Source organism: Dipodomys merriami, unplaced genomic scaffold, assembly GCF_024711535.1.
Source record: "Dipodomys merriami isolate MVZ:Mamm:240054 unplaced genomic scaffold, mDipMer1.0.p SCAF_27, whole genome shotgun sequence".
NCBI classification, from domain to species: Eukaryota; Metazoa; Chordata; class Mammalia; order Rodentia; family Heteromyidae; genus Dipodomys; species Dipodomys merriami.
Window position 1 is genome coordinate 7,896,276 of NW_027204159.1, and position 288,358 is coordinate 8,184,633.

Consider the following 288,358-nt stretch of genomic DNA (forward strand, 5'->3'; position numbering starts at 1 on the left):
TTTCTAGCCAGGCACCGGTGGCTCATGTCTATAATCTTAGCTACTCATGAGGCTGAGATCTGCGGATCATGATTGAAAGCTAGCCTGGGCAGGAGAGTGTGTGAGACTCTTATCTCCAATTAATCACTCAAAAACTGGAAGTGGTTTTGTGGCTCAAGTGGAAGAGCAATAACCTTGAGCTGAAGCGCTCAGTGACAGCACCCAGGCCCAGAGTTCAAGCCCCATGACTGACAAAAAAATAAAAAAGGAGGGCTGGGAAGGTGGCTCAGTGGTAGAGCGCTTGCCTTGCATGCCTGAGGCCCTGGGTTCGATTCCTCAGCACCATATAAGCAAAAAGAAAAAAAGCTGGAAGTGGCGCTGTGGCTCAAGTGGTAGAGCACTAGCCTTGAGCTGAAGAGCTGAGGGACAGCTCCCAGGCCCAGAGTTCAGGCCCCATGACCGGACCCCCCCCAAAAAAATAAAAATAAAAATAAAAATGGAAAAAAATCTATTTCTGTTGGGGAGCAGTGGTTTAGGGCTTTTAAGTATTATAAGTAAGTTCTTTTTTTCTGAGAAAGTATAGGTTCATATGTAATTATATGTAACAATAACCCTTTCTATTATTCACTCAATTTCTCTCAATGGTAATATCTTGTTAAACTACAATACAGTATCATACTCAATATCACTGACATTGGCACAGTCAAGATACAGAACATTTCCATAATCTAAAGGATACACTTCACATTGCCCCTTTATTTCCCTTCCTGGATAGTCTCTTTCTTAATTCCTTCAACTACTAACCTGTTATCTATTTCTAAAATGTTGGCATTTCACAAATGATATATAAATGGAATCATACAGCATCTGACCTTTTGGGATTGCTTTAAAGAACCCTCACTCAGTATAATCCTTTAAATTCATCTAGATTGTTGGATGGATCAATAGTTCATTCTTATCTACTACTGAGTTTGCATATATTTCTTGCTTCTGAAAATTTTAGGATTTTATGTGCTTTTTAGTTTGGGATTTATTTTGAATTAATTTTAGTGTGATCTGAGGCTTAAGGTGGAGTTTATTTTATTTTCGGTCTATGGATGTCTGATTTCTCTAATACTTTATTTTAAGCTTATCTCTTCTGCAGTTAGTTGGTTTTGCACATTGTTGAAAATTTCAAGTGGGCACATTTCCATGGATTCATTTTTAGATTAATTTATTCCATTGATCTGCATGTCTACATATCTGTTTACCCTATAGTAGCATCTACTAATTCCTCCAGATTTTTGTTTTTCAAAAATAGTTTAGTTATTTTAGTATTTTTTCTATTCTATATAAAGTTTAGAATAATTTCACATCAAGTTATATAATATCTTATTGGTATTTTGTAATTGTTTTATAGCTACCTATCAATTTAGGGAAAACTGACATCTATGCATGAAATGTTGAGTCTTCCAATTAGTTAATGGAGTATTGTTGCTTGGATTTGTTTTGCTCTTTTATTTCTAGGCTCTTGAGTTGGAGGTGGGCTTAGGGCTCAGATAATCAATTTTACACTTCCTCTTTTTCCCAAGTATGTCATTATCACTTGCTATGATGTTAATAACCCCAAAAACAAATGTCTTAGTATAACTACCATTGTGATAGTATAAAGAGGTTCAACTTTTAAAAGGTGGTTAGGTCATGAGAGTTCCAATCTACATGAATGAATTAATGTTATCTTGGAAGTACCTTAGTTACCTTTGAAGCAGGTCCCATTATCTCTCTGACTTATATGCTTATTTTCCTTTTCAACTCCTGCCACAACAAAGTGAAGCACCAGTTGGTGGTAGGATGTGTATATCCTTGAACCAAAAATATTTTATTGTGTATCTATTCCACCGGTTACGATGTTATGTTATAGTAGTGGAAAATTGATTAAGGCAGTGTTATATAATTACCTCTCTGTCCTTCTTTTTACTTTGTCACATTTTTTTCTTTTCACGTATGTCAAAGGAATGAACCAGATGTAGGCAAAGATCAAAAGCCATGCTGGAATAAACATGGGATAGTTTTGTCCCTGGATGATATAAGATGAACACCATGAAGTTGATGTCACTTTGCTCAGAAAAGGAATATCACATAATTTTTAAGTTTTTAATGTTATTATAAAGGTGATGTACAGAGTGGTCACAGCTACATAAGTAAGGTAATGGGTACATTTCTTTTTTTAATTTAATTTTATTGTCAAGGTGATGTACAGAGAGATTACAGTTGCATATGTAAGGTAATGAGTACATTTCTTGTTGAACAGTGTTATCTCCTCCCTTGTTTTTTCCCCACTTTCCATTCCCCCAACTTCACCTCCTCAATGCTACATTTCTTTTTGGACATTTCACCCTTTCTCTCACTTTCTCCTATTTTTTTTCCTCTTGTTCTTACCCAACTTTGTCACATGATTTTTTGTTCGGTCGTGGGGCTTGAACTCTGGGCTTGGGTGCTGTCCCTGCGCTCTTCAGCTCAAGGCAAGCACTCTACCCCTTGAGCCACAGTGCCACTTCTGGTTTTCTAGTGGTTTATTGGAGATAAGAGTCTCATGGATTTTCCTGCCTGGGTTGGCTTTGAACCTTGATCCTCAGATCTCAGCCTCCTGAGTAGCTAGAATTACAGGCGTGAGCCACAAGTACCCGGCACATGATTTTTTTTTTTTTTATATTCAGCTTTAATCCTTTTCCAGTTCTCCATAGGTTATTTAGAGGTGTGTTTTAGCTTTCAAGAAATTTCCAGATTTTTCTTTGTTGATTTATAATTTGACTCCATTTGTAGACAAAACTCATTCTATGCTATTTCATGTCTTTTGGGTTTATTGAGATTTGCTTATATCTTAGAATCCTAGAGTATGATATAGTTTGAAATATGTTCCATGGACACTTGAAAGAATGTGTATTCTGCTTTTTTTGACTGGTCTGTTCCATAAATGGCAACTGGTTAATAAGTGCTTCTGAGTTCCCTCTCCTGCTGATTTTCTCTGCAGTTGTTCAATCAATTTCTGAGGAAGGAATGCTGAGCTCTCCAATTGTAATTGTGGATTTGTCTATATCTCCATTTGTGTTATTGTATTAATTTTTGATTGCATTAATTTTTATCAGATTATACTTGACATTTGCATCTGTCTTGTTGGGTATTTACACTTTTTGAAATAATTATGTCTTGTTGGATTGTCCTCTTATTTATGTTCCTTACTCTAAGCTCTCCCTATATTCTAGCTTTTCTCCAATCAATGGTTGCATTATGTATACTTTTTTCTTTTCAGACAGTCTTTCTATATAGAAAACTCAAAAGAAGAAAATTCAAATTTATTTATCCATATTTATTTCTCTTCCTCCTTCTCTTCTTCCTTTTTTTTTTTTTTTCTGAGCTGGTACCAGAGCTTGAACTCAGGGCTTTGCTTCCACTCATGACTAATGTTCTACCAATTGAGCCAAACTTTCAGTTTTTTTGGTTACTTATAGGTTAAGTCTCTGCCTGGACTGGCAGATCCATAGATCTTAGACTTCTGAGTAGCTAGAATTACAGTCATGAACCACCAGGAGCCTGGCTGTTGCTGCTGCTGATACTGCTCTTTCTTGTCCTCCTGCTCCTCTTTTTCCTCCACCACTTCCTCCTTCTTTAAATTTACAGCACAATTTATTTTTTAAATAAGTTTTTTATTGTGAAAATACTGTACAGAGGGTTTGCAATCACATGCGCAAGGTAATGAGTACATTTCTAATCAACCATTGTTGCTTCCTCCTTTTTTTTTGTTTTCCCCCTCCCATTCCTTCCCTCCTATCTCCACAACTACATTCCATTCCCCTCCCCCACCTAAATTGTAAAGTTCCTTTTTCAACAGAGCGCCTTGTACATCTCATTATTGCAATGGGTCAGTCTGTATCCCTATTTAAACAATTTGTTTTTTTCGCTTCTGCTTCCCAAATTATACCAACATCAAATACAGTGAAAGCAGTGGTTATACCATGGGGGAGGGACATACAAAAAAAACAAAAAATCACGTGGTACCTTATAAATACGTTAGAAACTATAGCAAGCAAGAAAAAAAAATCACTTTTGTCCTTATCTTGGGGTTCATTTCGCTTAACATCTTCTTATCTGACCTTTTCTGCTTGTCTCAGACATATACTAGTTATTGCAAATAAGGGAAACCATAGGACCTATGTTTCTTTGGGCTTGGTTTACTTCACTTAATATAATTTTTTCCAAGTCTTTCCATTTCCTAACAAATGGGGCAATATCATTCTTTCTGATGGAGGCATAGAATTCCATTCTGTATATATACCACATTTTCTTTTCTTTTCTTTTTTTTATTCAGGTAAGGGGTAGGTTTATTCAGTGGACAGGCTGGGACCAGGCCAGGTTGGCCTTAAATGAGGCTGGGAAAGGCCTGGGGAAGAGCTGAGAAGGAAAAAGCTGAGAAAGAGCTGGGAAAAGAAAGAGCTGGGAAAGGGAGGTGGGAAAGAAAGAGAGCTGGGAAAGTACCACATTTTCTTTATCCATTCATCTACTGAGGGGCATCTGGGTTGGTTCCATATTTTAGCTTTGGTAACTAATGTTGCAATAAATATAGTTGTGCTGGTAGCTTTAGTATGGTGTTGTTTGTGATTATTAGGGTAAAATGCCCAAAAGTGGGATTGCTGGGTTATAGGGGAACTCTATATGGAGTCTTTTGAGGAACCTCCATACTCCTTTCCAAAGTGGTTGAACAAGTTTACACTCCCACCAACAATGCAGTAGGGTTCCCTCCAGCATCTGTTGTTATTAGAGTTCTTGATTCTAACTGGGGTGAGGTGGTATTTCAATGTTGTTTTGATTTGCATTTCTTTTATGGCTAGAGAGGTTGAGCATTTATTTCTTCATGTGTCTATTGGCCATTCTTATTCTCATTAAGTCTTTAGCCCACTTATTTATTGGGCAGTTGTTTCTTTGAGGATTTGTTGTTGGGGGATTTAATTTTTTAACTTCCAGGTATATTTTAGATATGACTCTTGTCTGTTGTATGGCTAGTGAAGATCTTCTCCCAATCTGTGGGCTTTCTATTGATCTTGCTAGCTCTGTCCTTGGCCATGCAGAAGCTCTGCAACTTCATGCAATCCCATTTGTCCAACCATTCTTTGATTTGTTGTTACAGCACAATTTCTTTCTTTTTTTGGGTGGGGGGGGGGATCTGGTCGTGGGGCCTGAACTCTGGGCCAGGATGCTGTCCCTCAGCTCTTCAGCCCAAGGCTAGCACTCTACCACTTGAGCCACAACACCACTTCTGGCTTTTTTCTTTTTGCTTATGTGGTGCTGAGGAATCAAACCCAGAGCCTCATGCATACAAGGCAAGCGCTCTACCACTGAGCCACCTTCCCAGCCCCTACAATTTCTTTTTTCTATTTCTAAAATCCATTGATATTCTGAATAAAAGTCTATAAAATTTAACTGACATGTCAGCTTATTAAAGTAGTTGACTTAGGCATCTGCAATGGTGACTTGAACACCCATTCCCACTCAATACTGTGAAAGTAATCTCCTTAACAATCTCAGAAGGACTGTGTAAACCAATGAGCTGCTTGTGGTGTCTCATCTGGACATTTCTCATATCTTAGGAACTTTCTCACAGTATTCAAACTGTGATCCTGATCTCAGCTTCTTGAGTGGCTAGGATTACAGGTGTGAGGTACCAATGCCCAATTGTTTCTTTTCTTTACTTTTTTTCTTTTCTTTTTTATTTTTTTGCTGGTCATAGGGCCTGAACACTGGGCCTGGGCACTGTCCCTCAGTTCTTCAGCTCAAGGCTAGCACTCTACCACTTGAGCCACAGAGCCACTTCCAGCTTTTTCTGCTTATGTGGTGCTGAGGAATCAAACCCAGGGCCCCATGCATGCAAGGCAAGCAGTCTTATCACTGAGCTACCTTCCCAGCCTGTTTCTTTCCTTTTAAGAGAATCTTTAGTAATTTTTTTAGTGTAGATATGCTGACAACAAATGATCTTTTAATTTACATGAAAATTTCTTGATTTTCCTTTCATTTGAAAATAATATTTTGGGGCTGGGAAAGTGACTCAGTGGTAGAGCGCTTGCCTTGCATGCCTGAGGCCCTGGGTTCGATTCCTCAGCACCACATAAGCAAAAAGAAAAAGCTGGAAGTGGCCCTGTGGCTCAAGTGGCAGAGTGCTAGCCTTAAGCTGAAGAGCTGAGGGACAGCGCCCAGGCCCAGAGTTCAGGCCCCATGACCAGACCCACCCCCCAAAAAAGAAAAAAAGAATAGTTTTTGTTGGATTTAGGCTTCTGGTTAGTAGTTTTAATTCAGAATTTAAAAATATTATGATACTTCCTCTGTAAATTCATATTTACTCATGGAAAATTACTGTAATTAGAATAGTTTTCCCCATGTAGAGTAGGTAATGTGTCTTCTATTGTTCTCAAGATTTTTTTTGTCTTTTATTTTCTGAAGCTTAACTATCACATGTCTTAAGGTTTACTTACCTCCTTGTTTTACTATATTTGTGGTGTTTTCATTATTTCTTTGAGTACTTTATCAATCTCCTTTTTCTTCTTTACCTTCAGGACTACAATGATATGAATTATATAGGCTCAAATATCTATGCATTAAAAAAGTTTTCAGTCTATTTTCTTTTTATTGCCCATTAGGTATTTTCTGGTTTTCTATCTTTTTTCCTTTTTTGGTTGGTTGTGGAGCTTGAATTTAGGTCCTGAATACTGTTCCTCAGCTTTTCTGCTCAAGGCTAGTGTGCTACCACTTTGAGCCAACTGTCCCTTTCCGGATTTCTGGTGGTTAGTTGGAGATTAAGAGTCTCAGAGGTTGAATTTCTTGCCTGGGATGGCTTTGACCCTTGTTCCTCAGAAGTCAGCCTTGTGTGTAGCTAGGATTACAGGCATGAGCCACCAGTATCTGGCTTGCTTTTCTTTTAGCTTATTTACTCTTATTTGGCCAGTTTATATTACTGGGGTTTTATTTTAGTTAATATAGTTTTCTATTCTTTCTTTCTTTTTTTTTTTTTTTTTTTTTGGTCAATCCTGGGGCTTGAACTCTGGGACTGGGCACTGTCCCTCAGCTCTTCAGCTCAAGGCTAGCACTCTACCACTTGAGCCACAGTGCCACTTCCAGTTTTCTGGTGGTTTATTGGAGATAAGAGTTGCACACTTTCCCGAGCAGGCTGGCTTTGAACTGTGATCCTCAGATCTCAGCCTCTAGAGTAGCTGGGATTACAGGCATGAGCCACCAGCGCTCAGCTGGGAATATATTTTTCTTACTTGTTTTTAGTCAGTTTGATGTCACTATGGAGTTTTGATTATGAATTGAATTGAAGTTTATTGATAGGCCATTCTCAAATAATTTCTTCTAAGACAGGTAATCTTCATACTGCGATTTTGTTTTTCATCTTGTCGATGGGTTTCTAAGATTTTTGGGTTTTGTTCTGGATAGTGATAAAACTCTAACAATGTTTGGCCTTAATAAGGACAAAGGTATAGTTGAAAATTTTATGTAGCAAAAAAGATCCAGCCAACAATAATTTAATAATGGAATAATGACTTTTGAAAAATAAAGTTATGAGTTCAAAACTTAGGTCATTATGTTACATAGCAAGCAAGAAAGGGAGGTTTCCAAATATCTTTATCTGAACACCTGAAGTAAGAAAATGATGAAGTTGTTTATACAATGAAGACATTTAAAATGTATACCAGACAAGATCCTTAAAATGTCGTATACTTAATACTTAATTTAACTGTCAATACCATATAAAATAGTCACACTGTCTTATATAGGTGAACTTTAGTGGCTAGAGTGGATTATATTAAAACTTACTTATATGAAAGCATACTCTTACAAGTATTTAATAATAAATATGAGTCACTAAATCATTTTAAATATGATACAAATATATCTTAAATTTTATTAAATCCAACTGTAATGTTTGTGGTAATAGCTAAAGAATGGTATAGAGTCACACAAGAGTTGAAATGTCCTATTTTTTTTTTGAGGACATAAACTGAAAATGATTGCGTTGAATGGTCTGAAAATGAATATAGACTATTTTCAAAGACCAATGAATGGCGCTAAAATTCACCTTGACCACATGATGTCGCTGTATACCACAAAGTTCTTTCAATGGGAATGAGGTATCAGACACTATAAATTAAAACAGGAAGCTCCATTTCGTCGCAAGCTGAGAGAAGACAGAAATGGCAAGGAGAAAATGATTGGAAAGGCGGTATTGAAAGTATGATTTTGGAATAAAGCAAGAGAGGTACGAAAGGTACTATTTTGCGATGGTGTTTACCGGGAGTGGAGGCCTGAGAGCCCCGCCCCTGCTGCTCTCGCTTCTGCTCCCCGCAATCTGGGAGACAGGGAGCGGCCAGCTCCACTACTCGGTCCCCGAGGAGGCCAAACACGGCACCTTCGTGGGACGCATCGCGCAGGACCTGGGGCTGGAGCTGACCGAGCTGGTGCCGCGCCTGTTCCGGGTGGCGTCCAAGGACCGCGGGGACCTTCTGGAGGTAAATCTGCAGAATGGCATTTTGTTTGTGAATGGTCGGATCGACCGGGAGGAGCTGTGCGGGCGGAGCGCGGAGTGCAGCCTGCACCTGGAGGTGATCGTGGACAGGCCGCTGCAGGTGTTCCACGTGGAGGTGAAAATTAAAGATATTAATGATAACCCACCGGTCTTCCGGAACAGAGAACAAAGGTTATTTATTTCTGAGAGTAGACAACTCGATTCGCGTTTTCCGATAGAGGGCGCTGTTGACGCAGACATTGGTGCCAACGCTCTTCTCACTTACACTCTGAGTCCCAGTGATTTCTTTTCTTTGGACATAAGAGCAAATGATGAACTGGGTAAATCTCTTTCTCTTGAACTGAAAAAGTCTTTGGATAGAGAAGAAACACCAGAACTTCATTTATTATTGACAGCTACTGACGGGGGTAAACCAGAACTGGAAGGTAGAGTTCAGCTGCTAATCACTGTACTTGACGTGAATGATAATGCCCCCGTATTTGACCAGGACCTGTACAGAGTTCACTTATTAGAGACTATAGCAAATGGAACATTAGTGACCAGGCTAAATGCCTCTGACGCTGACGAAGGTGTTAATGGTGAAGTAATTTTTTCCTTTGGCGGTGGTGCTCCTCCTGACATTCAAGAAAAATTCAAAATTGATTCCACCTCAGGAGAAATTAGAGTAATTGGTAATCTAGATTATGAAGAAAAGAAATCCTATGAAATTCAAGTGAAGGCAGTTGATAAAGGAAGTCCTCCGATGTCAAATCACTGCAAAGTTTTGGTGAAAGTGCTGGATGTAAATGATAATGCGCCAGAACTGGCAATCACTTCACTGTCTTTGCCCATCAGAGAGGATGCTCCACTTGGCACCGTTATCGCCCTCATTATGGTGTCTGACCTCGACTCAGGTGTGAATGGCCAGGTGACCTGCTCTTTGACACCCAATGCACCCTTCAAGCTGGTGTCCACCTTCAAAAACTATTATTCACTGGTACTGGATAGCACTCTGGACCGAGAGACCACCTCTGAGTATAAAGTGGTGGTGACCGCGCGTGACGGGGGCTCGCCTCCGCTGTGGGCCACCGCCAGCGTGTCGGTGGAGGTGGCCGACGTGAACGACAACGCGCCCGTGTTCGCACAGGCCGAGTACACGGTGTTCGTGAAGGAGAACAACGCGCCCGGCTCGCACATCTTCACGGTGTGGGCGCGCGACGCGGACGCGCAGGAGAACGCGCGCGTGTCGTACTCGCTGGTGGAGCGGCGGGTGGGCGAGCGCGCGCTGTCGAGCTACGTGTCGGTGCACGCGGAGAGCGGCAAGGTGTACGCGCTGCAGCCGCTGGACCACGAGGAGCTGGAGCTGCTGCAGTTCCAGGTGAGCGCGCGCGACGCTGGCGTGCCCGCCCTGGGCAGCAACGTGACTCTGCAGGTGTTCGTGCTGGACGAGAACGACAATGCGCCTGCGCTGCTGGGGCCTCCCGGCGGCGGCGGCGGCGGCGCGCGCAGCGAAGTGCTGTCGCGCTCGGTGGGCGCTGGCCACGTGGTGACCAAGGTGCGCGCGGTGGACGCGGACTCTGGCTACAACGCGTGGCTGTCGTACGAGCTGCAGCCGGCGGCGGCCGGTGCGCGCAGCGCGTTCCGCGTGGGGCTGTACACGGGCGAGATCAGCACCACGCGCGCGCTGGACGAGGCGGACGCCGCGAGGCAGCGCCTGTTGGTGCTGGTGAAGGACCATGGCGAGCCGGCGCTGACGGCCACCGCCACGGTGCTGGTGTCTCTGGTGGACAGCGGCCAATCGCCCAAGCTGTCTTTGCGTGCATCGGAGGGCGCCGTGGCTTCGGAGGCGACGCTGGTGGACGTGAACGTGTACCTGATCATCGCCATCTGCGCGGTGTGCAGCCTGCTGGTGCTGACGCTGGTGCTGTACGTGGCGCTGCGGTGCTCTGGGGCGGCTGTGGGGCGGAGCGAGGGCGCGTGCGCGCCTGGGAAGCCTGTGCTGGTGTGCTCCAGCGCGGTGGGGAGCTGGTCCTACTCTCAGCAGAGGCGGCAGAGGGTGTGCTCTGGGGAGGGCCCGCCCAAGACCGACCTCATGGCCTTCAGCCCAGGCCTGCCTCCGAGTGTGAACTTATCAGAAAGAAGTGAACCTCTAGACGTGAACTCCGATCCTTCTGGTAATGTAAGTTTAACTTTTAAGCTCTGGCTTTAAGTTTCTCTTTTAGATTTAACTTATGTAACCTCTCTTAGAAATGGCATCTTAAAGTCTAGCAAACAAAAATAATGTAGAAGGAAATCATTATATCCTTTGATTTACATTATAGGATCCTTTAAGAAATACTTCCATATTATTTAATGTCGATTTTTATTTTTTTGGCACTGTTGGGGATGGACTATATGGTCTCATAATTGCTGGGTAAAGAAAGAGTTGATCATATACAATACAGTGTCACAAGAAAGTGAATTATAATCTTAAGGTTTATTTCTTATCTTAAATTACCCTCCCATGTCAATTCCTGAAGAAATTCCTGGGAGCAAATTTCCACAAATCATTTACCTTCTAAATTTCAAAGTGGGCAGTTATCAATAGGTTTAATCATATGTAGGTTAAAATGTATTTTGCATATCTTAATACCCATGTTAAAATATATAATCACTCACTTGACATTATGAACAAATTTCCAATACTATTCCCAGGGTATAGAATACTTATTATATGACCTCATCATTTAGATCTAGTGAGGAAATACTCATGGAGCACTTCTGATTTACTCCGAGCTGTTCTAATCCACTGAATCCTTCCAATTACTGTGAAGAGAAACTTCACTTTTCTCTCTTGGATAAAGGTGCTGAGACTCAGAAAACAAATGTAATTGCTAGATTTCTTCAAATGTTCAAAACATTGTTTGTTCTATTATAATGCATTGGCTTTTATTAAATATTTAAGGTAATTTACAATAAAGAATATTTAAATTTTTTGTGCCAGTACTGGGACTTGAACTCACTGCCTGGCCACTGTCCCTGTATTTTTTGCTCAAGGATATTGCTCTACCACTTGAACCACTGCCCCACTTCTACCTTTTAATTTTTCTGGTGGAGATGAAAGTCTCAGATACTTTCCTGCTCTGGCTGGCTTTGTACTGTGATCCTCAGATTTCAGCTTCCTGAGTAGCTAGGATTACAGGTATGAACTACTGGCATTTGGCTTAAAAAGAGTATTTTTTTTAAACACTTGGTCCAAAGTCCAAAAGGAAAGAACAAGAGAAGTGCTGCACGTGACTGAAGCCTGTAATCTCAAATGGGAAGATAAAGTAGGAGGATGTGAGATCTAAGGCCAGCCTGGGCTAAACTGGTAGCCCCTTTTCAAAGGAAACCCAAACAAGACCAAAACAAAACAGTACTCAGTGCTTCACTCTTGCTGGGCACCCTATAACTTGATTCATGCTCCAGCTCTTTTGGCTATACTTGTAGTCATGTTTCAGATAAGATCTCACACTTTTTACTGGGGGTCAGGCACAGACTATCCTCATAAGTCATCCTTTTTTCATGTTAGGATCACTGTAATGCCTTAATATACCCTGTACAACAGGACATTCTAAACTATTTAAAATAACAATGCAATTATGAAAGTCTTGAATTTGGCCTGATTTTTTTAATACTTTTTTCAGTTTTCTTTGGGAAACTAAGGTGTCTATAATAGAGGATCTCATTCTATTTGTGACTTTCAAAAAATAGGTAATATAATACTGACTATTATTAGCTAGTCTTTTAGAAACAAAGCAGATTACAAAGCAGGCTATTACCTCTTTTTCTAAATTTATCTGGGATATAATGCCAGATAACTGTCTAATTCTTGGGGGTCCGGTCGTGGGGCCTAAACTTTGGGCCTGGGCGCTGTCCCTCAGCAGTTCAGCTCAAGGCTAGCACTTACCACTTGAGCCACCGCGCCACTTCTAGCTTTTTTTCCTGCTTATGTGGTGCTGAGGAATTGAACCCAGGGCCTCATGCATGCAAGGCAAGCGCTCTACCACTGAGCCACCTTCCCAGCCCATAACTGTCTAATTCTTACTACCTCAACTCAAGAGAAAAACAAAATTAAGTTAGCTGGAAAATGCATTGAAAAGAGCAACTAAAATAAATAACTGCAAGGGATAGAAAGGACTGTATTTTGAGGGCCCCACGACTGGACCCCCCCTCAAAAAAAGAAAGAACTGTATTTTGAGACCAAACTAAAAATGTAAGTGTGTAAAGGATAAATACATACTTCCTTTAATTAAACCTGAAGAGTTTGATTCAGAGTTTGGTGTTTAAAACTACAAATGATTTTAAATTTTACATGTCTATTTATTTGTACAATACATCTTGATCAGTGTCTCCCCTTTACATCTCATTATAAAGATTGAAAAGGAATTATCTTATTATACTTCACTGAGATGAACAGTTCTGTTATTAGTGAAATCCAACATCTTGTTATAATTCCATTGACCTTTAAATCTAGCCTGAGGGAATTTAGGCCTGCCTTCAAGCAACTACATTTGGATTACTACTGGGTTAATATATTATACATCTAAGGATAAAGAAACTATTATTTCTATGTTACAATAATTGTTGTTAGGGTTAGATGTTTTCTGGGTTAGTCAAAAACATTAACTTCTTGATAAATCTTAATCACTGTTAAACCAAAAGACATCAGTTTAGAATTACAACGTTTATTCAGTGTTTTTGTTTATGGAAAGTTATTTTAGAATGTAGGAAAAGATAAATGTGGAGTTACATTTATTACTTATTTATTTTAACATAAACATGAATGGATTTCCTGTGGTTAATGTTTCATTCTCATTTGAACTCTGGGTCTTGTGTGTGCTACACCTCTAACTCTGATAGCTTTGTTTTGAAGACTAGAAATGTAGCTCTATGTTCTGATACGAAGATATGTAATAAGATATGTAAAGTGTTATTAAATTCGCCTTTGAGATTGGTAGCTAAAAATACAAAGAGATGAAAATGTAAAGTAGTTGTTTATTTTGGTAGACACCTTCAGCATTTCTGGCTTCCTCCTCCTGGGAGCACTGGAGTTCACTTCTCTAATGTCTTGAAGAAATACACTTGTGTGATTTTACTTGGCCAGTATGTGTCACTTTGAGGCATAATCATGTAGCAGCCAGTACAAGAGACTCTTCTGTTACCTTCTCCTCTTATTAAGCTAACATGAAAAGAACACATTTTATGAGTAGAATATTGCAAGAGGTGATACAACTGATCAAAAGCATTATTACTGAGCTGGGAAGGTAGCTCAGTGGTAGAACGCTTGCCTTGCATGCATGAGGCCCTGGGTTCGATTCCTCAGCACCACATAAACAAAAAGAAAAAAGCCAGAAGTGGCGCTGTGGCTCCAGTGGTAGAGCGCTAGCCTTGAGCTGAAGAGCTGAGGGACAGCGCCCAGGCCCAGAGTTCAGGCCCCAGGACCGGACCCCCCCTCCCCCCCAAAAAAAGCATTATTACTGACATTTCAATCAATGCAAGTGATTATTAAGCAGATTAGGTAATTTGGAATTCATGGAGAAACCAGTTGTGATTTCTTTTTCTTGTATATAAATGGTGATACAGAATATTGATAAGCTGACCTTTAAAATGTCATTGGTAGCTGGGCACATGTGGCTCATGCCTGTAATCCTAGCTACTCAGGAGGCTGAGATCTGAGGACAGTTCAAAGCCAGCCTGGGCAGGAAAGTGCGGGAGACTCTTATCTCCAATTAACCACCAGAAAACTGGAAGTGGCAAAGTGGCTCAAGTGGTAGAGCTCTAACCTTGAGCTGAAGAGCTGAGGGACAGCATTCAGGCCCAGAGTTCAAGCCCCATGACCGACAAAAAAATGTCATTTGTATCCCTTATTTTTCTTGCTTAGTGAAATCCATTTCCTCTTCTTTTTTTCCTTCTGTGTTTTTGTATTTGTCTGGATAAATATCAGATTGAAGTTTCTCTAAGAATGGATGCTTGGACTTGTAAATGCTGTAGAATTTATAACTTGCTTTAAATAGATACAATGATCCACTTTTAGCAGTGCATCCTGCATTAGTTTAATTTTCATGCTGCAACAAATTTCTACACACTTGATGACTTAAGGAAGCAGAAACATTTGCTTTCATAGTCATAGAGGCTAGAAGTTTAAAATTAAGGGCTGGTGGGACCACATTCTTCCTGCAGACAGAAGGGGAAAATTCTTCCTTGCACCTTCATTTTTTTTGGTAATGCTTGACATTCCTTGACTTGTGACAACATAACTCAGTTTCTTGTGTCTGCAATCACATTTTTTTTTTGTCCAGTCGTGGGTCCTGAACTCTGGGCCTGAGTGCTGTCTCTCAGCTCTTCAGCCCAAGGTTAGCACTCTACCACTTGAGCCACAGTGCCACTTCTGGCTTTTTTCTTTTTGCTTATGTGGTGCTGAGGAATCGAACCCAGGGCCTCAGGCATGCAAGACAATCGCTCTACCACTGAGCCACCTTCCCAGCCCTGCAATCACATTTTTGTGTCACTGTGTACCTTCACTTTTTCTGCTATTTTTAAAATAAAGGTCTATTGCCATTGGATTCATGATGAGCCAAATCTGGGATGATCTCATGCCAATATCTTTGCCTTAATTATCTCCAAAGGCCATTCATATTCTGAGAGGTTCTGTATGCAAATATATTTCAGCAGTACTTTTCAACCTACAGTAGATATCAAGATATTAAGTGAAGTTTGTGTTGTATGTTGAGTGACTTCTCAGTTTCCTTTGTTCACTGGAGGAGTAGTTGGGTATTTAGCAATGGTATCCCTAGCTCTGTGGGTGAGGAAGAGAGATAATATACATCTTAAAAAAAATCTCAATGCGCCAGGTGTTGTGGCTCACGCCTGTAATCCTAGATACTCTGGAGGCTGAGGTCTGAGGATCATGGTTCAAAGCCAGTTGGGGAGGAACATTTGTGAGACTCTTATCTCCAATAAACCACCAGAAAAAATATAAGTGGTGCTGTAGCTCAATTGGTAGAGCACTCACCTTCAGCTGAAGAGCTGAGGGACAGGACCCAGGCCCAGAGTTCAAGCCCCATGACCGACAAAAAAAAAAAAAGCCTCCTTAATGCCATTTTCCAAATCCAACATAATTGTGCCATACATATGCAAAAAATTATCTCAAGCAAGGCATGTTACATGGAGCTAATAGTTGGGATCAGGTACAATATTGTAATGTGTCAAGAGATCAATATGTTGATCACTACTTATGTAAAAATGCTTGATATTGTAAATAAGCAATAGCATTGCAACCATATAATGCTAAAATGGCTAATCTGAAAACATCAGCAGATAATTTAAGCACCAGGAAAGTTTGGGAAATGTCATGGTTTCCACAAGAACTAAACTTTTCAGTCTATATAATTTAGATACGCCTGTTTTTTTTTTTTTTTTTTTATTTCCAGGCTTTAGGAATTAACAAGTGATTCATGTATGAGCAATAGGGGAATCATCACAAGTACTGACTAAAGGAAAGACATACCATTTAAACTGGATCATGGGATTTTTTTTCTTTTAGGAATAGCACATTTTATCTTGACAGTCACTAAACTGAAAAATGCAGCCTAAAAGCTACTTTGACCATTTTACTATTGTATGAGAAAAGTCAATTTGAGACAGTGAATAGAAGGAAAGAAATGATAAAGCTAGAGTTATTTTCCTAATGATATTATAAAGGTGTGTAGACCTATTTTTGTTTAAAACCAGTAAATGATTGCTCATTTCCATGTATAAAGCAAGAAATGATGTTCTGCTTTTTAAAAGTAAGATTACTTTAGATTAGATTCATTGTGGAAGTGACATTAATATAAGTATGTTCTTTCATAGATGGAGTGGATAAGTATTTAAGATATTGGACTCTAGGGAAAAATTATTATTGGGTTCTAGGCCTAGGAAAAGCTAGATTTTCTTTGCTTTTCAGAGTGAAGTCTGTAAAATTTGCAATTTTGTTTTCTTCTTTGCCCTACAAAGCTAAATCCAAAAATTAGCTTCCTAGGATTATACATAGCATAACTGAAAATGACCCATTATTATACATCTTGCTTGCTGAACCATTTATCAATTGGTTTTTACTTTATTCTCATATTAATATTATTTTATTATTCTTCTATTTTCATATTTTACTCAAAGAATCCAGCTAATATAGTTTCAAATAATTAGTATTAAAAAGGAGATCACTTGTATTACTCTTGCATTAAATTCAAATGCAATATAGAGAACATTCCTAAATTGGTAGTATTGTACAAGTAAGAAATTAATACATCACTAATTTCCAAGCATTTGCAAGTAAAACAAAAATCAAAATTAAATCACGAAACAACTGTAACAGATATAAGTAGATATAGTTTCCACAATTTTTTTTTTGGTCCAGTTGTGGGGCTTGTACTCTGGGTGTGGGCGCTGTCCCTCAGCTCTTCAGCTCAAGGCTAGTGCTCTACCACTTGAGCCACTTCCGACTTTTTTCTTTTTGCTTATGCGGTGCTGAGGAATCGAACCCAGGGCCTCAGGCATGCAAGGCAAACGATCTACCACTGAGCCATCTTCCCAGCCCCAGTAGATATATTTTCAATGGACTAAATTATTCTTCTGAGAAACAAGGGACAAAGGCATTCATAATAGTCAATATTACTTTTGTGATAAAAGAAGTGGGAAATATAACATGAAGTTTGGGTGTCATGAACAGAGGGGAGGGAGCAGTATGATGGAAGGGGTGACCTTCAAGAAGCACTGGACACATAAATGGAAATGTTAAATTATAACCCCCTTTACAGCCTTTGAATATTGAAAAATAAATAAAACATGTATTTGCTTTGAAGAAACAGTAAAAAAAAAAAAAAAAAGATAACATAAGCCTGGTGGATCATGTCTGTAATCCTATCTATTCCAGAGCCTGAGATTTGAGGATTGCAGTTAGAAGCCAACCTAAATAGGAAAGTCCATGAAACTCATTCGTAATTAACCACTGAAAGAGCTGGAAGTGGGGTTGTGGATCAACTGGTAGCTAGCTAGCTTTGAGTAAAAAGGTCAGGGGTAGTCCCAAGGCCTTGAGTTCAAGGCCCAGGACTGGCTCACACACAAAAATAACATAATTAAAAGAATTAAAAGGTTTCCAATAGATATTTACATACTATTTACAGTAGTAGTAAAGGGTAGAAGTAGCCCAACTGTTCATGGACCACAAAATGGAGAATGTATGCACAATGAACATTATTCAGCATGGAAAAGGAAAGAAATACTACCACATGTTACAGAATTGTTGAACCTTTGGGGCATTGTGTGAAGTTGGATAAGTCAATCACAAGAAATATGTTATGATTTAACTAATAAGAAATATCGAAGGTAGTGAAATTTACAGAAGCAGAAAGTACAGTGGTGCTTGGTACATACAAGACCCCACTACAAGGGGTTCTGATGTCAAGTGGATATAGAGGTTCAATTTTGCAAGAGAAATTCATAACAACGTGATTATTAAGGCTACTAAACAGTTAAATGTCTAAGCTGGTAATACAAAACTACATCTTAACCACATGATGTCGCTGTCTACCAGAGAGTGTTCTCTAGAAAAAAAAAAAGGAAGTTACCAAGAGCCCCTTTGTTAGTCCAGATAGAGGAACAATAACAGAAGCAGCAGGACTTGAGAAAGGATTGGAATATTTAAATTTTTGCAAATCGAGCTCCTTTAATGTGATCTACTCACTGAGGATTAGTAATGACATCTGTGAGACCCGGCCTACCGGTCAGGGAATGTCTGCTGCTCTCCTTTCTGCTCCTCTGGAAGACAGGGAGCGGCCAGCTCCACTACTCGGTCTCCGAGGAGGCCAAACACGGCACCTTCGTGGGCCGCATCGCGCAGGACCTGGGGCTGGAGCTGACCGAGCTGGTGCCGCGCCTGTTCCGGGTGGCGTCCAAGGGCCGCGGGGACCTTCTGGAGGTAAATCTGCAGAATGGCATTTTGTTTGTGAATGGTCGGATCGACCGGGAGGAGCTGTGCGGGCGCAGCGCGGAGTGCAGCCTGCACCTGGAGGTGATCGTGGACAGGCCGCTGCAGGTGTTCCATGTGGAGGTGGAGGTGAAGGACATTAACGACAACCCGCCGACATTTCCAACGACTGTAAAGACTCTTCGGTTTCCGGAATCAAAGCTGCTTGACTCCAAGTTTCCTTTAGAGGGAGCATCTGATGCAGACATTGGAGTAAACGCTCTTCTTTCCTACAGACTCAGCCCCAGTGAGTTTTTCTTTCTAGATATACAGACTAATGATGAACTAAGCCAATCTTTGTTTCTTGTGCTGGGGAAATCCCTGGACCGAGAGGAAAGTGCTGAGTTTAATTTGTTACTGGTGGCTACCGATGGGGGCAAACCTGAGCTCACGGGCACCGTTCAAATAATTATTAAAGTATTAGATGTGAATGATAACGAGCCTACTTTTTCCCAATCCCTTTACAAAGTACAATTGCTAGAGAACATTGCAAATGGCACCTTAGTAATTAAACTAAATGCTTCTGATGAAGATGAAGGATCAAACAGGGAGGTGGTATATTCATTCAGTAGTGATGTGTCCTCTTCTATACTGACAAAGTTCAAAATAGACCCCACCTCAGGAGAAATCAGAACTAAGGGGAAATTAGATTATGAAGAAACGAAATCCTATGATATTCAAGTTACTGCTTCTGACAAAGGAACTCCGTCAATGTCAGGACACTGTAAAATTTCAGTGAAACTTGTGGATATCAATGATAACACACCAGAAGTCTCAATAACGTCTCTCTCGCTTCCTATCCAAGAAAACGCTCCGCTGGGCACCGTCATCGCGCTCATCACGGTGTCCGACCGCGACTCAGGGACCAATGGGCAGGTGACTTGCATGCTAACGGCACACGTCCCGTTCAGGCTGGTGACTACTTTTAAGAATTATTATTCTTTAGTGCTGGATAGCACTCTGGACCGAGAGACCACCTCTGAGTATAAAGTGGTGGTGACCGCGCGTGACGGGGGCTCGCCTCCGCTGTGGGCCACCGCCAGCGTGTCGGTGGAGGTGGCCGACGTGAACGACAACGCGCCCGTGTTCGCACAGGCCGAGTACACGGTGTTCGTGAAGGAGAACAACGCGCCCGGCTCGCACATCTTCACGGTGTGGGCGCGCGACGCGGACGCGCAGGAGAACGCGCGCGTGTCGTACTCGCTGGTGGAGCGGCGGGTGGGCGAGCGCGCGCTGTCGAGCTACGTGTCGGTGCACGCGGAGAGCGGCAAGGTGTACGCGCTGCAGCCGCTGGACCACGAGGAGCTGGAGCTGCTGCAGTTCCAGGTGAGCGCGCGCGACGCTGGCGTGCCCGCCCTGGGCAGCAACGTGACTCTGCAGGTGTTCGTGCTGGACGAGAACGACAATGCGCCTGCGCTGCTGGGGCCTCCCGGCGGCGGCGGCGGCGGCGCGCGCAGCGAAGTGCTGTCGCGCTCGGTGGGCGCTGGCCACGTGGTGACCAAGGTGCGCGCGGTGGACGCGGACTCTGGCTACAACGCGTGGCTGTCGTACGAGCTGCAGCCGGCGGCGGCCGGTGCGCGCAGCGCGTTCCGCGTGGGGCTGTACACGGGCGAGATCAGCACCACGCGCGCGCTGGACGAGGCGGACGCCGCGAGGCAGCGCCTGTTGGTGCTGGTGAAGGACCATGGCGAGCCGGCGCTGACGGCCACCGCCACGGTGCTGGTGTCTCTGGTGGACAGCGGCCAATCGCCCAAGCTATCTTTGCGTGCATCGGAGGGCGCCGTGGCTTCGGAGGCGACGCTGGTGGACGTGAACGTGTACCTGATCATCGCCATCTGCGCGGTGTGCAGCCTGCTGGTGCTGACGCTGGTGCTGTACGTGGCGCTGCGGTGCTCTGGGGCGGCTGTGGGGCGGAGCGAGGGCGCGTGCGCGCCTGGGAAGCCTGTGCTGGTGTGCTCCAGCGCGGTGGGGAGCTGGTCCTACTCTCAGCAGAGGAGGCAGAGGGTGTGCTCTGGGGAGGGCCCGCCCAAGACCGACCTCATGGCCTTCAGCCCCAGCCTTCCTCAAGGTCCGGACTCCGCAGAAGAAAAACCACAGCCCTCAGACTCAGAATACATAGGAAAGGTAGGTATTTTCATGTTTCTTATCATATCTAGAATTTTTCAATATCTTTGTTCATTATATCTTGTTTAGATTTGAAATTTCGCCTTTTAAATCATTTTGCTGCTATCCAACATTGTGTATGTGTGAATCAGAGATTCACAGATTAACAGATGAGAATCTAATCGATCCATTAGAAGAATTTTCTTACACCATCCTTTATATATATATTCATAATTAAATCCCCATGAGTAATAGGAACTTCAAACACTTAAAATGTATCAATAAGTTTGATATTTTAATATTTGCTTTAAGGTTTTTTTTTCTTTCTTTTTTTGGGGGGGGTCCAGTGGTGGGGCTTGAACTCTGGGCCTGGGCACTGTCCCTCAGCTCTTCAGCTCAAGGCTAGTGCTCTACCACTTGAGCCACAACGCCATTTCTGGCTTTTTTCTTTTTGCTTATGTGGTGCTGAGGAATCGAACCCAGGGCCTCAGGCATGCAAGGCAAGCGCTCTGCCACTGAGCCACCTTCCCAGCCCCAAGGTTTTTTCTTTAAAATTTTTAAAAATTTAAAAAACAGAAATGGGAAAATGAAAATGATTTGGCTATTAAATACAGATTTCCAACTGACACAAATGTGTCATCAGAATTTTATTAGAAATTAAAAATATTCTTATCTTCAGACATTTGCGTCATTGTTCTTTGAATAAAGAATGCATTCATGGCTTGGTACTGGTGGGTCATGCCTATAATTCAAGCCACTCAAGATGCTGAGATATGAGGATGAAGATTTGAAGCCAGCCTGGTTAGTCACATCCTCTAGACTCTTATCTCCAATTTGCCAGCAAGAAACTGGAACTGGAGGCATGTTTCAAGTGATAGCGCACAGCATTGAGTAGGAAAATGTTCATGAGAGTAGTAAACAGGTTTTAGGTCATGCCCCAGCACTATAGCCAGAAAAAGTATTTGTGTTCCTCTGTTTATACAACAGTTAATAAGTTGTTTTTTTCTCCCTTGTATTTGAATATAGCCTTGCTGGAGGCTGGGTCCTCCAAAAGTGTCTGCCATGTTTCATCCAACACATGCCAACACTCAGGAATGTGGGGGATATTAGTTTTGTCTTTTATAATTATACTAGCCTGTTATTTGGGATAAAGATTTCATAATGCAAAATTTCTGAGTAATATAACAAAATGATTCAATCAGAATAGATCCCTTCTTAATTTTGCCGTTTTATAATCATGGTGGACTTGGCCAACCACGGAAGCCTTTTCTTGTTTTATTTTTTCCTTTTGCCAGACCTGGGGCTTGACCTCTGGGCCTGGGTGCTGTCTCTGAGCTTCTGAGAATCTAGTACTCTATCACTGGAGCAACAGATGAACTTCTGGCTTTTTGTGGTTAATTAGAGGTAAGAGTTTTCACAAACTTTTCTTCTTGGGCTAGCTTTGAACCAGGATCATCAGATATCAGCCTCCTGAAGAGCTAGTATTACAGGTGTGAGCCACCACTGCCCAAATTGCCTTTTCTTTTTAAATGAAGAGTGCTCTTTTCTTTGTTGGTCATGGGACTTGAACTCGGCCTGGGCACTGTCTCTCAGCTCTTCAGCTCAAGGTGAGCGCTCTACCACTTGAGCCACTGTGCCACTTCCAATTTCCTGGTGGTTAATTGGAGATAAGAGTCTCACAAACTTTCCTTGCTTGGGCTGGCTTTGAACTGCAATCTTCAGAGCTCAGCCTCCTGAGTAGCTGGATTACAGGCACAATCCACCGAGTGTTTGGTTAGTCATTCTTTCAGTATCGGTATTATCAGTCTAATGCATTTTGTCCTCCTCTGTGTAATGACTCACTACTTTCTCTGGCACCTCACATTATTTCTGGGATTATATTTTCTTCTACTATGAGCTCACTGTTACACCTGGCAACATTCTTATTGTAAGTTAAATTTGTAAAAGGCAAATCCTAGTATTGGATGACTATATTTTCGTTGGAAGCTCTTATATGGGGTAATTAAAATACTGAACTTGACTAGTAAATGTTACGCCTGGAAATGTGTGTGTGTGTGTGTGTTCGTCATGGGGCTTGAACTCTGGGCGTGGGTGCTGTCCCAGAGCTTTGTGTTTGCTCAAGTCTAGTGCTCTACCACTTTGAGCCAAAGCTCCACTTCCAGTTTCCTGGTAGTTAATTGGAGTCTCACAAATTTCCTGCCCTGGCTGGCTTTGAATTGCAATCCTTAGATATCAGCCTCCTGAGTAGCTGGGATTACAGGCGTGAGTACCAGCCTGGAAATGTTCTTTCTTTAGTTTTCAACCACAGGAAGATGAGTTTGGGTGAAATAATCTACCACTTGGATATTAATTATTTTCTGTTTAGTCTCCAGATATGTACATTACAGTCTATATAAATAACTTCCATTGTGCAATTATAGCCTCAGCCATTTCACAATTAGGGCAAACTAACCATTTCCATCTGAGGTCTGCTTTTAAAGGAGTCAGGGAGTCTGGTCAGTAAATCTAAGTCAGTTTAAGGATAGTCTATTTTCTAAAACACAGTTTTATTATTAATTAATGATTTAGAGGCTAGAAATGTCTTTCCTCATTGCTTCCTTCCCTCCCTCCCTCCCTCCCTTCCTTCCTTCCTTTCTATATATAGGCTATTTATACAGGAAACTTATCTTCTCAGAGTTGATGTCTCAAAATGCAGACTATATACACATACGTGTATATGCATATATTTCCTGAGAACTAGAAAAGTTTACCTGAGACTTTACAGAGAAAATAAATGACTGGAATGAGGGAAAGCCTCCCTCCATTTTTTTTGGGGGGGTCCGGTCGTGGGGCCTGAACTCTGGGCCTGGGCACTGTCCCTCAGCTCTTCAGCTCAAGGCTAGTGCTCTACCACTTGAGTCACAGCTCCACTTCTGGCTTTTTTCTTTTTGCTTATGTGGTACTGAGGAATCGAACCCAGGGCCTCAGGCATGCAAGGCAAGTGCTCTACCACTGAGCCACCTTCCCAGCCCATCCCTCCATTTTTTTTAAAAAAGAGAATCATCCTGGAATATCATGGCTATTCACAGCGTTCTTGAGACTGGCTTGCACAATGTATAGTGAGATAAAATCTGTGCTACTGGAAGTCTGTCTTACCACTATATTTCTGCTGTAGATAAATAATAAGTTTTTAAAATCATGATCCATGATTTCCATGAGTAACAACCTGTTGCCCAATAAATTTTTATTGGTTTCTTATTTACATTTTTTCTTGATCACTTTGCTTAAAGAGATGTCTAGGGGATAGAAACTGTTTACTTTGCCTTATATACACATTGGCCTAATCTTCTTTAATACTATAATATTATTTTTTGATACTGGTGTTTGAACTTAGAGTTTGGAGCTTGTCAGGTAGGCATGCCAAACTTGAGCCATGCCACCCGACTCTTTAGTATTCTTTAATTCCTGTTCATCAGTAACAGAGATTATTCTGTTGTAAGTTTCCATATGTCATTCTATTTTGTAATTGGTGTTACAAATATAAAATATGTACAATTACAATAAATTGTCAAAAGAAACTCACAAATATTAAATTCTCTAAAATTTATAATTTGATTCTCACTTTCAAACTAGATTACCTTTCAAGATACATCAAAGTGGGCTGGGAATGTTTACAAATATAAAATATGTACAATTACAATAAATTGTCAAAAGAAACTCACAAATATTAAATTCTCTAAAATTTATAATTTGATTCTCACTTTCAAACTAGATTACCTTTCAAGATACATCAAAGTGGGCTGGGAATGTGGCTTAGTGGTACAATGCTTGCCTAGCATGCATGAAGCCCTGTGTTCAATTGCTCACTACTACATAAACAGAAAAGTCAGAATGGCTCTGTGGCTCAAGTGGTAGAATACTAGCCTTGAGGGAAAGAAGCTCAGGGACAGTGCCCAGGCCCCAAGTTCAAGCCCCAGGACTGGCAAGAAATAAAAGATATATCAAAGTACCAACTGGCACATCTATGTCTGTAATTACTTCAAAGGTCCATAGCTTTCAAAAATAATAAGTAGAATTGGGGCATACAGCTCAGTGGTAGGATACTAGCTCTAGCATGGATGGACAAAAACTTAGGTCCAATCTCCAGTGTATTAAAAACAAAAAACCAAAACCCCCCTCAAAACATGTGTTTGCTTTTTTCATCTTTCTGACTTGGAGCAACTAGAAATTATATAACTGATAAAACATCATTAATGCCGGGCGCTGGTGGCTCACGCCTGTAATCCTAGCTACTCAGGAGGCTGAGATCTGAGGATCGCGGTTCAAAGCCAGCCCAGGCAGGAGAGACCGTGAGACTCCTATCTCCAATAAACCACCAGAAAACCGGAAGTGGCGCTGTAGCTCAAGTGGTAGAGCGCTCGCCTTGAGCTGAAGAGCTGAGGGATAGCGCCCAGGCCCAGAGTTCAAGCCCCACGACCAACAACAACAACAAAAAAAACCATCATTAATGCAACCACTTATTTTATTTGAAAGAGTTAATTTAAGCATTATTCACTGTAACCTTGATAGTTTATTCTATTTTAAATATTGATGATAAAGTATGAGTAAATTGTCACACTGGCTTCCATTTAATGAAATATGAAACACAAAAAGACTTGTATGAAAACACACTAGTTTAATACTATAATCACATGTTGGATTTCACTGAAAGTATTCTAGCATAAAGAAAAACTTTGGAAATCCTATATTTCCCCTGATTCTTTATTTTTCCCTTTCCACATGAATGTTCTTGATCAACTTTCAAATGCTCAGAGGACTCATTCCACTCACTGAATTCAGAGGTCTTTTGAATAAGTCATTACCTAGTCTCATGTAAGTTGTCTAGTGAGTCATATTCAGCAGTTAGTTTTCTTCTTTCCATGGTAGGTTAAATAAATGATTCTTTCAAGGAACACCTTTTCAGAGCACAGATCATAACAAGCAGATTTTACTTTTGGGTGAGCATTTTAGGATACAAAGATAAATTGAAATGCATAAATGATATGGAAATTTTAAACACAAATTTATTTTTACTTGAGGTACTGTAAGTGCAACAAAACTCCAAATACCCTTGTTCTGCAACAGGAACCAAATTTACATAAGAACTTCATTGCCAATGTCGGATCCTGGACTGGGATTTAGTTTAGCAGTAGAGTGATGCCTAGGTGTTTGAAGCCTTGGAACACACAAGCATGAGTTAACATTTATCCTACAAATTAACAAATGTAAGTGAACCTATTTTGTTAGACTCTATTTGTTAGCTATGACAAATGCCATAATAATATAAAAGTAAATATATTTGGGTCTGACACACATATTTTCAAAACACTTCAACATTTAATGCTATGGGGAATATAAAACACAAATCTCTCATTTTTCCATAAAATGTAGTATGGAGGGTCAAATAATTAAAATTGTGTCATCTGAATCAAATGAGATTTTACCAAGCATCACCAGTTAGTCATTTTTAAGTTACATAATCATCATGTACTGTTAGAAAGGAAAGTATATTAATATGTTTCAGAGGTATGATGTAAAAATGTGATAGAATATTTCCATTAAGACATACAAAACAGCAATTTTCCCATAGTAAGCATTTTCAAAAAATTCTCACGGATTAAAAGGAACCAAAATAAATATTTTTCTGCATCTTATGAATTGGAATAGTTTAAATCATGAGCCGGTACACAATGATTGCAGTTTGATAAAATATAAATAATTATTAGAGGAAGGAAATCACAGGTACAAATAAAAATTTGAGGAAAGTTCAGCGTGCACAAAAAAGAAGGTAATACGCTACTTACAAAAAAGAAGATAAATACACTACTTGCAAAAAAGAAGGTAAATACACTACTTGCAAAAAAGAAGGTAAATACGCTACTTACCCATTTAGCCACATGATGTCGCTGTCCACCACAAGTTCTTTCTACACAAAAGAGATGCCAGCTTGACTGCATTGCTTATTCATCTGACGCTTTCTTTTCATCACCTCTGAAATATTGTAAGTGTAAGGAGTTTAAGGAAGGAGTAAGGATCTCTAGTTTCTTAAATTTTCAATCGATGTAAGCGATCAACTATTTGAAGACGCTTGCAATGGTGTTTTACTGGAGAGAAGATCCTGGAGCTCAGCGCCTTCTGTTCTTTCTGCTCCTTGCAATTTGGGAAGCAGGGAGCGGCCAGCTCCACTACTCGGTCTCCGAGGAGGCCAAACACGGCACCTTCGTGGGACGCATCGCGCAGGACCTGGGGCTGGAGCTGACCGAGCTGGTGCCGCGCCTGTTCCGGGTGGCGTCCAAGGGCGGCGGGGACCTTCTGGAGGTAAATCTGCAGAATGGCATTTTGTTTGTGAATGGTCGGATCGACCGGGAGGAGCTGTGCGGGCGGAGCGCGGAGTGCAGCCTGCACCTGGAGGTGATCGTGGACAGGCCGCTGCAGGTGTTCCACGTGGAGGTGGAGGTGAAGGACATTAATGACAATTCACCTGTTTTCCCAATGACAGTAAAGAATCTGTTTATTTATGAATCTCGACAGCTTGGGTCGCGGTTTTCACTAGAGGGCGCATCAGATGCAGATATCGGAACAAATTCATTGTTGACTTATAACCTTGATTCCACTGAGTATTTTACTTTGGACGTTAAAAGAAATAATGAAGACATAAAATCCCTTGGACTCGTGTTGAAAAAACTTTTAAATCGAGAGGATACTCCTGAGCATCAATTACTAATAACAGCAACAGATGGCGGGAAGCCAGAGCTTACCGGCACTACTCAAGTGAAGGTCACAGTCCTAGATGTAAACGACAATGCTCCAGTATTTGAGAGGACGCTCTACAGAGTCAGATTATTTGAAAATGCACCAAATGGTACTCTAGCAGTGACTGTTAACGCCTCTGATTTGGATGAAGGAGTAAATAAGGACATTGTATATTCTTTCCACGCAGACATATCGGCTGAGATTCTGTCGAAATTCCACTTAGATCCTGTCAATGGATGTATCAGAGTAAACGCTAACCTAGATTTTGAGGAAACCAAATTATATGAAATCCAGGTAGAAGCGACAGACAAAGGAAATCCCCCAATGACAGATCATTGCACAGTTCTAGTGGAAATTGTGGACATAAATGATAATGCACCCGAATTAGTAATCAAGTCACTAGCATTACCGGTATTAGAAAATTCTGAAGTTGGTACTACCATTGCCCTGATCAGCGTGTCGGACCGTGATTCAGGTACCAACGGACAGGTGACCTGCTCCCTGACGCCTGACACACCCTTCAAGCTGGTGTCCACCTTCAAAAACTATTATTCACTGGTACTGGATAGCACTCTGGACCGAGAGACCACCTCTGAGTATAAGGTGGTGGTGACCGCGCGTGACGGGGGCTCGCCTCCGCTGTGGGCCACCGCCAGCGTGTCGGTGGAGGTGGCCGACGTGAACGACAACGCGCCCGTGTTCGCACAGGCCGAGTACACGGTGTTCGTGAAGGAGAACAACGCGCCCGGCTCGCACATCTTCACGGTGTGGGCGCGCGACGCGGACGCGCAGGAGAACGCGCGCGTGTCGTACTCGCTGGTGGAGCGGCGGGTGGGCGAGCGCGCGCTGTCGAGCTACGTGTCGGTGCACGCGGAGAGCGGCAAGGTGTACGCGCTGCAGCCGCTGGACCACGAGGAGCTGGAGCTGCTGCAGTTCCAGGTGAGCGCGCGCGACGCTGGCGTGCCCGCCCTGGGCAGCAACGTGACTCTGCAGGTGTTCGTGCTGGACGAGAACGACAATGCGCCTGCACTGCTGGGGCCTCCCGGCGGCGGCGGCGGCGGCGGCGGCGCGCGCAGCGAAGTGCTGTCGCGCTCGGTGGGCGCTGGCCACGTGGTGACCAAGGTGCGCGCGGTGGACGCGGACTCTGGCTACAACGCGTGGCTGTCGTACGAGCTGCAGCCGGCGGCGGCCGGTGCGCGCAGCGCGTTCCGCGTGGGGCTGTACACGGGCGAGATCAGCACCACGCGCGCGCTGGACGAGGCGGACGCCGCGAGGCAGCACCTGTTGGTGCTGGTGAAGGACCATGGCGAGCCGGCGCTGACGGCCACCGCCACGGTGCTGGTGTCTCTGGTGGACAGCGGCCAATCGCCCAAGCTGTCTTTGCGTGCATCGGAGGGCGCCGTGGCTTCGGAGGCGACGCTGGTGGACGTGAACGTGTACCTGATCATCGCCATCTGCGCGGTGTGCAGCCTGCTGGTGCTGACGCTGGTGCTGTACGTGGCGCTGCGGTGCTCTGGGGCGGCTGTGGGGCGGAGCGAGGGCGCGTGCGCGCCTGGGAAGCCTGTGCTGGTGTGCTCCAGTGCGGTGGGGAGTTTGACTTACTCCCAGCAGAGGAGGCAGAGGGTGTGCTCAGCAGTGGTTCCATCCAATACGGATCTCATGGCCTTCAGCCCCAGCCTTCCACCCTGTCCAGTTAACCCTGATAAAGCGGAGCAACTGGCTGGCGAACTAGATTTCTCCGTCAAAGTGAGTCATATATTTTTTTAAAATTCTTGTTTTTATGCTGTGGTGGTTCTGTTCCTTTGGAGATATCTTAAAAGTTAACTTCTCTTTTTTATTTTCTCCATAACTAGCGTTTCTAGGCACTAATTTTTAAGTTAAGATGTCGAGATTTCTTTAATTTTCATGAATGATTCAAGAGAAAGTTCTAAAACGCGCATTTGTAATTTTTGATTTTGTTGATAAGTTGGTTAAGGAATACTTATAGCTACATGGGTATAAATAAAAACATTTTTTGCATGAATTGCATTTAAATTTTTCTTTTGTTATCATAAGTGTAATTTGCAGAGGTGTCACAGTTACACAACTCTGGTAAAGAGTACATTTCTTGCCGGGAATGTGGTCTAGTTGTAGAGTGCTTTCCTAGCGTGCCTTAAGTTCTGGGTTCGATCCCGCAGTACCACATACACAGAAAAAACAGGAAGTGGCGCTGTGGCTCAAGTGGTAGAGTGCTAGCCTTGAGCTGAGAAGCTCAGGGACAATGCACAGTCCCAGAGTTCAAGCCTTATAAATGACAACAACAACAAAAAGAGTACATTTCTTTTTGGGAAAATATCCCCTCTTTCCTCTTTCTCTCCCAGTTTGAATTGCATTTTTAAGAGAATTTTTAAATTTAAATTTAATTTTTATTTTCCCTTTTATTGTTAATATAAAGGTGATGTACAAAGGGGTTACAGTTGTATGAGTCAAGTAAAAAGTACATTTGTTTTTGGACAATATCGCCCTTTCTCTGGCTCTCAGAATTTGGCTGGAACATGTAGTCATCTAATCCCTGGTCAAGGGCTTCAATATTTTTTGCCTCTTTCCATTGGGAAGTCATAGGTCATAGTAGGTGTTAGATTGTTTCTGAGTAAAAATTAAGACTTTTAACTCATTTAAAAAATCATTGTTTTACATCATCAGTTTTAAATATCAGTTTATCTCTCGTCTTTTACAAAGCCTTAGTCTTATTTCTCTTCTATTCAAGCACAATTTTATTAAGACTTCATCTTCAGTCTGATAAAGTGGCTTAGTAATAGAGTGCTTGCCTAGTATGGCTGAAGCCCTGGGTTTTAATTCTTCAGTACCACATAAACATCAAAAACCAGTGGTTCAAGTGGTAGAGTGCTAGCCTTGTGCAAAAAGAAGCTCAGTGACAGTGCCTGGGGTCTGAGTTCAAGTCCCAGGACTGGTAAAAGAAGGAGAGACTTCATTGTCATATTTGGCAAATCATTAGTGTTGCTAGATTTCCCAATTGGGGAAAAACACTTATAGTAAACAGAATAATATTATATTCTGAATTGCATTTCTGTTTTAAATTTTTTTTGTCGGTCGTGAGGCTTAACTCTGGGCCTTGAGCTCTTCAGCTCAAGGCGAGCACTCTACCCCTTGAGCCACAGCGCTACTTCCTGCATTTCTGTTTTACTTCACTTTTGTTTGGTGCTAGTCCTAGAACTTGAACTCAGGACTTGAAAGTTGTTTCTGAGCTTCTTTTTTTTTTTTTTTTGCCGGTCGTGAGGCCTGAACTCCGGGCCTGGGTGCTGTCCCTCAGCTTTCAGCCCAAGGCCAACGCTCTACCACTTGAGCCACAGTGCCACTTCCAGCTTTTTTCTTTATGTGGTGCTGAGGAATCAAACCCAGGGCCTCAGGCATGCAAGGCTAGCACTCAAACACTGAGCCACCTTCCCAGCCCCATTCTGAGCTTCTTTTGCTGAAGGCTAGTGCTCTGCCACTTGAGCCACAGCTCCATTTCCATCTTTTTTTTGCTAGTTTAGTGGAGACAAGAGTCTCACAGACTTTCCTGGCAGATGTGGTTTTGAACCATGATCCTCAGATCTCAGCCTCCTATGTAGCTACTTTACAGGCATGAGCCACCAGCATCCAACACTTTCTTACTATTTTTGCTAGCAATATTTAAATATTAATGTGAAATGCATTTAATACATAATATATTGAATTAGTGTTTTAAAATATCATTTTAAATCTTGCCTTTTGAAGAATTTATAGAAAATAATGCATTGTATGCAACTTAAAACATCCATACTAGTATCATTTCTTTTTTTTTATGGCACTGGTGAAAGCATTTTTTTTTTTTTTGTCATTCACGGGGCTTGAACTCTGGATCTGGACCTACTCTACCACTTGAGCCACAGGGCCACTTACAGCTTTTTCTGTTTATGTGGTGCTGAGGAATTGAACCCAGGGCCTCATGCATGTGAGGCAGGCAATCTTCCTCTAAGCCCCCTTCCCAGCCCTGCTGAAAACTTCTTTTTTTTTTTTTTTTTTTTGTCGGTCGTGGGGCTTGAACTCTGGGCTTGGGTGCTGTCCCTCAGCTCTTCAGCTCAAGGCGAGCCCTCTACCACTTGAGCTACAGCGCCACTTCCGGTTTTCTGGTGGTTTATTGGAGCTAGGAGTCTCACGGTCTCTCCTGCCCGGGCTGGCTTTGAACCGCGATCCTCAGATCTCAGCCTCCTGAGTAGCTAGGATTACAGGTGTGAGCCACCAGCACCTGGCTGCTGAAAACTTCTTATGCATTAACATCTTTTGTATACAATACTGTGGGGCTAATGTCAAGAAATTTTTTAAGTCAATGTCCTTACTAGTACCTTCCTCTGAATACTACCTTAAAACTACTCATGCAATAAGTAGAAACCTTCAGATATGTGTCCCCAATAACATTCAAGTGAGACTACTTTCAAATGATTAGCCCCATGTGTATGTTTATTTCTCTGTTTTTGTAGTTGGACTCCCATCCTATTTCCCTAGAGAATTAGTTGCCAGGTAAAATCTGATGAACACTCAATGATAATGTGGGGAAGCCAACATGTAAAATGGATATTGTCTTCACTTCTCCGTTTTCCTACTTGTATTTCATTTTGATTCTAACCCTATCTGTCCCCTTGTCCATCATGTATTAGCTACATCATGTCCAGACTCTATTCAGTACTTAACTTCCCTAGTCCTGTCACCTTCCTGTTATAAATCATAGGGTCATCCAAAATGCTTGTCTGGGAACCTCAACTTTCAAATCCAGCTCTCCTGAAATTTGTTATTAATAGGTCCCTTGGCAAAGACATTTAGAATGTTCTTAAGTTTTTATTATAGCATTGCTGCTGCACTAAATATTTAATATTTATTTCAAACAAATATCCATTTTATTCTGTTGTGTCCTAAATATATGCAATTAACTATTCTGTAAAATATAGTGAGTGGGAAAGGACCTATTTCTACTCTCTTCCAGGGTCCTCAAAATATGTAGTTATTTTTGTAAAAGGGTTCAGTTTGTGTTCAGTTTGGGCAGTTTGGACACAGTGAAAGTACTTTCTTTTCTTTATCCAGAAATTAAGTCTTCATGTGTGTGTCTCTTTGTGGGGGCGGGGGAGCTTGAAACTATTTTCACAAGATTTTTTTTTTGTGCTAGAGACATAGTGAGGAAAAAAGTAAGGATTTTAGAAGCAAAAGAGTTTGAAAATGGCTTTCACAACTCTTTCCATCCATATTAAGTTTAGTAGGGAATACATATTGTACTGCATTTTTTGCACATCTCCATTCATCATATAGACTCAGAATGATTCAAAGATGTCAAAAATGGGAAGTGGCATTGTAGCTCAAGTGGTAGAGTGCACGCCTTGAGCTTAAGAGCTGAGGGAAAACGCTCAAGCCCAGAGTTCAAGCCCCACTACCAACAACAACAAAAAAACTTCCAAAGATGTCAAAAAGTGTTGTGCAAATTAAGGTAAAGTCTTAAAATTTCTTAAACATGGAAACTGAAATACATTTTAATTAGGGCATTGTCTTTGGAATGTTTTTACATTTCTAGAACAATTATAGAGATGGTAAGGCATATTCTGATTAGCTATATGATCAACTTAATTTAACACAATTTTATGAGGCAAAGAATATCACAGGATAAAAATGTACTAGGTAAGTATTATGAGCTATTTAGCTACTAGAATACAAAATTTTTATTTAAAAATTGTTCTTTCAAAACAGGAATACATATTCAATTATTAGCAGGAGAGAAATTAAAGTAATAAAGGTCACAAGTGACTCAATCTGGTGTTGTGGCATGGGGGAAAGGCCTGTTAAACTCGTTTCTTCATAAAATTCCTCATGGATCAAAGAGCTTTAAAATTGTTATAAACTGGAAGATTTGGTTTGCAAAGAACTCAGTTAATGGGGAAATTTAAATGTTTAGTGAAAAAAATGTGCTTTGAAGTAGGATATTATCCTGTTTTACCAAGATATCTGAGCACAAGAAGAGAAAATAGAAAGCAAGACATCTTAGACATAAGAGAACAGGGTGGAGTTTATAGAGGATGAAAGTAATATATTGGAATACTATGTCTGCTTATGGAATAAAATGATTTGAAACACTTTTCCACATAAGCTGTTTCTTACAAGTTCACATTTCCTTATTAAGCTTCCTTGCACATTCAGCCCTAAGATAATTCAAGAAAGACATGCAATTAAATTAGTATAATGTTCTTAATTTCTTTGAACAACACTTTTCAAGTTTCTATTTCAATAGCATGTTCTTGGAATCAGATGTTTCCTAGGTATTGTTTTTCTTGAGATCCAGAACCAATAATATAATTCCAACGAAGAACAGGATGTAATCATTAATAACCACCCCTAGTATTGTAAGGCGCACACAAAATCAATCATGATTTTCCTAATCAACACTCTGCAATTGCATATTTGTATATTAACCACAAGTGGTTATCTCTACTTAAAAATTGCATGAAAAAGAGGATTTCCAACAGTTGGTGCTTTGTTAAAACTAAGGATCATAATATGCATACGTTTGTGGTAAAAAATATAATATTATTCAGGAAAATATAAAACACATATTGAAGCTGGAAAAACAAGAATTCTAGTAGTGTGTTTGGAAACAAAAATACTTACAGGTTTGAGCCACATGATGTCGCACTTTACCACAAAATAGAACTCAAAGAAGAGAACAGAGAGAGGGAAAAAAAATCTTTCCATTCTTACTGGAAGCTGTATCCTCCATCGGACGACTGAAAAATGAAGGATGTAGTAGCACTGGACTGACTGATCAGAAGATTTCTACTAACTCTGAGACAAGATCCTGAGTTTTAAAAAAAAGGTACAGTGCACTTGAGATGGAATTTTCCTGGGTAAATGGCCAGGAATCCCAGCGCCTGCTCCTCTCGGTTCTCCTTTTTGCATTCTTGGAGGCAGGGAGCGGCCAGCTCCACTACTCGGTCTCCGAGGAGGCCAAACACGGCACCTTCGTGGGCCGCATCGCGCAGGACCTGGGTCTGGAGCTGACAGAGCTGGTGCCGCGCCTGTTCCGGGTGGCGTCCAAGGGCGGCGGGGACCTTCTGGAGGTAAATCTGCAGAATGGCATTTTGTTTGTGAATGGTCGGATCGACCGGGAGGAGCTGTGCGGGCGGAGCGCGGAGTGCAGCCTGCACCTGGAGGTGATCGTGGACAGGCCGCTGCAGGTGTTCCACGTGGAGGTGGAGGTGAAGGACATTAACGACAACGCGCCTGTGTTCCCTGCGACACAAAAGAATCTGTTTATCCCCGAATCCAGGCTGCTTGACTCTCGGCTTCCACTAGAGGGCGCGTCGGATGCAGACATCGGAGCCAATGCTCTGCTGAGTTACAGACTGAGCCCCAATGAATATTTTTCGTTGGAAAAACCATCAAATGATGACCGGGTAAAAGGTCTTGGGCTTGTACTAAGGAAATTTTTAGACCGAGAAGAAACGCCGGAGATTTTTCTAGTGCTCACGGCCACTGATGGAGGCAAACCTGAGCTGACTGGTACCATTCAATTATGCATCACAGTATTGGATGCCAATGACAATGCTCCAGTTTTCGACAGAACGCTGTATACAGTGAAACTGCCAGAAAACGTTCCAAATGGAACATCGGTAATTAAAGTGAATGCTTCTGATTTAGATGAAGGCTTGAATGGAGACATTATTTATTCATTTTCCACTGATGTTTCACCAAATGTGAAAAACAGGTTCTACATAGACCGAATTACAGGACAAATCAGTGTACATGGCTATATTGATTTTGAAGAATGTAAGTCCTATGAAATTCTAGTGGAGGGCACAGACAAGGGACAGCTCCCACTATCTGGCCATTGTAGAGTTATTGTAGAAGTACAGGACATCAATGACAATATCCCGGATTTGGAATTCAAGTCTCTCTCACTTCCGATTAGAGAGAATGCTCCTTTGGGCACTGTCATAGCCCTGATCAGCGTATCAGACCAGGATTCAGGAGCCAATGGGCAGGTGACCTGCTCCCTGATGCCTGACACACCCTTCAAGCTGGTGTCCACCTTCAAAAATTACTATTCATTGGTGCTGGACAGCGCCCTGGACCGAGAGACCACCTCTGAGTATAAGGTGGTGGTGACCGCGCGTGACGGGGGCTCGCCTCCGCTGTGGGCCACCGCCAGCGTGTCGGTGGAGGTGGCCGACGTGAACGACAACGCGCCCGTGTTCGCACAGGCCGAGTACACGGTGTTCGTGAAGGAGAACAACGCGCCCGGCTCGCACATCTTCACGGTGTGGGCGCGCGACGCGGACGCGCAGGAGAACGCGCGCGTGTCGTACTCGCTGGTGGAGCGGCGGGTGGGCGAGCGCGCGCTGTCGAGCTACGTGTCGGTGCACGCGGAGAGCGGCAAGGTGTACGCGCTGCAGCCGCTGGACCACGAGGAGCTGGAGCTGCTGCAGTTCCAGGTGAGCGCGCGCGACGCTGGCGTGCCCGCCCTGGGCAGCAACGTGACTCTGCAAGTGTTCGTGCTGGACGAGAACGACAATGCGCCTGCGCTACTGGGGCCTCCCGGCGGCGGCGGCGGCGGCGGCGGCGGCGGCGGCGCGCGCAGCGAAGTGCTGTCGCGCTCGGTGGGCGCTGGCCACGTGGTGACCAAGGTGCGCGCGGTGGACGCGGACTCTGGCTACAACGCGTGGCTGTCGTATGAGCTGCAGCCGGCGGCGGCCGGTGCGCGCAGCGCGTTCCGCGTGGGGCTGTACACGGGCGAGATCAGCACCACGCGCGCGCTGGACGAGGCGGACGCCGCGAGGCAGCGCCTGTTGGTGCTGGTGAAGGACCATGGCGAGCCGGCGCTGACGGCCACCGCCACGGTGCTGGTGTCTCTGGTGGACAGCGGCCAATCGCCCAAGCTGTCTTTGCGTGCATCGGAGGGCGCCGTGGCTTCGGAGGCGACGCTGGTGGACGTGAACGTGTACCTGATCATCGCCATCTGCGCGGTGTGCAGCCTGCTGGTGCTGACGCTGGTGCTGTACGTGGCGCTGCGGTGCTCTGGGGCGGCTGTGGGGCGGAGCGAGGGCGCGTGCGCGCCTGGGAAGCCTGTGCTGGTGTGCTCCAGCGCGGTGGGGAGTTTGACTTACTCCCAGCAGAGGAGGCAGAGGGTGTGCTCAGCAGTGGTTCCATCCAATACGGATCTCATGGCCTTCAGCCCCAGCCTTCCACCCTGTCCAGTTAACCCTGATAAAGCGGAGCAACTGGCTGGCGAACCAGATTTCTCCGTCAAAGTGAGTAATTTTTCTTTAAACAAAATCCTTGTATTTATGCTTTTGTGGTTCTGTTCCTTTGCAAATATCTTTTCATTTTTTATTTTTTGTTCGTCGTGAGGACTGAAGTCTGGGCCTGGGTGTTGTCCCACTAGCTCAAGACTAGTACTCTACTTCTTGAAGCACAGCCCCACTTCTGGGTTTTACTGCTCATGTGGTGCCAAGGAATCGAACCCAGGGCCTCATGCAGGCAAGGCAAGCACTCTACCACTGAGCCATCTTCCCAGCCCTGGTTTGAGATATATTAAAAGTGAATTTCAGTTTATGATCTCAAGTAGTGTTGCCTGGTCACTGTTAGATTCCTCTTCCTTGGTTTTTTCCCCTTCCATTTATATATTCTTGTTTATTGCTTGTTTGTTGTTGTTGTTGTTGGTCGTGGGCTTGAACTCTGGGCCTGGGTGTTGTGCCTTAGCTCTTCAGCTCAAGTGTAGTGCTCTACCACTTGAGCCACAGCACTATTTAGTTAATGACTTTTGAAGTTGAGGGGTAACAAGGAAACTGAGGTAGGATATTCATTTGAGAGCATTAGGTTGACACTAGACTGGCAACGTAGTGACAGCTGTCTATATTCCTTTGGTATTAGAAGATATCAAAGCAGTGTATATTGCCTTCTTTCCCTTCTTTCATTCTTTGTTATCAACACACATATATTTATAGCTTCTAATATATTTCCTTTTGACTGTCTTTACCATATGACATTCAAAGTTCAGGAAAAAGTTTCACATATATTTACCTAAAAACATACATGAATATGGCAAAAAGTAATACTTTACCATGCCAACTACCCATCTGCATTCCTTATACTCCTCACATGACCCTAAATTATTTTCCCTTATTTTCTTTAATATATAATCTCACACTTGATATTTACAATTAATACATGTTTCCTGAACCCCTACATAAAATTACAGTGTTTATGTCCTTTGCCTTTGTTATTCATCATTACTTTTGAAACCATCCCCCATTTTTACATGTGGTTGTCATTCATTTTGTTTCACATCTAGGGCTATTTCATAAGCATGCTATGATCTAGTACATAGTTGAGGAATTTGTATTGGGTTTTTGAATGTCTATGATGCTGTTTATAAGCATTCTGTACCTTTCTTTGGAGTCATTCATGCATATTTCTTTTCTTTTGTCAGTCGTGGGGCTTGAACTCTGGGCCTGGGGGCTGTCCTGCAACTCTTAAGGTCAAGGAGAGTGCGCTATCACTTGAGCCACAGCGCCACTTCCGGTTTTCTGGGGGTTAATTGGAGATGAGTCTCAAGGACTTGACTGCCTGGGCTGGCTTTGAACTTGAATCCTTAGATCTCAGCCTCCCGAGTAGCTAGGATTCAGGCTTGAGCCACCGGCACTGGGACAAACACACTTCTTCTAAGTATTTTTCTAGTAGTTGGGCTAGTGAATTACAGAATGTGTATTTTTGGCTATGATTTTAGTAGATGATAATGACAAACTATTTTCCATTATGCATATGTTTGTATTTTTTTTTGTCTTTTCTTTTTTGGTACTGGAGATCGAACCCAGGACGTTGCACTTGCTAGGCAAGCGCTTTGCCACTGAGCTACATCCCAGCCCGGTTATGCATATGTTTGTATTATATATATATATATATGAATCCCTGCTGCTTCAGATAATCAATTTTTCAATTATTTTCATTTCAATCATGAAATGGAATGTTTTTTATCTTATTTTAAATTCATATTTTCTCACTTTGATGAGGTTGAATACCTTTCTAGGTGATCGATAGCCTTTGTTTAGAACTTGAACTTAGGGCCTTTGTGCTATCTGAGCTTTTTTGCTCAGGGCTAGTGCTTTACCACTTGAGCCACACCTCCACTTGTGGTTTTTTGGTGGTTAATTGGATATCAAAATATCAGGGATTCTGCTTGGCCTGGCTTAAAACCATGATCCCCTGATGGCAGCTTCCTGAGTAGTTAGGATTACAGGTGAGAGCCACCAGGGCCTAGCCTGCTTAATTGTTTTTAAAACTTTTCCTGTTGTTGAGATTATTTTTTATTCATGCTGTATTTTCATGAGCTCATTTAGCATCTTTATTATGGTTTGTTTGAATACTTTGTCACCTAATTAATATGCTCCATTCCTTTATATTTGACTTCTAGAGATTTCAAAAATTGTTTTGATTGTGCCTGTTCTTTCTCTATCTCTGTCTCTCTGTCTGTCTGTCTCTGTCTCTCTCTCTCTGTCTCTCTGTCTCTCTCTCTGTGCCAGTCTTGGGGCTTGAATTCAGGGCCTGAGCACAGTCTCTGAGCTTTATTTGCTCAGGCTACTGCTCCATTACTTGAGCCACACACAGCTCCACTTCTGGCTTTTTGGTGGTTAATTGAAGATAAGAATCTCACAGTCTTTCTTGCCTTGGCTGGTTTTGAACTGCATTTCTCAGATCTCAACCTTCTGAGTAGCTAGGATTAAAGGGGTAAGTCCCCCTTGATTTCTTATTTTTGTTATTGTAATATTTCTCGGTACTATCTCTTCCAGTCTTCCTGGCTTGGCTTTGTTAGGAAAAGAACTTTCATCAATTAATCTGAGTAGAGATTCTGGGGTCCTTTCAAACCTTCTCTTGGATGATTTGTCTTTGAACTTTTCTATATATTTCTAGGTGGAGGGACTTACTAGTGTTTTCCCCCAGTATCTAGGAATCCCTGATCCCTTTGGAGTCTGTCTACTGTACCATGGATACTCTAGAAAAATAGCATCTGCACAGTCCTTTTGTTCTAAGTGGTCCCTAAGCATCTGGAATTTGCTGGGTCCTCTCCATGTGCTGACTTAGATGATACAGAACAGAGACCTTTACTACACTGAGAATCCACAACATTGGACATCTAATGTTAAGTCTATGTATGTTGACTTTTGTTCATTTGCAGCACTAGCATACCACCTAGACTCTGTGTGTATGTATGCTGCTCTAAGTTGCCTAGAATGTGTTGGGTTTCATTAACATGTTAAAAAGTTACACTGAAACTGGTTCCTTAGGGAGTGGTTCTTATTTTGAAAAGTCAGGATGTGCTCTCTACTTTTCTGGTTCCTGGCCAAGGGAGAAGTTAAAAATTGGCCGTTTAATCTTGATAGAGCACAGGATTGGTAAAAAGACTATGGTAAGAAGGTGCTCTGATGCCGGTGACCTGTCAGAAGTAATTCCTTTGACTTGTTTAAGAAAGCATGGAGGCAAGCAGCTGGGGGTAGGGGGTGGGGCGACCCTGGTGAAGGGGCTGTGGTGGTATGCTGGGGAAAACTGCTGCAGTGGCTGCATTAGCAGCGGGATTGGCAAGAAACTACTAAAGTTCCTGTGGAACCAAAGTAAAATTGTATAAAACCATAATGGATGGAGAAAACCTGTGGTGGCTGTGAAGGCTCTGATGCCTTGTATGTCAAGATAATATCTTCTGATGGTCACAGATTTATTGTAAACAGAGAGCATGCATTAACATCAGAAATAATAAAGGCCATGTTGAGTGGCATGGGTCAGAGTTTACTGAGAATGAAACAAATGAGGTCAATTTTAGAGAGATCCCTTCACATGTACTATCAAAAGTGTGCATGTATTTTACCTACAGGGTTCGCTACACTAACAGCTCCACCGATTTCTGAATTTCCAATTACACCTGAAATTGCACTGGAACTTCTGATGGCTGCAAAACTCCTAGGTTGTTAAAGAAAATACATTATAATAAACTATTAATTTTTTTAGTATTTAATAGCTGTAGCTTTAGGTAACTTTTTCACTTAGCGTTTTGACTGTATGCAATCCAACTGTAAAGTTAATTGTGAAGCAGATTATCTTCTGTTGTTTTGCATACAATCAGAGTTGAAATTTGTTTGCTATATTGACAAGGTAAGGACATTCTCAAAAACTAAGAAATAAATAATGACAATTTAAAAAGACAATTTAAAAGAAGGTGCTCTGAATTTTCTCACCACACTTGATATGGAAAGTTTTTTTTTAAAAACTAATCTGGAGCCTTTTACTTCAGTTCTAGACTTCTCATAATGGAAACTTTTCTGTATATTTTTGTTGATTTGGCATCTTAGAAAAGGATAATCTGATCCTACATGTAACACAATCTTGCTGATGTCACCATCCATGTTTTTTTTTTTTTTTTGTTGTTGTTGTTGTTGGTCCAGTCGTGGGGCCTGAACTCTGGGCCTGGGCGCTGTCCCTCAGCTCTTTGCTCAAGGCTAGCGCTCTACCAGCGCCACTTCCGGCTTTTTTCTTTTTGCTTATGTGGTGCTGAGGAATCAAACCCAGGGCCTCATGCATTCAAGGCAAGCACTCTACCACTGAGTCACCTTCCCAGTTCCCATGTTGTTTTTAAAGTTACATGTTCTTTTACTTACTTTTTTTTTTTGTCAGTCCTGGGGCTTGAACTCTGGGCCTGAGTGCTGTCTCTCAGCTCTTCAGCTCAAGGCTAGTGTTGTACCACTTGAGCCACAGACCCATTTCTGGTTTTCTGAGTGGTTTATTGGAGATAAGAGTTTCACAGACTTTCCTGCCCGGGCTGGCTTTGAACTGTGGTATTCAGATCTCAGCCTCGTAAGTAGTTAGGATTACAGAGGTGAGCCACCAGTGCCCAGCTTTACTTACTTTTTTTTTTTTTTTTTTGGTGCCAGTCCTGGGGCTTGAACTCAGGGCTTGGGCACTATCCCTGAACTGCTTTTGCTTAAAGCTTGTGCTCTATCACTTGAGCCACAGGTGCCACTTCTGGTTTTCTTGTGGATAATTGGAGATAAGAGTCTCACAGACTTGAACTGTGATCCTCACATCTGAGCCCCTTGAGTAGCTAGGATAATGGGCATGAGTCACCGGCTCAACCACAGTCTTGACTTGTTAAAAACCTAATTTAAATCAATAGTTTTACAAGTCAAAACAGTGCTAGGACCTTGAGTAACAACTTCTTTTATGTACCCCTCACTTTCTGTTACTGATATGCTTTAAAAAATTATCTTTAGGGGTTGGGAAGGTGGCTCAGTGGTAGAATGCTTGCCTTACATGCATGAGGTCCTGATTTCCATTCCTCAGCACCATATAAGCAGAAAAAGCCGGAAGTGGGTGCTGTGGCTCAAGTGATAGAGCGCTAGCATTGAGCTGAAGAGCTGAGGGACAGTGCCCAGGCCCAGAGTTCAAGCCCCATGACTGACCTCCCAAAACTACTCAAAAACTACTTATCTTTAAGTAGTTTTTCAAAGGAGATTCAATTCAAGATGCCAGTTTATCAGTACAATGCATCTCAATCAATATCATTCCTTTTTGATAGGCCTTTTGATTATACATATGTTCTAGGTACACAAGCATTATTTATTATTTTGTATAATTCACACCCATAAATGTTGATGTTTCTTTCTGGAATCATTCCTCTTGTGAAAAAGATATTTGGACATGTTTGTATTTCACTATCCTTTTGTGAAATAGTTTGTTGAGGACTGAATTCTATATTAGATGTTATTTTTTTTTTTTTTAGCATATTGAAGATTTCTTTCCATAGCCTTTGAGAAGATGGTTATCAAGTTTATTATTCGGATATTATGTTCTATTTTCCCCATCTACTTTTATACATTTTTGATTTTAGCAGCATTATTACATGACAAATTTTAGTTTATCTTGCTTGCAGTTTTCTTTTCTTCTTCTTCTTTTTTTTTTTTTTTTTACAATTTCCTAAGACAAAATTAGCAGTCTACCTTCAAATATTGCTTCAGTACCATATTTCATCTCTTTCTCTTCTGTTACTCAAAGCACATATTTATTAAGCATTTTCACCATATCATCTATCTTTTCACACAGTATTTCAGCTTTAAAATCAACTTTTCCCTTTGTTGTATGATGCATATGTTTTTCTGCTCCCTGGTTTACTTTATTAATTCTCTCTTCTTAATCAGTCTACTACCCAAGTCATCAACTGAATTCTTAACTGCAATTCTGGCCTTTTCAGTTTTAGAATTTTCTTTTCATTTAAAAATAGGCTATGGATTATGTGTGTGTTTGTGTGTCTATGTATATGAAATTGTTCACTGTGTATGTAGTTCAAAAAATGAATCACAATTATTTGTGATTTGTTTCATCACTTTAAAAACAGAATCATTGGTGTGTATATTGCTCTCTTATTACCATATATGTTATACAGGAAGGAACTTTCACTGTTATATCACCACATGTTTACACTGTATTCTAAGCACTCTTTCTCCCTCTGTCACACTCTCTGCTGTCTCTTGTTTTATGTTTTCTCCATGATCTTTTTTTTGGTTGTTTGATAATTTTGAATTGAATTATGGACATTGTGCATGAAAACCTGTGGTTGATCTGGATGATGTATCTCCTTTCAGAGGAAGAAGAATAAACTTCTAAATGGATTTAGGGAGTTAATTAGAAATCTTGAGTTGAAATAGATACTGTGACTCTCCTTTGTCTTTAAGTACTATGTGTAATTAAAAATCTTCATGATATTTCATTGTTGTTGCTCCTATTCAATACCCTCATTGTGTTTCATAGATAAACTTAAATGAAAATTTGTATTTTATTTTAAAACCTGCTTCTTTCTCTCCTCTACTAAGAACCAACCCATCACAGTGTGTTTGCCCATTAGTTATTTTATCTTTTTAAACCTGGGATACTAACTATGAAAATCCATTCGGGAATCCAAGTGAATGGGTGACATTGTCCAAAAAAAGTTCTCATTACCTGACTTACATAACTGTAACCCCTCCGTACATCACATTTATAATAACAATAAAATTACAATAAAATATTAGAGAAATAAAAAACCCTAAAAAAAGAAAAAAGAGGACCCCCCCAGTTTACCTAGGATTCTAATACTGGACAAAATCTGAAAAATGATCATTTCCATGTGTTTTCTTCTGGAACTGATTAATTAAGCGTAGTCCAGATACATAACAAAACTTGCCCCAGATTACATACTTTATTTTAGTTTCTTGTCCTTTTCCACTAAATAAGCTCATTTGACCCTTACAAAACTAATATACTTCTATGGAAGATTGTTTATTTTTTATTCCTCAGCAGTACGTTAGCATAATCCTCATACCTAAACTGAAATATACTATATTTTATCACAATTCTTCAGTTTTTCTTTCTTTTCTTTTCTTTTTTCTTTTTTTTTGGTCCGGTTGTGGGGCCTGAACTCGGCCTGAGCACTGTCCCTCAGCTCTTCAGCTCAAGGCTAGTGCCCTACCACTTGAGCCACAGCACCACTTCCGGTTTTTTTCTTTTTGCTTATGTGGTGCTGAGGAATCGAACCCAGGGCCTCAGGCATGCAAGGCAAGCGCTCTACCACTGAGCCAACTTCCCAGCCCAGTTTTTCTTTCTTTTCTGAATTATTCTACAAGCAATACTACGATGTATACTATATGCACACAATAGGATAAATTAATTTCCACCTTAGCTTTTGAGAGGTCAGTTGGCATAGCAGCAGAAATTCTTTTTGTGAAGATTTACAAAATTGCTTCAAATTTTCCTTTTATCTCCCTATTCTCTAGTAGATCTGTATGGTTTTCTACAGAGGAGAAATTCAGCTTTCCTACTTGTACTTGATAAAAATGAAGGACACTGATACCCTCATGCAAATTAAATTATACTTGCTTCTGAAATTTTACTGAATTATTTCAGGAACTTAAGTGTCACCTTAAAACATCACATGGTTTCCACAATCTAATTCATTTTCAGACTGCACATGTTGCTTAGTGCTAGACTGTCTATTTAAATGCACGTAACCCTGCATTCAATACCTGGCACTACAAAATAAATCATTCTACTAAAAGAAGTTCTGTTTATACAAGAGTTGTGTTTAAAGATGAATGAGAATTTTTAGAGAAGAGACTAAGGAACTTGATTACTCAAGAAAGTAATCTGTAATATCTGAATTATAGAATGGCATGCAAAAATTCAAGGAAAAATTATTCTTCTTGGGTTTTCAATGAAACTCAGACTTAGAGAACATAGATGCTGATAAAGTATTTTTCAAGTTAAGAGTTAATTTTTGAAAGACAAATATAAGTGATAATTCAAAAAGAAAATACAACTTAACATGTAAATATGAGTCAAATGTCAAGTCTTTTCTCCATACTAGGAAAAGCATATTAACGGACACTATCACCTTTTCTCCATTGAACAGAAATTCACTAAGACTAAGTAGAGAAAAAAAAGCTATAACTAAAAAACTTTTTTTGATCAGATTTGTAAAATCCTCTATAAATAAAACTTTAAAACACAATAAGCACTGGGGTGTTGTAACTGCACATGCATCATTTTGTAATGCTTTAATCTATGTATTCAGCATGATTCACTTTAATTTAAAGATATTTTGACTGGATATTTGAGATGTAACTCACTAATATGAGGTAAATAAAACAAAGAAAAAGAAAAATACTTACGCGTTCATCCACATGATGTCGCTAGACACCGCGCGGTTTTCACTCCCTCCACTATGGGAAAGAGGCAGTGACTACATTGTACTTAGAAAGGGGAAGGATCTTCCATTTTTCTGCTCTGTCACAGAAGCTCCAAAGCAGATATAATTTGGAATTCCGTTTTGTGAGGATATATTGCGTTGATGCAATAGAGATTAGAGAGGGGGAACAAGACTGCGATGCTATATTCCCAGAGAAAAAGTCCGGGATCCCGGTGTCTGCTGCTCTGGCTTCTGCTCCCCGCAATCTGGGAGGCAGGGAGCGGCCAGCTCCACTACTCGGTCCCCGAGGAGGCCAAACACGGCACCTTCGTGGGCCGCATCGCGCAGGACCTGGGGCTGGAGCTGACTGAGCTGGTGCCACGCCTGTTCCGGGTGGCGTCCAAGGGCCGGGGGGACCTTCTGGAGGTAAATCTGCAGAATGGCATTTTGTTTGTGAATGGTCGGATCGACCGGGAGGAGCTGTGCGGGCGCAGCGCGGAGTGCAGCCTGCACCTGGAGGTGATCGTGGACAGGCCGCTGCAGGTGTTCCACGTGGAGGTGGAGGTGAAGGACATTAATGATAACCCTCCTAGATTCTCTCGGCCAGAACAAACGTTATTTATTTTAGAGTCAAGAATGCCAGAATCGCGGTTTCCAGTAGAGGGCGCGTCTGATTTGGATGTGGGAGCAAACGCAGAACTGAGATACAAGGTCAGTCCTAATGAGTATTTTGACTTGGATGTTAAAAGAAACGAAGAAGAAACAAACATTTTAGAGCTAGTTTTGAAGAAATCGTTAGACAGAGAAGAAACTCGAGAGCATCATTTATTACTGGTTGCAATTGATGGAGGAAAACCTGAATTAACAGGTACAGTTCAATTATTGATCAGTGTTTTGGATGCAAATGATAATGCCCCTGTATTTGAGAAGTCCACTTATAACGTCAGATTGTTGGAAAATACACCAAGAGAGACATTAGTAGTTAAAGTGAATGCATCAGATGCAGATGAAGGCATTAATAAAGAAATAGTATATTTCTTCAGTAATCTTGTTCTTGATGATGTAAAATCTAAATTTATAATCAATTCCACCAGTGGTGAAATAAAGGTTAAGGGAGAACTGGATTATGAAGACCGAAAGTTATATGAAATTTACATTGATGCTTTGGATAGAAATCCATTCCCATTAAGTGGTCATTGCAAAGTTACAGTGAAACTTGTGGATGTGAATGATAATGCCCCTGAGATGGCCATAACTTCCCTATTTTTGCCAATCAAAGAAGATGCTCCTCTAGGCACTGTCATTGCTTTGATCAGTGTGTCTGACCGCGACTCAGGTGCTAATGGGCAAGTGATCTGCTCCCTAACACCCCACAACCCTTTCAAGCTGGTGTCTACTTTCAAGAATTACTATTCATTAGTGCTGGACAGCGCCCTGGACCGAGAGACCACCTCTGACTATGAGTTGGTGGTGACCGCGCGTGACGGGGGCTCGCCTCCGCTGTGGGCCACCGCCAGCGTGTCGGTGGAGGTGGCCGACGTGAACGACAACGCGCCCGTGTTCGCACAGGCCGAGTACACAGTGTTCGTGAAGGAGAACAACGCGCCCGGCTCGCACATCTTCACGGTGTGGGCGCGCGACGCGGACGCGCAGGAGAACGCGCGCGTGTCGTACTCACTGGTGGAGCGGCGGGTGGGTGAGCGCGCGCTGTCGAGCTACGTGTCGGTGCACGCGGAGAGCGGCAAGGTGTACGCGCTGCAGCCGCTGGACCACGAGGAGCTGGAGCTGCTGCAGTTCCAGGTGAGCGCGCGCGACGCTGGCGTGCCCGCCCTGGGCAGCAACGTGACTCTGCAGGTGTTCGTGCTGGACGAGAACGACAATGCGCCTGCGCTGCTGGGGCCTCCCGGCCGCGGCGGCGGTGGCGGCGGCGGCGCGCGCAGCGAAGTGCTGTCGCGCTCGGTGGGCGCTGGCCACGTGGTGACCAAGGTGCGCGCGGTGGACGCGGACTCTGGCTACAACGCGTGGCTGTCGTACGAGCTGCAGCCGGCGGCGGCCGGTGCGCGCAGCGCGTTCCGCGTGGGGCTGTACACGGGCGAGATCAGCACCACGCGCGCGCTGGACGAGGCGGACGCCGCGAGGCAGCACCTGTTGGTGCTGGTGAAGGACCATGGCGAGCCGGCGCTGACGGCCACCGCCACGGTGCTGGTGTCTCTGGTGGACAGCGGCCAATCGCCCAAGCTGTCTTTGCGTGCATCGGAGGGCGCCGTGGCTTCGGAGGCGACGCTGGTGGACGTGAACGTGTACCTGATCATCGCCATCTGCGCGGTGTGCAGCCTGCTGGTGCTGACGCTGGTGCTGTACGTGGCGCTGCGGTGCTCTGGGGCGGCTGTGGGGCGGAGCGAGGGCGCGTGCGCGCCTGGGAAGCCTGTGCTGGTGTGCTCCAGCGCGGTGGGGAGCTGGTCCTACTCTCAGCAGAGGAGGCAGAGGGTGTGCTCTGGGGAGGGCCCGCCCAAGACCGACCTCATGGCCTTCAGCCCCAGCCTTCCCCAAGGTCCTACTTCTGCAGACAACGTGAGTCTCTTAAAACTTACCACATTTTTTATAGTAATTCCCTAAATATATTAACTGTATTTAAGAAAGATTATGCCTAGTTTAGCAACTTACTATTACATATTTGTGGTTTAATTTTACTAATACATAATCTGTAATACCTAATACATAGTTCTGAAAAAGCTAGCCTATTGGCCATAGCATATTTGCACAAAATCTTTCAGTCACTATGCTTTCTTTTTCTTTTCCATGTGTGTCATGTCTTACTATGTAGCACCAGGCTGATTTTTCTTTAACTACAGATTTAGTATCTCAACCTACTCAGGAACTGGGATTATAGATGGGCTTTACCACTCCTGGCTGTAGTTCTATTAAGTAACCAGTTAATCTTTTTTGATATAAAATCTTTTGTTGTTGTTGTTGTTGTTCGTTGGGCTTGAACTCTGGGCTTGGGTGTTGTCCCTTCGCTCTTCAGCTCAAGGCTAGCGCTCTACAACTGGAAAACAGCACCACTTCCGGTTTTCTGGTGGTTTATGGATATAAGAGTTTCACGGACTTTCCTGTACCTGCTGGCTTTGAACTGCGATCCTAAGATCTCAGCCTCTCAGTTTAGCTAGGATTACAGGCGTGAGCCACCGGCGCATGGCTGACATAAAATCTTATGTAACAATATCCTAGTTAATCTCTAGAAAACATTATAGGGGAAATTGTGAGACCTAGAGGTTAAAACTTATTAAAATCTCTATGAATGCACTGAATGCTTTACACCAATACATCAATTATGATTTTCCCTTTCTATTCACTTTCAATTATTTATTGACTATAGCAATTTACTTTCTTTTTTACCTTCTCATTTGTGTAGTAATGATTCCTTTCAACTTTGTCTTTGCTTTTGCATACTTATGATACATTTAATAATTTAATTTTAAATGTTCGGGTAGTGGTTTTGTTTATTGAATACCATTTAAAATTCTAGCAGCACAAATAGTACAGTTGAAACTTCTACTCTTTTTTTGCTAGTCCTGGGGCTTGAACTCAGGGCCTGGGCACTCTCTCTGAGCTTCTTTCGCTCAAGGATAACACTCTACCATTTGAGCCACAGCAACACTTCTGGCTTTTTCCGTTTATGTAGTACTGAGGAATCAAACCCAGGGCTTCCTTCATGCATGCTAGGCAAGAACTCTACCACTCAGCTACATTCCCAGCCTTCCATTCCACTTCTACCACAAATCTACTAAATTTTGTTTAGATTACCTCAAGATTTTTATTTCTAAAAATGTTTTCATAGAAATGTTTTACAAATGTTAGTATTGATTAAACTCATTTCCCTCTCTGTCTCCTTTGTCAGTTGTGGGACTTTCAGGGCCTGGGCGCTGTCCCTGAGCTTTTTTTGCTCAAGACTAGTGCTCTACCACTTTGAGCCACAGCTCCACTTAGAGTTTTTGAGTGGTTAATTGAAGATTAGTCTCATGGGAACTTTTTTTTACTGGGCTGGCTTCTGATCATGATTCTCAGATCTCAGCCTTCTGAATAGCTAGGACTATAAGCATGAGCCACCAGCACCTGGCTAACTTTTTTACTTGTACAAGGATATTCTTCATTGTGATGTTGAATTCCTTTTAATTTTTTTTTCATGTAATATTTCTTGGTCTTTATGGATTCTTAGGGAGATTTTCAATCCATTTATCTAGACCTATAGTTTTTCATTGTATGGATATGCAATAATTTATTTTCCCAAAATGTTAGCCCTGAAATTTGGTGAAAGAATCAATTTTCCTGAAATTTTCACATTTTCCTTTATACATTGCTTATATTGATAAGAAAGAATTGTCCAGTCTTTTCATTTAGAAAATCTTACTATATTTGTTTAGAAAATTTTCCTCTTGGTTGGGTATGTGGTGCACAGATGTAAGCACAACACACAGGAGATTTAAGTAGGAGAACAAGGAGCTCCAGACCTGTCTCAACCAAGCTAAATCAGTCCAAAAGAAATACAAGGCAAGCACAAACACTTTCAAAATATAAACTCTCTGGTTTTTCATTTTTTCTTTGGAGGATGAAGAAGTTATTTTATTTATAGAGACAATTTTCCTCCACTTTATATTCCCCTACAACTTGATTGAACTATTTCAATAAATAAAATGGAGAAAAATGTAGGCCATTTGTTTACAAAATAATTATTATTTTCTACCTGAAAAAACCTACAAACCAACTAGATTGCATTATTACGCTTTGGGAACATTTGAAGAACTGCAATGGAAAGAAAATACAGTATTAATTTTTAGTTAATTTTTTGGGGGGGGGTCCGGTCATGGGGCCTAAACTCTGGGCCTGGGTGCTGTCCCTCAGCTCTTCAGCTCAAGGCTATCACTCTACCACTTGAGCCACAGCGCCACTTCCGGCTTTCTTTTCTGCTTATGAGGAATTGAGGTATCGAACCCAGGGCCCCATGCATGCAAGGCAAGCACTCTACCACTGAGCTACCTTCCCAGCCCTAATTTTTTTTTGTCGGTCATGGGGCTTGAACTCTGGGCTTGGGCACTATCCCTCAGCTCGTCAGCTCAAGGAGAGCACTCTACCTCTTGAGCCACAGTGTCACTTCTGGTTTAATAGTGGTTTATTGGAGATAAGAGTCTCATGGACTTTCCTGCCCCAGCTGGCTTTGAGCTGCAATCTTCAGACCTCAGCCTTCTGAATAGCTAGGCTTACAGGAGTGAGGCACTGGTGCCTGGCTAGTTAATTTTTACCAGTAGAAAATTTAGGTAGAAAGTATGCTTTACTAGGAGCTGAGAAGATGGCCTCACATGCATGAGGCCCTGGGTTCGATTCCTCAGTACCACATAAGCAGAGAAGGCCAGAAGTGGCACTGTGGCTCAAGTGGTAGAGCACTATCCTTGAGCTGAAGAGCTGAGGGACAGCACTCAGAGTTCAGGCCCCATTACTGACAAAAAAGAAGGAAGTATGCTTTACTTTAGCCATGCCTATATGACAAGCAGCCACTATAGAAACGCTTCAACCAACACATTCATGGAATCAAGGATTCCATGAATCCTTATATTCTTCTAGGCAAAGGAATTTCTATATTTGGTGGCTGTTAGCAATAAACTTTTTGTTTTCTCACAATAGGAAGTCTGTGAAAGACCTAGAAAATATACTCAAGTTAATTATTTTAACACAGAACTTCTAATAGAAGAAAGGCTTTGTTTTAAAATTTGTGAGCTTTACGTATGTCAGATTAGTGGAAGAAAGTGAATGTAAAATGTTGTGTTTGAAAATTTTTATTGGTAACTTGATTTTCTTTTCCTTAGAGGGATTTTAATCACTCCAAATAATAACATAAAGGATAAACTAATGGTCAAGTTGAAATTAGGGCTTTATGTTAAGATACGATTATCCCACTTTTGCAGATAAAAATAGAAGAATTTAAAAAACTCAGCTTGGGCACATGTCATATTGGAGAAGGGAGAAATACACATTATTGTTTGCAAAATAATTGTGATATTGGAAAAAGTTGAAAATAAATAGTTATGATCTCCTTGTAGGTCACTCAAAGTGATTCTAATATCTTGGCATTTCTATGTTTAGTAAATTTTATTTAAATTGTACTCATAAAGATACATATGTAAAAAGGCAGATTATAGCCCTCCTTAGAATAAGGTCAGCAAGGAGAAAGAGTAATTTAAAAATTCTATTGGTGACATGACAGTGTTTGTGCCATTGAACCAAAATGTGCATTTCAAATGTTTGAATTTAGGGCATTAATTATTAGACATGCTTCTATAGTACTTATGTTTTTATATTCTACGTTTCTATCTAGGAGTCAGAATGTGGGGGTGAAGGTGACAGGAATATAGAACAGTGGGAATGCAGATGTGGGTTGTGAATACATCAGAAAGATTTCATTTGGAACATGGAAGAGGATGAGAACACATAAGGGTAAACCACATAGAAAGGGGGCTGAAGCTCTGAGATCGGGACAAGGTCATTTAAGAACAAGTGAAGAATCCAAAGAAACAAATCACAAATGGGTAAAATTTCCATCAGAAAGTGTTTAGTATATGGGAGGGAAGTAAGTGAAGTGGGAGGACTAATATCAACTATCCAGGAGTTAATAAATTTTGTAGATTCAGGTATGATAGCATAGTTCTGTAATCTCATTACTGGAGAAGCTACAGTAGGAGTATCTGGAGGCTAGCCTGGGCTACATAGTAAAATCTACCTCAAAAACTGTCGTAAATGTGCACTAAAATTACTATCCTATTATTACATAAAAGAGCCTTAAGCATATATGACATTTTACTGAGAAAAGAAACAATGGACGTCAACATCTATAAAGTTGAAATTACTAAGACAAAATTGTTAATCTCAAGTGACATCATTTATCCAAAGCAATTCTGATAAACACAGATAGGCAATTTTCTGCTTTAGCCAAAATTTATAGAATAAGTCACATTTCTAATTTCCAAGACAAGCTTGCATCATATTTGAAATGTCTAAACTTAATACAAAATTTGAAGTATTGGATTGAAAGTTGTTTGCAGTAGATAATTATGGAACTTATTCTCAATTATGAAATGAATTACACATAGTGACACGGATTCTGAAAATCACACACAAAAGGATTTACTCTAAAAGTAAGGTAAAAAAATATTAAAAAATGATGAAAGTACAGTGGTTATATGAATTCAGTACTTACCCTTTGGAGCCGCATGATGTCGCTGTCTTACCACGGATTTACATCTAGCTAGTGTACAAAGCACAAGCTTTTTACTGCATTCTTCCAAGACTGCTGAATGATGGCGGACGCAGAAAGATTGAATTAACAGACGTGGAATCACAGATATTTTCTTCTATATGCCGGAAAAAACTTCTAATGGAAATAGAACAGGAGGTATTTGATATGGATTTGACCACTGAAGGCAGACTGGGAAGGCGATGCTTCTTGCTCTGGTTTCTGTTCCTTGCTGCCTGGGTGGCAGGTAGCGGCCAGCTCCACTACTCCGTCCCCGAGGAGGCCAAACACGGCACCTTCGTGGGACGCATCGCGCAGGACCTGGGGCTGGAGTTGACGGAGCTGGTGCCGCGCCTGTTCCGGGTGGCATCCAAGGGCCGCGGGGACCTTCTGGAGGTAAATCTGCAGAATGGCATTTTGTTTGTGAATGGTCGGATCGACCGGGAGGAGCTGTGCGGGCGCAGCGCGGAGTGCAGCCTGCACCTGGAGGTGATCGTGGACAGGCCGCTGCAGGTGTTCCACGTGGAGGTGGAGGTGAAGGACATTAACGACAACCCGCCTGTGTTTCCAGTGAAGGAGCAAAGATTGCTGATTTATGAATCTAGGCTGCCGGATTCTTTGTTTCCACTAGAGGGCGCAGCAGATGCAGATGTTGGATCAAATTCTGCCTTAACCTATAAACTCAGTTCTAGTGAGTATTTCGCGCTAGATGTGAAAACAAGCAGCGATGGCAACAAACAAATTGGGCTCAGGTTGAAAAAATCTTTGGACAGAGAGGAAGTTCCTGAACACAGCCTACTCCTGATGGCCACCGATGGAGGGAAACCCGAGCTCACGGGCTCTCTCCAACTGCTGGTCACCGTGCTGGACGTGAATGACAATGCTCCCAGTTTTGAACAGTCTGAATACGAGGTGAGAATATTCGAAAACGCAGACAATGGAACAATGGTTATCAGAGTGAATGCTTCTGATCGTGATGAAGGAACCAATGGGGCAATTTCATATTCGTTTAGTAGCCTCCTTTCCCCCATGGTTTTGGACCAGTTTAGCATAGATGGGAAAACAGGAGAAATTGTAATTAAAGGGAATCTGGATTTTGAACAAGAAACCTTATACAAAATCCGAGTTGATGCAACAGACAGAGGACACCCTCCGATGGCAGGACACTGTACGGTTTTAGTGAAAGTATTAGATAAAAATGACAATGCGCCTCAGATTGCATTGACGTCTTTATCCTTGCCTGTTCGAGAGGACGCTCAATTGGGAACCGCCATTGCCCTGATTAGCGTGTCAGATTCTGACTCTGGAGAAAATGGGCAGGTGACCTGTTCCCTGACGCCTGACACACCCTTCAAGCTGGTGTCCACCTTCAAAAATTATTACTCATTAGTGCTGGACAGCGCCCTGGACCGAGAGACCACATCTGACTATGAGTTGGTGGTGACCGCGCGTGACGGGGGCTCGCCTCCACTGTGGGCCACCGCCAGCGTGTCGGTGGAGGTGGCCGACGTGAACGACAACGCGCCCGTGTTCGCACAGGCCGAGTACACGGTGTTCGTGAAGGAGAACAACGCGCCCGGCTCGCACATCTTCACGGTGTGGGCGCGCGACGCGGACGCGCAGGAGAACGCGCGCGTGTCGTACTCGCTGGTGGAGCGGCGGGTGGACGAGCGCGCGCTGTCGAGCTACGTGTCGGTGCACGCGGAGAGCGGCAAGGTGTACGCGCTGCAGCCGCTGGACCACGAGGAGCTGGAGCTGCTGCAGTTCCAGGTGAGCGCGCGCGACGCTGGCGTGCCCGCCCTGGGCAGCAACGTGACTCTGCAGGTGTTCGTGCTGGACGAGAACGACAATGCGCCTGCGCTGCTGGGGCCTCCCGGCCGCGGCGGCGGCGGCGGCGGCGGCGCGCGCAGCGAAGTGCTGTCGCGCTCGGTGGGCGCTGGCCACGTGGTGACCAAGGTGCGCGCGGTGGACGCGGACTCTGGCTACAACGCGTGGCTGTCGTACGAGCTGCAGCCGGCGGCGGCCGGTGCGCGCAGCGCGTTCCGCGTGGGGCTGTACACGGGCGAGATCAGCACCACGCGCGCGCTGGACGAGGCGGACGCCGCGAGGCAGCGCCTGTTGGTGCTGGTGAAGGACCATGGCGAGCCGGCGCTGACGGCCACCGCCACGGTGCTGGTGTCTCTGGTGGACAGCGGCCAATCGCCCAAGCTGTCTTTGCGTGCATCGGAGGGCGCCGTGGCTTCGGAGGCGACGCTGGTGGACGTGAACGTGTACCTGATCATCGCCATCTGCGCGGTGTGCAGCCTGCTGGTGCTGACGCTGGTGCTGTACGTGGCGCTGCGGTGCTCTGGGGCGGCTGTGGGGCGGAGCGAGGGCGCGTGCGCGCCTGGGAAGCCTGTGCTGGTGTGCTCCAGCGCGGTGGGGAGCTGGTCCTACTCTCAGCAGAGGAGGCAGAGGGTGTGCTCTGGGGAGGGCCCGCCCAAGACCGACCTCATGGCCTTCAGCCCCAGCCTACCTCCTCATTCTGCAGGGATGGATGTAGGAGAGCATCAGGAGTTGAAAGATCATTGTGCAATAGTAAGTCTACATATAAGTAATTAATGTTTAATTTTCATTTTAAATTTATTGTGTATATAATTTGTATTATTGTTTTAAAATCAATTGATTTCACTTTAATATCTTTTTTCCCCTAATGTGCTGTTCCTGCAGCTCATCCTAAGGGCTTCTGTCCTAAGCTTTTTTGCTCCAGGCTAGTGCTCTGTCACTTGAACCACAGCGACAGTTCAGCTTTTTGTTGGGTAATTGGAGATACTTTGTTTCCTGGGCTGGCTTCAAGCCAGGCTTCTCAGATCTCGGCTTCCTGAGTAGCTAGGATTACATGTGTTTGCCATTGGTGTCTGTATATGTTTACATCTTTTTATTCTATTTCTTAGTCTTTCATTTCTAAAATTTTTGAAATACAATTAGTAAGCATTATTTAACCCATTCCACACCTCATGTATTTTTATATTGAAAGTGTCACTTTCATTTCACAAGTTCTTTTTCTATTGAGGTTTTCATGTTTCACAGTGATATTTTCATTACCTATATATCAAGTCTGTACATTTTAACTTTAGGAGATAAATATGTATATACATTTTTTTTCATTCTGGTGTCAGTCTTGGGGTTTGAACTTTGGATGCTGTCCCAGGCTTCTTCTTTTTTTTTTTTTTTTTTTGGTCAGTCGTGGGCCTGAACGCTGGGCCTGGGTGCTGTCCCTCAGCTCTTCAGCTCAAGGCTAGTGCTCTACCACTTGAGCCACAGCATTACTCTTGTCTTTTTCTGCTTATGTGGTGCTGAGGAATGGAATGCAGGGCCTCATGCATGCAAGGCAAGAGCTCTCCCACTGAGTCACCTTCCCAGCCCTACCTGAGCTTCTTTACTCAAGACTAGCAGTCTACCACTTGAGATACTGCTCCACTTCTGGCTTTTTGGTGGTTATTTGGAGATGTGTCTCATAGACTTCTCTTCCTGGGCTGTCTTCAAACTGAAACTTCAGATTTCAACCTGGTTGGTAACGAAAAGACATGAGCCACTGACACCAAGCTTAGATTTGTTGTTGTTACCAGCCCTGAAGCTTGAACTCTGGGCTTAGGTGTGTCCCTGAGCCTTTCTGTGCTCAAGGCTAATGTTCTACCACTTAGGCGAAAATGTCACTTCCAGTCTTTTCTGAGTAGTTTATTAAAGATAAGAGTCACAGACTTTATTGCCTGGGCTGGCTTTGAACTGCAATCCTCAGATCTCAGCCTCCTGAATAGTATTACAGGCATGATCTACCAGAGAGTTTGAAATAAAATCATGTGTCATATACTTTTTGCTTCCTAATTCTTTTTCTCAGTGCTGGGAAGAAACTCAATCCCTCTGAAATTGTAGGCAAGGCCTCTACTACTAAGTTATATAACATTTCCAATTTATCCATTTCTATGGAAGTGCTGCCTTTAGTATGTTTTTTGGAAATGCTTTGCTGTTGTGTTTTTATTTCTGTCTCTGTCTGTCTGTCTGTCTGTCTGTCTATCTGTCTGTCTGTCTCTCTTTCTCTCTCTCTCTCTTTCTCTCTCTCTCTCTCCTTCTCTCTCTCTCTGTCTCTCTCTAAGGGACTTGAACTTGAACTTAGGGCCTAGAGCTCTTACTTGGAGGCTCCAGGCTAAATTTCTTCCATTTGAGCCAGGTAGAAAGTCAGCATAGTATGTTATTTTACATATTTCCCAGTGATCATTGTTTTCCATCCGTGTTTAGGTTTCATTTGAAACCATTTAGGAATAAAGATGAACATCTGATGGAGATGAAAGTGTGAATGAGATATTTTCATATGCTTTAACCATGTTTTATGTGTGGGTACTACTCAATTTGTTAGGTATACAAATAATATAGAAATTGTAATTAGAGATAATTTGACCTTTGAAAAAGAACATTTATATGACATATGTGTCCTCTTGCTAGAGAGGTGGCTTAGTGGTATAACTCTTGTCTAACACACACATACTCTAAGATCTATCCACAGTACTGTAGCAAATGAATGAGCAAACAAAACCATTAAAACCCCTGTATTACTATGCCCTTGCAACTCTCCTCTTTTTATTTGTATCTCTGGTGGGTCACTTTTCAATGGAGCCTCAGATACTAATGTGATCCCTATTCTCTGTGTATAGTTAACCTATTATTTCTTTACTTGAAAGACAACCAAAATTAGTGACAAAACATTGGAAGTCTTGATGCTATCCTTCCATGCTGTTTACCCCTTTGAGTTTCATTTTGTGCTGTTTTAGCTAGAGTGTTTATCTTTAAGCTCTCAATTTCCAGCTTATACTATTAATATGATAAACAGTTGTCCTTAATATACAGGGAACTGCTGCAAATATATAGTAATTTTAATGTGGTGTTAGTCTGACAAATATTAATTGGGTAACTAAACTTAGTCTTAATATTTTAAAGGAAGATTAAACCTTTTATGTCAGTTTATATCAGGAAAGTGTCATTATGAATTCCATAAGATTTTAATTTTATGTAAAGGTATTTGCTATTTGTAGGAAGGCCATAATTGCCAAATTATTCTGAGATATTCATAGCATTTTAAAAGCCATGTCTTTTTAAAATAATTTAAGATTAGCTCCCGAAGTTCTGAATTGAATTGACATTCTGGCAGTGGCAGTGGAATAATTATAGGATTCCAAAGGTACAGAAAGTGCTAAGTCCTCAGTGACTTAGTTCTTTGCATAGGACTGAAGTTTAAACTCAGCCCCTCCAGCTCATATTGTGCTCTGCCATTTGAACCATGCCCTCAGTTTTCAAAAAATTAATTTATTTTTTGGCCAGTGTTTCTAGTTTGTTTGTTGACCTTCACTGTGATTCTCCTACCTATGGCCGTCTTCACACAACCATGTCTGGCTTGTTTGTTGAAATTCAGTCTCACCAACTTTTTGGCCAGCTTGGGCTTCCATGATCTCACCAAGGTCTGTCTCCTGGGTAACAGGGATTACAGGCTTGATTTACTGTGCTCTACCACCTCAGTGACTTCCTGAAGATGGTGTTGGTATTTTGTCAATATTTTTTCAGGAAACAGCAGATAACATTAAACTTGGATTGCATATTTTTCCATATTTCAAAATTTCTCAAGGTCTATTAGAGGACTGGGTGGGGGTTTGTTCTCCCTAATGTGTTCAGTTTCAGTTCTGAAAGGTCAGATACCATAATAATATCCTGTTTTTTAAGAGTATATAACTTTATTTTATTATTTTTTTTGGGTCCAGTTGTGGGGCCTGAACTCTGGGCCTGGGCGCTGCCCCTCAGCTCTTCAGCTCAAGGCTAGCGCTCTACCACTTGAGCCATAGCACCACTTCCGGCTTTTTTCTTTTTGCTTATGTGGTGCTGGGGAATTGAACCCAGGGCCTCAGGCATGCAAGGCTTAAGTGCTCTACCACTGAGCCAACTTCCCAGCCCCAAGAGTACATAATTTTAAACCCACATTAGTATTGCAAAAATGGAATAAGAAGAAAACTTCCCCAAGCCTCTGCACATATAAGAATAACAAAATCCCCTATAGATGAAATAATCAATGAAGCATATTATTGTATAGAAAAATGACATTCAGTAATCCCTAAACAGCTTGATTTCTTTGAAGGTAGAGAAAAACCATAGTTATCATGACTGAGTGAACATTTTAAGGTTTTAGGAGAGTTGCTATAAAACTGACTTTCAAAGAAGAGTTGAATCAACTCTTGATGTCTGACTCGAAGAATTTCATGAAAAAATTAAGATGAACCATACATACCATGACCATAATAGAGGCAGACCATTATAAGAAGTTCAAGTAAGTTATATCTTAGTGTGGAAGAAATAGAATAGAATTTTCTCTGTCTAGTTCTCTGAAGGAAAGTTTCAGAGTAATGATAGTTTTGGTGGTTACAAAATGGAGACATTTCCTTGGGGACGTATTGAGAACAATCAATATTCCTGGGAAGAGGAATTTAAGTAAATGAGTGAAAACAAAATTCCAAATATACCTGGAACAACCTACATTGAATAAAGAAATGGTTCTCATATGAATGAGGTAAAGTAAGACAAGTAAAATGAGGAAAATGTGTTGGGACTGTTGAGTACTATACTAGAAATGGACTGTTCTGAAAAGCTACGTGAAAGTATCATATGGTGTGGACGAACACTGAAAAAAGCATTTTGGGAAATAAATGTAAAGATGAAGTGGGAAAAAAAGGTGAAACCACAGGAAACTTTTGCAATAGTCAAGGACAACAAGAGTGCAAACTAATGCAAACAAATAGAAAACTTGAAAAGCATTTGAAACACAAGGAATTATTCTCCTGGAAGTTGGGAACCCTGGGATCCAATGTTTGCATACAAGAAAGGTAACTCTGGTAAGTAGATCCAGAAAGAATAAAGTATCCCAAGACTTGATTAAAGAATTGCTGTAAAAAACATGGATGTCCTCCAAAGTTTAAGTAATAATGAAATTTATAATATGAAAGAAATAAACAATATCATATTAGAGACACAAAAACAGATGTGTACTCAGGAGACAAGATTTAGAAAGGATGGATTAAGTAACTAAATAAGGGTACCACAAATCCCTACAGAAGAATATATAAATTTTGAACAAGACTTTTAGAATACTATTTTTTTATTTTTGTTTGTTACCTTAACAAACAAAATCTTGCCTTCAAAGACTCTCCAAATCCACTAGTACTTCTAATATTAAAAATTATTTGCATAGTTGATCTTTAAAAGAAAAAGAGAGGGATTTTAACCTTTTCTTCCATTGGGAGATTCTTAAGATACTAGATTGATATCAGTATGCTCAGTTTTCTCCACGAGGTGATACTGAAATTAAGAATATGGAATTTTCTGAAACTGAGGAATTTAAACATAGGTTGAGTAATTTTATTGACACTTAGGTTATTATTGTTTTTAAAATTATGGAAAAGTTTTTCTATGAATATAGGACACCGAAATTATATTCACATTACTCAGAAGCAACTAATCACTAAGAACACAAAAAAGGGTGAGAAGTAGTGCTTTATATTTGAACTACAGTGAAGAAAAAACTTCAGCTCGAAACTCCAGAACCTGCAATAAATGTCATCTTATAGAATTAATTTTTAAAATTCTCACTTACTATTTCTGCCACATGATGTCGCTCTTATCCATGAAGTGGTTTCAAATTCACAAACCGAAGTCATTTCCTTTGCAATCGGAGAGACGCCCCACAATCTTAACTCTTCGGATGCTCAGAAATGGACAGAATATCAGGACTGAAACAGGTGGGGTACTTTAAATAACTGAGGAAAGCTTCGCTGATGATTATCAAACGTCACAAATGGAAATGGTGTACGTCAGAGAACACAAACTGGAGAGCAGACAACTCCTGTTTATGTTCATTCTAGCAGCTTGGAGGGCAGGGAGCGGCCAGCTCCACTACTCCGTCCCAGAGGAGGCCAAACACGGCACCTTCGTGGGTCGCATCGCGCAGGACCTGGGGCTGGAGCTGACGGAGCTGGTGCCGCGCCTGTTCCGGGTGGCATCCAAGGGCCGCGGGGACCTTCTGGAGGTAAATCTGCAGAATGGCATTTTGTTTGTGAATGGTCGGATCGACCGGGAGGAGCTGTGCGGGCGCAGCGCGGAGTGCAGCCTGCACCTGGAGGTGATCGTGGACAGGCCGCTGCAGGTGTTCCACGTGGAGGTGGAGGTGAAGGACATTAACGACAATGCGCCTGTGTTTCCCACAACACAAAAGAATCTGTTTATCCCCGAATCCAGGCTGCTTGACTCTCGGCTTCCACTAGAGGGCGCGTCGGATGCAGACATCGGAGCCAATGCTCTGCTGACTTACAGACTGAGCCCCAGTGAATATTTCTCGCTGGACGTTCCACCCAACCACGAGCAGGTAAAACCTCTAGGGCTTGTCCTGCGCAAGCCTTTAGACAGGGAAGAAGCTCCGGAGCTCTACCTATGGCTCACGGCCACGGACGGAGGCAAACCCGAGCTGACTGGCACAGTTCAGTTCCTCATCACAGTACTGGATGCCAATGACAATGCTCCGGTTTTCGACCGGACGCTGTACACAGCGAAGCTGCCAGAAAACGTTCCCATCGGGACCATGGTAACTCACCTGAATGCCTCAGACTTAGACGAAGGTGTGAATGGGGAGATCACATACTCCTTCTCCAGCGATGTTTCTTCAGAGATAAAGTCCAAGTTTCACATCGACTCTGTGAGTGGGGAAATTACAGTGATAGGGCTTATTGATTTTGAGGAAAGGAAAGTGTATAACATCCAAGTAGAGGCATCAGATAGGGGCTTGCCCCCTTTGGCTGGTCACTGTACAGTTCTGGTGCAAGTTGTGGACATTAATGACAACGCTCCACAGTTGACTCTTACTTCCCTGTCTCTCCCTATTTCTGAGGACACGCAGCCTGGCACAGTGGTAACTTTGATTAACGTGTTTGACAGAGATTCTGGCAACAATGGGCAGGTGACCTGCTCCCTGACGCCTGACACACCGTTCACGTTGGTGTCCACCTTCAAAAACTATTATTCTCTGATACTGGAGAGCAGTCTGGACCGGGAAACAGAGTCGACTTATGAGTTGGTGGTGACCGCGCGTGACGGGGGCTCGCCTCCGCTGTGGGCCACCGCCAGCGTGTCGGTGGAGGTGGCCGACGTGAACGACAACGCGCCCGTGTTCGCACAGGACGAGTACACAGTGTTCGTGAAGGAGAACAACGCGCCCGGCTCGCACATCTTCACGGTGTGGGCGCGCGACGCGGACGCGCAGGAGAACGCGCGCGTGTCGTACTCGCTGGTGGAGCGGCGGGTGGGCGAGCGCGCGCTGTCGAGCTACGTGTCGGTGCACGCGGAGAGCGGCAAGGTGTACGCGCTGCAGCCGCTGGACCACGAGGAGCTGGAGCTGCTGCAGTTCCAGGTGAGCGCGCGCGACGCTGGCGTGCCCGCCCTGGGCAGCAACGTGACTCTGCAGGTGTTCGTGCTGGACGAGAACGACAATGCGCCTGCGCTGCTGGGGCCTCCCGGCCGCGGCGGCGGCGGCGGCGGCGGCGCGCGCAGCGAAGTGCTGTCGCGCTCGGTGGGCGCTGGCCACGTGGTGACCAAGGTGCGCGCGGTGGACGCGGACTCTGGCTACAACGCGTGGCTGTCGTACGAGCTGCAGCCGGCGGCGGCCGGTGCGCGCAGCGCGTTCCGCGTGGGGCTGTACACGGGCGAGATCAGCACCACGCGCGCGCTGGACGAGGCGGACGCCGCGAGGCAGCGCCTGTTGGTGCTGGTGAAGGACCATGGCGAGCCGGCGCTGACGGCCACCGCCACGGTGCTGGTGTCTCTGGTGGACAGCGGCCAATCGCCCAAGCTGTCTTTGCGTGCATCGGAGGGCGCCGTGGCTTCGGAGGCGACGCTGGTGGACGTGAACGTGTACCTGATCATCGCCATCTGCGCGGTGTGCAGCCTGCTGGTGCTGACGCTGGTGCTGTACGTGGCGCTGCGGTGCTCTGGGGCGGCTGTGGGGCGGAGCGAGGGCGCGTGCGCGCCTGGGAAGCCTGTGCTGGTGTGCTCCAGCGCGGTGGGGAGCTGGTCCTACTCTCAGCAGAGGAGGCAGAGGGTGTGCTCTGGGGAGGGCCCGCCCAAGACCGACCTCATGGCCTTCAGCCCCAATCTTCCTCATAGTCCCACCTCTGCAGAGAACGTGAGTCGTAAATATTTTTGTTTTGAATACTTTGAAAATGTGAATTTCAATCGGTTTGATTTTTAATGCGCATAATCTTAGGAATACAGCCTGAGTCAGGATCATCATGAATTTGACGCTTGTCTTTGGTGTGTAGACGATTCCAGAATTTTATCGAAACTTAGCCAAACTCCATCTTTTTAAAATAAATTTCTTTGAGATTAAGTGATTACATAAATTTAACAATATTTTAGGATAGTGATACTTAGCTAATGTCACAAACATATTTTAACTTTCACAAAGCGAATTACCAGTATCATGGTCTATAAAGCTTTTGAACTCTTCAAACTTTGACAAGTATTTCAGATTTACAGATTAGGTGATATGTACATTTATTTCCTTTTTTCCTAGTGCATGCTGTTCCCTCATTCTCTCTCATTCCCTCCTATCACTGCCTTTAGGTTGCTTCCTTCGTTCACTTTCATCAATTTCCAGTACACCTGATGGACCCCTCTGCTATATTTTTTCACCCGTTTCTCTCTGATTCTGTGCCCTCCTCCTATATTCCCTCTATGTGCACATGTATATATTATATGTGGGATCAAGAATATAGAGTCATCTAAAAACAATATGACAAGTTAAGAAGACATCCTTTGTTTCTTGTGTCCTGTTTACTTTGTCATATCTTGTTGCATTTTGAATTTAACACCTGTATATCACAGAGACCATTTGCCGTGTTTCTCTCTGTTCTTGGCTTATTTCATTCAATATGATTTGTTCTAGTTCCATCCATTTCCCCGAGAATGCCATTATTTTGTTCTTTCTAATGTCTGCATTATATTCCATTGTATATAGGTAGCACAATTTTGGATTCATTTATCTGTATTGGGGCATCTCGCTTGTTATATCTTGGCTATTGTGATGAGTGCAGCAAGAAACATGGAGGTGCATGTGTCTTTGTATTCTGGTTCCTGTTGCTCAGGGTATATGCCTAGGAGTGGTATGGCTGGGTTGTATGGAAGTCTATGTTTAGTTTTCTGAGGAACCTCCAGACTGCTTTCTAGAGTGGTTGTATTAATTTACATTCTCACGAGCAGTGCAGTAGGGCTCCTCTTTCTCCACATCCCCATCAACATTTGTCTTTGGCTGAATTTAGGATATATGCCATTCTGACTGGGGCAAGGTGGTATCTCAGATTTTTTTATTTGCATTTCCTTTCCAGCCAGGGATGATAAACATTTCCTCATATGTTTCTTTGCCATTTTTATCTCTTCTGAGAAGTCTCATTTTTAGCTCCTTTGTCCATTTGATGATTGATTTGTTAGATTTGTGAGGGTTTAGTTTCTTGAGCTCCCTGTATATAATGGATATTAGGCCTTTGTCTGATATATTGCTGGTAAATACCTTTTCCCAAGTGGTTGGCTGTCTTTCTAGTTTGGTAATTATGTCTTTAGCTGTGCAGAAACTTTATTTTTAAGGTAGTCCCATTTGTTGAGTCTCTCTCCAATTTGTTGTGACCCTGGAACTCTGTTCAAGAAGTTCCTGCTTTTGCCTATAAGTTCTAGTGTCTCTTCTACTCTGTCCTGCAGTAGTTTCAAAGTTTCAGGTTTGATGTTGAGGTCTTTAATCCATTTCGTGTTGATGTTAATGATGATAGGCTGGGATCCTCTTAGTTTTCTGCATGTGGCTGCCCAGTTTTCCCAGCACCAATAGTTGAAGAGGCCATGTTTATTCCACTGTACATCTTTAGTCCTTTGTTGAATATCAGCTGATGGTAAGCATGTGGTATTATTTCTGCATCTTCTAATCTATTCCATTGGCAAGATTCAATTTTTATATAAGAAATGATTATTATTAATATAAATTTTAATGAGTAATACACCATTCAGAAGCATGGATTTCTTTGTTCACATAGTGTATCATTATAATTATCTAGTGTGCTGGTGATTTTTTTTTGGGTGGTGGGTAACCTTGCAATAGATATGAATCTCTCGGATGATAGGCAAGCGTCCTATCAGTGAGCCACATCCTTAGTCATATGCAATCTTCAAAAGTTAGATAGTAAAAAACTTTCAATATTTATTCCGATTTTTTTCATTCCATATATTATCCATATTTCATTTAATCTATGTATTGTAACATCTGTTTAATTTTACTTTTATGTTTAATGTAGCAATTGAATTATTTTAATTTCTTATTGCATCAACTTATCTTTTTTGTCTCCTTGAATTGTATTTATGTATTAGTGACTTCTTATCTTACTTTTTAGAATTGTGCTGGTGATGAATTAATATTTAAAAACACATCTTAGGTGACAGTTCTATAGTATTTTGTTTTGTTCCTTATTTGCAATTCATTTTACCCACCTGAATGCCTGAAACAGACGTTTCTTTTATATATTCCATAATTAAGTACATGTACAATATTCTTTTTTTCTTTTCTTTTTGTCAGTCATGGGGCTTGAATTCTGACCTGGGCTCTGGGCCTGAGCTCTTCAGCTCTAGGCTAGTGCTTTACCACTTGAGTGACAGCACCAGTTCTAGTTTTCTGGTGGTTAATGAAGAGTCTCACAGACTTTCCCTCCTGGGCTGGCTTTGAACCACGATCCTCAGATCTCAGCCTCCTGAGTAACTAAAATTACAGGCATTAGCCATGGGTGCCCAGCTCAATATTCTTTTTTTTGAAAGCATGATTTAACACTTCAAATTTAATCTATATTTTCTCCTTTTTTAACTTTAAGTAGTTATATCATAATTTATTCAGTTTTCTATTATGTGGAACACTTTGGTGGAGAGTACAAATTAATTATCTGGTTGTTTTTAAAAATTTACAAATATTGTTTTAAGCATCCATCAACTTTCATAGTTGGTAAAATTCTACCACCCATTAAGAAGTTAGTGTAGAATGTCCTGTATTTTTTTAATTCAGTATAGAGAAAATTAGAAGTATAAAAAATCCACATATTGTGTCATTTTCAGTAGTTTTGCCAATGAGCAGTAAATTAGCATTTACCAAAAGAAATTTAAATTTGTTCCATTTGAAATGATGCTTACTATATCATATTTGAATTTTTTCTTATTTGCATAGGAACTGTATTCACATTAAAAGTTTCAAGGAATTGGATCTAATATGTAATGAAATTTCTGAGTGCAATTAAAGGAATCTGCTCAAAAGTAATTTTCCTGGTGACTGAAACTTGCTATACGTTGGAGCAAGTTTGTAGAGGAACACATGTTCTCTGAAAAGTCTTCCTTTTTGATAATCACTACTATAGAATTGAAGGTAGACCTTAACCATCTACAATGGAGGCATCTATAATTAATACTTGGAGAATTTCTTTTTTTTGGGGGGGGGTCCGGTTGTGGGTTCTGAACTCTGGGCCTGGGCACTGTCCCTCAGCTCTTCAGCTCAAGGCTAGCGCTCTACCACTTGAGCCATAGTACTACTTCCGGCTTTTTTCTTTTGCTTATGTGGTGCTGAGGAATCGAACCCAGGGCCTCATGCATGCATGGCAAGCACTCTACCACTGAGCCATCTTCCCAGGCCTGAGAATTTTTGTGTATGTGTCAATCCTGGGGTTTGAACTTGGGACCAGGTCCCTTAGCTTTCTTGCTCAAGGCTAGTGCTGAACCACTTTAGTCACAGCTCCACTTCTTGCTTTGGGTGGTTAATTGGAGATAACAGTCTCAGGGATATTCTTGTATGAGCTAGCTTCAAATCATGATCCTCAGATTTCAGCCTCCTGTGTAGCTAAGATATAGGCATGAACCATTGGCAATTGGCTGAAGAATTTACTTTTGGGCTGGACTTTGAAGTATGGATAGAATTTTGATAGATAATAAAAGAAATACCTTGAACAAAGAAGTTATTGAAGTTATATCTTTCTTGAAAATACAATTTATATTGGAAAGTATATAAAGATCACTTTGGGAAGATTGGTTCATAGTCACATATTGCATATCCTAACTTTAGTATTAGGTTTTGATGCTTGTTTCACAGAAAGGCAAATCCATTAGAGGTTTAATCTGATGGAAGCTATGCTCATAATGACAAAATTATGATATGTAAAAATGGAGAGGCTGGCCAGGTGCTGGTGGTTTGCGCCTGTAGTCCTAGCTACTTAGGAGGCTGAGATCCAAAGATCATAGATCAAAGCCCAGGCAGAAAAGTGTGTGACACTCTTATGTCCAATTAACTACTAAAAAGCTGGAAATTGAGCTGTGGTGTAAGTTGTAGAGCCGTAAGTATAAAAAAGCCTAGGAACAGTGCCCATGGCCCAGAATTCAAGCCCCAGGAATGACCAAATAATGGAGAGAATATAGACAAACTTTAAATATTCTATATAAGTGAAATGAATAATAAAATTATTTATACATATGTTTGGGGAGTGATTATGTTCTAGAATTTGTGATCTTCAAATATGTGGATTTGGGAGTACCCATTGATTAGATAACTTTTTGACTTTGGTTAAGGTATAACAAAAATGTTGAGTGGAGAATGAAGGCCCGGGCCTGTTGATATGGATTTAAATATGTTGGAAACGTTGATTAACTTGAAGACAGGGAAGTATATATAAATACCTAAAGGAAAGGAACTTTCCAATTAAAAGGCTAGACTCTTAACTTTGGAAAATATACATACATCTGAACAGCAAAGAGATGGCCAGAAGTGAATGGTAGAAATACTACCAGGGCTAATGTTGGTAGAGAAGTCTGCGAAGGAAAATGTTCTAAGTGAAATTCTTATTTCTAATATCAAACTATTCAGAGATTCAATATCCATAATATCAAACTATTCAGACATTCAATATTCAAAGAACATGCACTTTCATTTTTCCTGCATTAGTAAGTAGAACACAGTAAGAAATCAAACATCTATTGAATAAAGAAAAGCAGAAATGTACAATAATTCATAATATGTAAGATGAAATGAACTCTAGCTTAAGAAAAGTTGGAATTTCATAATTCTCTTGGGAAAAAGATATTCCAATGACCAGATAAATATGACCTTCTGCACAAAAGTACAGAAGAAACATATATTGATATTGTCCATGATGTATATACAAGTCATGTTTTAAACATTCAAAATATTGGGAAGATACTGCTTTAACTATGAAATGAGAGATCACTCTCTGAAACTCAGTTACTTTAAAGAGCCAAAAAGTAAGTATATCTGCAAGTGGTAAAGGTAAGGATCTACTATTAAATTATGAAAAAATAACATTTATTTTATGTAAAACAATTGTTGTGGAGGAAAGTTAAATTGTAATCATTACACATTGGCACCACATGATGTCGCTGTCTGTCAAGTTCTGGCTAAAAGAGAGCCAATGACGTTTCTGCAGCAACGTAAATCTTTTAATTGCTGAGCAGTGTCATGTGAAGCAGAATAGAATTAAAAGATTCGAGACAAAACAATAGTTCATCTACATATCAAGACAAGATTTTCAAAGAAGAACAAAAGGAATACTTGACATGGTGTTTTCCTGGGAAGGAGCTCCGGATCCCCGGTGTCTGCTGCTCTCATTTCTGCTTCTATCATCCTGGGAGGCAGGGAGCGGCCAGCTCCATTACTCGGTCCGAGAGGAAGCCAAGCACGGCACCTTCGTGGGACGCATCGCGCAGGACCTGGGGCTGGAGCTGACAGAGCTGGTGCCGCGCCTGTTCCGGGTGGCGTCCAAGGACCGCGGGGACCTTCTGGAGGTAAATCTGCAGAATGGCATTTTGTTTGTGAATGGTCGGATCGACCGGGAGGAGCTGTGCGGGCGCAGCGCGGAGTGCAGCCTGCACCTGGAGGTGATCGTGGACAGGCCGCTGCAGGTGTTCCACGTGGAGGTGGAGGTGAAGGACATTAACGACAACCCGCCTGTGTTTCCGGTAAAAGAGCAGAAGCTGTTTATTTCAGAATCTAGAACGCTAGACTCTCGATTTTTGCTAGAGGGCGCATCAGATGCAGATTTTGGAGCAAATTCGGTTTTAACCTATGTGCTTGACTCTAATGATTACTTCACGCTAAGTGTGAATTCAAAGAACAAAGAAAATAAACAAGTTGAACTCGTGTTAAGAAAATACTTGGACAGAGAGGAGGTTCCTGAACACAGACTACTCCTGATGGCCACCGATGGAGGGAAACCCGAGCTCACCGGCTCTCTTCAACTGCTGGTCACCGTGCTGGACGTGAATGACAATGCTCCCAGTTTTGAACAGTCGGAATATGAGGTGAGAATATTCGAAAACGCAGACAATGGAACAATGGTTATCAGAGTGAATGCTTCTGATCGCGATGAAGGAACCAATGGGGCAATTTCATATTCGTTTAGTAGTCTCCTTTCCCCCAAGGTTTTGGACCAGTTTAGCATAGATGGGAAAACAGGAGAAATTGTAATTAAAGGGAATCTGGATTTTGAACAAGAAACCTTATACAAAATCCGAGTTGATGCAACAGACAGAGGACACCCTCCGATGGCAGGACACTGTACGGTTTTAGTGAAAGTATTAGATAAAAATGACAATGCGCCTCAGATTGCATTGACGTCTTTATCCTTGCCTGTTCGAGAGGACGCTCAATTGGGAACCGCCATTGCCCTGATTAGCGTGTCAGATTCTGACTCTGGGGACAATGGGCAGGTGACCTGTTCCCTGACGCCTGACACACCGTTCACGTTGGTGTCCACCTTCAAAAACTATTACTCATTAGTGCTGGACAGCGCCCTGGACCGAGAGACCACATCTGAATATGAGTTGGTGGTGACCGCGCGTGACGGGGGCTCGCCTCCGCTGTGGGCCACCGCCAGCGTGTCGGTGGAGGTGGCCGACGTGAACGACAACGCGCCCGTGTTCGCACAGGCCGAGTACACGGTGTTCGTGAAGGAGAACAACGCGCCCGGCTCGCACATCTTCACGGTGTGGGCGCGCGACGCGGACGCGCAGGAGAACGCGCGCGTGTCGTACTCGCTGGTGGAGCGGCGGGTGGGCGAGCGCGCGCTGTCGAGCTACGTGTCGGTGCACGCGGAGAGCGGCAAGGTGTACGCGCTGCAGCCGTTGGACCACGAGGAGCTGGAGCTGCTGCAGTTCCAGGTGAGCGCGCGCGACGCTGGCGTGCCCGCCCTGGGCAGCAACGTGACTCTGCAGGTGTTCGTGCTGGACGAGAACGACAATGCGCCTGCGCTGCTGGGGCCTCCCGGCCGCGGCGGCGGCGGCGGCGGCGGCGGCGCGCGCAGCGAAGTGCTGTCGCGCTCGGTGGGCGCTGGCCACGTGGTGACCAAGGTGCGCGCGGTGGACGCGGACTCTGGCTACAACGCGTGGCTGTCGTACGAGCTGCAGCCGGCGGCGGCCGGTGCGCGCAGCGCGTTCCGCGTGGGGCTGTACACGGGCGAGATCAGCACCACGCGCGCGCTGGACGAGGCGGACGCCGCGAGGCAGCGCCTGTTGGTGCTGGTGAAGGACCATGGCGAGCCGGCGCTGACGGCCACCGCCACGGTGCTGGTGTCTCTGGTGGACAGCGGCCAATCGCCCAAGCTGTCTTTGCGTGCATCGGAGGGCGCCGTGGCTTCGGAGGCGACGCTGGTGGACGTGAACGTGTACCTGATCATCGCCATCTGCGCGGTGTGCAGCCTGCTGGTGCTGACGCTGGTGCTGTACGTGGCGCTGCGGTGCTCTGGGGCGGCTGTGGGGCGGAGCGAGGGCGCGTGCGCGCCTGGGAAGCCTGTGCTGGTGTGCTCCAGCGCGGTGGGGAGCTGGTCCTACTCTCAGCAGAGGAGGCAGAGGGTGTGCTCTGGGGAGGGCCCGCCCAAGACCGACCTCATGGCCTTCAGTCCTAGCCTTCCACCCTGTCCGGGATCAGCAGGTGCAGGAAACAGTCAAGATTTAAATGTTGATCCTTGCCCTCAAGTAAGTCTATTTTTTCAAATCCTAAATTTTTTTTTTTGTGATATTCTTACTGGTTTTAACGTATTCACAATTTGCATGTATTTCCTCCAGTTTAAATTTAAAGTATAATTCATTGCCCTTTTGAAATGTAATCATAGTTTGATAGATGTGTCTTTCTATATTTACTGTGCCCTAAATTCATGGCGTCAGGTGATTTATCAAAAATTAGTACTTTTCATGTCTCATGCTTTCCTTCCTTCAAATTAAGTTTTCACTGGATAATTTCCTCTCATAAAAACATAATTTTCGTGTCTATCTAATGTTAGTCATCCAAACCTTTCAGCCTTGATGGATGTGTGTGTGTGTGCGTGTATGCGTGTGTGTGTGCGTGTGTGTGTGTGTATTCTGGTTTTGAAGGTTGAACTGAGAGCTTGGGTTCTGTTCCTTAGGGTTTTTTTGCTAAAGTCTAGTGCTATACGACTTGAGAAACACTCAGTTTTTTGGTACTTAATTAGATATGAATCTTGGTGTTTGAAGTGTTGCTCGGTTGGTAGAGATCTAGGCAATGAGTAAAAGGGGCAGTACTGATTTTGAGTCTGCGTCTGAGACAAAAAAGAAGGAAAGCAAAGAAAGGAAGGAAGGAAGGAAAGAAAGTGAATCATATGTACTTTCTTCTTTTAATACTAACTTTGAATCATCTCATCCTTGTGATTTGCAAGGATTACAGGCATGAACCACTAAGTCCAGCTTATCTTTCATTGACTCTTTAACCGTAATTCATATAGTTTGCTTGAAATATACACTTGACTATAAAAATATAAAAGTGTTTTATCCTTATACTGAGTGTCATTTTTTATGATTTTAGTTTAGCAAACTTCTTTTTTCTTTTGGTCTTTTTTGTTGTTGTTGTTGTTGGTCTTGAGTCTTGAACTCTGGGCCTGGGTGCTGTCCCTCAGTTCTTCAGATCAAGGCATATTCTCTACCACTTTAGCACTGTGCCACTTCCAGTATTCTAAGTGTTTTATTGGAAATTAAGAGTCTCATGGATTTCCTGCCTGGGCTAGCTTTGAACCATGATCCTCATATCTCAACCTTCTGAATAGCTAAGATTAAATGTGTGAGCCTCCAGCACCCAGATTATTTTATTCTTTTTTGTGCTAAGATTTGCTTGTGTAAGAGGTTCCACTGTAAGAATTCTATTCATACACAAAGTGTAATTTGAATAATTTTTTTAGTCTCTGTAGTATAGTATTTTTCTTGTTTCAAACACTGAGTGACATAGTATAGAACGATTTCACATATTATTATTATTTTTGGGGGGTCTGGTCATGGGCCTGAACTGTGGACCTGGGTGCTGTCCCTCAGCTCTCAGCTCAAGGCTAGGGCTCTACCACTTGAGCCACAGCGCTACTTCCGGCTTTTTTCTTTTTGCTTATGTGGTGCTGAGGAATCAAACCCAGGGCCTCATGCATGCAAGGCAAGCACTCTACCACTGAGCCACTTTCCCAGCCCCTCACGTATTATTTTTCTATTGACTGCAGTGGCTCATTTCTGTAATCATATCTGCAAGGGTGGCAGAGATTGGTATGATGGAGGTTCAAAGCCAACCTAGAGAAACAGTTTCAAGAACCCCATTTCAACTAAGACTTAATATAAGGCTTCTAGTACTCCACATTCTCTCTCTCTTATTTTGGCTGAAATCATTGGCTCATTGGCTTGTGCCCTACCAACCGAGCCCCGCCTCCAACCTCAATTCTTATGTTATTTACATATTTCTTAAAATTTTCTCACCTATAAAACAGTAGTGTAATTGTTTATGATCATATTTCATTTCATTTACCCAAAAGAAAGGAATCCAAAAGCTAAATTATTTTCTGGTTTGATTTTATATTTCTTTCTTTCTTTTTTCTGTTGGTTGTGGGGCTTGAACTCTGTGCCTGGACATTGTCCCTCAGCTCTTCAGCTCAAGGCTGGCACTCAATCACTTGAGCCGCAGCACCACTTCCAGCATTTCCTGTTTATGTGGTGTGGAGGAATTGAACCCAGGGCCTGACTCATGCATGTGAGGCAAGCACTCTATCACTGAGCCACCTTCTCAGCTCCTTGATTTTATATTTCTTTTTTTTTTTTTTTGGGTCCAGTCGTGGGGCCTGAACTCTGGGCCTGGGTGCTGTCCCTCAGCTCTTCAGCTCAAGGCTAGCACTCTACCACTTGAGCCACAGCACCACTTCCGGCTTTTTTCTTTTTGTTTTTTATGTGGTGCTGAGGAATCGAACCCAGGGCCTCAGGCATGCAAGGCAAGCGCTCTACCACTGAGCCATCTTCCCAGCCCCTGATTTTATATTTCTTATATGACCTGTTCATGCTTAGTATTTTAGTTGTCTATTAAAAATCTCAATTTTTAGGGGCTGGGAAGGTGGCTCAGTGGTAGAGTGCTTGCCTTGAGCTGAAGAGCTGAGGGACAGCCCCCAGGCTCAGAGTTCAGGCCCCATGACCGGACCTCCCAAAATAAAAATAAAAATCTCAATTTTAAAATGGTCTTTGTTTTTATATGCTTAACTTAATATTAGGATGGAGTGTTGAGCCTTTTCTTTGTGAAAGCCATTTTACTCTTACACTTCTTATTCTGTCCATATTTATATTGCCTTGAGTAAAACTTTACTGATCACTCCTTTTGAATGTTATTTTTCCAAAACAGTAGATAGAAGCAAAAGTCTCTTCTATTACTGAGAGTTCTTATTAACAAATAATTTCAAAACGGTCCTCTGTCCTCCCAACTCCCTAATTGACATTTGGATATTATCTGGGTATACTCTCCACAGAAATAATATGAAAAGTTTTTGAGTAAAGCAAACACAGTGTTTCATGAGGTTGAAGGGGAAGATAAATTAGGAAATCATGGCAATGGTACAGACAGTAACAATTAACAGTACCTCTTATTGCTATGACTTAGAAAAATGCTATATAGAAATATGAACAATACAATAAAGATTCATGAATTTTGCTTGAAACTCAAGAAGGACTAAAATCTAACTTAAGCAAAGGTCACTTTTGACCTTTGCTTAAGTAGAAAGTAGGCAAAAAAGAAACCCAAACACCACTTAAAAATTAACATTCTGGGGGCTGGGAAGGTGGCTCAGTGGTAGAGTGCTTGCCTTGCATGCCTGAGGCCCTGGGTTCGATTCCTCAGCACCACATAAGCAAAAAAGAAAAAAGCCGGAAGTGGCACTGTGGCTCAAGTGGTAGAGTGCTAGCCTTGAGCTGAAGAGCTGAGGGACAGCGCCCAGGCCCAGAGTTCAGGCCCCACAACTGGACACCCCCCCAAAAAAATTAACATTCTGGTGGGTTAGGGTGTGGTTCAAGTGGAGGGGTGCCTGTTCTGCAAGCTTGAAGTTCTGAGTTCAAATCACAGTACTGCAAAAAAGCATAGATTCCCTACTAAAGAATAGTAATTAAATTAAATGTACTATGAAAAGAAAATACAAACTGTATTGGAAATGGTAAAAGAGTTAATTATTTCCAAATGATAAAGATAAAAAGAATCAAACTGTATGTATAGGAAGGATTCACAACTTGGAACAGATAATATAAATGCTAACAAATCATTTAGTATAAGCTGATAGAATAGATGCATATTTTATTCCCATGCAAGATCTTAACTGCAATTACTTAAGGAAATGATATCAAATAATTGTTTATATTTTCCTGATTCTTTTCACTGGAAAAGAGTGAGCCAGGATCCTGAATGTATAAATATAGAAGTCCTAAATTTCAGAACAAAATAAACAATCATCGTTTGAAAATTTTAATTGGTTAACTGTTCCATTTAAACTTCATTTTGACAATAGGTGAACACTGTAGAAAGTTTACTCAGGGCATGGAAAAATTTACAATTATGGTCAGGCTGTGCATTGAGAGGTCAACCTAATATGCTCACACCATAGAGAAACATCATCTTCTACTTCAATAGTGATTTATAAGAAAAAATTCAGAGGTTGGACTAAAGTTTACAGGTCAATAGTGCAAGGTTCAGTCATACAATCTGTACTTACTCTGTGAGCCACATGATGTCACTCTTGGCCATGGCATTCTCTTTGATTCAAGACGAATCCTTCCCCCTTCCCCTGGGAAACACGCTCAATTCTTTTTCACTCTGTAACGAACAATGGCGGACCTAGGAGAGTGAAGCTGAGACAAGAAGATGATTTCTCCGAGTTTCGAGGTAATATACACCAGTTAAAAAAAGATCTTGCACTTGAAATGGTGTTCTCAGGCGGAACCAACCTAGAGAGCGTGGTGAATCTATTTTCACTTCTGCTCTTCACATTATGGGAAGCCGGGAGCGGCCAGCTCCACTACTCCGTCCCAGAGGAGGCCAAACACGGCACCTTTGTGGGTCGCATCGCGCAGGACTTGGGGCTGGAGCTGACAGAGCTGGTACCGCGCCTGTTCCAGTTAGATACCAAGGGCCGCGGGGACCTTCTGGAGGTAAATCTGCAGAATGGCATTTTGTTTGTGAATGGTCGGATCGACCGGGAGGAGCTGTGCGGGCGCAGCGCGGAGTGCAGCCTGCACCTGGAGGTGATCGTGGACAGGCCGCTGCAGGTGTTCCACGTGGAGGTGGAGGTGAAGGACATTAACGACAATGCGCCTGTGTTTCCCACAACACAAAAGAATCTGTTTATCCCCGAATCCAGGCTGCTTGACTCTCGGCTTCCACTAGAGGGCGCGTCGGATGCAGACATCGGAGCCAATGCTCTGCTGACTTACAGACTGAGCCCCAGTGAATATTTCTCGCTGGACGTTCCACCCAACCACGAGCAGGTAAAACCTCTAGGGCTTGTCCTGCGCAAGCCTTTAGACAGGGAAGAAGCTCCGGAGCTCTACCTATGGCTCACGGCCACGGACGGAGGCAAACCCGAGCTGACTGGCACAGTTCAGTTCCTCATCACAGTACTGGATGCCAATGACAATGCTCCGGTTTTCGACCGGACGCTGTACACAGCGAAGCTGCCAGAAAACGTTCCCATCGGGACCATGGTAACTCACCTGAATGCCTCAGATTTAGACGAAGGTGTGAATGGGGAGATCACATACTCCTTCTCCAGCGATGTTTCTCCAGAGATAAAATCCAAGTTTCACATCGACTCTGTGAGTGGGGAAATTACAGTGATAGGGCTTATTGATTTTGAGGAAAGGAAAGTGTATAACATCCAAGTAGAGGCATCAGATAGGGGCCTGCCCCCTTTGGCTGGTCACTGTACAGTTCTGGTGCAAGTTGTGGACACTAATGACAACGCTCCACAGTTGAAGGTCAGACCACTCCGGCTCCCTATTAAAGAAGACACACAACTGGAAACAGTTATTGCCCTGATAAGTGTGACTGATCTAGATGCAGGTGAAAATGGACAAGTGTCCTGTTCTTTGACGCCTCCTGCCCCCTTCAGGCTGGTGTCCACTTTCAATAATCACTATTCATTAGTCCTGGACAGCGCCCTGGACCGAGAGACCATCTCTGAATATGAGTTGGTGGTGACCGCGCGTGACGGGGGCTCGCCTCCGCTATGGGCCACCGCCAGCGTGACGGTGGAGGTGGCCGATGTGAACGACAACGCGCCCGTGTTCGCACAGGCCGAGTACACGGTGTTCGTGAAGGAGAACAACGCGCCCGGCTCGCACATCTTCACGGTGTGGGCGCGCGACGCGGACGCGCAGGAGAACGCGCGCGTGTCGTACTCGCTGGTGGAGCGGCGGGTGGGCGAGCGCGCGCTGTCGAGCTACGTGTCGGTGCACGCGGAGAGCGGCAAGGTGTACGCGCTGCAGCCGCTGGACCACGAGGAGCTGGAGCTGCTGCAGTTCCAGGTGAGCGCGCGCGACGCTGGCGTGCCCGCCCTGGGCAGCAACGTGACTCTGCAGGTGTTCGTGCTGGACGAGAACGACAATGCGCCTGCGCTGCTGGGGCCTCCCGGCGGCGGCGGCGGCGGCGGCGGCGGCGGCGGCGGCGGCGCGCGCAGCGAAGTGCTGTCGCGCTCGGTGGGCGCTGGCCACGTGGTGACCAAGGTGCGCGCGGTGGACGCGGACTCTGGCTACAACGCGTGGCTGTCGTACGAGCTGCAGCCGGCGGCGGCCGGTGCGCGCAGCGCGTTCCGCGTGGGGCTGTACACGGGCGAGATCAGCACCACGCGCGCGCTGGACGAGGCGGACGCCGCGAGGCAGCGCCTGTTGGTGCTGGTGAAGGACCATGGCGAGCCGGCGCTGACGGCCACCGCCACGGTGCTGGTGTCTCTGGTGGACAGCGGCCAATCGCCCAAGCTGTCTTTGCGTGCATCGGAGGGCGCCGTGGCTTCGGAGGCGACGCTGGTGGACGTGAACGTGTACCTGATCATCGCCATCTGCGCGGTGTGCAGCCTGCTGGTGCTGACGCTGGTGCTGTACGTGGCGCTGCGGTGCTCTGGGGCGGCTGTGGGGCGGAGCGAGGGCGCGTGCGCGCCTGGGAAGCCTGTGCTGGTGTGCTCCAGCGCGGTGGGGAGTTTGACTTACTCCCAGCAGAGGAGGCAGAGGGTGTGCTCAGCAGTGGTTCCATCCAATACGGATCTCATGGCCTTCAGCCCCAGCCTTCCACCCTGTCATGGATCTTCAGATGGGGTGGGAGAGCCATCTACATTTTTGGACTCCTCTGGGAAGGTAGGTGTCTAGTGTCTTGTTTATTTATATCTTTTCTTGTAAAGGTATTTATTATTTCCCATGATATGTTTAGTGTTTTGGTAGAAATTATCAAATAGCAATCAACGTTTCAATTAGCATTGGATTTGAATAATTTATTTGACCTTTCCTACTGTTAATTATGGTAAATTGTTGATCAAGGACAATCCAATTTCGGGTTCAATTAACGTTAGTTAGTACCTTTGACCCGTGGCATTGTGTTGTACAGCTGATCTGCCATAACACTTGAAGATGAGTAGGGTTTTGAAAAATAATGTTGTGTAACTCATTCTGAAAATATCAAAATACCTGTATCACTTATTCCAGAATTTGACAATATTTTTGGGTTGGACCTAGGGCTAGATCTCAGGGCCTGAGCACTGTTCCTGAGCTTCTCCCCCTCCAAATCTAAGTCCTCTACCACCTGAGCCACATGTCTACTTCCGGATTTTTGGTGGTTAATTGGAGATGAGTCTCATGGACTTTACTGCCTAGGCTGGCTTTGATCTGTGAGCCTCAGATCTCAGCCTCCTGAGTAGTTAGTATACAGGGATGAACTGCTGGTGCCTGGCAGTATTCTATTGTTGATTATAACCTCTTCACTTTCTCTATATTTCTTTGGATTGAGATGTTCTTCAAATAAGATTGTTTGGCATCACTTAGTATTTCTTCTGTGATTTCTCGTGAGGCTTAGGAAATAATTTCTCCACATAATTCCCTCGTTTTCTCAAAAAAAGTTATAAATAGATCCCTCAAAACCATATATATATATATATATATATATATTCCTAAGTATTTGACAATATAGTTCATGAGAATGTGTTGACTGACTGTGCTACATTTAGAAAATTATAATACATTTATATTCTGCTATAGAAAACAAATTCCTGATAGGCTTCCTTCATAAAGCAATTTTTTAGATCTTCTCAGTTTGGTGACATAATTCTGGAATATAAAGTTTTTGTCTTTAGATTTATGGTTTTGAACTTAAATTTTCCCCATCTTAGATGAGAACTTACTTTTCCTTTGGTATTCTAGAAGACAAAATTCTTGCGCTTTTTAAGTCAGTTTGTGTTACACTTAATTGTTTTCTTGCTTATAGTCTGTGGCTTTCAAGTTGGTCCTTTGAGCATTGTATATTTAGGTTATACATGCTGTGTTTTTCAATTCTTTTTTCTTTTAGTTTGTGGGTCTTATACTCCGGGCCTAGGTACTGTTTCTGAGCTCTTTTGCTCAAGGCTAGCATCCTAGGACTTTGAACCACTGCTCCACTTGAAGTTTTTGTGTGGTTAACTGGAGATAAGCGTCTCAGCAGGACTTTCTGCCTGGGCTGGCTGTGACCATAATCCTCGGATCTCAGCCTCCTGAATAGCTAGGAGTACAGGCTTGAGCCACTAGTGCTTAACTTCAGTTCATGTTTTGACAGACTTTTATTGTACTTATGTTGAGATTTTAAAGTGATTTATATATCTCTCAGTCCTCTTTTTTATGTCATATTGTATCAGGTATTTTTCCAAGGTATTTTTTAGTTAAAATCACAATGCTTTCTTCACATTCATGAAGCTCTGATTTCATTCCCTACCAGCCAAATGATCTTATTTCAGTGGAGTAAGTGTAACCTTTATATGTATGAATAGTGTCATAGTAATAATGGTGAAAATACAAGTAAATTGTATTTAAGATATATTATTTCAGGGTTTTTTTTCTCTGAAAATAAGTGTTCAAAACTCGAGTAGAGCCTGCTATCCTTTTGTTAAACATACTATCAGCACAACTCACATTACATTCAGACTTATGCTTTGAAATATATCTGGTTTTGCAGCATTTTCTGTTTCATATGTCAATTGAGCTTGCGTTCAGGTATTTGAGTATGTATTATTGAATGAGAGACATTACCAATGTCACTTGGCACAAGACAAATTCTTTTTTTCCCTATCCTGGGGCTTCAATTCAGGGCCTGGTTGTTGTCCCCAAGCTTTGTTTGCTCAAGGCTAGTGTCCACTTGAGATTCAGCTCTACTTCTGGCCCCTTTTTGGTGATTAATTTCTCCCTGGGTTGACTTTGGAACCATGATCCTTGTATCACAGCTACCTTTGTATCTAGGATTACACACCTAAGCCATTAGTGCCCAGCTAAGACAAATCTTTTTTTGTTGCTTAGAGCAATTTTTGGAGCACTCCATATGTCTCCCATAGTGATATTTATTCCTTATGGGTCAGGGTTATTATTGGTAAATTAGTCTTTTACATTAATCTTTAGTGTTTTCCCAGATTATGGGCTGTCATTATATTCCAATTTCAGAGAAACTGTAAATATCTTACTAACACATTTTTAAGGGCATTGTAAAACATGAGCACAACAAGATTCAGGAAGTTGGGACTGAATAAGAGTGAGAAACTCAACATAGTGGTGAAAGCATGGAGCTCACCTTGTATGTTTCTGTAGGTAAAGGGTCCTCAATTCAAGCCAGAAGCAGGAAACTCAGAAGGAAGCTCCTCATATTAGTTTTTTTTTGCCTTCCTGGGGCTTGAACTCAGGGCCTGGGCACTGTTACTCAAGGCTAGCACTCTACTACTTGAGCTACAGCACCACTTCTGTATATGTGGTACCCAGGAATGGAACACAAGGCTTCATGCATGCAAGGCAAGCATTCTACTACAAAGCCACACTCCCAGCCCCCTCATATCAGTTTTGAAGTAATAATCAGTTGATAGGGCAAGCTAGGTTATCACTCAATTCCAGGCACTTTAAGAGTGAAAGGGGAAGTAAAACTAAATATACAAGGCTATAGATATAAACCAAACCTGTCCTAGGCATATTGAGGACCACAGTCAGATTGCCCTTCATCTTACTAATGTTACCTGGGTTAGAAGCAATGAGAGTTTTCATTGAACATTCACATTTAAGGCTTCAAAATTTCCAAAATAAATTATCAAAATATAATTTACAAAAATTTACATTTTGTTGAGCACCAAAGGTGGTTCTTGTTGAACTTATATTTTAGATATATTCTTCTGTTCAATGTTTAACCGAATATTTTCCTATTATTTGAAGAGAAGTGATTTAACTAGCTTACAATTTTCAGTATTAGAGCGCCATATTGAGATATTGATGTTATTAATATCATTTGGTATAAAATGCACATTAGTTGAAATGTAGTTTTATTCATATTAGTTTCTCATGTTCTAATGATTATAAAGTTATTTTTTTATTATAAACTAAAGTATACGCTTGTTTTTTTCAATTCTACAATTGAATTCTAAATTAAATAAATTCTAGAATTCAAATTAAATACCAGTATTGTAGATGGAAAAGCAATTCATTACATTTTAATTTACACTTTATAAAAGAATGCAACACCTAAAATCAGAATGTAAATGGTTTTGACTCATTCTAAAAGATTAAAAAGCTATAGAAAATTACTTATAATTTATAGAAAGAGTAATTATATGCCAGGTTTCACTGACTAGCACCCATTCCCGTTCATTCTGTAAATATTGTGGCTCTGTCATTTATTTTGTAATGACTGAAATAGTTTGAAATAATATATATATTTAGAAGTACATTTTAGCAAATATATTATTAAAATTTACAAATTAACTTTATATAGGACCAAAGTTTTAAATTAAATTTTCCTTTCTTTGAAAGAGAGAATTCAAAGTTTTAGCCACATAGACATTAGTGTATAATTTTGGCTTATGAATATTTGATTCCAAGTTTTGAAAAAGAAAAACAAATACTTTTTTGTTGGTTGTGGAGGTTGAACCCAGAGCCTGGGCACTGTCCCTGAATGCTTTTGCTCAAGGCTAGTGTTCTACCACTTTCAGCTACAATGCTACTTCCAGTTTTTTACTGGTTTTGGAGATGAGTCTCACAGACTTTTCTGCCCAGGCTGGTTTCAAACCACAATTCCTCAGATCTAAGTCTTCTGAGTAGCTAGGATTACAGTCATGAGCAATTTGTGCCCACTAAAAATACTTTTAATAGTAGGCAGTGATGAAAAGACCTGATCACATTTTATTATATAAAGATATTAGATAAATACCAGAACTATAGCTTCTCTGTACTTGAAAATAATAAGCACAAAACTACTTGGCTCTAAAAGTAGAAGTCATAAAATTGTGAACTGCTTTATTTAGAATCATAATTAAGATAGTTTTTGCCCCTGTAAGATACCATAAACTGAACTTTCTCCTCAATGTAAATTGTTATATCAACGAGAGCACTTCTATACTTCCTTAAAGACAAGAACCAGCCTTTTCTGTCAGTGTCATAGCAAAACAAAGGCATTGGAGAATACAACATTCTAAAGGTAATATTTTCCCTGATAAGTCAAATTTGTTTGTGAACATTGTGAGAACTCATGTGCACAAACTGAGGTGTGAGAATAATTCTCGTTTGAAATGTTCATTCTCTTTAAACTATTATCCAAAGCACTTACAGAGTCACAATCCACCCATCATATGATAATTCTACCAGTGTTATAAAAGTGGAAACTATAACACCTGGAAGTTACCACTCACATGGTTAATAAAAAAAGGTTATAACAATCTAAGTGGAGAAATAGCTGGTGCTGAAACTCAATTATCTACATGCTGCTGTTGACTGGCACTTAGGAGTTACATATATTTCAGAGGGAAAATACTTGAAATTATCCTAAAAGTTTATCGAATCTCAATCACAAAGAGCAGTAACTCAGTATTATAACTTGAAGGTACTTATGCTTGTCATCAAATAACATCCTATTACACTCAGTATGCATGCAACTACTAAGGTGTTTGAAAAATAAAAAAGTAATAAGGTTAGGGAAAGAATCACTTCTCAGGTTCTACATTAAAGAAAAATTTTCACTTTGGCTCTACAGAACTTACTATATACTAAAGAGATACAATACGATTTTATTTTTTAAGTGTTCATGGGGATAAAAATCCGTAAAAATAGAACTTGGTATGAATGAAAGAAGTTATTAAACTCATGGTATAGCATACTTACAAATGTAGCCACCGGATGTCGCTGTCGTCCATAAAATATGTAGCTTTTAGGAACAAAGCAGTAATCCTCTGGGTTTTAAGGACCAGGAAGTAGATATATAGTGAGATTTCAGCCATCCCGGTAAGAAAATGGAAATAAAGAACCGAGCAGGAAATGGTAGTGCGTGTGTGCGTTCCAGACGGAGTATTCATGGATTTGTAAAGCAAGACAAAGGTAGGCTATTGGTCTACATGTCCAGCGGTCGCGGAGCCTGGCGTCTGCTGCTCTGGCTTCTGCTCCCCGCAATCTGGGAGGCAGGGAGCGGCCAGCTCCACTACTCGGTCCCCGAGGAGGCCAAACACGGCACCTTCGTGGGCCGCATCGCGCAGGACCTGGGGCTGGAGCTGACAGAGCTGGTGCCGCGCCTGTTCCGGGTGGCGTCCAAGGGCCGCGGGGACCTTCTGGAGGTAAATCTGCAGAATGGCATTTTGTTTGTGAATGGTCGGATCGACCGGGAGGAGCTGTGCGGGCGCAGCGCGGAGTGCAGTCTGCACCTGGAGGTGATCGTGGACAGGCCGCTGCAGGTGTTCCACGTGGAGGTGGAGGTGAAGGACATTAACGACAACCCTCCAATGTTCTCTGTAACAGAACAAAAAATCTTGATACCAGAAACTAGACTGCTTGACTCTCGATTTCCACTAGAAGGAGCTTCAGATGCAGATGTTGGAGAGAATGCAATGCTTACTTACAAACTCAGTTCAAACGAATTTTTCATTCTTGAGACTATGAACAAAAAAGACAAAGGCAAATTCCCAGTGCTTGTTCTGAGAAAATTATTAGATCGCGAAGAAAATCCTCAGCTTAAATTGTTGCTGATTGCAACTGATGGAGGGAAACCTGAATTTACTGCATCTGTTTCCTTATTGATCCTGGTGTTGGATGCCAATGATAATGCTCCCGTATTTGACAGATCTGTATATGAAGTGAAGATGTATGAAAATCAAGCGAACCAAACGTTACTAATATGGTTAAACGCTTCTGATTCAGATGAAGGAATAAACAAGGAACTGGTCTATTCATTTAGCTCTTTAGTCCCAGATCTTGTAAGAAGGAAATTTCTGATAAATGAAAGGACAGGAGAAATAAGGATAAATGATGCTATTGACTTTGAAGACAACAACAATTATGAAATTCACGTAGATGTTACAGATAAAGGATATCCACCGATGGCTGGTCACTGTACTGTCCTAGTTGAAATCTTGGATGAAAATGACAATTCACCAGAGATAGTTATCACCTCTTTGGCGCTCCCGGTAAAAGAAGATGCCCAGTTGGGCACTGTTATGGCACTGGTTAGTGTGTCTGACAAGGATTATGGAGAAAATGGTCACGTGACCTGCTCCCTAACTCCTGCCACACCCTTCAAGCTGGTGTCCACCTTCAAAAATTACTATTCATTGGTGCTGGACAGCGCTCTGGACCGAGAGACCACCTCTGACTATAAGGTGGTGGTGACCGCGCGTGACGGGGGCTCGCCTCCGCTGTGGGCCACCGCCAGCGTGTCGGTGGAGGTGGCCGACGTGAACGACAACGCGCCCGTGTTCGCACAGGCCGAGTACACGGTGTTCGTGAAGGAGAACAACGCGCCCGGCTCGCACATCTTCACGGTGTGGGCGCGCGACGCGGACGCGCAGGAGAACGCGCGCGTGTCGTACTCGCTGGTGGAGCGGCGGGTGGGCGAGCGCGCGCTGTCGAGCTACGTGTCGGTGCACGCGGAGAGCGGCAAGGTGTACGCGCTGCAGCCGCTGGACCACGAGGAGCTGGAGCTGCTGCAGTTCCAGGTGAGCGCGCGCGACGCTGGCGTGCCCGCCCTGGGCAGCAACGTGACTCTGCAGGTGTTCGTGCTGGACGAGAACGACAATGCGCCTGCGCTGCTGGGGCCTCCCGGCGGCGGCGGCGGCGGCGGCGGCGGCGGCGCGCGCAGCGAAGTGCTGTCGCGCTCGGTGGGCGCTGGCCACGTGGTGACCAAGGTGCGCGCGGTGGACGCGGACTCTGGCTACAACGCGTGGCTGTCGTACGAGCTGCAGCCGGCGGCGGCCGGTGCGCGCAGCGCGTTCCGCGTGGGGCTGTACACGGGCGAGATCAGCACCACGCGCGCGCTGGACGAGGCGGACGCCGCGAGGCAGCGCCTGTTGGTGCTGGTGAAGGACCATGGCGAGCCGGCGCTGACGGCCACCGCCACGGTGCTGGTGTCTCTGGTGGACAGCGGCCAATCGCCCAAGCTGTCTTTGCGTGCATCGGAGGGCGCCGTGGCTTCGGAGGCGACGCTGGTGGACGTGAACGTGTACCTGATCATCGCCATCTGCGCGGTGTGCAGCCTGCTGGTGCTGACGCTGGTGCTGTACGTGGCGCTGCGGTGCTCTGGGGCGGCTGTGGGGCGGAGCGAGGGCGCGTGCGCGCCTGGGAAGCCTGTGCTGGTGTGCTCCAGCGCGGTGGGGAGCTGGTCCTACTCTCAGCAGAGGAGGCAGAGGGTGTGCTCTGGGGAGGGCCCGCCCAAGACCGACCTCATGGCCTTCAGCCCCAGCTTTACCCCAGGTCCAGTGGCGAACATGGGAATGGAAGATCAGTCAGTTGGAGGGGACGAATCTGGGAAGGTGGGTTTTCACACTTTTACATATTGCTTTTAAATATTTTGTCTTGTTCCATTTCATCCAGCATCTTGACCTGAAAATGGTTTTATTGTCTTGATACTATAATGCACAAATATTTCTTGTAATGCTTTGAAATGTCTTTTCACTTGAAGTTCTTTCATATTTCGTCTATCCTATCAGTGGTTCAAATTTTCTTGGTACTTAATATTTTAAGATTTTCTGTAGGCAGTATTTTTCCTCAATAAAACTGTGCATTTAGGATGCCTTATGATGATTTATTTTGATACCCACTCTTACAAATATTTCATTTATTCTTGAAATTAAACTTTTATTTCATCTAATTACACATGAATATCTTTTCACCCATGATTTTCCCTTTGATATATTGTTCAGTATACCAAAACTTAAATAACGTATCAGGTCCTTAAAATTCTGTGATTATCCTGTTCTCTGAAAGTGCAGTAATTTAGTCTGGCAGTTGTTACTTCGTAATTCTTTTTTTTTTTTTTTTGAGATTTTATAAATGTTTGAAGCCTTAAATTTTTAGTCGTTTCAATAGTTTTGACCCCTTACCAGTTTGGATTATTCACACTTTTCATTTAGAAGAAACAGTGTTCTAATTATTTATTTACTTTTTCCAGCTTTGCTTCACTCCTTTTGTTGGGGTTAGGCATTGGTTAAAACAGCTAAGTATGGCATTTCAAGTTTAAGGAAGGTGTCCTGATCATGGCTAAGAACTGAGAGGATGTTTTCTGCTTGACTCAGACATATACTAGATATTGCAAATAAAGGAAACCATGGGACCTATGTTTTTTTGGGCCTGGCTTACTTCACTTAATATAATTTTTTCCAAGCCTTTCCATTTCCTAACAAATGGGGCAATGTCATTCTTTCTGATGGAGGCATAGAATTCCATTGTGTATATATACCACATTTTCTTGATCCATTCATCTACTGAGGGGCATCTGGGTTGGTTCCATATCTTAGCTATAGTAAATAATGCTGCAATAAACATAGTCGTGCTGGTAGCATTAGTGTGGTCTTGTTTGTAAACATTTGGGTAAATGCCCAAAAGTGGGATTGCTGGGTCATAGGGGAGCACTATGTGGAGTCTGCTTTCCAAAGTGGTTGAACAAGTTTACACTCCCACCAATGCAGTAAGGTTTCCTTCTGTCCACATCCCCTCCAGCATCTGTTGTTATATTAGAATTCTTGATTTTAGCCATTCTAACTGGAGTGAGGTGGTATCTCAATGTTGTTCTGATTTGCATTTCTTTTATGGCTAGGGAGGTTGAGCATTTCTTCATGTGTCTATTGGCCATCCTTCTTTCCTCTTCAGAGAAGTTTCTCTTTAAGTCTTTACCCCACTTATTTATTGGTCAGTTGTTTCTGTGAAAATTTGTTGTTGGGGGATTTATTTTTTTGAGTTCCAGGTATATTTTAGATATGAGATCCTTGTCTGTTGTATGGCTAGTGAAGATCTTCTCTCAATCCGTGGGCTTTCTATTGATCTTGCTAGCTATGTCCTTTGTCATGCAGAAGCTCTGCAATTTCATGCAATCACATTTGTCCAATCTTTCTTTGATTTGTTGTGTTTCTGGGTCTCTATTAAGAAAATTTTGGCCTGTGCCAAGGAGACCTAGGGTTTCTCCTATTCCATCCTGTAATGTTTTCAGAGTGTCTGCTTTGACTCTGAGGTCTCTTTCCTTTTTATCTTAAAAGATTGAACATGTTTTTCAGTGTGTGCTTCCAAATAACTTCTAAGAAATTTTGGCATTTTTATGCAATGCCACCAAGATCATCGGGGCAGGAATTGAAGCATGTTTTCAGTTTTGATGGTTTCATTGGCCTGTCTAGACTCCAGCTGTTAGAAATTACTCTAGCTCTTTAAAGTAATGCAGAGTAAACACTTCACTTGAAACTAGACTAATAGGTTTATGAATGATATGTTTTAACCACAGATACTAGAGGTATTCCCTGAGTATCTTTTTATTTTTAAAAATTGTTGGCTATTGTTGTGTTGGGGACTGAACCAAGGATCGAATACATAGTATACATGCTTTCCCATTGAGCTATATTTCCAGTCCTATCTTTGAATATTTAGTACTATGTTAAAATTTCTCTTTTTTATTCAGAAGTATTTCTAAATCTGAGCTATTGTTATAATAGCAAGTTACATTTTATCAATTTAATTGTTTATGTTACTTGGCTCTCTTTTGCATGTTCCTGTTTTACTTATTTTTATTTTTCCTTCCTTTTGGAGGGACTTGCTATGTAACCCAGGCCTCACAAAATCCCAGTATTACAAGTTACCACACCTTACTTACTAGCATATTTTGAGATGAATAACTAACACATAGGTTATTGTGATACTATAATTATTAGCTATATGAAATCCTCAGAATTTGGAACTTGATGAATTGTATTTTTTGTCCAAGGTGGGGCTTGAACTCAGGGCTTAGGTGCTATCCCTAAGCCTCTTTATGCTAAAGGCTAGCACTCTATTACTTGAGCCACAGTGCCACTTCAGGTTTTTGAGTGGTTAGTTGGAGATAAGCATCTCCCAGAACTTTCCTGCCTGGGTTGACTTCAAACTGTCTCATGAGTAGGCAATTACAGGCTGAGTCACCAGTGCCCAGCTGACAAATTGCATTTTGTATGTACTTAATTGGTGACAGAAGTCTTTTTTTTTTTTTTTTTTGTCGGTCCTGGGGCCTGACCTCAAGGCCTGGGCGCTGTCCTTCATCTTTTCATCTCAAGGCTAATGCTCTACCACTAGAGCCATAGCACCGCTTCCAGTTTTCTGGTTGTTAATTGGAGATAATAGTCTTAAGGACTTTCCTGCCTGAACTGGCTTTGGACCATGATCCTCAGATCTTAGCCTCCTGAGTAGCTAAGATTACAGGTGTGAGCTACCCGCACCCGGTGGTGACAGAATTCTTAACACAGAAGTTTCATGTACATTCATTTCACTTCAGAGTCATTTCCAAAGAGACCAAATTATTTCAATCAAATCACAGAGGAGTTTTAAAAAAAGAATTTCTTTGTTACTATCTCTGTGAATTTAGTTAACTCCCTGGGCTAAAATTTTTCCTGTTATTATTTTATGCAATATGGTGGCTTAAGACTTACATCTTCCATCATAGAAATAATTACAAGTAATTAGAACTATAAATGTAAGCATAGACTTATTATAATCACTGTCTTAAAAAGTGTTCAAAAGAAGACTGAAACTTACTTTTATATAAAATCTAAGATACTCTTGCCTATCTATATACAGTGGTTTCTTAGTAGGGGAATCTGGGATTTTCTAAATAGCTTCTATTTTACTGGAAGTATTCAGATGTTAGCTAATTTGTTTCTTATATTCTTGAGAATAATTACAACTTTTTTCTTAAGGCAATACTGATAAAATTTACTGCCATTGACAAAAGTTTTTATGAAAATGCTAATGTACTTTGGCTAAAAGCAGTAAATACGATTAAATGAATGAGGATTGGAATAAACTTTGTATCCTCGTTTCTTCAAATTAATTCTGAGAAAAATTTGTAAATAGATGTAATTGAAATTTCTGGCATTTCTGAATGGAAAAGGACTATCTTTACAAGATAAACAATGTATACAATTCAGAGTGAATTTGTTCTACAGAATGGAAATGGCATTTATTCACCTTTAGAAGATTGGGGGGCTGGGAAGGTGGCTCAGTGGTAGAGTGCTTGCCTTGCATGCATGAGGTGCTGGATTCCATTTCTCAGCACCACATAAGCAGAAAAAGCCAGAAGTGGTGCTGTGGATCAAGTGGTAGAGCGCTAGCCTTGAGCTGAAGAGCTGAGGGACAGTTCCCAGGACCAGAGTTCAGGCCCATGACCACCACCACCAACAACAAAAAAGAAGATACAGTGATTGGAAAGAAACTCTAAGGTGAGAGAAAATATACAGACTTGCTTAGAGATTGCAGGAGCCTATGCTGGGAAAACTCATTAATGTCACAAGAAATAAAAAAGGAGGGATAGTAGCATATTGGCTTTTATTTGAAATTTCATTGTGCTGAGGTTGCTATATTGAGTTTTCATCTGTATAATCAGACCTTATGTTTAGGACATTTTAACACAGTAAAAAGATTAAGCAATGAAAAATTTCAGACTTCTAGGAATAGACTTGATAAGATGTCATTCAAAATGATGTCTTCTTAAAACTGAAAAAGAACCCCATCACCAACATTCTACAAATGTATTCAAGTTATTATACATGATAGTTTATGTAGAGAAGCAGTGCATTCTCTTAGATGTGTCCCCAATCTGAAAAACTTCATGGAATTCTAATTGTAAAACAAAACCACTTTTAATACTCCACTGGTCCTATGAAATACAAAAGACTTTTTTTTAAGCCCCTGAAGAAGGACATACACAAAAATGTAAAGGTACTTAGAAAGAACCTAGAAGGTAATTCCATAGCACTTACACTTTGAGCCACAGGATGCCGCTGTTCTCCAGGAAGAGTACATTATTTTAACAGAAGAAAGTCATTATCTGCAGATCAGAAAGAAAACTCCACTGTTCCGGTGCTTTAAAGACTCCCGACTCACCCATATTGTAAGGTTAGCTGGAACTTCGACAGGAAGATCTCAAGAAAAAGGTCTTAAAACAACTGAATTTGGCTCTGAAATTTTGTTTTACTAATCAAAAGAGAGACATGACTTTAACTGCCAGACCTGGTGACCAGGGATCCCAGCGTTTGCTGCTCTCGCTTCTGCTCCTCGCTGCCTGGGAGGCAGGGAGCGGCCAGCTCCACTACTCGGTCCCCGAGGAGGCCAAACACGGCACCTTCGTGGGCCGCATCGCGCAGGACCTGGGGCTGGAGCTGACAGAGCTGGTGCCGCGCCTGTTCCGGGTGGCGTCCAAGGGCCGCGGGGACCTTCTGGAGGTAAATCTGCAGAATGGCATTTTGTTTGTGAATGGTCGGATCGACCGGGAGGAGCTGTGCGGGCGCAGCGCGGAGTGCAGCCTGCACCTGGAGGTGATCGTGGACAGTCCGCTGCAGGTGTTCCACGTGGAGGTGGAGGTGACGGACATTAACGACAACCCGCCGATATTTCCCGCGATACAAAAGAATCTGTTTATTTCTGAAACCAGAGCTCTGGACTCTCATTTCTCACTAGAGGGCGCCTCAGACGCAGACGTTGGCACTAATGCTTATTTGAGTTATAATCTGAGCCCCAACGAGTATTTCTCCCTGGAAATTCCAACCAAGGACGCGCAGGTAAAACCGCTGGAATTAGTATTAAAAAAACATTTAGATAGAGAAGTAGCTTCAGAGCTTCGCTTGGTGCTTAAAGCAACGGATGGGGGCAAACCTGAGCTGACAGGAGCGGTGGAGTTACTTATCACAGTACTGGATGTAAACGACAATGCTCCGGTTTTTGACAAAGCAGTATATCGTGTAAAATTAGTGGAAAATGCAAGAAATGGTACCGTGGTGGTTAGGCCTAACGCCTCGGATTTGGATGAAGGTTCAAACAGTCAGATTCTTTATTCTTTTGCAACCGATGTTTCTCCTAAGACTCGGGCCACTTTTCATATTGATTCAGCCAGTGGAGAGATTAAAGTACATGGAAATATTGACTTTGAAGAAACCGAATTATGGAAGATTCAAGTAGAAGCAGTTGATAAAGGCAGTCCTCCAATGTTTGGTCACTGCACAATCTTGGTAGAAGTCTTGGACATCAATGATAATGCTCCAGAATTGTTAGTAACGTCGCTATCTCTCCCCATTCGAGAGGATGCCCCACTAGAAACCGTCATAGCCCTGATTAGTGTAACTGATCCTGACTCAAATGTCAATGGGCAAGTAACATGTTCTTTGAAGCCAGACGTGCCTTTCAAGCTGGTGTCCACCTTCAAAAATTATTACTCATTGGTCCTGGACAGTGCCCTGGACCGAGAGACCACCTCTGACTATGAGTTGGTGGTGACCGCGCGTGACGGGGGCTCGCCTCCACTGTGGGCCACCGCCAGCGTGTCGGTGGAGGTGGCCGACGTGAACGACAACGCGCCCGTGTTCGCACAGGCCGAGTACACGGTGTTCGTGAAGGAGAACAACGCGCCCGGCTCGCACATCTTCACGGTGTGGGCGCGCGACGCGGACGCGCAGGAGAACGCGCGCGTGTCGTACTCGCTGGTGGAGCGGCGGGTGGGCGAGCGCGCGCTGTCGAGCTACGTGTCGGTGCACGCGGAGAGCGGCAAGGTGTACGCGCTGCAGCCGCTGGACCACGAGGAGCTGGAGCTGCTGCAGTTCCAGGTGAGCGCGCGCGACGCTGGCGTGCCCGCCCTGGGCAGCAACGTGACTCTGCAGGTGTTCGTGCTGGACGAGAACGACAATGCGCCTGCGCTGCTGGGGCCTCCCGGCGGCGGCGGCGGCGGCGGCGGCGGCGCGCGCAGCGAAGTGCTGTCGCGCTCGGTGGGCGCTGGCCACGTGGTGACCAAGGTGCGCGCGGTGGACGCGGACTCTGGCTACAACGCGTGGCTGTCGTACGAGCTGCAGCCGGCGGCGGCCGGTGCGCGCAGCGCGTTCCGCGTGGGGCTGTACACGGGCGAGATCAGCACCACGCGCGCGCTGGACGAGGCGGACGCCGCGAGGCAGCGCCTGTTGGTGCTGGTGAAGGACCATGGCGAGCCGGCGCTGACGGCCACCGCCACGGTGCTGGTGTCTCTGGTGGACAGCGGCCAATCGCCCAAGCTGTCTTTGCGTGCATCGGAGGGCGCCGTGGCTTCGGAGGCGACGCTGGTGGACGTGAACGTGTACCTGATCATCGCCATCTGCGCGGTGTGCAGCCTGCTGGTGCTGACGCTGGTGCTGTACGTGGCGCTGCGGTGCTCTGGGGCGGCTGTGGGGCGGAGCGAGGGCGCGTGCGCGCCTGGGAAGCCTGTGCTGGTGTGCTCCAGCGCGGTGGGGAGTTTGACTTACTCCCAGCAGAGGAGGCAGAGGGTGTGCTCAGCAGTGGTTCCATCCAATACGGATCTCATGGCCTTCAGTCCTGGTCTTCCTCCTAGTTCAGTTTCTGGAGATAGTGGAGTCCAACAAGAGAGTTTTGAGAATGTAAGTATAGTAATCATGGATTTTAATTCATGTGTTTATGTTATTTATGTAGTTCACCAATTTATTATTTGAGTTAGTGGGTTTCATATATTTGTTTCATTTTAGTCTTTTTCTTGGAATGGCTTAGTTAAGGCACACTGTAAACACTGGCTTATTTCCTTGCTTCTTACTACACTTACTATGAATATTCGTTGTGTGCTGCTGCTGATATAGAATGTAAAATTAGGAATTAAGTCTGCTGTGAAGATGGCTGAAATATAGAATAGAGGAACAGCTGAAGTCTACTTCTCATTTATGTAGAAAGTTTTTCTATTCTACCTGGTGTCTTCTAGTCCTTACTATGAATACATAGTCAACAGACTCCAGCGATATTCAGTTTCATAATTTTTGTTTTCAAACATCATTTAATTCTTAACTTTAATTATATATATATATATATATAATGTATGATCCAACCACCATAGTTTTGATGAATTTAATGTTTAATGGCATGCTTCTTAGAGATGGTGGTAGCAGTGAGTAGAGGTGTCTCCTTGAGTTTGGAAGTGATCTTTCTTTTTTGTCATTAATCTCTTAATATTTTCTCTTTTTTTCCCGGGTTATGGGGCCTGAACTCTGGGCCTGGGCACTGTCCCTCAGCTCTTCAGCTCAAGGCAAGCGCTCTACCACTTGAGCCATGGCGTCATTTCTGGCTTTTTTATTTTTGCTTATGTGGTGCTGAGGAATTGAACCCAGGGCTTCATGCATGCAAGGCAAGCGCTCTACCACTGAGCCATCCTCCCAGCCCCTCTCTTAATATTTTCAAGCTTGTTTTCTTCCTAGGCTTTTACTTTAAAGAGAACACTTTGGTGCTTCATTTTGAATATGCTTATCTGATTGTTGAGCCCATTAATTTTCATCCCAGGTTTTTTAAATTTTAATTTTATTGTCCAGATGATATACATAGGGGGTCTCAGGTTTAATGTACTGTTTAATACTTACTTGGAAGATTATAATTTGAGCATGAATCCCACTTATTTTTCTTCCATTCTTGGTAGTTGTCCTGAGGTTGTAAAGAAGTGATTAATATAGGAAAAACATATCCCCAATGGGGATATGTTAGTTCAAGTTGCTGTTGAATGAGTTAAGAATAAGTGCCATGAAATATCAATAAAGGCATTTCCACTGGCAATCATGTTGTGGATCACACTTCAGAACTGAAGATGGATAATGTAGATAAAATTTTATACTGGAGTTTGAACTCAGGGTCTCATTTTTGCTAAGAAGCCAGTCTTCTGTTGCATCAACATTTGTCCTTTTGCATACTGGTTATTTTTAGATTGGGTCTCACTTCCTATTCTGTAGTGCCTAGAGTGCAATTTATTATACTTCCCACAAAGTTAGGATGATAAGCATGTGCTATTTTTTGCCAGTCATGGGGCTTGAGCTCAGGATCTGGGCACTGTCCCTGAGCATTTTTGTGTAAGGCGAGTGCTCTATCATGTAAGCCACAGCTTCATGTCTGGCTTTTTTTGGTGCTTTATTGCATATATGAGTCTCATAGACTTTCCTGACTGGGCAGGCTTTGAACTGTGATCCTCAGATCTCAGCTAGCTAGCATTACAGGCATGAGCCACTGGTACCTGGCTCTTTTGGGTTCTAATTGTAATTTTAATGTGAAGAAATAAGTTCTATCTATCTATCTATCTATCTATCTATCTATCTATCTATCTATCTGGAAGTAAAAACCATAGATCAGTATTCAGATATTGAAGGGAAAACCATGCTATAAAAATGGTGAATTTAATATAATAGCTGAAGTATTGGGGCAATTTCTGTCTTCAATGTTGAATTTGGGGAGGATACTATCTATGAAGATGAACATTAGGAAAACCTCCTATATTCTAGCTTATTTTGATAGAGTATTTTCATTGATGGCATTTTTTGCTTTTCATATAATGAACTACCATTTTGTAAGTTATTTGTATTTGCTTGATATGGTGTGAAGGGCTTAATATCTATTATTTCATTTAGTCCTTATAATAATTTGCAAAGTAATGTACATATGACTCCAAATTTTAAAGATAAGAGAAGCTAAGTTATTTACCTACTTTTGTCCACCAAATTTGGCTGTCCTACAAATATACTTAAGAATCAGATTCATTCTTTCACTTTCTTTCTCCACGTGTGTGTGTGTGTGTGTGTGTGTGTGTGTGTCTTGAATTCAGGTAGGGCCTCCTGCTATTGCTAGGCTTTTTGCTCATGGCTGGTGTTCTAGCACTTAAGCCATACCTTAGTACTGAATTTTGCTGGTTAATTGGAGATAGAATCTCTTGGCTTTTTCTGCTAGGGCTGTCATTGAATCTCAATCCTCAGATTTCAGTTTCCTGAGTAATTAGGATTACAAAGGCAAGCCACTGGCATGCAGCAAGCCATTCTTTTTTTTCAAGGGAATGTAGAGCTTTATTCAGATCTTCTCTCTGTTCAATACATTGGTTGAGGACTTCAATACATTAGTTGCAAACTTTTTCCTCCAGCTGTTCTCAAACTGTGATCCCCTGAACTCTGTCTTCCAAAGAGACAGGATTAGAGGCTTGAGGACCTTTTGCCATGCAGTATCAAGATTCTTTAATAATAGCTTCATGGTGTTTACAGTATTGCATATTTTATTAACAATTTTAAGATAGTGGTTTCCTATGAAATTCTTTAGCTGTAAATAGGTCTTTCTGGATCTAGCATTGTTTGCATCATACAAACCAAACAAATGATTTGAGGTCAAATAGCTCTGTTTACTTGAGTAATCCATGACAGAGCAGAGTCAACACCATTGAGTAAATTCTACAGTTTTGTTAGTACAATACTTGGAGAGAAATGTATAGTCTGATTTTGAATAATCTCTTGGGGTTCCAAGGTGGTTTCACATTTTATTTCTGTTTATGTTTTCAGAAATAACACTAGAACTACATGGAATATTAATAGCTGATAATAAGGCCAATAGAATATAAGATGTTGTACTCTAATATATGATGAACAGGCCAAAACAGAATTTAAGACTAATTGCATTAGTTTAGTAAAAGTCAGGCACAATTGCATCTGCAAAGTCATTGGAACAATGAAGCTGATAAAATTTCTCCATATTGTCAATAGCCAGATTTTAGGCCTATTTACAAATATGAGTTCAGAAAGAGCAAAATATTTACTCTGGGAGGGGTTGAGATGGTAACACCTGAAATACCACAGCCCAAACATGCAAACAATGGATCATTACCATCTTACAGATTCAAACATCTAATCAAATTATTTAATGACGGGGTGTTCACTCAGTGCACTTTATATATAAATAAATTAATGTATGATTTGCAATTAACACTTAAAGTAGCATCTTGTTTTAATTCAAATGTGTGATACCATCATCTCTTCTAGGTTAAAATATTCAAGCTAGCATGATATTTATTCTGAATCACTTGTTTCTCTAAATTTTTGTTGCATCATTTCTTTCCTCCCTAGTGTCAAGTGGATATGAAAATACAGGGAAAATGCAACAAAATTATATTATAAAGACTAGAAAACTAAAATCAACTATTCCTATTTATTACTTAGTACTGTATAAAATTCCATTCTAATCTTCAAGACAATAGTCATTTAGTCTAACTACTTGTTTGACTATTTTCTATGGTTTAATAAATATCAGACACTGAGTAAAAATATATTCAAGAATCATTTCCCTTGAACCAAGGATTGATTTGTCATTGATTGCAAACTTGATCCTTCTACAACAAACCATTTCATCAGTATATCTTGATTGAATTAATGAAACCAAATTGCTTATGTGGAAAGACCAAATAGTACAGATTTTCCATGGTGATTTTAATTAATGATAATAAAATTCCAAAAGATTACTTCTGTAATATCATTGACTTTTATTTTGAAATCTTTTTAAAAAAATTGGTTGTCGAGCTTGAACTCTGGACCTGGATGCTGTCCCTGAGCATTTCAGCTCAGGGTGAGTGTTCTGCCACTTGGGTCACATCACCACTTCCAGTTTTCTGGTGGTTTATTGGAGATAAGAGTCTCATGGACTTTCCTACTTTTTCAGATCTCAGCCTCTTGAGTAGCTAGGAATATTTAGATGTGAGGCACTGGCGCCCAGCTACATTTTGAACTCTTATACTATTAACAATGCAACTAATGTGAGAAATCACATTAATCACATCAATGAAAAATTCATCTTTATCAGATTTTTCCCATTTTTTATGTTTTCTATGTTTTAAATGACAAAATTCAAAGGCTTTTCTGATTGCTTTCTTGTTTTTAAATGGACATAAAGTCACTTGTAATTGAATGCAATAGCAAATCAGAAGAACATAGATATGATATAGTGCATTATATACTTCAATATAAGTAAAAGAGAATTTTTTGCATTTTCATGTCAAAGAAATGATAAATATTTAAAGTTCTGGATATGTTAATAACCCTGATTTGAGCATGACACAATAGATATATGTGTTGAAACACTGAATTGTACCCCATATATATTTATACTAGTATTATTGGTCATCTTCAAGAATTAAGAGTTTTGAGAAGGTTCATTAACATGGATAAGAACATAGCATGTAGAACATGAAGTCTAGGCCTGTAGCTCAGTGATAGAACACTTACTGAATATACAGAAGGCTCCAGGTTCAGCAAAAAACACTCCCCCCCCACTGTCAAATGCATTTTCTTTTCCCCTGAGCTTCCTAGCAGCCTAAGTAACAAGGAAGGCTGGACTTAAGGGAATTCAAATTTGATATTTTTATATGCGGGACAAAGGCCTTCAGGAAATGGTTATCCTAGTTTTAACATGATATTTTAAAAACCATTTTTCCCTCTAAATATTTAGGGGAGCAAAAGAAAAATTAACTCAATGAAACAGAAACAATGTTTAAAACATGTTAGCCAAGAAATAAAGAGCCATTTCCATATGTATTTGGTGTGAATGTAACTTAAACTCTGAATATTTCATGAATAAGAATTTTGGAATTATTTACGGAAAAACGTTTACGAAATAGTGGGTGAAATGGAAAGTACTCACAATTTCAGGCACCAGGTGTCGCTCTTTACTTGAGGGAAAGAGTTCGGCCATAGCTTGGGCTGCACAGTCCGGCATTCAGCATAAGCTGAACGCTGTAAAAGGATCCTTTGAACCTTCTCAAAAATTCAGCGCGACATTAAACCTGAACTGAAGTCTCTGGCGCTGTAAGTGTAAAGGATTTTTATTTTAGAAGCCAATTTCATATGCAATGGTAGGCTTTCAGAGAAGGGGATTGGGTACTCTGCGACTTCTGCTCTCGCTTCTGCTCCTGGCATACTGGAAGACCGGGAGCGGCCAGCTCCATTACTCCGTCCCCGAGGAGGCCAAACACGGCACCTTCGTGGGTCGCATCGCGCAGGACCTGGGGCTGGAGCTGACGGAGCTGGTGCCGCGCCTGTTCCGGGTGGCGTCCAAGGGCCGCGGGGACCTTCTGGAGGTAAATCTGCAGAATGGCATTTTGTTTGTGAATGGTCGGATCGACCGGGAGGAGCTGTGCGGGCGCAGGGCGGAGTGCAGTCTGCACCTGGAGGTGATCGTGGACAGGCCGCTGCAGGTGTTCCACGTGGAGGTGGAGGTGAAGGACATTAACGACAACCCGCCGGTCTTCTCTCTCAAAGAACAAAAGCTGCTGATTTATGAATCTAAGCAACCCGAGTCCCGCTTTCCGCTAGAGGGCGCGTCTGATGCGGATATAGAAGAGAACGCGGTGCTGGCCTACAGACTGAGTCAAAATGAGTATTTTTCTCTGGAGTCACCAACAAATAGTAAGCAGACGAAAAGACTGTCCCTTGTATTAAAAAAGTCTCTGGATAGAGAAAAAATCCCGGAATTTAATTTGCTACTGACAGCTACCGACGGAGGAAAACCGGAACTGACAGGCACAGTTCAGCTGTTTGTTCAAGTCTTGGATGTTAACGACAATGATCCGGAATTTGATCAGTTAGAATATAGAGTAAAGCTGATGGAAAACATTCCAGAAGAAACTCTTGTGATAAAGCTGAACGCCACGGATAGAGATGAAGGAGTAAACCGCGAGGTAACCTACTCCTTGTTATCCATCAAACCCAATGGAAGACACTTATTTACACTAGATGAAAATAATGGAGAAATGAGGGTCAATGGATCTTTAGATTATGAAGAAAATAAGTTTTATGAAATTGAAGTTCAAGCCACAGATAAGGGAACTCCCCCAATGGCCGGTCACTGTACCGTTTGGATAGAAATCTTAGACACTAATGATAATTCCCCTAAAATCATCGTGAATTCTCTGTCCTTCTCAGTCCCCGAGGATGCTCAGCCCAGCACCGTGATTGCCTTGATTAGCGTGTCCGACCTTGACTCTGGGGTCAATGGGCAGGTGACCTGCTCCCTGACTCCTGCCACACCCTTCAAGCTGGTGTCCACCTTCAAAAATTATTACTCGTTAGTCCTGGACAGCGCCCTGGACCGAGAGACCATCTCTTACTATGAGTTGGTGGTGACCGCGCGTGACGGGGGCTCGCCTCCGCTGTGGGCCACCGCCAGCGTGTCGGTGGAGGTGGCTGACGTGAACGACAACGCGCCCGTGTTCGCACAGGCCGAGTACACGGTGTTCGTGAAGGAGAACAACGCGCCCGGCTCGCACATCTTCACGGTGTGGGCGCGCGACGCGGACGCGCAGGAGAACGCGCGCGTGTCGTACTCGCTGGTGGAGCGGCGGGTGGGCGAGCGCGCGCTGTCGAGCTACGTGTCAGTGCACGCGGAGAGCGGCAAGGTGTACGCGCTGCAGCCGCTGGACCACGAGGAGCTGGAGCTGCTGCAGTTCCAGGTGAGCGCGCGCGACGCTGGCGTGCCCGCCCTGGGCAGCAACGTGACTCTGCAGGTGTTCGTGCTGGACGAGAACGACAATGCGCCTGCGCTGCTGGGGCCTCCCGGCGGCAGCGGCGGCGGCGGCGGCGGCGCGCGCAGCGAAGTGCTGTCGCGCTCGGTGGGCGCTGGCCACGTGGTGACCAAGGTGCGCGCGGTGGACGCGGACTCTGGCTACAACGCGTGGCTGTCGTACGAGCTGCAGCCGGCGGCGGCCGGTGCGCGCAGCGCGTTCCGCGTGGGGCTGTACACGGGCGAGATCAGCACCACGCGCGCGCTGGACGAGGCGGACGCCGCGAGGCAGCGCCTGTTGGTGCTGGTGAAGGACCATGGCGAGCCGGCGCTGACGGCCACCGCCACGGTGCTGGTGTCTCTGGTGGACAGCGGCCAATCGCCCAAGCTGTCTTTGCGTGCATCGGAGGGCGCCGTGGCTTCGGAGGCGACGCTGGTGGACGTGAACGTGTACCTGATCATCGCCATCTGCGCGGTGTGCAGCCTGCTGGTGCTGACGCTGGTGCTGTACGTGGCGCTGCGGTGCTCTGGGGCGGCTGTGGGGCGGAGCGAGGGCGCGTGCGCGCCTGGGAAGCCTGTGCTGGTGTGCTCCAGCGCGGTGGGGAGTTTGACTTACTCCCAGCAGAGGAGGCAGAGGGTGTGCTCAGCAGTGGTTCCATCCAATACGGATCTCATGGCCTTTAGCCCGAGCCTGACTCCCAATTTGGATAGAGAAGATGAAAGGGAGAGACAAGAGTCAGGATGTAACCACCTTGGACAGGTGAGTTTTTTTTTTAATATAAATTTCTCTTTTTCAAATGTGTGTGTTCAATTGTTTGGAATTCACTTTTGTGAAAAAATTTAATCTATTTTAAATTAAAAATAATGTCTCTTCAATGCTGGATTATTCCTATAGCTTGTCTTTTAATCATATAATCAGATGATGAAATATAAAATGTCTTGTTTTTTTCAATTATCTGTGAGAAAATTGTATATAGTAAGTGACAAAGATTACTTCTCTGCTTAGTTACTTGAGCAGAAGTAATCGCTTTTTTGTGACCTACTCACACCATTTTATCTCTAATCATAGTGATGTGGATGAGCACTGGGAGTCACTCTAATCTGGTGATGTTTGTTAGCAATGTTTTGCTGTGATTTTATTTTCATTTCATGAGATCAGTTGACCTTTGAAGAAAAGGCTTGTTTCAATTTGGGAACCCTCTTCATTTGCTCTGAAATGACTTACATTTTTTTTTCTATTGGGTTGAGTACTCATAATAGTGCTACTGCTGTGGAACAACCAAATTCAGCATATTTGGAGAAAAAGAGGCAAACCTTGCATTCTGTTCTGCTGCTTGCATTAAAATAATGTAATTTCTGTCTTGATTTTTCTCATGAAATGGCAAAATATTTGTCAAATACAAGTTCACACAAGACAGCTTCCAAAATAAACAAGGCAATTAAAATTCTTCAACTAAATAATGCACCATTGCTTAAGACATGCATGTATTAGTCATATATGAGCCATAATATCTGCTTTATCTGTTCATTAGTTTTTTATTTTTGTTGTTTGTAGGGCTTGAACTCAAGGACTGGGCTCTCTCCCTAAGTGCTTTTGCTGTAAGCTAAGGTTCTACCACTTTGGGCCACAGTGCCATTTATATATTCTCACAGGGACTTTTCTACCTGGGCTGGCTTGTCACCATGATCCTCAGATCTTAGCCTCCTGAGTGGGTAGGGTCATAGATGTGAGCAACTGGCACTCACTAGCTCCTCATTAGCTTTCTTTACTACTTTTCCAAAAGTTATCTCTATTAAGATAAAGGCTTGCTGACAATTGTTGCATATATTTGATATTTTAATGGCTTTATTTCTAATGACTATCTTTAATGTTCGTTAGTTTTCCTTTCCATATGGGATAATCATATCAAAAGAGTGTAAGAAAGATCATTTATCCCTAGACTATTGTTCTTCTATATGACTCTAAGATGCTGTAGAGTGATGGAACCACAACACCCTTAAGACTCACAAATGGCCATTTTCCCTTAACATACCAAACCATTTGCCACAGTATTTTGAAGGAATGCACGCTAAAGCTCATTTCTGATTCTTGGGACAAGAACATCATACTACAGCATCAATTCAATAAAATCAGTTTCAAGTATTTAAAATTAGGCAATGTGATACAAAATATAAAACATCTTTCAAGGAAAAGTGGTTAAATTATTATATCGATGTTGGAACCATGTAAAGATAATAAATGTGAATTTTATGTAGGCCATACATTATTGCCTATCCCTAAGTAAAGGTTGAAATTTAAGTTGAAATTTTAAAAAAAGCATTGGGTTATTTTGATTAAATTTGATCAATCATTACTTGTGCATGACAAAAATAATTAATGAACTAATTTTTTAAAAACAGATCTAGGTTTAGTCTTCATAAGATTACATTCTTTAGTATAAAATTATAGCTCCATTTTATTTTCTAGTTCAACCTTGTGAAAGCTAAATTTAGAATTCTATTTCTTTAATAATTTTATTATCTCAGTGTGTGAGAGCTACAAAATGCACTGTTTTTAATTAAAGTTCTTTTGCAATTATGGTATGCTGACATTTTTGAAAATGGAAAATATGGAATGAAAGACTTCATGATGACATTAGATAATATAAATAGTCTGGAAACACCAAAATTCAAATGTTTATCAAGTAGGCAGTTTTAGGATTGACTTATGCTTGTGGAACCATTCTCAGTTGTATTTTGCTTGTTGTTATATCAAGGTCTCTCAGTTGTTATTTTTAAATGTAAAAGGCTGGCAGAAAATTATGCACTTAGATTTTTTGATGTGTACATTCATGAGCTTATGAAATCTATAGTTACTTGTTCACTGTGACACTCTAGTCTTGAGTTAATCAATAATATTATAAATGATTTTTTGATTCTCACTTGCATCATAGTCTCCATTCTGATTTTCTGAAGAGCAGTACATTCTGAGTAACTACTAATTGGCCTATAGAGGAAGATTTAGAGAGGAAATAAATATCAGATTTGGCTCCAAAATACTTGGAGGTCTTTTGTATATTAGTCTTCCATTGTCACCATAGAATGCTGTGAGATTTGGAAGCTTTGACTCAACATTTTGCATGAAAAAAATTCATCTTGCTAGAACTGAACTCCATAGAACTGATACTCAGGTTTTGCTTTAAAATGTTAGAGGAGTGAGAACTGTGGCCATAAAAGCCATCATAATTAAGCACCAAGGAACCAAAAGTAATAACACTTCACTTATTTTTTATGAATTCTAATATTTACTGGTTTATGACTAAAACAATTTAGATAATGAAATAATGGTTAGTTTTTAAACATTTTAGTTTCATTTATTCGATGGTATATAATTCCTTCCAAATGTTCTATAAACTGCTTCAAAGAATAAAAATAATCAAAACACTGAATTGTAAGTCATAATCAGGCAGGAGTTAGGTATATTGTTCTTTAGCTTCAATCAGGCTATATTTCAAAGATTAGTGATAAGCTTTGGATCAGAAGTTTTAAAAAATTACATAGTTGACGTACTTTTGTTTTGTTACTATATCATATGTGTATATATACCATATATATATTTGTATATAAATACGTGGATATAAATACTATCATTAAAATGATGCATAAAAATATCCAAGAATTGAATAAGAGTGACCAACAAATGGGGTATCTATAAGAATCTAAGGATTTATCTTGTATATACATAATCTGTCGCATGATGTCGCTATAAACTCAGAATAAAAAAGGAACATTTTGTCACCGCACCCACATTCCAACCATTCATAGAAGAGGACTGATTCCATAGTGACTGGAACTCTAGACAAAACTTACTGCATAGATACATACAGAAATCAGAGACTCTTCATAAAAGATCTCCTGCTAGTGCTTCTTTAAAATAGGCAGTTCCACTTCAAAGGACCTCATTGTCTGCAATGGTGTTTATCTGGGGAGGAAGGCTGAGGTCCCAGCGTCTGCTGCTCTCGCTTCTGCTCCTCACTGCCTGGGAATCAGGGAGCGGCCAGCTTCACTACTCGGTCCCCGAGGAGGCCAAACACGGCACCTTCGTGGGCCGCATCGCGCAGGACCTGGGGCTGGAGCTGACAGAGCTGGTGCCGCGCCTGTTCCGGGTGGCATCCAAGGGCCGCGGGGACCTTCTGGAGGTAAATCTGCAGAATGGCATTTTGTTTGTGAATGGTCGGATCGACCGGGAGGAGCTGTGCGGGCGCAGCGCGGAGTGCAGCCTGCACCTGGAGGTGATCGTGGACAGGCCGCTGCAAGTGTTCCACGTGGAGGTGGAGGTGAGCGACATTAACGACAACCCGCCTTTCTTCACAGAAATAGAACAGAAGGTACTCATTTATGAGTCTGTCCCTCTGGACAGTCAGTTTCCTCTAGAGGGCGCTTCTGATGCAGATATAGGTGTTAACTCTCTTCTGACCTACATGTTAAGTGTAAATGAGTATTTTGCACTTAAAATAGTAACAAAAAAGGATAAGAATGTATTGCCTGTATTAATTCTTCGGAAGTTACTTGATAGAGAAGAAACGCAAGAACTGAGCTTATCATTGATGGTCATTGATGGAGGTAAACCAGAGTTAACAGGCTCTGCTCAGATTCAAGTAACCATCTTGGACGTAAATGACAACGCACCTGAGTTTGATAAGCCTAGTTATAGAGTTATGCTGTTTGAAAATGTCCAAAATGACACAAGAGTAATTCAAGTAAATGCTTCTGATCCAGACGAAGGTTTGAATAGAGAAATTTCCTATGGAATCAGAAAGATTATGCCAAGGAGCGAAAAATGTCTATTTTCAATAAATGCAGACACTGGTGACATTAGAATTTATGGGAACCTGGATTTTGAAGAGAACAATGCTTATGAAATTCAAATTAATGCCATTGATAAAGGAATTCCTTCCATGGTAGGGCACAGCATGGTTCTGGTGGAAGTTCTGGACCTGAATGACAACATACCGGAGATAATCATTACTTCAATGTCACTCCCTGTGCCAGAGGATGCACAAGTGGGCACGGTCATCGCCCTGATCAGCGTGTCCGACCGTGACTCTGGTGCCAATGGACAGGTGACCTGTTCTCTGACACCACACCTCCCCTTCAAGCTGGTGTCCACCTTCAGAAACTATTATTCATTGGTACTGGATAGCACTCTGGACCGAGAGACCATCTCTGAGTATAAGGTGGTGGTGACCGCGCGTGACGGGGGCTCGCCTCCACTGTGGGCCACCGCCAGCGTGTCGGTGGAGGTGGCCGACGTGAACGACAACGCGCCCGTGTTCGCACAGGCCGAGTACACGGTGTTCGTGAAGGAGAACAACGCGCCCGGCTCGCACATCTTCACGGTGTGGGCGCGCGACGCGGACGCGCAGGAGAACGCGCGCGTGTCGTACTCGCTGGTGGAGCGGCGGGTGGGCGAGCGCGCGCTGTCGAGCTACGTGTCGGTGCACGCGGAGAGCGGCAAGGTGTACGCGCTGCAGCCGCTGGACCACGAGGAGCTGGAGCTGCTGCAGTTCCAGGTGAGCGCGCGCGACGCTGGCGTGCCCGCCCTGGGCAGCAACGTGACTCTGCAGGTGTTCGTGCTGGACGAGAACGACAATGCGCCTGCGCTGCTGGGGCCTCCCGGCGGCGGCGGCGGCGGCGGCGGCGGCGGCGGCGCGCGCAGCGAAGTGCTGTCGCGCTCGGTGGGCGCTGGCCACGTGGTGACCAAGGTGCGCGCGGTGGACGCGGACTCTGGCTACAACGCGTGGCTGTCGTACGAGCTGCAGCCGGCGGCGGCCGGTGCGCGCAGCGCGTTCCGCGTGGGGCTGTACACGGGCGAGATCAGCACCACGCGCGCGCTGGACGAGGCGGACGCCGCGAGGCAGCGCCTGTTGGTGCTGGTGAAGGACCATGGCGAGCCGGCGCTGACGGCCACCGCCACGGTGCTGGTGTCTCTGGTGGACAGCAGCCAGGAGCCTAAGACTTCCCGGGTATCTTTGGGTGTTGTTGGCCCAGATACCTCGCTGGTGGGTGTGAATGTGTACCTGATCATCGCCATCTGCGCGGTGTCCAGTCTGTTGGTGCTCACGCTGTTCTCGTACACAGCCCTGCGGTGCTGGGCGGCGCCCGTACAGGGCACTTGCACATCTGGGAAGCCTGTGCTGGTGTGCTCCAGCGCGGTGGGGAGTTTGTCCTACTCCCAACAGAGGCGGCAAAGGGTGTGCTCAGGAGTGGTCCCATCCAATGCGGATCTCATGGCCTTCAGTCCTTGTCTTCCACAACCTCAAGAGGATGGTTTAAATCATCTCAGCGAAGTAAGTAATTGGCATCATTCAACTATTTTTGTTTCTTTTAATGCCTTGGTTTATAATTACATCTGTATTTTATTTTCCTTCATAATGTTATCCTGTTTGTTTTTGTCCCAGTCTTGGACGGTTTGAAATCAGAGCTTGGGTGCCGTTCCTGAGCTTCTTTTGGTCTTACATTCGTCTTTTGAGTAACACCTTGTTATTTTAAGTGACATTGGCCACTATGCTATTTTTATATACATAAAATATAACAAAATCATTAATTTAAATAATTTAAATATAATCTAAATGATGACTGAAAACAATTTGTTTGGATTTTTTCTCTCTTGGTGGCACATAAATAATAGCACATCTTACAATTAATGCTATTGTGTTTGTGGTGTTGGAAACTAAATTCATGGCCTTTGAATGCTAGGCAAGCACTTTATCCTGAATCCACATCCTCAGCTCTTATGATATTTTCTTTTTTGTTGACATGTGGCTTATTTTGTAGTCTAGGGTGGTGCTAACCTTAAAAATCCTCCTGCTTCAGCCCCTCAAATAGTAGGGCAACACCTTCCATGGTTGATGAGATTCTCTGATTTAAAGTGTCAGAATACATAGGGACCTCTGTGGCTGTCCAGGCCATCTACTGATACTTTCAATTGAATTACTCCCATAAATTATCAAATAAGGTGTATAGTGCAAGTTCTACAGCTACCAGCCATATTTTACAGATAAAAAATAAGTCCCATAGATATTGAGAAGTGGTTCATAACCTAGTTTCCCAGGATTCCAAAGTCATTATGTTGTTATACTACTCTGTTCCCATTATAGGTGAACCTTCAAAAGCACATTTTATGTTTTGCAAGTTTCTTCTACAGATGTATTAAAAAGCTTCTCTTTGATCAGAATATAAAACTTTTTACCTCTTTGCGTGGTTTGGAAGGTATTCAACGTTCTAGCATTTGCTTCTCTTCCAATATCTCTTCCTTTGGAATATAGCATATGTTTAATTGATCATCTTGAACTAATATGTTGAAATATATTGGCTGGGAAATATTCCCTATCTTAGAAGGGAGTGAGGTCCAGTGATTAGACATTATTTTATGCCAATATGTCTTGAAGGACAGATAACCTTTCAATAGAAAAGAGTTACAGGGGGAAAATAAATGAGCTTAGTTCTCTTTGTTGAATGTATACTCAAAGAACTAGAGATTCTGAAGTATGGAAAACCAGTAGATAATATTTATAAGAATTTAAATATCTAGAGACATGGAGACTTAAGTTATGGCAATAGAGATGAATCAAAAGAACCACATACAAGAGGCATTAGCAAAATAGAAACAGGAAATGATGACTGACTAAAGACATACAAGAGAAATTATAAAGTTGATAGCATTTGCTCTTTTAGTTTGGTCAACTGGGAGAATGAGATTTCCCCAAACTATATTTTCCAGCTGAGCTGCAGAACTTGTGTGTGTGGTGTGTGTGTGTGTGTGTGTGTGTGTGTGTGTGTGTGTGTGTGTGTGTGTGTGTGTGTGTGTGTGTGTGTTCAGTAAGGGATTGGAAAGTAACATTTAATAACATACTAATTTAGAGTTTCTAAGATAATTTTATTGCAATTGAAAATATGGGTGTGGAACTCAGATTATAGATAATGATTTGAGAGTATTTCCTTTATGAAAAATAAAATTGTGAAGGTATAAAATCATTAAGAGAGTTTGAAAAAAATAATATGTACAAGAAAAGATTTTAGGTGGGAAGTTGTATCAGTTTTTAGGGCTGCTATAAGAAATGACCAAAGAGTGGTATAAGATAAAAAAAAAAATTATTCTCTCACAGCCTTGGATCAGGAGTTGATTAGGCTGGGTTTCCTCTGGAGAACTGAGAGGAGAACCTTTTTATTTGACCTACTATAATAGACTTGAAATCACAGGGAGACTAGGCAACTGCTAGCCAACATAAAATCAATATGCATGTTAATCTAGGCGAAGAAAATGAGATAAACAGCAGTTTTTTCTAGAAGTATTATGTTTAAATACATAATTAGAAGTGTTTGAGTATCTTATCGGTGCAAGAAAGAAGTAACTGAAGGAGACACTAAAGGAAAGACAGGCATCAGGGAATGAAGGTGAAGATGAAAATGTTAAGAAGAAAAGAATGGAAAATAGTATTGCCTTAAAATGGTGGACCATTTTTCTTTGAACCAATAGGGAAAAATAGATACTTTTATAAAAAAGTATTGATGTTAAAAAAAAGAGCCCTTAAGTTACTGTTTTATGATTTATATCTCAAAGGGAAGATGATGTGAAAGTCGTAGTAGGGCTGAAGTTGAGACAGAAGATTATAAATTTCTTTGAGAGTTGAATTAAAGATGATTTAGATTTATCATGGTTAAACAAGGACTTTTTTCGAGCAGACCAATAGGAAGAATGGAGAAAATGTATAGTTAACTGTATGTTGGCGTCTAAAGAGAATGTTAGCAGAAGAATTTAAATAGATGAATGATTTGAGGGTGTCTCATGTCTATACAGTAAATGATTGACTATGTGGTGTAGGTGGAGAAGTGAAGCAATGTAAGTAGAATCTGATAGACAAAAAGTGCTTGAATAAGTCAAGGGACTATTGTAAGAGCAAGAATATTGTAAGAGTAAAATATATTAAAATGATGGACCAGGAGAGGATTAGGAGGGCAAGAGAATACCAAATACTCCACATAAATTTTCTGGTGAGCAGGGCCACAGATATGAATATAAATGGTTATGAAGCTACCATTTCAAGTATACTCAGAATAAACATGGTAATTATTAAAGCCTGGAATTATTTTTTTTGGGGGGGTCTGGTTGTGGGGCCTGAACTCTGGGCCTGGGCGCTGTCCCTCAGCTCTTCAGCTCAAGGCTAGCACTCTACCACTTGAGCCACAGTGCCACTTCCGGCTTTTTTTCTTTTTGCTTATGTGGTGCTGAGGAATTGAACCCAGGGCCTCAGGCATGCAAGGCAAGTGCTCTACCACTGAGCTACCTTCCCAGCCCTAGAGCCTGGAATTTTATGACTTGGTATCCATAGCAACAGAAAAAAGCAAAATTCCTTTCTCTTTCTTGTTAAAGGTGTATTAACATCTTTGTAGTTATTGTTACAGACTTGGGACACTAGAATCAATTTAGATGATAGTAAGGTTCAGTAATGATGAAATAAGATTGGGGAGAAAAAAGAAATTTAACCTGTAAGTGCTTTAAACATTATTAAATGCATAGGTTGTTTTTTGATGTATTTTCTACAAAGAGAACTGAAATATTTAGAATATTTTTGTACAGATTACTGTGTGCTTATGTATAAACCACAGACTCACAGTTGAGTAGACATTTCCTACAAGCAAAAGTATATTCATACTTCACACTCAGAAGAATGTATAAATGATGTATTCATTGAACTTTTTATCTGGTACTGAGATTTGAAATCAGGGCCTGTGCTTGCTTGGTTGTCCCTCTACCATTTGAACCACACTCCTAGCTTCCAAATCAGGTATATTACTTACTGACATCTGCCAATATTGGTTTCATTATGTTACTGCTAAGTTTCCATTTGGAGTCAACGGCTGTTGTGTGTGTAAGGTCTTGAAAAATATCACAAAAAAGGAGTTACCACCAAGGCCTAAGGGCCTAAAAGAACTAGAAGATGATTGATCCAAAAAACATGTATGATATTCTCCATTTAAAGATTTGCATATTAATTTAGACATGTAAAATATATTGTGGAAAAAGTGGAAGACACAAAATATCATTCAAGGCAGAGTGGAATAGAATGACTACTTCTGGAAAGGCAAACATTGAATCTTCAACCACATATTTGCAAGAAAAATCAGAAGATAAATAAAGCTCTTAAATCGCTGGGAAATGGGAAGATATTCATCCTTACACTTACACACTCATGCACATGGTGTCGCTCTTCACTGAAACACTTCTGAAGAGAAAGCTACCGTTTCTTCCTTCCTCCAGAAAATTTGCCAGGTATTGGAAAATCTGTTGCAAATTCTCCTGCACTAGGACGTCATAAAAACTGGTCCTTGCGAGGCACTTTCAGGTAAAATATTTTATATACTGTAGCCTTTTGAGTGTATCATGCGGTTTTCCTGGCAAAGAAGCCGAGGATCCTGGAGCCTGCTGCTCTCGCTTCTGCTCCTTGCTACCTGGGAATCTGGGAACGGCCAGCTCCACTACTCCGTTCCAGAGGAGGCCAAACACGGCACCTTCGTGGGCCGCATCGCGCAGGACCTGGGGCTGGAGCTGACAGAGCTGGTGCCGCGCCTGTTCCGGGTGGCGTCCAAGGGCCGCGGGGACCTTCTGGAGGTAAATCTGCAGAATGGCATTTTGTTTGTGAATGGTCGGATCGACCGGGAGGAGCTGTGCGGGCGCAGGGCGGAGTGCAGTCTGCACCTGGAGGTGATCGTGGACAGGCCGCTGCAGGTGTTCCACGTGGAGGTGGAGGTTAAAGATATTAATGATAACCCACCAGTATTTCCTGAAAGGAACAAAAGCATAATCATTGCAGAATCTAGACCTCCAGAAACGAGATTTCCACTAGATGGCGCATCTGATGCAGATATTGGAGTAAACTCGGCCTTGACTTACCGACTAGATCCCAACGATTATTTCGCTTTGGACACACCAAACAAGCGTGAGCAAATGTCTTCATTGTCACTAGTATTAAAGAGAACATTAGACAGAGAGGAAATTGAGGAACATAGTTTATTATTGAGAGCCACTGATGGAGGTAAACCCGAGCTCACCGGCACAGTGCAGCTGCTCATCACCATTGCTGATGTGAATGACAATGCCCCAGAATTTGATCGACTCATTTATAAAGTCAGAGTGCTGGAGAATGTATTCAATGGGACATTGATACTCAAACTAAATGCCACAGATCCGGATCATGGTACAAATGGAGATGTAGTCTACGCCTTTAGAAGACCTATATCTCCCGCAGTGCTATATGCATTTGACATAAATCCCTACAGTGGAGAAATTAGGACAAAAGGCAGACTGGATTTTGAAGAAAAAACGTTTTATGAAATTCCAGTGGAGGCAATTGATAAAGGAAACATTCCAATGACAGGTCATTGTACTCTTTTGGTGGAAGTACTAGACATAAATGACAATGCACCAGAGGTAATTATCACTTCCCTGTCACTCCCTGTCAAAGAAGACACTCAGCCTAATGCTGTCATTGCTCTGATCAGTGTGTCCGACCGTGATTCTGGTGCCAATGGACAGGTGACCTGTTCCCTAATGCCCCGCACCCCTTTCAAGCTGGTGTCCACCTTCAAAAATTACTATTCATTAGTGCTGGAGAGCCCCTTGGACCGAGAGACCATCTCTGACTATGAGTTGGTGGTGACCGCGCGTGACGGGGGCTCGCCTCCACTGTGGGCCACCGCCAGCGTGTCGGTGGAGGTGGCCGACGTGAACGACAACGCGCCCGTGTTCGCACAGGCCGAGTACACGGTGTTCGTGAAGGAGAACAACGCGCCCGGCTCGCACATCTTCACGGTGTGGGCGCGCGACGCGGACGCGCAGGAGAACGCGCGCGTGTCGTACTCGCTGGTGGAGCGGCGGGTGGGCGAGCGCGCGCTGTCGAGCTACGTGTCGGTGCACGCGGAGAGCGGCAAGGTGTACGCGCTGCAGCCGCTGGACCACGAGGAGCTGGAGCTGCTGCAGTTCCAGGTGAGCGCGCGCGACGCTGGCGTGCCCGCCCTGGGCAGCAACGTGACTCTGCAGGTGTTCGTGCTGGATGAGAACGACAATGCGCCTGCGCTGCTGGGGCCTCCGGCGGCGGCGGCGGCGGCGGCGGCGGCGGCGCGCGCAGCGAAGTGCTGTCGCGCTCGGTGGGCGCTGGCCACGTGGTGACCAAGGTGCGCGCGGTGGACGCGGACTCTGGCTACAACGCGTGGCTGTCGTACGAGCTGCAGCCGGCGGCGGCCGGTGCGCGCAGCGCGTTCCGCGTGGGGCTGTACACGGGCGAGATCAGCACCACGCGCGCGCTGGACGAGGCGGACGCCGCGAGGCAGCGCCTGTTGGTGCTGGTGAAGGACCATGGCGAGCCGGCGCTGACGGCCACCGCCACGGTGCTGGTGTCTCTGGTGGACAGCGGCCAATCGCCCAAGCTGTCTTTGCGTGCATCGGAGGGCGCCGTGGCTTCGGAGGCGACGCTGGTGGACGTGAACGTGTACCTGATCATCGCCATCTGCGCGGTGTGCAGCCTGCTGGTGCTGACGCTGGTGCTGTACGTGGCGCTGCGGTGCTCTGGGGCGGCTGTGGGGCGGAGCGAGGGCGCGTGCGCGCCTGGGAAGCCTGTGCTGGTGTGCTCCAGCGCGGTGGGGAGTTTGACTTACTCCCAGCAGAGGAGGCAGAGGGTGTGCTCAGCAGTGGTTCCATCCAATACGGATCTCATGGCCTTCAGCCCTAGTCTTCCTCCTCCTCTGGGTTCAGCAGAAGAACCATGTCAGAGGGAGGGGCAGGTAGACCGCCCGGAAGAGGTAAGTTCGAATATTTAAAAATGGTTTTTTTAATACTAATATGTAGCCTTCCTCGCAAAACTTACTCGTTTAAGCCATCTTTAACCCCGATTTTGAGATTATTTCTTCAGTATTTAATCCCTCTTGTACTTGATTAATTCCTCTCTAGTTATTTGGATTTGCTTTTTTCCCCCCTATAGTGCAACCTCATTGTCCAAAACCAGAAATATTTTGTTTTTGTGGCCTTCTCATTTAAAATCTTTATATGTATTTACAAAAATCCTATGGTGTGAGATCTTAAACATTTTACAAAAGCTAGTTCTAATGAGGCTAACCATAACTCTAATAATTTGATGTTTTAAAATTTAATTTAAATCTATACATGTAGATGTGTTAATTTATAAATCATTGTTTTTATACATTCTGTTCATTTATCTTTGTTGTCTTTAAGAGACATCATTGTTTATTCTCAGAAGTCTTATACATTCCCTGCGATTTTATTTTCACATTTTATTTGTGCTTAAATATCACACAATTTTGTACTTACACCTAAAGATTTTTGCTATTATTTCTTTGAAAAATTAATCCATATGATGCATTTTATGTCTCTACAATATCCTGACACTTTTAGTATCATGTAGTATTCCATAGTGTTGATAGACAATTATGTATTTATTATTCACTTATATATGAGTAAACACTTTGAATCTTTTTTTGCTTTGTTTTCCTTGTAAAATATGTTGTATCATTTTTTATATTCTCTAAAATAGCAGTGTTTCTTCTTCTTTTTTTTTTGGGGGGGTCCAATAGTGGGGCCTGAACTCTGGCCCTGGGCGCTGTCCCTCAGCTCTTCAGCTCAAGGCTAGTGCTCTACCATTTGAGCTACAGCCCCACTTCTGGCTTTTTTCTTTTTGCTTATGTGGTGCTGAGGAATCGAACCCAGGGCCTCATGCATGCAAGGTAAGCACTCTAACACTGGGTCACCTTCCCAGCTCAATAACAGTGTTTCATTTCTGTGGAATTCATTTTGCCATGTGGAATTGGTGCACAAAAAAGAACATTAATGTCACTAATGTTGGCTTAAGTTTCTAATCCTAGCTGAATTTGTAAAGTTTGGTTTTAACGTAGTGTCTTGTACATCTCATTGTTACAATGGGTCAACCTGTATCCCTGTTTAAGCATTTTGTTTTTCCTTTCCCCTCCCCAAACTAGAGAAGTGTATATAAAAGATTCAGAGCGCTGGAATCAAATACAGTGTCACTGATTTTTGTCACTTACTTTTGCAAATTGATTATGTGTCTGTTTTTTTTAAATGTTAGCTGTTAGGCTTGTTGATATTCTTGAATGTATAGGTTTACCATTTATATTCAATTTGGGAAAACTTTTAGTCACATTTATTCAACGTTTTTTGTTTCCTTCTAGTCTTTTTGGAATTTCAATTATACATATGTTGGATTGTTAGATATTATCCTGCAAGTCATTGAAACTTGCTCATTTTTGTATCTTTTCTTTCTGTGCTTCACTGGATATCCTTTGTTTATATATTTTAAAGGTTTCAAACTCACTGATGTTCCTTTTATAAGTAACATATCTGTTGATCCTAGGCAGTACATTTCTTTCTTTCTTTGTTTCCTATTGGTATAAGATTCCTTTCAGGTCTTCAAATTTTTATTTTATTTATCTTCACTTAATTTTAATCTTCTGTCTATATTCTTGCAAATATAAGCATTATTATAATAAATATTTGAACACTCTTCTCTATTAATTTGAATATTTTTGTCATTATATGTTTCTTTTGATTGACTCTTCTTGTATAAGATTTATTTCTTCTTTTCATTACTGGATCTTTGGTCAGGTCTCTACCACTTGAGCCACAATGCCAGTCCTGGCTTTTTCTGCTTGTGTGGTACTGAGGAATCAAACCCAGGGCTTCAGGAATGGTAGGCAAGAATTCTACCACTAAGCCACTTTCCCAGCCTCTCAGGTGCCAGATATTTTGAATTTTATAATGTCAGGTGCTAGATTGTGTATGTGTGTGTGTGCATGCCCAGATATGGGTTTTTAAAGCTGTGGTTCTCAACCAGGTATAATATTTCCCCAGTAAACAATTTGGCAGTGTTTAGAAATTGCCTTAAAGAGGAAATGTGAACAATCTTAGGATTCATCTCATTTGCGTGTGCTTTCCCCATTCCTTATCTGTTCTTGAAAATACTTCCTTCATACATTTTGTGTAGTTTACTTTTTGTTTATCAAGAAAAAGCACATAGAAGTCCATACATTATTGTTTGACAAACAGTATTCATCATATCTGTAATGTTTCTTTAAATTCCAATACAATAGCAGTAGATTTGAGCACAAAATTGCGCTCAAGTGTGGATATCTGTTTGTTAATCCTGTGTTGGTTACATTAACTTTATTGATTACATTAACTATACTTCTTAGTAAAGGATACACAAGTGGCTTTTGTCTGTAATCTTAGCTAGTCAGGAGGCAGAGTGAGATCTGAGGACCCTGGTTTGAAGCCAGCTAGGTAGGAAAGTCTGTGAAACTCTTATCTCCAATTAACCACTAAAAAAGTGGAAGTGGAGGTATGACTCAAGTGATAGAGCAGTAGCATTGGGTAGAAAAATTCAGGGAAAGCACCCAGGCACTGAGTTTACACTCTGGGAAAAACACACACACACACACACACACACACACACACACACACACACACACACACACACACACACACACACACACACACACACACACACACACACACACACACACACACACACACACACACACACACACACACACACACACACACACACACACACAGCATAGAAATGAATATTCCCTTTTAAACTCAATATGATAATGTCTTTCTTTTAATTCTGAATTTAGATCATTCAAGTTTATATTATGGATACAGAATTTTTTTTTTTTTTTTTTTTTGTTGGTTGTGGGGCTTGAACTCTGGGCCTGGGTGCTGTCCCTCAGCTCTTCAGCTCAAGGTGAGCACTCTACCACTTGAGCTACAGCGCCACTTCCTTAAGTTTATATCATGGATGGTATGCTTCATTGTATTTTTTCTTCCATTGTACTACATATTTTTTGTTATTTTAGTTGTGCCTTTTTCTCCGGTTGTGATGGTTTGATCAAATGAATACTTATTACCTCTTCTCTCCTAATTTGTAAGTTCAACTATAGTTTTTGTTTGAGTAATGCTTTTTCTAGTTATTTCTGTGTTTGAACATTTTTTGGCTGTAAAATGTAACATACTTACTAAAAAGTAATTATACACACAAACATATCTGTGGTTTAGGAAATATTTATAAATGAAAAATAGTATAGTTTCAAAGAACTAGAATATGTCTGGCACTCCAGTATTCTTTTTTGATATCTACCTGATCACAGCCCTGTCAGAGTCCCAGAGGTCACCTTTTGCATGACTGCAATTATTATTATTTGTTTGTAATAAATAGTTTAGTTTTGCATGTGTTGAACTTAATACATGAGCTTAAAGTATTATAATCTCATTTCCTTATTATTGAACTGGACACTGTGCTTGTAGGATTTTTCCATGTTATTATATATGTAATTTATTGTTTCCATTTCTTTAAAATAGACTATTGAGTAGACAACAATTTGTTTTGAACCATTTCTTTTTTTTTTTGAACCATTTCTTGATATCTTGGTTATTTTTAATTTTAATTAAAATTAGGGGCTGGGAAGTTGGCTCAGTGGTAGAGCGCTTGCCTTGCATGCCTGAGGCCCTGGGTTCGATTCCTCAGCACCACATAAGCAAAAAGAAAAAAGCTGGAAATGGTGCTGTGGCTCAATTGGTAGAGCTCTAGTCTTGAGCTGAAGAGCCGAGGGACAGCACCCAGGCCCAGAGTTCAGGCCCCATGACCGGACCCTCCCCCCAAAAAATTAAAATGAAAAATTTATTATTTTAATGTTTTAATAAATTATTTATTGAATCATTTTCAATTTATTTAATTAACAAATAATTAAAAATAAATTGTTTAATAAATTTAAATTTTAATTAAAATTAAGATTTTAATTAATTCAGTTGCTCTATTCTTCTCCACTACTTGTTACAGTTAAAGCTTGCTGGATGCAGAGCTGCCTCTCCTTGTGGGTTTAATTAGTGTTTTTTAAAAAGTGAAGTTGAGTGTCTTTTCACTATTATAATAGTAATCACTATTAGATAGTAAACTTAAATGCCTTTATTTTGTATTCTGAACCTCTTTGTTGCTGATTACTAGAACTTAAGCATTTATGCCATACGTACATATATGTATATATATTCTGGCCTTTCCCCCCACATATGGTCTATTTTTGTTGTTGTTGGTGATGATGGTGGGGCTTGAACTCTGGGCCTGGGCACTATCCCTGAGCTCTTCAGCTCAAGGCTGGCTTTCTACCTCTTGAGCCACAGCACCACTTCCGATTTTCTAGTGGTTTATTGGGGATGAGTCTCGGGGACTTTCCTGCCTGGGCTGGCTTTGAACCACTATCCTCAGATCTCAACATCCTGAGTAGCTAGGATTACAGGCATGAGACACTGGCACTTGGCTTTAAAGGGTCTATTTTTATTATCAAAATTCTTGATTCAGTTGTTCTTTATATATTTAAAATTTCTGGTTGGTACTTTTTTTTTGTTTCTGGATTAAGAAATGCATCCCTCTCTGAGATGATGAACATATTCTCCTATTTCATATATTAGGAACTTAACAATTTTTGCTTTTTATATTTTGTTCTCCAATATTTCTAGAATTCATTTCTGGAACATACACATGCAGGAAATGTACAGTCTTATTTTTCATATATATAATATCACATAAAAACGTATTTCTTTTACTGCTTCATGCTGTTACTCATGTCACATGTGTAATATTTCTATTTGTATGGGTCAGTTTCTGAGTGATCTATTTTATTAGCCTTTTTGTCTTATGTCAGTACAATTGACATCTAATTTTAATTGCTATGGTTTAAATTAATACTTAATATCTCATAGTACAAATACCAGTGATTTAATTTTATTTGCTTTTATTATTTTTTACTTTTATTTCTTATTTTAATTAAAAGTTTTTGTTAATGGACAAATAATTGTATTTTTGTTGTTGTTGTTGTTTTGTTTTGCTCATGGGGCTTGAACTCTGGACCTGGGCATTGTACCTCAGCTCTTCAGCTCAAGGCTAGCGCTCTACCACTTGAGCCACAGTGCCATGTCCCGTTTTCTGAGTGGTTTATTGGAGAAGGCTTACCTGCCGGGCCTGGCTTTGAACCACGATCCTCAGATCTCAGCCTCCTGAGTAGCTAGGATTATAGGTATGAGCCACCAGCGCCCAGCTTAATTGTATGTATTTATGGGATACAGTTAATAATAATGTATTGGGTGTTTCAAAAGAATAAATATTTAATGTTCTATTTTTTTTTTTTTTGTCAGTCATGGGGCCTGAACTCTGGGCCTGGGCACTGTCCCTCAGCTCTTCAGCTTAGGGCTAGTGCTCTACAACTTGAGCCACAGTGCCACTTCAGGCTTTTTCTCCTTATGTGGTGCTGAGGAATCGAACCCAGGGCCTCATGCATGCAAGGCAAGCATTCTACCACTGAGCCACCTTCCCAGACCCCACCACTTCTTATAAAAACATTAAATATGGGCTGGGAAGGTGGCTCACTGGTAGAGTGCTTGCCTTGCATGCATGAGGCCCTGGGTTTGATTCCTCAGTGCCACAGAAGCAGAAAAAGCTGAAGTGGCGCTGTAGCTCAAGTGGTAGAGCTCTAGCCTTGAGCTGAAAAGCTGAAGGACAGTACCCAGGCCCAGAGTCCAGGCCCCACAACTGGCAAGAAAAAAAAAAAGTGGTAAGTTGGTGAGACAAAAGTTATGTTAACTAGTGTGACTGAATATTTACCCAATTTACATGTAGGTCAATGCATCACATCATCCACCTAGCCTAGGTTGGCAATTCTTTATCATTTCATTTGAATTCTATACTTAGTTTTTAAAGTTTCATACTGAGTATTATATTTTTGGGGAACTAACATTTTTAAAACAGGTATCTTCCAATTCATGAACATAGTACTGTCTTCTTTTATTTAGGTCCAAATAGTACTCTATTTAAATGTGGTAAACATAAGGTTTTTAAAAATAATCTAAATGTGGTAATTCCAATATATGAATATATTGGTTCACAGTACTCCATAACTTTTTAGAGTATAAATGATGATTAATTAAAATGGAATTAATTTCTGAATGTGAGCATGTTATTTTAGATATTGAAGTTTATTATTCAGGAGTATGAAGTTAATTTTCCTATAATTTAACAGAAAACACCCAAATGCTTGAGTCTCTCAAAGTAATTGCCTTATTTCAATAATAAATTTTATTAATATACTTTTTCACATGTGGAAGTTGAGAAGGCTTCTCAAGGCTCCTAATTCATCAATGTTTCTATTGTTACTAATAAATGTGACCCTCCCACTTTCCTAACTGAGATGATTCATTGCACTGCTCCTCAATAGGCTCAGCATTTAAAATAGTTTATATTCATTTTCTTCTCTTCTCTTCCTTAAGCAGTTGAATGAGATATTATGTATCCATTTCTTTTTTAATTTACAACTTTAGGTCTGTTGAGCTGCTTGTGTACTATCTTTTAAAAAGGACTTTTGTTGTTATGTGTTCTTTTTCCTTGAAGAGGAACTCATAACAATCATGATTTCATAACAATTATATTTCAGTATGTATGCATGCATGCATGCATCTACCTATCCATCCATTGTCTATTCATCCACAAATCTATCTTCTCAAATATATTTTATGTTCTTTGCTCACCAATGATTCAATTTTTCACCATCTTATGATATTTTTGCTTTTGTTTATTGTTTAATTGAAATATTTTCTTCTTTTTTTAGTGTATGTGCCACTACTGGGGCTTGAAATCAGGGCTTTTCACCCTTGCTTAGCTTCTTTTCTCATGGTTGGTGCTCTAATACTTAAGCTACTCCTCCACTTCTAGCCTTTTGCTTGTTAATTGGAGGTAAGTGTCTCATGGACTATTCTGCCTAGGCTGGCTTGGAACTATGATCCTCAGATCTCAGCCTCCTGAGAGGCTAGGATTATAGTTTTCAATCCATAATCTATGAATGCCTGGCTGACATACTTTCTAAAACTATAATTTGTGGAAAATATTTGAAGCACACACTTACTGAGTTCTTGAATATCTTTGGAAAACAAGCTTTTCAATCTGATAGGTCTGCACTGTAAATTCTTGCTATTCATATGTGCATGGTTCCAAGGAGACTACTGTTGAGGAAAAAAAATCATTGAATGCTTAGGATGTTTAGAGTCCAGTATTCTAAGATTATTCAGATTCTAAGATTATTTAGCCTTACTTTTATCATATATATGATAGGTCTAAGCATCCATAACCTGAAACTCTATGGAATAGACTACATTACTGCACAAAATACTGTTGTACTCATTAACACTGCTCACTAAAACTAGATCCTATTTAATGTTCTGTCCAACTTGAATACTGCAGATGCTTGATTCATTTTTCCACAATGCTACTCAATTTCTGGTAAAGACATTCTATCCTTCAACAAATCTCAAATGTTTGCTTTATCACTTAAACCCACTATGTACCCTTTTTTTTTTCCCTTGGGAGACTAACCATAAGTTTACGTGCTTCTGTGGTGGTATTTTCTTTTTGCAAAGCATATTTTTCACAAAATTAAGGTCAGGAAGACACTCAAAATATTACCAATGATTTGAACACAAGTGATGATGATGTGGAACTTGCACATACTGAGCTATATGGGAGAACTAAAAAATTTTGTTTTTCAAATTTATTTGAATTTTTTTACTTACTATTATTGGATCATATTTTGTCAAAAATGCATGTACAAATGGGCAAACAAGGTGGGCCAACTGTACATAATTATGCCTGTACTCGATTTTCCACAGTATTGAGTATGCTTTTCTATGCTAGTACTTTCCTATATCAAATATTGATTTCAAAATATCTAATAACAATAGTTTTATGTTATTTATAAGTTGTATTTATTAGAGTTTTTTTTTGCCTAAATGCTCAAAGAATTTGTTTTATTTTTTACTTTCTTTAATATGTAGGTGTATGAAAATATATTTAGCATGAGCTTTTCTGTCAGTATTCTTGGCATAGCATACATGTTAACAATCCATAGTTTTAAAACTTATTATTCTGAGCTGGGCACTGGTGGCTCATGCTTGTAATCCTAGCTACTCAGGAGACAGATCTGAAGATTGCGGTTCAAAGCCAGCCTGGGCAGGAACAGTCCATGAGACTCTTATCTCTAATAAGCCACCAGAAAACTGGAAATAGTGCTGTGGCTCAAGTGGTAGAGCTCTTGCCTTGTGCTTAAGAGCTGAAGGACAACGCCCAGGCCCAGAGTTCAAACCCCACAACTGACAATAAATAAATAAATTATTATTATGGAATTTTAAAAAAAGATGATAGAGGGGGTGGGAAGGTGGCTCAGTGGTAGAGCACTTGCCTTGCATGCATGAGGCCCTGGGTTTGATTCCTCTGCACCACATAAGCAAAAAGAAAAAAAGCCGGAAATGGCGCTGTGGTTCAAGTGGTAGAGTGCTAGCCTTGAGCTGAAGAGCTGAGGGACAGAACCCAGGTCCAGAGTTCAGGCCCCACGACCGGACCCCCCCCCCCCCCAAAAAAAAGATGATAGACTGGGAAGGTGGCTCAGTGGTGGAGTGCTTGCCTTGCATGCCTGAGGCCTTGGGTTCGCTTCCTCAACACCACATAAGCAGAAAAAGCCAGAAGTGGCCCTGTGGCTCAAATGGTAGAGCACAGGCCTTGAGTTGAATAGCTGAGGGACAGCACTCAGGCCCAGAGTTCAGGCCCCATGACTGCCAAAGAAGAAAAGAAAAAAAAAAGATGATAGACTTTAGTATTTCTTCTCTTAGTTTAGTTTTCTTCTCTAGGGACTCCAATTATATGTGTTAGGTACTCTGCCCAACTACCATAGTTAGTAGTTCTAAATGGTACTTTAATCTTGTATATGTTTGTGTGTATGCCAGTAACTGAGGCCTAATTTGTAGTTTAAATACTGCCCCTTAGCTTTTTTTGCTAAAGGATGGAGCTCTACCACTTGAATCACATCTCCACTTCAAGTTTTTTTACTGGTCAATTAGAGATAAAAATCTCATGGATTTTCCTTCCTGGCCTAGCTTTAAACCTGGATCTTCTGATCTCAGTTTTCTGAGTAGCTAGGATTACAGGTGTAAGGCCCTGGCATGCTCTGTTTGTTTTTAATTATATTTTTATTATCTTTAAATAGTTGTATAAAGGGGTTACCATTCAACAAATCAGTTTGTAAGTACAATACAGCTTGATCAATATCACTTTTTTTTTTTTTTTTGTCTGTCCTGGGCTTTAACTCTGGGCCTGGGCGCTGTCCCTCAGCTCTTCAGCTCAAGGCGAGAGCTCTACTGCTTGAGCCACAGCGCCACTTCCGGTTTTCTAGTGGTTTTATTGGCTTTATAGGCTGGCTTTGAACCGTTATCCTCAGATCTCAGCCTCCTGTGTAGCTAGGATTACAGGCGTGAGCCACTGGCACCCGGCAAAATTTTATTACTATTTTTTTGCTTATGTGGTACTGAGGAATTGAACCCAGGGCCTCATGCATGCTAAGCAAGCACTCTTCCACTAAGCCAAATTCCCAGCAATATCTCTTCTTTCATTATTCTTTCCCATCCTTCCCAACCCAACTCCTTGTCTCAATTTTTGTAGTTTCATAGGATATGCATTGAATATTATGACTACATCCTCTTTCCTTTTTTAAAAAAATTTTATTGTGAAAATACTGTACAGAGGGGTTACAATTACATGGGCAAGATAATGAGTACATTTCTTATCAAGCATTGTTGCCTCCTCCTTTGTTTCCCCTTCCCATCTCTTCCCATCAACCCTTCTTTTTTCGACATAACGACTTGTACATCTCATTGTTGCAATGGGTCCACCTGTATCCCTATTTAAATGATTTATTTTTGCCCTTCCCCTCCACAAATTATACCAGCATCAAATACAGTGAAAGCAGGGGTTATACCATGGGGGAGGGACATACAAAGCAACAAAGTCATAATCTTATAAATGTGTTAGAAACAATCACAAGAAAGAAAAAAACATTTGAATTCTTGTCTTGGGGTTCATTTCACCTAACTATTCTCTTTCCTTTTGTGTCTTCATTTGTCTACTCCCTCCCTGTAACCTCATCCCCCACACTTTTCAAGCATCAGTCTTCTGGTATTCATTGACTATTAGTTTTTCTTTTTTTCTTTTTTTTATTTTTATTTTTTTGGGGGTCTGTTGTGGGGCCTGAACTCTGGGCCTGGGCGCTGTCCCTCAGCTCTTCAGCTCAAGGCTATCACTCTACCACTTGAGCCACAATGCCACTTCCGGCTTTTTTCTTTTTTGCTTATGTGGTGCTGGGGAATTGAACCCAGGGCCTCATGCATGCAAGGCAAGCGCTCTACCATTGAGCCACCTTCCCAGCCCAACTATTAGTTTTTCTAAGGAATTACACCACTAATAGTCTCCCCTGCATATACCATACTTTGGTCAATATTTTTGCGTATGATTGTATATGAATCCATATGAGATGACTTGTTTATTTAGAATTCTTCCATATAGAAGAGAAAATGTATCCTTTGTTTCCCTGGGCTTGACTTACTTAACATAAATTTTCTTTGTAAATGATGTAATATCAATATCATTCTTCCTAATGGATGAATAAAATTCCTTTGTGTATATATACCACATTTTCTTGATCCATTCATCCATTGAGGGGAATCTATACTATTTCCATAACCTTGGTTATAGTAAATAGTGAAGTAATGAACATGGTTGTTCAAGTGACTTCTCTGTATCCTAACTTGTAATTGCCTGGGTAAATGCACAAGAGTGCATTTTTTTTGGCCAGTCCTGGGGCTAGAATTCTGGACTGGGTGCTGTCCCTGAACTTCTATGCTCAAGATGAGTGCCATACCACATGAGCCACAGTGCCATTCTGGCTTTTTTTGAGTAATTTATTGAAGATAAGAGTCTCATGGAGGACTGGGAAGGTGGCTCATTGGTAGAGTGCTTGCCTTGCATGCATGAGGCCCTCGGTTTGATTCCTTAGCACCACATAAGCAGAAAAAAAGCCAGAAGTGGCACTAGCCTTGAGCTGAAGAGCTGAGGTACAGTGACCAGGCCCAGAGTTCAGGCCCCATGACTGACCTCCCGCCCTCTTCCCCCCAAAAAAAAGAGTCTCATGGAGTTTCCTGCCCTGGTTGGCTTTGAACTGCAGTCCTCAGATCTCAGCCTCCCCAGTAGCTAGGATTGCAGGTGTGAGCCACTGGGGCTTGGCTCTGTGATTAATTTTTTGAGGAATCTCCAACTGCTTTCCAGAGTAATTGAACAAGTTTACATTCCCACCAATAGTGTACTAAGGTTTCTTTACCTCTACCTACATTCATGGCAGCATCTGTTGGTATTTATATTCTAGATGATGACCATTCTAACTGGAGTGAGATGTAATCTCAGTGTTATTTTGATTTGTATTTCCTTTATGGCCAGAGATGTGGAATATTTCTTTATGTATCTTTTTCTTCTGAGAAGTCTCTATTTGGCTTATTTGGCCATTTATTAATTGGGGCATTGAATTTGTGAGGATTTAGTATCTAAAGTCTTAATGTCTTCAATTTTTTTTTTTGTCAGTCATGGGGCCTGAACTCTGGGCTCTGGTGCTGTCCCTCAGCTCTTCAGCTCAAGACTAGTGCTCTACCACTTGAGCCATAGCACCACTTCTGGCTTTTTATCTGCTTATGTGGTGCTGAGGAATTGAACCCAGGGCTTCATGAATGCAAGGCAAGCACTCTACCACTGAGCCACCTTCCCAGCCCTTCTTCAATTTCTTTCTTCAAAATATTATAGTTTTTATTGTAGAGGTCCTTCATTTCCATGGTCAGGTTGATTTCTAGGTATTTTAATTTTTTCCAGACTGTTGCAAATAGGGTTACTTTCTTGATTTCACTCTTGATCTTCTCATTGCTGGCATACAGAAAAGCTACTGAATTTTTGTGGATTTATTTTAAATACTGTTACTATGTCAAAGTTATTTGTCAGCTCTTGGAGTTTTGGGGTGGAATCTGTAGGTTCTTTTAGATAGCGGATCATATCATCTACAAATAGGGATAATTTTATTTCTTCCTTTTTTATTTATTATTTTCTTATTTCCATCTTGTATTTCTCTGATGGCATTATCTATAGTCTTTATTTGCTGTTATGTTTACTCTGGTTTAGCTTTCACTTCTGAAAAAAATTATTATTTTTTTGTGTACTTCTGTCTTTACTCCTTCCTTCCTAAAAATAAAAAAAGGTTTGTGGATATTTGCTTTATACTTTGGGCTGTGATCTAATACTACCTCATTTACCATTTACACCTTTTACACACCCATTTTTTTTCCCTCTCAGCACTTTCTTAATGGCACTACAAGTACTCCTCACTCACCTTATATACTTCCTGGTCCAGTTCTAGAATTAGCTATTCCTACAAGGACCCCTGATTTTTTTTATTGAATTGGATTAGAAATCAAGATCTGTCCTTAATCCAATTATAGCAAACAAGCCACTCTTCAAGATAAACCACCAGTAGTATTTGGAATGACAAGCCTGTGATAGAATGAGGAAGTATTCTAGCTTAAAGCAATTTATTTATCACAACTAAATGTGGTGTGTGATTCTGGAATGGATTCTAGACTCCAGTACTGTTTTTATTCTTTTGCTATAGATGACACTGTTTGACAGTTCACAAAATAGGAATCAAGTCTGCTTTGGCTAGTTGTGTTATATCTATGTTCATTTCCTGATTTAGCTAATCATACTGTGGAATGTAAGAAAACATGCACTACTTGCTTTTAGAAATAAAGGCACATCATATTTGCAACTTACTTTAAAATGGTTCAGAAGAAAAAAAATCAAGTTTTATTAGGTGCTCCAGTTGTTCATGAAATATTTTTTGGGCCCTCTGCTGGCACAACTAAGGAAATAGATAGTATTTCTTCTTACAACTATCTTTATTTATCTTAAGCAAAATGTAAGTTTTAGTGATATCTCCAGTATCACATAGATCATTCTACCCTTTTACATGCTTATCTGTAGCTTCATACTTCAACACAGAAAACTGGCCCCACAAGTCATCATCCTTTTGCTTAATTGTTCAATATCAGCATATATGTTTAGTGGTTTCAGAATTGTTAACCCATACCTCTGTGGGCAATTATTTTATTAACTGGAGTACAACACTTACATAGTTTTTGGTCTTTAGTTTTACAAGTTCCATCTATTTCCAGAGATGCTTGGGTGGATACTTTATTACTCCATCTCCTTCAGTGAGGTTATTTCTTACATTTGTATATAAATATATTTGTATTCTTTTACCACATGTTGCATTTCTTCCCACGATAGTAACATTAAGGTTTATTTTTGTGCTATAAAATACTAACAGCTTGAAATATTCCCAATATGATGTACTCATAATAATAGTATCATACAGAATACTTTCAACTTGTGCTTCACCTACTAAATCTCCCTATGTCATCCCACCTTGAACAATTGGCAAAAACTAATTTTGCATTTCCTATAATTTGGAATCTTAGAGTGTGTTTCCAGACTACCTTCTTTCCCTCATTTTGTATCTTGACAGTTTATTTCTTTTTTTACCGATGAATAATATTCCATTGTATAGTTGCTTATTCACATAGCAATAAATATTTTGGTTGTTTCCAGTTTTTGTTGATTAAGAACAAACCTATAAATATCCATGTACAGTCTCTATATCTTTTTTTCCTTTTTCTGAGCTAGGACTTCCAGAACAATGTTGAATAGAGGTCAACCTTGTTTGTTACTATTCTTAGGGGAAAGATTCTTGTTTCTCAATATAATTATGTGATTGGATAATTTTTTAAAAACTATTGCATTGTTTGAGTCCTTACATATCTTAGATAATAACATATCTTATAAACTATAAGGTTCACATATATTTTCTCCCATGCTGTTCACAAAACTTGTAAATTGCCTCAGGTAGTGAAGGGAACTGAAAATAGTTTCTGAGCTTCAAGAGTAAAATTAAAAGATCAAAAAAGAACACAAAAAGCAAACTGGCACAACTCATGAAACAGAAGAGAAATGCAAAATAGTCACAGAAATAAAGTAACATTGAACAGGCTCTGTTTAGTATATAGTCAAGAACAGGAATGCTTGGGGCAAGTTGTGTGTGTGTGTGTGTGTGTGTGTGTGTGTCAGTGGTAGAGTGGTAGAATGCTTGTGTAGTATGCAACAGGCCCTGGTTTCTAGACCCAGCACTGCAATAAAAAACAAAACAAACAAACAAACAAAATGAAACCAAGACCAAAATCTCATTTGAGAAGGTTGACAAAAATAAATGGGAAATAACAAATAATTTAACAAATAGAAAATTATAACTGTGAAATGCAGAAAAAAAGAGATTGAACATATTCCTCATAATTGTCCTCAAGTAGCTCTGACATATAGAAAAAGGATAAACAATCCAAAGGCACCACTGAAGAAAAGACTTGGAGATAAAGATCAACTTCAGATTTAAACATCTAATAATGTAGATCTAATGTGTCTATAGCAGATTCAAGTCAAGGGCAGCAGGTGGACAGTGGGAATTGCTTATTCTGTCAAATTGCAATTTGGCTAGATCTCCACTTCTTGTAGCTCAATAACCAGTCTGCAGTAAAACTTTAAGTGCTTTAGCCACATTTTGAATATGAAATAGGAAATGATTTTTATAGAATAGTATTTTTAATAAATTGGCATATAATTATAAAAAATAATAAATACAGCAGAGAGATAACTGTAGTGTAGATTCATAAGGAAAGGCCCAGGAAACTTTAGAAGCTATCATGGAGAAAACTAGCTCCTTAAAATATATACGAGAAGCCGGGCACTGGTGGCTCACACCTGTAATCCTAGCTACTCAGGAGGCTGAGATCTGAGGATCGCGGTTCAAAGCCAGCCCGGGCAGGAGAGACTGTGAGACTCCTATCTCCAATAAACCACCAGAAAACCGGAAGTGGCGCTATAGCTCAAGTGGTAGAGCACTCGCCTTGAGCTGAAGAGCTGAGGGACAGCGCCCAGGCCCAGAGTTCAAGCCCCATGACCGACAAAAACAAAAACAAAACAACAACAACAACAACAAAAAAATATATATATACGAGAAATACTATAGTAATTTTACTGGCAAGGGTCCTACAGTACATATAACAACAACAGCAACAACAACAACACAAAAGCAACAGTAATAAATAGAAGATAAGGGGCTGGGAATGTGGCTCAATGGTAGAGTGCTTGCCTTGCATGCATGAGGCCCTGGGTTCGATTCCTCAGCACCACATAAGCAAAAAGAAAAAAGCCTGAAGTGGCACTGTGGCTCAAGTGGTAGAGTGCTAGCCTTGAGCTGAAGAGCTGAGGGACAGCGCCCAGGCCCAGAGTTCAGGCCCCATGACCATACCCAAAATAAATAAATAAATAAACAAATAAATAGAAGATAATGCTGTGTGCCAAGAGTACTTTAGGTATTTATGTGCCTCGAACTTAGCTAGAAACTGGATAAACATAATCAAATGATATACTCTCAGTGATTTCCTATTCTATTAAGTTCACTTTGGACACTTATTAAAGCTATTTTGCAGGAGTAAGATTAGCTTAATGTGATGGTGACATTCTGCTGAATTAATTCCCATAGTACCTAAAATATTCCTAGGGAATAATCTTTATTTTTATTTTTATTTTTTTATGAGTCATGGGACCTGAACTCTGGGCCTGGGTGCTGTCCATCAGCTCTTCAGCTCAAGGCTAGTGCTCTACCACTTGAGCCACAGCACCACTTCTGGCTTTTTCTGTTTATGTGATACTGAGGAAAGCACTCTACCACTGAGCTGCTTTCCTAGCCCATCCTAGGGAATAATCTTAAGCACAAAGGAAACTTGGAAGTATGGTTTCCTTTTGCTTACAAGCTCTTTGGTAGGTATCGGATTTACTCTTTCTTCTTTAATTTGGAGATCTCTATTATGAGCTGATCCAATGTAACTAGAAATTCTTGGATTACAATTTAAGGGCAAGTTTAATGGTAGAGCCTTATAATGGTAGTCTGGACAACAGAGACCACACAAAAATTAAGATTATGTTTTTAATTTAAAGCATATTACCTTTAAATGAAATCTTGGAAATACTTGTATTAGGAGAAACTAGAGGAAATTTCATAAAATGGCAAAATGAAATATTAGCAATGAAAGGTTTACTGAAGAGAAGTTGTATTAACTCAAGATTTTAATGTTTATTTGGTTATCTTATCCAAAAGGCAAAAATCTTTAGCCTTTATCTTTGGGATACTGTTGGGATCCATCATGACCATCCCAGTGGACCACACAGAGGGAGGCAGGCACAGGAGAAAGATTATTATAAGGTTTATTGGAGGGGCCATAGCTCCCCTGGAAGAGTGAGCATATAGAGTCCACCCCTATCCAGGTGGCAGGTAGGTCTGGGGCAAGTGGCATGGGCACGTAGGTCTGGCAGAGTGGGAGTGGCTGGCTATCTGGTTGGAACTCTAGGGCAGGGAGGAGCTCAGGCCTGGGTGGAGCTGAGGTCTGGAGATGGGGATAGTGCTAACAGATGCCTTTTCTCTTATATGTTGCTTTCTGACAACGTCCAGCTTATTTAACAAGAATTCAGTGTTATCTCTAGAGTTAGGAATGCTTATGACAAGACAGATATTGCTAAGTAGGTGTTCTGTACTTATTCTCGACACATATGTGATCCTTTGAAGTAGACACCAGTGACAGTTTAAATGGAGAAGTACAAAAAAGGAAAGTGAAACCTGGTAAGTATGTGAAGGAGTTTTGATGAATATTTGCATGCTGATTCTCTGAATGAGAATCTTTTTCTCACACCATAATCTATGCTCACATAGGCTGTCAGCAGCTCAGAGTTTCTAACCCTGGTAAAACTAAAGGCTTGACTGCAGACCTAACCTTCCAAAAGTTAGGCACACTTCTCCAGGTATAGTTCCTCAACTGCTAATTAAAAACCGGAAAGTATGCTCTTTCATCTCAAAGCACTTAGCTGGACTGGCAGCATTAAATTAAGACGAGGAAGTTCAAATGCTATTTTGTGGCACTAAAGCAGATAATATGTTTTCGTTTTGAACTCTGATGAAAATAAGTTCAATGTTTGTGGGCTGTTTAGCATCCCAACAAGGTCTTTTAATGACTCTGCTTAAACGGCTGGCCCATTTCTTGCTTTAATTTTTATCTGATTCCTTAATTCATAAGTCAGAGGGCATTTGCCTGTTATGTTGCATCTTGTTTCTTCTAGTTTTCTGGAAGGGATAGGGGTTGGCTTTGTGATGTTGGGGAAGAGGGAGTACACTTGGTGGAACCCTGGGGTTATCACTTTCACTTTTGACTTTAGAATAGAATGTTGGGTAAACCTCAATTACAACTACTTAAAGATAATAAAAATATAATTAAAAAAAAACAATGTTGGTTCTGCCCCCTTCCCCATACTAAATGGTTGTACAAAAGAGTTACAATTCGGTAATTATTCTTCTTCTTCTCCTTCTCCTTGTTCTACTTGTTCTCCTTCTGTTGGTCATGGGGCTTGAACTCTGGGCCTGGGCATTGTACCTCAGCTCTTCAGCTTAAGGTGAGCACTCTACCACTTGAGCCACAGCTCCACTTCCGGTTTTCTGGAGGTTTATTGGAGATAAGAGTCTCACAGTCTTTCCTGCTTGGCCTGGTTTTGAACTGTGATCCTCATATCTCAGCTTCCTGAGTAGCTAGGATTACAGGCGTGAGCCACCTGTGCCCAGTTAATGAGTACAATGCTTCTTCCTCAATGTTACCCCTTCCTTTGTTCTTCCCCGTTTTCCACCTCCCGTCCCTATCCTCACGTTGTATAGTTCATTTTTGACATAATGTACATTGCATGTGACTGCATTACACATATATTTAAATGTACACAAAAGTCCAGAGAACTGTATAATTAACCTACATGCAGCCTCCACCAGTTTCAACAATAATTAATACTTTTAGTCAATCTTCTAATCAAAATGTAATATTCTGGGGTTTTGATTCCTTGATCTGTGTTTAGCTATTGTCTTTCATGTTTTGGTTCTTGGAGCCTTGAACATTCCACAAATGTGAAAAAGGATTTGAGTGAGAAATGCAGTGTTTAACAAAAGTGTAGATCAGCTTTAACTCACTTCTCTCTCAGAGAAAGCGACTGGGTTATAGGCTGGAACTTGGTGGTATTTGTTGTGGTTTAGAGATGTTCCTTAAAGAACTGATTACTATTTTGGTGTCCATGTCCAAGACTGGATTAAAAATGGAGTTGGGAAAAGTAGGCCCTATGCTGTTTTCTGAATATTTAAAGAGTAGTTTCACTCTGAGTATTTCACTATTTTCCCTTCGCATTTTCAGTCCCCTGAGGACGTGTCATCGTTAGGGGCTAGTTTGTTTGAGTCTTAGTATTGACCCCTTCATGTCCTCTTTCACTCAGCTCCTTGTCTGTCCCGCAGAAAAGCTGAGCTCGCGGGTTCTGCTGCATCAGAAAGCCCCAGACCCCAGTACATTTGAAAGCGGATACGATTGCCCGAGCTTCCCCTCCCTGTCGTCTCATTTGAATCTCGGTGGCTCCTCATTTTAAAAAAGTGTTTCCGAAATGCCCCAACCCAAGGCGGAGAGGCTAGGGATCCAGCGGGGGAATGCACCGCAGCCCTCGGTTCTCTGGGGCTCCTGTTTCCTTAAGCCCAGAGGGCGTGGTCGATCGCGCTCACGGCCCCGCCTCTCGCCTCCGCCCCGCGCTCCTCCGCGGAGTTTCACCCGCTTTGCTGGCCACGATGGGTGGGGAGAATCTGTGGGTCCGTGCATCCCGGGCTCCACGTTCTGCTCCCCAGTAGTTGGCAGGAGGAGTCCAGCAATCTTCAGAGACAGGCTGTGGAAGTTAAGACCCCGGCCATTCTGAGGGCGTTGGCCTAGAAAAAGATCAGACGAGTTAGTTTCTCCAAGTCCCGTCTGGCGCTAGTGGCCAGGGCCGCGGGCGGAGATCCCCGGCAGCGGCCGGGGGAAACCCGGTTCCCTGCCCCGGCGGTGCACCTCCGCTCTGCGCCCCTAGGCGGCACTGCGCTCCTCCGCGCCGGGCGCTCTCCAAGTTGCCAGACGGCGGCCCAGCCTTCAGTCCAGCAAACCAACCTTGCAGCCGGCTGGCCAGCCCGAGGTGATTCCCTGAGATTCTGGAGGCGGATCGTCGGCGGCCGCTGCCTTTCTAGCCCTCCTCGGAGCCTGCTGTCCGCCGTGGCGTGTGCTCTCCGGGAGCCCGGAGCATGGTCCCAGGTTCATCTCTGGTGGAGCGTGGGCACCCAAAGGGAGGATGGTGGGCTGGGGAGTGGCGGTTCTCTGTTTGTGGGTCTCCTCTGGCGCTGCCGCAGGACAGCTGGAGTACTCAGTCTTGGAGGAGACGGAACGGGGCGTCGCTGTAGGCAACGTTGCAGCCGACTTGAAGTTGTCGGCGGCTGATCTGCCCTTGAGGAACTTTCGCTTCCTGTCCAGCCACAGCGAGCCCTACTTTGGGGTGGACCCTAGGAGCGGCAGCCTGGTGGTTCGAGAGCCAGTAGATCGTGAGCAGCTGTGCGGGACCAAAGCTGCCTGCTTCTTGACCTATGAGCTAATGTTCGAGGACCCACTGGAGCTTTACAAGATGCGAGTTCACGTCGTGGACACCAATGACAACTCCCCTCTCTTCCCTGCTGGCGATGTGCAGCTCCACATCCCAGAGTTCCTAACCCCCGGAGCCCGCTTTACACTTCCCAATGCCCAAGATGCTGACGAGGGAAGCAACGCCATGCTAAGCTACAGACTAAGTTCCAACCAGTACTTCCGCCTAGAGATGGGGTCACGGGTCGACGGCAGCAAATACCCAGAGTTAGTGTTGGAAAAAGCGCTGGATCGAGAGCAACGTGTCACCCACCTGCTGGTGCTCACAGCTCAGGACGGAGGGCTGCCTGCGCGCTCCGGAGACGCACAGGTAACCATCACAGTGGTGGACACAAATGACAACGCACCTGTTTTTGAGCGCTCGGTGTATCACACCAGGGTTCCAGAGACTGCATCCAATGGGACCGTGTTATTTCAAGTTCAGGCCTCCGATCCGGATGAAGGCTCCAATGGGGAAGTCTGGTACTCCCTAAGCAATAGCACCCTAGCAGAGCTGAGACACCTCTTTCACGTGCATCCAAAAAGTGGGGAGGTGCGAGTAGCTGCTTTGCTGGGTCCCCCCGAAACTCTACTGGAGGCATACATAGAAGCAAGAGACGAAGGTGTCTTCAGTTTAGCTAGCACTGCTAAACTGCTGGTGGAAGTAACTGATGTGAACGATCATGCCCCAGAGATGGATTTCATAACTATCTCCAGTCCAGTACCTGAGGATGCCACCCCAGGCACAGTGATTGCTCTTCTTAGTGTAAAAGATGAGGACCTTGGTCTCAATGGTAGGGTCATTTGTAGCATGAGCAGCAGTGGTCCTTTTCAGTTGAAGTCTTCTTTTGACAACTACTACAGCCTGCTGACTGATGGGCCTCTGGATCGGGAGCAGACAAGTGAATACCAGGTCCTGATAACTGCCTCAGATAGTGGCACACCTCCACTCAGCACCCAAAGGACACTCACTGTGTCAATCTCTGATGTGAATGACAACACACCTAGCTTTCATCAAGCACATCAGGAGCTTTTTGTGGCTGAAAATAATGGCCCTGGAGCCTCTTTAGGCTATGTGTTTGCCAAGGATCCAGACTTGGGGATGAATGGCCATGTCTTTTATGAACTGTTGGATGTTATTTCTGAAGGGTTGTCAGCCTCTAGCTTAGTGGTAGTGGAACCATCCAGTGGGGCTATCACTGCTAAAACTTCCTTCGATTTTGAGCAACTCAGGGGGTTTCACTTTCAAGTGGAAGGCCGGGATGGTGGCATTCCCCCTAGAAGTGCCACAGTGACCATCAGTTTGTTTGTGATAGATAGGAATGACAATGCGCCAGTCATCTTGTTTCCCTTGCCCAGAAATGGCTCTATCCCAGTGGAAATTGTACCTCGCTCTGCCAGAACTGGACATTTGGTCACAAAAGTAGTAGCAGAGGATGCAGACAGTGGTTCCAATGCTTGGCTCTCCTACCACATCTCTCAGGCTTCTGATGCTACCCTCTTCAGTATTTCAGCCATTATGGGAGAGCTTCGTACTGCACGTTTAGTTCTTCCCACAGATGCAGTTAAGCAGAAGGTGGTAGTAGTGGTTCAGGACCATGGAGAGCCACCGCTTTCCTCCTCTGTCACTATAGGTGTGTTGTTGAGTGACTCTGCCCCTGGGATCCTTCCAGACTTTGAAGATATGTGGGAACCAGGAGGGCAGCTTTCTGGCCAGAACCTGTACTTAGTAATTGCCTTGGCTTGCATTTCCTTCTTGTTTCTGGGATGCTTACTTTTCGTTGTGTGTACCAAATTGAGACAGAGCCTGGGTTGTTGTTCTCAGAGCTGCTGTCATTCTTCAAAGGATCTGAGGCATGGAAGAAAGATGACTTCTAATCCTTGCATGACATCAGCCACAATAGATGTCACTACAATTGAGAGACTTTCTCAAACCTATCTCTATCGAGCCTCTCTGGGGCTTGGTTCTGATAATAATAGTTTATTCTTGTGTGGGGAATACAACACTACTGACCTGAGAAATCTGGCCACTGGTGTAGGACTGAATATACCAATATCCTGTGTTCAGATTCGCAACAGGAAAGGAGATCATGCAAATGTCAATATCATGGTAAGCAACTTTTTTTTTTGGATTTGATTCCTCTGACTAGGAGATAGATGTTAGGAGTTCTGAAATATTTCGTAGATGAACCATTGATAACATTTAGTCGGTTGAACTGAGCATTTCTTAGCCAAGAATTCTAGGAGTATAAAAGTATTAGAATACTGTTCTAGCCTAAAAGGAACTTATATAGTTTATTTTTGAGCAACGAGGGCAAAACATGAAACTTATAAACAATAAAAATAATATTTCATAGATGTCTAAAATTGAAAATAAAAAAGTGCCAAGATTTTTCTTGGGTAATACCTAAAATGAAAAATGAATAATATGTAAGAATCCTCATATTATGAGCAAAATATGGGGAAACATTTATTTAAACCATTATACATCATAAAAAGGTTATGATAACCACAGAATATATATATAAATAAGTTGTAGTGTGCATTTACAAAGGGAGAGACAAAACATTGAGCAGAGAAGTAAGGGATCAGAGAAGGCTTTGTGATAGATTTGGATTGTAAGTGATTTACTATGTAATCAGATGCAACATACTCTATATCCTATACTTTTTATGAATATTGATGTGGCAAAATAATCTTTGAGGAATGCATTCCAAAACACAGCCAATGACTCCACATTAGAATTTTGTAAATACGTAGAAATCATAAACATGTCTCAAAACACCTACTTGTACTAATATAAAGAAGATGATACTATTACATGTAGGACTTAATAATCTTCTGTTTTTAATGTATTTCATAAAGAAAAAGGATGACTAATCTTGATGTCAGAAATAATTTTGTGTTCAAGGGTAGACTTACTACTCAATTTCCATTCAATTTATATTTAATTTTATTATTTAGAAGTCAAGGAGACTTAACAAATAAGAAACTAACACATTTGAGAGTAGTGCATCTACTAAAGAGTGAAGTGGTCAAGTATTTCACTTTTATTTATAGTGGCTTTTGGCATTCAAAATTTATGATTGTAGTCAGGACAAAATTTTTACATCATTATTAACAAGTTTGTATGATTACTTTCTGGCCTTATATAGAAATCATAGATAGAAGAAGTCATGGATAAAATGGAATAAAAAGCCGGGCGCTGGTGGCTCACGCCTGTAATCCTAGCTACTCAGGAGGCTGAGATCTGAGGATCGCGGTTCAAAGCCAGCCCGGGCAGGAGAGACCTTGAAAGTCCTATCTCCAATAAACCACCAGAAAAACGGAAGTGGCGCTGTAGCTCAAGTGGTAGAGCGCTCGCCTTGAGCTGAAGAGCTGAGGGACAGTGCCCAGGCCCAGAGTTCAAGCCCCACGACCGACAAAAAAAAAACAACAACACTAAATTCTAGGAATAAAACATTTGTTATTTGAATTTTATTAAACAATTTATAAAACAATGATTATATATGCCTATTCATAGGACCATGTTGATACATGTTTGTTTATATATTTATTTTTGTGACTGGTCCTGAAGCTTGAACTCAGAGCCTCATACTCTCATTCAGCTTTTTTTAGCTCATTGATGCATGTTAATATTTTACTCAAATTTTAAGTTCTCTCATTTTAGCTTAAATGTATTATGTATATTAACAATTAATGAATTACTTTTATAAATATTTTAAAAATTGTTATTGTAGCAATTTTTAGATAATATATGTTAATGTAGCAAAATGCATGAGAAACAGCGTTAAAAATTGCATATAAGCTGGGCATTGGTGGCTTACATCTGTAATCCTCAGATTTACAGTTTACTCAGGAGGGTGAGGTCTGAGAATCATGTTTCAAAACCGGTCTGGACAGGAAAATCCATGAGACTCTTATCTCCAGTTAACCAAACCATAAGTGAATCTGTGGTTCAAAGTGGTAGAACACTAGGTTTGAACAAAAAAGCTCAGGGACCTGAGCACCTAGGCCCTGAGTTCAAGCCCCATGACTGACAAAAATATTCCATACGAGAATTATAATTTGCAATACCAATGTTATATGAATGTATTATTGTTTAAGTACTAAACTAATTTTTCCATGCTATATAGAATATGGATTTTTCCCCTTTGCAATGTCAGTTTTTAGCTAGTATAATATTTTGGTAATCAAGGCATTTTATTTGTTAACACATATTCCTTGAACAAACTTTCCATAGGATACTAAGATATTTCCTTACATTGATTTTTAACTCTGAAACTGATGGCCACATGTTAAAAAATTATTAGAGTGCTGTAACTAAGGAAGCTTGCATGCATGTGAAATATAGTTGGCTTAAAAGACTCATTTATACAACATAATAATATTTTTGTAATCAGTAAAAAGGAAAGGAAGATACTATTATAATTTGAGTGGACAGACAGAAAAGCAATATTTGGGAAACATATGAGTGGGAAAATATTGACAATATGTCTGATAATGCCAGTGACCTATTGATTTTTGTTGTCTTTAATATTTGCAGCATTCAGAGGCAAATAATAATAATCCAGAGACTACACTTAGCTGAGTTGGAATGAAGGTAGACTAAATTCAGTGCTCATTTGGATAGTATGTGAATATCACAATATTTGTCAAGACATCAAATGAATATGGAACAAAGTCTAGGATCCTGACTGAAAGTATTATGGAATATAAGGATATGTTAGAGTAAATCTTTAAAAAAAACTAACAATGATTGATAAAAGGTGAATACTTACAATTTTAATTGATGGGAAAAAAGAAGGCTCAGAATATAAATGAGTTACATGTCTCTTTTAAACTGTACATATGAAATTAGAGGTATTAGGACAATAATTTTAATAATACCTCTAATTTCATATAGTTTGGAATGAGTATATAATCACATTCTCTGTGTTCTGCCGAGAGAGAAAAAAGCCTTCTTTCCATTCCATCCTAAATTCTTGGCTGTTCCTCGAGCCATCTGGTTGCCATCTACATATGTTTGGTTTCTATAGAGGCTCCCTAATGACATATCGTCAGAGATGTACTGTCTGGATCCAGGCACATTGTAGTTATCCTTTAAAATCTTAAAGCAAAGACTGCAGCTGTTTTGTTTAAACTCAAAATGAGGTTGACAGTGAGTACAAACAACAAATTAAGTCATCTTAAGTGAGGTGCTTGTGGCTCATTCCTGTAATCCTAGTTATTCAGGAAGCTGAGATCTGAAGATCGTTGTTGAAGCGGTCCAAGACAGGAAGGTCTGTTGAGAGTATTATCTCCAGTTAAATACCAAGCTCCCACCACTCCCCCAAACTGGAAATGGAGTTGTGGTTCAAGTGGTAGAGTACTAGCCTTGAGCAAAAAAAGTATAGGGCCAGCATATATGCCCTGAGTTCAAGACCCATGACCAATGGCTCATGAACGCGTGTTTGCATGTGTGTGCCTGTACACACAGACACACACACACAGACACACACACACACACACATTTTAACAGTGGGGTTTTTGAAAGTATGTTTATCAATTAAGATTTGTTTGCCCTCTCCTCCCATCCCCTCATCCTTCCCCTCCCCTCCCCTTTCCTCCCTTCCTCTTGCCAGTACAGGGGTTTGAATTCAAGCCTTCATATTTTCTACATGCACTTGAGCCATGCCTCCAGCTGTCATTTTCTTTTATCTTCAGGGTTTGTTATCTAGGTTATGCTGGCCCTGTTAAACTAGTTAGATTTTCTCTCTTCCTATTTCCATCTCTATCTGCTTTTCTCTAATATCTGTCAGTGTTTAAGATTGGTGACGTTTTCCTTGCTTTTTTTTTTTTTTTCTTGGTCATGGGACTTGAACTCAGAATATGGATGCTGTCTCTGAGCTCTTTCACTGAAGGCTAGCACTCTACCACTTGAGACAAATATCTACTTCCAGCTTTTCTTAAATATTTGTAGAATTCATTAGTGTAGCTCTCTTTTTCTAAAGTCTTCTTTGTGAGAAAATTTAAATCAGAAAATTAAATTTATTAGTAATAGAATTATTCACAATTTTATTTTCCATGTTTAATTTCTATAAATGTGATTGTGTTTATTTCATACAAACTTTCAAATATTTGGGAATGAAGTTTTTCATAATGTCCTCTTGTGGTATTTTTCACATCTGCAGGATTTGTAGTGCTAACTCCTTTTCAATATGGATTATCGTCCCCTCTTTAAATGACTGGCCTTGGAAGTAGTTTATTAGTTATTTTAGCTTTTTCAAGGCTACCTTTTGGATTCTTGAGTTCTTTTTCTTTTATATTTGCTCTCTATAATTATTTTTCAGCTAATTGCTACCCTTTCCCATATCACTCTCCATTTGCTCGTTGTCTTCTAGTTTCTTGTTCAGAATATTGATCACCAGGATTTTTTTTTTTGGGTCCGGTCGTGGGGCCTGAACTCTGGGCCTGGGCACTGTCCCTCAGCTCTTCAGCTCAAGGCTAGCGCTCTACCACTTGAGCCACAGTGCCACTTCTGGCTTTTTTCTTTTTGCTTATGTGGTGCTGAGGAATCGAACCCAGGGCCTCAGGCATGCAAGGCAAGCGCTCTATCACTAAGCCACCTTCTCAGCCCACAAGGTTTTTTGTTTTTATCATTTGTGGTGTATGTAGTTAAGGCTGTAAAATTTAAAGTAAGCATGGAATTAGCTACCCAAACAAATCTTATTTTCAAAAAGTATAATTGAAGCATAATACACAAAAATTCATATATCAAAAATGCACACCTTGATAAAGAATCAAAAGCCAACACAATTATGTAACCACTACTGAACAAATTAAAATTCAAGAGAATTTGTTAGAATAATGGAAATATATATTTCCTGGTTCTGGGGCTTGAACTCATGGTCTAGATGCTGTCTCTGAGCTGTTTTTGCTCAAAGGTAGCACTCTACCATTTAAGCCACAGCTCCACTTCCAGCCTTTTTAGTGCTTAATTAAAGATAAAAGCCCTGATTTGGCTTCAAACCATGATCCTCAGCTCTCAGCCTCCTGAGTAGCTAGGAATACAGGCATGAGCCATTGGTGCCTAGATGACAGAAATATTTTATGCCTTTTAGTTGTGGTTATATAGGTATATATGCTTGTTAAAGTTCAGTGATATGTATTAAGTGGATAATCTTATATAAATTGTAACATATTAAAGTTTGTTTAGAAAAAAAGAAGCCAAACATTGCCAGCACCTCAAACATTCCCCTCTTATGACTCCCTTCTTAAATGTGAATTTCAATATATGGCATATATTAACCATATTAAGCATACATATAATCATATGGCATCTTTATTTTATGTTGGATTTCTTTTTCTTTATATTGTATTTGTATACTCATCCATACTGGTATGGATTACAGTTCATCTGTGAAATTTCCCGATAACATTATTATATAAGTAGATTATAATTTATTTTTCCTATTTATTAACTTAGTCTCATTTTTTTCTTGCTATCAGGAACAATTCTGCTGTGAGAATTCCTTCTCATGTCTTTTGTTGCATGTATTTTCCATTTCTGTTGGCTGTAGAATTCGTAGTGGGAACTACTTGATGATAAGGTTTCTGTTTTAATAGATGCTAAAAACATTTTCCCAAATTAGTTGGACCAATTTGCTCTCCCACCAGCAGCATTTCAGAATTCTACATACTCTAAATCCTTGTAATATTTGGTATTATTAATTTCTTTAATTTTCATCATTACAGTGGTATGACTATCTCATTTGTGGTGTGTGTGTGTGTGTGTCTGTGTGTGTGTGTGTGTTGTGTTGTATTGGTATTGGGGCTTTCCTTTATGTAATTTTCCAAAGTCAGATTTATTGATCCTTTGGAAAACATTGGCTCACTGAGCTATGCAGATCTTTCAAATGTGGATGCATGTTAGTATGCAATACAAAAAAAAAAATCACATTTTTTCACACTACCACAGATATCATCAGAAAGTTTCCAGTGTTAAGAAGCTGGAAGTTGGCCTGGGAAGGTGGCTCAGTGGTAGAGCGCTTGCCTTGCATGCATGAGTCCCTGGGTTCAATTCCTCAGCACCACATAAGCAAAAAGAAAAAAGCTGGAAATGGCACTGTGGCTCAAGTGGTAGAGCGCTAGCTTTGAGCTGAAGAGCTGAGGGACAGCACCCAGTCCCAGAGTTCAGGCCCCACAACCAGACACCAGACACACACACACCCCCGCCCCCGCGCCAAAAAAAGAAGCTGGAAGTTTACAGTGGTGGACACAAGATTTCCAAACATTTAAATGTCACTCAAAATATTGCATGTTATTCACAGTAAATTCTTTTTTAATATATATATTTATTGTAAAGATACTGTACAGAGGGGTCACAATTACATGAATAAGGTAATGAGTACATTTCCTATCCAGCATTGTTACCCCCTCGTTTGTTTTTCCCATACCATCCCTTTCCTCCCCACCTCCCCAACTCCTCCCTCCCCTGCCCTAAAGTTGTAAAGTTTGTTTTCAATACAGTGTCTTGTACATCTCATTGTTACAATGGGTCAGGCTGAATCCTTATTTCAGCATTTTGTTATTTCCCTTCACCTCCCCAAATTAGAAAAATGTATGTACAAGATGCAGGGCACTGGAATCAAATACAGTGAAAACGGGTTATACCATGGGGGAAGAACATACAAAAGAAACAAAAAAAAATCACATAATACATTGTAAGTACAGTAAAAACAACAGCCAGAAAGATTAAAACCTCTTGTGTCCCTATCTTGGGATTCATTTCTCTTAGCATCATCTTATATGGTCATATGTACATAGCTTTTGACCTTTTCTGCTTGTCCTAGACATACACTAGTTATTGCAAATAAGGGAAACCATGGGACCTATGTTTCTTTGGAACTGGCTTATTTCACTTAATATAATTTTTTTCCAAGTCTTTCCATTTCCTAACAAATGGGGTGGTGTTATTCTTTCTGATGGAGGCATAGAATTCCATTGCATGTACACACACCACACACCACACACACACACACACACACACACACACACACACACACACACACACACACACACACACACACACACACACACACACACACACACACACACCACACATCACATTTTCTTGATCCATTCATCTACTGAGAGGCATCTGGGTTCCATATCTTAGCTATGGTATTCACAGTAAATTCTGCCAGTTGTTTCCTTCCAGTGCCAGACTCATTCCTTTCCACTCTAAAAATGATAAGCATGAAGCTCTGAGTTCAGCCTGCAACATAAACAATTGCAAGGTGCTTTTCCTCTAGCCAACTACTACTCTTCAATATGTAGAAATGCTTTAAGCACACTTTTCCTTTATTTCCTCACACAATATTTATGTGCTTGTTGATGGACAACAAAATTAATGATGTTCAGTGCTTCAAGGATATTTTCACTGGTCTTTTTCTTTCTGCAAACACATGATCCTAAATATAGTGATTACTCATACAGTCATTAACTTCACTCCATCTACAATGCCTAATGTTACCAATTAGAGCTTTAGCATCATTAATGCAAATAAAAATACAGTGGGAAAGACAATGCTTTAGCTTTATTTTTTATGTTAGTTTCCATTAGTTATTAAGAGGGGTATTTCATTGTGAGCTTTATTCTCAACATGACCTTGCTCATAGGTACCCAAAGAGCCTACAGATCACATTTTAAGAATCACTGTTCTAATGCAGTTATCCTTTATTTAATAAGTGGAACTTTTTGTAGAAAGAAACTCCTGCCTCTCCAGCTGTTTGACCATTGTGAGGCACAGTCACCAAAGAAAAGCAGGATAAACTCTTTCACTTTATTTAGCAGTCTTCACAATAATTATTTGATTCCATAGTGTCCTACAAAAGGGACTAATAAATTTGTGTGTGTGTGTGTGTGTGTGTGTGTGTGTGTGTGTGTGTGTGTGTGTGTGTGTGTGTGTGTGTGTGTGTGTGTGTGTGTGTGTGTGTTGGTTCTGGGGCTTGAACTCAGGGACTGAGCACTGTCTTTGAGCTTTTTTTGCTAAGGCTAGTACTTACATAATAGCTCAGCTTCAGCTTTTTGGTGGTTTATTAGATAAAAGTGTCTCACAGACTTTCCTACTCAAGCTGGTTTTGAACTTGGGTCCTCAAATCTTAGCCTCCTGAGTAGCTAGGATCACAGGCATGAACAACCAGTTGTTTTTTTTAAACGTATCAAAATCTCCAATTTGGAGCTGGGAATGTGGCTTAGTGGCAGAGTGCTTGTCTAGCATTCATGAGGCCCTGGGTTCGATTCCTCAGTACCACATAAACAACAACAAAACCTCCAACTTAAGCCTATTTGGTATGGTGCAAAACATTGCAATTATTAATTTTTTAATGCTTCACTTAAGCTAGATTTGCTAAATAGAGTTCTGTTTAGATTGTCTACTGAATCTTTGTATCTTAAACAGTTTCTTTTGAAGTAATTGTATATTCATACAAAATTGCAGAAATAATACTGGGAATTTCTGTACTCTAAAACTAGTTTTCCTCCGTGGTGATATTCTGAATCTTTCCCACATGCATTTAGTAGTCTTTGCAGTTTTCCCTTGCTTTCTGGTATGACAAGATGTCCATGATATCTTGTGTACATTTCCTCCTGAAGGTCTAGAATTAGTCATTCTTTAAGAGCCCTTCAATTATTATTGATCGGAGATGATATTTAGCGACATAATTTGGACAGTAGGAATGTTATTTTGCATAATCCATCAGTGTTTCTAAGTATTTTTGCTTAATGAATTAAGGGATATTCATTAAAAATATGAGATATATCACAAATTCATATTAATTGACATCAAGTTCAACATGCTAAGATTGATTCTTCATCAGTTTTATAATTGTATCCCATTTATCTTAACCAAATTACAATCATTGTTAACTTACCTAGCATAATTAACCATATATTATTCCATACTACTCAAACAATTGTTAGATACCAATACTAGCACTGAACTGACTATGGTTATAATATTTTTGCCATTCTTTCTATTTATAAGGTGTATTTACCATAGGCATATAAAGTAAAATTACTGCATTTGATTATTTTAAAGTATTTTTGAATATTTTTTTCTGGAATAGTATACAGTCACCAATTAGATACAATAGTTAGCTCATTTGTTTCAAGTTGCCTTTAAATTCAGGGCTTGCTTTTGTTTTTATTTTCTTTATAACTCTGAAATGCTCACATGATTCTAGATGAATTTATAAAGAAGATATAGGTAAAGTATTTTAACATCTACTGTTCCATATAGTACACATTCTTCTCTACTTGATCTTTTTCGTTTATAAAGATAAACGATTTTACACTATAATATTCTATAGAAATATTTGCTGTTTTTTAAAAATTCATTCCTTCTTGCTGTGCGTGTGTGAGATGTGTGTGTATGTGTGTGTGTGTGCCAGTGTGTGTGTGTGTGTGCCAGTGCCAGTACTGAGGCTTGAACTCATTACTAAGCATTTGAAATATAGTCAAACAACCTAAATGACTAGTGATACTGATTTTAATTAAACTTAATAAAAATCGCCACATCTGGTTAGTGGTTGCTGTAGTTCTGGAAGCTTTCTTTTTCTTAGCTTGAGCATACAGATCTTAAATCACCTGATACCATGTTTTGAACATGCTATAATGTAGAAGTCAGGATTCATTTTGCATGTGTGTCAATCCAGTTGGATATTCTATATACACAGCACTAATAGCTGAACACAGGTTCACCCTCTGGACAATGGTAGTAAAAGCCCATCCTTTCTCACTATGAATTCTGAGGTGCTCCCTTTATTGTAGACCAAATGAAAGAAAACATTTTTCTGTCTCCTCTTATTTCTATTTCACCACTCAATTTGTCTTTTTTAATACCATTCTGTGCTAAATATACAGCTTTAAATTTGTATTGATAATGCCATTGAGTAAGTTCGCTCATTATTCTGCTTCACATTTAACTTAGTTATTTTTAGCCCTTTGGGTTTCTTTTTTTAAAAAATAATTTACTTTATTGTTGTTATAGAGGTGATGTACAGAGGGATTACAATTACAAAAATCAGGTAATGAGTGCATTTTCCTTTATACAGTGTCTTTTCTTCCCTCATTTTCTCCCAGTCCCTCACCCCCATCTCCCAGCCCATCACCACCCATGAGTTGTATCGTTCACTTTCATCAGTGTCCAGTGAGCTCCACTTCTTTTTCACCCTTTTCCCCTCAAGTTATGGGTCCTCCCTCCCACTCTCCTGAAGATATATATATATATATATATATATATATATTCACACACACATATATGTATATATATATATATACACACACACATACGTATGTGTGTGAATATACCATATATAAGGTAAAGAAGACAGAACCATCAAAAGCTAAAAACAGATCAAATAGATCTCGTTTCCATATCTTGGAGTTCATTTCAGAAGTATATTATTTTATATAAATATGAAGAAGCACTTAGGCATTGCACCTTTGTGTTTCTCTCCTACGAGTATCTTCTTTTGGTCTGACTGTGTGTATCTAGAATCCTATATAAGTTGTCATATCCCGGTGCATTTTATAACTAATTTCTGCGTACCAGAGAGCAGGCACCTTTTGCCACTTCAAGCTTGGCTCACTTCACTTAACAAGATTTGTTCTAGTTCCATCCATCCCCTTCAAATGACATTGTTTTGTTCTTTCTAATGGCTGTATAAAATTCCACTGTGTACAGGTACCACATTTTTTGGACCCACTCATCTATTGTGGGGCATCTGAGCTGTTTCCATATCTTGGGTGTTGTGAATAGTGCGGCAGGGGACATGGATGTGCAGGTGTCATTATCATATTCTGGCTCATGATGTTCAATGTAGATGTCCAGGAGTGGAATGTCTGGGTCATAGGGTAAGTCTGTATTTAGTTTTTTTGAGGAATCTCCAGATTGTTTTCCAAAGTGGTTCTAGTTTACATTCCCACCAACACTGCAGAAGGGTTCTTTTCTCCCACATCCCCACAAACATTTGTTGTTTGAAGTTAAAATACTGGCCATGGGGCTGGGAAGTTGGCTCAGTGGTAGAGCGCTTGCCTTGCATGCATGAGGCCCTGGGTTCGATTCCTAAGCACCACATAAGCAAAAAGAAAAAAGCCGGAAGTGGTGCTGTGGCTCAAGTGGTAGGGCACTATCCTTGAGCTGAAGAGCTGAGGGACAGTGCTCAGGCCCAGAGTTCAGACCCCACAACCGGACCCCCCAAAACAACAACAACAACAACAACAAAACACAAAATACTGGCCATTCTTACTGGGGTGAGATGGAATCACATTTCCTTTGTAGCCAGGGATGATGAGCATTTCCTTATTTGTTTCTTTGCCATTCTTACCTCTTCTGAGAAGTCTCTCCTTAGCTCCTTTGTTCATTTAGTGATTGGCTTATTAGATTTGGTTAGTTTCTTGAGCTCCTTGGATATTAGGCTTTTTTTCTGATGTGTTTCTGGTAAAGATATTTTACCAGGGCGGGGCGAGGGGGGGAGATGGGAAGGGTTGGTAAGGGGAAACAAAGGAGGAGGCAACAATGCTTGATAAGAAATGTACTCATTACCTTGCTCATGTAATTGTAACCCCTCTGTACGGTATTTTCACAATTTAAAAGAAAAGATATTTTAACCATTCTGTTGGTTGTCTTTCAAGTTTAGTGACTATGTCCTTAGCTTGCAGAAATTTTTATTTTGATATAGTACCACTTGTTCAGTCTGTCTCCTATCTGTTGTGCCCCTGGAACTCTATTAAAGAAGTTACTATCTATTCCTATAAGTTCTAATGTTTCTCCTACTCTCTCTTGCAGAAGTTTCAAAGTTTTGGATCTGATGGTGAGGTTTTTGATCCAATTGATATTAGTGCATGGTAACAAACAGGGATCCACTTTTAGTTTTCTACATATAGACGCCCAGTTTTCCCAACACTGATTGGTGAAAATGCTATTTTTTTCCTCTGTATGTCTTTTGCTCCCTTATCAAATATCAGATAACTGTAAGTGTATGGTTTTATTTCTGTATCTTTTCATCTATTTCTTTGATCTTTGGCCAATACCAAGCTGTTTTTTGTTATTTTTTATTATGGCTCTCTAGTAGAGTTTGAGGTCTGGTATTGTGCCACCACAAAAAAAAATCATTGCTTTTTTTCCCCTTTGGCTATTCTAGGTCTTTTGTTGTTCCATATGCATTTTTGGATCATTCTCAGTAAAGAATGTCATTGGGATTTTGATGAGGATTGCATTGAATTTGTATATCATTTTTAGCAGTATGGCCATTTTCACAATATTAATTCTACCAATCCATGAGCATAGAAGGTCTTTACATTTCCTGGTGTTCTCTCTGATTTCTTCCTTCAGCTTTTTATACTTTTCTCTATAAAAATCTTTTCCATGTTTGGTTAGGTTAATTCCTATGTCTTTTTTTTTGAGGCTACTGTGAATGAAGTTGTTTTCCATGATTTCCCTTTCTGCTTGTTTATACATTGTTGGCATACAGAAAGGCTACTGATTTTTGTGGGTTAATTTTTTATCCTGCTATTTTTCCAAAGTGATTGATCAGCTCTAGGAGTTTGGGAATGGAGTTTTTTGGATCCTTCAGGAATAAGATCATGCCATCTGCAAATAGGGATAATTTGATTTCTTCTTTCCCTATGTGAATCCCTCTATGTCCTTTTCTTGCTTTCTTGCTCTGGCTAGGAATTCCAGAACTATATGGAAAAGGAATGGACATCCTTGCCTTGCTCCCGATTTTAGGGGAAATGGTTTTAGTTTTTCCCCATTAAGTATGATGTCAGCTGTTTGTCTGTCATATATAGCCTTTATTGTTTTAAGGAACGTTCCTTCTATCCTAGCTTCTCCAAAGCTTTTAACATGAATAGATGTTTTATTTTTTTTAATATATTTTTATTGTGAAAATACTGTACAGAGGGGTTACAATTACATGGGTAAGATAATGAGCACATTTCTTATCAAGCATTGTAGCCTCCTGCTTTGTTTCCCCTTCCCATCCCTTCATATCCTCCCCCCTCCCCCCTATCCCCCCCACCAAAGTTGTAAAGTTTGTTTTTCGACATAACGACTTGTACATCTCATTGTTGCAATGGGTCCTCCTGTATCCCTGTTTTAACAATTTGTTTTTTCCCTTCCCCTCCACATATACCAACATCATATATAGTGAAAGCAGGGATTGTACCATGGGGGAGGGACATACAAGGCAATAAAGACATAATCTTATAAATATCACTTAACATATTTTCAAGGCTAGATGTTTTATTTTGTTGAAGATTTTTCTGCATCAATTGAGATGATCATGTGGATCTTGTCTTTGTCTCTGTTGCATGGTGAATTACATTTATTGATTGTATATCTTAAACCAGCCTTAAGTCTGTGATATGAAGCCTATTTAATCATAATATATAGTTAAAAATTTGTTTATGTATTCTGTTGGCTAGTATTTTCTTGAAGAGTTTTGCATTTGTGTTCATCAGAGAAATTGGTCTGCAGTTCTCTCTCTCTCTCTCTCTCTTTTTTTTTTTGTTGGATCCTTACCTGGTTTTGGCTTCATAGAATGAGTTTGGAATTACTCCCTCTGTATTTCATGGAAAAGCTTGAGGAGTATTGGTGTTAGTTCACCTTTAAAAGTCTTAGAGAATTCATCAGTGAATCCATCCAAGCCTGGGCTTTTCCTTGTGAAAGATTTCTGATTACTTCCTCAATCTTGTTTCGAGTTATTGGCTTGTTTAACTGGTTTATATCTTCTCGGTTCAGCTTAGGCAGTTTGTATGTCTCTACAATTTGTCCATTTCTGCTAAGTTTTCCTTCTTTTTTGATTATAGGTTTTGAAAAGTAGTCTTTTATAATCATTTGGATTTCTTTGATTTTATTGATTTGAATCTCATCTCTTCATCAATCTCATTAGTAGTCTGTCAATTTTATTAACTTAAAAAAGAGCTTTTTGTTTCATTTTTATAGTTTTTTTTTTACTACTTATTTCATTAATTTCTGCCCTAAGCTTTACTATCTCTCTCCATCCTAGTAGTTTTTGGTTTTGTTTGTTCTTATTTTCTAGCAGTTTTCATTGCATCATTTCTTTATGTATGAACTTACAGCACTGCTTTTGCTATATCCCAGAGGTTCTAGTGTGACATTTTCATTTTCATTAGATTGTAAGATATTTCTAATTTCTTCCTTAATTTCTTCTGTGATCCAGGTGTTATTCAGTAGTGTGTTATTAAGTCTCCATGTGTTGGTTTTTTTCAATATATTTTGTTTTAGAAAACTAGTTTGCTTCCCCTATGGTCAGATAGAATGCAATCCTCTTGCATTTGCTTAGGTTCTTTATGTGTCCTATGATATGATCAATTTTGGAGAATGTTCCATGGGCTGCTGAGAAGAATGTGAATTGAGTTGTTGTTGGGTAGAATAATCTGTAGATAACTGTTAAGCCCATTTGGGTTATGGTGTCATGTAGTTCAGAGGCTTATTTGCTTATCTTTTGTTTGTTTAACCTGTCCTTTGGTGAGAGCAGAGTATTAAAATATCCCACTATTATTGTGTTTGGGTCTATCATGTTTTGTAAGACCAAAAGCATTTGTTTAATGTATTTAGGTGCTCCATTTTTATGCATAAATATTGACCATTGTGATTTCCTCTTCATGGATCATTCCCTTTATTAATATGTAATTTCCTTTCTTGTCTCTTCATACTGACTATAGTGAATAATCGATTTTATCAGATACCAATATGGCTATTCCTGCCCTCTTGAAGGATGCATTTGCATGAAAGATACTTTTTCCACCCCTTCACTTGGAATTTATTTTTATCTTTGACTGTATCTCTTGGAGACAACAAATGGATGGATCTTATTTTTTAATAAAATCTGCTGCTCTACTTCTTTTGGTTGGGGAATTGAGTCTGGTAATGTTTAAGGTTATTATGGAGAGATGTGTCATGTTACCTGCCATTTTCTTAATTTCCTGTATTTTGCTTCTTTCCCCTTCCTGTACTTAATAAACTGGTCTTCTAGTGAATTTTGTCTAATATGTTTCCTTGACTTTCATTATTTTCTTCAGATGGTTTGCTTCCCTTTAGTATTCTTTGTAATGCTGGTTTAGTGTTCAGGAATTCCTTTAATTTTTGTTTGTCATGGAAGGTTTTAGTTTCACTGTCAGTTGTAAATGATAGCTTCGCTGGGTATACCAGTTTGGGTTGGGAGTTGTTGATTTTCAGGACATGAATTATATCATTCCAGGCTCTCCTTGAATTGAGAGTTTGTGTGGAGAATTCTGCAGGATTCTGATCTTCCTTCCATTGCAATATAGCTCCTTCTTTGATTTTGCTGCATTTAATATCAATTCATTGGATTGGTTGGTTTTTTTTTTTTTTTTTTTTTTTTTTTGTTGTTGTAGGGTTTGAACTCAGGGCCTGGGCACTGTCCCTGAACCTCTTTGTGCTCAAGGTTAGCACTCTACAGCTTGAACCACAGCACCACTTCTGGTTTTTTGAGTGGTTAATTGGAAATAAAAGTCTCATGGGAACACTTCTGCCCAGGCTGGTTTTGAACTGTGATTCTCAGATCTCAGCCTCCTAAGTAGCTAGGATTACAGGCATGATCCAGTAGTGCCTGGCTAATTCCTTGTGTTTTAAAGTCCAATGTTTTCACTATCATGTGTCTGGGAATATTTCTTCTTGGATCCTATCTCCTGGGGGTTCTGTATGACTCTGTCAGGTGGGTGAGATTTTTCTCTAAATATTGGGGAACTTTTCATAACAGAAATTGAATAGGTTTTCAATGCCCTTAGTTTTGAATTGTTCCCCATCATTGATCCCAATTATGTGTAAATTTGATCTTTAGGCTGAGTCTGCCAATTCTTGGATTTCTCTTTGCTATGTTCTGAGTATTTTTTCCATGTCTTTGATTTTTTTTCTTCTTATTCCTCTGTTTTATCCTCAAGTCTGGTACTCTGTTTTCCATAAGAATACTTATTCTGGGCTGGGAAGGTGGCTCAGTGGTAGAGTGCTTGCCTTGCATGCCTGAGGCCCTGGGTTTGATTCCTCAGCACCACATAAGCAAAAAGAAAAAAGCCGGAAGTGGTGCTGTGGCTCAAGTGGTAGAGCGCTTGCCTTGAGCTGAAGAGCTGAGGGACAGTGCCCAGGCCCAGAGTTCAGGCCCCACAACTGGACCCCCCAAAAAACAAAACAAAACAACAACAACAAAAAGAATACTTATTCTGGTGCCTGTCCATTCTGCTGTGGTTTGCAATAGGGAAATTGAACCTTTTATCTTCAAAGTTCTTTGTGGAGGTCAGTTCTCATGATGAGGTGTGTAGTGTTTCTATTTTTCTCTCTGTATCTTTTTTGGCCATCTGTATGTTCTTTGTCATTTCCTTCTTATGCTTCAATTTGTTTTTGGATATCTTCTCTTTTTTTCCCAGCCAATCCTCTCATAATTTCTTTGATGGTTCTTTTGCCCTCCATCTTTTCTCCTTCCCTCTTACTAAGGTTCTTCCCTGGACTGTTGTTGGCTTTTGGATTTGGTTTGTTGATTTGATTCATGAATTTTGTAATCTTTTGTTGTGATTTTCACATTTGGGTTCAGGGATTGTCCAGGTTGTGAAGTATGGTGGTGGAGTGTGATTCACAGGATGGATCTCTGTCAAATTTTGTGTTAGACAATATTCAACTCTGGGTGATGCAAGTAGTATAATGTGTCCTGGCCAGTTGTTGGTGTTCTGTGGTGTGTGGAATGGTCTGGTGTTCTGCTAGGTTTAGGCCCAGTGATATGTTCCCATTATGTGGCACACAGCAGTCTAGTGCCTGGTTCTGTATCTGGGATAGACAGATTCCCACTAGTCATAGTGGGGGGCTCATTCTGGCCCAAACTCTGGACTGTGTCTATTTCCAGAGGGGCTGGGAGCAGCATTCCAGTGCCTGGATCTCATTTGAACCCTGTGAGGGTGCAGGGTGAAGGGAGAGGAAGATGTAGGTTCCCACTATGTTTTAACGGAAAGTTGTATCCACCAGAATCCTGTATTGGGACAAACCTGGGCCTTGGAGGGCTCTCACAGGGCAGTGCAGGAGATTTTTCCCACTCTGTAATCCCAGGGTAGCACCTTCTCTGTCCCTGGATGGCATCCACTTCCCATGGAATAAGGGACTTGTGGCACTAGACTGGTAGGCTCTTGGCCCCATGCTGCTGTGTACTTGGCTCTAGGCTGGCTCAATCGCATCCACTGGGTGATGTATGTTTGGCCTTGGGCTTGCTCAAGCCTGTCAGGTGGCTCCTGCTTGGCCTCAGGCAAACTCCCACTGTTGTATAGCATTAATTATATATACTTATATATAAATATGTTATATATTTAAAATACTAATATGTTTTGTGATATATTAATATGTAATATATTTAGATTTAGAATTATATATTTAGATAAGAATTAATATATTAATGTATAGTAATGTGTTATTAATATTAATATATTATCCACATATTTATATTTATATATGCTTATATATAAATATGTTACATATGTTATATATCCATATTTGTACTATTTTATATAAGGTAGATTTTTGACATATTTTGAGATGCTATCACCAAGTAATGTTTGTTTTTCCTTATTTTATTTCTAAAAATAGTTATTTTATTTTCTATCATGATACTACTCTAAGTGATAATGATGATAATATCTTATTTTTGATCTTAGAAATTGAATTTTTAATCTTTAATATGAAATATATTGTCTGATTCATTTTTAAAGGAGATTATCAGATTAAGGAAGTTTCCTTCTTTTTTTCTAATTTCCTGGATTTCTTAAAAAACATTATATTATTATTTTTCATTGTTGTGGACAAAATGCCCTAGAAAACAACTTAAAGGACCTTTGGTATAGCAGAGAATCATGGTGGCAGAGCATATGGAGGACATAGATTACTTAATGGTCGATAGGAAGCAGAGAGTGTAAGGGTCCATGGATCATTAAAAACCTTCAAAGGCATCCCCTCAGTGAACTGCTTTTTCTACCTGGACTCCAACTCCCCTATTTCCATTGCTTCTTCAAAATAATACTATCACCTGGAGTCAAAACATTTAACACATGAACCTGTAGGTACATTTCAAATTCAAACCACAACAGTTGCTGAATTTTTCAGATATTTTTCTGTTTACATGATCATATGAATTTTATTCTTCTACTTAATATCATGACAGTCATTTATTTTTAACAATTCTTGCATTAGTTAAAATTTAAGCCAAACTACCTAGGTTAGTTGTGATAGATTATCCTTCTTTTATATCAGAGATCTGATTTCCTAGTACCTTACTTAAAATTTAAGATACTTATGGTGGAAATTGGCAATTAATTTTTATTCTTGAAGTATTCTTATCAGAGTTTGGTATCAACATCATGCTGATAAATTGAGATGTGTTACTGTTTTGCAACTCTGAAAAAATTTGTTTTACTCCATTTTAGCTGCTATAACAAAAACTCATAGCTTAAAGCACAACAAAAGTTTCTTTCTCATAGCTCAAAGGTTAGGAAGGCAATGACAGATTCACATCTATTGAGGATCCACTTTCTCATTGATAAGGCACAAAGACATCTTGATAATTTCACACATCATAGAAGAAACAAGGTAGTTCTCTGGAGTCTCTTTTATGAGGCCATTGATTTCATTCATTACTGACTGCAATAATCACAGACATATATAGGGCATCTTTGTTGTTTCCGTTTATTTAATGACATTTTCTTACACATTTTTGCAATCTAAATTTTAAAGTGAATGGGCTTAAAGTTGCTAATAGTACTTGTTCTTATGTTGTAGCCACCATAATGGTGGTGTTTTACACTATTTATATTGGTGTATGTGTGTGTGTGTGTGTGTGTGTGTGTGTGTGTGTGTGTGTGTGTGTGTGTGTGTGTGTGTTTGATTGGTCATGGGCCTGAACTCTGGGCCTGGGTGCTGTCCCAGAGCTCTTCAGCTCAAGGCTAGTGCTCTACCACTTGAGCCACAGCACCACTTCTGGTTTTATCTGCTTATGTGGTGCTGAGGCATAGAACCCAGGGCCTCATGCATGCAAGGCAAGCACTCTATCACTGTGTCACCTTCACAGGCCATTTGTGTGTTAAAAAAAATATTTTCTATAGATTTATTTCATTGGTTCCCTTTTCAATGAACTATCTTTTGTCAGCTAGCAAATAAGAGATACACCATCTTTAAGAGGATGATAATGAAAGTGACAATTGACCACACAAGAAAAATAGAAACCAGAAAATGGTGAAATATCTTCCAGGGGCTGAAAGGAAACATCTACAAACCTAGAATTTTATACCCAGTAAGAAAATCCTTCAAAAAGAAAGGTAAAGAAAATTTTTAGTGAATTGAAACTGAGGTAATACATCCTAGACAGGTCCATACTGAGAGAAATAGTGCTTTCTTCAGGTATATGAAAAATATTCCCAGAATAGAAATAAGGAAGGAAGGAAAGAAAGAAGGGAGGGAGGAAGGTAAGAAGGAAGGAAGGGAAGAGGAGATAGATATGAATAAAATGATAATGCATAGTATAGCTTAAAATATAAAATGGACTGGGGCTGGGAAGGTGGCTCAGTGGTAGAGCGCTTGCCTTGCATGCCTGAGGCCCTGGGTTCAATTCCTCAGCACCACATAAGCAAAAAGAAAAAAGCCGGAAGTGGCGCTGTAGCTCAAGTGGTAGAGCACTAGCCTTGGGCTGAAGAGCTGAGGGACAGCGCCCAGGCCCAGAGTTCAGGCCCCACAACCGGACCAAAAAAAAAAAAAAAAATATATATATATATATATAAAATGGACTGAAATGTATGTGGATAATACTAAAAATAGGGGGATAAATCAATATGACTAAAAGGTTATAAGCCCATTGCATTGTCCTGGAAACAGAAATAAAAGTTTATATTATATTTTGTAAGTCAAAGGTGCATGTTATAGCTTCTAGATTAGTATAATTAAAATATTTAAGTTATGTATGACAAATAAATGGTTAGGAGACAGCAGATAAAAATGTATTTAATTCAAAAGAATAAAAGAATGGAGAAAAACATCAGTTTATACAGTTGGCATAAGTCAAAGCCAGTAGTAAGATGCCTTTCTTAAAAAGAAAAAGGTTTAAAGTAAAGGATGGAAAGAGATAAATGCCACAGGAAAACATGAAAAGGAAATTATTGCAAGAAGACTTCTATATATAAATAGGAAAATTATAAAATGGTAAAAGAGTCAATACACCAGGAAGATAAAACAGCCATAAGCTTCAATGTAATAATATCATCTTTAATTTTATTAAACAGAAATGGCTGGACTCCAAAAAGGAACAGAGAAATCCATACTCAGAAAACTTACCATAATTTACGCAGAAATAGAAGGTCAAAGAGACAAAATAAAATTAAGAAGGACATGGAAGACTTAAATGCTAGGAATAACAAACTTGTATGTGTGTGTATATTGCTAAATATTATAATTTGTGTTGTATGTAGCTGTATATCTGTTACTCTCACTGGTAGTACTTGGTGGTATTTTCAGGATGTGAATGCTTAGTCTTATGGGTAAATATTCTGCATGTTCATGAAATGACAATATTCTCAAATTGGTTATTGTAATGTTCTATATATGTCCAAGTTTACTGGTTGTATTCTTTTTCTTTTTTGTTTGCTTGTTTTATCAGTTACTGAGGAAGTTACATTGTATTCTATGAGTAGCAAATTGTTTATTTCTTCTCAGAACTTATAACTTTCCTTTCTTCCTTCCTTCCTTCCTTCCTCTCTCTCTTTCTCCTTCCTTTCTTCCTTCCTTCCTTCCTTCCTTTCTTTCTTTCTTCTTTCTTTCTTTCTTTCTTTCTTTCTTTCTTTCTTTCTTTCTTTCTTTCTTTCTTTCTTTCTTTCTTTCTTTCTTTCTTTCTTTCTTTCTTTCTTTCTTTCTTTCTTTCTTTCTTTCTTTCTTTCTTTCTTTCCAGATAAGAGTCTTATGGACTTTCCTTCCTGAGCTGGCTTTGAAGCATGATCCTGAAATCTCAGCCTCCTGAGTAGCTAGGATTACAGGCATCAGCCACTGGCACCCCATGAGCTCATCACTTTCTTGCTTCATATGTTTTAAAGTTATTTCATTTATATATTCAATCAGACTAAAACATTTAGTACCTTTCTGCTACAATCATTTAGCATTGCTTATAATTTATTTTTATTTCTGCCAGTGATGACTGTTACGGCTTATACTTGAAATGTCACAGAAGGTATTTGTCATGTCATTTGTAAAATGGTAGTTTCCCTGGTGAAAAACTCTAGGTTGTCTTTTATTGCCTTTTGATATATTAAAGTTATCTTTTCCTTGCCTTCTGAGTTCTACAGTTATCATTGTGCTGCTATTAGTAATTTCTTACTATCATTTTCCCATTTTACAAATTTTATTTCCTTATGTGTCTACGATGTTTTTAAAACTACCTCTTGAAGCCAGCACTGGTGGTTCATGTCTGTAAGCCTAGCTACTCAGGAGGCTGAGATATGAGGATCACAGTTTTAAGCAGAAAAAGTCCCCATGAGACTCTTATCTCCAATTAACCACTCAGAACCTAGAAGTGGTGCTGTGCCTCAAAGTGGTAGAGAGCTAGCCTTGAGCACAGATGAGGCTAAGGGACATCACTCAGACCCCGAGTTCAAGTCCCACAACAAACAACAACAAAAAAGTACCCTTTTGAGATTAATTTTGGATTCTGTTTTTCATTTGGAAAGTTTCTAATTACTACTAATTAAATCTGTTATGACTTTTGGTTTTTTCTTTCCTGAAAATATTTTAAAGTCTTCTATTTTTAACTATTAAATCTTTATCCAATAATTCCAGAGTCTAAGTTTGCTAGTAAGGTTTTTTATGTCATTTCAGCTGCTTTTTTTCTCACAGTTGTATATTTACATGCATGTCAGGTTTTCTTTGATTTATGATAGTCATTACTCTGAAAATATCATTTGTCAGAAAAGCTTAGATGAAGGTACTTTCTTTCAGGATAGATTTTTATTTACTCCTGTTAGTGCCTGAGTTCTACAGCCTGTTAACAACTTTAAATAAAATTTAAGACTTGAAGGTCTTTGGATACTTAGAGTATGTGTTTACAGCTGAAAATATGCAGGATGTCCAAGATACAGTCTTAGTTTATTGGTATATATTTCTTCCTTTTTCCCCTCATCATTCCTCTGGGCTGGAGAACAGAAGGGTTTAGTTTTGATATACCAGTAGCTAGAGATTTTGGTTCTTTGGGGTTTAATATTAATATACTTTGGAGGTCTTATGACAATTGTGTTTTGGGTACATCCTGGTTTTTAATATTTTCCTCTTCACTTCATACTTTTCTTAATTTTTGTCCAAATTTGTGTTGATGAATGGTTTTAAAACAAAAGGCAAATCCAATATTATGCTCACCTCTTTGAGGTTAGGTTCCATCCAGAATTTGTCCCAGGAGTTTGTAACTATCTTGTCAGATTCCCAACTCTTTTCCAAGATAATTGTTTTAATATTTCATCCAGAATGTTTAGATGCTTTCAGTAGCATGACTGCTGTGAATAATTTAGGATGCAATTAACTACTATTCCCTATTATACCACTTGATCTCTAACAGACTAACATCTAAGTAATACTGAAATGCTTTAGTTTAGGTCTTAAATCTTGACTTCCCAAACATTTGATATGACATGTATATCTCATTGATTTTGGAAGAAAATTATTCAGAAATAAGATCTATGAAGTATTTAGTAGTAGGACTAAGGCACATGCTTTTTCCCAAAATATTTACATAATCAAACTTTATTAAAGGGGATATTTGTGATTTTACTTGACATGAAACAGTGGTGATATTCCCATATTTTGGTCATTCCAGTTGATAAACATGTTTTTAAGAGAAAATAAAATGTGGAAATAAATAAGATATAATTCTTATTATTAAAAGATATTTAACAGTAGACGAGTAGACCATCAATTATAATGCCATCACATTCAAGCTAAAATTAGAATACATCCATACTCCATAGGAAACACAGAGAGGAAGCAACCAACTTAGTATGGCATTTGTCAGAGTACAGGGTAGGCAGGGATGTCTTCCCATTAAGGATATTTAGCAGAATAATTAATCAACAAATTGGGAAACAAGGGGGTGTAAAACTAGAGAATGGGTATTTCAGTCACAGTGAACACCCCAAAAAATGCCTGGAGGAATAAGAAAGCATAGAGGCCAGGCTCAGTGGCTAATGCCTGTAATTCTTGTTACTCAGAGACTAAGATCTGAGGATCATGTTTGGAAGACAGCTTGGGCAGGAAAAGTCTGTGAGACTTTCATCTACAATAAACTACTCAGAAAAAGTCAGAAGTGGGGTTGTGGCTCAAGTGTAGAGCTCTATCCTTGAGCAAACAAGCTCAGGGATGGTGCCCAGGTCCAGAGTTTGAGCCCTAGGACTAGTAAAAAAAAAAAAATAAGCAAGCAAGCAAGCAAGCATAGAGGTGGCTGAAAATAGTTTTATTTAATTGAAGCATACCGTATGTAAGTGCAAGTATTTTGTCAGATTTCCAGGTAAATCAAATCCATTTTGAGGGAATTGAAAGATAATTCAACCTAATGTTGACGATTTTATATTTTATCCTAAGGAGATGGAGAATCAGTAAACATGAAAAGACATCAAAGCAACTATTCCACTAAATATTATCACTTATACATCTTTTGGAAAAAGAAGAAATCATTTGTAATATCAACACCCAAGCATACAAGTACAGTTACAGTATATTTATGTATTTATTATTTATTATGTATATATATATAACTCTTAAAAATACTTCCATGAACATTTAAAATAATTTATTAAGTATGTGGTGTTTTACTATAAAATTAACTTATATTAAAAATAGATTGAAGTATTATATGAGAGGGAAGAAAGTTAACATTCCCTTTGAGAAGGACAGAAGAGACTTTGGATCCTGATAACATACATATGGGTAAGGCATTGCCATCTACTTTGTGGCATCTAATCATCATTCAATAAACCAATTCATAAAGTCAAATTTACTAAAATATACAATTCACCATTTTTGTTTTTGATTTAAAGTCCTACACTATTACAAAGTATTTGTCATCTTAGAAAATGACAATTATAGTGGGACTACAATAACTCAGCTTGTTTCCATATTAAATGGTGACTATATGATAGATGTTTACAATATCTGTGCACACTAGGAGTGGAAAATTGTGAACTTAGAAAATAAAACTATTTCCAATGAATAATTATTTAGATTACTATATAATTAATTAAGCTAAAATCATATCAAAGTCCCTGTATAGTTGATGTGGATCCAAATAATTACACATTTTATATTCACCAGTGGTAAAACAATTAAATGGCCAAGAGAAATGCTCATAAAAGCAGTACGTATGAAATATGTAGGAATACGATTTTAATGAGATGAAAGGGAAAATGGGAACTTTGTTGAATAATATTTAAAAATCTTGCATAAATGTGTGGTGGTATAATGCATTCGTAGACTTTTTTTGTATGTGTATGTGCGTGATGATTCTGGGGCTTAAACTCAGTGTCTGGGCACTGTCCCTGAGCTTTTTTGCTCAAGACTAGTACTCTAGCACTTGAACCACAGTTCTACTTCCAGGTCTTTGATAGTTAATTGGAAATAAGAGTCTCAGGCGCTTCTTGCCCAGGCTGGCTTTGAATCACAAGCCTCAAATTTCAGCCTCCTGAGTAGCTGATGAATACTGCAGGCAGTATTCATCCCTGACCAGCTCATTAGAAAGAATTTTGCAAAATTGTATTTTTCCAAAATTAGCTGGATTTGGTCCTGTGGCAATCATTTTTTTTTAACAAGATTACTATTTTATTTTAACATGGCAAGTTTTTTTCCCCAAAAAAATTACACTTAAAAACAAGCCTGCAAGCCAGCCCAGGCAGAAATTTGTGTAAGACTCTTATCTTCGATTAACCACCAAAAAGCTGCAATTGGAGCTGTGGTTCAAGTGGTAGAGTTCCAACTCTTGAGCAAAAGCTAAGGGGGCAGTGCCCAGGACCTCAGTTCAAGTACCAGTAACAACACACACACACACACACACACACACACACACACACACACACACACACACACACACACACACACACACACACACGAACAAGCATGTGGAAAAAATAGAGTTTAAGTATAGACATTTCAGTAGGTAAATTATACAGTTTCCATTGTACAAGACCAAGCTGGAAGAAGGGAGATTAGACTACTACTAAAATATTCAGTTAAGAAATTATGGAGATTTACACCTAGCTTAGGAAAAAGAAATCTAATATGATTTGAAGGAGAGAATTGGTAGGGTTGTTTCTAAATATGAGGAATACAGTAGAACAACAAATAGAATCTATCAAGGTTATTGGAAATTATGAGTTCAGTTTTGGAAATGTCATCCAAGAAAAGGTGGATATTAGTTGAGTTCACTGATCAGAGAAAGGCTGGATTGCAAAGACTGATTTAATAATATATAAAGTTAATACTAGACGGGACAATGGGGTGTCAATGGAACAATAAACAATGTACAAAGAGATAAGAGAAAGAGAAGACTAAAATCATGTGCAAAGTATTTTAATGTCAGAGAGAATGAAAGTCCACAATATAATAAAGAAATAGTAGGAGATGGAAATAGGATCCAGGGAAGAGTGCTTTATACCAATCAAATGAGGAAAGTTTGCTGGGCACCGGTTACTCAAGCTTGTAATTCTAGCTACCCAGGAGGCTGAGATCTAAGACTTGCCCTTCAAAGCCAGCCCTGGCAGGAGGCCGTGAGACTTTTATCTCCAATTTACCACCAGAAAACCGGAAGTGACGCTGTAGCTCAAGGGGTAGAGTGCTAGCCTTGAGCTGTAGAGCTGAGGGACAGCGCTCAAGCCCAGAGTTCAATGCCCACTAACGATCCCCTCCCCCTGAAAAAGAGGGAAGTTTGAACAGTTGGCTGCAGTTGTAGGAATTCACAGAAATCAAAGAGATCTCTGACATATTCATTATGATGCTGTTGCACACTCTGCCAAAAGCCGCTTCAAAGGGTAAAGATAAGAATTCTCTTATAAGCTTATGTTTAGTTGACAAAGGGTTGGTAAGAGAGAAAAAGTTAGTGATGAGAAAAGTTGGTAATTAAAGGACTGAGTCTTCTTAGGTGGAGTTGAGGATCATGTTTTCTACTTCAAATGATTTATGTTTTATGTATTTGAAGACCACAACTATCCCGGCTACTATAGAAATCTTTTCAGAATTTTTCTAGGTAGAGTAGGATAAAGCATAACTATAGTGTTCTAATTAAATGTGGATTTGGAGTTTATTCCTTTAATTTATGTATTCATACATTCTAAAAGTAACTATCAGATTATTTTGCCTTGAAACACCTTAGCAAGTTTGAGAATTTCTTTGGGAAAGTTCTGGGGTTTCCTACTATTTTTGTATTTTACAACTCTGTTGAAGCTCTGTGGTGGCATTTTTATGTTTCCCCTTAATTGTGAGGTGTGGCTTGAAAACTTCCCTTATTTTTCATAATCATCTGTTTCACTATATAGTTCCTGTAATTTCAGAAACCTCTTTCTGGTCTCAATGCACAATTAATATTGCCTTATTTCTTCTGTAAATGATTGTAATTAAGAGTATTGTCTTAACCTCTCAGAATACTTGAGGATATAATTGTTCTCTGACACAACTGTTTTTGGCAGCCACATTTGGGATCATTTTGGAAAATACTAAAAATACTTTTTATCAAGTCTAATAATTAATTGCAAATTGCAGCTAAGCTAGATTTTTTGCTATTCCCCATTTGAGCACTCAGAAGTAAAATAAATATCCAGGAAGTTAATAAGACAGAGTTTCCCGATTCTGTTCTGTTGATATTTGAAAAATGTAATGTAATACAGAAGTACTTTACATTTGGCTACTTCTCTTCAGAAAGAAAGGTATATTCTAATCTCCTTCAAAGTGTTCTAAGGTTAATGACAGCCTGAATAGATATTTAATTATTAATGTGAATAAGATTAAATGTATCTCCTAAGCCCTTGCCCTCTGTCACTAAGAATTAATTTAAATATTGAGAAGGTTATAGCAGTGCTGTATGTATACTAGTGCACTGTCAGTAACAATTTGTGGCTGTGATGTCTCATAATTTTTGTTCAACTGAAAATCAAATAGTCCTGAATTGTCATGGTATCTCTAGGAAGAACAAAGAGACGCAGAATTTTGAGAGCACCAGCTTGTGCTTTTTATATGGTATTATTCATAATCTATTGTCCTTGGGCTCACAAGTGTTCTCATATTGAGTTTACCACCAAACAAGAATTAGTTTCTGTGTAATAAGAAGTAGTTTATGCTTTTATTTAAAGGTTTGATATTTACATAAGCAGATGAGTCAATTATGTAATTTTTTATCTTTAATTTTGAATATTTCGTGTCCCATCTGCTTTACTTACTTAAGACACATTGTTTTCATTCTTGCAATTCATTTATCAATTAGTAAATAATTCTTTAGAAAATCTCTATGGCAAAGTATATTCCTAGGGTGGTCTGATTGAACTTAAGAGCTTTTTTCTTTTTTTAGTTTTTATGACAGATGAATATTCTCTTCTTGGACACTTAGTTTGGAGTATTTATAACATCAACAATTTAATTTATATCTAAGGTATAAAATTATTACTAAGAAGCTGTAAATCCCAAATACCTTGGATATTAAATCTAAATTTAAAAAGAACTAACTATATGCAATTAAGGCAAAGAAATCTCTCTCTCTCTCTCTCTCTCTCTCTCTCTCTCTCTCTTTCTCTCTCTGTGTGTGTGTGTGTGTGTGTGTGTGTCTGTGTTTGTGTCTGTGTGTCAGTGTGCCGCTATTAGGGCTTGAACTCAAGGCCTGATCACTATCCCTTAGCTATTTTCACTCACGGCTGGTGCTCTTCCACTTGAATCACAGATCCACTTGTGGTGTTTGGTGGTTACTTGGAGATAAGATTCTCATAGACTTTTCTACCCTGTCTGGCTTTGAACCGCAACCCTCAGATCTCAACCTCCTGAGTAGCTAGGATTGCAGTCATGAGCTACTGGAGCCTGGTGATGTTGCAGTTTTATGAATTTGCAGATTGGCTATGTAGGTGCTTCAACTTGGTTCCACTTTTAAAATTTGCTCTGGCTATTGTAGGATATTCCAGAATTGGCTTATCAATTCCTACAAAAATATTACTAGATCTATAGATCTAAAGATCAATTTGGGGAGATATGACATCTAAACATTGAGACTTTGTTTCATGATCATATATTCTTTAATTTATTTGACTTTGTTTCATAATCATATATTCTTATACCATATATTCTTTTTTTAATTTAATTTAATTTTATTTGAGAGCATGCTGTACAGAGGGGTCATATATTCTTATATATATCATATATTTGACTTTGTTTCATGATCATATATTCTTTCATTTATTTGAGTAAAAATTTCTCTCAGTAATGTTCAGTAGTTATTAGGGTTGAAAGTTGTTAACTTATTCCTCAATATTTTATAGTTTTAAAATGATAAATGAACTTTAATTTTTTTCCTTTTTCAATTCATTTGCTAGCATATAAAGCACAGTTATGTATCTATAAGCACAAGACTTAAAGATTCCTTGGAATTTTATCAGTAAAGAATCACATCATTTGTCAGTATAACATGTGGAGGAGATGGGGACAAACAAGTCGTTTAAGGATTCAGGTGGACCTGTTGCAACAAGGAAAATTACAAAATGTCATGTCAAAGCAAGCTTTACAATGTCGGTGTGTGTGTGGGGGGAGGGGGGTATGATTGGGTGGGGGGGAGGGGGGAGGCTGGGAAGGGAGGTGAAGGGTAAACAAAGGAGGAGGCTGCAATGCTTGGTAAGAAATGTATGCATTATCCTGCCAATGTAATTGTAACCCCTCTGTACAGTATGTTCTCAAATAAAATTAAATTAAATTAAAAAAAAAAGAATCACATCATTTGCAAATAGACACATTTGTTCCTTTTTATCTTTTATACTCATTTCTTTTTTAATAAAAAATAATTTATTGTCAACAAAGGCAATATATACAACAGGACAACAGGTGAAAGGAAGAATGGGTGAATGGATGACTTTTCAGGGACGCAGTGGGAAGAGGTAATGGAGGCTTCCTGGTGGAGAAGCCTGAACAAGTTGGGGAGGAGGTGTCCCCCCGAGGTGTGGGACTCAGTTCAAACCCCGCTGTGACCACCTCTGCATAAGGCACTGCGCCAGGGGAGAATGGTAGGGGGCTAAACATGGGTGGGAGGAGGTGGAGGGGTCACAAATGATTGGGATGGATGTTCTCCACAGGCCCAATGCCCCATCTTACAACAGCGCCAGCCAGCACTGCCTACCTCGGGGGCCTGGCCTCAGACCCAGCGAAGGGCCCACACCTTCCAGTGCCCCAAAGTGATGGAGATGATGCTGTCCGCCTGCCCCTCCACCCTGCCTGATAGCATTATTTCTTTATATTACTTCATTACAGTGGCTAAGAACTCTAGCACAATATGAATAGAAGAAGTGAGCGTGAACATCCTTACCTTACTACTTATAGTTAGAGGGAAAGAGTTCCCCTTTTCCCAGTAAGCATGAGGTTAGCCATAGAGTCTTCTTAACTATTTTATTAAATTGGGGAAGTTCCCTTTTATTTCTTGTTTAGTTGGTAAGAGTTTTCTCATGAGTACTCGCTGATTTTTTTTTGTTTGTTTGTTTTTGGGTCGGTTGTGGGGCTTGAACTCTGGGCTTGGGCACTATCCCTGTGCTCTTCAGCTAAAGGTGAGCCTCTATCACTTGAGCCACAACACCACTTCTGGTTTTTTTTCTAGTGGTTTATTGGAGATAAGAGTCTCACGGACTTTGCTGCCTGGGCTGGCTTTGAACCGTGATCCTCAGATCTCAGCCTCCTGAGTAGCTAGGATTACAGGCATGAGCCATCAGCACCCGTCTCTACTTGCTGAATTTCGTTAAGTACTTGCTCTCTTACCTATTGAAATGAGCATACAGGTTGCTTCCTTATCCTATTAATGTGTTGGTTACATTTGTTTCCCAACATGTTTTGCATTCCTTAAATAAACTCCATGTGGCTGTTAATATTCTCTCATCTTTGACTGGGATTGTATCTCAGTGGAACAACAAATGCTAAACATATCTGAGACCTTGGGTTCAATCCTCAGCATTCACCCAGAATAGTCTCTTGTTTTTAATATCTGTATAATCTGTAGTGACAATATTTTCTCTCTCTCTCTCTCTCTCCCTCCCCCTTCTCTCTCATTGTTCTGGATAAGGATTCATAAGCTTTGCTTGTATTTTTCAGGAGCCAGCTTTGGCTTTATTGACATATCCTCTATTGTTTATTTTATTTTTTATTTATTTATTTATTTTTTGGTTGGCTGTGGGGCTTGAACTCTGGGCCTGGGCGCTGTCCCCCAGCTCTTCACTTGAGCTACAGCCCCACTTCCAGTTTTCTGGTGGTTTATTGGAGAGAGGAGTCTCACGGTCTCTCCTGCCTGGGCTGGCTTTGAACCTCGATCCTCAGATCTCAGCCTCCTGAGTAGCTAGGATTACAGGCGTGAGCCAACAGGGCCCGGCTATTGTTTATTTTTTTATTTCACTTATTTCTGCTTGATCTTTTCTTTATTTGGGGGATTTTGCTTTGTTCTTTTTTAGGTTCTTTAGATTTATTCTTAGATAATTGATTTATATAATTATTTTAATAAAGTTAAAGCTATAAATTTATCTCTAAGAACTGCTTTATCTAGCAAATTTTGACAAATCCTTTTTGTTTTTCATCATTTGAAAGTATGTTCTAATTGCTTTTAGGATTTACTTTTTATTTATTGTTTACTTAGAACTGAGTTCAAACTTATAAATGTTTGTGATTTTACTAGATATCTTCTTGCACTTGATTTCTAGTCTAATGCTTTTTTGGGGAGACAGAATATACTCTTGCATAATTTCAATCTTTTATAGTTTATTTAGATTTGTTATATAGTCCAAAAGTATGTCTATCTTGGAGAACCTTCCAAGTGCATTTGGAAAAGATTTATTTTGTGCTGTTAAGTATAAGGAATTATAAATATAATTATACTATACTTTCATGTCTCTACTAATTTTTTTGGCTATATATTCTATCAAGTACTTAAAGAACAGTGTTAAAATATCATATTTTACCTCTCAATTTGTGTCTATTTTTTACTTGAGGTAATTTGAAGCTGTGTTACTATGCATACTTAATTATAATTTTTATAATTTACTTATTTTTGGTACTTTTATCATGAAAAAATCTCTTTTTGGGCTTGTTGTTGTTCTTGTCAAACATATTTTACCTGGCATTAATGTGGAACATTTAGTCACATTCTTACTATTTCTACGGTATCACCTTAAAAATTCTTCTCTCCAGGGTAGATGTGGAGGTGTGAGGGAAAACAAAGGAGGCAACGATGCTCAATAGGAAATGTACTCATTACCTTGCTCATGTAACTGTAACTCCTCTGTACAGTATTTTTACAATAAAAACATACAAAAAATTCATCTCTCCTCCCCCTCTCTCTCCTGGCTTTTAAATTCAGGAATTTTTATTTTCTAGGCCATGTCATAAGCCATGTCATAACCCATTGTTTGTTTAAAGTGTGCCTTTATAGAAAGCATATTGATAGAGCTTGCTGATTTTTTTTTAATGTGGTAGTACTGACATTTGAACTTAGGGACTGGACACTGTCCCTGAGCTTTTTTGCTCAGGGCCAACACTTGAGCCAAAGCTATACTTCCAGCTTTTGAGGTGAAGATTTTCCTGCCTGCCTGGCTTGGAAGTGCAGTACTCAGATCTCAGCCTCCTGAATAGTTACGATTGCAGACACGAGCCATTGGTGCCCAGCAATCTTGCTGGTTTTTTTTTGTTAAATAAGTTTGGATATTCTTTGTTCTCTAATAGCAGTGTTTAGTCCATTAACATTAGTGTAATTATTGACATTTGGATTTTTGTCATCCAATATATTGTTTTCTGTTAGTTTCCTCTTTTTTTGTTCTCCTGTCATCCTCTCAAACCTGTTGTCTTTTGAATTATTATGATATTTATTAGAATCCATTTTAGGTTTAGTGTACAACTATTTTTAGATATATCTATTTACATTGTTGTGGTTGTAAAGAATATATATGTGAGTATATATATATATATATATATATATATGGAATATATAAGGAATATATATGCTTATATACATGATATTATGATTATTACATTGTGGAGACACTTCTTTCTGTTTTATCTTGGAAGGGTGTTCATAATTTTGATTAGACTTAGAATGCAAACTCTTTTTTGCTTATTCTGGGTAATGGTTCAAATCTGAGTTTAGTTCTTTTAACTTCAGGCGTAGCTATTTTTGATTAAGGTATCAGGAAAGATGTGTGAGAAATTATGTACACAATTTAAAAATTCTCCTTATGTGGTTTCTACACACAAAGATTCCTTTCCAACAATTTTCATTGTGCCTAGCTCTACCTTACTCCTTGGGCCAGAGAAACTGAAGACTATCTACCAAGGTTTTAACCTACTCATACTGTGTGCCACAACTTCAATTTGCCTCTGTCCAAAACGACAAACACAGAAACTATATGTCATCCCTTTCTTTTATTTTTGGTGCCCTTCTTCCTCAAATATGCTTACTTTTGCTTTCATTATTCTCCTATATCTGTGGGGGATACAGTCTAAGATATTTTATAGGCCCCAAAACTACATATGGTATCAAACCTTACACAAGCATGCTTGGAGATGTTATAGATTTAGTTTAAGACCTTTATAATAAAATAACCATGATAAAGAAAATCACGAATTTTGACTTCTCAGTGTTTCAAAAGTTATGTTTATATAATTATATGTAATTAGTAATAACACTATATCTAAGAACAATATATATATTTTAATTAAAAATGTTTTTTTGAGAAGGGAGTCTCTTTGGGAAGAAGGTGGCCAGTGGGAAGGAGAAAAAGTCAAGAGAGGGTAATGATCAAACAGGATTCATTTCAGGGATGCAAAGCTGGCTCAATATATGCAAATCAATTAATATAATTCATCACATCAACAAGAGCAAGGATAAGAATCACATGGTTACCTCAATAGATGCAGAAAAAGCATTTGACAAGATCCAACACCCCTTTATGATGAAGGTTCTGGAAAAATTAGGAACCCATGGAACATTCCTCAATACAATAAAGGCTGTATATAACAAACTTACAGCCAGCATTATAAATTTAGTGGTGAAAAACTAAAGCCACTTCCTCTTAACTCAGGAATGAGACAAGGATGTCTATTCTGTCCACTTCTCTTCAATCTAGTATTAGAATGCCTAGTTACAGCAATAAGACAAGATGCAAACATAAAGGGCATCCAAATAGGGAAAAATTAAGTAAAACTCTCCCTCTTTGTCAGATGACATGATCTTGTATTTAAAGAGTCCCACGAACTCCATTCCCAAATTACTCAACCTGATTCAAAACTTTGGCAAAGTAGCAGGTTATAAAATTAACTCCCAAAAATCAATGGCTTTTCTGTATGCAAACAATGAGAAAAGTGTGGCTGAAATTAGGAAAGCAACTCCATTCGTAATAGCCCCACAAAAAATAAAATACCTATGAATTAACTTAACCAAAGAAGTGAAGGACCTCTATGATGAAAACTTTAAAAACCTGACAAAGGAAATCAAAACAGAACTTAGAAAGTGGCAAAACCTCCCATGCTCCTGGATTGGAAGGATCAACATCATGAAAATGGCCATACTTCCCAAGGCTATCTACAAATTCAATGCAATTCCCATCAATATTCCAACCTCATTCTTCAAGGAAATAGAAGAGGCGATCCAAAAATTCATATGGAACAATAAAAGACCCTGAATAGCAAAAATGATCCTTAACAGAAATAACGGTGCTGGAGGAATATCAATACCAAATTTCAAACTCTACTATAAAGCCATAGTAATCAAAACAGCTTGGTACTGGCACAAGAACAGATCTCAGGACCAATGGAATAGAATTGAAAACAGAAATGAACCTACAGACCTATGGCCATCTAATCTTTGATAAGGGAGCTAAAAAAATAGAATGGAAGAAAGACAGCCTCTTCAGTAAATGGTGCTGGCAAAATTGGTTAACTACTTGTAGAAAACTAAAGCTAGATCCTTATATATCACCCTGCACCAGAATCAACTCCAAATGGATCAAAGACCTTGAACTCAAAGCAGACACTCTGAAAACATTACAGGATGGAATAGGAGAAACCCTAGGTCTCCTTGGCACAGGCCAAAATTTTCTTAATAGAGACCCAGAAACACCACAAATCAAAGAAAGGTTGGACAAATGGGATTGCATGAAATTGCAGAGCTTCTGCATGACAAAGGACATAGCTAGCAAGATCAATAGAAAGCCCACGGATTGGGAGAAGATCTTCACTAGCCATACAACGGACAAGGGTCTCATATCTAAAATATACCTGGAACTCAAAAAATTAAATCCCCCAACAACAAATCTTCAAAGAAACAACTGCCCAATAAATAAGTGGGCTAAAGACTTAAAGAGAAACTTCTCTGAAGAGGAAAGAAGGATGGCCAATAGACACATGAAGAAATGCTCAACCTCCCTAGCCATAAAAGAAGCGCGAATCAGAACAACATTGAGATACCAGCTCACCCCAGTTAGAATGGCTATAATCAAGAACTCTAATAACAACAGATGCTGGAGGGGATGTGGACAGAAGGAAACCTTACTGCATTGTTGGGAGTTCAACCACTTTGGAAAGCAGTCTGGAGGTTCATCAAAAGACTCCACATAGGCTGGGAAGTTGGCTCAGTGGTAGAGCGCTTACCTTGCATGCCTGAGGCCCTGGGTTCGATTCCTCAGCACCACATAAGAAAAAAAGCCGGAAGTGGTGCTGTGGCTCAAGTGGTAGGGCACTAGCCTTGAGCTGAAGAGCTGAGAGACAGTGCTCAGGCCCAGAGTTCAGGCCCCACAACCGGACCAAAAAATTAAAAAAAAAAAAAAAAAAAAGACTCCACATAGAGCTCCCTTATGACCCAGCAATCCCACTTTTGGGCATTTACCCAAGCTACCATTATTATTATTATTATTATTATTATTATTATTATTATTATTATTATTATTATTATTATTATTATTGCAGCATTATTTACCATAGCTAAGTTATGGAACCAACCCAGATGCCCCTCAGTAGATGAATGGATCAAGAAAATGTGATATATATACACAATGGAATTCTATGCCTCTGTCAGAAAGAATGACATTGCCCCATTTATTAGGAAATGGAAAGACTTGGAAAAAATTATATTAAGTGAAGTAAGTCAGGTGCATAGAAACATAGGTCCCATAGTTTCCCTTATTTGAAATAACTAGTATATGTCTGAGACAAGTAGAAAAGGTCAGATAAGTTGATGTTAGGTGAAAGGAACCCCAAGATAAGTATTCAGATGTTTTCTTCTTTCATGTGATTGTTTCTAACATATTTATAAGATGATTTCTTTGTTGCTTTGTATGTCCCTCCCCCATGATATAATCCCTGCTTTCACTGTATTTGATGTTGGTATAATTTGTGGAGGGGAAGGGAAAAAACAAATCATTTAAATAGGAATACAGGTGGATCCATTGCAACGACGAGATGTACAAGTCGTTATGTTGAAAAACGAACTTCACAACTTTGGTGGTGATGGGGGGGGGGGAAGAGCGGGGAGGGGCGATGGGAAGGGATAGGAAGGAGAAACAAAGGAGGAGGCAACAATGCTTGATAAGAAATGTACTCATTATCTTGCCCATGTAATTGTAACTCCTCTGTACAGTATTTTCACAAAAAAAAAAGTTAAAAATGTGATACAAAGAGAAGCCAGTCCAAAAATATTGAATTGCTATAAAATGTAAATGATCATCACACCTATTAGAAATATGATGCTGACAGATTTCTCCCTTCCCTTCCTTCCTCTCCCCTCTCTCCCCTTCCCCTTCCTTCCCTTTTCTCCCCTTTCTTTCCCTTCTTTTCTTCTGGTCCTGGGTGAAGTTCCTGAGATATGTCTCTTTAAAGACTAGTGCTCTACCACGGACCCACAGCTCCACTTCCTACTCTTTTTTCCTTCTCTTCCCCTTTCCCCTCCTTCCTTCCATTTCCTCTTCTCCTTCCTTTTTTCCTGCCCTCTGCCCTCCTTCCTTCCTTGCTTGCTTCTGTCTTTCCTTCCTTTATTCCTTTCTGTCTTTCTTCTGGTCCTGGGGCTTAAATTCAGGGCCTGGATGCAATCCCTGAGCTATGTTTGCTCAAGGCTAGTGCTCTACCACTGAGCCACAGCTCCACTTTTCACTTATTTGTTAACTGGAGGTTAGCGTCTCCTGGAGGGCTGGGAATGTGGCTTAGTGGTAGACTGCCTGCCTAGCATGCATGAAGCCCTGGGTTTGATTCCTCAGCACCACATAATCAGAAAGAACTGGAAGTGGCACTGTGGCTCAAGTGATTGAGTGCTAGCCTTTGAACAGATAAAGATCAGAGACTTCATCCTGAGCAAAAGAAGCTCAGGGACAGTGCCCAGGCCCTGGGGTTCAATCCCCAGGACTGACAAAAAAAAAAAAAGTCTCATGGACTTTCCTGCCTGGGTTAACTTTGAATCTTGATCTTCAGATCTCAACCTTCTGAGTAGCTAGGATTAGAGGCATGAGCCACCATCACCTACCTTGATAGACTTTCTGGACATAGGGTTTCCACAAATCTTTGATTTGCAAAATCAAGCAAACAAAAAAAGTGTACTATCCATGCAGGATTTTATTGTACAACAAAAATGAAGCAAAATAAAATAAAGTATGCCTGGAGATAATTTTATTCCATACATATATGGTAAAATTTAATTTGTGAATTAGGTACACTGAGAGAATAAAAACAATAACTTGAAACAGACATTATACAATAAAAGTTATGTGAATGTTTTCTCTCATTTCTCAGATATCTTATTATTCTGTACAGTATTTTCAGACCATGGTTGACCACAGGCAACTGACACTGTGGAACATGAAACCATGGATGAAGGGGACTGTTGTACTGTCAAGAGCCTGCTGAGAGTTGATAGTTGCTTTGAGTAACTGACATGTAACAATTGTACATATGTACAAGATAGTATAATATTTCAATGTATTTATATAATATATAGTGGTCAGCTTAGAATAATAGCAAATTCATTACCATATTTATTATTTGTTTTCCTTGAGGACACTCAAAATCCTTTCTTTTGTTATGTAAAAATGGACAATTAATAATTGTTAACTACCCTTACTCTACTATAAAACACTAGAATTTACAATTATTTTCTATTGTTTAGTGAAACTCTCCTTCTTTGGTCCAGAGGCTTTTTTAAGACTACTTAGACCTGATGTTTTAACCTTTTGATTAAATATGTCATTTATCAGAATTTAATGATTATTTTTTGATAACAGGTCAAATGAATATTTATATAATTAGGTATCAATGAACATACATTCTTAAAGTTATAATTTTAAATCCACAACATTAGTCAGCTTAAGTAAAATAAATCCAAAGAAGTGTGCTGAATTTCTAGTGAGGTTATAGACATCATACAATATAAATTATAAATTGAGACTCTTATTAAAGAAAACAAAATATTTTGGTAGACATCTTATGTTTCTTTATAACACTATGAACTAAGACTTTTGGAGACAAATCAGAAGTAAATGAATTGGCTTATTTAGCATTAAACAGATATAAAATTTAAGGAAACATATTGGTATGTCTAACTAAAATTTAAATATGAATGCAGTGTGTGTGTGTGTGTGTGTGTGTGTGTGTGTGTGTGTGTGTGTGTTTGTGTGTGTGTGTGTGTGTGTGTGTGTGTGTGTGCTGGTCCTAGAGCTTGAACTCAAAATCTGGGCACTGTCCCTGAGCTTTTTTTTTTTTTTTTTTCCACAAGGTGAGCTACTGCTTCACTTCCAACTTTTGGTGGTTAACTGCAGATAAGATTCTCATGGATGGGGCTGGGAAGGCGGCTCAGTGGTAGAGTGCTTGCCTTGCATGCTTGAGGCCCTGGGGTCGATTCCTCAGCACCACATAAGCAAAAAGAAAAAAGCCGGAAGTGGCGCTGTGGCTCAGGTGGTAGAGCACTAGCCTTGAGCTGAAGAGCTGAGGGCCAGCGCCCAAGCCCAGAGTTCAGGCCCCACTACCGGACCCCCCCCCCCAAAAAAAAAAGATTCTCATGGACTTCCCACCTGGGCAGTCTTTGAATCACAATCCTCAGATCTCCTGCGTAGCTAGGATTATAGGGGTGAGTCTCTGGCATCTGGCTAAATGTGACTACTTTTAACTGAGCACCTCTCAGACCAAACATATAAACATCTGTATGAACACACTTTCAGAAATACACATAAATATTCAACTGTGGAGTAAAGATATGATATTCATTGTATATATCATCTGTACAATGAGTATTATAGATCTGTACAATGAATATAATGTCTTATTCTATTACAGATTATCTGTAAAATGACTATTGTGTCACTTTTACTAAGAAGGAAGTACTGTATGTAATACTAACATAGAAGGATGTACATATATGATGATATATGTTAAGTAAAAATTAAAAATAAAAATAAAACTCTGCAATAATGTATAGAGTATACTTCGTAAAATCTCTCTCTCTCTCTCTTTCTCTCTCTCTATGTGTGTGTGTGTACACACATAAGTGAAAATTTAGAAGGATATACAATTATCTGTTAGAAGCCTAACTATGGGAGAATGTGATTTTAAAAGACTTTTAACTTTCAGGATTCTTAGCAATTCTGTATAAATTGAATTTGGTTTAAGTGTATGTATTTTTTAAGCTAGGCACTGTTGACTCATGCCTGTGATCCTAGCTACTCTGTAGACTGAGATCTGAGGATCATGATTCCAAACCAGCCTGGGAAGGAAAGTCTATGAGACTCATCTCCAATTAAACACCAAAAAGCTGGAAGTAGAAGGTGTGGCTCAAGTGGTAGAGCACGAGTTTTGAGCAAAAATGCTCAAGGACAATGCCCAGGCCCTGAGTTTAAACCTCAGGACCACAGACCAAAAAAGAAAAAAAGAATGTATGTTTTAAATATTCTTCAACCTAAATAAAATAGGAGGCCAATTAGAAAATAAAAATAAATTACAGGAAACCCCCAGCCTGACTTTTTCAATATAGTTGTTACTTTGTAAATGAATTATCATGTGCCATTATTTACCCCTAGAAATGACTTGATATAATTTGAAAGTCTCTATTTCTTCAATTCCTGCCAACTTAAGAAGCCCTAAACTCTCATATTCCATAAAGCATAGCCATTTGATATATCTTGTGAGTACATTGATTTATGAACCAATAAATGTTTTATATCCAGTTGAAATTTTAAATGAACATATGATAATTGGATCAAAGGAATAGTAGTTCAGTTTGAGAGTACTGTAGCAAACCAGTCATGGGAGGCTATGATGAAATATTAATTACAAAGGATATTGAATATCCAAGAGTGACAACTCTGTTGTAATAGATGTAACACTGAATTCGAAAGTGGGTGAGAATTTCACTTGAAATCAACTTTATACATCTAGCAAAATATCAACTCATTCATTACCCCCAAATTATGTTTCGTCTACTAAATTGATTAGAGAATTGACCAATAGATTTAAATTAAATAATAAATTAAAATAAATTATTAGTTAATTTCAGAGGGTTTTTAAAAATATTTTTCCTATTTTGTACTGAAAAGTTATATTCAGTTGTCATGAACCAAGATATGGTGTTGTAGTTGCACCAAGTTAAATGGCATTAAGATCTTTGAGACCCTTTCATTCAAAGCTGCTTATAGAATAAGTCCCAGATTTTTTCTTGGTTATTTCAGTTATTTCTTTTGATTGGGATAGAAAATAAAACATAGAAGCAAAACCAAAGAATATGTAGGTCATTTCTAAATAACTTTAATAAAATGAGCTTTGATACTGAAAGATTTTTGGGTACCATTGATTATCTCATCAAAATGTCTTCAAGTGTCTTCTAACATTCATAAAACAGTACATTTTAACTGAGATAATCTAGAGGATTCGTATTCTACCCACATTTTTTGTTGCACATATAATTACTAAGAGAATTATGTAACAAAATTTATCATGAGAAGTAGACAAATGGCATTTATACTTGAAAAATAACTTATCTGTAAAAATCTACCACTGACATAGAATGTTGTAGACTGAGTAATAGTAATGAAAGAAGAGGTTGGTAAATAAAAAATAAATTTTTCTACAGCATGATTTTACTAAAGCCAGCCATTTAAAACATATACAAAGGATCTAATTGAAATCTTTAAAAGTAAACTTACAATTAGGAAGAAAACTGAATAGAATTCCATGTAAAAATACTTGAGGCTGGGAATGTGACTCAGTGGTAGAGTGCTTGCCTTGCATGCATGAGGCCCTGGGTTTGATTCCTCAGCATTATATAATCAGAAAAAAACGGAAGTGACGTTGTGGCTCAAGTGGTAGAGTGCTAGCTTTGAGCTGAAGAGCTCAGCAGCCAGGCCCCTGACTGACAAAAAAAACAAAAAATACTTGAAATCAATAGTTTGTGACCAATAACAACATTAATATTCTGAGTGTGTAAGTGTGTGTGTGTGTGTGTGTGTGTGTGTGTGTGTGTGTGTGTGTGAGAGAGAGAGAGAGAGAGAGAGAGAGAGAGAGAGAGAGAGAGAGAGAGAGTGACTCTTGGGGCTTGAACTCAGGGTCTAGGTGCCATTCCTGACATTTTAAGTTTTGTTCAAGGCTAGTGTTTAGACCACAGCTTCAGTTCTTGCTTTTGTGGGTATTAATTGGAGATAAGAGTTTCACAGACTTTCTTTCCTAGGCTGGTTTTAAACCACAATCTTCAGTATGCAGCCTCTTGAGTAGCTAGGATTATAGGCATGAGCCACTGCTGTGTGGCTAACAATAAGATTTTTGTTTTGTTTTGTTTTTGTTGGTCATGGGTCTTGAACTCTGAGCCTGGGTGCTGTCCCTGAGCAATTCAGCTCAAGGTGAGTGCACTATCACTTGAGCCACAGTGCCACTTACAGTTTTCTGGTGGTTAATTGGCAATAAGAGTCTCACGGGCTTTCCTGCTTGAGCTGGCTTTGAACCGTGATCCTCAGATCTCAGCCTCCTGAACAGTTAGGATTACAAGCGTGAGCTACCGGTGCTCGGCTCACAATTGGATTCTTAATTGGGGGCTAGGAATGTGGCTTAGTGGTAAGAGTGCTTGCCTAGTATGCATGAAGCTCTGGGTATGATTCTTCAGTACCACATAAGCAGAAAAACCAGAAGTGGAGCTGTGGTTCAAATAGTAGAGCGCAAGGGCTGGGAAGGTGGCTCAGTGGTAGAGCGCTTGCCTTGCATGCATGAGGCCCTGGGTTCGATTCCTCAGCACCACATAAGCAGAAAAAAAAAGCCGGAAGTAGCGCTGTGGCTCAAGTGGTAGAGTGCTAGCCTTGAGCTGAAGAGGTGAGGGACAGCGCCCAGGCCCAGAGCTCAGGCCCCATGATCGGACCACCCCCACCCCCCCCAAAAAAAAATAGTACAGCGCTAGACTTGAGCACAGAGAGGTTCAGGGACAAAGCCCACTCCCTGAGTTCAAGCCCCAGGACCAACCAAAAAAAATTTTCTTAATTGAGAATACAGGTGTAGTGGTCAGTTGTCATGTTAAACAGTTAAAAAAAAACAGAGAAATGAGTGTCTGGGAATATGGTATAGTTCTAGAACATTTGCTTAGCATGTGAGTGGTCCTGGGTTCAACTCTAATACTAGGAACAGAAAGAAAGGCCAATCTTATTAGGCTGGTCATTACTCTAAATACTTGATACTCTGAAAATATGACTAGATGATTTGGGGAATTGTACAGGGTTTTTTTTTCTTTTTTGTCTTCTAAGCAACAAATACAATGAATGGTATAGAAAGTAGAACCTGGGCTCTCTTTAAACTAAGCTCAAGTCCTAGCTTGAAAACCAGTTCAAGTTCAAAGTGCCTTGCGACAGGCCAGCTCAGCCAGAGCACTGGGACCAACAGGACACGAGTCGGCGAAGTGACAAACAGACACAGAGTCAAAAGAGTTGCATCTGAGTGTATCTTTATTAAGGAGAATTAACATTTTTATACAGTGTGTGATTGTGACATGGATTCTTTGTTTATTTAAGCATGTAATCAATTTTTTAAAAAAGGAAAGCATTAATGGGTTACATGAAAATTGATGACTATCCCACCAACTGTTTAAGCTAAGTGGAGTGAAACAAGTCTAGCATATTGTTTAATACAATGCATCATCTATTCAGCCTTTTTATGTTTAATAATTAACAAACCTAAGACAGGGCTGTACTTATATTGTACTTTTTATTTTTTCCATAAATTTTCAAGTCCCTTTGAAATCATCCTAAAAACCACTTCCAGGTTGAGTCAGCCATTCTCCATATCCTATGATTTTAATCCCAATATTTGTTCACATAAATTTCTAATTGTTGCCGGGCGCTGGTGGCTCACGCCTGTAATCCTAGCTACTCAGGAGGCTGAGATCTGAGGATCGCGGTTCAAAGCCAGCCCGGGCAGGAGAGACCATGAGACTCCTATCTCCAATAAACCACCAGAAAACCGGAAGTGGCACTGTAGCTCAAGTGGTAGAGCGCTCGCCTTGAGCTGAAGAGTTGAGGGACAGCGCCCAGGCCCAGCGTTCAAGCCCCACAACCGACAAAAAAAATAAAAATAAAAATAAAAATAAAAAAAAATTTCTAATTGTTAGTTTAAACTATCTTGTTATTTTGATAATAAACACCATAATGGTCTAGATCTACCTAATCTTTGCATAAAATCTAATGAGTACCAAGATACTCTTTAATCCATCTATTTCCATCTTTATAAGGTCCTGCATATGGCAATGGTTCATCTTTCAGCTCAGGAAATGTGATGTCACTAACTTTATATTTTGTGGGAAACCACCATCTATTCCCTATAAAGTAAGCTGGACTAAACTTAGTCATAACTGTTGGGGGAATCTTTCTTTTTCTTTTATTATTAGGGGTCCCTTTTTCTAGAACTCTCTGTGTTTTTGGGATAACTCCTTCAGGTTTAGTTTAATTCATTAATTCTGCCTGTTGTAACATATCTGGAAATTTTAAATTTCTATATTTACTATGAGTGAGCCGCAAAACTGCTTGTGAAGTTGCAGGAGGTTCTGGAGACAGCGTCACATCAGATGATACATTGATTGGGGCATTGTCCACATCTAATCTTTGGTCCTAGTCTTTATTATTCAGAGAAGTCGTCTCTATTGGACTGGAAAGAAACAACATGCCCTGTTCGCAGATCAATAGAAAAATAGCCAAAATGAGAATAAAGGCAATGAATGTACAGCCAAGAAGAATATAATAAGGATAAAGGTAGAGGCAATAAAGGTGCAGCCAAGTGTATAGGACGCCTTGAATCAACAACCCCTTCTTGCAGGCATGCTTCCTTCAAGCTTGCTTTGCCTGGTGTGGTCTCACGCAGACTCCACAGGAGGTGGTGGCGTGGCAGTGCCTCAACCATTTTCTATCATGTATGTATGTATGTATCCTATCAATCTGTCCAGCTATTGGTAACACAACTTGTTACCTCTTAGTTTTAAGTCATTGATAAAATGTTGAATAGGATGAGAACAAGATGGATACTTGTAGTCCTCCATTAGAATTTCAGGTTTCCATTTTGCAGAATTCCTACTGTCCAGGTTGAGGTACCCCATTAAAAGATTAATAAATGTACTTGGGGCACTGTTCAAACAATTTTAAGTCACCTAACTGTGCTTGTGTATATATAGACAGAAATACATAAACATATGTAGAAATTAATGAATATGTTGGCTAAAACCCACTTGGAAACATTGGGTACAGGATGTTATTCAATGCCAAATTCCATTTTTATGTTATTCTGTGGCTAAAATCCCAACAATTACAAAAGAGAAACAGGGCCAAAGTTTTCTATTGAAAGAAGAGGGCCAAAGTAATGAATGGAAACTTGGAAAGATTTTAATGCCAGTATTAGAAGCCAGAAATTAGCTTACATACAAACTTATGAATTTGGGGCATGCACTGAATCTCACATAGAACACTGATACTAATTTTATTTTATTTTATTTATTTTTTGGGGGGGGTCCGGTCATGGGGCCTAAACTCTGTGCCTGGGCGCTGTCCCTCAGCTCTTCAGCTCAAGGCTAGCACTTTACCACTTGAGCCATAGTGCCACTTCCAGCTTTTTTCTTTTTGCTTATGTGGTGCTGAGGAATCGAACCCAGGGCCTCAGGCATGCAAGGCAATCGCTCTACCACTGAGCCACCTTCCCAGCCCCCTGATACTAATTTTAGGGAAATAAAAATATTGCTTATCCTACACAGTTGAGATTCTTAGTCCAAAGTAGCTTAACCTGAAGTTGGAACGGCCCAGACACTTGCTGATTTTTTCTCTTATCATTGATAAAATGTAGAATAGGATAAGAGCAAAGGTGGATCCTGTAGTGCCACATTAGAATTCTCCTTCGAGGTTGAAGTATGCCATTAGTAAAACATTCTTGGACACTGCTATTCAAGTAATAATGAAATCACCTAACAATCCTCTATTGCACCTGTTCTTAATTTTTGTGTTGTGGATATGTTGGGAGACTCTTCAATGAATTCAGATAAATTGTGCCTGTAGCACTTTTCTTATCAATGATTCTACCCGCTAAAAATCTAAAATGCCAATTGGAAACAATAATTCTATGGGCTTAAAGTTACGGTTTTCAGTTGTCAAAGTAGTTTTTAGTAAGCATGCCTTCACTTCTAACTGCTCATTAACAATCACTGCATTAAAACCAGTCTCTATCAAGCTCAATAGCACTTGTTTATAAAGCAACTGATAAATTCTCCAGATTGTTTGGTTACCAAAAGAAAATTGTTTGCAATGATATTAATAATAGAGAAAGGAAATTCATGTCAATTAACAGTTTACTGAGTGCCAGTATTTTTGATATGATTGGTTTTGCTTCTGTGACCAGCAATCTCATGAGAGATGTGTTTTACAAATATAATTAAGAAATATAATTGAGGCATACCATTTCCGAGTTTTTGTCTAGCATGTGGTAAATAAACATAATGCTGAGTTTATGGATTTCTAACCATAGTTTTGGGTTTTGCCAAAAAAAAAGCAGTAGTAGTTATCACAGTTTCTACTTTATATCAGAAATATAAAATATTATGGCTTATAATAATACATTTATAAAGATATTGCCTGAACTCTGGGCTTGGGCGTTGTCCTTCAGCTCAAGGCTCTAGGCTATCACTCTACCCCTTGAGCCACAGCACCACTTCTGGCCATTTCTGCTTATGCTGTACTGGGGAATCGAACCCAAGGCCTCATGCATGCAAGGCAAGCACTGTACAACTGAGCCACCTTCCCAGCTCCAGTTCCCCCTCCCCTTTTTTTTTAAACAAGGTATATTTTGTTGTTTTTGTTGTTTTGAATCAAAGCCTCAGTGTAGTCTAGGTTGGCCTGAAATTGGTGATACTCCTGCCTCAGCCTCCCAAGAGCTGAGATTATAGAGTGCCTGTACCATTATTCCTAGAAATTTAAAAAAAAACACTTTAAATCATGCAAACTTTGAGGACATCTATTATCTCTTTTTTATATTATAACTTTCTCAGTTTGTGGAAATTAAAAACAAAAATCAGGAACTGTAATCCCACTGTACATCACCTTTATGATAAGAAAAATAAAACAAAACGAAGTCCCTTTATCTGATAGATAATGGTCAGGTCAAACCTGATCAAATTAATGACCATTAATGACCACTGTTCTGTTATTTAATTGAGGGCACTGGAAGGTCCAAGGACAGGAATGACTACTAGTGTGATTGAGGCATTAGCATTAATATATTCAGAAACCACTTTCTAACATTCCAAACAATCACATTCCAGCAATTGGCATGAGCTTCAGTACAACAGTGTAAGGAATTAAATTACTATAGTGTCAAACATACAGAATACCATCTCTATAGTACAGTGTCATTGAAAAGGAAGCTAAGTGTGTTGGCTCAGTTTTCCTTCTCTGTCAATGATAGAGTAAATACTGTCTGGAACTTATGATCCTGCAAGCATCAAAATGAACAACCTGGCAGGTATTCTTGCTGGAAGATGACAGTATTGCTAAAAGGCAAATCTTTTCTTTTTCTCCCAAAACATGACTCTTGGGGGCTTCTGTCAAAAACATCACCAAGCCTTTGTCACTTTAATCTCTTCCTTAAGTGCTTGTGATCTTTTCAGGGGCACAGGGCCATGCATGGTCAATGCCCAGGGGCAGGTTTCTGAGCTATGGGCAGCTGTGGCAGCTACTATGTGAGCTGGGAGGAGATGAAGGGGAAAAGGGTCACTTTCCCTAACAATTTATAACTTGATTCCACTTATAAGCCATTTGTTTTCAGAAATAAGTAATGGGTGAGGACATAGGCCAGGTCTACAATTTGTGCACTTGAGAGATTAAGGCTGCCTGAGATCAAATTACCACAGCCAACAGACAAGAGTTACTGAGGGATATTTGGGGGAGGATGCAGACTGAAGAGGGAGAAGCCAGAGACCTAAGGAAGGAGACACGAATAGATCTGGATAGAAATTGCTTCCCACTCTGCACCCTTGATGGAACAAAAAGGACAAATAAGATGCAGCAGTGATTGGAGGAAGCTGGGAGTTTCTCTAGAATAAAATTAGGTTGTGGAGTGTTGTTAGTGCACTTGGTGGGTGGAATGAAGGGATGTGCTAGCTCAGGCCTTTGAAAACGATGTTAGGATCATAACCTTGGCTCCTTCAATGGTTCTCTCAAGGAGAGAAGTATGCCAAATGCCAGGTCTCACCCTGGCTTTGTTCCACTCCATAGCTACTCAGAGATCCAGAGAGAATATCTGCAAAGGCAAGGATACTTGGAGATTAGGAAGAGAAAAGACATTAATGAATGCCTTTGGGGGGGGGCATGGAAGGGGGATTATTTTAAACCTCTGTGTGAGAGATGAGAGGGCTGAGAAGAATGACTATTCAGAACGAGCAGAGGCAATGACACAGCACAGAAGGCTTCCTCTGCTTCTGCTTCCTTATTCACTGAAGAGAATTTATCTATTTGTGACCTTTGGAGCAATATAAGGGGAATCTTAGGGGCACAGAAACCCAGAGGCCCATTGACCACTCATATTTATAGAAGATACCATGAAAATCGCTGCTATTGTAAGATAAATCCCAGCTTCCTACATTTTGCTTAATAACAGCAGTTAAAATTTTTTTTAACTGGAAAGTATTAACAGAGTTCGAGTTCCAGCCTGGCTTGGAAGATCACGAGGAACTTTCCTGATTTAATGGTTTTGCAGGCTCTTGAAGACATTGTCATCCATTAAAGAAAAAAATTAAAAATCAGTCTTGAAAGAAAATGTATTGAATGAAAAATGAAAAGAAAGAAAGAAAGAAAAGCAGAACCAACGCTGAAGATTAGGGAAGTCTTGAGAGATGAATCTTTTAAAATTTCAACTGTGGTCAACAAGGGTCAAATACGAGGTTTTCTTGCAGTTTCATGGAGCTAATTGTTTAGAGAGAAATTTAAACACTCAAATATTGACTTATTGCCAAAGCACACACCGAAAGTGAGGCCCAGTTGGCTGGGAGCAGTATTGAGTGTTGGATCCCAGGATGCTAGTTTTTGGTTTGTTCCCAGAAATAGGATGGCACATGTTATCCGCTGTGCTTTGACCTAGGATTTAAGCAAGCACTTTCCATATTACTTTAAGAGTGATACAGAGAGGATGTGGGATCAGGCAAATAATAATCAGCCCCCTTCCTAGTAATCCCAGAGCGCCTCCCCTGCGTTTGTTTCCTTTGAATGTTAGAGTCGCCGCCCAGGTCCTCAGACTTAGCTGAGGGCCTTCAGTTTATTTTCCTGGATTGCGCTTGGAAATCTTTTTCTAGGGCTGACAACGGGAGTACTAGGGACTTAACTGCTTTCCCCAGACTAATCCCCTTACTAGACACCCGTAACAGGCCAGAGACCGCGGAGATTGGAGGAGACACAGGACAGTGGGGGCAGGGAGGCTAGGGAGTGGCCTTGTTCCCGCGGTCTGCTGGGATCCCGCAGGTCCAGGGCGCAGGAAGATCGAGCTGGAGTAACTGGAGCGGCTGGGCAGTCTGGGGTCGCTGTCCACCACTTCGGTGCGGAATCGGAGCTGGACTTGCTGAGCGCTCCCCTGTCCCCTCCCTCCCCCCTCCCTGCTTCCTCTTTCCTCCCCCCAGGAGCAGCAGCAGCGGCAGGAAGCGGACTAGAGCTCTCAGACTTGAGGCGAGTGGAGGAGCTGGGATATGGGGAATCAGCGGGGATCGCGGGGCCAGCAGCCCCTGAGGGGGCCCTGCGAGGGGAGCGGCCCCAGGCGTTTGCTAGCGCGTGAGGCTTAGAGGAGCCGGCTTGGGGCCGCAAGAGCGGAGGCGGAGGCGGAGGCGGGGCCGGGCGTGGAGCTCGGCTTGGCCAAGCTGCTGCCTCCGGCCCTGCCCGGCTGCCTCCGCCACCGCCGGTGGCTATGGAGCAGGCGGGCGCCAAACCCCGGGCGACAGAGCATCCACGCGTCCGGCGGCCCCTACCCTGGCTGCTGCTGCTGTCTTTCCTGCTGCTGCTGCTGGTGCTGCTACCGGGCCCAGCGGCCTCCCAGCTACGGTACTCGGTGCCCGAGGAGCAGGCACCGGGCGCGCTGGTGGGCAACGTGGCCAGAGCGCTGGGTCTGGAGCTGCGGCGCCTGGGGCCGGGCTGCCTGCGCATCAGCCATCAGGGTGCGCCCAGCCCACGCTACTTGGAGCTGGACCTGACGAGTGGCGCGCTCTTCGTCAACGAGCGCATTGATCGGGAGGCGCTGTGTGAGCAGCGGCCTCGCTGCCTGCTCAGCTTGGAAGTGCTGGCACACAACCCCGTGGCGGTGAGCGCCGTGGAGGTGGAAATACTCGACATCAACGACAACTCGCCCCGCTTTCCGCGGACCGACTATCAGCTTCAGGTAAGCGAATCCGTGGCACCCGGAGCGCGCTTTCATATAGAGAGCGCGCAGGACCCGGACGTGGGAGCCAACTCGGTGCAGACCTACGAACTGAGCCCCAATGAGCACTTTGAACTGGACCTTAAACCCCTGCAGGAGAACAGTAAGGTGCTGGAGCTGGTGCTGCGGAAGGGCCTAGACCGCGAGCAGGCAGCCTTGCACCACCTTGTTCTCACAGCCATGGACGGGGGCAGCCCAGCTCGCTCGGGCACCGCACAGATCTCTGTTCGGGTCCTGGACACTAACGACAACTCTCCTGCCTTTGATCAGTCCACTTACCGTGTTCAGCTGCGGGAGGACGCTCCTCCAGGCACCTTGGTGGTGAAGCTCAATGCCTCGGACCCGGATGAGGGTTCCAACGGTGAGCTCCTGTACTCCTTGAGCAGCTACACCTCGGACCGGGAGAGGCAGCTCTTCAGCATTGATGCCAGGACAGGGGAAGTTCGAGTAAGCGGAGCACTGGATTATGAAGAGGCTTCCTCCTACCAGATTTACGTGCAAGCAACTGACCGGGGTCCAGTGCCCATGGCGGGTCACTGCAAGGTGTTGGTGGACATTGTGGATGTGAATGACAATGCACCGGAGGTGGTGCTCACGGTCCTATATAGCCCAGTGCCTGAGGACGCTGCACCCAACACTGTTGTGGCTCTTCTCAGCGTCAATGACCAAGACTCAGGTCCCAACCGGAAAGTGAGACTGGGTCTGGAGGCCACCTTGCCTTTCCGGCTGAATGGCTTTGGAAACTCCTATACACTGGAGGTGAGTGGGCCACTAGATCGGGAGCGAGTGGCTGCCTACAATATCACAGTGACAGCCACTGATGGGGGAACACCTCAGCTCACATCCCAGCGGACATTTCGGGTTGAGATCTCTGACATCAATGACAACCCACCCAGCTTTCTGAAGGACTCCTATTCCATCTACATCCAGGAGAACAATTTGCCTGGGGTGTTACTCTGCACCGTGCAAGCCACAGACCCAGATGAAAAGGAGAATGCAGAGGTGACCTACTCTCTCCTAGACAGGGAGATTCAAGGGCTGCCAGTCACCTCGTATGTCTCCATTAACAGTGTCAGTGGCAGCCTTTACGCTGTCAACTCCTTTGACTATGAGAAGTTTCGGGAGTTCTTTGTGACTGTGGAAGCCCAAGATAAGGGGAGTCCACCACTGAGCAGCACTGTGACTGCCAATGTGTATGTAGTGGATATGAACGACCATGCCCCTCACATCCTGTACCCTACCTCAACCAATTCATCAGCAGCCATTGAGATGATGCCTCGAACTGCCCCAGCTGGCTACCTGGTCACCAAAGTTATAGCCATGGATTCAGACTCTGGGCAAAATGCTTGGCTCTTTTACCATCTAGCCCAAACTTCTGACATGGACCTCTTTAAAGTGGAGTTGCACACAGGAGAAATTAGGACTACCAGGAAGATAGGAGATGAAAGTGGTACAACTTTCAATCTGACTGTGGTGGTCCGTGACAATGGAGAGCCATCACTATCAGCCTCTGTGACCATTACCGTAGCTGTGGTGGACAGGGTTTCTAAAATCCTCCCGGATACTCAGAGACATGTTAAGAGCCCTCGGACATACTCTGAAATTACACTTTATCTGATAATAGCATTAAGCACAGTATCTTTTATATTTCTTTTGACAATCATTGTTTTGAGCATCATCAAGTGCTATCACTACACTGCCTATGGCACTTCATGCTGTGGAGGTTTTTGTGGAGTGAGGGAGCGGTGCCCTGCAGAACTGTACAAGCAGGCCAACAACAATATTGATGCCAGGATACCACATGGCCTCAAAGTACAGCCTCATTTCATTGAGGTTCGAGGGAATGGCTCCCTCACCAAGACCTACTGCTACAAGGCCTGCCTGACAGCAGGCTCAGGGAGTGATACTTTTATGTTTTACAACACAGGGGCCCAGACAGGACCAGGGCCTGGGGGAGCCCAAGCAGCAGTGACTGACAGCAGGCACCTCACAGGCCAGAGTGGGCAGAGTGCCGGGAACCTGATTATTCTCAAAAATGAGGCTGTTCCTCAAAATGAGGTGAGATAGTGGTCAAAGGTCTTCTAGAAGACAATGCATTATTTTTACATGTCTCGCAATAGTATGTGGATGGTCTTCTGAATTTTTAGTTGACAGGAGTTATTGGTAAATGATATTAATGATCTGCTTGTAATCTGGTGTTTCCTTTCTAGAAAAGAAGCACTAGGGAATTGTTTTACTTCCCATTTTTCTTTTCACATGTATCAGGAATAATCCATTTAATTGTTTGAAAAGTGAGGATTAGTTTTAAATATGTGATATGAAAGCACAGCTCTGTCGGGAAATAGAACAGGCCTGGGAATAAGAATAATGTTTTAAGAAATAACATTATGCGATTCAAGGAGAAAAGGCCTCTGCTGTTACTTTTTTAAATCCTGCAGGACTGTTTTTATTTCTTTCTTTTCTAGAAAAGCTCTGAGATCTCTAGGGGCTGTTAGAGTCACCTCTGTATGCCAGTCCTGTTCATACTTTGGACTGTCTGCAGTGCACGTTGTCTAGTTAGTAACTGTAGTAATTTCACTAGATAATGTAATAGGATCTTCTGGAAATTCACATCATGATAAAGCCATGGTATGTAGACCTTATGTTGAATCTAGAGTTTGCTGTAGGTGTCTGATGTGGTCATTCTTCTGTATGAGGAAATGGATAATGATTAAGGCAAAACCTCAAGTACCAATCTGTCTGGCTAGGCAGTGGAGATGGCAGAATGAGATGGGGACATTGAACATCAGAACAGAGTCTGGGGAGAAAGAGAAAAAGAATTCCAATTTGCTACCTTTCTTGGCATACACTGAATTCATTTGAAGATTATATTTCTACATTCCTCATAAGTGCAATCCATCATCTTTTGATTCCCAGTGGATCATTTGATGAGATATGAAGTAGACTTTTCAAGCTCCGCATGTCTTTAAGTAAAATAACAGTACTTCCAAAGCACATGCTCATTTTTTTTTTTTTTTTTTACTAAAATTTGGTTTGTAATAGCTACAAAAGGCTTGGAACGTGGATGAGTTACTGCACATAAGTACAGATATTAGCAGTATATGTACTAGGTTTGAATTTTAAGAATAAGGCAATTTTGCTCATTGTTATGAAGAATGGACATAAATTATCAAAAAGTGAATGAGTGTGTCAGTGTGTTTGAATAGTATTTTTGTCTACGTGCATGCTTGAAGTGATATATTAAACTTTAATTGCAAAAGCTAAAAATTTACCCTATAAATAGTGATGAATTATTCTTCTGAACCACTACTCTAGCTAGGGCTATTAGAGTTAGTTCAAATGAATTAATATTTTGTCTCTTGTATATTTTTGTGATATCTTTTTATTCACACATTGTTATGTTTTATTAGTCATATTGTCACATGCTAAATTAATGATCTTGAAAGAGGTAATTCATAGGCACAGAATTTTTCATTATTAGTCAAGAGTAGATTTTCCTATGGGTATTGCAGCTGGATATATATTTACGTATCAGAAGAGCCTCATGTTAGTCTATGCTGAGTAAACCACAGGAGGCAGGTTACAGATTAAGAAAATAGAAGGGTAGTGAATCAAAGAAACCAAGAACTGGTAAAGCAGAAATCTTAGGTTATAGCATTTGGAAGCATACAAAAAGATTTGGGTTTAAATAATGAGAATGTAGACATTTAGCAAATTCCTCTGAAGTCCTTTGGGACTGGTATAGGTTGCAGAAGAGGAATAGAATGCAAGTCGGGAAAGGCTTGCTCATCATAGCCACCAGCTGTGAGCTGAACCTCAGAAAAATGACATTCTCAAAGCTTGGGGCAATTTGATGCATGCACTATTTCTGTTTTACACTGACCTCTATGTTAATAGGTGCTTTTGTATACAAACCTTCAATCTAGGGGGAAAATTATGCCAGGAAGTGATTACTCCTGTGGGATTTTGCCAGGACAGTGCATGGGCTTAATAGAGGCAAGTTTCTGCTAGACAATTCTGGAAGCTCTTGAAATGATTGCAGTTGTAGGATAGAGAGTGAGTCACATATTTGCAGCATGGTAAAACAGGGACAAAAGCAACTCAGTTTTGAAAGTAATCATTGCTGTATTAAGTTTTTACTTTTCTTTTCTCTTTTTTTTGGGGGGGGGTCCAGTCGTGGGTCCTGAACTCTGGGCCTGGGTGCTGTCCCTCAGCTCTTCAGCTCAAGGCTAGCGCTCTACCACTTGAGCCACAGCGCCACTTCCAGCTTTTTTCTTTTTGCTTATGTGGTGCTGAGGAATCGAACCCAGGGCCTCATGCATGCAAAGCAAGTGCTCTACCACTGAGCCATCAGCCCCAAGTTTTTACTTTTCAAAGCTGAATTTTCTCTTTACTTACTGCAGATGTCAGGAAAGTGCTAGGGGTGTTATTAATGCCATGTGCTTACATTAAAAATGATGGGAGCCCCTTACTGGTAGCTTATGACTGTAATCCTAGCTACTCAGGAGACTGAGATCTGAGGATTGTACTTTGAAATTTGTGAGACTTTAACCACCAGAAAGCCAGAAGTGGAGCTGATGTTTGGGAACTCAGAAGTAAATACTTTGTAAATATTATATTTTGTAAGTAAACTTTATAGATATATTTGTATAAATATTTTATGTAAATATATATAAACTATATATTATAAATATAACAAAAAGCAGGTAGGGATTGGAAATGAAGAGTAAAGAAATTTATACTCACTGACTACCCTCCTGCATAAAAGTACCCTGTGATGTAATATGTATAGATGTAGTTTTAGTTCCCATTCCCTGTGGGAATAGGATGATTAAAGAAACACAAACATCCAGCATAGTAGAAAATAAGCTCAGGGAGGTTACATAATATGCACAGTCACAGCTAGTAGTATTTCAAGTTAGTTTAATGGTAGGAGTATCCAGAAATCTCAATGTTCATATTACTTCTGATATGTGATAGGTAGACATTTTGGATACTATTTTAATAGCTTATCTACTAGTATAAGTTGATTTTCTTTGGAAAGAGTAAACCCTTATACAGAAGAGATAATAAGTGCGTGGGGGTGGATGTAGTGGATAAAATGTCACTACTAGCCAATATCTTAGTTTCTGCTTTACTATTGGCAAAGCTTACAGAGATATTTTGTCTCTGTTCGTTCATAAAGTTTTTCTTTTTGCTCGAATCTATTGGTGTTTATTTGAAAATATTTCATTTCATGAGTCACCTGTGTAGTGAAGGGCCAAATTTGTCATTGGAGACTTCTGAAAGCCTCACATTGAAAGAATTGGCACCCCAGTCATAGTCTCTATAAGAAAAGATTGGGTCTTCAGATAGAATATATTTGTGGTGTGATTGCTAATGAGTCACCCTGAGTATTCTGGGCAGATTTATCTAACTTTGCCTCCATAGGGCTAGTTAGCACAGCTTGTCGAAATTACAAAGGAATAGCAGAGATATATAAGATTTGTATTCACTCTCACTTATTTTAAAGCAGTTGGTCACCAAATCCTTAGTTATTTTTGCCACTGCCTGTGCATATTTACCCTAAATCCAGTGACCTGAAAGAGTTAAACTCTTCTTTTTGTTTGTTTCTTAATTAATTTCCTCCAGAGCTGGCATTAATTTGATGGCCTGTTCTGAAACAAAATTAACACTCAGTGCATGATGTTGATTTTTTTAAAGCTGCACAATGATCAGAATAACCCAAAAGTTCTATTATTTATTTATTCTGGGCCTGGGTGCTGTCCCTAAACATCTTTTGCTCAAGTCTACCACTTGAGCTGCATCACCTCTTCTGGATTTTTTTATGAGTAATTGGAGCTAGTAGTCTCATGGACTTTCCTGCCCTGGCTTTGAATCACAATTCTCAGATCTTTGCCTCCTGAGTAGCTAGAATTACCAGCACCTGGCTCAATAATTCTATTTATGAACTTCCATTTCACTGTTTCACCTGTGATAACCAGATATACATATATTTGGTGATACTAGCTTTGAACTCACAGTCTAGTGATTGCCAGGTAGAACTCTACCACTGAGCCATGTCTCTAACCCTTTCTGTGCACTGTTTATTTTGAGAAAGAGTCTCACTTTCTGTCCTTGAGTGTCCCTGCACTGTATCTACCTATTTTAGGTTTTCCATCCAAACTGGACTAGCAAATGTGTACAGCTATGCCTGGCATCTTTACATTAAGATGGAGTTTCCCAGCCTTTTCTGTTCATATTGGTCTGGAACCATGATCCTCTCATTTTCAGCTTCCCACATAATTTAGGATGACAGGCATATGCCTTTGCGTCCAGCTATCAGTTGAGATGGGGTCTTGTGAACTTTCTACCTGGGCTGGCTTTGAACCATAATCCTCCCATTCTCAGCTTCCCTAGAAGCTAGGATTGCTGTGAGCCACCAGCACTTGGTTCTGATAGCCAGTTTTTAATGGGTGGAGCTATTTTGTTTTGCCAGTTTCATATCAGTTATAGGACTGTTCTGAGAAAAGGTTTTCTTTGGTCCAAGAATAAAATATCTTTGTCAGATTACTTATTTCCTTTATTGTTCTACAGACTTCTGAGCCAGATGGAATTAGGGTTGAGCTCTTCTCTCTTTATCTTGTATACACTCTGATTGATGAAGAAATCTATTTATTGTGACTTGAATGTCATTGGCTTACCCTTTCCTCTGACCCAGAGTGAGCTATCACACGGGCATCTGGTGTAACTCAGAACACTCTGCAGGGACATCGCCTGGCATATTATACATTGTCTATTGGCATGCTATTGGTTTGACAGAATAGTAGAGTCAGTTCTGGATACTTGCCTTGGTTAGCAACCAAATTTTGCTCTCAATGAGAGGTCAGAATAATGTCAGTTTGCAAATGTTTGAAGAAAAATTACCATCACTAACCCCAGAAATTAAGCAGAATTTGATAGAGCTAAACCTCTATATGTTTTTCAATGTGACCTTTATAGGACTTCCCTGAGTAGATTTTCTTCTATGCATATTATAAGACAATCATAAATTTATCTGAATCATGTGATAATATTTTAGTACTTTAATCTGTAATCATAGGTGCAAAAAAATCTAAGGACAGGGAAATTCCTTCTCAGTGTTTTAATTCTGTTAACCCAAAAATTATGCAAGAATTTTTTCTTTACAGAATTTGAAACTGACACATGCAAAGAAATACCTGACATTGCAAAGGTGAAGAAAAATGTTAGTTCCTTTCTGGCCTTGCAGGGTCAAACTCTGGGCTCCAGGGAGGTATAGCTGTGAGCAAGAGGGTAGTTGCTGTGCTAGCAGGCTGTGTATTGAGAATTAAGTAGACTTGGCATTTTTTGTTGTACTGGAACCCATTGAATATATTTTAAAGTCATATTTATTTTACTTTTCTGTTCTGTGAATTAGGCCTGTAAATGACCATTTAGAGAGAAATATTCCACACAGAATTCTCAGGTTTATCATCTTCTTACTTGAAAACAGCAGTGATTATATTCAATATTATATCCTTTTTGTCTTAATATATTATTTTTAATGTTGTTTTATAACAAATTACCATGACTTTATGATTGCAATCTCATCCACTTGGTATCTCATAATCCTGCACTATATGGCTGAATTCTCTGCTCACATTTTCTTAAGGCTGAAATCAACATGTTGGCTGGGCTCAGTACTCTTGTGGAGGCTCTGGGGAAGAATACACTTTCCAGCTCATTTAAATTGTTAGAATTTAGGTCCTTGGGGACTGTGACCCACATTTTCTTACCTACTGTTGCTGGAGACTCATTCTCACTTCCTAAAGGTTGATATTAGGCCCTGTCACATTGGCCTACTCCATCTTCAAAACTAGCAATACAGAATCTTCCCTAACATGGAATCTTTCTTATACCTCAAACTTGTCTCACTTTATCTCTTACCTCTGGACTTGGATTTAAAAGGCTCATGTGTTTGAGTTAGTCCCACCCCTTTTTAAACACATGTGAGTTATATTATACAATGAAAATGTGGGAGTAAGATCCATCAAATCACAGTTTGGAGATTATGCAAGGAAGTACCATTGGATGTGGGGGATATTGGAATTATCTTAGAATTCAGCTCACCACAGTTATCTTAATGTTAATAAAATATCATTATGAAGAATCTTCCATAGAGACATTATAATGGAACCCTGTTAGTGTGAAAAAGGAGATATTACATGTCATTTCAAGTCTTAGAGAACAGTTTATTGATTACATCAACATAGATTTCCAGAGTTATAAGACAATATTATCTCATCTACATTCATGTGAGTTTATGAATAACACAGGATATTTTTAACCTGTTTTACTTTAAATCTGTTTTAGAAGAAGAGATTCATCCTTCTGTACTTCAAATATCCTATCTCACAAATTAGAAATAAAATAATTTAGCCAGGCACTGGTGGCTCATGCCTGTAATCCTAGCTACTCAGGAGGCTGAGATCTAAGATCATGGTTCAAAGCCAGTCCAGGCAGGAAACTCCGTGAAACTCTCTAATGAACCACTAAAAAAAACTGGAAGTGGCAGTGGCTCAAATGGTAGAGCACTCACCTTGAGCTAAAGAGCTCATGGATAGCACCACAGCCCAGAGTTCAAGGCACACAACCAACAAAATAAATAAAAATAAAAAATAAATTAAATTTATTTATTATAAATCATTATAGGATAAATTAATAATTACTATAATTTTTTGTGGTTGGTCCTGGGTCTTGAACTCAGGATCTAAGTGTTGTCCCTGAGTTTTTTTTTTTTTTTCTCAAGGGTAGCATCCTACCACTTGAGCTATAGCTCCACTTCTGGCTTCTTGTGGGTTAACTGGAGATGAACTCATGGACTTTCCTGCCCAAGCTGACTTAGAACCGTGACCTTCAGGTCTCAGGCTCCTTAACTATCTAGGATTACAATCATGAGCCACCAGCACCTGGTAATCTTTGCTATAATTTTAAAAGAAATTCAAATGGGTTTTTGTTCTTCAATGATACTGTATTGCCAACATAGACTACTAACTGACTTTTTCCATATCTGGGGTTTTGTTACTATTATCCTAAAAGATTAAACTTTAGAACAACAGAAAATACTAGAATTCTTCACTAATGGAAATTAGGCATAGTCCTGAGATGTATTATCCAAATAATTGGGAATTCAGTAATCACAGTCCAAGTCCCTAATGTATGTCTCATATGAGAGAAAGAAAGAGTTAACTTTTCAACTGAAAAATTTCCAAGTTTATTACATTTGTATTATGTTTAATGATTTTTGTCGGTCATGGGGCCTGAATTCTGGGCCTGGGCACTGTCCCTCAGCTCTTCAGCTCAAGGTTAGTACTCTACCACTTGAGTCACAGTGCCACTTCCAGCTTTTTTTTTTTTTTTCTGCTTATGTAGTGCTGGGGAATAGAACCCAGGGCCTCATGCATGAAAGACAAGCACTCTACCACTAAGCCACCTTCCCAACCCTTAATTTTGTTTTATAATAAATTTATATTGGCTGGAACAAATATCTCACACCTATAATCCATCCTAACTATGCAGAAGGCTGAGATATGAGGATTGGGGTTTGAAGCCAACCTGGGCAGGAAAGTCCATGAGACTTTTAGTTCCAATTAGCCACCAAAAAACTGGAGCTGTGGCTCAAGTGAGAGAATACCTTCAGCAAAAATGCTCAGGGAAAGCAGCACTCAAACCCTGAGTTCAAGTCTGAGGAGCAATGCCCATGCACGTATGTGCATGCATGTGCACATGTGCACGCACACACATATATACCACACACACACACACACCACACACTGATATTTAGGAACTCAAAAGTAAGAAAAGGGGTAAAAAAGTGAAACAAAATACACATCATTCCACATGTTTATTTAAAAAGTATACTTTTTTTTGTTTTATAGGTACCTAAAATTGACTGTCAGCCAAGCTCACTAAATCAGGCAAATAATTTAATTCTCAAATTTCTCATTTTTGTAACTTAAATATGACATTATTGACCTTGTATAATAGTTCATTCATTTAAAAGTATTTTTAGGGACTGGGAAGGTGGGTCAGTGGTAGAGTGCTTGCCTTGTATGCATGAGGCCCTGGGTTCGATTCCTCAGCACCACAGAAGTAGAAAAAGCCAGAAGTGGTACTGTGGCTTAAGTGGTAGAGCTCCAGCCTTGAGCTGAAGAGCTGAGGGACAACACCCAGGCTCAGAGTTCAGACCCCATGGCCGACAAAAAATATACATATATATATTATTTTTATTTTTTATTTTTAATATGTATATTATTATAAAGATACTATACAGAAGGATTACAGTTACATGAGCAAGGTAATGAGTCCAGTTCCTGTCAAGCATTGTTACCCCCTCCTTTGTTTTTTTCCCTACTATTCCTTTCCTCCCCACCTCTTTCGTTTCCCACCCAGCCATCCCGCTCCCCCCCCACCCTCCCCGGCCAAAGTTATAAAGTTCATTTTCAACATAGTGTCTTGTACATCTCTCTGTTACAGTGGGTCATCCTGTAACCTTATTTCAGCATTTTGCTATTTCCCTTCCCTTCCCCAAATTAGAAAAATGTATAAATGAGATGCAGGATACCAGAATCAAATACAGTGACAACAGGGGTTATACCATGGGGGAAAAATAGTTTTAAAACATACCAAATACCTAGGTTCAAAATTATAGCTATAACCCAGGATGAAGCAGTCTTTATGTATACCTGAGGACATTTGTATGTTTTATGAGAAAACCATTAAAAATCCTAGCATTTATGGTCTGAGAAGGGAATATTACACTAGGTACTGGTAGCTCATACCTGTAATTCTAGCTACTCAATAGGCTGAGATCTGAGGATCACAGTTCAAAGCCAAACTGGGCAGAAAAGTCCATGAGATTCTTTCCTCCAATTAACCACCAGAAAACCAGAAATGGAGCTGTGGCTCAAGGTGATAGAGTTCTAACACTGAGCAAAAATCTTGGGATCAGTGCCCAAACTCTGAGTTCAAGCCCCACAGCCTGCAAAAGAACCCACAGTACACCCCAAATATACACAATAGTATATGTGAAGTGCTTATTCCATCATCTAATATTATATAACTACTTAAAACAGCATGGAGTACTGATTACTTTCTTCTTTTCCTTTCCTCTGTCTGATCTTACCGTTATTAGAAATCCATGTAAATGAATCTGAGAATCGTGTTGACAGTTACAGAAAATCACAGCATGACAAATAAAATGTGTCACTGAGGAAGTAAGATTGCATAATGAACTGAGTTTCCCATTCAGTCATGATAGAACTATGCCTTTCAGCAAAATGAGGTTGGTGATTTCATTCCAAAGATGAAGTTGCAGCAATTTTCATCATGAATATTATACAATCATAGGAAAAATTGAGAACATTTGTTCAACACATGTCAGTCTTTCTTGAAGGAAGATTCTCTCAGTGGACAAGCTAACACTGGTGCTGCTGGTGACAAGAGCAGATATAGTGATGATGATGATGATGATGATGATGATGATGATGATGACAACCATGATGATGAGTAAAAATGTATTTTTATCACATTTATAAAATTATATTGCAAATGCTTTTTCTTTCCTACCACTACTGGGAAGAAATGGGAACTCATTTTGTTTGAACTGTAGATAGTTTTCTATGAACCATCAATAGCATTTTGTGAACATGAAAGCCAAGGATAGAATAGCTTTCATATTCATATCTGGCCATCAGAGTAAAAGAGGACCTAAGAGGATGGATGTTTGAGCTAAAATATTCCCAGTATGTTAACTTTCTGGGCCTTGACTCTGGCTCTCTGGGTACTGTGTAGCCATCCCCACCCAGTCTGCTAGAAGGCTGGAATGCTGATAGCTTCTGTTAGTGTTATGAAATGTGTTTACAAGATATGTTGCATTCTTCAGTGAACTACAAGCATAATAGGAACAAGAATTTTATTGACAAAAATGGCTTATTTGTATTACTGTAGCTTTGTAACTACCAGGTATGATCATTATAACCAAAGCATAATCAAATAATTACAACCTACCTCCCCCATCTTTCCACTAGACCTCTGTATTTAGTAGTAGACCTACTTTAATCTCTGTTCATGAAAACACATCTAGAATCTGATCTATCATGAGTTTTTCATAATAAAATGTAGGCTAATGGAATCAAGAAAGTGGTAGTCATTAGTACCCAGTGATTGTGAGTAGCATCTAAACAGCGCATAGTTCCTCAAACAGTTTTTAGGTCCTCACATTTTCCTCCTTTACTTTAGGCAGTTTGTAGACTGTGTACAAAGAAAAAGAAATCCAGCAGTCAGGTGGATGCAGAATGAGTCAGGACCTTCTCAGATTTCAGCTACTCCTGGTTAAACAATCAGAGCTTAGCAGAGAGAAATTGAATGAGGAAGTAAAGCACTGAAACAGAAGCAGGGTAAAAGAACCCTTCTTGGAAAAGGATTAGGTAGCAAAACAAGGTCAAGCTCAGCAATGGTTTGTTTTCCTATCTCTCTAGTGTCCATCTTTAGGTAGTAGGAGGGCCTGCTATCAGTTGCTGGTGTTATGACAGGGCACATCCGTCCTGGGTCAAACATGCTGCAGTCTGCAAAGCCAGCAGCAGATTGCAGTTCTCTGCAGTCAAGCCAGGCCAGCAGAACTTGCGTATACTCATGTCCTCTGATAGCTAGAATGCTGAATTGAGGATGTGCCATTAATGGGGCATTTGTGAGCAAAAGCAATGAAAATGTTTCCTATCTCAAGACAGATTGCTTTCTTTTAGTGGTTTAAGAGCATAGACCTGCTTTGAACAAGGCAGAGCCAAAGCTGGGCCTTACAGTATTTCTAAATGTGTTTCTCCCCCCCCCCCATAGTATTCAGATATCATCTTATAGTTGCATATGAAATGTTTCATTCAATATTTTTGTTTAGATGCCTGAAAATATTTAATCCATTAACTGCATTGTAATAACAACATTGTTTTGCCATTTTAACAGAACTCCCTTTTGTGATTTTTGCAGCCACGACAGCCCAATCCTGACTGGCGTTATTCTGCTTCCCTGAGAGCAGGCATGCATAGGTATGTATTTCCTTCCTTCACTCAGGAATAACTTTAACTGGATATAGTTCAGACTGTTCTCCAGAAACTGCTGTTTACACTGAGAAGCTTCAGATACACTATCAGGAAAAGATGCTTGTTTTTGTCTCCACGTCTATTCCTTGAAACACTGGAAGTTGTCAATGCCAAAAGTTTGTGGAGTACTAGAAAATAAGAGACAGGTTTCTATATACTTTTATCAAAATTTCTACAACAATGTGTCAAGTAAGAATTAAAAATTCCTATGAGGAAGTAATTACAACTTGCTCATCCCTCTCCATTTCCTCTCTATTTATACTTTCTGTCTCCTGAAAAAAATTATGACTAAAGCTAGAAGGCATGTTTCAAGAGGTAAAGTACCTTTCTAGCAAGCACAAGGGCTTGAGTCCAACTCCACGTATCACCAAAAATATTGTAATTACTGTAAGTCTGATACTTTCAGACTTGGGTGCATTGTGCAATGTATATGCATAAGTTATCTACCTTGATTTTCTATTTCACACTGACCAATTAACCACAATAATTATTGTGCTTCTTGATGTTCACCTTGTATAATTTCCTTTTCTCCTCCATCTTTTTGGCTTTCTTACTGTAATCAACAGCATGGGCTTTTCAGCCAATGAGCCATATGAAGGGCCTTTATTGGATGTCTGTGGACCAAATCTAGCTTACTTTAAATTGGCCTAGAATAATAGCATCATTCTAAGACTCAGATTAAATATAATTTTGCTTTTCTATTTTGTCTTTTTTTTTGTCAATTGCAGGCCTTGAACTCAGGGCCTGGGTGCCGTCCCTGAACCCCTTTGTGCTCACGGCTAGCCCTCCACCACTTGGGCCACAGTACCACTTCCAGTTTTTCAGTGGTTAGCTGGAGATAAGGGTCTCATGGGGTCTTTTCTGCCCAAGCTGGCTTTAAACTGTGATCCTCACATCTCAGCCTCCTGAGTAGCTAGGATTACAGGCATGAGCCATGGGTGCCCAGCCCTACTTTGTCTTTTTTGGTAATAATTATTATTTCCAGAGCTGATCTACTATCTGTTATCCACTCACTATTTGTGACTATCATTGTACATAAAATGAGGAGGGCCAAGAAACTAATAATAATACTATCAAATGATTTAATTTCAAAGAAGAAATAAACTCTAAATAAATAATCTCTAAGCCCCTTGAATATCTGGACAATGGTTAATCAAATCTACACCAAACCTAAATCTGTACCTAAAGAAAAAGCTTATATATAGAGTTAGTGAAAAATTAGTTGTAGCCCATTAAAAATGCATTAAATTAAAATAAATTAACACCCTCTCAAGAATTATAAATGAAAGAAATCGTTATACTGGGTGCTATTTCTGAACCAGGAGTCATCGAGGAAGGGCAGAAGATTTGTAGTTGGCTTGGCAAGATGTCATATTGCAACTGGGTCATGATTTTAGGCCAGAAAGAGGCAGATACTAGAATACTAGGATTTCTTTAGGAATTCAGAAGGAATTCTTTATCCTTAGTAGAGACAAACTGAAGCTTTTGTCTGTACATGAGCTACAGCAGAGCCACACAATATGTAAAGGCTTGCGGGGGGGGGGGGGGTGGCTGGGAAGGGATGTGAAGGGTAAACACAGGAGGAGGCTGCAATGCTTGGTAAGAAATGTACGCATTATCCTGCCCATGTAATTGTAACTCCTCTGTACAGTATGTTCACAAATAAAATAAAATTAAATTAAAAAAAAAAACAATATGTAAAGGCATGTTTTATACTACCAGTTCTTACCTTTGCAAGTGAATTGGTGTTTTGCTTGAAAACTACCAGTTATGAGATGCACCTTCAAAATGACACTATTGAAACATGTCATTTTTATGTCCCATTTTCAAATGAACAAGAAAGTCAAATATACTCTCATTCAGAATTCAATTAAGACATTATGAAGTTTAAATAGGATAAAAAGTAAAATCAAAACTGATACTACACAATCATTTCTTTCTCACAGTGTAGTACACTGGGTTGTTTGAGAATTTGCTCTCCAGGTCTGCTTCAACATTAAGATTTAAAAATGGTACTTCCCTCTGGTGGGCTTTCTGTTAGATTCAGTGAGCACAACATGGTATTTATGAAAACTAAAATTACCATAAGGATATGTATGTTTATTGTCAGTGTGGTATAGCAAGCAGGAAGTCAGTCATGCTTTTACAGTTTATACAAGGTGACTGCTCAGCAATAATTGCTGCAGTTCAAGCATGTAAAAAATGTGTTAGCTTCAGTGGGTCTCCAAAGATGGGAGCAATTACTGAGGGTGAAAGGAGGGCTGGGAAGTCATTTGTGGTCTGACCATTGACTAGGTTGTATGTTATTCAGCTCTGTACACCTGGAAGAAGCTGGCATTTTACGGGCTGGTCCAGGAGGGCCGGATCAGCAGTGGCCAACAGTGTCCAGTGCAACACCAGGTAAAATGCTGGAGTCTCTCTGTACTTGTTTGGGTCTGGAAATCGTGAGGAATTGTCATAGCTCTCTTTTTGTTCTTTCTTTTCTTCCATACAAATATGATTTACACACAAAATTAGTAGTATTTTGATTTATGCTTAATGTGCTTCAAGTGTTGAAAAGAGATGACATAAGAATAAGGGTGGGCTGGGATGTAGCTCAGTGACAAAGTGCTTGCCTAGCAAGTGCAACATCCGGGGTTCAATCCCCAGTACCAAAAAAGAAAAGAAAAAATATACCGTTAATGAGTAAGGGTATATAAGGGTATAAAGTTCTTATAAAAACAATCAGATGGCTTTCAAATGCTTAGACCATCCTAGACACACAGAAAAATCTGGTGGCCCACATGTACATAGATAATACTACCTTCAAAGACCTTTTGGTTGAAGACAATGGAAACCCACTCAAAGTAGCAAGCTAAAGGGAATAGATAAATAGATGAAATAGGGTTTCTCATGCATGTGAGTTTTGTTTTTGTTTTTGTTTTTTTTTTTGGGTCTGGTCGTAGGGCCTGAACTCTGTCCCTCAGCTCTTCAGCTCAAGGCTAGCACTCTACCACTTAAGCCATAGAGCCACTTCCGGCTTTTTTCTTTTTGCTTATGTGGTGCTGAGGAATCGAACCCAGGGCCTCATGCATGCAAGCACGCGCTCTACCACTGAGCCACCTTCCCAGCCCCCTATGCATGTGGTTTTTAAGCTAAGCCATTACTCTCCTTCAGTCCAAGTCAGAAAGCCAGAACAGCTCGTCCCTACACAGCAACATTCTCTGAAGACAGAATGTTATTGCCTTGACCTACGCACGGCCAAACATGAGCAGTTCACAGTCTCTTAGAGGACCAATGAGGACTAATTCCTAATCCAAAGATTCAGAAAAGAGATGGTGTAGTATGGGAAAAAACTAATTTGCTGGGTAAGCAATGGGAAGTTGCTTGAAATCACACTTTCTTATTTTTGCCCAGTCATTAAAGTGGTATCATAATAAAAATATGGCTTTGGAGATTCATCTCTGTGACAGTTTTAGAAAGGGAGGTTTATAGGTTGCTAGAGATTATAATGGTGTCTGTCACAATCCTCTATTAATCAACCAACTACAGTGAACATAGTAGTTACTAATTATCAAGCTATAATATGCCTATATACTGTGCCAAGTACCTAAAACACTTAATTTATTTCTGATGAAAATCTTGCAAATGTTTTATTGTATATATTTTAATTTTTTAAATGGAAGAGGCATAGAAGTTAGAAGTTAAGAAATGTAGCCAAGTTCACATAGTTTTTGAATAGCCAAGATAGGATTCAAGTACAAATGTGTCTAGCTTCATATCCAAATGTGTATAATACATATACTGGTGGTATGGCTGGCTTGCAAGAACTTGTTCAAATTCAAATGAATATTTACATACATGCATAACAAATGACATAAGAATGTGAATGTAAAAAGTTCTTTCTAAAAATAATCAGGTGCCTTTCAGATGACTAGGCTAAATAACATGTGCAGCTAAGGCCCTATTTTTGCTGGCAACTCTATGGGCTTTCGTTGATTCTAATCAGCCAGCATTTGCTATTTGTGAATGTTGCTCAATTCATCTAAGTGAGATTTGTCCAAAAAATGCACAAGTTGACGCAATTTATTAGAGGGCTAATATTGCCAGATGGCAAGGGAAGAACATGAAAGAGTTTGTTACCCAAATCTTCAACGTCAGTGCCAGTAATGGAGGGATGAAGATGGAGAAAGTGGTGTTAGTTTACCAAATGTAGCAGGATAAGAAGGCATCTGGTAAGCTAAGATCTACCTAATTAAAGCATTCCCCACAAAACAAGCCCTGTTGCTCTGCCTTCATTTCAGAGTTCTCATTAAGGTATTTAGGAGTCATGCTAGTGAGGCAGGAACTAGCTTTGAATACATTCTCCTCATTAAGGATGCTAGTTGTGTACATTCCTAGACAAATACAAAATGAGAATCAATGATTATTTCTGGCATCTGGTCCAGGTCTCTACTTCAAATTCAAGAGGATTTTTTTTTAAATGATATATTTAATGAAAGGTAAGGAGTGGGTCTCCATTGCTCCCCTTCCCTATTAGATACTGAAGCATGCATAAGTCAGAGTCTTCATGGACTGTGCTGGATTAGAGCTCACATCTTTCACTTTACTCATTTGGAAGATGTGACCTTACCATGCTTCACAACATGCTTCCTCACCAATTATACAAAGCTAAAAGGGTCCTCTCCTGCCTTCTGTTCTGTCATTTGGGTATTTTAAGGTTTCATGACTCAAACTACTTTCTTCACTTTTTGGAGAGAATATGGCATAAAGACTAAGAATGTGATTTTGATTCATATCTGAGTTGAATTTCAGGTCCAAACATAGATAAAATTTCTAAATTCTTACTTTCTTAATTACCCTTTCTGTAAGCAGAACATAATTGAGATCCATGAGCTGAACATATTGTTTGACATATACTATTAATAAATGTCTCTTCTTACTCCTTTTCTCAAGATACTTTTGTTGTATGCAATAAATACTTTTGTTGTGGGCAGTTTCTGATATGGCTTTGACTCATAACCTGATGGCCAGAATTCAGTTGCTCTCATTTGTAGGCCCAGGCACAGACCCTCTTGACATTGCTTAGATCATCCTGAATTCTCTACATTCCCATCACCCCCAGCTCTCCCCTAGAGATAGAGTGAAAACAGAAAAATGCTCTCCAATTGTTTCCAGTCCCAAACAGAGCCTGCATTTCATTGATTCCATTGCCTTTAGTGCTTCATAGTGAAGGTGCAGTTGCTTCTAAAAGGCTGCTTGTAGTCCACGTTTTCTTCCACTTGTGTCTGTGCTCTTTTCATACCAACACCTGCAACAGCTGCAGCCATAGTCAGAAAGGGATTGGGGCAAGCTTTGCACTACTCCTTATTCATATGTGTTTCTGGGAGTTGTTTTTCTCCTTTGATTAATTCTTTTGCTTTCTTACTAAACTGTTCATTTTTTTCACAGTGTGCAAAAGCCATAAAGATACCACTCTGAAGGGATCAATGGAAACATCACCAGGTGATGTTTTCTGCAGTATAAACAAGCCAGGCATTAAATTAGTTAATCCTGATTACTGGTTCTTTCCTCAAGCTTTGCCTCTGTGTGAACAAACTTGGATCATGGGCTTTCTTATTGCCTTTCAGCTTCCCCTGAGACTGAGCAGAGAGAGAGAAAACTAGCTAAATAGGGAATACAAGGAATACAGTTACAGCTTCTTTTTCAGAGAGAAGGTTGCATTTGGGGGAGGGGTGTTAAAGAAGCAGATACTTGTAAAAACAACTCTGTTTAACTTTCTTAGTATGAGTGCTTTGAAGAGGTCTTAATGAAAGTTTTCTTGAGGAAATTCTGGGAGATTATACAAAAATGGTCCCTGCTTTTCAATAAACTGGTCCAGGTTATAAAGGCCCAGGCTGCTTTGCTGTCATCTATAATTCTTCCATGCTTCTGTTTCTACATTTCCTGGGATCTCAAGACTCATCTGATGCAAGCCAGGTGTGGTTCTACAGGCCTGTAAGTTCAGCACTTGGGTGTCTGAGGTAGGATCAGTGTGAGTTTGTGAGTTTGAAGCCAACCTGAGCTACTTACGAGAGACCTTGTCAAAAATAAATAAATAAAAACAAACACCCCAACTCTAACCTACCTAAGACAAAAGTAAGCTTGTTTTAGAATGGGAAATATAATTGGCTTATCACATCTTCAAATTTGTGTTCATATTAGACATTCACAGATATTTTCTTGTCTTCTAAGTATAAGAAAACTTATACTTAACAATAGCATTTTGTTTGGACAGCATTAGGGTTTGAATTGTGAGCACTGGACTATACTATATGAGCTATAACCTGCTAGGTTTTTTTTGTTTATTTGTTTGTTTGCTTGCTTGCTTTAGTTACTTTTCAGCTAGGGTCTCAGGTTTTTGTTTTTGTTTTTATTTGTCTGGTACCTGGGCTTCAACTCAGGGTCTCATACTCTGCTTTCTTGCTCACAGCTGGTGCTCTACTACTAACCAGCTTTTTGCTGGTTAATTGGACATGGAAATTTTCAGACTTTCCTTCCTGAACTAGCTTTAAACAAAGAGCCTCCAGATCTCATCCTCCTGAGTAGCTAGTATTTAAAAAAATACTAGGGGCATGAGCCATTAGTGCCAAGCAGGATCTTGTAGTTTTGCCATGCCTGCCTCAGACCACACACAATCTTCTTACCTACAGCTGTCAGCATAGCTGAATAGGAGCCATCACACTCAGCTCACTAAATAAGATGGGGGTCTCATTAACTTCTGCACAGGCTAGCCTAGGAATGTGATCCTCCTACTCTGCCTCTGAGCAGCTAGGATTACAGGTGTAAGCTACCATGTCTGGCTTACATAGCGTTTTCATTTTGTTGTGTATTATAAGTTATTTAGAGACAATTTAGAGTATAGATAAAGATGAACATGGTTTGTATGCAAATATGACTTCATTTTATATAAGCTCCTTGATCATCTGCAGATCTGAGTATTCACAATGATCCTGGAACCCATCTGCATAGATACCAAGGGACCACTGTTCTGTCTGTTTTTAAAAGAGCACAAGGAATTCCAAAGCACACATCTTCACCAAAGATAACATTATAGCTTGTGAAGCAAGACCTCTGGGCATCTGGGACCAAGGTAGGGAAGGCTAATAAGGCATCAGGCCTGGTTGGAGACCCTAGGTTTACAATGATTATCAAAGTATAGTTCCAGGAAAAGCAATACCAACAATACCTAGGAAGTTGTTCAAATGTGCATTTTTAGGTCTTACCTTAGACTTACCAGCTCAGAATCTCTTAGCAAACTACATTTAAACAAACACTATGTTTGATCCAAATATGCCTTAAACTTTAATAATTGACTTAAAGTAAATATTCTTTTTTTTTTTTTTTTGGGTCTGGTCATGGGGCCTGAACTCTGGGCCTGGGTGCTGTCCCTCAGCTCTTCAGCTCAAGGCTAGCACTCTACCACTTGAGCCACAGCGCCACTTCCGGCTTTTTTCTTTTTGCTTATGTGGTGCTGAGGAATTGAACCCAGGGCCTTGAGCATGCAAGACGAGTGCTCTACCACTGAGCCACCTTCCCAGCCCTTAAAGTAAATATTCTTGACGTTGTCTGGTTCTTTAACACACAGGGAGATAATTAATTGCTAAGAACTCCAGCTCCAGAATCAGAGTGACCCTTCTTCAAATTTTTCCTCTGCCACTCAGAAGTTGTATGGCCCTGGGACAATTTAAATGCTCTAGTCTCCTTTTTTCCCCTTTCCTTTCCTTTCCTTTCCTTTCCTTTCCTTTCCTTTCCTTTCCTTTCCTTTCCTTTCCTTTCCTTTCCTTTCCTTTCCTTTCCTTTCCTTTCCTTTCCTTTCCTTTCCTTTCCTTTCCTTTCCTTTCCTTTCCTTTCCTTTCCTTTCCTTTCCTTTCCTTTCCTTTCCTTTCCTTTCCCTTCCCTTCCCTCCCTCCCTCCCTCCCTCCCTCTCCTCCCTCTCCTCCCTTCCCTCCCTCCCTTCCTCTCTTCCTTCCTTCCTTCCTTCCTTCCTTCCTTCCTTCCTTCCTTCCTTCCTTCCTTCCTTCCTTCCTTCCTTCCTTCCTTCCTTCCTTCCTTCCTTCCTTCCTCCTCAGGGCTTCATGGCTGCTGAGCCATGCCTTACCATATGAGCCACACTCCAGTTCCTGTTTGCTTTAGTTATTTTTCATTTATTTAGTTATTTTGTCAAGTGCCTTCATTCTACCTATCCTTTGTAGCTGGAATTACAGGTGAGAACCACAACATCCAGTTTGTTTGTTGACATGGGGACCTTGCTAACATTTTGCCTCCATTGATCTCAAACCACAATCCTCCTTATTTTCAACTCTGACTAGTCAGTTCTCAGTTTCATTCCCTGTAAAATACAGATGAGAGTGCTCTCCATAAGGATGTTATAAGAATTAAGTGACAAAACATGTATTTAAGAGCCTGGAGAACAATAAGAGCTTAGTAAATAGCAGATTTTTTTAAATGATTTTTCTGGTGGTAAGTCCATTCTTCCATTTAAAATTTAGACCTGGGTCTTTCCCTGTAGGAAAGCTATGTACGTTTTGCTGTTGTTGTTTGTTTCCCTGGGGGAATTGCTTTTGCCCTGCTTTGTCTCATCTCTTTACTCTGTGGAAAATGGAGAGAGCTTATGTGCCCTACTTTTATAGGATATCCAGGTTTTATTTATCTTAGGGATTCCTGCCTTTCTGAAAAACCAACTCCCTCAGGAGATACTCTTGGAGACTCTCTTTCTAAATCTTCCCCTGAAAGAAGCTGTGGTCCTTAAGTTTTTGGAGTACATTTAGGAGAACTGTCAACATGAATTTTTCCATCTCATCAGTGAATGTAGCCTCCAGCCTTGCTGGAGAATTTAGAAAGCCTGCTGTTCCACTAACCTGCTCACCCTCGACTTCTGCCGTTGTCATGGCAATCTCAGGCCGAGGAGGTGTGTACATATCCTTATTAGGGAAAAAAAATGAGATCAGGGATCCTGTGAATGAGCAGCTTCCTCCTGTCAGTGTCCTCCACTCTCACCTTCCATCTGACAGTTCATGAATGCCAGCTTGCCTTTGTCATTTCTAACCCAGGAAAGTAAGTCCTTGTAAGATGCAATTTTACTTTTGGAGGATGCAAGCTCAGTGTGTTTGTGGGAGTTCTCTATGTAGCTTATGATGTATTGGGGATTTGCTTGTGGTAGACTCCCCTGGATGGAGGGAGCAAGATGGTGCTGGAAAGAGTGAACACTCTACCTAGGAGAAGCATGAAGCCTAAAATCTTTCTGACTCTATCCAAGTGTCACTTTCTTCATTTTCTTCTTGGAGGGATACTCTGCACCTTTATTTTATTCTTATTTTTTTTATGCCAGTATTGAGGCTTGGGCTCAAGTCTGAGTGCTGTCCTTTAGCTTTTCCCCTCAAGGTTGTTGCTCTGTCACTTGATCCACAGTTCCCACTTTTGGATTTTTGGTGGTTAATTGGCCAATCATAGTCTCATGGACTTTCCTTTTCTGGGCTGGCTTCCAACTGTGATCCTCAGATCTCAGCCTCCTGAGTAGCTAGGATTATAGTCATGAGCCACCAGTGCCTGGCAGCACCTTCATTTTAAATTGCCATGTAAATAGAAGACTGGACTCAGGATGTCCTGCTTCTTCTGAAATAAAACATTCCTATGTAGTAGTTTCTAAGATTGTCCTCTCATTGAAAACCCTGTATTTCCTGCTTAGTTCTCATTTCCCTATACCATTTTTCTAGGGTTGGTAGTCCTGGCAGAATATGGTAGAGTAAGAGCCATGATTCCTAAGAATAGAACCTTTTCCATAGCAGTGGTCTCAAATGGAGACATATGTCTTCTAAAAACTATCCAATCTCACATACACTTAGATGTGTGCCTCTGGATGCCAGTTTTGAGGACATATAGAGTGAGTAGACAAGAGCAGCAAGAGCTGTTCCCCTTGGCTGCAGTTTCCCTCAAATCTCAGAGATGTAGAGAAGCAAGCTAATGCAGGGTCCAGAAGAAGAGACTCAACTACAATTTCTTTGGTTATCACTGATCCCTTTAAAGTGCCAACAGTCTTCAATCAATGTAAAATGGTTCCTGAAGACTTTGTTCCTGAAGACTTTTGACTACATCTTAGGAAAGCTATGCAGTTCATCTTTCTTTGATCTGAGAGAGTTATCTGGAACCAAACAATTTCTGAATTGCCATTCAAGTTTGCTTGATATACCAGTGTTTGCAGCTTAATTTCTTTTTATTTTTAATTTAATTTTATTTTATTTGTGAACATACTGTACAGAGGAGTTACAATTACGTGGGCAGGATAATGCGTACATTTCTTACCAAGCATTGCAGCCTCCTCCTTTGTTTACCCTTCACATCCTTTCCCAGCCTCCCCCCTCCCCCCAATCCCAATCCTTCTCCATCTCCCCCTTTTACCCCCCCCCCACCGACGTTGTAAAGCTAGTTTTGGACATGACAACTTGTACTTCTCATTGTTGCAACAGGTCCACCTGTATCCTTAAACAACTGGTTTTTCCCCATCTCCTCCACAAGTTATACTGACATCAAATATAGTGAAAGCAGGGGTTATACTGTGGGGGAGGGATATACAAAGCAACAAAGAGATAATCTTATAAATGCGTTAGAAACACATGCATGAAAGAAAAAAACATTAAAATACACATCTAAGGGTTCATTTTCCTGACATCACATTATCTGACCTTTTCCACTTGACTCATACATATACTAGATATTACAAATAAGGGAAACCATGGGACCTATGTTTCTTTGGGCCTGTCTTACTTCACTTAATATAATTTTTTCCAAGTTTTTCCATTTCCTAACAAATGGGGCAATGTCATTCTTTCTGATGGAGGCATAGAATTCCATTGTGTATATATACCACATTTTCTTGATCCATTCATCTACTGAGGGGCATCTGGGTTGGTTCCATATCTTAGCTATGGTAAATAATGCTGCAATAAACATAGTTGTGCTGGTAGCTTTAGTGTGGTCTTGTTTGTAAACATTTGGGTAAATGCCCAAAAGTGGGATTGCTGGGTCATAGGGGAGTTCTATGTGAAGTCTTTTGAGGAACCTCCATACTGCTTTCCAAAGTGGTTGAACAAGTTTACATTCCCACCAACAATGAAGTAAGGTTCCTTTCTGTCCACATCCCCTCCAGCATCTGTTGTTGTTAGAGTTCTTGATTTTTGCCGTTCTAACTGGAGTGAGGTGATATCTCAATGTTGTTTTGATTTGCATTTCTTTTATGGCTAGGGATGTTGAACATTTCTTCATGGGTCTATTGGCCATCCTTCTTTCTTCTTCAGAGAAGTTTCTCTTTAAGTCTTTAGACCACTTATTTATTGGGCAGTTGTTTCTTTGAGGATTTGTTGTTGGGGGGTTTAATTTTTTGAGTTCCAAGTATATTTTAGATATGAGACCCTTGTCCGTTGTATGGCTAGTAAAGATTTTCTCCCAATCCGTGGGCTTTCTATTGATCTTGCTAGCTATGTCATTTGCCCTGCAGAAGCTCTGCAACTTTATGCAATCCCATTTGTCCAACCTTTCTTTGATTTGTTGTGTTTCCAGGTCTCTATTCAGAAAATTTCGGCCTGAGCCAAGGAGACCTAGGGTTTCTCCTATTCCATCCTGTAATGTTTTCAGAGTGTCTGCTTTGAGTTCAAGGTCTTTGATCCATTTGGAGTTGATTCTGGTGCAGGGTGATATATAAGGATCTAGCTTAAGTTTTCTACATGTAGTTAACCAATTTTGCCAGCACCATTTACTGAAGAGGTTGTCTTTCTTCCATTCTATTGTTTTAGCTCCCTTATCGAAGATTAGATGGCTATAGGTCTGTAGGTTCATTTCTGGGTTTTCAATTCTATTCCATTGGTCCTGAGGTCTGTTCTTATGCCAATACCAAGCTGTTTTGATTACTATGGCTTTATAGTAGAGTTTGAAGTTTGGTATTGATATTCCTCCAGCAGTGTTCTTTCCGTTGAGGAGCATTTTTGCTATTCGGGGTCTTTTATTGTTCCATATGAATTTTTGGATTGCCTCTTCTATTTCCTTGAAGAATGAGGTTGGAATTTTAATAGGTATTGCATTGAATTTGTAGATAGCCTTGGGAAGTATTGCCATTTTCACGATGTTAATCTTTCCAATCCAGGAGCATGGGAGGTTTTGCCATTTTTTAAGTTCTGTGTTGATTTCCTTTTTTAAGATTTTAAAGTTTTCATCATAGAGGTCCTTCACTTCTTTAGTTAAGTTAATTCCTAGGTATTTTATTTTTTGTGGGGCTATTACAAATGGAGTTGCTTTCCTAATTTCAGCCACACTTTTCTCATTGTTGGCATACAGAAAAGCCATTGATTTTGGGGGGTTAATTTTATAACCTGCTACTTTGCCAAAGTTTTGAATCAGCTTGAGTAATTTGGGAGTGGAGTCTATGGGTGCAGCTTAATTTCTTAAGCCTCTTATCAAAGGCAAGAATCAAGTATCTCCTAGGGAAGATCCTAATGTTTCAAAGGGCCAAGGAGCCTGACTGCTTTCAAGATTTCCAGTGTGTTTGAGAGCATTGTGCCAAGCAGAAATGTCAGATGGAGAGTCTGCACTTTGTTCTGGGGAAAGATTGCTGGAGTTTGTTTACAAAGGGGTGTGTGTGTGTATGTCTAGGAACTCCCCCTCTCTGCTTATGTAAGGAAGACTTGTTTCTGACCCGAGTTTGTGACAAAATGTACTGATTGGTTCTGATTCCTTTAAGCTTTGTATCTCTAGAAGCTTTGCCCTTAGCCTCACCAATATCAGTAAACTAGAAATTAAAGTCATCTTGGTGACAAAAGGAATTTTGTAGTGAATTTTTTTTGAGCAGCTCATCTGAGATTCCAGAGGAACTTGAAAAACTCATCTTCACATAAGCAGTCAACTTTGTGGCTGAGAAGGTCATTGACTAATGTGGAGAAACACATTCAGGTCAAGCGCTAGCTGGAGACCAAGGGCCTCTGGGGAAGGCCCATAAGATCGCTGATTGTCAGGAAGCCTGGTAATGTGTGGATTGGGGAGGGGACTTTCTCTGCCTCAGCACTTGGAGTGGCATTACTCACAAGAAGGAGGAGGGAGAGATGAAGATGCTTTTCTACTCTTTACCTCACTGAGACCAAGACTTCTACAGCAACAGTGCTGTCTCAAATGGTGTTATCTCCCAAAGAAAGATGTAAGCAAAGGACAGGAGTGGTCAATCCTGAAGATGATATTATCAAAGGAAACCCAGGGAAAAGGATGTTTGTACTATTATTTAAACAGGAAATCGGAGAGCTTTTTTGTAATCAAACTCAAGAGATATAACTATAGAAGTTTAGAGTATGACAAAATAACTTTGGGGAACAAAAGTTAGGCCCACAAGTGACCAGGGACACTGAAAACTTATCATTACTGGAAATGTTTCACTTGTCTGCTAAACCCAAACACTGAGCATCTAAATTACAACTACCAACACATGTAAAAAACTGTCAAGGCTAAACAAGAGTGAAACTCTTTGTACAGAAAGTCTAAATGAGCATATGGTGACCAATCCTTTATTCATAGATTTTGCTGTAGGCAACATATTAGGCTAAAGCTGAGTAGTGACGGTCTCTTTGACTCTGTATCATAGATACTGTTTTGCCCAAGAACACACCTGCCACTTCTCTAATAATAATCCTAAAAATCACTAGTAATAATAATCATAATAATCATAATCATAATCACCTGGAGTGAGATAAATAAAAGTCTGTGAAAGGCTAGAAGACTTAGCCAGTATGGGTGAATTACATTATATATATATATACCAATCTGCATTTAAGAGAGGTCAGATTTTGGAAGGTTTTGTTTGTTTGTTTGTTTGTTTTTTGGGTCTAGTCATGGTGCCTGAACTCTGGGCCTGGGCGCTGTCCCTCAGCTCTTCAGCTCAAGGCTAGTGCTCTACCACTTGAGCCACAGCACCACTTCCGGCTTTTTTCTTTTTGCTTATGTGGTGCTGAGGAATCGAACTCAGGGCCTCATGCATGCAAGGCAAGCGCTCTACCACTGAGCCACCTTCCCAGCCCCCAGATTTGGAAGAGTATATAAATAGATATGTAAATAGCTCTAAGGAAGGCATCTTTGAGTCAGTGTTTGGTGATGAGCCAGAGAATAAAAAATTTTCTCTCCTCTTAGCTAAAATCTATTAGCATAAAGAAAGAAAAAGCATCTTTTGAGCAAAATTTTTGAAAATATATGTGACACTGCAAGTAACTTTGAAGTCTTTAAGTCTTGTATCATTGTCTCTTGTAGTCTGGCAATAGTGTTTTAGAACAAGAAGAAGAAAGACTTAACAATATCTACTGTTTATTGCGAATTGTAATATAAGCACTTCATATGTATTACAAATAACTTTGATAGAAATTCATTATTATTCCATGTTTCAAGTAAGGAAATTGAAGCTCGTAGGAATTGAGTGACTTTATTATAGTCACACAGCTAGTAAATGTGCTATGTTCAACTTAAGAAATGCTTCAAAAATGTTTGTTGAATTTGTTAGTGAATATAATATCAAAGGTGGTATTTAAATCCATATCTGCTGGAATTCAACCCTGTACATTTAACATGTTACTATTTTTTGCCCCACATGACAAGTAAAGGAAATAGCTTAGTTCCACTATCTGAGTTCCAAACCAAACCAATTGTCAGGGACTATATATATTGTGTGAGTGGGGGGGGGGGACATTTGAGATAATGGAAAGAAATAGACAGTGAACAATACAGAAATACATTGTATCTTTTCTTAAATAATTGAGGTTTGGAGGGGAGATGGGTATTTAGTTAGACTATACCAGAGAATTAGTAGTATTTAAATGGAATTTAGAGGAGTCCATTTGTTTCATTATATCCGCTTCATGTTCCTAATATGCACCTTATTTCATCTTCACTTCTACTAAACTTTATAAACACACAGACATAGACAGACAGATACACACACACACACACACACACACACACACACACACACACACACACACACACACACACACACACACACACACACACACACACACAGAGCCACCACTGCCTGAACATAAAGACCTTGTGGTAGGCAGAATAATGCTTCACAAAAGTCCACATCCTGATTGTCAGAACCTGTCAATATGTTGTTATATAAGAACTTTAATAATGTGACTAAATTAAGGATATTGAGATAGATTAAATATGATTATCCAGGTGGCCTCAATGTAATCATAGTGTCCTTAAAAGTGAAAGAGGGATTTGTAGATACTTCATTGCTGGCTCTGAAGATAGGAGAAGGGACCAAAAAGCTATAGTACTATTTGAATCATCCACTTACCAATTTGGAAGAAGTCAATCACAGGACATGGTAGCTAGTGAGAAGTCACTGTCCACAAGGGACAGGGACAGGGACAATGCACATTTCTTATTTGTATGCATCTAGCATCTGTGTCTAGGTGAAAGCAAACTAAACGTATACCCAGGACTTCCCTGAAGGAGGAAATCACCTAGTCTATACAGTAGGTGAGAGAGTGAGTTAAGGGAGATTTCTTTGGTCAGTATTCCTAATCTCACCTGCTGCTTTTCCTCAATACTATGTCCTGTATTGAGGATGGGAGGCAAAGTGGCTTGGAACCAATTCTGTGAATACATGTGGATCTCAAGATGTATTTGTTTTTTTTTTTTTTTAGGCACATTTTGCATAATGACCATAGCTCCCTCTAAAGCCTGGGGTCTTAGCATTTGATTAGAGATTAAATCAGTCTTTTTACTACTGGCTGTGGTAAGGCCATAGAACGCATGAAAGACCCATCTCAGAGGCCAGCATCCCCTATGAGCTGTGTCAAGAGATGTCAATCCAACTATTATCCCTGCCGTCTGTAATCAGTAGTGAATCGTTAGCATCACTTCAATTTCCTTTGGTACACACATATAAATTAAGTCTATATATTTGCCTTGGGGAAGTTTCTTTAGGGAGGATGATCTTTTTTGTGTGTTCTTTTAAACCTAAGGATTTAGAGATACAGATTTGCCTCTTTAGTCTTTCTTGCTTAAGGTCACAACCTTACCTCCAGGATAATAGCTTCTAAATGACTGTGATTTGAAGGGCATTAAGGAGATCCTCACACAAACCACCTTCCCAGCAGGTCTCTATAACTCTACAATTAACCAGCACAAGTAGCTTTCTCACTTAAGATCCTCATTCATTCTGTGCTCTCACTCTGTCTGTCTCTCATACACACAGAGAGATAAAAGATCTAAAATATCCTGTAATACTTAGCTATGTAGGAAGCTGATAACTGGTTTGAAGCCAGCTTAAGCAGAAAGATCTTTGAGACTCCAATTCCAATTGACTAGCCAATTGACTAGCCAAAAATCAGGCTGAAGGTATGGCTCAAGTAGTAGACCATTACCTGTAAACAAGAAAGCCCAGCAAGTGTGAGATCCCTGAGTCATACTCTGTTTCTGGCTAAATAAATAAATGAACTAGTCTATTTAGGTACTTTCCTTGGCTTGGCTTCAGTGTATAATTTGGTCAGAACTTTATAGTCATCTATCAGGCTAGAATCACCCTTTTACTAGGTGCCATGAGTAAAATATTAAATGTAACAGTCATATCTGTATAATCTATGGGAGAGACAGGAATATAAAGAGATGGAAATATCATAACATGTTACGAGGACTACAGTTGTTTCATGTATAAGCAGGAACAATGAAGGGGAAGAAAGCTGAGACAAGCCACCAGATCCTGTCAATATAGTCTATCTCTGTGGTAATCAGTACAAACTCTATGCAAAGAAGGCAAGATAGTCAACCTTTCCTGACAGGTTTTCCCAAAGAGTTTCCACAGGGCCCAAACCTTTTCTCATCAGCCACAAATAATTGATACAACAGGAGCCCAGAAAGTGGAATTAAGAATTTAGGGTATAAATTCAGGGATTATGTGGCATTTAGTACTAGATATTGCAGACTGATAGGTGATGAGATATGGAGAGAAATAGAATTCTAATTTTTTAAAAAAAATAATAGATGCAAAAAAAACACATGCATTATCTAGGTGAATAGAAGGAGTGTATTTGATGGGTGGGTAAGATAGAGAGCTGGTGGGAAATGGGATCAGAAAGGTAGACTGGAATCAGATTTTGTAGGGTCTTAAATATCTTCATTAAAAATAAAAACCACAAAAACGTGTAGCTTCACTTTCTGGCAATGGAGAGGAATATTAGGAGTTTAGTTTGTTTTAGGAAACAAGATTCTTTTAAGCTCACTTAGCTCTACCAAGTCTTTGAAAGCAACCTATGAGATGTCAAGATAAGCTAATGATCTAAGAGCTTTATGTTTTTCTTCTCCCAAAGCGTGGATTGGAAAGTTTAAGTGTCTAGACCTGGATATTGAAAGTGGAGGTAAACATAGCATTTTTTTAATGTCTATAAAAGAATAGCTTAAAAATCCTCTTAGGGGCTGGGAAGGTGGCTCAGCGGTAGAGTGCTTGCCTTGCATGCACTAGATTCGATTCCTCAGCACCACATAAGCAGAAAAAGCCAGAAGTGGCACTGTGGCTCAAGTGGTAGAGCGCTAGCCTTGAGCTGAAGAGCTGAGGGACAGCACGCAGGCCCAGAGTTCAGGCCCTATGACTGACCACCCCCCCCCCCAAAAAAAAATGCTCTTAGGAAATTCTGTTAGATTTGGTGTGATCAAGCCTGTGAAAAATCAGATTTGTGAGATTTGTTTCTTAAGGGAGTCAGCAATACACAGTGCTTCAAATCCCTGCTGTACTATCTATGAATTGTGCAGCCTGAGTCTCTAGTTCATGATGTGTCAAAAAAGGGGGAAAGACTGTAGATTGTAGTCATGATTAAATAGAATAATATATGCAAAATTCTTGTGTTGGTTCTTAGCTTGTGGGAAGGACCCCAAAACTTTATCAGAACTATTTTCCCTCAATTTAATGTCCTAATGTTTAGCAAAATGCCTACTACGAAGTAAATCGAACCCCAAATGTTTTGGCTAGATTAAATGGATGGGACTGAAGTGTGTAGAGTAGGTAGTAGTGATGGAGGTGGAGGGGGGGTTCTTTGTTACCTTGCACTCCTTTTGTGACAGTGTTCAGACAGTGACTCCATTTTATATGCTCATTGCAGGGGTAGCACTACTTGTCTAGAAATGGTTCCTCAAGACTGAGAAGTGACACAGCAACACAGAGCCTGGGATTGCTGCCAAATTTTAAGAATCACAGATTGTAATGTAAGGGAGGAGGGTAGAGGAGTTGGAAAATTCAACCTCAGCTTGAAAGCTACTTTATGGTTAGGCAAAAATGATCATGCCTCCCATAGTCCCAGGTAGAGGTGTCTCTGAAACCTTTGGGGAAGTCACTGTCATGTGACTGCACAGAAGGAAGAACCCAGCAGTGGGCTGGATTCAGGCCAATCTGGCTTCAAGGGAACCGTGTTCTAGAAAGGTCCTGATTGGCTACATAGCATGCTATCACTGTCCTGGGGTTCTCAATTTCTTAACAAAGTCCCCTTGCCCATTTTCATGTGCTTTAGGTCCTGCAAATTCTGTATTGGATCCAGGCTACATAGTGTCTCAGTTTTTGAGCCACATTGATCTAATGTTTCTTTTAACCTCTTTTTTCTTTCTTTCTTTCTTTCTTTCTTTCTTTCTTTCTTTCTTTCTTTCTTTCTTTCTTTCTTTCTTTCTTTTCTTTCTTTCTTTCTTTTCTTTCTTTCTCTTTCTACTTATTTAGTTATAAAAACCACAAAGATTGTGAAAGATGAAATCTGTTCAAAACAAAGAAAACAGTAATACCTCATTGCTTACTTCCTGTTCTGTACTCGAGAAACAGCTACTGCTAATAGTGTATATCTCCCAGAATTTTCATAAAAGCTTTAAATTAGTGTATTTTGAAATATAATTGCATTGTTGCTGCATATATTAACAGTATAACATTATTTGTATTAAAATGCTCATTTCTCTCAATTGCTCCTGCTTCTGTAAGGCAACTACTTTTAATAATTTTCTTAAGTGTCCTCAAAATAAGTTTTAATTTAAAAACCTTATTTTTTTTAAAAGAGCAGCTTTTATTTGGCAGAAAAATGGAGCAGAAAGCAGAGTTCCCTGTACGACCTTCTGCACTGTCAATCAATATCTTGTTCCAGAGTGGTAGATTAGTTTTCTTTTTATAAGTGATAAAACATGCCTAATGGTGCCAGTGGCTCATACCTGTAATCCTAGCTATGCAAGAGGCTGAGATCTGAGGATTGTAGTTCAGTGTCAGCCCAGGCTGAAAAGTCCCTGTGAGACTCTTTCTACAATTAACCACTCAAAACTGGAAGTGGAGTAATAGAGAACTAGCCTTGAGCAAAAATTGCTCAGAGACAGTGCTCAGGCAATGAGTTCAATCTCCATGACCAACCAACAAAACAAAACAAAACACAAACAAACAACAACAAACATTCCTGGTACTTGTGGCTCATGTCTGTAATCCTAGCTACTCTGGAGCTTGAGATCTGAGGATGAGGGTTCAGGCCATCCCTGACTGGCTCTTATTTCCAATTAACCACCAAAAAGCAAGAAGTGGAGCTGTCCCCAACTGGTGCTAGCCTTGGGCACAAAAAAAACCTTGGGAGCAATGCCCAGACCCCAAGTTCAGGCCCTAGAACTGACACACGTGCATACATGTGAGCACACATCCACAAACACACACAAAACTGTATTGGCAAATATTACCACCCAAAGTCTATAGTTTACAGTTTACTCTTCCAAAAATTTTTCAAATTAATTTTTAATTACATAAGGCATACATTTTCCTATATTTTTGAAGGCATGTAGCTGTTCACAAAGCAAAACAGAATAATACTATGCATATAGCTTGGGTATGTGCATTTGCTTGTTTCTGTGAGTTTTGAAGACACCTTTGTAGGTGAATATATATAGCTCTACCTAAACTTGTAGGCCTATATTTTAATTTATGTGTCCAATTTCATAGTGGTATTTTTGTTTTTAAACAGTGTAGATACATGTTTTATACAGGTATATTATTATGCATCCTATTACCTATAATGGGATTGTAGGGCCATAGGATATGAAAGTCATAAAATTGGCATTCTCTTATCTGCAGTTGTACTGACCTTGCTATAGTTTTCACTGATCTCCCTTCCAGTTAAAGATTTTTTTTTTTTTTTTTTTTGGTTGGTCATGGGTCTTGAACTCTGGGTTTGGGCACTGTCCCTGCACTCTTAAGCTGAAGGGGAGCGCTCTACCAATTGAGCCACAGCGCCACTTCCAGTTTTCTAGTGGTTTATTGGAGATGAGTCTCACAAAGTTTCTTGCCTGGGCTGGCTTTGAACTGTGATCCTCAGATCTCAGCCTCCTGAGTAGCTAGGATTATAGACATGAGCCACCAGTATAAGCTCCAAGTATAAGATTCTTTAATCTGTATATCTACTCCCAGAGATAAGTCTATTGTTACATATGCATTATACTAAATATTGAGACATGTGGGGTTTAATAAGGTCACATAGAAGAGGAGGATCAGAATCGAGGCTGTTTGACTTCTGAGTCTGTGTTCTTAACTATTGGCAATACTATCTCTAGAAAGGTCAATGCCATCTTTATAACAGTTACTCGTCTGAACTTTTAAAAACTATTATTGTAGGGGCTGGGAAGGTGGCTCAGTGGTAGAGCGCTTACCTTGCATGCATGAGGCCCTGGGTTCAATTCCTCAGCACCACATAAGCAAAAAGAAAAAAGCCAGAAGTGGCGCTGTGGCTCAAGTGGTAGAGCGCTAGCCTTGAGCTGAAGAGCTGAGGGACAGTGCCCAGGCCCAGAGTTCAGGCCCCACAACCGGACCCAAAAAACAAAACCACACACACACAAAAAAACTATTATTGTATTTATTCACTTACTTGTCTTTTTCTCCCACTAACACTGTAATTCTCCAAGAATAAGGCCCCTATCCCAATAGTATTCATATCTCTATTCCTAATTCCTAGTATAATAGCTAATATATTATGCATAATATAATGAGTTGCATGACTAACAATGACTCCAGAAGCAACTATTATATCCATTTTACAGATGAGGAAATTATCAAGGCTAACCAAATAATATAGTAGAACATAGAAAGAAGAGTTGTGGAACTGTTGTTTAAACCCAGAGTCTTTGATATGTAGTGCAGTGTGTTTTCTACCGTGTCTTAGCTGTGTACCTCCTTCAGAGAGCCCTGGAAAGAGCGCCTTCCCTAGCAACCATTTCTAAGCTGGAAAACTTTACCTCTGGAAGCCCTCAGTGGCTCCCGGAAGCAGCAAAGCCTGATGGGAGGAGGGTCTTTGTAAAAAAGAGTTCTTGGAGGGGCCAGGAAGTTGGCTCTGTGATAGAGCACTTGCCTAGCATGCATGAGGCCCTTGGTTCCATTCCTCAGCACCATATAAGCAGAAAAAAGCTGGAAGTGATGCTTTGGCTCAAATGGTAGGGTGCTAGCCTTGAGCTGAAGAGCTGAGGCATAGCGCCCAGACCCAGAGTTCAGCCCCCACAACCGCCAAAAAATGAGTAGCCTCCTGCAATAGATTGTTAAAAGGGGAATTGGGTTCCTAGTGGATCACTATATACCTATTCTTTATTTCAGAGTTCCTGAATGTCAGACTTTATTCCATTTATTTATGAGCCTTGTCTCTCTTTAATGCTCACAATACCATTAGACAAATATTGTATCTTGTTTTTATGTATGAAAAAAAAATGGGTGATGAGAAGGCCAAGTGGTGAAGCTACAATTCTAACTCAAGGCTGTATGAGACTGAACCTACATTCTCTAAGCAGTCCCTTCCATGCAGAATATAATAGCCAGCTAAAGAGGGAGGATTTGAGAAGAGGCTATAAAGGGAAATTGTCCTCCCTAGATCCTGAGGACCTTAGCAATCAGAAAATAAGGTAGAGAAAAACCATGCAGCCTGAGCTCTGCTGGGTTGTGGGGGTCGTTGAAAGAAGAAATAGGATTTTTTTTTTAAGCTGACTGAAGATGTAGCCATTCCAGTGTTTGAATCTGGGTTTGCAGCACATGATGTCTTTGTACTCTTAACCTAGAAATGGCAGAGTTATTTTGGGCACAAAGCAAGAGCTGTAGCTTTAAAAATATGCCAAGTGTATTTCTCTCTTCCGCTTCAAGATTACAGAAAATGAGCCCAGCTGTGGCCTGAGGCAGCAAACAGTGGTTTAGCGCTTCTTCCAGATAACTCATCCCACCCAGTGAGTGAAACACTCAGGAATGGGCTGCTCCAGCCACCTGAGAGAATGGAAGAGGATCAGCCTTCTGCTAGCTAAGCCTGACTTCCAATCCATGTACCCACCCCTCTCCAGCTACTCTGGGGATCAAAATGCTATCTGTGATTGCAGTTCAGTTCTCTCTTGTCATTCATTCCTAAAGCTCCCCAAGAAGTTAAGGAAACAAAGTAACTGTTGGGTTATGGAGCCAGGAGTCAGTGAGAGAATAAATTTTCAGGTTCATTATCAAATAAATACCAGTATGATACAGTTCAAATCATCCTGCTGTGATTAAAGTCTTCAGATTTCTTATCTATAAACTAATAGTCCTTTAAATATAATATATAATTTTGATTATTTATGATAAGTTATTTAAATACACATAGGCAAAATACTCAACTGCTTGAATCAGGATAAGTAATCAATAGTCTTTAAAAAATGAATCTTCTGCTGTAATTATATTAGCAAGTTAAATTGAGTGAGGTTTTGCTTTGTGCCAATCACCCTGCCTTGTGCTGTGTAAGCATAATTACATTTAATCCTATAACAATCCTTTGAGTTGGGTACTATTATTATCTGCTTTGCAGTTGGAAACTGAGGGTAAGGGATACTAAATAATTTGCTGAACAGCACAAAACTTACATGATGTAGCTAGGTTTAAACCTTAGTATTCTGATTAAAGAGCTTAAATTCTTAAAGAGTACAGAGAGTGTGTGTTTCCCTTCCTTTGTTTCCACAAACAGTTCTTTCCACTGTCCAGAGAAGGATCAGGGAAATGCTTGCCCAGATGTTTCAGCTTTCTCCCTGTCTCTATGATCCTGGACCAAATTTGGATTTCAGACTGTTTCGTCGTGTACAGTGATTCTTTAGCTTAGCTTTGCCTAGTCCATATAGGGTAGGTGGGCGGTGCTGGCCTAGTGGGTCTCAACCTCCTCCCGTCCCCCCACCTCCAAATGGCGAGAAAGGGCGTGGAGACCAAACTGGTGAAATTTTACGACCTTGGTTTTCGATGGCTAGATGGCAGCTTTTATTTATTTATTTATTTTGCTTTTGCTAAGCATGTAGAATTTGCACAATCTCCTAAATTCTGAGAGAAAAAGATGAAATGGCTGTTGAAAGCCCGAGGGGCACAAAAGAAAACAGCTGCTTGAAAGAATGCAGTTGGCTGGGCCAAGTAGCCAAGGTGTCTAGAAAGAGGAAGAGGAGGCGTGTCCCTGTGCAGAAAGTCCCTGGAAGTTGACTGGCAGCCCCAGAATCTGCAGAGCTTCTTCGGGCCTTGACTCTTGCCCTGAGCAGCCAGAAGCAGCAGCCCACACGGGAGAACAAGCAGTCCAGGGGAGCTTGGCTGGCTGGGCCGGAAGCGTGTGTAATCATTTAATAGCTTTTGCTGGCTGTGCTCTGACTTAGCAGAGTGGGCGGTAGGCAGGCTCCGGAGTGCTGTCTGGCAAGGTAGGCCCCGGCTTTAATCAAAATGATGGGTTTTCTGGAAGTTCTTTATTAACCTCAGCGCTGAAATCTCAGAGTAACAAAAGGATGAATGGGGAGTGAAGGGGCGGGGCTGAGACCTGGAGACTGAGCTGTGATTTTCCTGACTTGTCACTGTGGCATCCACACCCTTCCCCCACCTCCACTTCTTTCAATTGATTCTAGTTTAGAGGCCCTTGCCTGCATCTCTGTCAAGCAGATAGGTAACAAAACAGTTAATAACCCTAACACCTGCCATACTTACGTTTTAGGGGTTTCAAAGGACTTCGGTATAAGGCCCACAAAGAGTCTCATAGCCAGAGACTGCTTAGATTGGAGGCCTAGGTTTCACCTTTAATATATCCATTGGTCTTTAAGTCCTCTCATCTATAAAACAGACATGGATGTTAGCCATACCTACTTCATATGGTTCTTGTGAAGACTGAAAGAGGAAAGCCATGGAAATTAGAAAATGCCTTCCTGGCCTTAGTAATTGTCCAAAGCAGCTCAGAATGGGGGGTTTCAAGGGGAGTTTTACAAGTGAAGCATCAGGACCTTCTTGGCATTTGGTTTTTCAACCACTTAGTCCCTCAGGCTCAAAAAAATTACTTGAAGTTGACACTTAATCTCCAAAAGGCAGTTTTTAAAGTACACAATGAAAATATATATGCTTTTCGGTTTTAAAAATTATTTTCATATACAAGTGATACATGTCAAGATCCTTCAAGTGCAGAAAATAGAATTCATGGCCTTGTAGTTTGGTTCTTTACATATATCCCTATATATTATGAAAAAATTAACAAGTAGTCATCCCCACAGAAAAATAATGTTTTATAATGATGATTATGTTCTTTTAAAACTTTTAAATCCTGTTGGACTGTAATCTGAATGTCTGCAAAGAGCTCTGTCCAAACATAGAGATTCCCCCTGTCTGTTTTAAATCCTCTTTCTAGGCTCTAAAAGGGCCTTTCATTTGGGTCTCAACTATATCTCATTCTTTTCTAAGAGTGAGCTAGATCTTGGGCGAGACCTGAGGGAGATCTCTGCTGGGAGAAAAGAGGAAGCACTGAAAGAACAAACATTTCCTCAGTTGAACAGTAGTTGAGACTGACGTTGGGCTGGAGTTTAGAACAGAATTAGTTCCTCATTCCTTTTTATCTTCTTCAAAAGGTAAACTGTGTATTGAATCTGCCTTAAAGACAGCATTTTATTGGCCAAGCTAGTCAAGGGTCTTCAGGGCTTTCAGCCAAAAAGAACTCAGGTTAAGGAGGTCAATAAATGTTGTTTATCAGATCCTTAAGCTATCTTTTCACCTCTGTAAGAGGGCAGATACTCCTCAGTCATTAGAGATGTTTTGCTTCCACCACAAAACCTGAGGTTAGGCACCTCATGGCACTTAAGGTGGGAGGGATTTGAGAAACCACCTTTTGTTATGCTCTGTAAACGCTGAATACCTGGATGATGCACCTGAATAGACCTCTGATTGCTTCTTGGAAGTTTGGCAGTCACAGACCTAAGAACCCTGGCAAAGGCCTGGGAAGCTCAGTGTAAAGAAGTTGATTAGCTCTTTGTAGTCCTGATGTGAAGAGGCCACTATGTCAATAGACATAGCTAAAATGTCCTCAAACTCCACAAATGAGTGGATCTCTGGGCTCTGCTTCTCTAGATGACAGCCCTGAGGCCTCATGTAATGGAGTCCTGGCTATGATTTGGACAAACAAACTCATTTTAGGCTCTTGTAAGGGCAACTAAAGACTTATGGGGTGGTTCTGAAACCCAATTCTAGGTCCCACATTAGAGGCTTTAAAATTGTTTCTAAATTTGTTGCTTTCATCTCTGTCTTTCAAAAACAGAGCTTTTATCTGAAAGGTTAACAGGTAGATTTTGGCTGAATTTAATGAAAGATTTGATTATCTTAGACAACTGAAACCAATTACCTAGCCTCAGAGAAAAAAAATACTCCTTGCCCCATCTTGATAATGTGATCAAGTCAACTCTGCCAGGGCAGATATGGTATAAGGGAAGGAGTTTAGTGGGGAGAAGAAATTTATTTCCTCTCCCTGTGCTTACAGTAAATTTACAGTATTTACCCCTCTTAGTCCCAAGAGCTGTGCCATATATAGTTAGCCATATGTGATACCATTTATGGAGCTCTTCCATTGTGCTAAGGATCGGGTTTAGCACTTTATATGCATTACCTCACTGACTTTAGGGACTCCAAAAGTACCATCTGTAGAGAGTTGTTGGAACTGCTGAAGAGGTACCATTTCCACTTCTCACAGCAGTATCTTTATTCATCCACCCAGCAAATATTTACATAACCAGTAGGACAGCAATTGTGCTAGGCATTGGTCATACAATAGTGAATAAATAGAAACCTATATTGCTTTGGTAGATCTTAGAGTGTTAGATACTACTGGGAGAAGGGACTACTATAGTCATAGAATGCCCCTCTGAGGAAATTACATTCATGCACAGACTTGAAGAATCTGTGTATTATATTATTATATTATGAGAGAAAGCAACTCCGAGCAATTTTTGAGGAACTGAAAAATACCTGTGTAGCTGGAGTAAAGTGGTAAGAGGAAGACTTGTAGATTTGGAGAATAAAAACCATCAGATTTCTTAAAAGAACTTAAATAGTTTAATAGAGTTTGACTTTTCTTAAGGCAGTAGAAAGCCTTTGCATCATTTGAAGCATGAAGATGATCTAATCTGATGTTATTTTTAAAGGATATTACTATATGTACACCATACTTCCATTTTTAAAAAGGGAGAATGACTTTAAAAAAAACTGGGTGGAAGATTAGAGAAAAGCAGAAACAGATTGTGCATGAAGGAAGCTATTGCTGTAATTTATATGAGATAATGACCTCCTGAAAAGAATGGAAAAGAAGAGGAAAGGAATCAAGATCAAAATGACAGATTTTGGTAATGTTATAAATGGAGAATGGAGAAGAAAGAAAAATGGAGAATATAGCTCTGACCTTCCTGGCTTAAGCAGTGGAGTAAGTGGGATACATTTACTGAGACTAGAGATTTAGAAAAGAATAGGTGAAAGGAAATCAAACCTGCATTTCAGATTCCCTCAGTTTGTGATTTCCCTAAAATTTCCAAGTAGAGATACCAGGTAAGCATGAGATTGGAACACAGAGAGATGTGGATTCTAAATAGAAATCTGTTCTTGTTAGCATATTTTAATATACTTTTTTTTCCCAGTCCTGTGTCTTGAACTTAGGGCACTGGTCTATCCCTGAGCATTTTTTGCTTAAAGTTAGTGTTCTACCATGGCTTTTTTGCTGGTTCATTAGAGATGAGTCTCATGGACTTTCTTACCTGGACTGGCTTTGAGTCATAATTCTCATATCTCAGCCTCTTGAATAGCAAGGATTACAGGCATCAGCCGTTAGTGCCCAACTTCTGAATATTTATTTTTAGGCAGAATCTCATTGTAGCCCAGGTTGACCTTGAACTCAAGATCTTCCTGCCTTTCCTCCTAAGAACTGAAATTGTGGATATTTATACCCAGGAACATGGGTGAAAAATCACAAAGAAGAGAATGTAGAGAAAGCTGAGGAGAGTTACGGTATAAACCCAACAAAGTGTCAACATGTTGATAGAGATAATAACCAGAAAGAAAGGTCAGGAAGATATTTGGGCTGTGGGGAAGACGCCTCTACAAAACATAGGAAGGTTAAGTTGAAGGCAACTAAGAAGAAGCAAGTACAAGAAACCTCTTTGCTCTTCTGTTTGCCTGAAGGCTGAATTTAGATTTTCAAAGAAAACATATCTTTACCTGTATCTACCAAGCAGAACAAAGTTTAACCATAGAAGACAGTTTGAAACAGCCTGGGGATAGTACCAAAAGATTTTATAGTAAAATTCTTAACTAGTCTTTGTATGGCATTTATTGATCTTACTGTAAGTTGCTGCCCATGGTACTCAAAGTCCTTTTTTTTTTTTTTTTTTTGTCTGTCAAATACTTTCAGCTAGAATTCAAAGCCACCTCTTTGGGAACTAGTCCTTTCCTCGCTGTGTTTTATGTATGTATGAAATGTAAGTGTTATGAAGCTTCTATTTGTTTACTCTTGTCATCTATCCTTTGTAACAGGGGTTCATTTGAACTAAAAAAAGATGTGGAGGTTCTACTACATGACAAACAATGCATGAATAGGTGTTTCAAGAGGAAATGACTCATGCTCCTAAAGAAATTAGTAAGATGAAGATTAAAATGTGATCATTGGTTTTGGAAATAGTATAGTGCAGCTTATGTGAACAGTGCTAAGAAAAATCAAACAAAAATTAGCGGTCAAGAACACTAAACTAGAAGAGACTGATAGTATAGGAACTAAGGAATGGAAAGAGCAGACCCAGACAATATCAAACTATAACAGAACATAAATGCTATTTGAGGATTAGTGTCAGATACATAAATGCTGCTGTGAGGTCAGAGGGTGTCAATGTCATTGCCAATGGGATCTCTTCCCCAGGCAAACCATTACTCTTTCTCTCCAGCTCTGACTTCTTCTTTAAATCATTGCTATGCTATATCTCATGGTTTCTTTGGGACATAGCTGTCTGGACAGCCTCTTAAATATTCTACATCGACTCTGTTATATATTTGTGATGTTTTGTTTTTCAGAACCAGAAGCAGGAGAGGTGTCCCCTCCAGTTGGTGCCGGTGTCAACAGCAACAGCTGGACCTTTAAGTATGGACCAGGCAACCCCAAACAATCCGGTCCCGGTGAGTTGCCAGACAAATTCATTATCCCAGGATCTCCTGCAATCATCTCCATCCGGCAGGAGCCTTCTAACAGCCAAATTGACAAAAGTGACTTCATAACCTTCGGCAAAAAGGAGGAGACCAAGAAAAAGAAGAAAAAGAAGAAGGGTAACAAGACCCAGGAGAAAAAAGAGAAAGGGAACAGCACCACTGACAACAGTGACCAGTGAGGTCATCAAATGGAAATAAGCCACTTAGCCAGTTTTTGTAATAATGGCAAATCTCTCCCATGTAGCAATTCCCTGCTCCTTTCTCCTACCCACATGAGCCCTCTTAGAGACCTCAGAAATCTGCAGAAAGTTCCCTGTGTCTGTCTAGGTCACAAATAACAGGTTTTGTCTTAAAAGCTTTCCTAAGTCTGGTGTTCTCTCTCGCTCTACACTCTGGCTTGTTTTTTGGAACTTAAAAAGCAGACCCAAGTATCCTTTCTTCTCCAACGCAAAAAAAAAAAAAAAAAAAAAAAAAGGCCTCCCAGCCATGTCAGTGAAAGTTGGACTCTCTTCCCTGAGCTCTGGCGATCCTGTCTTGATGGCACTTGCAGGGCAGGTTCAAAGGTTTTCAGATTGTTTGTGGCCAGTTGCTATGATGTAGCCACAACAAATGTTTGAGGACCAAATGTTGGCTGGAATGGGCCTGGTTAGACTAGTTTGCTCAAGAATGGCTGGGGAACAAAGGGAAATCATCATTCTGGAGGGGAAAAGGAAACAACTCAAAGAAGGACCAGACTTTCTAAATCTTACAACTCAAGAGGTGATGATCATCCTCTATCAGACAAAACTATCTCCACTGACAAGGCTTTAGGAGTCCCTAAAGTCTGTTGGCTGTGGTATCGTTGTACCTAAAACCATGTAATGCGAACCAACAGCTCAGTGTTTAACAGAAGGCCAGCCAGGGGCAACTGAAGCAGTTCTGATGTGTTTCCTGTACATGTCCTGTGCTCACTTTATTAAACATTCTTTTGCACACAATGTTTATGAAAAGGCAAGCTCCTTTTCCAACAATACATATGCAAAAGCAAAAGGAAAAAAACCCAACACCTCACTTTATGCTGTTTGTTGTTTGATAGATTTATTAAAAAAAAAAGAAAGTTTATAGCTATAAATCTCTAAAGAGAAATATGATGAATACAATTCCCCTGAACGTCCCTAAAAAGAGAATTCAGTCTACAGCCATTGAAATGATCATTGCTGCTACTGAAGTGCTTTAAGAGAATTGCCTGGAACATCTGTATTATACCGGCTACCTGCCAATCACAGCTTTACTCTTTCAGGTCACTCTGGGGCTCCCTCTTGCATGTATTAATTACTAATAAAAGAATCTTTCTCTCTCTCTTTTCTAAGAAAAATGATGTGCACTTTGAATACACAAACTTCTCTCAACTATAATATCAAGACCCAGAAATTGAAGAAAAAAATACTGTTTTCTCATCCATACAGTGAGCAGACTTTTCAGTCCTCTAATTCTGTGACTTGTCTTGGTGTGCTAGCCTACACCTTCTCTTTGATTTAGATTTCCTTTTTCATAACACTCTGAATTGCTAATCTTACTAACACCTATGATGTTACCTGAAATCAATCTCCCATATGTATGCTGTATGCTATTATAAGACTCCTGAAATATACTTACTCTGTGCTTGTGTATGTGAATGTTAATGCAACTATTACCTAGAGTGAACTTTAAGCTTTATTGTTGAATGTAATCCCATTATACTTCCTTTTGTACACCTGTGGAAAAGTGGAGTAGTGTTTTTTTAATCATTGTTAATCAGCTTTTGTGTATGAAAGACACAGTAAAATTTCTTTCTTAAATCAAGATATGGTGATTCAAGGAATTTTATTTGTGGTCAGCCAAGAGCTGTCTCTTGCCAAGACTCCTGTTGGCAAGAGGATGAATAGAGCTTTTTTTCTAGAAACAATTCTGGAATAAGTACTGAAGATATTCCCTGAGGGTGTTCAAGCACAAATTTTATGAATCTGACCTCTTGGAAGTTAGGAAACTTTGAAATTCGAATGCTGTCTGGAATATCAGCTCATGGGAAATAATAAAATTTACTGTCATCTTAAATAAGGCATTTTAATTTTGTTATGCACAGTTTAGAAGTTTGCTTAATTGTATTATCTATTTAAAAGTTAATATAAAAGAGGTAGGAGTCTGTTATAAAAAAAAGGCATTAAATCTCAAAAAAAGTGTCTTGTCTACTTCTAGCTTCATTCTCCCATATTTTGAAGGGTGTGTAACTTCAGCTCTGCAGGATTGCATGGGGTAAAACTTGTTGCAAACACATGTGAACCATTGCTACATTGTAGGTTGTAATCATTTTTGCCCCACTGAAGCCCATGTAACTGACCTTACGTGCCTTTTGAACTAGGAGAATCGGGCTAATTTATTAATGATGATAATTATAATGTATCTGTTCAGCACTTTTTAAATTTGCAGAAGTGCTTTCCAATCCATGTTAGTTACTAGTTATTACAGCTGTAAGGATAAAACACGTCATGTGGATTCATTTTTAATTGGTGCTATTGGTATTTCCTCTGTTATTGCTAATAAATGGAAAATGGTGGTATGAAAGCAATGGTGGTCATTTCTAAGTAGAGTAGAAGAAAATAGAACATGGATTATCATTAGCTATTACTACAAAAGAAGATTGCTGCAATATGAAACTTACTGTGTCAATCTCTGCCTGTCACTCTGGTTTTTATGTTCATCACTAAGGCAAAACATCAAAGGAATCAAAAATCAAACTGTCTCCATTATTGCTAAAATTGGCAGCTAAGAGGTTGCAGTTTTTTCCAAGTACACTGTTTTAGTCTTTAATAATCTCAGAAAATTAATTTTTTTTATCACTAGAGCTCTTATAGTCATCTTGTTCATTACCTTCTTTAGCTCTTGCACTTCTGTACAACTGGAAAGTAAAATAATGCCTCCAAGAAATTAACTTTTATTGAGTACAGAGTATATGCCAATCACTCTACTGGAAAGGTTCAGTTCATAGTACATGTTCTGTAACAAATAGATTAGATTGTCCTTCTGTAGTTAAAATTTTTGAACTTAGGCTTTATGCAATGGTTCTCAGCATGGAGGAATGTTGTCCTTAGGGGACATTTGTCTATTTCTGGATGCTACTCTGGCATTTATTGGGTAGAGTTCAGGAATGCTGTTACACCCTACAATACAGTGGATAGCCCCTGACAGCAAATAATTTCTAGATCTGAATGTCCATAGTGTGAAGACTAAGAAACCTTGAGAAAGAATGATCATATAATTTGTTTAGTTTGCTTTTACAAGTGTGTGTACACATGGGTTTGAACTTAGGGCCTTGTGCTGTTGATTGGCTTTTTGCTCAAGGCTCTATCTCTACCTCTTGAGCTACAGCTCTACTTCTGGCTTTTTACTGGTTAACTGGAAATAAGAATCTTATAGATTTATGTGCCCATGCCGACTTCAAACCTCAATCCTCAGATTACGGCCTTCTGAGTAACTAGGATTACAGGTATGAGCCACCAGCACCTGGACCACCAATGCCCAGCTGTTTATGTCACTTTTAAGGTGGAAAAGAAACCATTAATAATTACTCCAGGATTCAAGATATAAATAGAGATTGTATTTATAAATAGCCTGGAACAGCTCTGTCACTAACTAGACAGAGAGCTTTCTGTTTCTCAGTCTCCTTATTTCTAAGTAATAATTATAGGATAAGCCTTATATTTGTGGGGAAATTTTAGAAAGATAATCTCAAAAAGGTATTTTTTTTTATTGTGAGAATACCGTACAGAGGAGTTACAATTACATGGGCAAGATAACGAGTACATTTCTTATCAAGCATTGTTTCCTCCTCTTTGTTTCCCCTTCCCATCCCTTCCCATACTCAAAAAGGTTTTGAGCACCATGTCTGACACATTACAGTGGTCAATAAATCATTATTATCAATAATCCTTTCCCTTACCTCTTTATCATATATATATGTCTATTAGACTCAGGATACTTTCCTGTTGAGTAAAATGTGAATGAGAAATGATAAAATAAATCAATATAGAGTTGGAACAAAATATTCTATTGATTACTCCCCATTTTGCTCAACTCTGGAGGCAAAAAAAGCCAGTATGATAGCTCCTTACCTATTTTTATTCTGAATAACAACCATTGCAGTATTGGAGTGATCAATGTGTTCATAGCTTTTCCACTTCAGTGATCAATATTCTGAAAGCCAAGGACAAAGGGGGTTGAAGCCACCACTGCATGTTCAAACGAATAAATCTCAAAGGAGTCAAGTATGACAACTTCACAAGAAGGAGAGTCACTTCTAGCAACTTTTTTTGGCAGTTGAACAAAACATCTCTAGACTTGCCTAGCAAACTACAGGTAATAAAGAAGAAGTTAAGTCACATCTATCTTAACATATATAGTCCCAAATATATAGAACACAAGATTCACTCTTTAAAAGAACTCAATAAGTCAAATTCTAATGGCTCATACCTGTAAGGCTAGCTACTCAGGAGACTGTGATTGCACTTTAAAGCTAGCTTAGGCAGAAAAGTGCAGTATACTCAAATCTTCAATTAAATAGTAAAAAAGCTGGCCTGGAGATAAGGATCAAGTGATAGAGTGCCAGTTGTGAGCAAGAAGCTGAAAGCTTTGGCCCTGAACCCAAACTCTGTAAATATCACTAGAACCACCATCACCACACACACAATTACACATACACACACACACACACACACTTCTGTTATTCAGAAGTGAGTTTTAGTAAATGAGTAAGACACTGTCCTCCCTTAGAAACTGTGCCTACATAACAAATTTATTGTTGTAACCAGGTAGGTAAAGTACTTCTTGGTTTCTGTTTTCTTCAGAGGTTGATCCATGGAGATCACTTTTTTTGCCTGGTAGGCATGAAATCCTAAAGGTCTTTTGTTCTAATTAATCTGTGCACCTGTCTTTGAGTTTAAGCCCCTCTGAGAAGGCACTATTGGGGTTACTTCAACAATATACATTCTAGTCTGTATAAAAATGAAGAAGTGAAAAGGACATAAAAATGAAGAAACAAATAGAGAGGAATATAAAACTCATCAATTTTTTATATTATAAAATTATATCACTTCAGGGATCATGTATACACAAAGAACAGGAACAATTCAGAGAGCAGCTGGTTTAAGGACAGAGCTGGAAAAGAAATGGATCATTGACACATAAACACAAAGGAGGATTGATTAAATGACTCCTATTTTAGATGTTGCCTTCACTGCCTTTTATTTAGTATTATGTAGTATTGAATTCTTATTATAAAAGTAATGCATGTTCTTTTAAATAAACTAAAGAATCCAGAGGTGTATTAGGAAAAATTGCAAATCTTTTCACCAACTTCTTTCAGTTACCTCTCACAAAGGGCTCCAAAATTAACAGTGTTAAGTGTGTTTTCCCCCCATTTTTCTCCATATATGCATTCATATATATATTTACATGTCGGTTTGTTTTAAGTTTTAGATGTTGTTCCACATTTTCTCTATGCATACATTCCTATATGTCACTTACACATAGGTTTATTTTCTCTTAAAACAGCGTGGTGCCAGTAGCTCACACCTGTAATCCTAGCTCCTCAGGAGGCTGAAATCTGAGGATCTCAGTTCAAAGCCAGCCCAGGCAAGGAAAGTCTGTGAGACTCTTATCTCCAACTAACCACCAGAAAACCAGAAGTGGCACTGTGGCTCAAGTGGTAGAGTGCTCGTTTTGAGCTGAAGAGTTCAGGGACAGTGCCCAGGCCCAGAGTTCAAGACTCATGACAGACAAATAAAATAATGCCATAATTGTTGCCCTGTAATTTTTATTTTTTTTTCATTTTTATTGTGAAAATACTGTACAGAGGAGTTACAATTACATGGACAAGATAATGAGTACATTTCTTACCAAGCATTGTAGTAATTTTTATTTTTTAACAACACAGAGGTCTCTTCAGGTCAAATCTAAAACAAAAATCTTTTAAATTCCTGTGTAAATTTGAATCTTAATGCTTTTTATTTCTGCCTTCATTATAGCATTTGGCTTATATCTGGAGTTTTGGTGCTACACATAAAAATAGCACTTTTTTCCAATAATTCTGTACACGTGCTTTATAAACTGCCTAGCCTGAGTATATTCCAAAGAGAAAATTTGGAAAGTTGTTTTGAGATTCATGTGACTTCCTTTAATAATCATATTCCTTTATCTGAACACAGACTCATTTTTAGTAATAAGCAGTGAATTGTGGTCCTATTTATAGAGGGGTAATGACAAACAGCAACAGATACATTCACAAGACAAACAGGAAAAGGTTAAAAGATTTGTTTCATTTATATTTCCAGAATAGTTTTGTGGGATACATGTATGTATGATATGAAAGAAAGGACCTCAAAGACAATTCAGACACAAGCTCATGGGTCAAACACAGATAGGTAGCAGTCTCACATGTTTTTCTTGGTGGTTATACCTTAACTGAGAAATAGATGTATAAACTTAGTACCTGTGGAAACAATTTTACTCTAAGAAAATAAACTGGGGGCTGAGATGGTAGCTCAGTGGTAGATTGCTTGCCTTGCATGCATAAGGCCCTGGGTTCAATTCCTTAGCACCACATAAGCAGAAAAAGGCAGAAGTTGCACTGTGGCTCAAGTGGTAGAGCACTAGTCTTGAGCTGAAGAGCTGAGGGACAGTGTCCAGGCCCAGAGTTTAGACCCCATGACCGACAAAACAAAACAAAAAACAGAACAAAAAAACAGCAACTGCTTAGCACATAATGAATCTCAGATAGCTAAGGATCAAGGCAGACATATTTTTAAAAAAAACAATAGAAATGGTAACCTCTCTGTATAACACCTTAATAATAATAATAAAACCATATTTAAAAATCATAATAAAAGGGGATGCAGCAAACTGACAGCCCAACTTTAGAAGCCAATTCTGGTAAGGTAATTCTAGAACACAGAGCACATCCTTAGGAGTAATACTGAGATAGGAAGGCAAAGTGAGCAGTCACCAGGGAAAAGGTCTTGCATGGGCTGAACTCAAATCAGGCAAAATTAGAATATTTAGGAACTTTCTTTGCATAGGCCACATTCAAAGGCTGTGGGACAAGATAATTTCTTCTTGCAGCTATGTGCATTGCAGATTAGAAACTAATTCCATTTATTGTAAGCTTAAAAAGAATATAGCTATATAATGACACAAGGCTGTCCCTCGAAACTAAGGATGAGAATGAGGTTGGACTTCCAGAAGGAAATATAAGCAGCAATTTCAAAGCCAGATTTTTTTCTAAAATTTATCATCTTTATCTCTTTTAATCTGTTTCATTCCTTTTATGTTTCTGCAGATCAGTTCCTTCTCTTTCTTCTTTCCACAGGTTCTAAATTTGCACTTCATTGAGTCAGTAATAAAGAAAAAAGCTACCTTCCTTTTCTATTTACCAATTCTAAATTCTTCATGGAGAGAAAAACATTAGATCACTTCAAGTCAGTTGTGGTCCCGTCAGCCATGGGCTGGAGGTAGGTGGAGTGTGAATGAGAATTTAAACCAAAACCAAAACAAAACAAAACCCACACAAAAAAACGGGCTACAAATGTGGCTTAATGGTAGAGTTCTTACCCAGGGTTTGATTCCTCAGTTCCACATAAATAGAAAAGGTCAGAAGTAGAGCTGTGGCTCAAGTGGTAGAGCACTACTAGCCTTGAGCAAAAGAAGCTCAGGGACAGCACCTGACTTCAAGCCCCAGAACTGGCAAATAAACAACAACAAAAAGTAAACAACAAAAACAAGAGTAGTGCGAGAGCAGAGGCCACCAGAATTGAAAAATAATACCTATTTCATTATATTTTGAGAGCTATAAATAGTATAATATATAGAGGCTATATGAATTTTATAGAGAGAGTAAAGTGTTGTTTTTGTAATTTTGGTTTAGATTACTGAGGTAGGGTCTCACTATGTAGCACAAGCTGGCCTAAACTTGTGGTTCTGCCTCAGCTTTCCAATTTCTGGGATTATATGGATGCATTATCATGCATGATCTGAGAGAGAGAGAGAGAGAGGGAGGGAGGGAGAGAGAGAGAGAGGGAGGGAGAGAGAGAGAAAGATAGTATTATTGTTATACTTTATTTCTGTTGTTATGTAAAATACTATATTATTAATTTCTTCTAATTGATTCTAAAAGTGACACAATTTTATTTTTTTCCTTGAAATAAAATATATGATCTAGTCTTCACAAAGTGGCAAGTGAAGTATCTTCAAAGAGGTACCACTAAGAATTCGAAGGACTAGAGATGTGGCACAGTGATAGAGTATTGGCTTAGCATGCACCAGGCACTGGGTTTGATCCCCAACAATACATACACACACACACACACACACACACACACACACACACACACACACACACACACACACACACACACACACACACACACACACACACACACACAGAAGAGGGAGGGAGGGAACTTAGAAGTTTTTCTTTCACTCTCTTTTCAATACATATGTAAACAGGTATTTGAAAGGACTTAATAATATGGACAGGACTGGCTCAAGTGGTAGAACACCTGCCTTGCAAGCCCAAAGCCCAGAGTTCAAATCCTATTACCAAAAAATAAAAATAGCAGCTTTCTTTCCAGGATACCAAGTTAGTTAATAAGATAGAAGAGTGGCACAAAAGAAAGCAAAGTTCTTTTTTTTATTATTGTTAAAGATGAGTTAGAGGACAGTTTAGTGTTTAGCCCAAGTGTAACTGCTAAAGGAACCCTACTATCACGCAAAACAGACAACATGGGAGATGACAATTTTTAATCCCAGCAGGCAATACAATTCCAAGGAGGAAAAGAAGCAGAGCTGAGAAAAATATTAACTCTTCATTATTCTTCAAGTTGACAAGTCCTTTCAATCTAACAAAGCAATGAATAAAGGAATAGAGAAAAGCTTACAGTGTGACTGAATTCTCTAGAAGGAAAAACAGCTCATTTGCTGGGCGTGGGCTCACGCCTGTAATCCTAGCTACTCAGGAGGTTGACATCTGAGGATCATGGTTCAAAGCCAGCCAGGGCAAGCATGTCCATGAGACTCTTATTTCCAATAAACAACTAGAAACCAGAAGTGGTATTGTAGCTCAAGTGGTAGAGCATTCGCATTGAGCTGAAGAAATTGAGCTGAGGGACAGTGCCCAGGCCTAGAGTTCAAGCCCCATGACCGACAAAAACAAACGAACAAACAAAAACCCCCCAGCTCATTCTTGTGTTCTGCCTAGAAGGAAGAAGCAAGAAGATATTGCTCAATAAATATACAGGTATATTTTACTTCGATAATTTTATTTTCTCCACATACAGGCAAATAAGTCAATTTAACTACTTGCATGTATTCTATGATATGATTATTTATTTTATATTTAATTTAATCAGTTCTTGGTTCATAGATATTGAAGTCTTTAAAATTTTCACTACCACAGAAAGTTCCCCAGTGAGTGCTCTTTTGCCACATTTGGTCCCTTTGTTTAATACTCCCTTAGAATTAGTTCAAAATGTGGAATCAAAGTAGAATAAGGGAAGTAGAATAAGGAAAACAATATGCACATTAAACCATTTATACATAATTAATTTTGAACCATGGAAACACAGCATATTTTCTGTATTGGTGTGTTTTCGAATCAACAGTTGTGAGAATTTCTACACCTTGCCCAATATTACATATGATGTTTCAATCACTCTCATTTTGAAAACATGCTAAGCAAATGATTGCCATTCAGCTCTCATTTCATGAATTACTATAAAGTTATACGTTTTATTCCATCTCTTCCCACAGAAGAAAATCAACTGGTCTAAATTACAGAGTCAACTCTTTACCAGAATACAGGATGCCTTTCAGTATCTGAACAGCAAATTTGGCTTTGCAACTATGTGAAAAATTGATGCTGTTATTTGGCTCAGTAGTTATATTAGATTAGTGTATGATCTCAGAATCAATGTTCAGTCTATATATTTGTGTAGTGGATAATTACTGTAATAAATGCAGACTTGACATTTTAGTAGAAGAAATGTAGTGCATTAGGCCAGTGTCCCAAAGGGATAGCTTAAAAACTATCAAGCACACATGCAACAGTGATATTCACAAGACAATATGTTGGAAATGATCTGTACAACTGGTGAGGGAGGGAGAAAAATGAGGGAAGGGATAACAAGATAAACAAAAAAAATGTAATCACCACCTTACTTTTGTACATCACCTTGAAAATGAAAAAAAGAAAAGGAACTATCAAGCACAGAAGGCCAATTGTTTGGCTCTAGAATTCTATGCTTCAGTCTTCATCATGGCCAAACCGAGGACACAATATTTGTCTTCTATTTTCCTAAAAAAGACTTCACATGTCATTATTTCTGGTTCTCTGGGCTCGTGAATACAAGTATTACTAATTCTCAAAGTAACAAAACCAGAGCTTGCTGGTTGTAGGTATTAACTTCATTGAAAAATAAAATTGGTAGCATATGTTAACAGCACCAACAAAGTAAACTAACTATCTATCAAGATGATAACTAAGGCTGGGAGCCAGTGGCTCCTACCTGTAATCCCAGATGCTCAGGAGGTTGAAATGTAGAGGATGACCGTTTGAAATCAGCCCTGCAGAAAATAAGTAGCAAAAGTGGTAGAAATTCACAGATAACCTGAGCAAGTGTAAGACCTTGAGTGCAAACCTACCAACCCTCCCACCAGCAAAAAGGACTCTAGGTTAAATTGATTAATATCTGTAAAAAGATTAAGATAGCATCAGGCATAGGGTACTATCACATTCAGAATGGCAATCATCAAGAAAACAATAACAAATGCTAGTGAGGAACAGGGAGAAAAGATCTCTCTTGGCTGTTTGTGGGAATATCAACTAGTACAATCATTATGGAACTCAGTATAGAGATTCCTCAAAACACTAAAATTAGACCTTCCTTATGATCCTGACATGTCTGTCACTCTTTGGCATATATCTGAAGGCATGTAAATCAATATATAATAAAAAATATCTGCATACTCCTGTTTATTATAGTTCTGTTAACAATATCCCAGCTGTGGAATCAACCAGGGTACCCAACAGCAAATTAATACATAAAAAAAATCTATATGCCATTTCTTTACTTAGCCATAAAGAAAAACAAAATTATGTAATTTGAAGAAAAATGCATGAAACTGGAGAGTATCATATTCAGTGAGATAAGCCACACTTGAAAAACCAAAATACAAAGCACAGAGCTGGTGACTCATGCCTGTAATCCTAGCTACTCAGAAGGCTAAAGTCTGAGGCTTATGTTTTAAATCCAGCCCAGGCAAGGAAACTCTTATCTCCAATTAACCACTAGAAAACCAGAAATGGCACTGTGGCTCAAGTGGTAGAGCGCTGGCCTTGAGCAGAAATGCTCAGAGACAGTGTCTAGGCCCAGAGTTCAAGCTCTACCACTGACAAAAAAGAGAAAAGGCCAAAATACAATTTAGGCACTGGTGGCTTACATTTGTAATCTTAGCTAATCAGAAGGCTGAGATCTGAGGATCATGGTTTGAAGCCAGCCTAGGCAGTCTGAGAATCCTGTTTCCAATTCACCACCACAAAAGCTCTAAGTGAAGCTATGGCTCTAGTGATAGCCTTGAGCATAAGAGCCTAGGCCCTGAGTTCAGAAAAGCCAAATACAGATGTTTTTGCTCATTTGTGGAATCCAGACCTACAATGATGATGATGATGGTGGTGGTGGTGATAGGACAGGAATGTAAAAGGGGGACTGTTTGTGACAGTGCTGGGGGGGGGGGAGGAAATAATAGAGGAAAGAAGGTACTAGGGTATAACAGAGAGTTGAACTTGTTCAAAGTACACTGTATATATCTATGGAATTATCACAATGAAACTTTCTTATACGATAAATGTGCTAATTAAAAAAAATTTGTCTAGGCCCTGGGCACTGTCCTTGAGCTTCTTTTGCTCAAGGCTAGCACTCTACCACTTGGGCCACAACACCACTTCCAGCTTTTTCTGTTTATGTGGTCCTGAGGAATTGAACCCAGGGCTTCATGCATAATATATAAGCACTCTATCACTAAAACACATTCCCAGCCTAAATGTGCTGATTTCAAATGTTAAAAATCTTCCCATGCTGGATGCTGGTGGCTCATACCTGTAATCCTAACTACTCAGGAGGCTAAGATCTGAGGATCAGGGTTTGAAACTAGCTGGAGAAGAAAGTCCATGAGATTCTTTTCTTCAATTAACCCTAGGAGTGGAGGTTCAGTTCAAGTGGTAGAGTGCTAGTCTTGAGTGAAAAAGCTCAGTGACTGCATCCAGGACCTGAGTTCAAGCTCTAGGACCAGCACCAGAAAAAAAAAATCTTCCATTTATAAAAAATACACCACCACTAGATAATTTTACACTACACCTATCTGAGTGATTAGGAGTCAATTTCTATTTCTTTCCTCTTCATTCTCTTTCTAGTGCTCTAATTTATCTCCTTTTAGATATTTTACCAATGATTAATTTCTACTTTTCTTTGCCATTTCTTCTAACCAAAATTCTGTGAAAGAGTCTTTCTTTATGTAACCCAGGCTGACTCAAACTCATAAACTTCCTGCCTCTGCATCTCCAGTGCTGGGATGATAGGCATGCTTGTAACATTTAATTAAGTTAAATTTTAATTTTTTCAACTTGCCCCATTTTATATAGGACATTTTATATACTCTTTATTGAGTACATTTGCCTTAAAAACTGACATTTTCTCTCATATTTCAGACTTATACTGAATACTCAGATACTTTTATTTTAATTTCAGGAAAACATACATATTTTAACCTACTAATAGGAAATTGAAAGTGTCTAAAAGAGGCTGATCATGTATGGAGACAACAGTTCTCTTCTAATTAAGAAAATGCAAATCACTTAGTTTTGTATTTCTTTTCCTTTTATTTTCCTTTCTTTTTGCCAACCTATGGAGCTAGTAAGTAGAGAGCCAAGCGGAGGAAAATTGGAAATGCAGATAGGCTGAAGGTAGAAAAAGGTTATTTTTTTCACTCCCACCATACTAGAACATCATAAATACTATTTACATTAAAAAGATGTTTATACGTTAAAACATAGAAGAATTAGAGTAAAACAAATGTGCTTTCCTATTAAATATCTGTTAAGGAGAGATTTCTAAGCTTAAAGATGAAAAATTAAAGCACAAAGAACAGAATTGAAATAATTATATAAATTCAATTTGTAAATACAAATTTCAAATACAAATGAACTGACTTTTTTTTTTTTTAACAGAAAACACAATGGAGGGTAATTTGTTTGAATAAAGAATCCTAAAAAATATTAATATTGTTGTTGGTGGTGGTAATATTTGTTTTTGCTTTTGAGTTTTTTTTCCTTTTTCAGGGAAGGATAAAGGGGGGAGGAAGGGTAAAGGGAAGGAAGGGAAGGAGGAGGGGAGAGCAAATGCAATCATTCTATTTAGTATACACAATGTGGACAATGAGCTCTTATAACTTGTGGGCAAGGATAGGAAGAGAAAATGGAGAAAAGGAAGGAAGGAGTGATATTGTCCAAAGAAATATAGGAACTCCTTACTTGATTTATAATATAGTAAGCCTTCTGTATAACATCTTAACAATAACCATAAAATTATATTTAAAAATGTATCAGAAAAATCACCACACTATAAGACATAAAATAGATAATTCACCATGAAATCTTTAATGTGGGAAATATTGGACCATTCTACTTCATTAAAGATACAACAAAGCCAGGCACTGGTGACTCACATCTGTAATCCTAGCTACTCCAGAGGACAAGATCTGAAGATTGTGGCTCAAAGCCAGCCTGGGCAGGAAAATCCATGAGACTCATCTCCAATTAGCCACTGGAAAAACAGGTGGAGCTGTGACTTAAGAAATAAGTACTAGCCTATCACTTAAATAGACTTAGATGTCACTTAGCCTAGAACAAAAGCTCAGGAACTGTGAAGAAAGAACATTTATACTATATGAGGAAATATGAGGACTTATTACTAGAACTACAAAGACCAATCATTAATTTGTGTTTCATAAGAAACACTGTAATGGATGCAGCTATTTTCTTATGTTGAAAAGATTTTGAAAGTTTGAAACACCATAGTAAGTAATCAATATTAAAATTTCTTTGTCCACACTAATACCATGTATACAAAATGCCTTAATTATTAATAAGCCAATGTAATAGGATACCAATATCTAGTTTTTTAAAAAATTATAACCAATCATGCTTCTGGCATGATGAAAATCATGGAATTAAATCAGGGGTTTACATTTATGTAGTGTTGTTCTGTGAAACATATTTCATACCATTTTTAAATTTGAGAGTGTATTTTTAGTATTTCTGACTTTTTTCCAGATTTTTACTATCACATTTGTATTTATCTCTATATGAAGAAAAAGGTGAATATGTATATCTATGAATATTTAACTGGAAATGTCCAGAGCTGACTAATTTATGTCTGCTTTTTTGTACATAGATTTCTAATATTTTTCATTTCTCTGTCCTTTAAACTGCTTCTATTTGAGTAAATTCACTAAATATTTCTATTTTTTGTTTTTTTTAGTTCTGATTTCTTATATGAATTCTAATTGTTTTTCAGTACATTTGCTTTCAAGAATTACTATACAGTGATTTAGAATTCTAAGTCAGTTCTGGTAACTGACCTTGTGATTTAACTTCCAACTTAATGTTACTACCTCCTCTGATGGTTAGTATGGAATGCCAAAAAAATAAAAAATAAAAAATAAATAAAATAAAAAGCTTAGGAACAGCAGCATGCAGGCCTTTGTTCAAGCCTCACAACTGACCAAAAAATAAAAAATAAAAAAATAATTAGATCAAAAACTAAAATAATTATATATATATATAGTTGCCTATTAATTTATTAAGTAGGACTGGGAGTATAGTTCAGTAGCAGCTCATTTGCCACAAACTGTAGATTCAATCCTCAGCAGTACAAAAATTATTTTTAAATCACTATTTCTGATGCTTGTATAGATATTAACCAACACTTCTTCCTTCCTGTCTGCCTTCTGCAGGAGCTCAAATGGCTTGATGTTTAGCCTATGCCCTTGATCCCTCACTTCTTCTGAAGGAAAAATACTTTCCTGGCAAGAAGTTTGAAGGAGCAAATAGGGTATGAATAAGCCATCCTTGACCCCTTTCCTCCTCTTGGATCAACTCTTCACCAAGAACCTGTGTTTTACTCCACCCTGCTGGTGCGATGGACATACCTCGCTTGGGTTCAATTGTAGAGATTAATATAAAATGATTTGTCTGGAGATAGAAACGTTCCCTTAAGTCAGACTTGCTAATGATAAAAGTATATTTTAGGGGAAAAAGTATATTTTGGACACCATCTGCATTCTTTGTTTCACATTTCTACCTTGTTAAATATTGGGACCTGTCCAAATCTAACCCTTTTACACTGTGTACTTAAAGCTTTAAAGATGTTTGAATGATTTTGTTCACTTCTGGGAATTACAATTACACAAAGATTTATCACTAATCTCTTCGTCACATTTTTATTAATGATACAATTATGGTTAATGCTCCCATATTGCATCATTAAAAGGCAAAAATCAAGATGTGAAAGAATATATATGCTTTAATCATTAAGCCAATATTTTTTAGGGCCTACTATGAGTCAAGTATTTTACTATGCAAAAGAAAGTATAAAGAAAAAGAATTGGAAGAAAATATGCCTAAAATCCTATGAGTGATTACTTTTAAGAAGCAGAACAAATTCTGATATCTTTTTTTCTGGTTAAATGCTTCTTTTTTCTTTTAAAATTAACTGTATCACTTTTATTATTTTTAAAAGTATGTTCACTGATCTAGAATACATTGAGAACTCCTAAAACTCAATAATAGCAAAAGAAAAATGAGTTATTCAAAACCAAGTAAAAGACTTGAATAGACAATTCTCCAAAGAAGATATACAAACTGTAAATTAACACACAAAAAGCATAATATGATTAATAATGAAATACAAATCAACACTACAGTGTCACAACAGTTTAAACCCATTGCAGTCTGTTACCAAACAAAAACAAAAAATAGAAAATAAGTGTTGGTGAAGATGTGTAGGAACTGGACTCTTTGTGCCCTGCTGGAAAGGATATAAAACAGTATAGTCGCTGTGGAAATAGTGTGATTTTTGTTAAAAAAAAAAAAATAGAGCCAGGCCCAGTGGCTCACCCTTATAATCTTAGCTACTCAGGAGGTTGAGATCTGAGGACTGCAGTTTGTAGCCAGCATAGGCAGAAAGTCTGAAAGAGTCTTCTCTTCAGAATACTACCCCAAAAATCCAGAAGTAGAGCTGTGGCTCAAATGGTAGAGCATTAGCCTTGAGCAAAAGAAGCTCAGGGACAGTATCGAGGCCCTGAGTTCAAGCCCAGGACCCATCCAAAAAAAAAAAAAAAGGATTATCATGTAATCCAGCAATACCACTTTGCACTCCGGGGTACATAACAACAGAACTAAAAGAAAGCATGGTGTCAGTGGTAGAGTGCTAATCTTGAGCACAAAGAGGCTCAGAGACAGTGTTCAGGCCCTGAGTTCAAGTGCCAGGATGGGGGGCGGGGGAAGAAAGAAGGATCTAGTATAATCATTGTTCATAGCAGTGTTACTCAGAATAGTTAAAAGATGGAAGCTGTCCAAGTGTACATCAATGAATGATTAAGTAAGATGTATTTTGTACATATGTATATGCATACATATAGAATCTTACCCATACTTAAAAAGAAGGGGAAAATGAAAGGAATCCTGATATAGTATGAACCTTAAAGATATTATGTGAAGTGTAAAAAGCTTATTACAAAAAAATCCACTCAATTTTGCCTATATGATGTAGAAAGAGTAATGTAAAAATAAAAGTGAGACAGTGGTACTAGGGTTTGTGAGAATGGGGAGAAGCATTTTTACTTAATGGGTACAGTAATTCAATAATTCAGTAATTTAGTTTCACAAAATAAAAGAGTTACAGAGGCTGGGTACTGATGGCTCAGGCCTGTAATCTAGCTAAGTAGAAGGCTGATATCTGAGGACAGGGTCTCAAAGCTAGCCAGAGAAGACAAGTCTAAGAAACTCTTTATCTTCAATTAACCAGCAAAAAGCTGGAAGTGGAGGTGTGGCTCAAGTAATAAAGCGGCAGTCTCAAGTGAAAAAGCAAAGTGAAGTGTGAGGTCTTGAGTTTAAGCTTCAGTATGACCATTAAAACAACAACAACAACAAACACCACAAGCAAAAATCAAAAGACAAACTGAAGTCACACACTATATCAAAATGTTTTCCTCAACAACTCACTATTTAAACAATGGCAGTCCCATACAATTATAATAGAGTTGACAATTCCTATATTCTTAATATTCTATGTTTATATATATACACATGTTTACTATTACATTATAATTGCATACAGAATTCAGTACACTTTAACATAATATACAGATTTGGCATAGAAATAATATGCTATATTATGTAGTATGTAGTATCTGACACTTGAATGACAAAATCACCTAATGATACATTTATCAGAACATATTCCCATCATTAAGTAACACATTACTGGCTATTACTATTCATACAATAGATCTAATTTCTCTATGTAAACATAGCATCTAAAATTATTAAGAAAAAGCATAAAAGAACCAGGTACCAGTGGCTCCCAACTATAATCCTAACTACTCAAGAGATTGAGTTCTGGGAATTGCAGTTTGAAGCCAGCCTAGATAGAAAAGTCCATGAGACTCTGTCTCTAAGTAACCAGCAAAGATTGCAGACTGGAGGTATGGCTCAAGAGCTAGAACACCAGATTTGGCTGAAAAAGCAACATATTTTAAAATATACTTCAAAAATTAGATTGGGTAAATCACATAAAGTATGATACATTAATATTTTTGGAAATAAAAGTAATACAAAAATTTGGCAATCTCTTAGAAACTAACAGGCTAAAATAAATTTTTGAGCTGCCTAGAAATGAAAAATGTTTTTAGTTGTTTTTAAAAAAATTATTGTCAAGATGATGTACAGAGCGGTTACAGTTACATAAGTAAGGTAGTGATTACATTTCTTGTCTAACTTGCTCTCTCCTTCCTCATTTTTCTCCCTCTTTCCCTCCCCCCAACTCACCTCCCAACGTGTACAGATCATTTCCAACATACTGTCTTGTGAGTATCATTGTTACATAGGTTCCCACTTTGTACTTTGTCTTCACCTTTTTGTCATTCCCCTTCCCTTCCCTAGTTCAGATAAATGTATGTACAATACCCAGGGTACCAAAATAGAATACAGTGGAAACCAGGGATAAACCACAGGGGGAAAACACAAAAGAAAAAAGAAATCATGTACATTGAGAACAACAACAAAGAAAAACCTCTTGTATCCATATCTTGGAGTTCATTTTGCTTAACATCATATTATATGGTCATATGTACAAAGCTATTGTGCTATTTAGCTCATCTGTCAAGATTATCCTAGATGTATACAATTATTACAAATAAGAGAAACTATGTGAACTATGTTTTTGGTTCTGACTTACTTCACTTAATATGATTTTTTCCAAGTCCTTCCATTTCCTTACAAATGTGGCAATGTCATTTTTTCTGATGGAAGCATAGAATTGCATTGTGTGCATGTGTGTATGCATGTGTGTGTGTGTGTGTGTGTGTGTGTGTGTGTGTGTGTGTGTGTATCACATTTTCTTGAGCCATTCATTTACTGAGGGGCATTTGGGTTGGTTCCATATCTTAGCTATTAATATAGTTTATAGCTTTGATAAACATAGTTGTACTGGTAGCTTTAGTGTGCCCTTGTTTGTAATCATTCAGGTAAATGTCCAAAAGTAGGGCTACTGGGTCATAGGGGGGCTCTATGTGTAGTCTTTTGAGGAATCTCCATATCGCCTTCCAGAGTGGTTGAACTAGTTTACTCTCCAACCAACAGTGTAGTAGTGTTTCCTTTTGGCCATATCCCCTCCTGCATCTGTTGTTATTGCATTTCTTGATTCTAGCCATTTTAACTGGGGTGAGGTGGAATCTCAATGTTGTTTAGATTTACATTTTTTGCATGGCCAGAGATGTTGAGCATTGCTTCATGTGTCTATTGGCCATTCTTATTTCCTCTTCAGAGAAGTCTTTCTTTAAGTCTGCAGCTCACTCATTAATGGGACAATTGTTTCTTTGAGGATTTGTTTTTGGCATTTAATTTTTTGAGTTCTACATATATTTTAGATATGAAGCCCTTGTCTGTTGTATGGCTAATGAAGATCTTCTCCAAATCCGTGGGCTTTCTATTGATCTTGCTAGCTACATCCTTTGCCATGCAGAAGCTCTGCAGTTTCATGCAATCCCATTTGTCCAACCTTTCTTTGATAAGTTGTGTTTCTGGGTGTTTATTAAGAAAATTTCAGCTTGTGCCAAGGAGCCCTAGAGTTTCTCCTATTCCATTCTGTAATGTTTGCAGAGTGTCTGCTTTCACCTTGAGGTCTTTGATCCATTTGGAATTGATTCTGGTGCAGGGTGATATATACAGGTGTTTAACCAATTTTGTTAGCACCATTTACTGAAGAGACTGTCTTTCTTCCACCCCCACCCCTTTTTTGGTGCTCTTATAGAAGATTAGGTGGCTATAGGTCTGTAAGTTCATTTCTGGATCTTCAGTGCTATTCCATTGGTCCTCCGGTCTGTTCTTGTGCCAATACCAAGTTGTTTTGATTAGCATAGCTTTGTAATGGAGTATGAAGTTTGGTATTGATATTCTTCCAGCACTGTTCTTTCTGCTAAAGATTGTTTTTGCTATTTGTGGTCTTTTATTGTTCTGTGTGAATTTTTGGATAACTTCCTCTGTTTCATTGTTTTTAGTTTTTTTTTAATTTAATTTTATTTTATTTGAGAACATACTGTACAGAGGGGCTACAATTACATGGGCAGGATAATGCATACATTTCTTACCAAGCATTGCAGCCTCCTCCTTTGTTTACCCTTCACCTCCCTTCCCAGCCTCCCCCCTCCCCCCACCCATGTTTTTAGTTTTTAAAAGACATAAAATTATTCAGAAAATTACCAGGTTCTGGTGACTCCTACCTGTAATCTTAGCTAGTCAGGAAGTTGAGATCTGAAGATCCCCATTTGAAACCAGTCATGGCAGGAAAGTATGTGAGACTCTTATCTTCAATAGCTGGAAATAGAGCCGTAGCTCAAGAGGTAGAGAGTTAGCCTGGAACAACAACAACAAGGATAACCAAAGCCTAGTCCCTGAGTTTAAGCCCAAGGATCAGCACAAAAAAAATTCAGAAAAATTGAAATAAGCTCACTCAAATTTGTATGAGCTACACACACTAAAACAGTTCTAAGTGTAAGTAACTGGCAGAATTGCTAGAATTAACAAAAGAAAACAGAGCGTCTGGTTAAGTTACAATTTCAGTTAGTAATTCTTTTTAGCATGTTTCATGCAGCATGCCCATACAATGTTGGGAATATATTGTAGGGAAATACTACTTGCATTACATTAAATTCAGTTTCAACTGGCTTCCTGTACTTTACCTGACAATGGTTGTGTTTTACAAGCAGAATAATTTACAATCTTTGGGGTTGTGGTCTGCATGCTGTTGATTTAAATTTTTTCCTAGATTAGAATCACAATGCATAGTGATTGAGAATTACTGCTCTAGAAATGTTAATTTTAGATGTATTAATTAGGTAAGTTGGCATCAGGAGAATTGCTGTTAGGTAAATTGGTATCAAGGTGAATTAAATCCCTGTGGCCACCATAACATGTTATATAAGAAGGTTTTTCAGTCTTCATCAGGTCCCACTGAGAACCTAATTCATCTTGTAGATATTATTTACAGGGCTGCACTTTGAGTTTGGTGCCTGACCCTAGTTTCTTTGGTAAGATAGCTGTCTTTGGAGAGCTGTAGTTTGCTTTTCTTGCCTCTTGGCTAAGGCTAAGACATAAAACAGCTCTCCAAAATGTACGATAGTGTGGAAACACTGGTTTTAAGTCAGTCATGACTCAAAAATCTCCTTCAGCTCTTTTAGACAGTTTTCTTTTTCACTTGCAGAGATGGAGAAACTGTAGGAAGGAATAATTTGTGACTTGCATAAGGAATATAACCAATGGCAAACTCAGAAATTTGAATCTCTAATTAATTAACTTGATTTAATGAACGACATCATGGTGAAAGTCTCCAATTTTGGCTAGTCTTGGACAGAAAAACACAAAACATAAATTTCCAGACTTTTTCTGGAACAGACTGTCACCTGATGCTATTTCTTTTTTTCCCCTAGTGGAAATGCTATCTGTCTACTCATCAGCTCCAAACAACCATTGTGGCAGAGAAGAATGGGCTGTTATTTGATGCCAAATTGAATCTGCAGAGATTCAGTGAACTAAGTCTAGTGAATTATTACAGTGACTCAGTATGTGTGTGGTCTGTTTGTGATTTTTAACAATGATAGCAAGCTAGACTTGCTTTTAATTTCCTCTTAAATATTAGGATGTTTCAAAAAGTCCAGAGTTACTGATTAGGCCATTGTGTTTCTGATCTTGGTGATAGGATGTAGCCAACTTTTAAACTAAAAAGAATTGTCTGCAAAGTTCGAACTGAACTCTACATTTCAAGAGTACTTATCCAAACTATAAGGAAAACATGAATATTTGTCAAGTCAAGACTAATTTTTAATCATTCTTATTGTCCATTTGTTCTTACAGGCCACTGACCCAAGGGAAAATGGGCAACGTGGGCAGTGTGGCTAATATCTCTCCATTCTCTGTGTGTGTGTGTGTGTGTGTGTGTGTGTGTGTGTGTGTGTGTGTGTGTGTGTGTGTGTGAGAGAGAGAGAGAGAGAGAGAGAGAGAGAGAGAGAGAGAGAGCGCACACGCGTGCGCTGGTCCTAGGGCTTGAATTCAGGGCTTGGGGACTGTCTCTGAGGGTTTTTGTTCAAGGCTGGCACTTTATCACTTTAGCTACAGCTCCATTTCCAGCTTTTTTGGTAGGTAGTTGGAGATGAATTTCCTGGGCTTTCCTGCTGGCCTGGATTCAAACCATGATCCTCAGATCTCAGCCTCCTTAGTCACTAGGATAACAGGGATGAGCCACTGGCACTAACTATCCCACGATTCTTACCTCTCCAGAAGCAAGTGCTCAGAAGTGGTTTGACTTCAAAAGGGTAGAAAAGCCAGATACTTGATTTTTTCCCACTATGGATAATAATCAAAGATTCTGGAAAGAAATTATACTATCAGATGGCAATTGCCTCTTGTCTCTGGCTTCCATCTCTTCACAAAAAGGAGTCACTGTATGGCCCTCTGCTTAAGGAAGACACCAGTTTTAGGTAAGTGAGAATTTCCTCCAGCCCCAAATTCTGAATATTTGTGACAAGAAATATTGGACTCCTCATACTCTACTCATATTCCTCTAGTCTTGTGGCCACTATTTGCCACGAGACTCTCAAAATTAACCTGATGATTTATGTGAGTTCCCAGAAGTTCGGAGATTCCCATCATATCTTTTCACCCAGAAAGTAACTCCCCTGTGGTTTAGTAGGTTTATGGGTTTTATGCAATGAAAAGAAAAACCCTATACCTTGTCAAGTCCTTATATCCTTCCACTATGTCCTCTGGTCAGTCATGAGTAAAATTCCTTATCTTCTCAGTCTTTTTCTGAAAAATTGCCTTCATTATTTAACTTCATTATTTCATTATTCCTGGGAATTTTACCTCCAATTTATTATTTTAAAAAATGCAGCTATGGTTTCTCCTTTATCTTATTGGGACTAGACATAAGAATTTGCTTTCTTGCTTCTCTTTGTGACTTCAAGATTACTGTTTCTCCCTTGGGGCTACAATCATTTTGCTTAGAACTTGTAGAATGAAATGTTACCATCAACCACCAGCCCTTGTAGTTTTTATCTGTTAACTCTATGTCACTCATTCTCCTTTTTGAGATTTTTAGTGGCTGGCTTCTCATTCCTTCCAGTGCTATTCCATCCCATATTCTTGGTAATTTCAACATCTGTAGAGTTGGTCCTTCTAACAGTCTAATGCTCTTATTCCTTAATTCTCTCTTTTCCATGTAGTGAATTTCTTTTTTTTTTTTGGTCCGGTTGTGGGGCCTGAACTCTGGGCCTGAGCACTGTCCCTCAGCTCTTCAGCTCAAGGCTAGTGCCCTACCACTTAAGCCACAGCGCCACTTCCGGCTTTTTTTCTTTTTGCTTATGTGGTGCTGAGGAATCGAACCCAGGGCCTCAGGCATGCAAGGCAAATGCTCTACCACTGAGCCACCTTCCCAGCCACTGCATGTAGTGAATTTCTACTGATAGGAAGGTCTAACAAAATCTTCAGGTTTCAATAACTACAGCATTGTCCAATATCAAACTTTGTGGTGATCCCTCCAATTTTTCTAACTTGACCTCTCTCAGATACTAATTTGAAAGATAATTTTAGCTATCCCAATACATAAAAACTACTATATTTATAATCTTTTCATAATCCTTACAACTTTACTTCTTTTCAGCTAAATATTTGTAGTTAATAATTATAAACTTTACAAGCAGGGCCCAGTTGTTCATGCCTGTAATCCTAGCTACTCAAGAAGATGAGATCTGAGGATCACAGTTCCAAGTCTGGGCAGGAAAGCCCAAGAGACTTTTAACTTCAATTGACCACCCAAATGCTGAAAGCAGAGCTGTAGTTCAAGTAGTAGAATGCTAACTTTGAGCAAAAAAAAGCTCAGGGCCAGTACTCAGGACTGGAGTTCAAGCCCCAGGACAAGCATATACAAAAAATTATAATCTTTTCATGTTATACACATTTAGTTCTGTGATTCTCTCTCATTATATTTGCTTATAAAAATCCAATGCTGGCATTTTGTTTTTCAGGGTTCTTTGCAAGGGTACCTAAGGAGAATTCGTGTGGTCAAGCTCAGCCGCCGTTGCTTTTGTTTTAGCTACAGGTCCGCGATGTTTTCCTTGGCCAAAAACGCTATAAGCCGTCTCCAAGTTGGAAGCATTCAGCAAACAATGGCAAGGCAGAACCATCAGAAAAGAGCACCTGATTTCCATGACAAATATGGTAATGCTATATTAGCTGGTGGAATCACTCTCTGTCTTGCTACATGGACTTATACAGCAACACAGGTTGGAATTGAATGGAACCTGTCCCCAGTTGGCAGAGTCACCCCAAAGGAATGGAGAGATCAGTAATCATGCCAGCTTCTGTAATACTGAATTATTTCAAAACCAACTCATAATCAATGCTGAATGAAAGCCCTATATACTTAATGAAAATGTGATATATTGAAGGAATAAAATATATTTGAAACCTCAAAAACAATCCAATGCTGGGTTAGAGGCATAACTCAGGTGGGAGAGCACCAACCAATGAGTGAAAATGTTAGATACCGAATTTAAATCCTAGTCTCAGACAAAAAAATATCCAGTGCTTTGTAAATCTACAACTTTGCCTACATCAAACTTGGATTCACATAGATTAATGCAAGAGGATACAATGTTACCATATTATCAGTGGTTATAACTTTGTATTGTGATTACCAGTTTCTTCAATGGTGCTTAACGTGGATTGGCAAGCCTGTGGAATTTTTCTAGCTCATTTACTCTCCTTTCCCATCCATTCTGCCTCAACTGCTTCATTCCTTTCAACACTTCCTAACCTTCAGTATTTTCCCATCTTCTGCATTGGTATAGCTTCTTCCTTATAAATAAAGGGATCAGAAGAGTGAGTCTACAAGTTCCTACCACAGTAACCAGTCTTTGCTCTTCTTACACACTATCTTATTTTGTGTGACTATTAGGTGCACTGGCTATTCTCCTAGCCAGTATACCTTTCCATTTGAGATTAATACCTTCCCAAATCATATTATCAAGAAAATTGCTTTTTGCCAACCATATGTTATCAATTTTTTCCTCTCTACTGAATCTGTCCTATTGCATCCAAGCATGCTACTTCTTGCTTCTTAAAATAACCATCTATTGACCTCATTTTCCCTTTCAGTCACTGCTCATTCCTCTCTTCTTTATAAAAAAAAACTCATTAAAAGAGTTCCCTAGTAAACAACTCCTATACTGACTATCTTCAATACCTCTCCTGATTTTTCTTTTTCAAGTTCAAAATAAATGTGTCTAAACAATTAGTTCTCAGTGCTACTTGGAATACTCCATCTGATCCACCATCAAAATGTAAACAAAGTCCAGCACTGATGGCTCACACCTGTAATTCTCCTACCCAAGAGTCTGAGATCTCGGAATTGTGGTTCAAAGCCAGTCTGGGCAGGAAAGCCCATAACCTCCAATTAACGACCGCAAAAGCCAGAAGTTGAGCTGTGGCTCAAATGGTTACAGTGCTGGTCTAGAGCACAAAAAGCACAGGGACAGCAGCCAGGCCCTAAGTGTAAGCCCCAGGACTGGCAAAAAATGTAAACAAATATTATTTTCAAAAAATAAAATAAGCTGGGTGCAAGTGGCTCACGCCTGTAATCCTAGCCACTCAGGGGCCTTAGATCTGAGGATCATGGTTCAAAGCCAGCTTGGGCAGTAAAGTCTGTGAAACTCTTTTTCTTTTTCTTTTTCTTTTTTTGGTTGGTCGTGGGGCTTGAACTCTGGGCCTGGGCACTGTCCTTCAGCTCTTCAGCTCAAGGCTAGAGCTCTACCACTTGAGCCATAGCTCCACTTCTGGTTTTCTAGTGGTTTCTTGGAGATAAGAGTCTCACAGTGAGTTCAAGCCCCAGGACTGACAAAAAGAAAAAAAGAAAAAAGAAGTTGGGCTCTGGTTGCTCACTCATGTAAACCTACCTACTCAGGAAACAGATCTGAGAAGCATGGTTCAAGGCCAGCCTGGGCAGGAAAGCCCATGAGACTCTTCTCTCCAATTAAGCCACCAATATGCCTGAAGTGAAATTGTGGCTCAAATGGTAGAACACTGGCTTTTAGCACAAAAGCTCAGGTCCTGAGTTCAAGCCCCAGGACCAGCACCAAAAAAGAAAGAAGAAAGAAAGAGAAAAAGAAGAAGGAAAGAAAGAAGAAAAATGAAAGAGAAAAGAAAATATCCCAAATTTGACTATTTTTTTGTTAACTCCTGCACAAGCACCCCAGTTCAAAGTACCATTATTTTCCCCCATATAATTAATGCCTTTTTGGTTTGCCTTGTTACACCTAAGCAACTGCCAGACTTCTTTATAATGCAAATCAACCTTCATTAGAAACCCTCTATTGGGCTAGGCATGATGGCTCACACCTGTAATCCTAGCTACATGGGAGGCAGAGGTCAGGAGGATCACAGTTTGAGGCCAGCCTGGGCAAAAAGTTAGAGGACCCTATTTCAACCAATAAAAAATGGAACCTGGAGTCATGAGGATGTTATTTCATCTGTGCAGGAAGCATAAATATGAGGGTCTTGGTCCAAGCCAACCTGGGCATAAATGAAAGATGCTATATGAAAAAGACCTAAAGCTGTCAGGCTCTGGTGGCTCATGCTTATAATCCTAGCTATGGAAGTTCAAAGTTCAAGCCAGGCAGAAAGGTCATGAGACTCTATCTCCAAAATAACTAGTGACTCAAGTGGTAGAGAGTACCAGCTGAGCAAGCCAGTTGAGTAAATATGAGACGAGTTTAACTCTCAGCAATGTAAGAATAAAAAAGAAAAATCTAAAGCAAAAAGGGCTGGATATATGAAACAAGTGACATAATGCCTGCTTTGCAAGTATAAGACCCTGACTTCAAAGTGCCAAAAAGAAAGAAAGGAAAGAACAAAGTAAGATGGAAGGAAGGAAAGAAAAGAGAGAAAGAAAGAAAAAAAAGAAAGAAAGGGAGGAAAGAAGAAAGAAGGAAAGAAGGAAGGATGAAGGAATGAGGAAGGAAGGAAGGAAGAAAACAAAAAATAAGCAGTGCACTATTGGTTTCTTAACATTACCTTTCTTCATAACACCTCTATCTTCCACAATATGGTATTATGTGCATGTCTATTTGTAAAATCCCTAAAAGCAAGGAATTATATTGTATGCCCAGAGCCTTGGAGAGTGCCTGGTATTTAGTAGACGATTGATAAATATTTGCTGAATTAATTACCAAATGTTTAAAAAGTCTTTTGGTACTCTGCATTATAAAGCAGAGATAAACAATGCTTTTCTGACATTTGTCTTTGTAGCTGCTTGGTAGACACATCATATGCTACATTTTTCTCACACTTTTCTGCTGTAAAAAAGAATTCCAACTCTTCATCCTAGATTATCTTTTCTTCAACTGTGTAAGTGCTATGGTATGCTATTCTCCATAGGAAGGCAACTTACAAACTAATATTTAGTCTAATAAGATGACACTTTGTATGTGAGAAAGCTATCTGTGGGTATGATGAGCTACAATGAGAACTTATTTTTCCTCCAGGGATTTCTCTCCTCCCAAGATACAAGATAAGCAGGAAAGATGAAGAGCACAAATAGTGCTCTTAAATGTTGAAACAAAGGCAGTGATCATAATCATTTATTTATTCCTCCCATAAGTACTTGCTGAACTCCTGCAATATGCCAGGAATTAAGGTAAGCATTAGAGAAACAAAGAACTGGTCTCAACGAGTTTACAGTAGGCTAGAGCAGTGTGACAGTGAAGATGTGAGTGAAGATATAAAATGATTTCAAATTGTCATTAGTGTTCTTATGGAAAAAAGCATTATGCTGAACTCAAAGGAAAAACAAACAAACCAGAGGGATTGTGATAGGAAAAATAATGTCCCCTGCAAGATGTATTCAATCTAATCCCCAGCATCTACAAATCTGTCATGTTACATGACAAGGGGGAAATTAACACTGCGAATCAGCTAACTTTGAGGTGGAGAGAACATTCTGATTCTCTGGGTAGACTCAACATTATCACAAGGATTCTTAAAATGGCAGAGAAAGAGAACGGAGAGAAAGAGGGTCATAGAGAGAAATTTGAAGATGCTGCACTCTTGGCTTTGCACATGGAAGAAGGAAGGGACCACAAATCCCCAAATATAAAAGCTGAAAAGGACAAAGAAACCACTTTCCCTTAGAATATCCAGAAATGAGTCACTCTTGCTACTACCTTGATTTTTATTCATTTATTTATTATTTTAAATTTATCTTTATTACCTTTATGTAGGTATACCAAGAGATTTCAATTCAACATGTCAGTTTATGAGCACAATGCATCTTCCATCGTTGTTCCTGCCATTTATCCCAACTTCAAATATCCTCTTCAAGTTACCCAGTACAATTTCCACCTAAGTACATTGAGTACTATGATTGATTTTAGCCCAGTGAGATCTATTTTGGACTTTTGATTTTTAAAAATGATAGATAATATATATTCTTTGTCTAAAGCCATTGCCATAATTTGTTAAGGTAGCTGATATAAAAACATGACATGGGGACTTTTGATAGGACAGTCTCAAAATGCTTCCCTAAAGAGAATCACGACTCTGCGATACAAAGAGCTAATGATAACACATTTCAGGGGGAGAAAACAGCCAGCTCAAGACTGAAAAGTAGAGGATGGTAAGTTCTAGAAATAAGTGGAAGGCCAAAGTAATTCAAGTGAAGAAAGTACTTATCAACGGATTGATGGCCAGGAGCTGGTGGCTCATGCCTGTAATCCTAGTTACTCAGGAGGCTGAGATCTGAGGATCCCAACCAGGGCAGGAAAGTCCGTGAGACTCTTATCTCCAAGAAACCACTAGAAAACCGGGAGTGGCACTGTGGCTCAAGCGGTAGAGTGCTCGCCTTGAGATGAAGAGTGCAGGGACAGCCCACAACACCAAAGGAAAAAAAAAAAAGGTTTATGATTTGTACAGCTTTTATTTTTATTAAATCTAGAAAAGAAGATTAAATTTTACTAAATCCAAATGGGAAAATATTGATTACTTTTATTCCTTTTTTAATTTTTGCCAGTCCTGGAGCTTGAATTCAGGACACTGTCCTCAGCCTTCTGTGCTCAAGGCTAGCATTCTACCACTTGAGCCACAGTGCCACTTCTGGCTTTTTCTGTTTATGTGGTATTGAGGAGTTGAACCCAGGGCTTCATGCATGTCAGGCAAGCACTATACCACTAAGCCACATTGTCCACCCATTGATTGCTTTTAAACATGAGTATGACATGATCTGTTTTCAGTCTTCTTAAAGATATATTTTATTGCAGTCTAATGTAGACATATGTATAAAGCATTGTGTATGGGACAAAATTTTACAGAATGATGAAAAAGTGGGTGATAACTGAAATGAAGAACCATATGGAAAGTTTTCTTTAGTTTCTAAATTTCACTTAAGGTACTATTACATTTTTGAGATTTGGTCGTATTTTTACATGTAGTAGCAATTTAAAGACTATCATTGCTATATTTCTGTCTGTGGAAACTACAATATATTTATCCATTCTATTTTTAAATACAATTGAATTGCTTTAAGGTTTGGTTTATGATGAATATATTTGTACATCTATTTTTGGCATATACGTATTTATACTGAGTGTGTGTATAGACACACATACAATAATATATTCTGTCTCCCTCTGTGTACACACACACACACACACACAATCATATATTCCTATGAAGGCACTACGGAGTCATAAAGTATGCTTTTCCAGGCACATATTTGGAAATATGTGAGAGTAGGAGTTGTCCATCACTGTCAGCTTTTATTTGATAGTGACTTAAATGTCCGTTTCTTGGTGAATAATGATGCTGAAAATATTTTGATTATTGGCTGCTTAGATATTCTCTTTCATTGAATGCCTAGTCACTAGCCTACTACTTAGATTTAAAAAAAAAGAATTCTGAATCCTGTGTGGAGATTATATTAGCCAATGTTAATAAGCATTTGTTCGTTCTGGTACAGCATGAATGAAGTTCAATATATTTCTAGAAAATTTGCAAGTGTTCCTTTATAGAGGGAATGCTATAGAAACACAGATATTCTCTACAACATCATCAAAGTGCAAATCATCCAATGAGACCTGCAATCAAATCACGCTTTCTGAAAAGTGCTGTTCTTTCCTATAGTATAGATATTTCTCCCCCACCCCTTTGCTGGTATAGGGCTTGAACTCAGGGCCAAGGCACTATCCCTTAATTTTTTCCACTCAAGGTTAGTGCTTTACCTGTTAATTGGAGGTAAGAGTCTTGTAGACCTTCCTGTCTGGACTGGCTTTGAACTGCAGTTCTCAAATCTTAGCCTACTAGCTAGGATTACAGGCATAATTTATACTATAGTTTTGCTCAATTTATACTATAGTTTTGTCTTTCCTAATGTCAGTTATGTAGTGCAATGGTAAAAATATCTACCTATTAACTTACAGGTGAAAGACCCTTTGTTCCATTCTTAACACACAAAATAAAAGAATCATATTCTTTTATGAATTGAATCTATTAATGAAATTTCCTTTAAAAGCATACTTCACAGAATGTAATGATGGAGAGAGGAAAAAATGCAATGCTGCATAAAATTTAGCTTAACGGTCTCCAGGAAAAATTTAATTCCACTAGTTTGAAACCGAGCTAGATGAATTCTGAGACATAAATATATGGAGGAGAAAGGGCATGTTCAATTAATGGGATTTCTGGCGCTCTGCCCAGAGAGATTCTGCAAAATCTTACACTGCAAGGTAAAGTGGCCCCGAGGAGCGGTATGATCACCCCGAGTGAGGAGGGCTCCGCCCAACAATAAATTAACTTTGTTCTGCGTGTTTTATTGTTCTGTCCTGCAATCTGGCAGGCTTTCTCTCATTGTCTTTTCTTTTGAGCTGGCTTGCTTGACCATTCGCTTTTAAAGATCACACAACCAAAACTGAGTTTCAGTTTGCTATTACCTTCTCTCATTTTCCCCTCCCTCTATTTTTTTTTTCCCTAGAGTGGCAAAACTCTTTTTGGGGTCAGTAACAAAGAATTCCTCATCCTGAGAAGTAAACTGCTTCTTTCATCTTTTGAATCTTTATAATTTATATTCGAGTCTTGCTAGCCTCCCTCTGACCTTTTCAATTCTCTGAAGCTAGTGAATCCAAACACTTATGGTTTCTGAGAATGGGGCTGCTTTTCATCCTCTCCTCCCCCCCTCCCCCCCCCCCCCCCGCGATCACCTCTGCAATCCCCTCTGCAGCCTCCGGCAGTTACGTGCGGAGCAGCCACGTATCCAAGGCTGACAGGGCTGGCACTGCGCCAAGGCCTGCGTGCTGCGTTCCTGCCATTACACCTTCCTCGGCTTAGTCTATATTTGAACCGCTCCGTGCTGAATTAATTTCCCGGGAGGCAGAGGGGGAAGGAAGGAGGAGGGAGTGTCTGACGGACGAAAACTACGGTCAACTCGCCCTCTGCTGGTAAAAAGTCTCAACTACTGCAGCCTGAAGCCGTGGGAAAGAAAGCAATCCGTTGAATAGGGATAAATCACAAGGAAAACTCAGCTTGTTAATATTACTTATTTGTCATTATTCCTACAATTAATCTCTGATTCTACAACCTGGTGTCAGGTAATATGCAGTCTCTGGGACTCATTTACTGTTGGATTTTTGCCGCTCGGAACCGTGAATCAAAATCCACCCCCCTTTCCCCCCGCCCCCCCCCTCGCCCGGGTCTGCTCTTTGTGTCCAATTAGTTGCTAGGCAACTGGGAAAAATGACACTTAAACTGTCATTCGCAGCACACTTGTGGCCCAGTCCAACCTCTTTGCCTAATTGATGCGAACCAAACAAAAAACAGCTGCCGCTTGTGTCTGTGAGATTTAATGGAAAGACGAACAAAAAAAGCAAGTTGTCTCTCCCCAGATGGTTTCAAGAAAGCTGACAGGCAGCATTGTGAAAGATGCGGCACTGGCCGCCATATCTCAGGCAGACTTTTGCACCGCCTCTGCCTTCTTACGCATTTTGTTGGAATAAACCAACACACGGAGGCTGGGTAACATAATGACTGTCCCGCAGCAAGACCACACTTACCAGGGACTTGGATTCCAATGGATCATGAGAGGGAAAACGAGAAGGGAGAAAAAAGGATTTTGAAACATGAGGTGCTATTTAATGTCAGTTGGTTCACATGCCAGTCTGACAAAGCCAAATAAAGGGGATCCTACTCCCCCTCCACTTCTGGCATTGTTAATTTAGTCAGTCACGAGGTCCTTGGAACCAGATGGGATTGGCCAGTTCCTTTGTCAGGTGAAAATCTCTGCAGCGAGTCATGGGACTGAACTGGGCGGTGTCGCTGTCCGCGTCTAGGGTGCTGAACTCGAGGCGTGGCCAAAGAGATTTTCTATACATGACAGCTTCCGGTTGGGCAGGGTCTCAGTCGCTCTCTGAAAAGAGTGTCCATCTGCCACCTGGTGGTGAAAGAGGAAACTGCATGTGATAAAGTTCAAAAAGTACTTTGAATCAAGACCCTAAACTCCTAACACACAAATTGGAGGGTGTGGGAATTTTAGATCTCCGCAGGTGGGTCTTAGGAACCCTTACTATTCTTAAAGCCATAGAAGGGTATAAAAGAATGGATAATTTCCAGAACGATCCGTCACTTCCACACAAGAGAATAATTTACATATGTTTCCATTTTTCCAAGCATTTCCTCCAACACATTTGTACTTTCAAATTAGTATTTTTAAAATACTCGCATATATAGGTGATTAGAAATATGTACTAAAACATTAAAATATATTTTGCAAAAATAAGTGCTAAGAAAACTCTACCTTTTTGCCAAACACACTTAAGGAAGCTTAACCAAGAGTTTTGCTCTGATCTGTTTCTGGAAAATAAAAATTGTGGTTACACTTAGAAAATTAGAAAACTACAACAGAAATTCTAGGAGAAAAATAACGTTTCTTTTCTTTTACCTGGGCCTAACATATAAGCTATAAAAAGCCTTTAAACATGAGAAATTCAGAATATTCTTATAATTTTTAGTCTGTGTCCTTTTACAATATTTTACATAGTGATGATTAAGTCAATATGAAAGATGTATGTGTAACTTTGGGTGGAGAACATTCCAATTGTTTTGTACATACAAATATTTAATATACAGCAAGAAAAAATCAGGAGATAATGATTTGGCTGACCAAATTTTTTTTTAACAAAATGCACAAAAGCTGGCTACAGGTTTTATTTTTAGAGGCCTTGAAATAAGAATTCCAACTGACCATCCAATTTCTATGTCTTGTGGTAATTTCCCCTTCCCAACTAGTTAAAGATTATTCTTTCCAACTTTCAAAACAAGTGATTGCTGCATAGTCAGAGTGCTATTTTGTGTTTCGATGTATAGGATACAGTATAAAAGAACTGTAGCAAGTTGAGAGTAAAGTGATTTTTTTCAAGCAAATTTATCATTCTTAAGAAATACAAGAAGAACACTCCGTTTTGTTTGTGAGTTATCCTTGAACATGGAAAGTAAGGGATACCATTTCTGCTTTAATATTCAAAGCAAAATTTTATTGACAAATATTAATTTGAATTAAAGCTTTACACACTGAATTTTGTACTGTGAATTATCCTCAATTTTAAAATGAATAAATTGGCTAGAGTTTAATAAGGGGAAGAATTGTCATTCTAATCCAGCCTTCATTTGATTAAATGTTTTTCCACACATTCTTGGATTTCAAGTATGGTCAGCTGTAACCTACATTAACAATAGAAAAATAAGTATGAATAAGAGCATGAATGCCATCTGTTTCAAATAAGAGTGTAAAATAAATCTGGTTTGCTAATGGCATTCATTTACATTGTGGCTTCTTATGTTACTGTGAGAGAAGGAAACATTATATGTGTGTGCACATGTTGAAAAATAAGAGGTATTATCATATAAAGCAACAGATGGGAGCTCAAAAGCAGCTGCAGTCAACCCAGCTGCCAAAGAAAGACTTCTAAGCCCCAAAGCATCCTGTATCTGCCAATATGAAAAGAAACCTCAAATACATGAAAGAACATAGTAGAAGAATAGAGTTCTTAAATACTTGAAAAACTGCAGGTATGACCTCAATGCTTTAAAATACAGCTGCTTCTAAAATAGTTTTTCTGAGAGGAATCAGCATTAAGTAGTACATATATAAAAGAAAATAGGATGGGATTGTTATTAAAATATCATCAATATTCAATAAATATAATCAATATTTAAATCACCAATGGCTTGAAGTTTGGAGACAATATTAGAAACAATAAATGTAGGAAGACTCTAATACTATAGTTAGTATATGTCTTCTAAATGATATTGAAAATAATGTCAAAACTAAACAGAGCAATCTCAGAAACATTTAAACATATGCCTTAGAGGCAACAAATACATTTTACATACGTGTTATAATAAGTTAAAATATAAATGGATTTTATAAATAAGAAATATAGTATTGAAAAACAGAGTATCTAGTAAAAAACAGTTTGTATCTAGTGTTGGGCTCAGAAAATGACACTCCAAAGTATGATGCTTTGGCTTAATGAATATTTCACAAAAAAGATAGGAGGGCAAAATCTGCCCTCCTATCTTTACTATCTTTCTCCACTAAAGTAATCCATAGAAATGAGAATTCCTGTTCCCCAAGGCAGGTCATGGATACTTGAAATTCCTTTCCCCAAAGGGAGACATAAAACCTGGAAGTTTTACTCCAACCTTTCTGTGTAGGAGTTGGCTGAAGGAAATTATCTGACCTTTTGACTACCACTTTACCACTAAGCTCTTTCCCTTGGAGGAATGCTACTCAGAGAGGCCAAAAAGAATCTGCACAGAATTTGCTGTGTTTTCTTTTTTTTGGGTCCAGTCGTGGGCCTGAACTCTGGGCCTGGGCGCTGTCCCTCAGCTCTTCAGCTCAAGGCTAGCACTCTACCATTTGAGCCACAGCGCCACTTCCGGCTTTTTTTTTCTTTTTGCTTATGTGGTGCTGAGGAATCGAACCCAGGGCCTCATGCATGCAAGGCAAGCGCTCTACCACTGAGCCACCTTCCCAGCCCTTGCTGTGTTTTCTTTCTCATTTATCACTACATCATATTCTTGTGGTCTAATCACACTTTTACACATTCTCCATTTTTCAACAAACCTCAATATAAAAAGTTTCCTGTAGGTTTTGGATCTTCATTTCTGAAGATCCTCATGTCATATAAAATTGTGGTTAATAAGTTTGTTATATTTTTCTCATTAAACTATGTTTTGTCATAGGAGTAACAGTTGTGACCTTTATGATGGGTGAGAAGTGTCATTATACTTTCCTGTTTCCATATCAATGGTACTAACTGCATTTCTATTTACATTAGAAATAAGTTACATTTCTCTGGCTTGCTTGAAATGACATTCAAAAACCACATTCTAGCCAGGTGCCGCTGGCTCACATCTGTAATCCTAGCTACTCAGGAAGCTGAGATCTGAGGATCGAGGTTCAAAGCCAGCCCAGGCAAGAAAGTCTGTGAAACTCTTATCTCCAATAAACCACCAGAAAACCAGAAGTGGCTCTGTGGCTCAAGTGGTAGAACAATAGCCTAGAGTGGAGAGCTCTGGGACAGCTCCCAAGCCCAGAGTTCAAGCCCCATGACTGACAAAAAACAAATACCCCCCCCCCCACACACACATTCTGGTAATAGTACAATAATTACATTTTTTTTCTCCTAGGGCTTGAACTCTGGGCCTGGATGGTGTCCCTCAGCTCTTCAGTTCAAGGCTAGCACTCTACAACTTGAGCCACAGTACCACTTCTGGTTTTCTGGTGATTTATTGGAAATTAAAGTCTCATGGACTTTCCTGCATGGGCTGGTTTTGAATCTCGATCCTCAGATCTCATCCTCCTGAGTAGCTAGGATTACAGGTGTGAGTAGCCAGCGCCTGGCAATTCCAAAATTTTTCTTATTTTATTGTAAAGATACTGTACAGAGGGGTTACAGTTACATGAATAAGGTAATGAGTATATTTCCTATCAAACATTTTTACCCCCTCCTTTGTTTTTCCCCTACATCCCTTCCCTCTCCAATTCCCCAACTCCTCCCTCCCCCACAAGTTGTATTGTTTTCAACATAGTGTCTGTATGTCTCATTGTTATAATGGGTCAACCTGCATCCTTGTTTCAGCACTTTGTCATTTCCCATCCCTTCCCCAAATTAGAAAAATGTATATACAAGATGCAGGGCACCAGAATCAAATATAGTGACAACAGGGGTTTTACTATAGGGGAAAAACATACAAAAGAAACAACAAAATCACATAGTACATTAAAAACAACAGCACAAAGAAAAAAACCTCTTGTGTCCCTATCTTGGGGTTCATTTTGCTTAGCATCATCTTATATGGTCATATGTACATAGCTTTTGACCTTCTCTGCTTGTCTGGTAAGATTATCCCAGAAGTATACTAGTTTTTGCAAATAAGGGAAGCCATATTTCTTTGGGCCTGGCTTACTTCACTTAATATAATTTTTTCCCAGTCTTTCCCTTTGTTACAAATGGGGAAGTGTCATTCTTTCTGATGGAGGCATAGAATTCCATTGTATATATGTACCACATTTTCTTAATCCATTCATCTACTGAGTGGCCTCTGGGCTGGTCCCATGTCTTAGCTATGGTAAATAATGCTGTGATAAACATACTTGTGCTGGTAGCTTTAGTGAGGTCTTGTTTGTGATCATTTGGGTAAATGCCCAAAAGTGTGATTGCTGGATCATAGAGGAGATCTATGTGGAGTCTTTTGAGGAACCTCCATACTGCTTTCCAAAGTGGTTGGACAAGTTTACACTCCCACCAACAATGCTGTAGAGTTCCCTTTCGGCCACATCCCCTCCAGCATCTGTTGTTATTAGAGTTCTTGAATATAGCCATTCTAACTGGGGTGAGGTGAATCTCAGTGTTGTTTAGATTTGCATTTCTTTTATGGCTAGAGAAGTTGAGCACTTCTTCATGTGTCTTGGCCATTTTTATTTCCTCTTCAGAGAAGTCTTTCTTTACATCTTTAGCCACTTATTAATGGGGTGGTTATTTCTTTCTGATTTGTTGTTGAGGGGGGATTCCAAAATTTTATGTATATTTTAATGTTTATATAATAAGCAAATGTATTGATAGTAATAGGAACTAAGGAGTATGACTTTGGGAAGAGGAAAATATAAGCCTGAATAGAAGGAAATGAGGAAATTTATGTTAGTGAATTGAAAGTATAAGTTCCATGATTTCATATATATGTGTGTAGGTATATATAAGGTGTATAATAAAATATTATACAATAAAGTACAATGTAATCATATAATGTAAACTTATAGAATATAATTGGATGTACTAATTCAAGATAAATCTCATCCATGTATACTGGAAAGCACTGGTTAATAAAACAGTTTTGGGCATGTAGCTCCAATAACTACTGATATTTATAAAAAGAATTAAAAGATACTTTTTTCCTTTTCTTTTACTGGAGATTGAACCCAGAGATTCTAGTATGCTAGTCAAGACCTATACAACTTGAGCCAGGCCTTTGGCCTTTTAGGTCTTTTTTAAAGCTAGGATCTTACTTTCCCCAGGCTGGCTTCAAATTTGACACCCTTCTGCTTCCACCTCCCAGATAGCTGGGATTATAGTTATGTACTAGTATAATCAGCTGAAAACTATTCTATTAGGAAACTTGGTGAAGAGCCAAGCATGGTGGTTCATGCCTGTAACTCCATCTACTTAAGAAGCAGAGGTTGGAAGAACAAAGTCTGGGGATGTTATGGTGAAAAGCTGGAGATTCTACCAGAAAAACAAAAGATAAGGGATTGGGGATGTGGCTCATGTGGTAAATCAATTGTCTAGTACACCAGAAGCATGGAATTCAGCCTCCAGTACCACCCCACAAGGCAGTGACATGAAAAAGAAGTCATTGTCATGCCGGGTGCCGGTGGCTCATGCCTGTAGTCCTCAGGAGGCTGAGATCTGAGGATCATGGTTCAAAGCCAGACTGGGCAGGAAAGTCTGTGAAACTCTTATCTCCAATAAAACACCAGAAAACCAGAAGTGGCACTGTGGCTCAAGTAGTAGAGCACTAGCCTTAAGCTGAAGAGCTGAGGGACAGCATTCAGGCCCAGAGTTCAAGCCCCATGATAGACTAAAAAAAAATAAAAATAAAAATAAAAAGACATCATTCTCATGGAATAAAAACAAACATCATAAAATATTTTTCTAAACTATTCTGGTTTAAAATAAATAGAAATGCAACAGGGCTGGGAAGGTGGCCCAGTGGTAGAGTGCTTGCCTAGCATGCATGAAGCTCTGGGTTCCACTCTTAGTACCACATACACAGAAAAAGCTGGAAGTGGCGCTGTGGCTCAAGTGGTTATAGTGCTAGTCTTGAGCAAAAGAAGCTCAGGGGCAGTGCCCAGGCCCCGAATTCAAGCCCCAGGATTGGCAAAAAATAAATGCAACAACTAAAAGAAATGTGCACCACCACATTTATTGGAGCACTACTCACAATAGCCAATCAACAACAGATTGGCTATTGTGCCAATCAACAGATGAACAGATAAAGAAAATGCGGTATATGTACACTATGGAGTATTATTCAGCTGCAAAAACAATAAAATTATATCATTTTCCCCAAAATGTATCAAATTGGATGTCATCATGTTAAGTAAAATAAAGGAGACTCAGAAAGACAAATATCACATTTTTCCTCTTATGTACACAAAAAGGTCATGAATGTAGAAGGAGGACTACTGGGGAGGGACCAGCAGGAAGTGGAGCAGGGAACAAAGGGTGTGGAGAATGAGAATATGATCAAAGTTAATTTTGTTCACACATAAAGTCATAATGAAATCCATTTAAAAGAACTTGCAAGAAAGCTACAAAGAAGGAGTTGGGGGAAAAGGTTAAGAATTCTGGATTAAACATAGATTACATTATATGTATGTATGGAAATATCACAATTAAACCTTTCACCTTTCCTGGTCATCTAGTGATTAGGATTCAGTGCTCTCTTATAATTAGGCCTTTCATGTTGTACAACTATGCTAATAATGTTATATAATGTTATACTTCTGATTATGCTAATAACAATAATAAAGACAGATATAAACAAAAACAAGGCCCAAAACCAAGATGTCCAATCTGTAATGGTTATATATCAAGAGAAAAACAGAATACTCCATAATCATATCTAGGCACTGACAAAAAAGAATTTCGTACAATCTATAAAAATTCAAAATCACCAAACATCTCTCTGTCCTGGACAATATTAGTAACTATGGTATATTTGCTAATAGTAGTGTTGTTAGCTTCTTTATGCCATTCTTATTTTCTATAACAGGTTGTTAATGAAACCATCATAGAACTAACTCCACTTATTTATCCATTTATGCCAGATCAAAATCCTTCTTCATGTCTCTCCCAAATGAGCTAAAACAAAACCAAATATCACATGTCCATTTCTAACAACTTTCTATTGAAACACCCCAGGATTGTCTATGGTGTGTAGTTTTTGTTCATTGCAAAACACAATTTTGTTTAACCACAGGTGTGTTTCTGATACAGGTGTGTTTTTGTCAAAAGTGCATTGACAATACACACTGAAATTCTATCAAGTGGTAACAGAAGTAAATGAATGCAAGCTAAATACAGTATTGACCTCACATTCAACTAAATAATGAGAGAATGAAACTGGATTTAAACTATCATTTGCTGTACACTTCATTTATGGTTTTAAGAAGAAGTGAAGGAAGACAGCTTAAGAATATCCTCTTACACTGGATGCAAAGTGCCTGGTAGAAACTGAGGTTTCCCTTAAGTGACAGTAACTGTAAAGCATCATCTAGAATTTAAAGTGCTGATCACAAATGGCAAATCAAACTTTTTTTTATAATTAACATGAGCCAGGCCAGAAGATAAGTTCTAAGTCTTGTACAGCCATGAGTACTGTATGAACTGGGCATGTGATTACATCAGTTAGGACTTTAGCTCCTGTGGCTTTTTGCTTTTTAAAGTAGGAAAGGTAGAATGGATTTCATCTTGCTGTTTTAAAGTCCAAAACCAGGCATTTATCTTTAATTGATTTATCTAATACATTATCTGGGAAACAGAATGACAGTATTTATTGGGAGCATACACTTTGCAGTGAGACCATATTAAGTTGCAATTTACTTCTCACTTTCAGTAGGAGGAGGATATTGGATGTGACCTGGTCTCTCCTATGACAGTCACATCACATTTTAAGAACGCATGTAAACCACCCAACATAGTCCTAGTTCCTATAAAAAAAACATGCCCAATAAATACTACCGCTATAATAAGCGTTAGCGATAAGCAGCAACTGCTTCCTGAGCTTTTGAGGGTTCTGGGGGAAAAATGGTTTTGTGTGAATTGAAGGATGCCTGCCTGCTCTGTTTCATTTTGCTTTTCCTCTTCTTTAACACTCCCCAGCCCTTTTCCCTGCTTTCCTAATGCTCATATATTTTGGCCTCCAGGAGAAAAAAAAGATCCTTTCACCATTTCTGTTGAACTGTGGAGTGTGCAGATACAGCTTTAAAGGTGTCACTGCCAGGGGCCCCAGAGGACTGGCAGGAACAATGACTTCAACTTGAGCGGGTATCCTTGGCTTCTCAATTCCCAAGGACTTTATTTTTTTTTTCTTTCTCTCCTGGAAGGGAATTAGCAGGTGCGTCTGCGGTTTCTCTGGCAACAAACTTCCAACCTCAGCCCAACTCTCAGGAATGACAACATACCTATAAATACATCCAACAGACTAGGGACTTGTGTTACTCAATGCGAATTTTTCTTTCAAGTGCAAAACAGCTTACCTGGCTGGACTAAGCCTTCGGCTGCGGTTAGAGGCCAGTGAAAGGAGGGGGAGCACCTGTTGCCTGGGCCTTCCCTACAAAAGCGAAACTTTATCCGTCACAGCTGGTGGATTTGCCAGGCGTGCGCCTTGAGAAAGGATGACGACGGGTGAGTGCAGGAAGCCTTTGCAAAGCAGGCAGGTGAGGACTCTGCTCCTTCTCGTGTGCGTGTCGGTGGGGGGAGCCGCCACCATCCGCTATTCGGTGGCGGAGGAGATGGAGAGCGGCTCGTTTGTGGCCAATGTAGCCAAGGATCTGGGGCTGGAGGTTGGTAAACTGGCCGAGCGCGGGGCGAGGCTGGTTTCTGAGGGCAACAGGTTGCATTTCCGGCTCCACCGCAAGACTGGAGATTTGTTCGTGAAGGAGAAACTGGATAGGGAATCGCTTTGTGGCAAAACTGACCCGTGCGTTCTGCACTTCGAAATTGTGCTGGTGGAGCCGTTGCAGTCCTTCCGTGCAGAAGTCAGGGTGTTTGATATTAATGACAATGCCCCGGTTTTTCTAAACAAGGAACCGGTTTTAAAGATCCCAGAGAGCACCCCACTGGGTTCCCGGTTCCCTCTGCAGAGCGCTCAGGATCTGGACGTGGGCCTCAACGGTCTCCAAAACTACACCCTCAGTGTCAATGCATATTTCCACCTGCACACCCGCTTCCGCAGCCACGGGCCCAAGTACGCGGAGCTGGTGCTGGATAAACCCCTGGATCGAGAGGAGGAGCCTGAGGTCAATTTGACAATCACGGCGGTGGACGGCGGGTCCCCGCCCAAGTCTGGCTCCGCCCACATCCGAGTGGTGGTTCTGGACGTCAACGACCACGTGCCTCAGTTCTCGCGCCTGGTGTACCGGGCTCAGGTACCCGAGAACAGCGCCAACGGTTCCTTCGTGGCGGTGGTGACTGCTTCGGACCAAGACGAAGGCACCAACAAGCAGATAACGTACTCTTTAGCTCAAAACCCAGAAGCAATTCTGCAGACATTCCAGATCGACTCTCAAACCGGAGAAGTTCGGCTCCGAGGGCCCCTAGATTTTGAAACGACGGAAACATACGACATTGATATTGAAGCTACAGATGGAGGAGGCCTCTCGGCGCACAGCAAAGTCCTGGTGGAAGTGGTGGATGTAAACGACAATCCTCCTGAAGTCACCATCTCCTCTGTGTCCAGCCCTCTCCCTGAGGACTCACCACTGCAGACGGTGGTGGCCCTCTTCACTATCCGAGACCGGGACATCCGAGTGGGAGGCAAAATCACCTGCTTCCTCAAGGAAGATCTTCCCTTTAGAGTCAAACCCACATTCCGGAATTCGTACTCGCTGGTCACTGGCAGAAGCTTGGATCGGGAAGACGTCTCGGGGTATAATATCACCCTTGTTGCTGTGGATACCGGACCACCCAACCTGTCCACAGAGACAGTGATAGAGGTGCTCATCTCGGACATTAATGACAATCCTCCCGTGTTTCAGGAAGATTCCTACATCCTGACTGTTCGGGAAAACAACAGTCCTGCAGTTTTTATTGGCAAAGTCCATGCTGAAGATCTAGATTTGGGTGAGAATGCCCAGGTAACATATTCTTTGTTGCCTCCAAAAAGTGGAGATCTCTCTGTCTTTGCTTACATTTCCATAAATTCAGACAATGGGAAACTCTATGCACTGAGAACCATGGATTATGAAGCTATCCAAGATTTCCAGTTTGTGGTAAAGGCAACGGATGGGGGCTTCCTGTCTCTGAGTAGCCAAGTCACTGTCAGAGTGGTTGTCCTGGATGACAATGACAATCGTCCAATGATCTTGTACCCACTTCAAAATGGCACTTTCCCCTGTCATGACCTAGTGCCCAGGTCGGCAGAGGCCAGCTACCTGGTGACCAAAGTGGTGGCTGTTGATGGTGACTCAGGTCAGAATTCTTGGCTTTCATACCATCTACTTAAAGCCACTGACCCTGGATTATTTTCTGTTCAACCACAAAATGGGGAAATCCGTACATTGAGGCAGATATCTGAGAGAGACCCAATGATGCAGAAGCTAATCATTCTTGTTCAAGATCATGGACAGCCAGCTCTCTCCACTACTGCCTCACTTAACATCCTGCTAGTGGATGGCTTTTCAGAACCCTATCTGCAGTTCCGGGATACATCTAAGCATTCTAGAAAGGTAAATCCAACCACCAAATATTTGGTCATCTCTCTGGCTGTGCTTTCCTTTCTCTTTCTTGTCTCTGTCACAGTGATCTTCATCATACACATTTGCCAGAAGATTAAACATAGAGACAAGTTCACAATTCAAGAGCATTTCTATGATGACTGTAATTTCCCTAACAATCTGGTGCAAGGGGGAGGCAATGGATCCTTATCCCAGCCTTGTTCATATGAAATGTGCTCAGCCAGCGGTACTGGCACTAGTGAGCTCCGGTTTCTTAAGCGCTTTATGCCCAATTTCCCTTTCCCTCATGCCACTGGACAGGAAAAAACAGAGAATGGTTCTAGTTTACCTTCTAATAGAAAAAGGTCCCGGGGGTCAGAGGGCCATGCTCAGGTATCTGATGATTATATGTAGCTCTTACAGCCCTCAGGGAGAAGAGAATGTTATATTTAGTATGCAAAAATATCCCATCCTTACTGAAACAAAAATGGTGGTGGTGGTACTGCAGCTTTGGTAGAGACAAAGCAGTACCTAGTTTACTGAAAATGAGAAACCCAGTAAAATTTGCCTTGGTACAAAACAGTTATCCTCATCCCAGAGCCATTTATCTAACATGACTTTTTCATTTAGAAAACTGTATAGGGCTGGGAAGGTGGCTCAGTGGTAGAGTGCTTGCCTTGCATGCCTGAGGCCCTAGGTTCGATTCCTCAGCACCGCATAAGCAAAAAGAAAAAAGCCGGAAGTGACGCTGTGACTCAAGTGGTAGAGCGCTAGCCTTGAGCTGAAGAGCTGAGGGACAGCGCCCAGGCCCAGAGTTCAGGCCCCACGACTGGACCCCCCCCCCAAAAAAGAAAAGCTGTTTAAAGAAATGCCATTGTATGGAAGCATGTATATGGAAGGAACTTGTTCTCCATCTCTTTTATGGTAGAAAAAAATCAAATGAAATGCTAGGAAATGACCTAGGAAATGCTTATCTCCATGGAGATAGCTGGGCATTTGCCTTTAAAATCTTATCTGCTAGACAGTAATACGTTTACAGGGAAGCAAAATAGTTTCCAGTTTTGGGTGTGTGTATGTGGTGTTGGTACTTGGTTGAAACTTTTAGTCCTGGCTTATTAGTTGAGATAGGCTCTCTATTTTTGTGTAGCCTGGCTTCAAACTGAAGTCCTTCTGACCTCTGCGTCCTGAATGGCTGGGATTGCATGCTTATGCAACCATACCCAGACCAGACACAGATTTCTAATGGTTATTTGGGGTTGCAGACAAGTCTCAAATCTTTCACATGTTTCCAAGTGCTTGCCTTATTAGAAAGTTATTTGAATATGGGAAATAAAAGATGGAGGAAAATTTAAAGAAATTAGGATTGTTGTAGTAAATTACTACCACAGAACAGTTTAGAATATTTTATGATGCCATTACATGCTATAATTACTTTAAACTATTTTACTTTAACCTGTTTTGTAGCCTGTGAACAACTAGAAGACAAAAATACATTTTAAAAAACAGTTCTTTATTTGGCAGTACTGGCAACACTGATCTCAGATCCCTGTGCTTGCTAGGCAGCTTCTTCAATGCAGTATGATGCCTGCATTTTGTCCTCATTTTGGGAGATAAGGTCTCACTTTTTGCCTGAATCTGTGTCTGGACTGCATATGTTAGGCTTCCTTGTCCAGGATGGAATGACTCCGTCATTAAATGGAGTCTGGAGTTTTCTGTGTAGCTGGTCTGAAACCACAATCCTGCTGACCTAAGCTTCCCATGTAGCTGAGATGACCAACATGCACTACAACACTCTATTGGTTGAGAAGAGGTTAAACTGTGGTCCTTCCAATCTTAGTCTCTCAAGTAGGTAGATTTTCAGGAAAGATCACCAGCGCTTGGCACAAAAAGCCAATACCAATTAGATGGCTTTAAGACATGAGAAACTTCTAGGTAGTATCAGATGTGGTCACTGAAACCCAGGCGCCAATGGCTCATGCTTGTGATCCTAGCTGCTTGAGAGGTAGAGATCTGAGGGTTACAGTTCAAAGTCAGTCCATGCAGGAAAGTCCATGCGACTTCTATTTATAATTAACCACTAAAAAAAAGCTGGAAGTGGAGCTGTGTCTCAAGTGACAGAGTGGTAGCCTTGAGCAAAAATAACTCAGGAACAGAGCCCTAAATTATGCTCCCCAAACCAGCACACACTAAAAAAAGACCCTTAGTCCTCTGTTGTGAGGTGAGAGGTGATGATGAAAGGGACAGAATAATAAAATGATTTTCCTAGTAAATCTTTTATAAGATGAAATAGGGAACAAAACCAGCTTTACAATGTCGGTGTGGGGGGGGGGAGGGGGGTATAATTGGGTGGGGGGAGGGGGGAGGCGGGGAAGGGAAGTGAAGGGTAAACAAAGGAGGAGGCTGCAATGCTTGGTAAGAAATGTATGCATTATCCTGCCCATGTAATTGTAGCCCCTCTGTACAGTATGTTCTCAAATAAAATAAAATACAATTAAAAAAAAAAGAAAAAAAAAGAAATCTCCTTTGAAAAAGTTGTAGTTCAATAAATGTATTTAATGCCTGCTGAAAAAAAAAAAGATGAAATAGGGAAATAAGTTACCCTTCTTCTGAACCATCATTATTTGCCTTCATAAGCTATTTTAGCTTTAAATGCTGAAGTATTTTAAATATTGTAGCTTTACAACATTAAAACAGCATATTTGAAGAATGTTACCAATTCTAACTGCTTTGAAAATCAAGATTATTTTAATAAGGCATAAGTTGTGTGTCTTATTTTTATACAAATTTGTGTAAATTTACACTCTCAGTCTTCTCTCTCACACAGGAAGGCATATTTGTAACTGGAATTGTAAAAATAGAAACTACTTCTTTAAAAACTCTTTAACTATACATCATCACATTTATTGAGGAATACTTCATTCTTGGATTTATGACTGATACCTAATGGTGGTACCTGGCTGTCTACTCAATAACTAGGAACACTCTAAAATTAGTGCTAAGTCATTTTTTAAAATGGAGATGTTCAGGGTAGAATTGGAATCACCTATGGGTGCTTTCAATACTTTTCATATTTTGAGAACAGATGAAGCAAATGAAGACTAGTAATGAATTATCTTATTAATATTAAACATTCTTCATAAAGTATGGTATCATTCTGCTCATTTGAAGTATGTGTAGTTTTCCAGTGTACTTGCACTAGGATGGATGGGTTAAGGCAAGCTGTCATTACAGATTGTAGTGAAGAAAAGACTTTGTTGTCAGACATGGGGCTTGACCTCAGGGCCTGGGCACCCAGACTAAGACAACTAAGAAGAGTTAAGTGGAGGATATACAGGAACTCTGAATATTTTTGTAGTTTTCTGTTTTTGTCGGTCATGGGGCTTGAACTCTGGGCCTGGGCATTGTCCCTCAGCTCTTTATCTCAAGGCTAGCACTCTACCACTTGAGCCACAGAGCCACGTCTGGTTTTCTGGTGGTTAATTGGAGATAAGAGCCTCACAGACTTTCCTGCCTGGGCTGGCTTTGAACCATGATCCTCAGATCTCAGTCTCCTGAGTAGCTAGGATTACAGGTGTGAGCCATCGGCACCCGGCTTCTTCTTAGTCTTATATAACTATGGTAGTTGTCAAAATTAAGAAATAAAATTTAGTGCAATCTATTAGACTACATCCTTATATTTCACCAATTATCCCATTTTTCTGATAAAAGATCCAATACAGGAATCCAGAATGCATTTAGTTGTTATGTGTCTTTGATATCTACCACCTGTGACCCATTCCTTATTCTTTCTCTGTCTCTCATGACCATAAGCCTTTTGAAGAATACAGGTTAGTATTAGTAAAATGTCTCAGTTTGGGATTGCTATTTTCCCATGATTAGATTGAGGCCATGCCCTTAATTGTGAAAAACACCATAGAAATGATGTCTCTCAATGTATGTCACCAGATACAATTTGCCATAACAATCATGATGTTAATCTATCTTTATTGTGAAAACACAATATTTAACAAGTTTATCATTTTAAATGTACATAGTGATTCAGTAGCATTTGGGTGAGGTTAGTAACTTTTTTGTGTGCTGGAGATCCAACTCAGGGCTAGGCAAGTGATCTACTATTGAGATACATCTCTGGCCCTAAAGTGATGTTAATATTGATCAGATGGCTAAGGCACTGTCTGCCAAGCTTCCCTAAAGTAAACTCTTTTAGTATTTCTATTACTATTGAATACATGGAGCAATATTTTGAAGCTGTACAAATGTAATGCTCTACTTTAACTTCAGTAGCCTATTCTGTGTATTTTGATAGGCAATTGATGCTGTAATATTCTAATAACTGTTTCCTATTTTCCTTTTTTTTTTTTTTTTTGGTCCAGTAGTGGGGCCTGAACTCTGGGCCTGGGCGCTGTCCCTCAGCTCTTCAGCTCAAGGCTAGCACTCTACCACTTGAGCCACAGTGCCACTTCTGGCTTTTTTCTTATGTGGTGCTGAGGAATCGAACCCAGGGCCTCGGGCATGCAAGGCAAGCGCTCTACCACTGAGCCACCTGCCCAGCCCCCCTATTTTCCTTTTTTATATAAGTTAATAAAATTATTCTACAAGGAATACTTTTCACTTTTTCTTTTTTTCTTTTTGGTCCAGTTGTGGGGCCTGAACTCTAGGCCTGGGTGCTGTCCCTCAGCTCTTCAGCTCAAGGCTAGCACTCTACAACTTGAGCCCCAGTGCCACTTCCGGCTTTTTTCTTTTTGCTTATGTGGTGCTGAGGAATCGAACCGAGGGCCTCATGCATGCAAGGCAAGCTCTCTACCACTGAGCCACCTTCCCAGCCCGCTTTTCACTTTTTCACACTAAATTCTTTATGTATGAACTCATAGATATTTGTCATTTGGGTTATAATCCAATAGTATCATTTATTTTCTTGTTCAGCAAATCCTCTTAGCTGAGATGAACAGATTTTAAGACTAAAATTATCCACAAAGAAGATACTTTGATCAAAGTTCATATTTTAATCTTATATGTTAAGAAAACATTCATTTATCTTGACTTATTTATGATAAACATTTGAACTTCAAAAGGAAATATACTGACATCAATTAAAATTTTAATTACACAGATACAAAATTGTTAAATATTGAATATGAAAAGTTTAAAATTTATATGCAAATGGTTTTATATATTTATAAACTGTAGAAGAAATATGTGAAATAGATGTATATGTTGAAATTAAATATATGTAAAAAATTGAATTCTGCTGTCTGGTTTTATGTAATTTACCTAAAAATAAATAGAATATACTACTTTACCATGTTTATGTATTTTTGTTTTCTTCTTTTTTTTTAAATTTAATTTTATTTTATTTGTGAACATACTGTACAGAGGAGTTACAATTACGTAGGCAGGATAATGCGTACATTTCTTACCAAGCATTGCAGCCTCCTCCTTTGTTTACCCTTCACATCCCTTCCTAGCCTCCCCCCTCCCCCCCAATCCCAATCCTTCTCCTTCTCCCCCTCCCCCCCCCCCCCCCCCGCACCGAGTTGTAAAGCTAGTTTTGGACATGACAACTTGTACTTCTCATTGTTGCAACAGGTCCAGCTGTATCCTTAAACAACTGGTTTTTCCCCATCTCCTCCAAAAATATGGAACGCTTCACGAATTTGCGTGTCATCCTTGCGCAGGGGCCATGCTAATCTTCTCTGTATCGTTCCAATTTTAGTATATGTGCTGCCGAAGCGAACACTGTTGTTTTCTTCTTATAGTTGAAACTATCACAGTTGTAGAATTCATCCATATATTATTCTCTAATATAAACATCTACTTTCTGTAGAGTTCAATATTTTCAAATATGTGACTAACTCTAACTGTATGTCCACTCTTCAACTGAAACTTTGATTAATTTCCAAAACTATGTATTACTTTCTTTTTGTCAGTCACAGGGCTTGAACTCAGGGCCTGGACACTGTCCCTGGGCCCTTTTGCTCAAGGCTACTGCTCTACCACTTTGAGCCACAGTGCCATTTCTGGTTTTCTGGTGGATAATTGGAGGTAAGAGTTTCATGGACTTTCCTTCCTGGACTGGCTTTGAACCACAATCCTCAGATTTCAGCCTCTTGAGTAGCTAGGATTACAGGTGTGAGCCACCAGCATCTGGCAGTGTTACTAGTTTTTAATAATATAATTTAGATATTTACTTATCATTAAAACAATATTAACAAGTAAAAACAACTAAGGATTCTCTGGTCAAGTTGGTGAAGTAAGCTGATGCTTCTATGTACTATGCTACCACTTTAACACAGAAATGGTAGATATAGCTATTATGTCTTATGAGCTATTCTGAGCTATTCTGGAGGCTGAGGATCCTAATTCAAATAAATCCATGGCTCTTATAATCAGTTAACCAGCAAAAAAGCTGAATTGGAGTCATGGTTCCAATTGTAGGGTGCCAGCTATAAACAAATTATAGTCAACTCAGCAAGAATCTGGGGCCCCGAGTTCAGGCTCCACAACTGGCATGCACGTGCACGTGCACGCACACACACATACAAAACGAAACATGGGACTGAGATAGAAAATGTTGGGCAGCCAGGTGCCAGTGGCTCACATATGTAATCCTAGCTACTCAGGAGGCTTTGGTCTGAGGATCATGGTTCAAAGCCATCCCAGGAGGAAAGTCCACTGATACTCTTATCTCCAATTAACCACCAGAAAATCTGAAGTGGCACTGTGGCTCAAGTGGTAGAGCACTAGCCTAGAGCTGAAGAGCTAAGGGACAATGCTCAGGCCCTGAGTTCAAGCCCTACAACCAACCAAAAAATAAAAAAATAAAGTTGTGGCTGGGAAGGTGGCTCAGTAGAAGAGTGCTTGCCTTGCATGCATGAGGGCCTGGGTTCAATTCCTCAGCACCACATAAACAGAAAAGTCTAGAAGTGGCACTGTGGCTCAAGTAGTACAGCACTAGCCTTGAGCTGAAGAGCTCAGGGACAGTGTCCAGGTCTAGAGTTCAAGCCCCATGGCTTACAAAAACAAACAAAAAACTAAGTGAGCCAGGTGCCAATGGCTCACATCTGTAATCTTAGTTACTTAGAAGGCCAAAATCTGGGGATCACAGTTCAAAGCCAGCCCAGGCAGAAAAGTCCACTGATGCTTTTATCTCCAATAAACTACGCAGAAAAAGCAGGATGTGGTCTTGTGGCTCAAGTGTAGAGCAATAGCCTTGAGCAAAAGCAGCTCAGGGACAGCACCCAGACCCTGAGTTCAGTCCCAGGACTGAAAAAAACAAAGAATAAAATGTCCATCAAGGAAAATGGAGAATAAAATTTACAGTCACTGATTAGAGCCAGGATCTAGAATGGATCTATCTATTCATGAAAGAATGTTGAAAACTCATTGCCAAATTATTTCTGAAGCTATTAGTATATTGCAGGCCTACAAAGGCCAGGGAACAAACACACTGCCTCTAGACTATATACTGAACTTTGAGGCCAATAGTGTCATGAAGTCATTTGTTTCCAGTATTGTTGGGCCTGAAGCTCAAGTCACCATGCCCAGGTGGTCTAGGAGATGGACATTGGTGAGGAGACACAGGAGAAAGAAGAGAACAGGTATTTTTTTTTACAATTATTACTAAAAAATTATTATGCAGAGGCAAATTGAAGAATTATACTCACAAAACTAGCAATAAGCCGGGTGTGGTGGCTCACACCTGTAATCCTACTCAGGAGGCTGAGATCTGAGGATCACGGTTCAAAGCCAGTCTGGGCAGGAAAGGCTGAGACTCTTCAATAAACCACTCAGAAAACCAGAAGTGGCACTATGGCTCAAGTGGTAGAGTGCTAGCCTTGAGCTGCCTAGACCCAGAGTTCAAGTCCCATAATACACACACACACACACACACACACACACACACACACACACACACACACACACACACACACACACACACACACACACACACACACACACACACACACACACACACACACACACACACACACACACACACACACACACACACACCCGCTGTTATTTTTGTTTTTTGGTGTTTTTTTGCCAGTCCTGGGGCTTGAACTCAGGCCTGAGCACTGTCCCTGAGCTGCTTTTGTTCAAGGCTAGCACTCTACCACTTGAGCCACAGTGCCACTTCTGGCTTTTTCTGTTTATGTGGTACTGAGGAATAGAACCCAGGGCTTCATGCATGCTAGGCAAGCACTCTACCACTAAGCCACATTCCCAGCCCAAGTTTTAAAACAATAATGTGAGACTTGAAGGAAAATGATGGATAAAATATAGTTAGGATACAATTTTAGAAATGAAACAAATTCAATGTAAAAAAACTTCAGTAGATGACATAAATTTATTTAGGCTGGGAGCTACTGAAGAGCAAATTAGTGAATTGGTATATACCTAAGGAACTCATTAATAACACAAAACAAGCCAGATATGTTAGCCTATGTAATCCTAGCTCTTAGCAGCAGAAACAGAAGGATCACAAGTTTGAGGCCAGCATGGACTACATATAGTTAGTTCAAGGCCAGACTAGGGTACACAGTGCGACCTTGTCTCAAAAACAAAACAAAATATGACTAAGCTGGGTACTGGAGTTTCATGCTTGTTAATTTTAGCTAATTGGGATGCTGACATGAGTAAAATAATGGTTCAAGGCCAGTAGTTATACACAAAAGACCCCTTCTCAGCTAATACCTGGGCACAGTGGCATAGATTTGTCATCCCAGCTACTATGGGAAGCAAAAATTAGGAGGACTGTGATCCAGGTACACACATGGGCAGGAAGGGCAACCTTAACTCAAAAAATAACCAGGGCGGGGGGCGGGGGGCGGGGGACTTGCTTCATTGGTAGAGTGCCTACCTGGCAAGTACAAAGCACTAAGTTCAAACTCCAATTCCACCTAAGTAAATAAAGACAAACAAAACAAAAGGTGAGAATCATGAAAGAACAGATATATTGCAACTATCTGTTGTTGTGTATTAATGTACCCCCCAAAACTTAGAGGCATAAAACTACCATTTTGTTATGCTCATGGACTCTGTAGGCCAGAGCTTTACACAAAACACAATATGGGTAGACTGTGCTCTATGATGCCTGAGGCCTTAAAAAGAAAGGCTCCAAGACTGGGGTTGCATAGTAGTTATGGGTAGTATTATCTGGAGATGACTTTTCCTGCACTTGAATGTGTCTTGTCTATATGGTCTGGCTTTTTTTATATGGTTGCTGATACAAGAGAAAAATAACACTTTCACCATACTTTCTATGGATCAAGCAATCAGAGACCAGATTCAAGAGGAAGGGAGATCAAATTTAAGAGGGTGGTCAAATCATTTGGGGGGCTCATTTTACAACTGTCACAGAAGACATGGGAGATAAATTGAAAAACTTCAACATAGGCCCAATACAAGTTCCAGGAATAGAGAATGAAGGAATTGTTAAAAGTTAATATTGAATCTAGTTCTTGCCCAGATAGCATATTAGCATGCACTGCTGAAATTCTACTTCAAGATCTTCTGAAAGAACCATGCATCAAAAAATCACAGAAGCTGGACTCAGTGACTCACACCAATAATCCTAGCTACTCAAGAGGCAGAGACTGGTGAGATTGTGATTCAAAGCCAGCCAAGACAAAAAAAATTTTCAAGACCCCTATCTCAACCAACAAAATGCTGAGTGTTGAGGTATATGACTGCCATCCCAGCAATTAAAATAGCTTAAAAATATAAAACAGTTCTTCCATTTTCTTTTTTTTTTCTTTCTTTTTTTTTTTTTTGGTCGGTCGTGGGACTTGAACTCTGGGCCTGGGCGCTGTCCCTCAGCTCTTCAGCTCAAGGAGAGCGCTCTACCACTTGAGCTACAGCGCCACTTCCGGTTTTCTGGTGGTTTATTGGAGATAGGAGTCTCATGGTCTCTCCTGCCCAGGCTGGCTTTGAACCTCGATCCTCAGATCTCAGCCTCCTGAGTAGCTAGGATTACAGGTGTGAGCCACCAGGGCCCGGCCAGTTCTTCCGTTTTCTAAATGTTATAATTTGGAAACATATCTGTAATCCTAGCACAGGGGAGTCTGATGCAGGATGATCTTGACTTTGAGCCCCACCTGGCAAAATTCTGTCCCCAAAGTAAATGAAAATAAAATGAAAGAAAAAAGAAATTACACTTGTCAACTCAAGAAAATATTTTCATTAATCTTTCTGTGAAAAAATAAAATACACAATAAATAAACTTGTTCACATTTCAATAGTTCCAATAAACTCTCAAGGATTACTTCATAAAACAAAAGATGTCTTTTCAAATATTAATTTATGTGATAGGTGTAATTCAGGTGGTAACAGAATGCTTGCCTTGCATGTATAAGGCACTGGATTGAATCTCTAGTCAGAAATAAAAAATTCATTAAACACTCTATTAAATATGTAATGTCTTATGTACGTGGGTTTGATTACAGAAACTAATATTCTCTAATTTTATTAAATTCATTACATTTCACACAAAGGTTTTTTTAAAAAAAAAATTAGATGCTTCCTTCCAGAGGGCCAACCTGGAAATATATAAATAAATCTACCTATAAATCCACCTACCAATAAAGCCACTGGATTCACAATAATCTATATAAACCACTGATATTATTATGTTGCCAAATAAAATGTGGGTCATTTTACAAGTCTTTAATTATTTGTAAAACATGCCATAGTCATTATGGGTAGGATTCACTGGACTATATATACACACAATATACAACACTGGACTATATATACACATAATAGACACACACTGGACATATAAACACATAATATACACACAACATATATACACACAATATACACATTGGACTATATATACACACAATATACAACACTGGACTATATATACACATAATAGACACACACTGGACATATAAACACATAATATACACACAACATATATACACACAATATACACATTGGACTATATATACACACAATATACACACACTGGACATATATACACATAATATACACACACTGGACATATATACACATAATATACACACACTGACGTATATAAACAATATACACACACTGGACATATATACACACAATATACACACACTGGACTATATATACACATACACTGGACATATATACACACAATATACACACACGACATATATACACACAATATACACACACTGGACATATATATATATATACACAATATACACATGCTGGACTATATATACACACAATATACACACACAACACATATATACACACAATAAACACACTGGACTATATATACACACAATATACACACACTGGACATATATACACATAATATACACACACTGGACTATATATACACACAATATACACACCATATATACACACAATATACACACACTGGACATACAATATACACACTGGACATATATACACACAATATATACATACAACATATATACATACACTGGACTATATATACAACTATATACACACACTGGGCTATATATACACACAATATACACACACTAGACATATATATATACACACAATACACACACACTGGACATATATACACACAATATACACACACTGGACTATATATATACACAATATACACACACTGGATATATATACACACAATATACACACTGGACTATATATACACATAATATACACACACTGGACATATATACACACAATATACACACTGGACTATATATACACATAATATACACACACTGGACATATACACACACCATATATACACAATATATATACACAATATACACACTGGATTATATATACATACAATATACACACACTAGACATATATAAACACAATATACACACACTGGACATATATACACACAATATACACACACTGGACATATATATACACACAATATACACACACGACTATATATACACACAATATACACACACTGGACATATATATATATATACACACAATATATACACACAACATATACACACAATACACACACTGGACTATATATACACACAATATACACACTGGACATATATACACATAATATACAACATGACTATATATACACACAGTGGACATATATCCACACAATATACACACACTGGACCTATATATACACAATATACACACCACATATACACAATATACATGCACTGGACATACAATATACACACACTGGACATATATACACATAATATATACACCCAACATATATACACACACTGGACTATATATACACACAATATACACACTGGACATATATAAAAACAATATATACACACTGGACATATATACACACAATGTACACACACTGGACTATATATACACAATATACACACACTGGACATATATACACACAATATACACACACTGGACATATACATACACAATATACACACAACATATATACACATAGTATACACACACTGGACACACTATACACACACTGGACAATAAACACACAATATATACACACAACATATATACACACAATATACACACTGGACTATATACACACAATATACACACACTGGACATAAATATACATAGAATATACACATACTGGACATATATATACACAATATACACACTGGACTATATATATACACATAATATACACACACTGGATTATATATACACACACTGGACTATATATACACACAATATACACACACTGGACATAAATACACACAATGACCTCTAATGGCCCCATGTTACAAACTTAATCTACCTAACTTTTCAAATAAATTGATTTTGAAAATAATAGCCACAAATATACACATTCATCTCATCTCTCTAAAGAGTCACTAAACATGTACAGAATCATAAAAACTATTTTCTTCTAAAATTAAATTCCTTAATTAGAGAAAAATAAAAATTTCAAAATAATATAATTAAGGAAAATATTCTTTTGCAAAATGCCCAAATTTGAATATGCTTAAGCACTACAACTAAGATTAGGTCCTTACAGACTTTTGGTTGAAATAGATGTGTTCCCAGAGACCTCTAAGAATACAACCTTCTAGCAGGTATACAGATTGGAGCCTCCCTTATGTCCTTTCATTGACACTTCCAATTTTCTTAACCTTAAATTCATTTCAAAGTGAACACTCCTATGGCTTTAAGAGGATTTAGGAAAAGCTTGTTCTTCAACATCAAATTTAGTTTAAGCTTCGAAAGTTAACATCTTTTCCAATCAAATGAGTTCTTAAAGGACACAATAAAACCTCAAGATGTTTCTCAATTAGTTTTCTAATCCCTTCACTTTTTTCAGAAACATGTTTTTAATTTCAAGTTGATTTTCTTGCAAACACAAGAAAACCTCATAAACATTGAAAGAAATTTTCATTTAACTGTTTGGGACAACTAATGGAAAACTCAGAATACTCAAAAGGTACACAATGACAAATCTTGGTTATAATATACTCTGTGGGCCCCACAAAATCAAATCCCTTTATTTTGTTCCCAAATAAAACCTTAAGAAATTTTTTATCAGGCTTTAAAAATTCAATTTCTGCAAATGTTCTCTTTCCCTCCCTCCCTCCCTTCTTTCCTTCCTTCCTTCCTTCCTTCCTTCCTTCCTTCCTTCCTTCCTCCCTTCCTTTTTTCCTTCCTTCCTTCTTGCTGGTCCTGGGGCCTCGACCCCTTAGCCTCTCTGTGCTCAAGGCTAGCACTCTACCACTTGTTACACAGAGCCACTTCCAACTTTTTCTGATCTTTTTATTGAAGATAAGAGTATCACAAACTTTGCTGTCCAGGCTGTCTTTGAACCACAATCCTCAGATCTCAGCCTCTTGAGTAGCTAGGATTACAGGTGTGAGCCATGGGTGCCTGGCTGAATTTTAAATTCTGATTGACAAGATAGTCTGAGAATATTGTCTCTATACATGCATACTAAATATGCATGTCTTCACACAAGGGAAAATAGCTAGCAATAGGGTGAATAAGAGAACAGAAAAGTTAATTGTATTAAATATAAAATCGACAAAACATTAGATTTTTTTTCTCAAAAGATACCTGCATGTTCTTTAGTTTTTTTCACTAAAGTGACTGATATGGATTAAGCATTATGTTCCTATTGGGAGAAATAAACTTCTTAAAGAAAATAAAACCCTGACTATGTTTAATTAGAAGACAAAATCAACTTGCAGACAAACTCTTACGTGTTAACAACAGCAGCTCTAGAAGAAAAGATCTTGTATTTAAATTGGTGTTTTAAAGTGCTAGTTTATGTAAATCTAGAGTTTTGTTTTGGTAACCTTTTTATGAGTTATAAAAGTATATTGTACTTATGGAATATTTAATCTAACCTTAACATCATGTTAAAATAAGCATGCTTATTTTGCACATAATAAGCACTCAACAAATTGAGTGAATGTACATGTGCTTCATTGGTTCAATTAGAGCTATAAATTGAATATACTTATCCGAAATGCTTGCATAAAAAGTGTTTCTGATTTTAGTTTTTCTTATTTGGGATACTTGTACAAACCTTACCATCTGAGGATAACTTATACAAAAAATCTAAAACCCAAAATGTCTTGTGGGTCTCAAAAAAAGAGATCTCAAAACATTGTTTCCAATTAATTGTGGGGGTAGGGGCAGGTCTGGTCAGCTCTTCTTGCTCATAGCTGGTGCTTTAACCACTTGAGTGACATTTTCAGACCATAATATCCAAATTTTGGATTAGGGATAGCTCAACCTATATTTATACGGTTTTATCAAGTATCACTTCCATGAACAAATATACATACACATATTTTAGTATATAAATTTACTCTAGTATATAACTTCCTGATTGTGACATTGTAGTTTTACAGCTTGGGAAAGAGTTGGATTGTTTTTCCTTAATACATTTGGTTTTCCATTGTATATGGTTACACTCATAGTTAATTGACAATTGTGCATGTATTCTATGCTCAGGCACGTTAATCCTATTTTATGTTGAAAATAGAACTAAATTCATAGTATCAAGAAAACTGGGAGAGGCAGACAAAATTCAAAAGAGAATGAAAGAGGAAATGAAAGAGAATGAGCAAAGAGAAAAGAATTATTTACCCTGTGTGTGCAAAGTACTTTAATAGATGGTTACATTCACTTTCTGTACTGTACATACATTTTCTGTACTGGCAGTTTAGCAAATAAACTTTAATAAAAGTTCTTTGTTGAAAAACCTAAGCCAATTATCTGTAATTTTTCTTAAGTGTTCCAACCTGTCCAACCTACCCACTTACTCTCTAGCTTTTTTCTGTACAAAAGCAATAAACACCAGTTCCTAACAACTGATGTTCTTATTTTGCTGTTTAATATCAAAGGAAATATATGTAATACGTGGAAGCTGAATTAACATGCACGACCAAACTATACATTTGGTAAGACACCAACCTTTGCCTTACAAGTAAGGTACAGAAATATTTTAACTGGCTGAGGTAATTTCGTAGCAGTATTTTAATCCCACTTAGAAAAGGGAATTTATACTTTATGTAAGCAAGGAGGGCTGTTTTCAAAGTATGGATTTAAAAAACAATGTTTAAAGCTCTTTCCCACTTTTTTTTTTTTTTTTTGTCGGTCATAGGGCTTGAACTCTGGGCCTGAAATCTGTCCCTCAGCTCTTCAGCTCAAGGCTAGCACTCCACCACTTAAGCTACAACACCACTTCCAGTTTCCTGGTGGTTTATTGGAGGTAAGAGTTTCACGGACTTTCCAGCCCGGGCTGGCTTTGAACCGTGATTCTCAGATCTCAGCTTCCTGAGTAGCTAGGATTACAGGCGTGAGCCACCGGTGCCCGGCTCCCACTTCTTCCTTACACTCATGCCAGACAAGCTCCACACCACTGAGCCCTACTTCATCCCCACGCTTTCTTCCTTTTAAACGCCAAAGCGCTGCGGTTCCAAACAGTGAACACTGGCTGAAGAGCCGGATCCTATCCCAAGGTCTTGCTGCAGACGGCAGAGATCCATCTTAAAAGAGGGGTTAAAAAAGCCTTCACAAAGTCCTAGCAGCCTCTTAAGTTTTAAGTTCGCTACACACACCCCGCCTCCCCCTCCCCAACTCCCCTTTCGGAAGTGGGAAGCCAAGAGCATTTCACAAAGCCGCTTCTCAGAGCTTGCTTTTGGAGGTTCTAGCAGGGGGGCGCAGCTACCCATATACCCTGGACCGAAGACCGGTCCTCCTCTATCGGGGAGGGTCGTCCTCTTCACCGACAGCGCAGCAGGTGGAGCGGCGAGGGAGGAAGAGGACACCCGCCTAGCCAGCCAGAGCAGCCAGATCAACTCTAGCGATCAATGGGGGACAGATGTCGCAGCCAGATCGCCCTCACACCCACAAAGCCGCTTCTCTAGCCGCGATCATTCTTAGGCTTCCGAGACACAGGCTGACAATAGCTTCTGCCCCTTTGATTTTAAAAATGAAAACTTAAAAAGCAGCTAAACTTGCTTGGCAACGGACCGTTGCATTCACACGACAGGCCAAACACAGAACGTTTCCCAAGTCCGTGTTTTCACAACGAGAAAACGGAACTTCCTGTGGCAAGCACTTCCTGTTCCGTCAGCGAAATTAGTCCTATCCCCAGGAAACGGAAGTTAGTTCGGTAGACAGGTTCCGGTAGGCTGAGGACTCCAGGAGTTCTACAGAGCCGGCTTTCAGCTTCTGCTCACGCTGTTTATGAGGTGGGAGCTTAGAACTGAGAATGCGTGAACAAAAGCAGATATGTCAGAACTACGCGAATGAGAGGTGAAGCTAATTTCACTTGCCATTAGTTGTTGCAAGCTGGGCGAATGAAGACATTTAAAAATTGAATGCATGGTAGCCTTTTATTTCGTCCTTGTGTTTGAGGCTAATCAGAAAAGTTGCATTGAATAAAAGAGGATGGAGTATCGATACTAACTAGAACAGCTGCTTTTCCGATTTGGATTGAAAATTCATATTGCAGTGACCTACTTGGATTCCAACTACTGGGCCCTTATATGAGAAGATAAGATCAAATATTGTCCTCCCTGAAAATGTGGACGTGGTAGAGAAGGGAGAGAATGGATATATTAAGACTTATGTGTTCTGGGAAATTTACTGTGCATGCTGCATTCATGTTTTGAATGAATGCTGTTTTTAATATTGCTTTTTGTTTCTTCCTTTGCCTTTATGATTTAAGGGAAATATTTCCTGATTGCTCTGACTAGATAAAATGTTATCGGTATAGTTTTGCTGAGAGCTACTGTCTCACTTATTTGTAGTCTTTGGTCAAATTTAAATCATTGATTTGTGAAATTATCTGAGTAATGGCTTTGTTCCCTATCAGCCACTTAAGGGTAAGGATAGTGTTTAGTTTCTTTTGCAATTTATATTTTCCAAAGGCCATCTCAGGAAAATGGAGGAAGAACCGATGAGGAATAGACTGGATCATCAACAGGCGAGGACTGTTTACTGAGGAACGGTGAGGGGCACAGACCTCGTGGGATTGGAGGTTGAGCAAGGGACTGGATTTTGGGGTGGGCTTATATAGAGCTTAACAAGGAAGCAGAGAATAAAAAAAATGGGTTATGGTCTCTTGGGGGGCTCAGGATGATGTCCTTGGCCAGGCCCAGATTGGAATAGAATAGAATTCTACCCAGATTGGGTAGAATGCTGCACCTGGTTTGAGGGGCTGTTATCCCCTGGGGACCAAAGGTTGTGTGTGTCCTTGGCCAGGCCCAGATTGGAATGACCTGCTTGTTCATCTGCACCTATAGTTTTGCTTGACCTGGGGAAATAAGGTGGGGGTTAATCCTTCATATTCCATCTTTTTTTGGGGGGGGGAGGGTCCGGTCGTGGGGCCTGAACTCTGGGCCTGGGTGCTGTCCCTCAGCTCTTCAGCTCAAGGCTAATGCTCTACCTCTTGAGCCACAGCGCCACTTCCGGCTTTTTTCTTTTTGCTTATGTGGTGCTGAGGAATCGAACCCAGGGCCTCATGCATGCAAGGCAAGCGCTCTACCACTGAGCCACCTTCCCAGCCCCTCATATTCCATCTTTAGATACATAAAAATATTGGGGCTAGAGGGGAGAGGCAGATCCTTCACTGGGGGAGATTTTATCAAGCATATACACATATAGCTGTGGATATGCATACTATCCACTTATCCATATACATACATACTAACGTGTGTGTGTGTGTGTATGTGTGTATTATACCAGTATAATGGGGTTTGGGAACACATGTTAATCAGACAAAAATTCAAGGAATGTATATACTAATCAATGTGAGGAAACAGAACATCAAATAAAAAAAATCAACACTAGGAATAACATGAAAGGCCTGGAGACTAAAGTTAAAGTGAAGGCATTTAGTGAGGAAAGTTGTTAAAAACTGAATCTAGCTGGGTGCCAGTCACTCTTGCCTGTACTAGTAGCTACTCAGGAGGCTGAGATCTGAGGACTATGGTTCAAAGCCAGTCTGAGCAGGAGAATCCGTGAGATTATTATCTCCAGTTTACCACCAAAAAATCCCAGAAGTGTCTCAAGTGGTAGAGCATTAGCCTCTGAGGAAAAAAAGCTCAAGGACAGTGTCTAATCCCTCAATTGAATCCTCAGGACTGGCTTAAAAACCTGAATCTAGGAAAGTAGGCAAGGGCACTGGCATATCAGATATTTTAGTTTATACTGAAGATTTTATATTTTAATATTAAAATAATGAAAAATTATTGCAGGGATTTCTACAGGAGAGTGATAAAGTTTTAATTTTGTTTTTACAAGGTTACTTCTGTTCAGTGGAGAGGTATCTGAGGAGGGGGAATGAGTGGATGTGAAAAAGACAAGAGACTATTAAGAATCCAGTGGGCAAATGAAAATGTCTTGTACAAGAATTGTGAATTGATGCAAATAGAAATAATATGTGGTATAATTTGTCATAATAATGTCATGAGAGAATATGCTAATGAATTGGATAGGATAGTGTGAAAGATAGAACCATCAAAGATAATTCTGCCTACAGTGCTCAGAAGCCTTGAGATCTTTGTTTTTGTCTTTGTAGATGAAAGCCTCTCTTTTCCCCACCCACACAGTGACAATTCTTATAAAGCTTGTTATAATAGTATATATCGATCCTTAAAGGATTCCATCATTGATGAGCTCTTTAAGAAACTTGAGTCACATAATTTCCTTGAGATACCATTCCATTGTCAATGGTAGAAATGAGGGAAGTTTCTGAGACTTGATAGAGTATAAGCAATATGAAAATGACATTCAGGATAAATTTACATTAGAAGAATTAGGTAGTTCAGGCTGGGAATGAGGCTTAGTGGTAGAGTGCTTGCCTAGCATGCATGAAGCCCTGGGTTCAGTTCCTCAGTACTACATAGACAGAAAAAGCTGGAAGTGGTGCTGTGGCCTTGAGCACAGAGAGACTCGGGGATAGAGCCCAGGCCCTGAGTTCAAGCTCCAGGACTGTCAAAAGAAAGAATTAGGTAGTTCATAGAATGCTTATCCAGACAGGTAGTCTGTTACTTTAAAGAAATTCAAGTATATCTCTGTCTAAAAACTTACTTTTTATTTCTCAAGAAAAATTGAGTCTGGGAGAAATAAAATATTTTAATAAAAATTCATAACACACCTTTTAAGTAAATAGTTTTATTGTCAGAGAGGGTAAGCTCTTGCAATCATAGCACAGACAGTACACAGCAATTACTACCCTAAAAACACATGAATGAGAATGTTTAGTTATGAGACAATTGAGAAATTTCAATATGTAAATATAGATAGAGTCCCTAAAGAAGAAGACTTGGTAGAGAGAAAAATGCCAAAGAATTTGCTGTCACAGGAGTAAGAAGGGAGTGTTTAGAAAGGAATAGTAAACTATGCTTAAAATTATGAAAAGCTCAAATGAGATGATGAATGAAAAGTAAACACGGGACCTCATAATATATACCTGGAATAATAATATTGACAAGAATATTGTAGTGTTAATTGCAAACAAATGAGAGAATAAAGAGTTGAAAAGTAACTATGTGAAATCAATTCTAGAAACTTGAATGTATAAGGAACTCATAGAAATAGCTGGTAGTGAAAGACAATATGGTATCTTCACAAGATACAATCAAATAATACATTGAAAACAGAGAATAAGGATATGAATTAAATAATACATTGAAAACAGAGAATAAGGATATGAGGGAGAATGAAAGATTTGACAATAAGTCCTGCTTGACAAGAGTAAAACCTGTAAGTGAAATTCTCATGATTTACTCCATGCTTAAATGTTCAAGGTTTTAGCATAAATAAGAATGTGGATGAGAAGATGGCAAGTTTATTGTTGGAGTCACGTAAATTTACATATGTTTGCAGAAATATGTAGATAACCTCTTCCTTTTATAGTATTAAACTAATACTAGGATGCTCCAGGCACTGGACTGAGCATTTCCTAGACATTGGTTCCTTCCATTCCCACAGCTTCATGAGGTAGATAACATACATAATTACATCTTTCAGGTGAGAAAATAGTTCAGAGACATATATGAATCTTCCTTTAAAATGTTTTCTAAAGCTAATATAAACAAAATCAACCACCCATGCACGTATCAAGCTGAAGTACTCTTCTTTAAATTGAGTACTAGATGGGTAGCTAAATTCAAATTGGGAAAAAGGACCCATCCCAGGTTTTTTTTTCCCATTCCAGGTTTTTTAGTTGCCATTCCTCAATACTTCCTACAGTGCTCCGTGCTGTTCATTGGTTGATGGGAAGACTTCACTCCACATAGGCAATGATGTTTCTGCCTTTCAAGAAAAAAATTATATTCCCTATAAAGCATCTGCAATAGAAAATAATTTTGGTGGTTTGAATTTAAGTTGTAAAATAAAATTCAACTTAGTTTGAACCTTACTTCCTCTAATGCTCTTTCCTGACACTTCACTTGTGTTCTTACTTAAATATCTCATTTTTAATGCCTCATAATGCCTATGCAAATCACCATAATGGTTGCTTTACGTATGATATCCTTCTAGGCTATAAACACAGGCAGAAGCTTTAGTCAAATCTATGTCCCCAAAGCCTTTCACAGCCTGAATATAATTGTGTTGATATATGGATAGTAGATCTAAGTAATGCCATCTTGGAGTCTTAATG

General features: G+C 40.1%; 5 protein-coding genes, 3 non-coding genes and 1 pseudogene across 23 annotated transcripts; 7 read left to right on the plus strand and 2 right to left on the minus strand.

The window, feature by feature from the left end:
• Positions 1-1,958: 1,958 nt before the first annotated feature.
• LOC138837540 (small nucleolar RNA SNORA48) lies at positions 1,959-2,093 on the minus strand. The gene has a single exon (XR_011375343.1). It is a non-coding gene; the product is annotated as a small nucleolar RNA SNORA48 (small nucleolar RNA).
• Positions 2,094-8,188: 6,095 nt separating this feature from the next.
• LOC138837419 (protocadherin alpha-C2) lies at positions 8,189-226,920 on the plus strand. 16 transcript variants are annotated; one of them, XM_070036200.1, is made up of 5 exons: positions 131,170-133,602; positions 195,727-195,785; positions 198,151-198,239; positions 224,209-224,310; positions 225,690-226,920. In XM_070036200.1, the coding sequence occupies exons 1-5, from the start codon at positions 131,170-131,172 to the stop codon at positions 225,695-225,697; spliced, it is 2,691 nt and encodes an 896-aa protein (XP_069892301.1). In that variant the 3' UTR covers positions 225,698-226,920. The 16 variants fall into 16 exon arrangements, with proteins under 16 accessions (XP_069892293.1, XP_069892296.1, XP_069892303.1 ...); XM_070036192.1 differs by lacking the exon at positions 131,170-133,602 and adding an exon at positions 8,189-10,688 and having other exon boundaries at positions 224,209-226,920; XM_070036195.1 differs by lacking the exon at positions 131,170-133,602 and adding an exon at positions 18,174-20,657 and having other exon boundaries at positions 224,209-226,920.
• Positions 26,602-29,174, plus strand: LOC138837307 (protocadherin alpha-3-like). The gene has a single exon (XM_070035994.1). It carries the CDS (start codon positions 26,748-26,750, stop codon positions 29,172-29,174), a length of 2,427 nt encoding a protein of 808 aa, XP_069892095.1. The 5' UTR covers positions 26,602-26,747.
• LOC138837266 (elongin-C pseudogene) lies at positions 40,095-40,424 on the plus strand (annotated as a pseudogene).
• On the plus strand, positions 52,580-55,048 carry LOC138837267 (protocadherin alpha-6-like). Its single transcript, XM_070035973.1, has one exon. The coding sequence runs from the start codon at positions 52,589-52,591 to the stop codon at positions 55,046-55,048; it is 2,460 nt and encodes an 819-aa protein (XP_069892074.1). The 5' UTR covers positions 52,580-52,588.
• LOC138837268 (protocadherin alpha-8-like) lies at positions 68,144-74,517 on the plus strand. Its single transcript, XM_070035974.1, has 2 exons — positions 68,144-70,558; positions 74,482-74,517. Exons 1-2 carry the CDS (start codon positions 68,144-68,146, stop codon positions 74,515-74,517), a joined length of 2,451 nt encoding a protein of 816 aa, XP_069892075.1.
• Positions 157,423-157,548, plus strand: LOC138837544 (U6atac minor spliceosomal RNA). The gene has a single exon (XR_011375347.1). It is a non-coding gene; the product is annotated as a U6atac minor spliceosomal RNA (small nuclear RNA).
• Positions 226,921-265,235: 38,315 nt separating the features above from the next.
• Pcdhb1 (protocadherin beta 1) lies at positions 265,236-267,689 on the plus strand. Its single transcript, XM_070035978.1, has one exon. It carries the CDS (start codon positions 265,236-265,238, stop codon positions 267,687-267,689), a length of 2,454 nt encoding a protein of 817 aa, XP_069892079.1.
• A 5,216-nt stretch (positions 267,690-272,905) lies between these two features.
• On the minus strand, positions 272,906-273,012 carry LOC138837530 (U6 spliceosomal RNA). The gene has a single exon (XR_011375334.1). It is a non-coding gene; the product is annotated as a U6 spliceosomal RNA (small nuclear RNA).
• Positions 273,013-288,358: the final 15,346 nt, after the last annotated feature.

Bases quoted from the DNA above. Each gene is read 5' to 3' on its own strand.
- LOC138837307 (XM_070035994.1), top strand. From the start codon at position 26,748: ATGGTGTTTTACTGGAGAGAAGATCCTGGAGCTCAGCGCCTTCTGTTC.
- LOC138837267 (XM_070035973.1), top strand. From the start codon at position 52,589: ATGGAAATAGAACAGGAGGTATTTGATATGGATTTGACCACTGAAGGC.
- LOC138837268 (XM_070035974.1), top strand. From the start codon at position 68,144: ATGGTGTTTTCCTGGGAAGGAGCTCCGGATCCCCGGTGTCTGCTGCTC. The intron at 70,559-74,481 runs GTAAGTCTATTT...CTCACACCATAG, and splicing joins ATGTTGATCCTTGCCCTCAA to AGAAACATCATCTTCTACTT.
- LOC138837419 (XM_070036187.1), top strand. From the start codon at position 182,200: ATGGAGCAGGCGGGCGCCAAACCCCGGGCGACAGAGCATCCACGCGTC. The intron at 184,765-195,726 runs GTGAGATAGTGG...TGATTTTTGCAG, and splicing joins AGGCTGTTCCTCAAAATGAG to CCACGACAGCCCAATCCTGA. The intron at 198,240-224,208 runs GTAAAATGCTGG...TTTGTTTTTCAG, and splicing joins AGTGTCCAGTGCAACACCAG to AACCAGAAGCAGGAGAGGTG.
- Pcdhb1 (XM_070035978.1), top strand. From the start codon at position 265,236: ATGACGACGGGTGAGTGCAGGAAGCCTTTGCAAAGCAGGCAGGTGAGG.